The following is a 224,786-nucleotide window of genomic DNA, read 5'->3' on the forward strand; positions in this document are numbered from 1 at the left end:
TTGACAGTTTATCCTGTAGGAACAAATTCTTTATGCATGATACCCCAACTATGAAAGAAGCAAATCAGCATTGTTTGGATCTTTGATTTGGTCGTTTGAGCTTTTTTGGTTGAAGAGCTGTCTCAGTATGCCACTCTTCATTTTACCTGTGTGTCTCAGGTTTCTAAGTTTGATGTTTTCGCGACTTTTTGATGTTGAAGGAGGCTCATTTTCAACATGTTCTCGGTCTTCCAAAAATAATTTTTGTGTCAGTGTAAAACTAGTGTTATTGGTAAGGAGTGTTCCCCAGAGGCCTGTTTCAACTTTTCAAAGGTCACACTGACAAATTCCCCACGTTAAACAAAAAACTCGATGACACAGCACTGCTCTAAATTCCAGTGTTCCATTTTTGTAACACACAACAAAAATACTACTTCACTGATTGCGCTTTCAAAAATCGCATAATGGGTGTAGGGAACTGAAACTCTGACTAGCATCTGGAAGGGAGGAACACACTTGTCTGCACAAGTAGAACAACACAGCATTACCAGATCGCTCTTAGTGTTCTCACTCTCATTACTTTTCTCATACACCTCATATTTGCAGACAACATATCTAATTTCAGACTACTAATACCATATATATGCCTAAGTTGGTGTTTTTAGATTATGTGACAAGTAATAGTACATCCTTACCTATAACTCTCAATGTTTGACCTACGAGTTAAGAGGATAAGAAAAACATAAAATAAAAACAAGAAAATTAGTTAACAATAATATTCTTTATTTTGTCATTACAGCACAAAATAAGGATAAAAATAAAACAAAAATGTTGCTACAATGATTTGTAAATTAAAAGATGTGTGAGCTCACTTGTATTTAATACTGATACACAGGTTTCATACTGTCAAAGCAGAAACATATACTACAAAAGAAACATAGCATGTCAACAATCTGAGGTATTTACAATCAATTTAATACTGCAGTAACTCAATATACAAAATATGATTCAATAACTAAGCACTAAGAGAGTGAAATAAATAAAAACATGACGGAAGAAAAAAGACTGCTGATAATGAAGAATGGAAAGTACTGTAGTTCACAATCATAATTTAAACATTTACAATAATAATTTAAGGAGAAAATCTATAAATAAATATATGAACAGGAGTAAACACTTAACAACTGATAACAGAATTTTACACAGCAAATGAGATACTATATTAAATACAGCTGCAAGTGGACTCATTAATATTATATTGTAACTAGAAAACAAGTGCGCCCACCTTGGTAAAATAACATATTCTGGAGAAAGGGAGGAAGAGGGAGAGCCATGGATGCATACAGCTACTGTGGCACATTCACAAGAACAAATGAGCATAGATATCTCTCTCTCTCTCTCTCTCTCTCTCTCTCTCTCTCTCTCTCTCTCTCTCTCTCTCGACACACACACACACACACACACACACACACACACACACACACACAAGTTGGTTTGTCAAGCCCTCCATAATGAGAAACAGTAACTGTAAAGTTAACAAGTAATAGTTCAGTCTTGGTCATTATAAAAAGAGTGCACACCATGTTGTTTATTACAAACTTTACATTCTTTTATCAGAATAAGAGGATATAGTGTGAGTATATTGTCCATATTTTTATTGAAAATAGCATCCTAAAGTTTAACCAGTGATAACCAAAATGAAACTACATTCCATAAGAAAAAGAACAATATTAACAGCTGTGCCACAGGGAGTAATGTTGTACTATACTCCAATTAATCTTACTATTTTCTTAAGCAAAAAACGGTTACCAGTAGTAGTTGTTTCTTTTTAAGAGATTTCTTTGTGAAGCAAAGGAATCCAAATGGTCTTTTAGTAACTTTTAAAAAAAACTTTTTAACAAGAAGTAATTAAAAATTATGTGCTGGTCTCTATCTTGATACAATGAACAAACATCAATGAACAGATAAATAAACATCAATGACCAAATTGAGGTAACCACCCAATATAATGAAGCATTTCCTTTTTTAACATTTGTCAGTATGCACAAAATGTCAATTATTTTCTTACTACTAGTGACTGTATTAAAAATTTACTACAAATTCAAAACTTTGTAACTTCATACATCAAATTTGTATTTATGGTCCCCTAAAACTTGAGTCAGACAGATGCATTTGACCTAGCAGGCATTTTAAATTTTGTAACTTCCACGTTCTTATAAATTACCCAGTCATTGACATTCACTTTTTAAATATTGACAGTACCTCATGGTCTTTGTTTATGTAAATTATTAAGAGGACATGACGTGACATGACAACTGAGTTCTCTTAATAGGACGGAAGCTGCCTAAATGAGCTGAAAGTACAAGACACTACCTTTTCTTTCACACACTAAGCCAGTAATCATATTAACAACAGCATAATTAGGCAGCCAAAATACATATATACATACACATAGAAATGTATTTAAAAAAATCTAAGATTTTCACAGATCTTATTCTTCATATGTGTGGCTTGTCCTCGACTATTGTGATGGCAAGGTTATGGTGAGGCCAAAGAAATGTTTTCGGTAGTTCCAACTGAAACAAAAACAGAATAATCCTTGTTACACTTCTACGTTACAGCACCAATACAGCAAGGACAGTTATGGCAACAAGTAAATAATTTAGAAGTAAAGGAGACCAGTCACAGACTAGCAGAAGTACTGAATTCTTCGCACACACACAAAAGACACTGTAAGCACTTGGCTGCCATGAGAGCAACGCATGTAGCCTTCAATGACTGCCATAGCTGAACTCTGTAGCATGATCTTTCACAAAACCCAAAGGAGTTTTGGTCGTACTAAGTGTCCAGACACTCGTGGATGACACCGGAATAGCAAAACACAAGTAGAAATACTTAACTCTGTTTACAAATGTTACTTTATGAAGGAAATGGCAGACATTCTACCAAAGATCCTTTGCACCCCCCTCAAGTGGTATTCCATCGCCCATCAAACTTACACAACTTCCTGGCACATGACTTTCCAGTCCCTTGCCACAGCTGCCACATTCCTAAGGAAGACACAGGCCCAATACCTGCCCAAAAGATCCTTCCCATCCCTCCTCAAGTGATATTCCACCACCCATCCAATCTACCTAACTTCCTGCTACATCACTCTGCCACACTCATTTCCAGCTGCTTGCCACAGTTGTCGTATCCCTGTGGAAGACCCAGATCCAGGACATGCCTAATTCATGCACCCAGCACTTCCTACTCCAGTCTTGTCACAGGATTAGCCTATTCCATCAGAAGCAGGGGCATCTGTAAAAACAACTCTGCTGTAACCATTACACAGCATTTTACGTTGGCATGACAACCAACCAACTGTCCACCAGAATGTATCAGAACTTCCAAAATGAGGCCAAGAACAAAGTTTGACCACCCAGTGACACAATACACTGCCAAGCACAAAATTCTTGAGATCAACGGCTACTTCAAACCCGTGCCGTCTGGATTGTTCCCTCCAGCACTATCTTCCTTGAACTATGTGGATGGGAGTTATCCTCACAACACACCCCTTGACACATAATAGTCCTGGCCTCTGTTTCTGCTAACCACTGTCCCCATATGCTCTACCCAACAGTTTCCCCTTCCTCTGTCCTGTCACCTCCTCCCAATCCACACCTCCGGGTCATCTTCATCATGCACTGCGCTTCACCAGCTCCAGTATCATCACAGGCTGAAACCAACCACACACCTCCCTCCAGCATTCCTAGCCAGCAACCCTACTGCCTCCCTCCAAGCTACAACTTACCCATCCCCAACATTCCTTTCTGCTTCTTGTCTCTTTCCCTCCTCAACCCACTCCACCTGATGTTACCCCCACTCCATCCTATTACAACTCTCGAACTGCATTACCAGTATTGTGTTTCTAGCTGGCACAACGTAATTGCACGTATGTGTGTGTGTGGTGGTGGTGGTGGTGGGGGGGGGGGGGGGGGGGCATGGCTTTTTGTCTGTGTATTTCTACTTTAGCTCATAAAACAAGTTCTTCCACACACTAGCAATATTTTCTCTATCTTTTGTTTGTGCCTTTCGACTACTGAAGGCTTCTGCTATTCGATGAGTGGTCTCCTTTCATCCTAAATAATGTACATTACAGTACATCTACTTAGTACTTTCACTAAAACCAGCAAGTCAATTACTAATTATTCACTAACACTCAATGCAGCAACAGCAGCAAGATGAAGAAAAGAAGAAGAATCAAACACTTTGACACTGCCAAAAATCTTCACAGAACTGTTTAAACTGCACATTGCCACAAAGAAGACCTAGAGAAAGTAGCAATAATGTGTTTATCAGTCCAAACATTCTTAATGAAATAAAATACCAAAGGATACAAACAGCCTAAAAAGTGCATGAAAGAAAAAACTGTTTTCTTAAGTTCTTCTAACTGATAACACGAGACAATACTGACCCTATGACTTACCTTAGAAGATAGGTTCAGGAAAGGCAAACCTACATTTATAGCATTTGTAGACTTAAAGAAAGCTTTTTACAATGTTGACTGAAATACTCTCTTTGAAATTCTGAGGGTAGCAGGGGTAAAATACAGGGAGCGAAAGGCCACTTACAATTATTTGTACAGAAACCATATGGCAGTTATATGAATTGAACAGCATGAAAGGGAAGCAGTGGTTGAGAAGGGAGTGAGACAGGGTTGCAGCCTATCCCCTAACATTAGGGAAATTTGTTAGCACTGAAAATAGATTTAAATTGTTAGGAAGTCTTTTCTGAATGCATCTGTATGGAATGTAGTCATTTATGGGACTGAAACATGGATGAGGACACATTCTGAGACATCAAGGGATCACCAGTTTGGTACTATAAGGAGGTTTTTATGTGTGTGTGTGTGTGTGTGTGTGTGTGTGTGTGTGGTGGGGGGGGGGGGGCTAAAATTGTGGAGGGAAACCAAGAGATGAATACAGTAAGCAGATTCAGAAAGATACAAGTTGCAGTAGTTATTCAGAGATGAAGAGGCTTGCACAGGCTAGAGTAGTATGTAGAGCGGCTTCAAAACAGTCTTAGGACTGAAGACCACCACCACCGCCACTGCCAACAACAACAACAACAACAACAACAACAGATAACTGACTCACAGAAAAAACCATAACTGATGAATGAAATACCATGATCATATGCCCACAATACAAAAGAAGGAGTCAACACAGGTGTCAACATTTACAAAGAAATATTCCACTTCCAAGTTACACAAAAGCTATTTTACAAAGCGCTGACTGAAGCCAATAAGTAAGTAACTTAAGAGTTGAGGCCTTGTTGGTGAGTGTTTGGATTGTCTCGCATAGAACCACTTCATCTTGAAACACTGATTAAGACAAATGAGGACTGATTATGCGATTTGTGAACTTAAAGAGTAGCATATCTGACCAGAGAGTGAAATACACTGGTAAAACATATCTGGTACACAATGTATAGTCACATTGGATATTAACTGCAGAAAAGTATTATGGAAGCCCTTTTCAATCAAAATAGGGCTGGCAATGGATGAGATGTTCATATGATCCTCTTAACACAATTTTCAGTGAAACAAAAGTAACAAAATTGTGGAAAGAAAACCAGCTTTTACAAATCTCTCATTCTCAATCCCCCTCCACTCATAGTTTCCACTCTGCAGGCTTGGCAGCAACAGGCCACTGCAGTCAAGCTGGTCGTACGTTGTGTTCCAAAAATGAACAGCATAGAAATAGAAGTGATGACACTTTCTGCAGGACTTGACCATCATTTTGCAGGACAATGCTCAAGCACGTACAGTGCAAGCTGTTACTGATTTGTTTGACTGATTGGGCTGCTAAGTGCTATACCACCTACTGCACTCCCCTCGTTAAGTTCAACTCGATTTCTAAACTGAAGGAAACACTTCACGGCATGCACTTCAGAACTGCTACAAATTCGTCAGGCAACAGAACGCGCTGCTCGAACTGTCAACACAACTGGCACTGCTAAGAGTATCCTACGACTTCCACATCACTTGCAACGGGTTATACACAATAATGCTGATGACTACTTTGAAGGTCAGTAAAACTTTGAAACACGTATCAATTTTGTACGAGCTGTAAATAAATAGCTGCCACTAATAACGTTCCAACCCTTGTATATGAGAGTTATTTTCAATATATGAAAAGGACAGATTGCTAATCATCGAAAAGATGGCACGGTAAGTTGCAATAAGCATGATCTAAAGACTGTTACACATTGGGCTTTTGGCCCAAGCCTTCTTCATAAATGAAGAAACACAAATTCACACAACCAAGCACACCTAATGTAGACACACCCACTATCTCTGGCCATTCCAGCTAGAATGCAACTGTCATGTTGAATGAATACATCAATAAGGCGTGGTGTGGGGAAGGGGGAGTGATAGCAGTGTATTGGGGGGGGGGGGGGGGGGGGGGAGAGGGGGGGTGAAGAGCAGACACTGGCAGAGCATGCAGGGAAGTGTTGGGAGGCTGTGGGGAAGAGGGCTGGGGAGGGAGCAGAAAAGGAGATGAGCAGAGAGGAAAAAAGATTGGTGGGTTAACTGGCAAAGAGCAGCACACGATGAAGGTGAAGACAACCAGCATCGCACGCGGAGTGCAAGCTGAGCTTAATATCTGCAGCATAGTGCCCAGAGTCCATCGCGGTCCTCTGGTTTGGAGCCGTGTGGAGGGTCTAAACCAGAGGCTCAGACAACTCTGCGACTATAATGGTTGCAAATTCATCGACCTCCGTTATTGGGTGGAGAACTGTAGGGCCCCCCTAGACAGGTCAGGCGTGCACTACACACCGGAAGCAGCTACTAGGGTAGCAGAGTACGTGTGGCGTGCACACGGGGGTTTTTTAGGTTAGAGGGACCCCCCCTTGGGCGAAACGATAAAATACCTGACGGCTTACCAGAGAGGACATTATCATCGTTGATGGAAAAGTTAACGTAATATTGGTAAACTGCAGGAGTATCCAGGGCAAGGTCCCTGAATTAGTATCTCTTATTGAAGGAAATAGTGCGCATATAGTATTAGGAACGGAAAGTTGGTTAAAACCGGAAGTGAACAGTAACGAAATCCTAGACACAGAATGGAATATATACCGCAAGGATAGGATAAACGCCAATGGTGGAGGAGTATTTATAGCAGTAAAGAATTCAATAATATCCAGTGAAGTTATTAGCGAATGCGAATGTAAAATAATCTGGGTTAAGTTAAGTATCAAAGGTGGGTCAGATATGATAGTCGGATGCTTCTATAGACCACCTGCATCAGCAACCGTAGTAGTTGAGCGCCTCAGAGAGAACCTGCAGAACGTCGTGAAGAAGTTTCGTGATCATACTATTGTAATAGGGGGAGACTTCAATCTACCAGGTATAGAATGGGATAGTCACACAATCAGAACTGGAGCCAGGGACAGAGACTCTTGTGACATTATCCTGACTGCCTTGTCCGAGAATTACTTCGAGCAGATAGTTAGAGAACCAACTAGTGAAGCTAACGTTTTAGACCTCATAGCAACAAATAGACCGGAACTTTTCGACTCCGTGAATGTAGAAGAGGGTATCAGTGATCATAAGTCAGTGGTTGCATCAATGACTACAAGTGTAATAAGAAATGCCAAGAAAGGAAGGAAAATATATTTGCTTAACGAGAGTGATAGGGCACAAATCGCAGAATATCTGAGTGACCACCATCAAACGTTCATTTCTGAGGAAGAGGATGTGGAACAAAAATGGAAAAAATTCAGAAACATCGTCCAGTACGCCTTAGATAAGTTCGTACCGACTAAGGTCCAAAGCGAGGGGATAGATCCACCGTGGTATAACAATCATGTACGAAAGGTATTACGGAAACAAAGAAAGCTTCATCATAGGTTTAAGAGTAGTCGAATCATAGCTGATAAGGAAAAGCTGAACGAAGCGAAAAAGAACGTAAAGAGAGCAATGAGAGAAGCATTCAACGAATTCGAACATAAAACATTGGCAAACAATCTAAACAAGAACCGTAAAAAGTTTTGGTCATATGTAAAATCGGTAAGCGGATCTAAATCCCCTATTCAGTCACTCGTTGACCACGATGGCACCGAAACAGAGGACGACCGAAGAAAGGCAGAAATACTGAATTCAGTGTTCCGAAACTGTTTCACTGCGGAAAATCGTAACACGGTCCCTGACTTCAGCCGTCGCACGGACGCCAAAATGGAAAATATTGAAATAAACGATATCGGAATTGAAAAACAACTGCTATCACTTAGTAGCGGAAAAGCATCCGGACCAGACGAGATACCCTTAAGATTCTACAGTGATTATGCTAAAGAACTTGCCCCCTTTCTATCAGCAATTTATCGTAGATCGCTGGAAGAACGTAAAGTACCTAGCGACTGGAAGAAAGCGCAGGTCGTTCCCATTTTCAAGAAGGGTCATAAATCAGATGCGAATAATTATAGGCCTATTTCGCTTACGTCAATCTGTTGTAGAATAATGGAACATGTTTTGTGTTCTCGTATTATGACGATCTTAGATAATACAAATCTCCTTCATCATAACCAACATGGATTCCGCAAACAGAGATCATGTGAAACTCAGCTCGCCCTATTTGCCCAAGAAATTCACAGTGCCGTAGACACTGGCGAGCAGATTGATGCCGTATTCCTGGACTTCAGGAAGGCATTTGATACGGTTCTGCACTTACGTTTAGTGAAAAAAATACGAGCTTACGGAATATCGGACCAGGTTTGTGATTGGATTCAGGATTTCCTAGAAGAAAGAACACAACATGTCATTCTTAACGGTTCAAAATCTGCAGATGTAGAGGTAATTTCGGGAGTACCGCAGGGAAGCGTGATAGGACCTTTATTGTTTACAATATACATAAATGACTTAGTTGACAACATCGGTAGCTCCGTGAGGCTATTTGCAGATGACACGGTTGTCTACAAGAAAGTAGCAACATCAGAAGACTCGTACGTACTCCAGGAGGACCTGCAGAGGATTAACACGTTCACTGCCATCGGCGCACCAGCGCGTCCGGCCGATACTAGTGCATATGCCGTCGACGCGCCTGCGCGGCGAGACACTCAGCTGTTTCTCAGCGCCACAGTTTAGTCGGGCACAGCCATTCGGTGTGGTTCATTGCGCAGGCACTCTAAGAACGTATTGTTTTCAATTTTTGCGGGTGCGGTTCGTGTGTTTTCCCTACAGTTTTTCTCTGTTGTGGGACTGAAAATGGAAGACAATCGTGACACGGCGGGCCCTTCAGAACCTAAGAAACGTAAAACACAGGACACAAGAAACGTACAAAAACTAACGGATGCGGAATTATTACGAATATTAGAAGAAAGCGATTCGGAAACGGAACTGGCCAGTGAGGAGGACGGCGTGGAATCCAGTGAAGAGTCTGACGGAGCCGAGTTTGTTTTAGATGAGACTGTAGAAATGGCTGTGAATCCTAGCGACAGGGAAATGGCAGAAGGAGTGGTAACAAGAGATAACGCAGCTGATACAACTGTTGCGTGGGAAAGAGAGCCAGTTGGAATGATAAATTGCCCATTTATAAAAAATGAGGGACTGCTTATTCAACCGACGGAAAACACTCCCTTAGATTATTTTCGTCTTTTGCTGACGGACGAATTTCTATTGACAGTTGTAGAAGAAACAAATCGAAACGCGATTGAATTATTCCTTTCTGCGGGAACCAAAGGACAATCACGAATAAACTGTTGGAAAGATGTGACTGTTGGCGAATTGTTAGTGTTCTTGGGAGTTTTCCTGCACATGGGAAATGTAAAGATGAGGAATTTGCAGGACTATTGGAAAAAGGACGCTTTATTCAACGTGAAAGGAATTGCCGATAGTATTTCACGAAATCGTTTTCTGCTAATACTACGTGCATTACACTTTTCTGAAAATCCAAAACAGGGCAAACCAACACCATCCGACAGGTTGTATAAAATACGTCCCGTTATCAATTTTTTCAATGAAAGGATGTGCCACGTTTACTACCCTGGACGGGAACTGTCTCTGGACGAATCAATGATCCTTTGGCGTGGACGATTACTTTTCCGCCAATACATCAAAAACAAAAAGCACAAATATGGCATAAAGCTATATATTTTGACAACTCCCACTGGAATGGTCCTAAAATTCGCGGTATACACTGGCATGCTGGACGATTTAGGAGGAAGAGGCCATGCGCAAAAAATTGTTCTTCATTTACTAGATGAAAAGTTGAATGCTGGTCACCATGTGTACATGGACAATTACTATAACAGCTTCGCATTGGCAAAGCTGCTCCTGGATAAGAAGACCCACTGCACGGGAACTCTGAGGGCGAATAGGAAGGATACACCCAAGGAAATACAGGAAGCAAAACTACGAAAAGGTGAAGCCGTTGCCAGATTTGCGGAAGGAGTTATGATAGGTAAGTGGCGTGATAAGAGGGAGGTTTGCTACATTTCTAATGCATTTACAAATGAAATGGTTGAGGTTGAAACCAAAAGAAAGGAGAAGAAATCTAAGCCCTTGGCCATTGTAAACTACAATAAATTTATGGCGGGAGTTGATCGGCACGATCAGATGTTATCATATTACCTCTCGGAACGCAAAACCATACGCTGGTACAAGAAACTTTTTATCCACGTTGTGGAAATGATACTGACAAACGCACATGCCCTACACAATAAATATTGTGGCACAAAAATGCCCCTCCAAGAATTTAGACTCAGTATTATAAGAGCACTATTGCCACGAAAGCAGGTAGAACGGCCAGTCAGAAATCCCCAACATGTTGTGGTAAAACGAGAATCAAATGGAAAATCAAAAACACCGCGAAAAAAGTGCAGATCATGCGCCAGCCGTGGACAACGAACAGACACGATTTACGAGTGCCTAGATTGCCCAAATAAAGCAGGATATTGTTTGAATTGTTGTGTTATTCACCACCTCTAAAGGCAGATAGCACTTTCGTTGCTCATTTATTTTTCGACAGTTATGTGTCGGTACTATTCGTAAACTTTGTATTTATTTTATTTGTTTGAGAGTGTAATGGATAAAGCTCTAGATTGTATTTTTCTTAGATTTGACATACATTTTATTTCAGAAGTTTCTTCGAGATCTTGTGTTTGTATTTGAATGTTTCTACTATATTTTTTGTCCAATAAATATGTCGTTTGTCAGTAGGATGTTTCGTTTCATTTATGAATATAAAATGAAATTGTAGTAACCTAAACTGTCACACTAACCAGGAACAATACACTAGACGCATTGGCGCGTCCACGGCCACCCGCTACAGAATATGGCCTGATATGCCACTGACGCCTTAGTGCGCCCCAAAACAACTTTGATTCACGAGAGTAAATTTGATTGTGTACTTATAAAATAAATACATGTTATATTACTTTTAGCAATATATTTTCAGATTCTATTAAGAAAAATATTGGTTACGTGGCAAAGCAAGGCCAATTACAGTGGCAGTGAACGTGTTAATGCATGGTGCGACAGCTGGCAGCTTTCCCTAAACGTAGATAAATGTAATATAATGCGCATACATAGGGGCAGAAATCCATTCCAGTACGATTATGCCATAGGTGGTAAATCATTGGAAGCGGTAACGACCGTAAAATACTTAGGAGTTACTATCCGGAGCGATCTGAAGTGGAATGATCACATAAAACAAATAGTGGGAAAAGCAGGCGCCAAGTTGAGATTCATAGGAAGAATTCTAAGAAAATGTGACTCATCGACGAAAGAAGTAGCTTACAAAACGCTTGTTCGTCCGATTCTTGAGTATTGCTCATCAGTATGGGACCCTTACCAGGTTGGATTAATAGAAGAGATAGACATGATCCAGCGAAAAGCAGCGCGATTCGTCATGGGGACATTTAGTCAGCGCGAGAGTGTTACGGAGATGCTGAACAAGCTCCAGTGGCGGACACTTCAAGAAAGGCGTTACGCAATACGGAGAGGTTTATTATCGAAATTACGAGAGAGCACATTCCGGGAAGAGATGGGCAACATATTACTACCGCCCACATATATCTCGCGTAATGATCACAACGAAAAGATCCGAGAAATTAGAGCAAATACGGAGACTTACAAGCAGTCGTTCTTCCCACGCACAATTCGTGAATGGAACAGGGAAGGGGGGATCAGATAGTGGTACAATAAGTACCCTCCACCACACACCGTAAGGTGGCTCGCGGAGTATAGATGTAGATGTAGATGAAGGTGAGGGGATGTAAACTGGGAGAGGTTATGGGACAGAGGGCAGAAACTGTTGGTTGGAGAATGTGGGAACAGTAGTTATGACAGGTTGAGGCTAGGATAATTTCGGGAGTGGAGAATGTGTTGTAAGAACAACTTTCATCTGCACAGTTCTGAGAAGCTGGTGATGGAGAGGAGGATCCAGATCGCTTGGGTTCGGAAGCAGCCATTGAAATCAAGCATGTTAGGTTCTTTGCCCTTGGCCACACCTTGCTGGTGGCCATTCATCCTGGTGGACAGCTGGTCGGTAGTCATACCAATACAAAAAGCTGTGCAATGATTGCAGCAGAAATGGTACATGACATGACTGCTTTCACAGGTGGCCCGGTGCCTGACTGGGTAGGACAAGCCTGTGACAGGACTGGAAAAGGAAGTGCAAGGTGGGTAGATTGGGCAGAGCTTTTACCTGGGTCTTCCACAGGGATATGATTCCTGTGGAAAGGGGTTGGGTGTGGCATAGGAATGGACTAGGTTGTGTAGGTTGGGTGGGCGACGGGACACCACTTTGGGAAGGATGGGAAGGATCTTTGGTAGGACATCCCTCATTCCAGAGCCTGGTGATAGATAATCAAAGCCCAACAATGGATGTGGCTCAGACTGGTGGGTGCACTGGCAGAGAGCAGTGCACAATGAGGGTGAGGGGGCATAAATTAGGAGGAGGTTATAGGACAGAGGGGGCAGAAATTGTGATGGCCTTTGTGAGATCTTCAGCATACTGGGCAGAGGAGATATTGTCACTGCAGATATGCCATTCCCTATCCTCTTTCCTTCACAATCTCAACACCTTCTCTCCCGCCAATTCAACTGGTCCTCCTCGACTTGGCTTGCACCTTCCTGGATCTTGTCCTGCTTCTCTCTGATGACTCCAAACACACCTCTGTCCACAATAAAGCCACCAACCATGAACACTACCTGAATTTCAACAGCTCCCATCTTTCCACATCAAAAAAGCCTTCCCATACAGCCCTGTCATCTGGGGCCAACGTGAACTTTTCCATTCTGTTTGTTACTTGTTAGCTCTGAAGAACATTTTCAGCCTTCTTTATGAGCCTTTTGATTTGATTTTGATTTTTTATTGACCCAGTTTCATCATACAGCACAAATTGAACAACTGATATTGGACTATTCCATGCCTCAACTGTAAGGTGAGTGGTTGCTTTTACTCCAACCATTATTTGTATTCCAATCAGTAATTTTCAATACTGCTTCAAAAACTGTAGTTTGTATTTAAATGTCTGATTTACAATGTCATTAACACAGAAGTACCATTTAATTAAAATTCATATGATATTTGCTCAGTTGTTGTTGTTGTGGTCTTCAGTCCTGAGACTGGTTTGATGCAGCTCTCCATGCTACTCTATCCTGTGCAAGCTTTTTCATCTCCCAGTACCTACTGCAACCTACATCCTTCTGAATCTGCTTAGTGTATTCATCTCTTGGTCTCCCTCTACGATTTTTACCCTCCACGCTTCCCTCCAATACTAAATTGGTGATCCCTTGATGCCTCAGAACATGTCCTACCAACCGATCCCTTCTTCTGGTCAAGTTGTGCCACAAACTTCTCTTCTCCCCAATCCTATTCAATACTTCCTCATTAGTTATGTGATCTACCCATCTAATCTTCAGCATTCTTCTGTAGCACCACATTTCGAAAGCTTCTATTCTCTTCTTGTCCAAACTATTTATCGTCCATGTTTCACTTCCATACATGGCTACACTCCATACAAATACTTTCAGAAATGACTTCCTGACACTTAAATCTATACTGGATGTTAACAAATTTCTCTTCTTCAGAAACGCTTTCCTTGCCATTGCCAGCCTACGTTTTATATCCTCTCTACTTCGACCATCATCAGTTATTTTGCTCCCCAAATAGCAAAACTCCTTTACTACTTTAAGTGCCTCTTTTCCTAATCTAATTCCCTCAGCATCACCCGACTTAATTAGACTACATTCCATTATCCTTGTTTTGCTTTTGTTGATGTTCATCTTATATCCTCCTTTCAAGACACTGTCCATTCCATTCAACTGCTCTTCCAAGTTCTTTGCTGTCTCTGACAGAATTACAATGTCATCGGCGAACCTCAAAGTTTTTATTTCTTCTCCATGGATTTTAAAACGCACTCCGAATTTTTCTTTGGATTCCTTCACTGCTTGCTCAATATAGAGATTGAATAGCATCGGGGAGAGGCTACAACCCTGTCTCACTCTCTTCCCAACCACTGCTTCCCTTTCATGCCCCTCCACTCTTATAACTGCCATCTGGTTTCTGTACAAATTGTAAATAGCCTTTCGCTCCCTGTATTTTACCCCTGCCACCTTTAGAATTTGAAAGAGAGTATTCCAGTCAACATTGTCAAAAGCTTTCTCTAAGTCTACAAATGCTAGAAACGTAGGTTTGCCTTTCCTTAATCTTTCTTCTAAGATAAGTCGTAAGGTCAGTATTGCCTCACGTGTTCCAGTGTTTCTACGGAATCCAAACTGATCTTCCCCGAGGTTGGCTTGTACTAGTTTTTCCATTCGTCTGTAAAGAATTCGTGTTAGTATTTTGCAGCTGTGACTTATTAAGCTGATAGTTCGGTAATTTTCACATCTGTCAACACCTGCTTTCTTTGGGATTGGAATTATTATATTCTTCTTGAAGTCTGAGGGTATTTCGCCTGTTTCATACATCTTGCTCACCAGATGGTAGAGTTTTGTCAGGACTGGCTCTCCCACAGCCGTCAGTAGTTCCAATGAAATATTGTCTACTCCGGGGGCCTTGTTTCGACTCAGGTCTTTCAGTGCTCTGTCAAACTCTTCACGCAGTATCATATCTCCCATTTCATCTTCATCTACATCCTCTTCCATTTCCATAATATTGTCCTCAAGTACATCGCCCTTGTATAGACCCTCTATATACTCCTTCCACCTTTCTGCTTTCCCTTCTTTGCTTAGAACTGGGTTTCCATCTGAGTTCTTGATATTCATACAAGTCGTTCTCTTATCTCCAAAGGTCTCTTTAGTTTTCCTGTAGGCGGTATCTATCTTACCCCTAGTGAGATAGGCCTCTACATCCTTACATTTGTCCTCTAGCCATCCCTGCTTAGCCATTTTGCACTTCCTGTCGATCTCATTTTTGAGACGTTTGTATTCCTTTTTGCCTGTTTCACTTACTGCATTTTTATTTGCTCAGGAAAATATGAAATCTTAAGTTGCTTTAATTTTCATTTCCCTTCAAGCATAATCTTGTAAAGCATACGCTAAAATTCTATGGCTTGTCAAAACTTCCCTGTGTCCATTTTACAAGTCTAACCAGTTAACGGTTCCTCCATGTTGAAAATAATGGAAAGGTTCTTTTATTGTCATGCTCATGATCTGTCTCCTCCGGCTCCATTTTTAATAGTCTGCAGATTTTGTAATTATCAAATTGGTTGGGAAAAGACAGCTCCATTTTAAATAGACTGCAGATTTTGTGATTATCAAACTGGGTGGGAAAAGACAAATAATGTCCAGGAATACCTTAAACTGGAGGCACATTCTGTTCACTGGCAGGACTGCTTTTCAACAGAACAATCATTTTTGAAAGCTTACACACACAACTAAACAGAAAAAACAAAGGTTATTTACGAAGAAACTGATGTTAAAGTTTTTGCAAAAGGAAACATTCCAGTCAAAAAGTTCCCAATCTTAACTGTCAGTTTCAAATAACTAAGGCTTTGTTTATCTCCACTAATGTAGCGCTACACCCTCCAAAATTTGTGGGTCATGAATTTTGTAAGAAATACATGCAAATTTTGCCAAAAATAGATGCTACATTCTCCAGTCCTTAGTTACCACTTACTTTCTTCATACTGAGAATGAAAATCTAGCACTGATAGCTCAATATCACAGGTATTGATCACTTATATTATATCTTTTAAATCCACGTCATCAAAACTATTTTCATCCCAGTTGCAGTACGTGATCTCACGACAGACTGTGAATCAGATGTCACTGATGTGACAATTATAGGATTTCCGAAAGGCACAAACAGTTATAGTGTTGCTTCTGTTTCTCTAAGTATCATCAAACATCCACTTCAATGCCAGGTGAAGGTACCAATGAGTGAATTCAGCAATAATTATGACTTGGTTGGATCGCTAAATTAGGACAGTGGTGAGGTGTGGAAGAAACTTAAATATTATTGTCACTAAATGCCATAAATGTGTGGTTGGTGCACTAACTACGAGGTCAAGAGCTTTTCTTGAAGACATTTTGGTTCTCACTGTGTCACCTCTGGAAAAAAAAATTAAGTGGTGTATTTATTATCCAGGCCAAAAAGTGTACATATGAAAAGGTCTTTTGGACCTGAAATCTCAACTGTATTATGACAGAAAAGAATAGAGTATTTATCTTTAATTGCTTTCAATCCAGGGGCTTGCTGTTTACACAAAATTAATGTTTGAGAAGTTCCACATTCCCCTTAAAGATCTGACTCTTCTATTTCACTTATTTGGTCTGGAGTGTAGCAATGATACTCTATGGCTTACTTTAATGTATCAATTAATAATATGTTTAGCACCTTTTGCTTCTCCTTTGAATTTCTTGTAAAAGTTTTCTTTGATGGTAGATGCTCCACCTCTCCTCCCCCCCCCCCCCCCCCCCAAATATACAGCCCAGGACTGTTCGCCTCACCTGCTCTTCAGCAGGTGTTTTCTGTCATTCATGAACAGGTAAGTCAGATTAAATTAGTGAGTGAGTGAGTGAGTGAGTGAGTGTGTGTGTGTGTGTGTGTGTGTGTGTGTGTGTGTTTTGTACTACAAAAACAGGAATGCCATAACTCCAAATAAGTGAGATCTACAACCCTTCACACATCTGCAGGTTAGGCTTTGGCTTTCCCATTTTTGTTTGGTGTTTTAGACCATAGTACTTCCTTCGTTTTAATATACAAGGCACAAACTATATGAATAATGTATGAACTGTTACTCTCATGGGACGTTGAAGTCTAAGATAAACTCAGATAGCCTAACTGAATAGTTGGAATTGGCAGATATGTGATTTAGCTTGTGTAATACTCCATTATGAAGCAAATACAGCAGTCAGAGAAGAAGATGTAGAATAGCCATTGGTCAGGGAAAAAAAAAGACTGAAGAAATGTGCTGGCATGATATGGTAATGAACTGTAGTAACACACTTGAGCAGATTTCAAAACAGATCAGAACTATTACAGAAAGAAAATCATGTATGGTTATTTCCATGGCTACTACAGGACTTAAAATCTACACAACTGGAAAGAGGGACATGTAAATTTTATAATTGCTGTGTAGAATCAGCTATGAAAAAATTATGTTTCCTCTGTAAATACACCTGAGAGTGAAAAATAATTCTACAGGACAAAAAATATATGTATCTCCACCTGCACGTATGAACAAACCTCTGAGTATCAGATCTGTCCAAAACACTGTACAACCTTATTTTTATGACGAATAGACACATTAATTGTGTATTATTAGTTTATGTATGATGTTACATGGGGCTATGCGAGCCAAATGTACTTGATGAAGGAATGATTTTAAGAAATGGTTTACAGGATGCTGGTTACAAAATTTATAAAGAAAAGAAACTAAAAAAACATTAATAAAACAAAAAAAGCTGAAGAGTGTGTGAATAAATAACACATTACAGAGAAAAGTCCAACTACTAGGAGAAACACCTGTACACAACAGAAGAAGTGTGGCATGAAGAAATATTTCAACTCAGACCTGAAGACTTGGGTTTATCAACTAATTTTTTCACTTCTGCTGGAAGCCTACTGAAAATGAAACCTGCCTTATAGTGCACACTTTCTTGTATAATGCTGAAAGAAGTGTTACCCAAATATTCTATCCAGTTTCACTGAATGAATGCTGCACTTCACCACAGATCTGTATGACAGTCCTATTATGGGCTTCTTGGTGAATGCACAGAGTTGCCCCAACACCATACAACATAATAGGGTGAATGTAAACAAAGTAAAATAAACAAGCCATCACTTTCAAGTGTCAGGGATATTGGAGATTATTCTGACAGTGAAGAATGCAACATTCAGTTTTTGCACCCACTGATGTTTGAAGTCTAGTAGTTCTACACTGGAATGGCAAAAAGCTATGGTTTAATAGCTGTGGCAATTCATGGAATGGGAAATCACAGGAACTAAAACATGAGTATACAGTCATGTAACAAACGTTAGGATGAGATGTGGAAAATAACGAATTGTTCAAAGAAAGTGGTACTGTGAAATGTAAGCCTTATTGTGAATGAGATATTAACATTTATGTTAAATTTTCACACTTTTTAAACAGATGTTAGAAATTGACTAATACTGAACCAACATGATTATTACACACTATACATCTTACACAATTCACAAATTTAAGAAAACACTGAGAACAATACACTGATTGGGTGAGGATATGATCAGTACAAAATAAAAATAAAAACACTCATTCTTCCTCATATCTCCCATTAACAAGAACCTTCATACTGAAAAGATTCACTTGAACATTTACACATCTTATATTTTATACATTTCTATAAATTGATTACTGCTGAATGTTTCAAATACAACATGGGGACTTTATTCAGTGTAGCAAAGACATCTTTAACTTTTAGTTTATCAGACTGAAACTTTCATATGAAAATATTACTTGACTCACCATTCCACGATTACTAAATATTTCGAAGCTCTCCGACATCTCATCAGCCAGTTCATCTGGAATGAGAACCTGTAACCATGGACCATGAGCTACATAAGGGTTATCATCATCGACCAACGTTCCAGTTACTGTCGGAGCTACGAAAGTTATAGCTGTATCCCCCATCATCGATTTGAATGTGAAATGTCTACCATGTTTTACACGTCCCCTGTAAGGAAAAAATTCAAAATGTTTGGATCCATTCATCATTCCTTAGTGCAAAAATTTATATTCTAGAAATTAAAACAAAAACTGTGTATGTTACACTTAATTTAAACTTTTCACTGGTTTTTCTTTTACATTTTTCATTAGGTGACACATCTTATAAACTAAATAGCAGTTAACAACATTAATAAAGAATAAATGCCATAATGTATGTTTTCATTACAAATACAGCTCTCACAATCTTACAATGAAGTCCATGGATTTGTACTTCTGTACTCAATGTTATGTAAATTATGTACAGTGTGTAACCACTGCTGTGATGATATCTAGTGAAATGAATTATAAAAGTAGCTTCCTGCACATGTGCAGATATGTACATTAAAACGAAGCTGACAAAGAAAATGTGCTTAGTATTGCTAGTTGCTATTTGAACAAAGATCTTAACACGCAACTTGGCTATTCAGTATTAAATGACAAAATTTGCATACCTACATAAACTAAGTAACTAACCTGATAGCTAATGGCAATAATTCCCCTGCTTCTAGGTTGAATGTAAGATGTAAGCCCTCCAGTTTTCTGGTGCGTAGAAGTTCTGTTGACTCAAGAATATCTGCATCACCATTTGATGTAGTGCCTGTTAGTTCCTTCTTGCATACATTGTCATTACTGAAACAAATATAAAGTAGAAAATATAAACTCTATTATTTCAAAATAAATATGTGAATAATTGGCATTAGATAACATTAAGAAAATGAAAAAATATACTAAGCAACAACTGTCCTAGTTGTGGTATTTTCAAATATCTCTGATAGTAGTCTGATGTTTGAGGATGCTCTTATTGTTCCAATTAAATCACCATCACCAAAGAAAAGTTAATCTAGTACAAACTGAGTCCTCCAGTTTTGATGATGAAAGAAAACAGTCAACACCTATGGGTCATTTCCTAGCTATCACTGGCTAAGATGGATGAGGAGGAGACAAAGGACAGGAGAGAGCAAGTGGAACTGACACTGGTCTCTCCAAACAACCACTAACACACTTTTCCATGATTATTTAGAGTAACCACATATACCGATCTCCTCAGCCACAGCCAGAAGGTCCAAGGGACATAGAATGGCTGCCGTGTAATCCTCTGCCATATGGAGTCATGTGGATGCAGTATGGAGGGGCACTTGGTCAACACTGCTCTCCTGGTCATTTCCAGACAATGAAACTACTACTTCTCACTGAATTAGCCATTTAATTGATATCATGAGGCTGAGTGCACCCCATGACTGTCTTACCAACACAGAACGATCCTTGGCATTACTGGGAATCCAACCCAGGACCTCCGCATGACAGCTATCTACACTGATCACTCAGCTATGAAAGCGGTCAGAATAACCACAGAAAAAAAGAAATCAGGCTGTCTGGAGCGGGATTTGTGTCTTGTTCCTCTCACAGGTATCTTTACCTAAATACTATCATTGAACTACAAAGAGAGCTCTAGAAGAGTGTAGCGTTCCAAAGCATTGGCAAAGGGCACAGGTCATCCCCGTTTTCAAGAAGGGACGTCGAACAGATGTGCAGAACTATAGACCTATATCTCTAACATCGATCAGTTGTAGAATTTTGGAACACGTATTATGTTCAAGTATAATGACTTTTCTGGAGACTAGAAATCTACTCTGTAGGATTCAGCATGGGTTTCGAAAAAAACAGTCGTGCTAACCCAGCTTGCGCTATTCGTCCACGAGACTCAGACGGCCATAGACACGGGTTCACAGGTAGATGCCGTGTTTCTTGACTTCCGCAAGGCGTTCGATACAGTTCTCCACAGTCGTTTAATGAACAAAGTAAGAGCATATGGACTATCAGACCAATTGTGTGATTGGATTGAAGAGTTCCTAGATAACAGAACGCAGCATGTCATTCTCAATGGAGAGAAGTCTTCCGAAGTAAGAGTGATTTCAGGTGTGCCGCAGGGGAGTGTCATAGGACCGTTGCTATTCACAATATACATAAATGACCTTGTGGATAACATCGGAAGTTCACTGAGACTTTTTGCAGATGATGCTGTGGTGTATCGAGAGGTTGTAACAATAGAAAATTGTACTGAAATGCAGGAGGATCCGCAGCGAATTGACGCATGGTGCAGGGAATGGCAATTGAATCTCAATGTAGACAAGTGCAATGTGCTGCGAATACATAGAAAGATAGATCCCTTATCATTTAGCTACAAAATAGCAGGTCAGCAACTGGAAGCAGTTAATTCCATAAATTATCTGGGAGTACGCATTAGGAGTGATTTAAAATGGAATGATCATATAAAGTTGATTGTCGATAAAGCAGATACCAGACTGAGATTCATTGGAAGAATCCTAAGGAAATGCAATCCGAAAACAAAGGAAGTAGGTTACAGTACGCTTGTTCGCCCACTGCTTGAATACTGCTCAGCAGTGTGGGATCCGTACCAAATAGGGTTGATAGAAGAGATAGAGAAGGAGGATAAAATCAGAGAGATTAGAGCCCACACACAAGCATACCGACAATCCTTCTTTCCACGAACAATACGAGACTGGAATAGAAGGGAGAACCGATAGAGGTACTCAGGGTACCCTCCGCCACACACCGTCAGGTGGCTTGCGGAGTATGGATGTAGATGTAGATGTAGATGTAGAATATTATTATTTTTGTACGAAATTTTACACAACTTGCAGTTAAAACCTTCCCCAACAGTTGCTAGCATTTCAGTTGGGATACAAAAAATTGGTATGAAATCTTCTTGAACAGTAGCAGCCCAATATTAAGTAAGACCATAAATGAAACACACAGAGATACTAAACTTACTCGTCCAAGTCCAATGATTTTCCAATTTTTGTGCTCAGTAACCCTTTTCTCAATGCTGCTTTGATGAGCTGAGAATCTTTTTCAGAAATCGAGGGACGGTCAACACAGCCTTGTCCTCTTGAACATTCATTTCGATTAACACCATCCTCTGGTAGAAGCTCTTCAGTTTCCTCATTACGATTTCCAACTACAAGAAGTAACAACTATTACAACAAGTTCAAGTCAGTTCACTACAAAATATGCCAATAACATCACTACATTTTCAGTCATCTAGTGTTCAATATAAATTTTTGAATTCATTAGTCAAATGTAGCGTGCAAGTGAAACAGCTAGTACTTGAAGAAAGCTCTCATTTGGTTAAACACCGAACATACTTGCTAAATGTAAACATTTAAAAAATCTATAAAACAAACAACAAATTGCCAAAAATATTTACAAGCTGTATCTATCAATGGAAACTCCAGGTTGAAATATAAACAATATAAAGAAAAGATGGATTGCTACTCTAGTAAAGATGACAAGTTAAGTTGCAGACAGGCACAAGAAAACACACCTCATGCACACATGATAGCCATCTTCGATAGCTCTGACTGGAATGTCACTAGAAGCAGCAAATCTTGAGGAGGTGGGAAAAGGGCATTTGAGGAGGGGGGGAGGGGGGGGGGCACTTTCTGGTTGAACATACAGAGACCAAGAGACTAGACTACCAAAAGGTGCAGTATTGGGAGGCTGTGAGGCAGAGGTGATGGGGAAGGCGGCAGGAATGGGCAGTGAAAACTGAGAGGAGTGGGGAAGGGCAAAGACGGGTGAGACAGTTGGCACACAGAGGCACACAAAGAGAGTGGGAGACAAGAATAGGGAGGAGGTGATAAGACAGGTGGGGTGGGAAGTGATGGTTGGAGGGTGCGGAGACAGTATATTACTGTAGACTGAGGCCTCTCTCCCCACCTCCCTGCCCCACAGCTTCCTGACACTGCACCTACTGGCAATCTAGTGCCTGCACAGTCCATCTGAAAGTGCTATTCTCTGGCCCCACTCGTACTTTGTTATCCCTTCCCCTATCCCACCCCCTCCAGATTGTTGCTTTTCTTTTCTAGTGACAGCTGCATTCTGGTTCGAGCTGCCTGAGATGGCAGCCACCTGAGTGTGAGGAGTGTTACCTTGTGTGAATGAATGTGTGTGTGTGTGTGTGTGTGTGTGTGTGTGTGTGTGTGTGTGTGTGTGTGTGTTTCCTTTTCTGGCAAAGGCTTTGACTAAAAGCCAATGTGTGTCTTTTTGCTGTGCCTATCTGCAAATTAACTTATCATCTTTACAGTAAGTAGGAATCTATCTTTTCCTTATATTGTTTATAAGCTGTATCTAAGTGATCCTCAGATTCAAGTCAAAGGAAATCGTAAAAATCCCATGACATTTTGGCAACATATCAGTTGCCATTAAAAAGTGGCCTGACATGATACAGACAGGAGCAGCACAAATGGGGGAGGTGGAGTTATCATACATTTTTACATTCTCACACTACCATGCAATCCAGGTTAAGCCTCATTTATCCATCTCATCACAAGAGTCAAAGACTGACTTGTGAGCTGCAGTGGCCACTACATTGCCTAAGTTTGGGATTTGAGTAAGCCATACAAATATGAGGAAGAAGAAATAAATAGTTACTTGAAAATGTAATTTTTTGTTGTCCTAGTTCATAGGATGTCCTTTGGCACTGCAGTATTCCACTGTAGCATGTAGATTATTGTCATCTGTTATGGTTTTCTACTCCCATGAATAAACAAGTTTTTTGATAAATTTTATCTCATTTTCAATTTATTTCTCGATTGTCATATAATACATGTACAAAAATCTCAAGATCCTATTTAGGATTAATTTCACAGAAATTTATTATTCAGAGTGACATTTCAAATGTTATGCTTGGACTTCTGTAATTAGTACTTATTATGCCAGTGTGAACTAGAAGTTACAGTTAGTTAAAAGTTAGCACAGTTCACTGCGTGCAAAGCACTATGAGCTAATATCTGAGAAGGGTGGCCTACGCCATTTGAATGTCAAGAATACCAACTTTTCTGTAAAGTACTTTAAATTACCTAAAATTAATTATTTTCTGCAATAATTAACATCGAAGTTTAAATCGCCCATGTCACTTTCCATTCCAGAGTTCGTCACAACCACTGTTAGACTAAAAATTTTGACTGCATGCTTTTGTTACCTTAATTTTTCTGTTTAATCGACAAAAGCATTGATTGGTTACAAATTAATAATTTCATGTAATTCACTCTAATATGTAATATGGGTTTGGGGTTGTTTGGGGGAAGAGACCAAACAGCGAGGTCATCAGTCTCATCGGATTACGGAAGGATGTTGGCCATGCCCTTTTGAAGAAACCATCCCGGCATTTGCCTGGAGCGATTTAGGGAAATCACCGAAAACCTAAATCAGGACGGCTGGACGCGGGATTGAACCATAATCCTCCCAAATGCGAGCCCAGTGTGCTAACCACTGCGCCACCTCGCCCGGTATTGTAATACGGGGATCATGCATGTAAACAAGGGGATTCACAATCTGGAAGGAAAAGGGCGTCCATGCATTTTTTTAAATTTGTAACCAGTACCATTTTCTGTCTTCCAAAATGTTACTGGTTCTTGTAATTCACCAAAAACAGCAAATTCCAATCCAGCCAAATTTTAAAGCTTTATGAAGCTTTCAAAATAAGACTGTTCTTACACCTGTCAGGAAGTAGTCAGACATCACCCAAAACCGGCAGGCCACAATTTGAGAGCTAATGAGTAACGTCTATGTTAGACACATTCTCATTTTGATTTGCGCCACAATTATGCACATTCTATAAGTGACAATATGCGTTCCAAACACCACAAAACTCAAAAACTTTAATAAATAATTACATTTTAGTGATAGCTTTAATCTAAATTAATGGGCCTTGCTAATTCAAATGTGATGCGATCAACAAGTACTGTGAACTATCATTGGCAACTGCCTGAGGTATTGTTACACTCCAGTGATTCGTGTGATGGACACACTTAAATGAACACCAGAGTGAGTTATCTTTAACCAGCACAGTGGTAAGTGACAAATGTGGTATTTTCGTATAAATAGGAACATTGCCTTTGTACCACATGAGAAAATGCAACTTCTTCACTGGACTGTGACTGCGAAATATTGTGGACTTGCGTAACAGTGCTAATACTTTGTTCATAGTGTAAAAATTGGTCACTGTACTTATCAAGTGATCTTCACAAGGAATAAAGGTGTGTGTGATAATGAAATCTAAATGCTTGTGACAGGTAGTTTTTTAAATGAACAATGTTCCAAACTTTTGTAGACTTTCAGCTTTGATGTGATCTACATTGATGCTACCGAGGAAAGACTATAAAATCCAAATCTGTTTCATCAAAAGCAGACTTCTTAGGTTGAAACATCAATACATGGTGGTGATATTCCTTGCACTGTTGCTCAACTGTGCAAAGAAAGAAAAGTGTCTGAGCACTGGTGGATGCATTTAGTTTTAATAGTCTGCTGATTTCACCCCATAAGCTGCTGGGATATAGCAAATAAATGATTGTTTTACATTTCTCTCCTTTCATGAAACCATTCCTACAGCTGATCAAGGTTCTTCGAAAAGCACACTTGATCTGTAACTTCATGTGTTTCTTCCACGAGAAAACTGCCTGCAAACTGCATAACTTTTCATCTATGCTTTGAGCATGAGTTTCTGAGAAAGTGTTCTCAGTATTCCCCCACACTACAAAATGCAAATGGATTTACTGTGTCTATCTGCACTATATGTTACATCTGAGACATCCATCTGTTATTCACCAGATGAGGCCAAGCAGGAATGGCAACAGAAAGCATTTCTCCATCTCCATAGCTAAATTAATGCTATGGTGGAAACAATTAAGATGGCAGAAGTCCTGTCATCAATTCCACCCTTATGGCTACAATACTCTGTCTTTCTAGTGAAGGTTAAGACAGGTGTTATCAGTCTTTCGTCTGTGACAGGGGAAAAAAAAGAGTGAGAAATAGACAGACAAAAAGCTGATGATCCAATGAGAACTTTTGCCCTTTGCACAGCTGGACCACAACATGGATGGGGTGGAGGTGGGGGAATGACTAGATATGAAGAAAAAAAAAGTATGTCATACAACTTCATTCGAATGGACACCAAGGAAATGATTAGGTGCATATCACGTTATAGAAATGATAATTCATTTATACATTAAAATAAAAATATAAAAAAAAATAATAAAAAAAACAGTTGAATATTCAATTTATGATTAGCTCTTCAGTGCATTTGTGATGGAATTAATTGCAATGCACCCATCATCAGCAAAAATGATCATTTCCACTTTATCAATATAAGGTCAGGCACCAGTAACACATAAGAAAAATAAGAATGACTTCTCTACGAAAGTCTGTGGCCCACAAAGATTAATTTACCCTTCACTGGAAAGACAGAGAATCCATTTGATGGATTTGTGTAACATGACACTCTAATTTCCAGGTCTGTTAGAACCTAGTCATTATTTTTATCTCCAATACATAGAACTCACATTTCACTTCCTTCGTTGCTGTTCATAATTTCATTTCCAAGAAGGGAAGCACCCAATGGGAGCAAAAGTGGAAGTTTTAGATTGCTCAACCTATTACGTATGTTGCAACTCCTTCCTCTGTTTCTGTCTGAGGCAACAATGAAAGTGAAATGGGAGGCATTCCGCATGATGATTTTTAATGTAGGAATGAATGCAAATCAGTATCTGGAACATTTGCAGCAGCCTTTTAGAGATTCACTTCCAAAGTAACAGCTTGCTTCTGGTTTAATGAGTTTGAATACAAGAAAAATTCTCTTGGATACAAACTGAGTACATTCTGGGTTCTGGATCCGAATATCAGTAGTTTACGAGGAGGTTATTAAAAAAAAAAAAATACGGGATAACATTTCCATGGGCAGAGTTGTATAGTAAGCATTTCTGCCGCTAAACGTGTGTAGCAAAACTCACTCCCAGTTCAGAGCCACCCATGTCGTAAAACAGGCTTGTTCTGTTCATCTGCAGTGAAAGTTTTTGCTAGCACTGTTTTGTTCTTGTTTCATTTTTTATTATGGCAATTTAAGTGAACAATTTGCAGCTGTAAATTTTGTTTCCTAACCAGTTAAAATGCTGCTGAAACTGTTTTAATGTTGAAAACAGCTTACCAAGATGACACTATGGGAAAAACTCAAGTATAAGAGAAATTTTCTCGATTTAAAAATGGTGACACGTCGATTGATGACAAACCTCATTCTGGGCATCCATCAACTGCCCGAACTGGCAAAAATACTGAAAAAATTTGAGGGCTTGTGGTCAAAGACTGACGGCAAACGATTGGTCAACTGTCAGAGATTAGTGGGTTATCTTGGAGCTCGGTTCAGTGAATTTTAACAGAAGATGAAATGTCAAGCTGCAACAAATTGTGCTTTTAAACAACAGCTTGAAACTGATGCAGATTTTCTGACAAAGGTCATTACAAGTGATGAGTGATGGCACTATGGTTACAGCCCAGAAACAAAGCAACAGTCATGCCATGGAAGACGTCATCATCATCAACCCGCCCAAAAAAATGTTGTCAAACTTCAAAATGGTGCCGATTTGCTTTTTTGATGCCAAGGCATACTTCATTCAGAGAGTGTTCCCCCAGGTCAGAGCATCAATCAAACTTCTTATTAGGGAGTTGTTAAGAAGACTGCGCAACAGTGTTCATCAAGAGAGACCCTATTTGTAGCAGGCAGGGACACTGATTTGACAACATTGAAGAAGTCAATAAAACAACGAGGGAGCAGCTGTCAGCCATTTTAGAAATGGCTACAAAAAATGTTTTGAACAGTGGAAGCACTGGTGGGATAAATTCATTAGTTGTACTGGAGGATATTTTGAAGGGGATAAGCTTGTTTTGTAAACAATATGAAAATATATAGCTTTTAAAAAGTAATCCCTGTCTTTTTTGGGTACCCCATCATATGGGATCTTGAATCAAAACCTGCAGTTTAAAATAAGGACATTCTGGATACCAAACTTTCCAAACCCTATGCAAATGACTGCATACTGAATTCTGCCCACAAATGTGTACCAATTCAAACACGGAAAAGTCACAATCATGTATTTGTCTATCTGGAAACGTGAGAACAGCATGAAGTGCGGGAAACATAAGGAGGTGTAATTTCATTCTGAAAAATAATCTCCCTGTGAGTATTTGCAACGTGTTTAAATAATTGTGTTTCACAGCAGCAATAATCCAGACATCTGCCTTTCATTGGACAGTGGGCTACCAAATGAACTATCTGAGCATGCCTCGTGAGCTGAGTAAAAACTTGCCACCTAAGTTTTCTCCATACATTTTAAGCTCTACTGAGGATGGCCTGTGTGTTGTGATCCTAACATCCCCTAGAAGAAACAAAAGTAGCACCATAATGCAGTGTACATTCACTAAAAAGTGAGATGTACACTCACTAAAAATGAAATCTAGTCATCTCCATAATATCTCAGGAGTTGTGGTTAGATTTATATCTTTGCTACCCCTTCAGCAATTTGGAAGAGCCTCAGGGGAAGTAGGAAGGTATGTATAGTAATTAATGGCAGGCTGACTCTCTGGGTTTAACACTAAGGCGTGTTTGTTTAACATAACTGATGGTGTACTACTTGCAAAAGGCAGGTATCCGGGTTTGAGTCTCTGTTCAGCATAGTGTTTAAACTTGTCAAGGGTGTTTAAGTCTTCACTAATTTTCTGAGTCACAGATAGGCACAACAAAAAGACTCTCACAATTAAAGCTGTTGGCCATTAAAGCTTTCGGCCATTAAGGCCTTCATCAACAACACACAAACACACACACACACACACACACACACACACACACACACACGACTGCAGTCTCAGGCAACTAAAACCACACTGCGAGCAGCAGTGCCAGTGCATGATGGGAGTGTGACTGCGTGGGGGTAAGGAGGAGACTGAGGCGGGGAGGGGGTGGGATACTATGGTGGGGGTGGCAACAGTGAAGTGCTGCAGGTTAGACGGAGGGCAGAGGAGAAGCGAATAGGTGGGGGGGGGGGGGGGGGGGGGGGGGGAGTAGCAGGAAAGGAGACATAAAAAGTGTGGGTGTAGTGGTGGAGTGATGGCAGTGTAGTGCTGTTCCCATTCCAGCACTACACAGCCATCATTCACCACCACACCCAGTCTTTTTATTTCTCTCCTTTTCCACTATTTCCCCTCCCCCTCCCCACCTCTCCCCTGCCCAGCACCTAACTGCAGCACTGCTCGCAGTGTGATTTCAGTTGCCCAAGACTGCAGTCGTGTGTGTGTGTGTGTGTGTGTGTGTGTGTGTGTGTGTGTGTGTGTGTGTGTATTGTGGACGAAGGCCTTAATGCTCAAAAGCTTTAATTGTGAGTCTTTTTGTTGTGCCTATCTGCAACTCAGCATCTCCGCTGTATGGTGAGTAGCAACTTTCCTTCTCATGATATTGTTACAGTCCATCCTGGATTTTCCATTGTTTGATTCACTAATTTTCTGCATTTGTGAACAGTTACTTAAATGTTAAGGAATCATTCTGAGTAAACAACGTAACTATTTTAATTTCTTTTTTGATAATTAATAGCAGTAAACTATCCGAATACTCAGAATTCTCCCAAAAAGCATCTACATTTAATGTAATCTGAACTGTCATTTCAACTGTCACTTTCTAACATTTAGTTCTCCTCATTTTATTGCTGTTGCAAATACACTGTCCTAGGTTATCATAGGTTTGCAACAGATTTTAGAGAATTCAGGATTTGCTTTTTATATTTTCTGTTATCAGTCAAATTTATTTATTTTACGCATATAGACTGAAGTGGCAAGTGAAAATGTGTACCAAGGAGAGAAATAAATCTGGGTCTTCTGGTCACAAGACTGGTGCATTAGCCACTAAGCAGCTTGGCACAGCGGTTCACACAACTGCAAGGATTATCCTGGCATGCCTCCCTCCTTATTCAAATTCTTACTGCCACTCCACTCTTCTTTAAATTCTCCCTTACATATGAACAGAATTGCCAAGGCTCTCAATGTTCTGGAATAGCACCTCAGCATCAAACATAAAAGGAGGTCCAGCCTGAAACCCAGGTGCAGGTACTTATACAAACAAAATTACCCAATTTCAGAGACTTTACTGGTTTCATACAGGTATGATTTTATATAGACTGAAGCAGCGGGTGAAAATCTGTACCAAGGCCAGGAATTGAACCTGGGTCTCCTACTTACTTGGCAGGTGCGTTAGCCACTAAGCCATTATGCCCTTAAAGGGGGGGAGGCATACCAGATTAATATGAGCAGTTGTGTGAAATGCTGTGCCTACGTGGCTTAGCGGCCAATGCACCTGCCTAGTAAGCAGGACACCTAGGTTCGATTCCCAGCCTTGGTATCAATTTTCACTTGCCATTTCAGTCTATATGCCTAAAATCATACCTGAATGACGCCAATAATGTCTTTGAAATTGTGTCACTTCACTTATTTATTTTATGTTTAATTGACATGTTGCAGTGTGTTTGAGGTATGTTTTGCTCATCATCAGGTATTTACATATATTAATGAAAGATAAAATTGTCTTAATCAGAAATAATACAGAGCTGCTCTGTTCATTATTTGCTTCGGGGGTAAGTAAATGGGGGTAAATATGATGATGTATCTTTAAAAAAACATATACACCTGATGATGTGCCAAACATACTGGAAAAGCACTGTCATATGTTACATAAACACAAATAAATGTGACTTGTAGCAGAGAACACAAATAATTATTCTATAGTCATGATTCCTAAATTCTGTCCGCATGGCCACAATTAATCAGGATATGGATGTTTGAAACTACTGAGAACTGAAAGACAGTTTGTCTTTAACCAATAAGTAAACCAAGTATGTACTCATGCTAACAATGATGGAAAAGATAAGACTGATGCTTACTGTAAAGGTAACATGCTGAGTTGCGAACATGCACAATTAAAAGACATGTACATATAAACTTTCGGTCACAGCCTTAATTGGGAAAAGAGGAACACACCATTCATCCACACACATGCCTGCCAACTCCGGCAGCTCAGGCCTAGCCCGAGCCGCTGGAGTAGGTGGTCACATGTGTTTGAGGTGTGTTTGCTTGCGTGAATGATGGATGTGTGTGTTTTTCTTTTTCTGATGAGGGCTGTAGCTGAAAGCTTATATGTAAATGTCTTTTAATTATGCCTGTCTGCCACTTAGCATGTTAACTTTACAGTAAGTAGCAATCTATCTTTCCCTACGTTGCTAATATTCCCACCTGATGTATCCATATTAATATTCACTACAATACTGGAATTTCAAAGATGGATTAGTTGAAATCTTTGACAGAACTGTCCCATTATTTATATGCAGTTGTTCTCAAAATAAGGCTACTTTATTACCAATTTGTTGCGATGCATGGTATGATTCACATACAATCTGAGCAGACAGGAATCATTATAAATATAAACAGTGACTGTAATAAATATGTTCTTTATTGTCCAGTATTAATAGTTCAAAATTTGCTCACTATGTGGCTTACCAATGTGATGGATCAGGTTCTGCATGTTTACATCTGTCCAGGAACACCGAGCACTTACGCCACTTAGATTGGAGCCATCTTTCTCAACACCTTGATCTACTTCCTCCTGGACTGCCAAGTCTATTTCCTGCATGCTTTCCCCCCGACGCATGTCAGTCACTAGCCATTGGCTGCCAGCCCTTCATAAACAAAACAACGCAAAATACTTAATCTAGCAGCATAACAACACATTAATAGCCAGCCTAGATAAAAAGGAACAGTTTAAGTGATATCTCACAACATAAGTACGCGCTAAAAGAAATTTAAGTATTTAGTATTAGTTACTTCAATGTTTACGATACAGGCAAATGTAGGTTTGCATATAATATTTGGACAAAGCAAACATGTGCATTAAATGCAAAATTAGAAACTGCTATTGATTATGCATGTACCACTGGATGAGAAAATGATTTAAAATTCTATTTACTACCATGCCTGTGATTGATTACAATTCAGCTCTCCAGTGAAAAATGTGTAAAGTTTTAAAAAGAAAATTTGTTGTTTCCTGACAGAAAGGGAACTACACCTATAAATGAATATCAAAAAGTAACAAGAACAGTAAATATAAGAGCAAAAGTTAAGCATTAAATGTTAATGTACAAGTTATCGTAGGACATGAACTAATGGACTGAAATATGGACTGAAACTTCAAACGTTTAATCTGCAGAACTCAGTCAGGACTAAGTAACAAAAGTGTGTGACCTGGCTGGAATTAAATGTCTATTAATAACAATGTTTTCCATTTTTCTGATGTGGCGTGAAATAATTAAACATTCATCACTATAACAGTAAGGTAGAGGACCACTAACAAGATACTGTGATGTCCAAAATGAAAATGCCTAATACTGAAACTATTTAGGTCAGATACAGAAGGATTCTGATGGAACAGAAACTGGACTCTACTGCAACAAAGAATGGGAAGTATCTCAGCAGCAGCCAATAAGATGGTGATAATGACAGGAAAACCGCTGAAATTTATTTTAATAATAATATAAAGGGGAGGTGGAAGGAGAGGAAGTAATTTCAATATCCCGACTTTACTTTATTGTTCACACACTGGAAATCATGGAAAACTTCCAAATGATGATGATGATGATCGGTTTGGGAGGGGTGGGGGGGTGGGGAGGGGGGGGTGGGGAGGGGGGGGGGGGGCACTCAACTGCGCAGTCATCAGCGCTGGTACAAAGTCCCAATTTTTACACAGTCCAATTTTTTTTACACATTCCAATCAAGCCATAGTCACAAATGATGACGATGGAATGATGAGGACAACACAAACACCCAATCCCCGGGCAGAGAAAATCCCCAACCTGGCTGGGAATTGAACCCGGGACCCCATGATCCAGAGGTAGCAGAGCTAGCCACTAAACCACGAGCTGCGGACAAATTTCAAATGGGAACTGTAATATCTGAGTCAGAAGTATATTTTACACATGGTCCACCAAAATGCGCATGCACAGTATGTGGGTGGGGGGTGCCACTAAATTGATTTTGGGAAAGAATGATAGTTAATTGAAAGAAAATACAGATTAATTTAACCATTGTCTTTCATCATTCAACTTGAAATATTTGAGAATAACCATCATTTCAAACATGAATCTTTCATTCTGCAACAGAGTGCACATTGTTTTGAGACTTGTGACCAGAATGCTAGATCAGGACTTGAATCCAGAACCTCACTTTTGTGGGTAATGTTCTTAGCACCTGAGCTATCCGTATGTAACTGCTGACCTGCCTAACATTTCGCTTTTGCCATTACCTCTCTACTACACAGAAGTTCTTCTGCATAACTCACTGAAGTTTCAAAACAGCGCACCTTTCACTCCAGAGTGAAAGATTCATTCTGGAAACAATTCACAACACTGTGGCTAAGCCAGTACTCCACAATATTCTATCTTACAGGAGTTCTTTCTTACAGAGTATTGGAAAGGGTTGGTGAGAGAAGATGTCTGCTGAAGGTTGTAAGAGAAAGGAAAAAGAACTGGTTGGGACATTCATTGAGAAGGGAGTGCTTGCTAGTAGATGCTTTGGAAGGATTGGTTTGTGGGAGAAGACTGAGAGGAAGAAGGAGATACAAGGTGATAGACGACATAAAGGGAAGAGGAAATTATGCAGACCTGAAGAGGATGGCAGAAGACCGGACAGCCTGGAGAACTACCACGTGAAAACCTGCCTTTAGGCAGAACCCATGATGATGATGATGATGATGTTGATGACAGGAGTTTAAGTCCAGTGAGGTACGCAGGGGAGCTTCTGTAAAGTTTGGAAAGTAGGAAGGACACATGGACGCAAGTGAAGCTGAGAGGCATTAGTCATGCCTGGGTAGCTCAGTCAACAAGTGCATTGTCCATGAAATGCAAGGTTATACGTTCCACATCAGTCCACCATACAGTTTTAATCTGGTTGGCAGTTTCAGTAAACATCATACTCTATAGCCACAAATGTCGTTGGCCATTTTCTGAGAAAAGACAGAGTGAACAACAACCATGAACAAAAAAAGATCTGAACACCCCCCCCCCCCCCCCCCCCCCCCCACTGCGCCCACCAGATATTTGAGTGTGTTTAAGTACTGCACTATCATAGTGAGAGAAACTACTTTAATTACACAGTACACGAATGGCTATAATGCCCCACCATAACTGAGTCACTACTTCAAGCTAATGCAGTGGTGTCTGATCGGGAGGTAGCAAGTTTAAAATATGTTAGCAGGAAAAATTTATCAGCATCTGTCTTTGGCCAATAAGGGGAGGAGAAGTGGCAGGCTATAATGTGTAGACTGTGCTCAATATCGTGACTTATATACCGGCCTTTCGACAGTATTTCACACAGGGAGGGTATGTGACAATATTTATGGCTACCTGTACCGCATTTCGTGCAGAGACATCATTAGTTCAACATGAAATGATCAAATTACATACTGGCAAACTGGTTTTCCCATTGCATTTTGTATTATTCAATACTTAAGCACAAAAATGTCATGAACATTTAACTAAAATAGGAAGCACACACAACAGTTGTTTATATGATATGGCTGTAACATGAAACCACAGTGAATGCTTTAAGGAAGGCACCAAGAAACCAGAAAGTTGTGAAGAAAGCCATACAAGATTCTCACCTTGCCACTGAAGCACAGTTTTTGGTAAGAAATTGTACTGGTGTTTGAACATTACTACGCAATAATGAAGGAAACTTTAGATAATGTCTCATCTGAGAATGAACACAGGGAACACTGACAAGGACTGGGTAGAAATCAAGACTTTTTTTGAGAATCATCCTATTATTTAATGTGAGTAATTTTACGAAACAGCTGAAGACCTTTTCCATCAAATACAGGTGCAGTATCTTAACAGCTGTATCGTCTCACTTAATGCTGCATGCTAAAAAATATTCAGTACATGATGTGAGGTGAAACACACATGAATGTTTGCAAGCAGCATCTCCTACACAGGTAACCATTTCTGTCAGGAATTAAGAGGCTCTTGTATCTCACACGTTTAAAATCACATCAACTGTTTATGATACATGCAAAGAGGGGAAATTTAAAACAACTTACAATAAAAAGAAGCTGAGCTTTTGCCACTGTGCTTGGAGATTCCAAAAATGATAAAAGAATCAAGACTTTTGAATCTGCCATAATTTTCCACGAGGCAAAGGCAAAGGCTTGATTAAGCTTAGAAAGCTATGTGCTCGTTAATATAAGGGCAAGACGAAAAATTATTGATCTGGGACAGAAATTACATTGATATCAATGAAATTTTTGTATTTATTTTGTTGTAAATGTTGTACAAAAGTGTTGGTCACATTTCAATGTGATCTGGAGAAGATGAAGAGAAAATGAAAAACCTTATAAATGATAACCATGTTGTTGTTTATGTATGAATGTTGTTGAATGAATACACACTGAAGCACCTAAGAAACTGGTACAGGCATTCGTATTCAAATACAGAGATATGTAAATAGGCAGAATATGGTGCTGTGGTTGGCAATGCCTATGTAAGACATCAAATGTCTAGAACGGTTGTTAGATCAGTTACCGCTGCTACAACAAAAGGTTATCAAGGTTTAAGTGAGTTTTAATGTGGAGTTATAAACGGTGCATGAGCGATGGGACACAGTATCTCCGGCGTAGCGATGAAGTGGGGATTTTCCCACACGACTATTTCACGAGAGTACTGTGAATGTCAGCAATCTGGTAAAACATCAAATCTCCAACACAACTGCAGCTGAAAACAGATCGTGCAAGAATGGGACCAATAACAACTGAAGATAATCATTCAATGTGACAGAGGAGCAACTCTTTCGCAAATGGCTGCAGATTTCACTGCTGGGCCATCAACAAGTTGGTTGGACGAAAAGAGGAGGAAAGTGACCAAACTAAGAGGTCATCAGTCCCTTGTTCTGAATTTTAAAAATGCCACAAGTGTGAGAATAAAACAAACGAGACTGACAACTCAAAATGGAATGAAAGGAAAAATTACAAGAACGATGAAGAGCAACAAACATGTAAATGGACAAAAGGGGACAAGAAAACCACGGAAACACAAGAAACGGGATGAAGAGATTAAAACAACAAAGCAGATTACCATGGCTGGCTGACCAAGGGAATAAAAAGGAGAAGCCAGCCAGTCTGCAACACAGAGGGACAGAGGACATGAGCTAAAACTTAGACCAAATGATAAAGCCCACCCTCACAAATAAAACGTAAAACAAAATCTGCCGATGAGGTGTTGTCAGATAAAATTAGTGGCAACGAGTCCAGTAACCCAAGATTTCGTTGCTGAGCAGTCCAAGTGGGACAGTGCACCAGAATATGGGCCACGGTCAACCGGGCGCCGCACCGACACTCCGGCGGGTCTTCACGGCGCAGGAGGTAACCATGGGTCACCCAAGCATGGCCAATGAGCAGCTGGCACGGGATAACTGATTCCCTGCAAGAGGCCCGCATGGAAGACTTCCACACATTCCTAGTCTCCTTAATGACACGCAGTTTGTTGTGCATACTGTTATGCCAATCCGTCTCCCAAAGCAAAAAAAAAAAAAAAAAAAAAAACTGCCGCATATGCAAGTCAGGTTCAGAGATGCCCATCTCCAGAAGCGGTTTCCGCGTAGCCTGTTTGGCCAGCCTGTTGGCAAGTTTGTTGCCTGGGATTCCTATGTGACCTAGGGTCCAGACAAACACCACTGAACGACTGGACCATTCCAGGGCATAGATGGACTCCTGGATGGTCGCTACCAAAGGATGACGAGGGTAGCACTGGTCGATAGCTTGTAGGCTGCTCAAGGAGACAGTACACAGGAGAAATAACTCGCCTGGGCATGAGCGGATGTGCTCAAGAGCACGAAATATGGCTGCCAGCTCAGCAGCCATCGGGCAAGGAGTGCTGTTCTACATGTCCTCCATGAACATAGGCAAAGCCAACATGACCATCGGCCATTGAGCCATCAGTGTAAACCACTTCATGGCCCCAGTACATGTCGAGAATCGAGAGGAAGTGACAGTGGAGAGTCGCAGCGTTAACTGAGTCCTTAGGACCATGTGAAAGGTCCAGGCAAAGCCGCGGCCTAGACACATACCATGGAGGTGTACGTGAAAGAACCTCAGGTATAGGTGGTAAAGGGAAGGACTCCAGTTCAGACAGAAGGGATCACATGCAAACCGCAATCGTTAGCCCTGACATGGGCCACTGATGCGGGAGACGGGCTGCCGCAGGTGGGAAAAGGAGACAGTAATTCGCATGCGCAGGAGAACTACGAACATGTGCAATGGAACTGGCGAGAAGTTGTGCACGCCTAACCTTCAATGGAGGGCCTCCAGCCTCTACCAGGACACTGGTCACTGGACACATTCTAAAAGAACCTGTTGTTAGGCAAACGACACAGTGGTGCACAGGGTCAAGTAAACGCAACACTGATGGTACGCAACACTGATGGTGCCGCTTAACCATAAACCATACTCCCATAGCCAAGGCAGGATTGAACAACGACTCTCTAGAGCTGCAGCAGTGTAGAGTGGTCTGCACCCCAGTTGCTGTTGCTCAGGCAGCGGAGGGCACCGAGATGCTGCCAGCATTTCCGCTTAAGCTGATGAAGGTGAGGTAGCCACGTCAATCTGTCATCGAAAACCAGTCCTAAGAATCAATATGCCTCCACTACAGTGAGTGGACCTTCAGTTAGATAAAGTTCTGGTTCCGAATGAACAGTACACTGCCGACAGAAGTGCATGACACACAACTTCGCGGCTGAAAACTGGAAGCCATGGGCTAGAGCCCACGACTCCACCTTGTGAATGGCTCCCTGTAGGCGCTGCTCAGCAACACCAGTACTGGAGGAGCAGTAAGAAATGCAGAAGTCATCCGCCTACAGAGAAGGCAAGACAGATGGCCCTACAGCTGCCACTAGACCGTTAATGGCAACTACAAATAGAGAGACACTCATTACAGAGCCCTGCGGGACTCCATTCTGCAGGATATGGATGGAACTATGGGAGGCACCAACTTGGACATGGAACGTACAAAACAACAGCAAATTTTGGATACAAATCGGGTAGCGGGCCTCGGAGACCCCACTCGTATAATGTGGCAAGGATATGATGTCACCAGGTCGTGTCATACACTTTTTTTCAATCGAAATATGGGGCAACCAGGTGTTGGCATCTGGAAAAGGCTGTGTGAATGGCAGACTCAAGGGCCACAAGATTATCAGTGGTACAGCGACCCTGACAGAAGCCGCACTGACATGGAGCCAGTACGCCACATGACTCCAGGACCCAACCCAACCGCCAGCACACCATACATTCCACCAGCTTATAAAGAATGTTGGTGAGGCTGACGGGCCAATAGCTATCCACATCAAGCGGGTTTTTACTGGGTTTGAGCACTGGAGTGATGGTGCTCTCCCGACATTGTGATGGTAAGATGGCTTCGCACCTGATCCGGTTGAAGATGACGAGTAGATGTCGCTTGTAGTCAGATGAGAGACGTTTAATCATCTGACAGTGGATCCGATCTGGCCCGGAGTAGTGTCGGGGCAATGTGCCAGGGCACTGAAGGCCTCCCACTAAGTAAATGGGGCATTACAGGATTCACTGTGGCATGTAGTGAACGAAATCCCTTTCCCTTCTAGCTGCCATTTGAGAGTGCGAAAGGCTGGGGGGTAATTATCTGATGCAGAGGGTCGAGCAAAGTGCTCAGCAATAGCATTTTCGTCGGTAGATAACACACCATTTACGTTAACACTGGGAACACCTGTTGAGGGCTGGTACCCGAACACACGTTTGATCTTTGCCCAGACTTGGGAAGGTGATGTATGGCACCCAATGGTCGAGACATATCTCTCCCAACAATCCTGCTTCCATCGTTTGATAAGATGTCGAATGCGGGCACAGAGCCGTTTTAAATGTTATGAGGTGCTCCAGGGAAGGGTGCCGCTTATGCTGCTGTAGAGCTCCCCAACACTCCTAAATTGCTTCAGCGACTTCCGGTGACCACCAAGGGACTGCCTTTGAGCACGGGCACCCTAAAGAGTGAGGGATTGCATTTTCTGCCGTGAAATGATAGTTGTAGTCACCTGCTCAACCATCACATTGATGTGGGGGAGATTCAACGGTGACAGCAGCAGTGAAAGTTTTCCAGTCCGCCTTGTTTAAAGCCCATCTGGGCAGGCACCTGTGGGCCTGACACGGGGGCAGTGACAGGAAGATGGGGAAGTAATCACTACCAGACAGGTCATCATGTGCTCTCCAATGGATAGATGGGAGAAGGCCAGGACTGCAAACCGAGAGATCAAAGGCCGAATATGTGCCACGTGCCACACTGAAATGGGTGGGGGGGGGGGGGGGGGGGGGGGGACCTGTATTTAAGAGGTAGAGTTCGAATTGTGGCAATAAATTTTAGACATCTCTGCCTCGGCCAGTAAGCATGATGCTGCCCCACAAGGGGTTATGAGCATTAAAATCTCCCAAAAGTAGGAAAGATTTAGGGAGTTGATCAATCAGTGCAGCCAATGTGTTCAGGGGTACTGCACCATCTGGAGGAAGATATACGTTACTGACAGTTATTTCCTTTGTCGTCCTTATCCTGACAGCCACAGCGTCACGAGGGGTTTGAAGGGACAAAAGTTCACTGCATACTGAGTTCAGGACATAGGCACAAACTCCACCTGACACTCGATTAGAGTCACTATGGTTCCCTTATAGCTGCGGAGGACAGGGTTCTGCATTGCCAGGAACCAGGTTTCCTGGAGGGCAATGAAGACAGAAGGTGTAGAGCTTAACAGTTGCCATAGCTCAGCCAGGCAGTGGAAAAAACTGCTGCAATTCCACTGGAGGATGATGTGATTGTGAGGCTGGGAAGGCATGGAACATTCAATGAGGCAGTTGATGCCTCAGGGTCATCTGCTGCCACCAATTTATTTCCTGAGCAGTCTGTATCCATGGCATCTGAGTGTCCGGCGAGGTCTAGGTCCTCAGCGGATGCCAGAATCTCCACCTCATCCTCAGAAGTAAAGCATGTAGAAAGCAGTGGTGTGAGTGCCACCGCAAGTCCCTTGGTCTTGGAGGTCTTCTTTTTGGATTTCTCTCGCTGCTCCTTGAGTTTCTCTGGCTGGGAGGGCTTCACTGATTCAGTCTCCGGGACTGAGGATGATCGTGAAGCCCTACAACGTGGTACTTTTGGGCACTTCAGCCACTGGTGGGAGTCATCTTTCCCACTAATAGAAGCCTGGGAAAGGAGTGACCCAAGAGAACCCTTCCTAGCTAAAGGTACCGAAGAAAACTTATGCTTCTCCGGCTGAGAAGTGGGGACTGGTGTCCCCAATGGTTTGGGGGGGGGGGGGCAGTGCTCCCAAGGTAGGTGGTGTGGGAGCAACAGTGGTGGAAGTGGCCCCCCCACCATCAAGGGGACAGGTGTAGTCTTCCAGCTCAGAGAGCCTACTGGAATTCGCGGAACGGACAGGCTACAACTGTTCTCATAGCAGCAGCATAAGAAGAGGTCACAGGCACAGGATGTAGATGCTTAAATTTTCTCTTAGCCTCAGTGTAGGTCACTCAGTCCAGGGTCTTGTATTCCGTAATTTTCCTTTTGCGTTGTAAAATCCTGCAGTCTGGTGAGCAAGGGGAATGATGCTCTCCACAGTTGGCACAGATGGGAGGTGGGGCACATGGAGTATTGGGATGTGATGGACGTCCACAATCTCGACATGTGATGCTGGGAGTACAGCGGGAAGACATATGGCCGAACTTCCAGCACTTAAAGCACCGCACAGAGGGAGGGATACATGGCTTTACATCACAGCAGTAGACCCTCTCGGGCAATGTGTCACCCTCAAAGGCCAAGATGAAGGCACCGGTGGCAACCTGATTATCCCTCAGACCCCAATGGATGCGCTGGACAAAATGAATTCCTATTGCTCTAAGTTGGCACGCAGCTTGTTGTCAGATTGCAAAAGAAGGTCCCTGTGGAATAAATACCATGGACCATATTTAAGCTCTTATGAGGCGTGATGGTAACGGAAACATCCCCCAGCTTGTCACAAGCAAGTAATGTCCGTGACTGGGCAGAGGATGCTATTTTTATCAAGACTGACCCTGACCGCATTTTGGACAAGCCCTCCACCTCCCCAAACTTGTCCTCTAAATGTTCTACAAAAACTGTTGCTTCATCGGTACAAAGGAGTCCCCATCACTTCTCGTACATACGAGGTACTGGGATGAATAAGTTTTGCTGCCATCCTTAGCCTGGCATTCCTCCCATGGTGTGGCCAAGGAAAGGAATGATTTACGGTCGTACTTCCTTGCATTGTACTGAGACTTAGAATGCTTATAGACTGCTGGTGTTTGATCACCAGAAAGTAATGACGTGGTACACTTTATCGCGCGTCATCTGCCCTGTTGCCACCCACTCCGACCAGGAGGCCTCCCCACGGGCGCCACCCAGCTGCAGCAATGGCCACCTGGCTGGATGGCCATTCACCAGGAGTCCCAATGCACCAGGGTGACAGGTATCTACTCCTTGGCATACATGGGGAGTTAATGGCACAGGCATCAGCAGAGTGATCCCTATGTTGTCAGGGGGCTACAACCAACAGAGTACATGGCGGCCCCACCACAATGGACTGGCTACCGTCCTGGGTATCAGGTGCAAACAAGTCCATGGTCATTGTCAGTGCAGAAAGCAACATTGCATAGTGCATGGTAGGAAATGCACCCAGGAAGGTGTCATCACCCAAGAGATGGAGAATGACTGGGACTGCAACGCGACGACGACAGATCTTAAGGAACAATGGACATGATGAACAATGTAAGGTGCCCTTCCCCAATTGGCTTGCTCTTCGGAAAAATTTTGAAGAATGGAGGTCAAACCTTACAGGGGACCATCACATAAAGGCCAAAATACGTGAGACTCCTTTTAGTCGCCTCTTACGATAGGCAGGAATAACTCGGGCCTATTCTTAGCCCCGGACCCGCAGGAGGGCATCAAGAAGTGGCAGCAAGGCAGAACTTCATGTCCGTAATTATATAACTACTGTTATACATATTTTCAAAGTGTTGCCACAGTTCTGTCAAAATTGGAAGAAAAACTAGAATGAAACACTCTCAAAGTTCTTAGTCTTGGGGTGATTTATTGCTCACAGGTAGTCATTCAAAGTTAGTTAAAATTTATGAGGAGTGTGCTCTTCCAATTTCAGCATTTAAGAAAGGTTTGGCTGAATTCAATAGTATTATCTTGAAGCTAATCCATGTTCCATATGTCACAGAACTGCAACTACAAACGAAAACGATGTAAAATAAGTATGGTAATGGAAAATTAGCAAGCAGAGAAGTATGGAGTACCTGACACCATGGTAATATCAAGACAGTATATGGTATATATTACATGGTAAAATAATTGTGAGAAAGCTTTGTGGTAGTATTTGTTCAATTCTGACCAAAAGAAAATACAAAAAGATATTGATCAGAATGTTTAAACCATTTCAAAAATAAACATAACTAATTTTGTGTTCCCATTAGCTAGTGTGACTGTTATACTACACCACAAAGGAAAACATAATCAGACCACTGAGTAGAAGCCAGCAGCCCTTCACAGGGTGTATATGTGGACAAGGAAAAAAAATTCCAGGATTTTTCCCGCATTTCCCAGTTAAAAATACACTTCTCCCAGGTGAAAATAACTTTTTCCGTGTTAAGCGACAGTGTACTCTTCCTCGGCACTGTAAAACTCACCAATCCTTTGAATGTTTATGGTTTTATACACCACAGTAGAATTTCCTGGCACTTTAGAAAACGAAACTCAGGAGGGAGGGGGGGGGGGGGGGGATTTAAATTAATATACATAGCTTTCACATATAATATTGGTCTTGAAGATTAATAAGCTGGAAGAGAAGCTAGGCTTCCACATATAATGTTGATCTTTTTGCGCGTGTTACACTTTAAGATACATCAGAAAAATGTGCTGGTAAAATTTTTAATAGCGACGTAAATGTCTGATCTTCTGGGCTCAAAATTCTTCTAAATGGTCGTCCTCAAAGAGTTGATTTTTAAATGAGAGTAAAACGCTTTGTGATTTAGTTCATTGTACATTCTCGTACATAGTTCATCTTGCGTAAAATGAAATCCGCTTTGAATGTAACGCTTTTCAAACCACCATTCACAATATTTTCCCGCGACCTGTTACAAATAGGTTCGTTTCAGCAGTTGCAAAAGAGCGCCGGATAACAGGCATCGCTGCTCTTGCCCAGCTACGATGACACAGGAAGCCCATATGTTCATATGTGTAAAACATTAAAAGATCTTACATATGTCATAAAATAAACAAGATATCTTGGAGTACCAGTACTGTATTATCTCATGTTTGGTTCTTTATTATGGCATAATGCCATACGTGCACTTGAAATGCAGTGAACAGTTGAAACTAGCCAATACTGTGAAATTAAACACTTTGTTTCAAATAAATTGACTGCGTCAGCAGAAAAGATTAATCTTAAGCCAAATCTCTTTAACAAACCGGCAAAAATAACTTCACTATTCTGTAAGGCGATTAATGCTTGACTGTCAGAAAGGTGGAAATAAAATTTGAAACTAATAACATATTTTAGCCTTCCATTATTATGAAAAAGTATTTTAATTCATTTGATAGCTCCCGGCCACAAAGAGCTGTTTTGTTATCATTTAACGTGAGAGCAATAAACAAAGAGGAAACAACAAAATCACTGAACGTAAACACAGGTCACGTGGAGACTACCCACCTCCCCACTACAACTCAGACTGCTCTGTGCATCAGCCCCAGATTTACTATATTTCCAAACCGGGGCAATAATAATTAGTGTCGCCCAGCCACACTACTGTAACCAGAAGCGGGAGAAGGTACTACTCATCGCGACTCAACTGCGCATGCTCAAGAGCCCGCCCGCAACGGGTCAAACGAATCTAATTTAAACAGTTGTCACATCAGCTCATCGGACACAATTTGTTGTTATAAAGCATTGCATAGTCTTCCTAAAGCCTTTGACACACTTTGATGTTGGCAGGCGCTTGTATGAGCACTGTTTTTTTGTTGTATACGGTGCATTTCCTTTGCAATTTAAGTCCCCCCCCCCTCTCGTTCATGTTTTGTTGCTGCAGTATTATTCTGCAGTGGCGAGATGCAGTAATATCCTTAGTTAGAGTATTGGTTCTTACCAGTCAAAATCACAAAACTTTAACTGAAAACTAAAACACTGAAAAATTCCCAGAATTCTAAAAAATTCCTGAGCCCGGTTTTCTCCCGGATCTTCCGGTTGTCCCGAGTCGTATACACCCTGCCTTCATCAAACGAGATGCAGATAAAAGGGTGAAGTATATTTCATTTTCTGTAAAGCCTCAGGCCAGTGCTTTTAGTGAGTCTTGTGTTGACTGTCTTGAGAGAAGTAACCAGAATAACCATAAAATACTAAAAACTCTTCTGGAACAACCAGACAACATAGACAAAAAAGGGCCAGATTTATTTATTTTTCAATATCTTCCACTTGGACCTGAAAAATATTGGACAACTGACAAGACTAAGAACTTTGTCCTCATGAGAAATTGTAAGTGTCTAGCAAATTTATAGTAAACACAAAGTGTCAAAAAATTACCATTTAGTTGATTAGCAATGCATGTACTTTGATGAACACATCAGGTTAATGATGAAATGCACAAAAGAAAACTCTTACATAGGTAGGCAAACAAATTTGGTATAGATTTTATTACCCTGGTAACCTCTTCAGTATGTCAAGAACTCCAGGCCCATTCCACTGTTGTGCTGCCTGCAATTCTTCAGCTGTTACACCAACAATCTGCACGAAGTTAACAGATCCATAGGGAGTGCGTATGGAACCCAACTGAGGATCCTGTGTCATCAGCATATGCTGTATACGCGATTCACTGCCATCAAGTGCACAGTGCCAGGAAACATGGTCACCAGCACAAAGAACATTATCTACAGATAAAGAGAGAATTATTTTTTTTTATTTTAAAATAAAATTAAAAGTTTGAAATGCAGATAGTTATTTAATGAGTTCATTGAGTAAAATCAAATCACAAATGAACAACAAAATGTTTGTAGAACATAAGGGGATATTATAATTTTATTCAAAGTAAAAGGTAAGAATATGTTACAGGTGACACATACAATGAAACCGCTCAATTAAAACAAGATACATGAAATTCCCTATATATAAGGTTTGCTGGCAATGTAAAACTAAAATTATCACTACAAGAGGAAAAAATTGTTACAGTGTGATACAATCAGCATGCCACTGTTAACCCATAAAAACTCCACCTCTTCATTTGTTTTAAAATTATTTCCCTCTTATTTCTTACATATTAAGGATCAAATACCAAGTACAAAATTAGTACTAATAAAATATATGATTAGCTTGACTTCAGTTAATGTGCAAGAGAGGGGGATGGAAGAAAATACCATGTGATTCAAAAAGAAAGAATAGATTGCAACTGTTTGTTGCAGACAAGACTACAAAAGGTAGAAAACTTGTGCATGTCACTGGATAGAGGAAGGCTCAAAGTTTCAACACAGCTACACTGTTATTTGTTTGTAGCAACACAGCAACTAATTCACAAGAAAAAACATTTTGCTTGTTGGACAACAAGATCTTGTTCATTTCTTTTGGCCTCCCAGTCCACAAGACCTCACATCTTTTTTTCTGTGGATTACATAAAAGACAGAGTCTGTGTCGCACCTATGGCAGCTGCTCTTCAAGAGCTGAGAAATTGAACTGCTGAAGCTGTTGATTCAATAAACAGGGACATATTGATTCATGTCTGAAATGAAATGGACTACTGTTTCCATCTTTCTTGAGTACGACATGGTGCTCACAATGACTGTATGGTATAGTGTCTGTGTGAACATAAAACACCGAACCTTCCTCCGTCCAGTGACATTTACAATATGTTTGTATCTTTCACAGTTTCTCTGTAGTAAATAACTGAAATCTATTCTTTCTTTTATAATCACCCAGTGTATAGCCCGCAAAAATTATTATACTCTCTTTGGAGAAATTCCACAATAACTTGGTACAAAACTGATTCTCTTGTCTGTGTAGATTGCTTTAAAATTTTTTAATGGCCAATTTTGGTTCACCTAAACAATCCTCACATCTGATCCTATTGGTTGCAATAGTAAAGTTATCAGCAAAATATTCATGCTACATCAAAGGATAAAACAGTATTATACTGCGCTGTAGCACGTAAACTTATCAAAGCTGATCACAATTCACAATATTCTCCTAGTTTCAAAAGACAATTGCATAATTTGAAAATTAAATACCCACATATTTCATTCCAGTTTCCCTATTACCAGTCATATAAATGTCTTCTTACGAAACAGTGGTTTTTATTGATTTTTATTTCCACAAAACTTATTTCCATAAAAAATATTCTTAATCATTTCCTGTTCTGTGACAAATGTACATCAATGGTAAAAGTTTCTGCAATGATGGCATGTACCAAGGTCTCTCATCATAGTGCTTACTTATTTTCCCAATTACACTACTGACTACTGACACTTATTTGCCAACACTGCAAATCTGTATTTAAAAATAAAAAAATTCATCCTGCCTTCCAATTGGCATTACTAACATCCAACAAGTAATGAAATATAGTATTGAGCAATCATATGAAAACTACAAAGAATGTCAAGTTCACCTGCATCAGACAAGTACATTATGTGCCTTCCTTAACCTAGGGTACCTGGTGATTTTAACTCTGTGACATAGAAAAAGTTTTGAAAATGCTGTCAACTCTCATTTCACTTTTCAGCAAAGAAAATGATATTCACATAAGCTAAGAATTCACAAGTATTGATTCTTGTGAGAAACTATTCTGTCCCATGAAGCACCATTCCTTACAAAATACCAAGAGGAGAAATATACTAAAATAATAAATCAATACTAAGATTGTAGAAACAACTACTACATACCTGACTGGAACACGTATTTTGCAAGTGACTGCATTACTGTTGCTGGCCAAGTTGGTGGTGCTGTTTCACCTGGTTCACGCTTCAATCGGAATGTCAACTCAAAACCAAAACCACTAGGTGATTCAGGACCAGTAATATCGTGCACTCTGCCATCACCATGAAGATCTGACAGGCCAAAGCTGTTGGTAGATAGAAATTTAAGTTTTTTGCCTTTAAACATATGGCATTCAAAGAACCACAACACTAAAATAACATAGTTATAAACCAACAAACGACACCTTTAGAATATGAACATGAAGAAGAAGAAGAAAACAAAAGCAGCTAATGACATTAATGAAACAAAAAAAGTGTAAGAAACATAGCAGTATTCAGTCAAAGAGAGAGAGAGAGAGGGGGGGGGGGGGGTCGTCCTGTATTTCCCAGTTAAAAATACACCTTTCCCAGGTGAAAATACACTATACCACTGGGGAATGTCCATGTTAGGTGACTTTATAGTTTCCCTTGGTGCAGTAAAACTTATCAATTTTTTGAATGGTGCAGGGTTTTATACAGCAGCACAAAACTTCCCACCCTTCAGGAAGCAAAATACTGCAAACAACAACCGTTTTGAAAACATCTTTCATGAGCGGCAACATTTACTCTGCATATTTTTGTATTATGAAAGTATAAACAGGAATTCCACCAACTACAGCAACAGGAATTCTGTCAAATGCTACAGAAATCTTGTGACACACTTTTGTCAGCCAATTATGGCTTGTGTCAGCTGATCTTGCCAGCCAATGACGGCAGATATTCAGAGCATAGGACAAGTATGTAGTTAGCCAATAGCAACATCTCTGTTAAGTAACGCGAACACACAAATAGGAAAATTCAATAGTTTAAATTAATACACATACAGCATAGCTACAAGAAAACCTAAGCTTTAACATATAAAACTGGTCAGCAAAAGCTTTTGCTGTTTTAATCTGAGGGTTTGGCTAGACAGGGTCCTAAAAGCACAGCTTAAATTGCAGCAAATGAATATTTCTCACAAGCAAAAATATAAATTTCACTGCTATGCACTGAATATTTTGTGGACTACCTGGATGTTCTGTCAAGCATTTTGACTTTTCCATAGAACAGCCAATTATGTGAGAGACTGCTCAAGAACTCATCTCACACTTTTTTGAGGCTAATTATACTTTTTGCCATCATTATTGCATAATTTGTAATCTATGAAATTACTAAAATAAACATAAGAAATTAGCCTTGAAAATTGGTCTTTCTTGCCATGTTTAACACTTTAAGATATACTAAAACACAAATGGCCTATACAATTTTAAATAATGGCATAAATGGCTGGTCTTCTGCACCCAATATTTTTCTAAGTGGTACTCATTGTTAAGTTCCGAATGTGTGTGTAATGCTCTGTGATTTGAAAAATTCATCACACATTCTCTCACGTAACATAATTCATCTTGAGTAAAAGGAAATTTGCTTTGCAAGCAACACTTCACAAACCACCATTCGCAATATTTTCCTGTGACCTGTTAGAAATGTAAACAGATGTGACATTATCCTCACTAAAATGAGGCCCATGAGAAATACGCGTCAAAAAGTTTTGCACTGTCTTTGAAAAATTTGCTGTTGGCAGACATTTGAGTGTGGTGATATTCTCTCGTTTATTGCTGAAGTATTATTGAGCAGTAGTACATTAAAGTAAAATTTTTTGTTGGAGTATCAGTTCTTAACAGTAGAACTTACCAAAATTTAACTGCAAACTAAACCAATGAAAAATTCCCTGCATTCTACAAAAATTCCCTGCATTCTACAAAAATTCCCAGGTTTTTTTTTCCAGATTTCTCCTGGATGAAAAAATTCCAATGGTTTTCGTAGATTTCCCGGTTGTCATAGGGCATACACACCACATTCAGTATTTTGTTACTAATTACAAGAAAACAAGACACTGGTCAGTAATTATCATCAGAAGGCAAAATTTTAAGTGCTGACAACAGTCACTCATAAAATTATTAAGAAACTGTCCTAACTTAGGAACTATTAGTTCATTTTTCAGGGGAAAGTAAGTTAGATTGTAGAAGATTGGAAAGGAGGAGCAGACATCTCCTTCCCCACAGACTCCAAAACTGAGGATTCCCGGCTCTGACAACAATGGGAGACAAGACATAAAATGTAATCTGTCAACGGATACAATATCAGTTACATATTTATATTTCACTAGTGTAATGCAATCCATAAAATGCAGCCGCTCTCTGATACTTTTCTCAGTTTCTCTCTTATTCCACAATATACTCTGAACAGGATCAGAAGGACCAATGGTACCAACTGACTGCCACGTCAACCTCAGCTGACAGGCATCACCAGACGCGGATATGGAGAAGTATGCGGTCAGTACATAGCCCTCCTGGTCATTTCAGCTCTCCCGGCTATTGCCAGTTTTTGTGACTGGAGTTGCTATGTCTCAATCATGCAGCTCTTCAATTGGCCTCACAAGGGCTGAGTGCACTTGCTTGCCAACAGCCCTTGGCAGTCCCCACTCCACGTGCTATCCAAATCTGACACGGGTCAACTTTGGTGATCTGACAGGAACTGATGTTACTCGTGTGGCAAAGCTGTTGGCCCTTACTTCACAATAACTTTCAAATAGTGGAAACAAAAGTATGACAAAGAACATTTATGAAAAAATTAATTTTAATTAAAAAAATCTATAGCACCTGTTCAACATGACAGTTACAAAATAAAGTCTGATGAAGACAGTGCATTACAGCTTATGTCCCCCTTTTGAATATGGCACAAGTAAGGAGCTTCAGGAGGGCCTCAACCATATATTCTCATGTAAGGTAAATGAAGTGGTATGAGATGTGGGCTTGTGAAGTATTCAACTGGTCCATACGCCAAACTATGTGTGTGTGTGTGTGTGTGGGGGGGGGGGGGCCGAATTCTTTATTGCTGCACTAAAAGAATGTACAATGTGCCACAAACAATTAACATCTACATACACTCGCAAACCATTTTAAATTGCATGGCAGATGGTACATAGCTTGGTACTCCATGTTGCAGTTTCTTCCCATTCCAATCACATAAGGACAGAAAGAAAAATGACTTCACTTAATACTGGTTTCCAAAAATATTGGTTTCCAAAACGTTTTAAGTAGGCTATCATGGGATAATTAACATCTCTCTACAAAGCTAAATCAGGTTTTTCAACATTTCAATGAGAATCAAACAAATTCATGCCACCCTTGTTTTTGCATGTTCAACAGCCCCAGTTAGTTCTGCAATGCAACTATCTAACATAGGACGCAAAATTCTTGGTATAACCATTTTATTCATCTCCAGTTACATTTAACTCTTCATTGGACTCCCTGTGATACAGTGACTTCCATTACATCGCATTGCCCTGCCTGAAAGCTATAAAGAAAACATTTTGCAGAATCACTGTAAGCAGTTCTCACATCACTGTAAACAGTTCCCTTTTTTTTCCAGTGTAAGCTGCACATCATGTACAGTATAACCACAGTAATCTGGCACTTTGTAATCCAGCACACGCATCAGTGCAGCACACATCAGTAATTTAGAGAGGTGACTGTTGGTGTGATTTAGCAAGTGCACAAAAATGAGACTGATGAAGAAGAAATACCCAAAACCCTTATCTATTGGGCTGAGACTTCAGATGCCTTAGACACTGTTGTGAAATTTGCTGAGGGTAGTCAACAATACAGTGCTTCTGAAGTTATGAATTCACACACCATACAAAATAATTTTTGTAAAAAAAGAGCTCAATCCAAGAAACAGGACAGCCTTTATGCAAGGTTTCAAAAGGCTCAGAAGAAAATTTTAAGTAACTGTCTGACATACTTCACACCTTCGACAAATACATCTAAAGACAGTGATTCCAACTGAACTGTGCCAAAGTCTTGGTAACAATTTTTATTAATTAGCTCTTCATTGATCCTTTCCAATTAATGGAATTTATTTTGTTTTGTTACATGCACATAAATGTTATTTACGTATACTAAAGTACTTTAAAACTTTGAGCCTTAAAGTGGTTTAATACAGCAGTACAATATTTGAGTTTTATTCAGTTCTGTTTTTAAAGAAAGTGACACATACTATTCATCTATGTTTACATCTACATGATTACTCTTCATTTAATGGTTACATGACCAGCAGAGGATTCATCAAATGTCTTTTAAGCTTCTTCTCGGCTCTAATTTCTCTTATTTTATTATGACGATCATTTCTTCCTATGTAGGCGGGTGCCAAGAAAATATTTTCACACTCTGAGGACAACGTTGGTGATTTAAACTTTGAAGGTCCTGCCAGAGTGAAAATGCCTTTCTTTTAATGACTGGCAACCCAATTGATGTATCGTATCCTTGGCCCTTTCTCTATTTTGTGATAATACAAAATGGCCTGACCTTTTTTTGAACATCCTATCTGATGTGGATCCCACACTGCACAGCAATACTCCAGAAGAGGGTGGACAAGACAGTGTAAGCAGCCTATTTAGTACACCTGTTACAGATTGTAAGTGTTCTGCTAATAAATTGCAGTCTTTGGTTTGCTTTCCCCACAACATGATTTATGTGATTGTCCCATTTTAAATTACTTGTAACTGTAATCCCAAAGTATTTGAATGAGTTTCCAGCCTTTGGTTTTACGTTATTTATTGTGTAACTGAAATTTAGTGGATTCTTTTTTGTGCTCATGTGAATGACTTTTCATGATTTAGAGTCAATTGCTACTTTTTGCACCATACAGATATTTAGTCAATTGCTACTTTTTGCACCATACAGATATTTAGTCTAAATCATTTTACAATTCGTTTCAATGATCCAATGACTTCACATGGTGGTAAATGACAGAATCATCTACAAACAATCTAGGAGCACTGCTCAGATTGTTTCCTAAATTATTTATGCAGATCAAGCATGCCAGAGGCCCAATAACACTTCCTCGGGGAATGCCAGATATTACTTTCCATCAGTTATTTAGTACTCTGATCTTTCTGACAGGAAATCACAAATCCTGTTACAAAGCTGAAATGATACTCCATAGGCATGCAGTTTAAATAGAAGTCGCTTGTAAGGAACAGTGTCGAAAGCCTTCTGAAATCTAAAAATATGGACTCAATTTGACACCCCTGTCAATAGCACTAATTACTTCGTGAGAATGAAGAGGTACTTGTGTTTGGCAAGAATGATATTTTCTGAATCCGTGTTGGTTATTTGTCAACAAATCATTTTCTCTGAGGTGATTCGTAACATTCAAGCACAGTATGTATCCCAAAAAACCTACCGCAAATTGATGTCAGTGATATGGACCTGTAATTCATTGGATTACTCCAGTTTCCTTTTTTGGGTATCCACAAGTGAGTGGTTGTATACGATTGCTACGTGTGGAGTTACTGTATCAGCACACTCAGTTACGTATACCATACTTAGAACATGCCTGGTATACAATCTGTACTGGAAAACTTGTTCCTCTTAAGTTTTTTTTAAGCTGCTTCGGTACACTGACGATATCTAATTCTAAGTTACTCATGCTGGCAGTTGTTCTTGATTTGAATTCTGGAGTACATACTTCTTCTTCTTCTTTTGTGAAGTAATAACCATGTTTTGTAACTCCTGCTTTAGTGGCACTGTCATCAATAACATCAATTTATTTTATATGGGAAACTCTCCTTTTTATTTATAAATAATAGTTACTTGTTCTCGTATGTTAGAACTATAGGTTTTGCTCGTATCCCCTTCACTAAAACATATTTTTAAACCTGGACTTCATGATATGGCATATTTGATAATCTGGCATCGATGGATCCATGAGTGTGCTGCATTATCAGAGCCCTACTGTAATACGATTTTGTTTTGCAGGTATGAAAATGACATTATTCAATCTTTTGGATTCTGATAAATTTACTGTAGTAACCAAAACCAACCGCAGGAACGCCTTGGGTTGTGGGGTCAGAGACCAATGACAACCGATAACGACCGACTGTGAGCGACACAACAAAGTAGAGAGAAAAAAACGGAGGCTTGTAGAAACCACAACACCAAACACCAACAGTAAATCCACTCGGAACCAGAGCCAGGCAAATGTCAACAACGAGCAACGACCCGGAAGCAGGTACCGCTGAGATAGAGACGCAATCCAGAGCGAGTACCAGACTGACTGGACTAGGGCAGAGCGGGTCCCTATATACGAAACTGGAGGGAGCGGCTATTGGCCGTGGTCTGCACGTAGTGTAGCAGTGGCGCCCTCGCTGCGCAAGAGCCGCTGTGCGGAAGAGCTGCCGCGGACGCAGAGTCCTCTATGGGCTGCCCATGTCCATTTGTTCTGGCGCGTGTTCGACTTATACGGTGGGAGGTACTAGATTTACATTTACAAAGAGGTACCTTTAGGGAATTTCTATGTAATGAGTTTCCTATGTAACATGATTTCTGTACTTATGGTAACTTGGTTTCATTTTCACTTTGAGTGCAGTACTTCTTAAATAGTGATTACAACAATATGTTTTACTCACATACACTGCACAATTCAATCATCCCAAACTTCCTACGGAAATCCACTCCCATTTAACTTGTTTTGGGGGGAAAATCTAACTCTGTAATCTTATTATAGCTTTTCATGCTTCCTACATGTTGACTGCTGCCTCATATGTCTCAAGGGAAGTTCTGTGTCATTAGTTTCCTATGTAACTTGATTTCTGTACTTAGGGTAGCTTGGTTTCATTATCACTTTGAGTAAAGTACTCACTAAATAGTGACAGACAGACTGGTCTGTTTTCTGTCAGCACGCCAAAGAGGTGACTTTCGTGAATATATTCAAACTCGAAAGAGCATTCTTTTATCTTTTATGTCAATTGAATGAAAGAGCCAGAGAATCTTGGATAGAGGAGATGTGGATGAATCAGACTGTTGGTTACACCACAAACTAAGGAACCCAAACTAATATAATTATATAGTGGTCATGAAGTTTGAAGGGTGATCACTCACTGGTATTATAACATGTAATTCTACTGCTGGAGTGCCCAAATAGTAGTTATTGCGTACATTTCTGAAAGTTGCACAGCTTGATGGTCCAGCCTGTACCTGTATTAAAAACACAAATCTATAATCCACTTCACATATTTTACATCTACTTTTCTCTTCACATGATAACGGTATTGTTTTTTCATGAATATGACCTACACCAACTAAGACGGGATGGAATATTAGCCAGTCACCATACATCATCTGTGATGTCTATGAACCTAAGAGACTGCATACTTTCAGGAAACACTAGTATGGTCAATATTTGAGTACTGCTCAAGTGTATGGGATTTGTACTAACAAGAGAAAGTGAGCATATGTATAGGAGGGCTGCGCAAATGGTTCACACGTTTGTTAGACCAGCGAGACCGTGTAACAGAAACCTTGAAAAATCTCAAATGACACACACTCTTGAAGAAAAGACACCGTACATTAACTAGACTGTGCTTAAAAACTTTCAAAGCAGAATTTATGAATATTCTCCAACCTTGTAGGTATCTATACAGCACACATAACATCATGTAAATAACAGCTAATACAGAGGTGAACGAGCAGTCACCATTCCCAAGCTACAACAGCGAATATAATGGAACGAACGTATAATATGCGCTACAATAAAAAGTATCCAGAATTATTTCACAATAGAATGTGTAATAATTGAGCATATGTTACATTTATGTCAAACTCAGTATCAACAGCCACTAACATCCAAATGAAAGTCTGTTGTTTTCAAGTCGATAAAATTGCCTGACTGTGGGAACCAGTTATTCACGACACGACACTTACCTGATATAATGCCAATGTGGAGGGATATTCTTTTCTGGGACACCAGGATTAGAATACATGCTTATATAATCCAGAGGATCAGGTCCACCTAGCCTGAAAACCAAAAAATAATTTTTCATGAATAATTAGAAAATGTTTACAACAAAATATTGTATTCTCCTGGTATCACATTTCCTATGACATTGCAAACTAGAGTTATGGGAAGAACACTAGGGTTGGCAAAGGTGAAAAAGCATGAGACTACGAGAAGATGTGCAGTGGACAAGATCATTGTTTTCATGACAATATAATGTGGAGTAGAAACATTACATTTTTGCACTGTCTGAAAAAGACTATGTAAGCAACTAATGGTTACAATTCACGACTAGCTGGTGATAGCAGCTGTCAATTTCTACCAAAGAAAAAGGAAAAGCAGAGTGAAGTGTTGGAAAGTGACATGCGCACTGAACTTTGAAAATTACAAATATCTGATTGGGAGGGGAAAAAAGGCATAAAAAACAAGCACAGTGAAATTTTGTTATGTATGTCATAGGTGGCCCAAAAATTGTGTGATGCATGGACAATGGATGCAACTGAGAATAAAAGCATAGAACATAACAGTAAAAACAAGGCAGTTTTGCAATATGTTATATATTTCCTTGGGGTCTTCATTTATATGCTAAAAAACGGAATCCCATCCTGACAGAATACGCATTTCAGAAACTTTTTAGTGCTACAAGGGGAGAAGCCACATCACTGAAAGAACATGTGGGGCCAAACACCTGCACAACAGAGCACAGAAACAGAATCCTTGAGGTTAAAAATAGAGAACAACATCAAATCAAACATTTAAGATTATTAGAATACAGGAAAAAGAATACATGTTGTGGCAAGCAAGGGAAATAAACGGTGGAGTATAAAAATGAGCAAGTTTCCAATCATTCTGAAAAACAAAATATCTGTTTTGTGTTCAGGATCTTAAAAATTTACTTACCGTTCTGTTTAAAATGCATGAAGAAGTTAAATGAGATCTGTAATGTTACACGCATATACAACCTGTAAACAATTTGTTTTGATTACTGATTAAAGACAGTAACAACAAACAACTAATGTCATCAAACACCATTGCTAGCTGAATGTTCTCTGTCTTGTTCCCTGTTTTACTTGATACTTCAGTTCTTCATTAGTGTTGTTCAACAAGAATAGTAAAATAATCATTAATGACGCCTATTACTGCCCCCCCCCCTCCCCTATCCTCCCCAACTAGGTACCACATGGCAATTTCACTTCCTTCTCATTTGCTTTTATTGTCTTGGGCTCTCCTTCATAGGAAAACTACTAGAGTGGACCAATCCTCATGGAGTTTGGCCAAAATGCAATAAAATAACATGGGAACGCAACGTAGAAATACAGGCCACACAGACTCAGCTTTCATTATATATTTATCAAAATATCCAATCAACAAATAATAAACAGTTAGAAGTTGAAGTCTACTCATCAGACAGCAGTATCAAGGTAGATGTAATTTGTTCCACAGAGCAGTGGCTCAAAAATAAAAACATGTCATTCTTCAACTTTCCAAATTATACAACTGGTAACAGTTTCTGCCAATGTAACAGCAAAAGGGAGGGAGGGGAAGTTGGCTGTCTAATACTTGTTAAGGAGGACACAGTATTTGGCACATGCAACAAACCTGAGCACCTACATATTGAGAAACATTTTGAGCACTGGGCTATAGCAATTAACCAGCCTACTGTGATGATAATCTGCATTTAGCCTTCTCCTGATGGCAACATATGACAGTTTCTGAACAGGTTTGAAAGAGTAACATATTTTTACAAATCCAAAGGTAAGGAGATCATATTGTTTGGTGATTTTAACGTAAATTTTGGTAACATTTTACACATCGTGAACAATGTCATTGTCCTGGTAGTAACTGTCAATAACCAAAACACAGGAAAAGATCCAACAAGAATAACAATGTAACTCAAGCAGTTTTGCAGAAGCAATATTCCTGGACCCAAATTCTCTCCTATTTATTAATATCCTGAGCTGGTCCAATGGACTCAGACCATCAGGGTATCTTGTTATGGCTTGTTTTACGACAAATAAAAGACAGGTCCTCTCCTATTTTCATCTACAGAAGGCAGATCAAAAACTTTAGCAATATCATCATGTTTAAAAATTTACTTCATTCTCATTCCTGGGATATCATTTACAAGGAAAATAATGAAGATAAGAAAACTTCACTATTCCTTGACATACTGGCTCATCATTTCGATGTGGCTTTTGCAGTAAACCACATCAAAGTACAAAATTCAGCCAGGAAAACAGATAATATTTGGCTCACAAAAGGTAGAAGAATATAAAGTAAGACCAAGAGGTCACTCTATGAGCAAAGTATAAAACAGATGATCCAAATTTCCACAGTTGTTTCAAACTGTACAAGAATATCCATACAATCAAACAACTAGCAAATAAAGCCTACGTAAATGACTGTAATATCAAATGTGGAGCCGTGCGAGATATTGAGAGAAAAACTTTACAAACTGATGTAAAATAGAAAACCTCAGAATCTCTTCAATACAATGGCCAATAATTATCAGATACCAAACATATTTTTGATACAATAAATAAACACTTTTTTGGAATTGCTATTGAGTCTTTCAGTTGGTCCCTCTCCAACAACATAATCTTGCCCCCCCCCCCCCCCCCCCCCAAGTGTAAAAGATCTAACAAATCACTTTTTCTAATACTTTGAATGAGCTTCCCCTACTTATTAAGAATATGAAAATTCCTCCTTGTTTGGCCTTGTGGTTTAGCTAGCTATCTAATACAATGGTTCGCTGACGAAATAGGACGACCACTTTGGAACATAATTAACTGCTTCTTGGGTAGTAGAATTTTTCCTCAACCACTGACAACTGTCCCACTTAACAAGGATGGGGACTAGCATGAGGTTAAAAAGTACCAACCTATATCCCTCCTTCCAACTGTGTCCAAAATAATAATAAATTATACATACTTGAGTAACATACTTTCTTGAAAAAACTCCCTACTAACAGCACAACAGTTTGGCTATAGTAAAAATAAATCCACCAATGAGGCTCCCATTTCATTTGCTGACAAGATAATACATGCACTTAATCAAAAATACTATGCTTCTGGCCTTTTCAGTGATCTGACAAAGGTGTTTGATCTAGCCAACCACCCACTGCTTCTAAGTAAACTGGATGCTTACACAGTATACGAGTTGTCTGTAGTGAATGTTTTCAGTCATAACTATCAAACAGTGGGCAGCTGGTAGAAATAACTACACATGACGGAAGAACAAACTGTTCAGTCACATCAGGAGTCCCATAGGTCCCAAACTTAGGCTCCCTCCTCTTCCATCGATTTATTATTAATGATCCCCCAGAACACCTACCCTCAACAAAACTTTGATTATTCACCTATGATACAAACTTCCTCTCTTGCAACATTTCTCCACAACTGATGAGAGCCAACATAGTTGACAGCTGTGAGAGGGATCCTACACTGGCTCTATGAAAACAACTTCTTACTTAACATGGAAAAAGCAGATGATATTTTGTTCATAAAAAGTCCCTACAACATGTATAGAATCATTAGCCATAGACAAGAAAGTTATCAAACAGATCAGTGAGACTAAATTTTTGGGGCTCTGAATAGACAACAAACTAACAAAGGAATATCCACAGAGAGAAACAAATGTGTAAACCGAGTAGCCTCTGCTATGACTTTTAGAGTTCTCAATCACAGATGTGACTTGACTCCATTAAAATTGTGTACTTTGCATTAGTCAACTCAAGTCATCTCATTTGGCATTCCTTTCTGGGGGTCAACATACAAGCAAATATTTGTTATACAGAAGCAAATTGTTGAGATCATGATTCGAGTACCACCACATACACCTAGCAAGCCAAACTTTAAAAACTGGGAGTATTACAAATCCTAAGCATATACATCTTAGAGAGTTGCATTTTAAATAGGGATCTCCATCTGTATAAAAAAAATAGTGACATACTTGATTATCACACATACAGTGATGGTAACACTCATCTGACACATCGGAGACTGAGTAAACGCCATGACAGTATGAGGGTCATAAGCAGCATACCTTGCTCAATTAAAAATAACAAAAAATCAAGGAGAATGCTACCAATATAATGTTCCAGTACTATTTTTATTCTGTTGCTGAATTTATGGAGACTAATGTATGTCACCTGTAACTAATTTTGTCCATCGGGTATTAACCATGAATGTGAAGGAGATTAAGTAATAATAATGCTCATGTTGACTTTGTATTTTAAAGTAGATTGCTGCTTAGGAACTACTGTAATGTAAATGTGTGTATATTCTGTCTTATAAGTGCATGTACATTTAGGAATCTATGTAACAAAAAGGTTTATGCTCTTTTAGCTATGTACTGCTATAACTTGTATCCCAGATCATTAACATGATTTTGTAGATAAGTAAATGAACTTTCCACCAATATTCTTCTATACTTTTATCCTAGCTCCCTTTTCTTTCTTCATACCTGCTCTCTTAGTGCTTCTGTCATAGAATTTTGTCTAAATTTAACACTAGTATTCTGAAAATATCTTTGTGTTGCTTCTTCTTCTGCTTTCATGATATACATTTTTAATTCTTTTTAAATTTCTTGGGTCCAGTTTGTTGCCAATTTATTTTTCAAAACATATTTAAAGAATTTTCTTTTTTGTCAGCCTATCGTCATTCACCTGTAAATGTCCAAAAAAATATCAAACTTCTTTTTCTTAGTATTTTCCTCATTATTTTTTTCTATGTTTTTGTATAGTTCATCATTGCTTTTCTATCTCCGTTCATCATTGCTTTTCTATCTCCAGACTTTCTCATTATTCTTTGCTCTAAAATTTCTAGTTTGTCTAATTTATAATCCAATACTAGATATTTATTAGTGCAGAGGCATTGTGGTCACTAGTGTGATATTATGCATTGTTTTTGTATTGCCTGCAAATTTTTGTGGTTCCATATAGCTCTTTCCATTCTGGATATTTTCATGACCCCTCTCTACTATGCTGGAAAAGTTATCTCCATAAGCACACCATTACAGTGTGGCTAATACCTGTATAGTACTTTTTTAGAGCTGACCATGATGTCTCCTTTGTTGATGCTGCTGAGTCTGTGTTGTCCATGTGGCTTCTCGTTGTCTAGGCAATAATTCCTTTGGTGCTCTGCGTCCAAGAAAAGGTGCGGGTTTTTTAATAATCACTGCACTAATGAAATCATGATGCAGTATTCCATGGTTTCTTTGTAACAAAAACACATATTTATTGCCAAAACTTGAGAAACAACTACACTCAACTGCAGCCAAAACTCAAGTGGCCGAAAACCTGTTGTAGACCAAAGATCACAGTCATAAGCTACTAAGAACATACAATTTTGATATCGATTATTGATTGCAACACCTAAACTAGTATTATATTAAGCAAATGCTTTTTAACACAATATTAGAGTATAATATAACAAAATGAGGTCTATTTGGCAGTTCCGTTACAGTATCATGTCACTTACTACTCTTAATTTGTTTTTCAATACAATCTCTCCATTTCATACACTTGTTCCATCAACAGAAATGGCTTTACAATTCACTCTGGGAATTTCACAACTGTAAAAGTTTCACACTGCGGCAATGGTGATGTGCATAAGGATGTTTGTATTTTGGGCCACAACTGTGATTGGTGTAAAACAAGAGAAAATTGAGGGCATATGCTGGATGGAATAACAATTTCACAGTTGGCTATCAAGACTGTTTGGGTTTTAGGTGCTGCACTATATGGCGGAACATAATCTTCAGGAATAATCTTTAAATCTTTAATTGCAGGTTTTAGTCCACTTGCTGTGCCTAGACAATCGTGATGGATGTACTTCACATGAGAACATGCCAAAAATTCTTTCGTTTACAAATACTTCCCAACAAACACTGCTTTGAAATTCCTAATGGAGTCCCTTCTGGACAAATACGAATAATAATGGCTCCTTGTCTACCCAGGATGCACACAGATTTTCTCTGTTGATTGTCTTGCACAAGCATACTGATGTTGATACATATTCTTTGTTAGCATACCTACACTTGCTTTTACATTTCAGATTAGTCTGATGGCTCTCCACATACTGTGCTTGCTATAGTTCTGACCATTCAAGTCACACATCTGCTGATCCTAACATCTGTGATATCTTGGATATTTCAGTCACTTGTTACTGGAACACTGTTCCACACCTTCTCCAAGTTCTCAATCATTTGGGTAATTCTTTCTCAGCACTGTGATTTTCACAAATGTTTTTTGTGTATTACCGATTTCCATCTACACAAAATATGTTGTGATCGGTAACTGCATTCTCTGCTAGGTTCTGCAAACATGTTCTTCATGAAAGATATGTGTATTTCTCCTAAACTAGTATGTCCATCAATATATGCCTCATTATATAAAATGTTATAAATGTACAGACTGTGTCAAATCTGAATTAAAACTTGAACTTTTGAAGAAAACAACTATCTTCTTTGTCAGGAGATGACAAAGAAGATGGTTTTAACTTTTTAACTGAGATCTGCCCATAGTCTGTCAGCAGAAATTTGATGTAACATCTGTATCAGATCTTTAAGAGAATAGTTTCGAGTAATCTACACTGACTTACAGTCACCTGCACCACAATGTTTATCACCAGTACATGCTTAAATTTAACAAATCACTAACAAGATTTGTGGCTGTAACATAACAGATTTCAGTTGACTTTTTGATGAATTTCAAACTGAAAGTTAAATGAAGTTTTAAGCTTCTGAACTGCAAACAGATTGTTTCTATTTTTCAAAATGGCTGGAAATATGGTAAGTTCTATTCCTTGTTTTCCTGTCCACAATATGTATAATTGTTCCTTTATGCTGTTAATCTTCAAAGTTTGATTTGATTTTGTTCTCTGTTATGTGTGTTCTGGCAAAGTCCAACACATCTCAGGAAGATAGTAGTAATAAACTCTGAAGGTCCACTGTAAATCACAGGTGACTTGCTTTCTAAATTTTGTTTGTTAAAAGTTGATAAATAGTACCACATGGCAACTGATGACAAAAAAGACAATATACCAGTAACACATTTCCAAAACAAATATATTATTCGTCCAGTATACATAGAACACACTTCACACAACAATATATTACAATGAATTTATTCCAGATCACATACAGTTCTTTTAAATGGCACTTCTATACTGATTCATTCAGTGGTTGTATAATCAGTTTGCACTCATAATTTCAATAATAACATAACACTGCACCAAATTCAAACATCATCCACTTAAGAGATTTACAAGGCTTGCATTCCTGCTGTAGCCTTCCAGATCCATGTAATAATTGTAGATCACAATGAACATGTAAATCCAGAACTCCAGGATAAGTGCTGAACTTGTGATTTGGCTGAACAGGTTGCCTGCCTTGGAATATCGAACGTAATAGGTAAGGTCCCACAGTGTCATGCCGATGTTCAAAACACATACCACCAGCCAAAATATGAATAGTCTGGGGCGGCAGCTGTAAATGCCAACCAATAGACCTATATTTGCAAATATGTCCACAAGTGTCCAGCCTATGAACATCCATGACGCCGTGGAATTGTAGTCCGTGTCATAGGTCTTGTGGATCCAGGGGTTCACAACCTCCATCACGATAGCCACAAAAGAGACTGCGGAAAGTCCCCAAGCAATTGCAATGGCTCCATTCCTCAGTGACAGAAGTCCAAAGCAGCAAGTATTCAGCCTGCACATTATTTGCAGAGAGCTGACATAGAACAACTGAAAAAATTTTCACCTTCAACGGTATGTTACATTTGTTTGCATTTGATTTTGAAGCACATAATTTTCAAACAAACATCTAAACCATTGCTTATAGATATCTGTTGCTAAGCAACAATGTGTGTCACTAAAAGAGTCGTAACAATAAGTAGCTCCAATATAAATTTTGTAATGCCTTTGTCACAATGTTTACAATGTCTTACTATAAAATACTATTTTTACATAATCATGTGTCTTGATTTTCATTTGGCTCTCATTAGCTTAGGACATACTTATGGGGAAACATGTTATGCTGGTGTTGATAGTTTCTGAAATGACTGAAGTGCCCAAAAATCATCTTTAATAAAGACTGCCCAAGAGGCATAATATCCTGTCAACAACCAGTGTTCAGTAAAAGGCAAAAGTTTTCAGCCTTGCAGTAAACAGCAAAAGAGGATTAAAATGTGATGTCTCATAATTTCATGAACAAAAGATTAAATTCCTAAAGAGCAAAAGATGAACATCCCAAGAAAGATGAATATGAAATTGACTATAAGACCCTTAGAAAATATGCAATCCTGTAAGTACTGTAATCTGAAACATATAACTAAGATGTAACTACAATCACTTGCAAAAATCGAATATTGTTCAGTGGTAAATGACACAGACAAAATCAAAAGGTGACAATTATTAGCTTTTGTGTACCCTTCTGCCAAATCAAAATGATAAGCAAGTATTAGAAGTAACGTGGTTCTGACATCTGAGCAGCTGCAAGTCATTTTTCCCCTTTAATCCTCCATATGGAGCTGTATTTGCAATAAGTGCTTGAATGTGTTCACAAATAGATATTCATATAATCAATATTTCTTTATACAGGGTGGTTATAATTAAACTTTCACTACTTGAGAGGGCCCTCATGAAAAATGAGTGATCATAAGACAATGAAACTTTGTGGAAACATTTTTAAGGACATATGAACGGGAATAAGGAATAAACCACTGAAAGAAACACTTTTTAATTTCCACAAGAGGGTAACATTTGTTACTTGGACACCATGTTTACAATCCAGGTTACAAACACTGATCAAAATGACAACCATATATATCCACGACAGCTGAAACCACAGTAGAGATTTATTCCCAAACATCTTGGGTGGGATGTTGACTATCTACCTTACTGTACTCATCTTCAATGTCTTCAGTGACATTCTGTCATTCCCTCTACTTCGTCACTACTTTCCCTGTTCCACTGACATTGAGTAAATCAATCTTAACTCAGCTGTGCTAACACCACTGCTCATCGGCTGGTGCTCTCATATGGTATTTAACAAACTCTTGAAATTTTGAATCTCAATTTTTCTAAAATGAATGAGAAGCGCACCGTACTAGAGCTGAATGAGAAGTGCACTGTACTAGAGCATCATTCCAGGGTGTATACACAGACAAAAAACAACGATTCCCAGATTTCCCAGCTAAAGCACACTTCTTCCTCGGTGAAAATACACTTTCTTTCCAGGAGAATGTACACTTTTACTCTGTGTTAAGTGACAATATACATAGAGTTGGAAAGCTTACCAATCCTTTAAATGGTAAAGGTTTTATGCACCAGCAAAGAATTTCCCACCTTTTAGGAAATAAAACCCAGTAAGAAACAATGAGTTTTGGAAAGGTATTTAATGCGCAGCAACATTTACACTGCATATTTCGGTATTATGAAAGTATAAATAAAATTCTACCAAATACAGCATGGTAGCTTCCCAGTTACTGAAATCGAGATTGAGAAGTGCTTTTGTCAGCAATCACAGCCCATGTCACATGATCTCAGCAGCTAATAATAGCAGATATTCAGAGCATAGGACACGTGATGTAGTTAGCCAATAGGAACATCACTCCTTGTCAACACACATGTACGAGAACCTTATAGTTTAAATTAATATACATACAGTATAGCTACTTGTTTTTTTGCTCTTATTTCGAGTGTGTAATTAGGCAGGATCCTAAGAGCACAGCTTAAATTGCAGTAGCTGAATATTTCTCACAAGCACAATTATACATTTCAAAGGAGTGCACAGAACATTAAGAGGGTACTTGGCTAAACACGTTCCGTCAAGCACTTCGACTTTTCCACAGAAAAGTCAATTACGTGTGAAATTGCTCAATAACCCACATTGCAATTTTTTTAAAGGATATTATTTTTTTGCCATCATTATTGTATATTTTGTAATCTATGAAAGAACTAAAATAAATATGAAAAACTAACCTTGTAGCTTGGTGTTTCTTAGCGTGCATTACTCTTTTAATAGAAACTAACCTCAAAGCTTGGTGTTTTTAGCGTCTGTTATCCTTTAAGATATAATAAGCACAAATGAGCCTGTAAAATTTTAAATAATGGCATGAATGGATGCTCTTCTAGACCTGAAATTTTTCTAAGCGGCTGGTCCTCAAAGCGTTAAGCTTTGAATGAGAGTCAAATGCATATTGCACACTCTCACACATAACGTAATTTATTTTGCATAAAAGAAAATTTACTTCGGGAGTAATGCTTCAGAAACCACTATTCGCAATATTATTCCGCGACCTGTTAGAAATGTAAACAGTTGCGACATTACATTAGCAAAAAGCAGTTTGTTGTTACTAAGTTCAAATGGCTCTGAGCTCAGTCCCCCAGAACTTAGAACTACTTAAACCTAACTAACTTAAGGACATCACACACATCCATGCCCGAGGCAGGATTCGAACCTGCGACCGTAGCGGTTGCGCGGTTCCAGACTGTAGTGCCTACAACCGCTCGGCCACCCCCGGCTGGCTGTTACCAAGTATTGCACAGTCTTCGTCCTAAACCTTTTAACGTATTCTGCTGTAGGTAGATGGTTATGTGTTTGCACTGTGTTTTGTTGTTGTAAATTCCACACTTCCTTCATAACCAAAGCTTTATTTTAGTGCTATTCTCTCGTTTATGTTTTATTGTTGCAGTGTTATTCTTCCGTAGCGGACTAAAATATTTTTTTTTTTTGTTAGAGTATCAGCTTTTACCGGTCAAAAACACGGAAATTTAACTAAACACTAAAACAATGAATAATTTCCCGAACTCTAAAAAATCCTCGTTTTTTTCCCAGAATTTTTCCTCGATTTTCCGGTTGTTCCGTGGCATATGCAAGCTGCATTCGTTAAATTTAAGCATGTAAAAACCTGTACAACCGTGCGAAAGATTAAAAAAAAATTCTGAGCCGTTTAGTGTACGCTTCTCTTGTCGTAACTCGGGCGCAACGGGTTGCCGGTGTACAAATGGAGGAACAACCTACCCGACCGGTGGCCATGACTCAGTGAACCCGCAGTGGAAATTAGAAGCTAGGAGAAATACAATAATTACGGAGCAACGGGCGACTTAAAAATGACATGTGGCCTACACGGCGACCACCCGCGAGGCTTCAGGATGCAGGCCAGGCCACACCGCAGCACACATGTTCCGTCTCCCCCGAGGCACCCAACTTGAAATGCCGAATCCGCCGCAAGCAAAAAGGGGAAGGGGGTGAGCAGGCGGTCCGTGTGCGTCAGCGGCTACTGTTGCCGATACGCCTCCTGCTATGTCTCACCGAGGCCGAGCCATAAAAACTCGTTTCGCTTTGCTCTGGAGCGTGTCGGTTCGTGACTCACGTGGTCGCCAAGCAGCTCAGATGCGCCGTTCGAAAGGGAGTTATGGGAATCTTTTGATAAATATCTTAGTTCGCTCATCCTCAAAAGTGAAATTGTCGCTCAGACGAGTTGTTTTTGATTTTGAGAATATGTTGGGAGAATCGAAAATGTCCCAGACTGTGACTCGAGCCAGGATTTTCTGTTTTTCGCGAGGGGCCGCCTTAAGCATTTCAAGTTAAACTTTTATTTTGACCGATGTTTGCATCTATGATGCATGATTTGGGAACGGTCCTGTGTGGGGTATGTGAGGCCAGAGCCACACAGGAGACGAAATCAGTGAAACACGAGCCTCCTATCCACTGACTCCATTTCTCCAGTGCTGCCATTCGAACTTCCTTGCTCCCCCTTCCCCAGGCTATCATCATTCCAAAAGATATATGTAAGGGCAAGTAGTAAACTTTGGAACGCAGCCTCTCGCAATTTTGTGGGTAAATACCTGTTTACATGTTCCTTGTAGTGCGCAAAAAAAAGAGTTGTGCAGACTGCCTACCTCGCTATCCCCACCTTGCTGCTGCAAGTTGCGCGGAATCCACAGTGCACATGCGATGTTGCAAGGATGCTGCCGATAGAAGACGAAGCATTCACTAGTGATATCTAGTAAAGAGAAGGCAGAATTTGGCAACTTGGTGCAAAGAACACATAAGTGTTACATTAGACAATATGAACATCAAGTAGTGTCTCCTTGAAATCAGAAATAAGGATTAGAACAACAGAAACAAACGTTCTACAGAAATAAACGAAATAAGCTGTAAAAGAAGAGATATACAACTGTGGAAGCTGTAAAAAGAATATAACAACTTTATGTTCCGTATATTGCCGAAAAAGAAATGTAATTGAGCCAGTACTCAAATACTTTTTAACAGACTTCAGTAGTGAGATTGAATCTAGTTGCCGATAACTCGGAGGAAGTAATTGCTCTTCTTATCACAGTCTCCTGCTTCATTAATTTCAGTTGCGCATGGAATCGATGATTATCCTCGCCTATCCTCAATTAATTTCGAAACCGGTATTCGTCTACTACTTGCTCTCGGCGCGTGCAGTACTAAGGCGCACTTCGTGGCGCGTCTATAATACACGCGACTTTTCCCATTCGCTTTAGTGCGCGCTTTAAGAAAGCTGTAAATGAGCACTACAGCGCTTCACGATGCACAGTCTTCCTTCTCACGTCTCCCACTTCAGTTTGTTAAAAATTTCTGTGACTCTCTCACGCTGACTAATCAAGTCCGTTACGAACTGTTTAGCTCTATTTGAAACTTTCTCTCTCTCCCGCTAATGCCACCGGCATGGATCCCAGACCGACGAACAGCACTCAAAAACTGGTGGAACTACGGCTTTGTAGGCGGAATCTACCAAGCCTGAATGATTATTCCACATAAGTCTTTCAACAATCTTAGTCTGACGTCTGTCTTCTCCACAACTACCCTTATCTGTTCTTCCAGCTTACAATTACTCCGGACGAAAAATCCAAGATACGAGGGGACGTCAGAAAGAAAGTTACGCATTGCTATTTCACGCCAAGTAACTTCTGGAGCCCTGCACCGAGCTTTCAGAGTGACACAGATACATGACACTGTTTGTCAACGTAGTCGCAAAGTCTATGTAAGCAACGGTTGGAACTTTCTACCCATCGTTCACTTCGTGGACGACAAAAATCCGCTCCTTGCTAGCGGAGCCAGAAACACTGTGTGAAAGTCAAAATCTCTGAAAAAAATCTCCCCCCCCCCCCCCGCCCCTTCCCACATGGCATGTCAGATAAAATTCACATTACGCAAGATCTAGACTTCCCCACCAGCATTACCCATGTCAGTGCGGCTTTGTCAAATATCATTGCCACCATTTCACCAATTTTCAAAAATGGAATTCGCCAGACAGCCGTGCAATTGAGAAGTTATTTTATTTTATTTTCGCTACCAGTTTCAGCAATTCATCATGCCATCTTCAAGCCCCATGTGCACCTCTCAAAATTAATCGATATTGGCATACTGGGGCCATCTATTTCTGGATGTCGCTTCCGTCGAAGACCAGACTGCAACTCCAGTGAAGTCTCCGAAGGAAATACTTGGTAATTCACGACATCTGGAACATGGTCAAGTATGCCAATATCGATTATTTTTGAGAGGTGCATATGGGGCCTGAAGATCGCATAATGAATTGTCAAAACTGGTAGCGAAAATAAAATTAACTTCTCAATTACACGGCAGTTTGGCGAATTTCATTGTTAAATATTTGACCAACCGCTGTTCCGTGTCCACAGTGGATCAACAGAGACCATTTCAGTGAGACTGGACGCGACATTTTACTTGGTCCACATATAGCAAGAAAATCGCGGTGAATCTGTAGTTCAGACCTTTGTCCTCAAGAAGCTAATTGACTGCCCCGCGTACTTCAACTTTCGAGTATGTTTCCAGTTGCTGCGCCCATTCGCTGGCGTACTACATGCACCTGTCATCCGTTCCGCAGCAGGAAACCCGAAACATGTACTCTCTTTTAATAATGCACCACTCTTGCGGCGAATTGGCCTTACCGTGGGACATATGCAACTCACCTTTTTGCAGTCCCTGCGAAATTTCGGATTGTGACTGATCATCGATCGTATAGTCCAACGATACTAGTTCTTTCCGACTATTTATGTGCAACACATTACCTTTATTTATCTTGTGGAATGAAACCGCTAAGAGCCGTTAGTACAATCCTTTATTTGGACCTTGCACACTACTTGCATCATTTGTGGACAGCCTCATGCGGCTGCAGAATATGTATTTGAAGCTTACCGCGGTCACTGTCACTGTCAGTGTCAGTAAAATTCCTCTCGAATGTAACCGATTTGGCGATACGTAAAATTCTCCAACTTTGGGCCCACTATTGCGAATGGCCTTCCTCGGGCTGGTGAGCTGAGCACAGTCCACTCGACACCCTAAGGAAGGCCATATGCACCACCGGGCGAAACGTTGGAGACTGTTACATACTGACAATGCGCTGGTCACACACCCTGAACAGTTTTGTTTACCTAGCTGAGTTCCGTTTGCTAAGAAGTCTTCAATACAATCGCATATTCTTTAGAATATTCTATGCGTATTTATTTTGTTTACTAGGCATTAGTGCGCAACAGTCTCGAAGGCTTTCCGCAAGTTAAGTCTTTCATGTCAGAATAATTTTTTGTGATGGCGTTGTACTCGTATGATCTGTCAAGAAATATAGAACATTCTTAGTAAATGCTCACATACTGTGTGAACATCATCAACTTTTTCTCACAAACAGAAAAATTAGATAGATGGCACTCTTTGAAGCTGGATTCAACGTTCGACTAAAAGAGATATCTTCTGCGCCCACATATGCATTCTATTAAATACTAGGTCGTTACATCCGCCCTGAACCCGACGGCTGGTTAGAACACTGTTGCGATCAACTTTGCATGGTTTTATTTGATGTGATGTGCCCTTGCCTTCCTCCGACCGCGTAATCGACTTGCCCAGATAGTTACAAGCGACCTCACATATTAACGTGCGCATTGCATTTTTCAAACGTACAAAACATTGCCAAAGGAGAAAGAGCCCATAATTACGAGAAAAACAACAGAGTGCGCACTGAAACCTGGATCCTATTAGATTTCTACTACAACTCTTGCAGTAAGCACCTGAATATGACGAGCAGCTGTCTCGTTGAAATACTGCGCAGCTTCCAAAGCAGTATCCGTGGAGACGCCCTGAACCAATGAAGAAGTTATTACGTCGGGAAAGTCTCAAAAACTTATCCAGTTAACCAAGGAGTCGTAGTGAAAGTATCAATCTTGAGTTGATTACAATGTTTAGCTGCACCGACAAAGTTCACAAACAATGAAGTCCGTACTCTGAAAATGTACGGAGGAAAACATCTAAACGTAAAATTCCATGATTTTTAGTGGTGCAAGCTTTAAGCTCCATGAAGGAACAAGGACAGTCAAAACAATTTCAGGAGCAACGCAACCCCCAAATATGAACATACTGCCGTCGTGCTAGATCACTTCTTTCCCAGCACAATAGCGACACATATAACAAAATGACAACATATTATGGAAGCAGTTCGCAGCGCCTACCATACTTTCCCCACGTTAAATATGCAAACATTAAGTTAACTGTTGTGCTGTTGCCGTGTTACATTAACTATTCGTTGTATTACAGTCAAGTTTACGCAGATACACTTATTCAAGAATCCGTTTCAGAGGACAACGCCGACACTTCAAGAAAAGAAGCACGGTGCCACAGGGTCCGAAATTGTGTGACGGTAGGTGATATTTATACACACATTCAATTAACATCGTCAGGATAGAAATTAGACGATTTACTTAACACTTCGAAGAAAAGCCACTTAGAAGAATGTCGGGCCTAGAAAGCCGATCAGTTATGCCGTTATTTAAAGCGTTACTGGCATATACGTAATTGATATATCTTCAAGAGTAATATTGAAAAAGTCTAAGCTTCGAGATTTAATTTTCATGTTTATTTCAGTTCTTTGATATAGATTACAGATTTTAAAATAATAGTGATAGAAAGTACAATTACCATCCCAAGAAAAAAGTGTGAGGTGAATTATTGGGCAATTTCTTCCAAAATGTTATGCTCACTCACCAAACGTTTACATATTTGTAGCAGAATTACAGCAAAGTGCGTAACCTAACGAACACATGCCCAAAATTACGTCAACGCGATCACATGCTAGCTCAGCCATTCGCGACATCAGCTGTTAACGTTCGCTACTGTTTCTCTCGAAATAATTTTAGGAAGTAACAACAGAAGGCAGCAACTGTCAAGGGACATGTAACGAGACGTCTGTCCACTGTTCTCAAACTAAATGAGCGCAGTTTTCGAGCGATAGGTGGCTCGTGCGTCGAGAAAATCGCGGCCCGAGCTTTACTCGGATGCGGTCTTTAAAACACAGCGTTGTGGCCCGAGCTATGTTCGGGCTTGGCCACTAAAGTGTTAAATCACGACAGGTTCAAACGTTATAGAACATTTCGGCGCGAACATTCCAATATATTCTCTGAAGTTGTCAAAATACATTATGTACAAAGAAACTTCGAAACAGATAGAGGCTACTGCACACAATGTGGGAAACAAAGTACAGGAGAATAGATAGGTGTTGAACGAATAGTTTGGCTGTCAAAAGGTCCACGCGTGAAGTCTTCACTGATTACCGGAGAAGGATCTAATCGAAGAACCTCTCACAAAACCAAAAGAAATATTATACAGACATTCGTGAATGACACAGCAACTTAAATTAAGGATAGCAAAGCAAAACATAAATGCTATACTCCGCTTTTAATTGTTCCTTTGAAAATTATAATCTCAAGGTACTGCCTAAGTTTACTTCTAGCACCACTGCAAACTTGAATGATACCGTTACCAATGCCAGTATTGTCGAAAACACCTAAAATCACTAGAGCTGAACAGAGCTGCAGCGCCTGATGGAATTCACATCAGATTATATTCACAGTTTGCGGGTGAGACAGCACTTCCTTTTAAAAATAATGTATTTTACACCCTTGTGCAAAACACAGTGCCTGAAATCTGATGAAAGCATAGTTCACACCCACCTACATGAAGGACAGTAGAAATTATCCACAGAACTACCGTCCAATATCGTTGACATCCATCTGTTGTAGAATCTTACGGCATATTCTGAACTCAAATACACTGAGGTATTTCGAACGGAATTATTTATCTCCTCTATGCCAACCAGTACGAACTGGCTACGCGCATCGGCCAAGGGAAGCCCAACCCGTCACACGACATCCTAAACGCCACGGTTTAAAGCAATTAAATAGATGCAAAATTTCTTTCCAAAAGCATTTGATTCAGTACCACGCCAAAAATTAGTAACCAAATCATATTTGTGACTGGATTAAAGATTTCAAGGTAGGCAAGTGGCAGTACCTTATCTTGCATGGAAAATCATCAACAAATGTAGAAGTAACTACAAGCGAGCCCTAGGGAATTGAGCTGGAACCCTTGCTGTTAATGCTGTACATTAATCGCCTGGCAGAGAATACTGATAGTAATCTTACACTTCTTGCGGAAGAGGTAATTGTCTATAATTCCGGGAACAAGTTTAAGAGGTATTCTGTCTACATATACACCTACATCTACATGGATAGTCTGCAAATCACATTTAAGTGCCTGACAGAGGGAGTCATCGAACCACCTTCACAGTTAAACTATTACTCCACTCTCGTATAGCGCACGGAAAGAAAGAACATCTATATCTTTCCGTACGAGCTCTGATTTCCCTTATTTTATCGTGGTGATCGTTTCTCCCTACGTAGGTCGGTGTCAACAAAATATTTTCGCATTCGGAGGAGAAAGTGGTGATTGGAATTTCGTGAGAAGATTTCGTCGCAACGAAAAACGCCTTTCTTTTAATGATGTCCAGCCCAAATGTTGTATCATTTCATTTCAGTGACACTCTCTCCCATATTTCGCGATAATACAAAATGTGCTGCCGTTCTTTGAACTTTTTCGATCTCAGGTCTTAATGAGACATCAAAGTGGTGCAGAGATTGGCAGCTTGCTTTAAATGTTCAGAAATTAAAATAAATGTTCAGAAATTAAAAATTGAGAACTTCAAAAAGTATAAGAACTTTAATTTTCTATTGCTACATGAATCAGTCACAAATGGAATCAGTCATACAAATACCTGGGTGTAAGAGTTTATAGGAATATGAAATGGAACGATCACCTACTCGTACGCTCAGTCGGGGTAAAGCAGGTGGTTCACTTGTGGGATACTGGGGAAAAGGATATCAGCCTACAAAGAAGACTGCTTGCAAAACAATCGAGCGACCCACCCTAGAATACTGAGTGTGTCGCTCGAATGGTTTATCTGAACAAGACAAAGCGCGATGGAGATGCAGAAAACTCTGAAACGGCAGACGCATGAAGACAGACTACTTACATAGTTCGAAGAAGCAGTATTTGCCAATGGCTTGTCGCAGTGGTGACACCGGTTCCCGTCAGATCACCCAAAAAAGCACTGTCGGACTTGGCTAGCACTTGGATGGATGACTGTCCGGGTCTGGCGAGCCGTAACCTACAGCCGAGCGCTGTTGGCAAGCGGGATGCACTCAGCCCTTGAAGGCCAATTGAGGAGCTACTTGACAGAAGTAGCGGCTCCGGTCACGAAGCTGAAACGGACGGGACAGCGGTGTGCTGACGACAGGTCCACCTATATCTGCACCCAGTGACGCCTATCGCCTGAGGAAGACGCGGCAGTCGGTCGGCATCGTTGTGCCTTTTGAGGCCTGTGCGAACGAAGTTTGAGTTTCGAGAACCAATATTGAATGAGGAATCTAGTAATATAATACAATACTGCTGCGTATCGCTCCCGTAGCGGACGTGAAGACTGAATTAGATTAATTACAGCGCGCATAACGCATTAAAGTAGTCATTTCCTACCACGCTCCACACGCGAGTGGAACGGGAGGAAACCCTTGTGTGTGGTACAGCGGGAAATACTCCCAACCACGCCCTTCACAGTTGTTTGCAGAGTATAACACACTATGATCGGGCGTTTCCTTGAAACCGTTTCTCGCATAATTCTTGACAGTATTCATTTCCCCCTACCAGGAAACAGTACAAGATATCGGTATCCATCATATTATATTAACGTCTAAACTGGAAAGAACAGACTTTTGCGGGATGCAAGAAATCTCTCTTACCAACAAGCAAGCAAGGATTTAAAGAAATACTGAAACCTCAAATTAATCAATTAGACTAATTAGTCTAGCGTCTTTAGTCCTACCACTGTTTATTCCTATGATACAGTTCAATATGGAAAAAGCAGTGAAACTGCTGATGACTCGAGCCAGCTACGAATGCTTGCGTATGAGATGTAACATGTTATGGTGTTTTTTTCACACGCCTGTATTCGTCTTCGGCTTCTACGTGACTGGTATCCTCCATATCTCTTCCTGACTATTACATATCTGTTATTATGTAACAGCAATACGACAACGGTTAAGTATAGTGTTTTTGCTGTAACTTTGCTGTAACTTTCTCCATCTCCTCCTCCAAATTTTCCACACGATGTTGGAACAAACTACCCTATAATCTGCGTCTTACCCAAAACCACTCTGCGTTCAAGAAGAAACTGGTGACGCTTCATTTGTTATTATCCCTCTCTTCATATTTCAGCTGCTTTCCTTCACTCCAATAACGAACAGGTGCATCATTCACGTTGTAAACTAACCATACTTTTCTCAGCCATAATGTACTTCTGTTTTCTTCCTTCCAAAGCTTCTGCTACTCTTATCCTATTATTTCTCGCTTATCCTCAGATAAATCAACTTCTTCTCCACACTGAGTCCTTCTGTGCTGTTGCCATTTCTGCTAGATACCATTACTCACCTTTGCTCAATATAATGTTAATAACTGATATATTTTTAATTCAATACGTTCAAAATTGAGTAAATGTAAAAACAATCCAAGCGGAAAATACTGTCCTTTCTAAACTATTGCAGGCCCCATGTGCACACGAGTAAACAGAAAAAAACATACCCTGAAGTGCCAAAGAAACTGGTACAGGCATGCGTATTCAAATACAGATACATATACCAATAAGCACAATACGGCGCTGCTGTTGGCAACGCCTATATAAGATAACAAGTATATGGCGCAATTGTTAGATTGGTTACTGTTGCTATAATGGCAGGTTATCAAGATTTAAGTGAATTTGAACGTGGTGTTATAGACGGCGACGAGCTATGGGACACATCTCCGAGGTAGCGGTGAAGTGAGGATTTTCCTCTACGACCATTTTACTAGTGTACCGTGATTAGATTATCAGGAATCCGGTGAAACATCAAATTTCCGACATCGCTGCTGCCAGAAAAAGATCCTGCACGAACGGGGCCAACGACGACTCAAGAGAATCGTTCAACATGGCAGAAGTCAGATTTCAATGATGGGCCATCAACAAGTGTCTGCGTGCGAACTATTCAACGAAACATCGGCGATATGGGCTTTCGAAGCCGAAGGCCCACTCGTGTACCCTTGATGGCTGCACAACACAAAGCTTTACGCCTCGCGTGGGCCCGTCAGCACCGACGTCAGACTGTTAATGACTGGAAACATGTTGCCAGTTCGGACGAGTCTCGTTTCAAACTGTATCGAGCGGATGGACGTGTACTGGCATCGAGACAACCTCATGAACCCATGGACCCTGCATGTCAGCAGGGGCTTATTCAAGCTGGTGGAGGCTCTGTAATGGTGTGGTTTCAAATGGCTCTGAGCACTGTTGGACTTAACTTCTGAGGTCATCAGTCCCCTAGAACTTAGAACTACCTAAACCTAACTAACCTAAGGACATCACACACATCCATGCCTGAGGCAGGATTCGAACCTGCGATCGTAGCGGTCGCGCGGTTCCAGACTGAAGCGCCTAAAACCGCTCGGCCACCGCGGACGGCAATGGTGCGGGGCGTGTCCAGTTGGAGTTACATGGGACCCCTGATACGTCTAGATACGACTCTGGCAGGTGACACGTACGTAAGCATCCTGTGTGATCACCTGTATCCATTCATGTCCATTGTGCATCCCTACGGACTTGGGCAATTTCAGCAGGACAATGCGACACTCCACACGTCCAGAATTGCTTCAGAGTGGCTCCAGGAACACTCTTCTGAGTTTCAACACTTCCGCTGGCCACCAAATTCCCCAGACATGAACATTATTGAACATATATGGGATTCCTTGCGACGTGATGTTCAGAAGAGATCTCCGCCCTCTCGTTCTCTTACGGAGGACAGCCCTGCAGGATTAATTCCTTCCAGAACTACTTCAGACATTAGTCGAGTCCTTTGCCACGTCGTGTTGCGGCGCTTCTGCGTGCTCGCGACGGCTCTACACGATATGAGGCAGGTGTACCAGTTTCTTTGGCTCCTCAGTGTATTACCCTTACTACAACAGTAAACACAACAGATGAGATCAATATGTGATACTTTGTCAAGCGTCTATGACTGCGTGATATATTGCTGGGTAACCCGTACAGATTGCCGTAAAGTGGTTTCTTGTAGTAGTCAAATAACATTTTATCCATGCCAATGATTTTGGAATGTCCAAGACATCTTTTGCAGTGTTCTCAGTGTGCCGAGAACCACTGGTACCACTTTCACTGGTTCACAGCACAGTAGCTGTAGTCCGATTTTCAACTCTTCGAATCTGGCAAGTTTTTCATGTTGTCTCTCGTCGGTTTGCCATAATCTGGGATGGTAATGTCAATGACGCACACACTCTTTTTCCACAGAATTGTGATGTCTGATGTACTGTGTTATAGCATTCGATTCGTCTAAGACCCATAGTAATTTGGTATGTTCGTTGTTGACTACTTTTTGTGGCTTGTAAGCCCACCAGTTCCTTGCTACCGGCAGATGATAATTTTGGTCTGCGTTCAAGTGGATCATTCGTGTCATAGCACTTCCGTCTGTAATCGGTCTGAGTGATCTTTCTGCAACAGTTCAAGATATAGTTCACTGCTTCCTCAGCTTCTTTGTAGATCCGCACATTTGGGTCTTCTGCTGATTTCTCTATTTTATCGCTTGTATTAAAGATACTGTAATGTTGACTCACTAAAAACGTTTGGTTAGATATAAGAGAGGGCCCGAAAATCTTGTCAGGAGAAACAATTGCATAAATAAAGAGGTATCTATGGGAGAAGCATTACACGAACGAAGAAATCAAGGGCGCTAGTTAAATAATAATAAAAACCGGACTAGTGCGAGTAGGTCTCGGGCTCTGAGAGTACGTTCAAACGTAATTATGTATGTGGATAATATTTGAGTTTGGTGCAATGGTCTAGTGCAAGTCTTTCTACTGGATTCCATTTCGGCGACTTGCATGTCCCGCAACTGCTCCAGTTATCCAACCGGGGAAAGGGGACCTACAGTTTAAGGTGGAATCCGAACCACGAGTGGCTTCTAGCGACTACTCAAATCACTGAGACGTGATGGCTACACACTGAAGCGCTGACTGAAAAATAAGTGGTCGCCCTGGGTTCGATCACGCAACCTCTCGGTTTCCAGGCACGCGCATTACTACTTTTTTCCCTCCTTCCGATCAGTATATTCGTCGTCGTTTCGCTGCGAATGTCGCCTGACATCTTTTGCATTCTATCGATGAGAGCTGCACTCAGTTTTTTATTTTTATTTATTTTTTTATTTAATACAGACAGTGACCAGGCCGCTGAGCGGACGCGCTGAGCTACAGCTCCGATGACCACTAGATCACCAGGACCGACATGTATATAAGTAGTTCAGCTACAGGTTTTGATGGGTGAGTTTTCTAGTATCAAAATATATGACGCATAAGGCCGTATCGTTTAACTGCATTGACTCTGAAGCACAAATTTGTCACACCGCTAAGGGACCATGCGCACCTAAGCATTTGACATAAATCTCGATGATTGATTCTAATTCTTTGGGTGCTTGTGTGCACTGGTCTCAGATATTCCATTGCATTATTTACTGAACATGACAACCCCATGCTATCAGTAACAGAGGCAAAATACTTGTTTAAATGGTTTGCAACACAACATGCATTTGTTACCAGGGTTTCGTTTATTTTTAGAGCTATTTGTTCCTCCTCATTTCTGGTCCTACCTGTCTCTGACTTAACTACACCCATATTGTTTTTATTTTAGTGCTGGATCAATTTATCTTCTTCTCATAATGCAGGTGTTTAGATTTCTAGACAACGTTCTTCACTACTTTGCAGTAATTTTTGTAATGAGCAATAATGCTAGTATCAAAGGTGTCCCTACATATCAGATAAGAGTTTTCTTGAGATTATCACATTGATGGTAAGGACCTTAAACAAATAGCACTAGCTTAGAGAAGGATGTGGAAGAAAGAAGCCATGGCCTGTTAAAAGAATCATTCCAGCATTCACATTCATTGATTAAGGGAAATCACAGAACACCTAACAAAGATGATGAGATGGAAACATAAAATCAATTTGTCTTGAATACGAGGCAGTTTCTCAGTCACATCATCATCTCACCTCAGTAGTATCAACTAGAGAGTAAGCATCAGGACATGATCTTGAGTGTCATTAATCTACAGTTCTTGGCAATGCAAAAAGTTGAACATGAAGACCGAGGCAGAAAAATGAAGAATATCTTTCTTTGTTACGCACTGATGGGTTCTGAGGCACATTTCCTGTTGCTGCCTCAGTCTTGATATTTGTGTTGTGTAAACATGTATCTTCTATTGCATGTCATATATGTTCAAAAATGGTTCAAATGGCTCTGAACACTATGGGACTTAACATCTGAGATCATCAGTCCCCTAGACTTAGAACTACTTAAACCTAACTAACCTAAGAACATCAGACACATCCATGCCCGAGGCAGGATTCGAACCTGCGACAATAGCAGCAGCGCGGTTCCGGGCGGAAGCGCCTAGAACCGCTCGGCCACAACGGCCAGCCCCGTTCATGAGAAAACAGGGTTTTAGCAGAGGGCCAGACATACAGACGGACGACAGAAACAAAAAAATGATTCTTTTCTAATGTGATATAATTACAAATTAACCATTTTTCCCCTTCACTTTTACTGTGAAACCTTGTTTCTTGTTAAATTTCTTGATTCTGGGTCAACGGGAAGAGTACCGAACAGGGTTTGATGAATAAAGATTGCGAATCTTGAAGTACGACACAACTGACTCTATTTTTTTATTGCACTTACTTAAAGAGTCTTAAACTGTTCTTGCCACGAAGGGACCGTAAAACTTAAAATGTGACATAAATTTCAACTTGATAGGGGCGATGTTCTTGAGGACAATATTATGGAAATGGATGAGGATGTAGATGAAGATGAAATGGGAGATACGATACCGCGTGAAGAGTTTGACAGAGCACTGAAAGACCTATGTCGAAACAAGGCCCCGGGAGTAGACAACATTCCATTAGAACAACTGACAGCCTAGGGAGAGCCAGTCCTAACAAAACTCTACCATCTGGTGAGCAAGATGTATGAGACAGGCGAAATACCCTCAGACTTCAAGAAGAATATAATAATTCCAATCCCAAAGAAAGCAGGTGTTGACAGATGTTAAAATTACCGAACTATCAGTTTAATAAGGCACTGCTGCAAAATACTAACGCGAATTCTTTACAGACGAATGGAAAAACTGGTAGAAGCCGACCTCGGGGAAGATCAGTTTGGATTCCGTAGAAATGTTGGAACACGTGAGGCAATACTGACCCTACGACTTACCTTAGAAAATAGATTAAGGAAAGGCAAACCTACGTTTCTAGCATTTGTAGACTTAGAGAAAGCTTTTGACAATGTTGACTGGAATACTCACTTTCATATTCTGAAGGTGGCAGGGGTAAAATACAGGGAGCGAAAGGCTATATACAATTTATACAGGAAGCAGACGGCAGTTATAAAGAGTCGAGGGGCATGAAAGGGAAGCAGCGGTTGGGAAGGGAATGAGACAGGGTTGTAGCCTCTCCCCGATGCTATTCAATCTGTATATTGAGCAAGCAGTAAAGGAAACAAAAGAAAAATTCGGAGTAGGTATTAAAATCCATGGAGAAGAAATAAAAACTTTGAGGTTCGCCGATGACATTGTAATTATGTCAGAGACAGCAAAGGACTTGGAAGAGCAGTTGAACGGAATGGGCAGTGTCTTGAAAGAAGGTTATAAGATCAACATCAACAAAATCAAAACGAGGATAATGGAATGTAGTCGAAGTAAGTCGGGTGATGCTGAGGGAATTAGATTAGGAAATAAGATACTTAAAGAAGTTTTACTATTTGGGGGACAAAATAACTGATGATGGTCGAAGTATGGAGGATATAAAACGTAGACTGGCAATGGCAAGGATGGCGTTTCCGAAGAAGAGAAATTTGTTAACATCGAGTATTGATTTAAGTGTCAGGAAGTCGTTCCTGAAAGTATTTGTATGGAGTGTGGCCATGTATAGAAGTGAAACATTGACGATAAATAGTTTAGACAAGAAGAGAATAGAAGCTTTCGAAATGTGGTGCTACAGGAGAATGCTGAAGATTAGATGGGTAGATCACATAACTAATGAGGAGGTATTGAATAGAATTGGGGAGAAGAGGAGTTTGTGGCACAACTTGACTAGAAGAAGGAATCGGTTGGTAGGACATATTCTGAGGCATCAAGGGATCACCGATTTAGTAATGGAGGGCAGCGTAGAGGGTAAAAATCGTAGAGGGAGACCAAGAGATGAATACACTAAGCAGATTCAGAAGGATGTAGGCTGCAGTAGGTACTGGGAGATGAAGAAGCTTGCACAGGATAGAGTAGCGTGGAGAGCTGCATCAACCCAGTCTCAGGACTGAAGATAACAACAACAACAACAACAACAGCTATACCCTTTTCTGAAAAAAAAGCGGGGGGTGGGGTTAACAGTCGGACAGATAGACGACAACAAGGAGAGCCTATAAGGGTTCCGTTTTTCAGAGTAGGGTACGAATCCCTAAAATTACAATGAAACTGAATGAGGACGTTTAGGTCCTAGATTTCAAGGACCGGACAGTGGTCAAAGGAGGAATGTGAGGGTCCGAAAATAGCGGCGGACGGCGCAGGAAGCACCGTCTGCGTTTGTTTGCTGCCGAGGCGCCCAGCGTCCGAGACCACCCACGAAGCGCATTCGACGGAGCTGGAACGCGACTGTGGAAGGCAGGGACGGAAATAAAAAGAAGGGCTGGGTCCCCCAGCAGCGAGGCGGCCTCTGCGGCAGACGTGCGTGTCCGACAGGGGCCGACCGCCTGGGTGAGCCGGTGCACAAATAAATTTCCGTACGGCACTGCTACGCCGAGATGTCCGATAGCATCGAATGCCGGACATTTGCCACACTTGCCCCTTCGCCAGGTAGCGATCCCTCAGGTAAGGGACGCCCTCCCTCGTACTACTTCTGTCCGCTTTCAAAGCGCCGTCTCCACATCTTACTCGATACAACCAGTACGTAAGGGACTTTCTTCTTCGACATCTTGGCCAAATACAGAGCTTCTTTTCTGAAATCGAAATATTTATAACTTTTGGAAAACGAAAGCAATACCGACTATTATGTCAGTATGTAATTAGTTCTGCCAAGTATAAATATAGATTCCTCTGTCTGTACGGTAGCTTTCTTTCACGCTTATTGATTGCGATTGAAACAGTCCATCGCCATGGGAGCGACAAAAAAGGAACGATGTAAAGAGAATGCGAATGTACGCTAATCATTTCTTTTTGATCACTACATTTGTGCCTACTTTAATTACTACAACTGCATGCCCGAAAGACAACAAGGAAAAAAGAAATGGGTATGTGAATGTTTGAAAAGAAGAACGACATACTCCATATTAATTTACTCTCTAAAATGAGATATCCCTTGCGGCGAAACATTAGTTATATAATAAAGTGTAGCGGGACAATATTCAAAACATGACTGAAAATACGTTCACTAAATGGAGATAAGAACATCTATGATTGACAATGTCATCTAAAGTCGACGTTCAATTTTAAAATGTTAGAAATAAGGAAATAAAGTAACACAGATTGCTATGCTTGTAACGTACGTTGTTGTTCTATATTGTTTAGCTCTGGTATTTACAGGGTCACAGAGAAAGCATCCTAGGTTTTGGAGGGAAAAGCCGTTAACTGTAATGATCTGCACTACAACAGAAACAAGAAGCACAACTTAAGGAAAAATAATGTAATGTGTGTTCCAGCTCACAAGCGACATTGAAGCAGATAGTTCCTGTGACTTAGTATGGGCAGGGTTATACTCGACAACCGGAATAAATTAATAACTGGCTCCTTTTACTGATTCACGGTCTCAGATGAAACAGTTGCTGAACAGTTCAAAGAAAACTTGAGTCTCATCACAAATAGGTACCCTACTCATACAATTATAGTTGACAGTGACTTCTACCTACCTTCCGTATGTTGACAAAAAAAATACATTTTCAGACCCTATTGTAAATAGAAAACAACTTTCGTAATTGTTCTAAATGCTTTTTTTAAATTATTTTGAAGAATTAGTTCACGAGGCCATTCAAATTTTAAATGGTTACGAAAACACACTTGACCTCTTAGCCACAAATAATCCTGAGCATCACGACGGATACAGGGATTAGTGAACACACGGTCGTAGCGAGGCTCAATTCGGTAAGAAAGAAATTCACCAAAATTAAACGCGAAATATATCTATTTACAAAAGCAACTAAAAATTCGGATGACGTCTTTCTAAGAGACAGTCTCCAATCCTTCCAAACTATGTAAGTGAAGACTATATGCGTCTTAAGTTTAAAGAAACAGTATGAACAGCACTAGAGAGATTCATACCAAGTAATTTAATAAGAGATGGAACTGATCCCCCATGGTACACAAAACACGACGGAAAGCTGCTGCAGGAGCACCGAAAAATGCAACTATAATTTAGACGAACGCAAAATCTCCAAGACTGCGAAGTTTTACTGGGGCTCGAAATTTGGTGCGGATTTCAATGCGAGATGCCTTTAATAGTTTCCACAACAAAACGCTCTCTAGACATGTGGCGGAAAATCCAAAGAGATTCTGGTTCTATGTTAAGTAAATCAGCGGAAAGGCTCAGTAAGCGATTGGGGGAGAGGGGGGGAGGAGGAGGAGGAGGAGGAGGAGGAGACAAGGGACCCAACCCCTCACAGCAGGTAAAATCGTGGCAAATGCCCGCACACCGATAGCATCCAACCGTTTGATTAGTGGTAAAATTCTGGAGCCCATCACACCGTGTAAATATTTATGGGTGCACTAAGAAGCGACATAAAATGAGGCGAACACGTAACGTCAGCAGAAGGGAAGGTGAACAGAAGATTTGTTGCAACAGTTCTGGGGCAGTGTATTAGGTTGGTGCATTAATTCCCAGCGTTTTGTTTTGCTCATGTTGATATTCCGGCTGCTACGGCTTTTTTTACCGATTGTCATTTTTTTAATTTGTAGTGCACTGTTGCTGAGTTCACAAATTGTCATTTTGTCGTTTGGAGATAGTGAGTGGAGCTGTGGACGCTAGAAAATGGAATACCAAGCGGAGAAATCGGAACTTTTCCGACGTATTCTTCTGTTTGAGTTCAATAGAGGGGTGACAGCAGCGGAAGCTGCCAGAAACATTTGCGCCGTGTATGGGGATAATACCACTGGGCAGAGAACGGCAAGAAAATGGGTTTCTCATTTTAAGCAGGATCTTTTTGACATTAGTCACTCCACGTTCAGGAAGCCCTTCGGGGTTTGACGAAGATCTTTTAAACGCAGTAATCCACAACGATCCAGTCAGTGTACTCGAGAAATGGCAAACGTGATGAACTGTGATCTTCCCACCATCGTGCGACACTGCATGCAATGGGTAAGATAAAAAAATCGGGTGTATGCGTACCGAATGCTGTAAGCTAAAACCACAAAAATCAGCGGGTGGCCATTCCAGCATCTCTGCTTGCTCGTCATAAATTAGTTCGTGAACAACACCGACCATTCCTATCCTGTGTCGTAAATGATGACGACAAATGATGTCTTTGTGCTAACTTAAGGAAAACGAATGGTCAAGCCAAAACAAAGCAGCACTCTCCATACAAAGAACTGCACACATCCACAAAAGGTATCGCGGTGCATCTGGTAGAAAAGCGACGCCATGATGTACTACGAATTGCTTACCCGAGGTGTAGCCATCACTGCTGACATTTATTGTCAACTGAGATGTCCTGCAGACGCAATGCAAGAACAACGACCAGGAAGATTGCGTAAAGCGATGCTATTCCACGATAACACTCATCCGCTTTCCGCTAGTGACAAAAAACACTATACACACACCTTATTCACCTGATCTTGCGCCCTCAGATTTTCACCATTTCCTATCTCTATAGAACAGCCTCCAATGAACTTCCGTTCCACATAAAAATGCGCACTGAACACGGCTCGACGAGTTCTTCGCCTCAAAACCTCGGATTTCTTCAGTCGTGTAATCGAAAAGTTACCCTTGCGTTGGCAGATTGTTGTATATGTATCTGTTGTATTTATTAAAGTTACGGAAAAACGCTGCGAACTTGTGCACCAATCTAATATAAAACAGCTACTGCGAAGAGTCCTTGAGTACTCAACCTACGTCTGCGGTCCGTATCAACTTGACAAGATACCAAAGGAATTTAGGGATTCGTTGCTACGATCGTAAAAAGGTTTAACACAGGTGCTCATGGATGTCAAATGGGAACGTTTGGGAGAAAGATGAAGTGGTTGTCGCAATATATCACCGGGTAAATTTATGAGTTCTGCTACGTTCATCACTCCGCCACGTACAGTAGCTTGCTGAGTTACATTCGCAGGGAGCGGCAGCTAACAATTAGACAGGCCTACCTAAAAATATCCAGAATGAATAAACATATAGTGCTGTGGTTTTCGCTAAATTATAGAGGGCCAATGTGGCAAATTTTCTGAGATATGCAAATAATTTTCAGCCATTACAGTCGCCAAATTATGACAGAACTCTTTTTTTTATGGAACTATACATGTTGTTAAAGTATTCCATATTTTTGATAAGTGGTAGTATGGAACAAAACAAAAAAATAGGTTCTAAAACGCATACCTTAAAAACTATGAGCAGCGGTTATCTTCGCTACTGTGAAAACACATCTCTCCCGCTGCTGTCATGAACAACCGACCTATAATAGAAGCGTGGCAGGCACTATTATAAAATTTCGACTACCACGGGAATATCGAAAACTGTACTTTGCTTGCCGGTAGTAGTATTCAATATGACAATAACATCCATCTTATCTGGTAGCAATTGGCAGTGGAAAGGACTTCAAATTATTGTAGGCTTTACTATGAATAATCTCACCGTTTGTATTTGATACGTAGCAGGTTCATGTATCAGGAAAATAAAAACTAATGTGAATAACGACTGTGAAATTCTATCCTTCCAGATAAGATCACGACATTTCACATCTATTTTCAATAAAAATTGCCATTAATATTTCATACGTTCTTGATTGATAGGTATCTACAAACATTCACAGTTATAAGTAAGTTCACATTATATATTACTTTAACCTTAGAATGCATTCTGCATAACCACACTCACAATAACAGACTGAAAGTTTATCATGAAATAGTTCGCAAAATTTACTCTTAAGATATACACTCAATCAGCGCTAATGTCGTAAGAAAGCCGAAACAAAATTTCACTCAAAAATCGTCTGTTGCAGAATAAGCTATCACAGAAGTTAGATCTAACGAAGAAGTGACATCCAGCGAAGAAGTCAGGCTCATAAAATGGGTGTATGCCTTTTATATTTTCTGATAGTCTGCGAGTAGAATGAAAATGACTACTTCGGTGGCTGAATTACGCACGCAAGCGCGTCTGGAATCTCACTCAATCGAAGGTATGGAAACCGCGTAAAAAAACTCAAAATATGTCAAAGAACTACAGAATGCAGCAAACAAATAAGTAAAAAAATAAGAACACATTCTGTTAGTACTTTCTGGATATTTTTCAACTTACAAGATACGGGCAAGCGCGTCTGGAATCTCAATCGAAGGTATGGAAACCGCGTAAAAAAACTCAAAATATGTCAAAGAACTGCAGAATGCAGCAAACAAATAAGTAAACAAATAAGGACACATTCTGTTAGTACTTTCTGGATATTTTTCAACTTACAAGATACGGGCTAAACAGTTGCTTCCATTTGCCAGACAATAACAGAAGATCAAGTCTCCCATTCCCCGTGTGGAACAATGGTTTCTATTAAGCAATGAAGTACAAAGATAAATCTATTATGTACAATGATTTCACAAACCTATTACAACATAGCCTGGTTCTATTAGAAATAATGTATGGACTGCACTTACCCAAGTGCGAATACTTTTTTCTTGTGGCATTGGAAAGCACATTCGAAGAGGACTTAAACGGAATACCTTGTGGAACTTGATCACATTGTAACAAGATAACGTACCACAAATCACTGTCACGTCATCACGAAAGGAGATCCCACAACATCTCCCCCTCAGTCCCAAACGAAAAAACCACCACACATAACTCGAATTACACACATATAAAACAAATACCAGTATCACAACCTGGCAACTACAAATGTTCAAACTTACTTGCATATGCCACCGAATTCGTCAAGTGTCACCTTTATCGAATGAAACAACAAGATTACTGTTACCAGTCACTGTTTATTTCCACAAAGCGTTTCAAAGGTCCATCACCATGGGGACTTACGTGTATTAATATTACATGTGTATGTTATGCTGCGTCTTTTGGGTGACCTGTAACACTGTCTTCAATGATCACAGGCTCCTTTCTTCGTCGTAATACATCACTAAATAACTTAGCGAAAACCGCGCATCGATACATTTCCTAGTTCAGCATATATATTTGGGGTGGCCTTTCTTAGGTGCTACCCTGTACGTAGATGTACTGCACATACGCCTGGAGAAAAAAATGAAACTGGGCTGAAATAAGAAAACCTGACGCGTTACTAAACCACAGACACACTGTTTTGTGTTCTAATAAAGCTGAATACAAAATAGGAAAATTATTTGAGTCTGGCAGTTACATTTCAACTTACTGCAAGTTAATGGGAAAATAACTGGTCACACATGGGGAAACCGTGACTTCTGTGGTAGGATGGTGCCAACGTTTTTGACAGTCATCCTATAAACACGCAAAACCTACCCCTCGTTGACATGTTCGAGAAATGAGACATTATTCCAAAGAAAGGCCTGAAAAATCATGGAAGGGGTATGCCAAAAAGTTATATAAATAATGAATGTCAGCTTGGTTTCTCCGTGCGTGCCGCTTGACTCGGCAACCAACTCCCGCAGCCCTCATAGGGATTTTTGCGGTACGATAGGCCTCCAACCGTCAACCACGAAGAAGGTTTTGGTTTGGAAATGCACTTGTTGAGTTCGAAGATACGGGTGGCAAACGAGGGTATTGTACCAATCGATTCCTTATGGGTGAAACGGCTGAGAATCGAGTGCCGAAATGCCCAAGTCCGGCTAGAATTTTCTTTCAAGAATGTTCTCGAATTCTTAAGGATGTTTGACAAAGTTTTTGTATATTCCACTGTCCTGCTATGGTAAGTATTCGTTCAACTTAAAAGGGTATATATAGGCGCTGGCGAGAGGCATGCGTCAATATAGTTTTGGAAATCAAGTTGATGTAAAATGAACTGCTTAGCACAGTGAGCAGTGTACGGAGATTGAATGTTAGTGTGTAACTAATATAAACGTATAACAAGATGCCGAAACGTGAATTTTGTTGCCAGTTGTTGCGTGACTGACATCTATGAGAATATTTCTTTATATCTAATATAATCATTTAGAAATGTTTCCCTCTTTTGTCCAGAAGCTGAAAAAGATGCGCTTTTCATTACCTTTATTTTCATTTGTTTTCTGAGAACATTCCTGGTCACTCGAGAACATCGTAAAAATAAACATTCAAAAATATCAGAAAACTGACAGTGGTGTGTGACAAGAAGGAAACAGAAGGAGCAGAAAAGAAATGAAACTAATGAATAGCAAGAATAACTTTTAGCTACACAATGGAAGAGGATGAACATATTAATACATGAACAACGAGAAGTAACTAGAGAAGCGGGCGGGAACAAGCTAATTGAGAGGCACTGTCGAAGAAACAAGATTTCAAAATGAATGCATAAATAAATCTCACTGACACAAGTTCTTGAAAGACAACGATCGCAAGCGAATGAGCAAAATATTACTGAACGAGAAGTGCAAAGCAAAAGAAGTAGAAATTAAAATTTGGCAGGTTAAGCATTCCGTTATGATCACACTAAAGGGCACAACAAACACGTAATTGATAAAATGGATAAGTGTATCCATTCTGTGATGCCAAGACATTCAGCAGAGGAACACTAGGATTGTGTGGCATGAGTGAAAAAATTCGTTTAGCACCACTAGAAGCGCAACCACCAGAATTATTTCATTGCATGACAGAGAGAAACTTCAGAATCAAAACATTTTCTGCAAAATATGAGTGTATAATCTTTACTTTCGAACGACAGCATTTGATGTCACTTCCATGACCAGTGAAGAAAATCAATTCATTCCTTCCTTAAGTTTACCATAAGGTAGGATCATTGTTGCCATTGTCAAACGAATTTTCCTTGGTGCTCTACAAAGAAATAAATAAGGACGGTGTGTTTTCTTTCAAGTTAGGGTACTGCCTTTTACTTAAGTAGAATTAAGATAACTGAAGAGATTTCTGAACATTCTAGCGTACCTTTGAGCGTAAAACATTAATGTTTTCCGATATTTTTGAATGTTTATTTTTACGATGTTCTCGAGTGATCAGGAATGTTCTCAGAAAACAAATGAAAATAAAGGCAAACGAAGCGCATCTTTTTCTGCTTCCGGACAAAGGAGGGAAATATTTCTAAACATTTATATTTAGGTAGAAAGAAATATTCTCACAGACGTCAGTCACGCAAATGCGTTAATTCTGAAGTGTGGTTAGTACGGACCATGTGCTATAGAGTAAATTAATAACGAAACTGGGAAAACCGAGCAGACTGTGCGACTTTCAGCTTATTATTTCTCTTAGGTGGACACTGGTACAGAAACGCAATTTGACCCTGAAGTTAAAGTTTCGGAAAATAAACATCGCAGAAAGCAACTAGTCATAAGCGAGAAGCGTGCAGGGGGCACAGAGATAAACTGTGTCTAGGCTATTTATGCTGGAATACCGATAAGACTACCACCAACCCGCGAGAACTGGTTATTGATAAGGACGAAACGAGTTAATGGTGACCTCTACCCGGTCACTAAAAAGGAAAACCGCATCAATATACGCGCGCTTGTAGAGCAACATTAAGTTCAAAACAAAAGCACAGCTTAAGGTAAACACATGCATAAAAACAAATTGCAGCCCTATTGTAGAATGACGTGTACGTTTAGTAACTACACCGGCCGTATCAATAATACATTGTTCGTCCGCCCCCGGTAGCTGAGTGGTCAGCGCGACAGACTGTCAATCCAAAGGGCCCGGGTTCGATTCCCGGCTGGGTCGGAGATTTTTCTCCGCTCAGGGACTGGGTGTTGTGTTGTCCTAATTATCATCATTTCATCCCCATCGACGCGCAAGTCGCCGAAGTGGCGTCAAATCGAAAGACTTGCACCAGGCGAACGGTCTACCCGACGGGAGGCCCTCGTCACACGACATTTCATTTCAATACATTGTTCCAGCTTTCGAAGGAATGTTCCCTGCACAAACGTAAAAAAACTAAAAAATGAAAAGAGCTGGCTCGGTCGGTTATGTCAACTTGTACATTTTCACATACGACAAGCCACAGATCACTGCACTTCATCGCATTTCTCCCATCGTATATCACTTTTCTGTTTCTCATACCTACTGCGCAGAACTGGAAGTCCTGTTCCCTTCCTGGTTGGTTGATTAGGGGGAGGGACCAAAAAGCGAGATCACCGGTCCCGTCGGATTAGGGAAGGATGGGGAAGGCCGTGCCCTTTCAAAGGAACCATCTCGGCATTGCCTGAAGCGATTTAGGGAAATCACGGAAAACCTAAATCAGGATGGACGGACGCGGGTTTGAACCGTCGTCCTTCCGAATGCGAGTCCAGTGTGTTAACCACTGCGCCACCTCGCTCGGTGTTTCCTTCTTACTACCCTCTCTTGCGTACGATAACTACATAAGCCAACCATCTGTTGAAGCAAGAATCAATAATCAATAACGTCAATGACGTTCTCTCATTAATAAGAGAAAAGGGAACACCCCCACCGTTGACGTACTTCATGCCCTTGAGATTCTATAATATTATGGGATTTATGCAGCCACGTAGAAGTTATTTAGTGGACAACAAGACAAGACGCCATACATAACCTAGCGACACACACACACACACACACACACACACACAATAATGATCGAACTTTTACTGATCACCTGACTCCCTAGTTAGTTCCACATCTGTATACATTAGTAATGGGAAGACTTCAAAGCGCTAATGTTTTGTATCTGGCTATTTCCAACATTACAGATCGAACTATTACAATATTGATTAGTATACGTAAGTGAAAGTCATGTTGCGCTGATAGGTTTGCTCGTTTCAGTCTGCGTGATGAAGCAATTTATGGTCCAACAAGGCCTACTCTACGGTCGAGTCTTGGTTAAAATGCGACATGAGAAGAAGAATTAAAAATGTCGCCAAATGCTGACTACAAATTAAAATGCCAAGAAGTCAGTCATGAAAACTTTAAGCATTCGTTACATCCGTACTGAAGAAACGCATGGCACTTGAGTACTACTGACATTGCTCGAGTTCGGCGTAACTTGTTCTACTTCGTGACGAATGTGAAAACAGAAGAAGCCTGAAAATTGCAAGTCTTTAAAAGAAGAAAATCCGGATGCTGATACAGATATTTGGCAGGAAACATTACGTATGATAAAAATAAGTCACTAGTGGTAAACCAAACCATAATGGATACTACGACGGCGGTTCACTAAATATCCGTCGAGTACAGCCAACTGATAGACGACATAACACAACATGTTAATTTGATTTGACAGCCATTTCAGTAAGTTGTGCTTCGGGATTTTCGCAGAGATGGGAAAAGTGCAGTAACGTTTGGTGATGAGATTTTTGATTTTGGGTGGAAAAACATGTGACGAGACAAAACGAAATTCGATGGTGTTTATGTCGGCATTCACCATCAGTGTCTATAACTCGATATTAGTTCAACGAATTTAAATGTGGTCTAACATACGTTTTCGATGAGGATCGCTCAGGAAGCCGCGCAGACGTGGTTAGGCCCACCGACGAAATCACTGAAAAAGTCCACGCCGTAACTCTCCTAATCGTCGAACGAAAGTTCGCGAAGTAGCTGAGATCATATGTTCACAGATACTGTAAACGACGAAAAAATTCTCAGGCCGATGGGCGTCCCTTTACTGAAGATGACAAAGTGGGTGGTCATAGAAGCTGTATTTGGCGTGATTTAAGCGAAATCCAAAGTTTTTTTTTTTTTTTTTTTTTTTTTTTTTTTTTTTTTTTTTTTTACATCGAGTTCTCGCCGTGGAGAGCGAAGCAACAAACAAAGGGTTGCTACTGGTAAACCTGCTCCAAACAAGACAAAAACGGTCCCAGGGGCCAAAACATTATACAGACGATATTTTGGGGTACGACGGGCAGCATCGCTAAGACTTATTAGATAAGAAAAAAAAAGAAAGAAAGAATAACAATCTTTTGAAAACATTACATTGAGTTATCGGACTGCTACGATAATAAAATGAAGTGCTGTTTCACCACAACGCACAAGCACATTCATTTGAAGTTGCAAAACTGCATGAACTGGGCCGCATCTCAGTAGTCGCTCGACACTGCTCCCTGCGACTCTTCTTTGCTGCCAGACGTGATGAAATGGCTCCCATGTCAAAAAATGAGATTTTTTTAGAAAGCTTCATAATTCCAATTTATCTAGAGAGGTTAAAAATGACCAGGATATCTAGAAATTATATATCCCTAAAACTGAGCCGACGTGAATAGTAATAATTTGTTTTGAACACGAAAAAAATATTAGGTGCCTTGCTATGCAGAGCTGCAATTGGAATGTGAATTGATTTGCACTATAAGTTAGAATTAACGGGACAAGGCTTCGCCAGTATTATGAATCGGGGAGAGAGCAACATGGGTTTCGAGTTGCGCTAACCTCTGTGCTGCTGATCCTCTACAACATGTGATACATTAAATAAATAGGCAGAGATATTTACAGGGCCGGCCAACACCAGCTACGTGGCCCCTCCTTGCCCTACCAGGACACGAGTGGCAACCTGCGGTAATAGGGCTGCCTGCGCTGCCGTGACAAGAGGACGGCTGGCGCGCCACAAACTGCAACGTGAGCTGTGAGCTGTGAGCTCCGCCAAGCGTGCCCCGAGCTTTTCAGGGCTCACATTGCAGCAAGTCTGAGGGCGAACCTGCCTACACCAGCTTGTTCACTACCAGTACAGATTAAGTTCACCGTTCTAACCGCCGGACGGGTAATTTACGGAAGACGAAAAAAAGCGCTGTAATACACTTATTTTGTTAAGGAATTAGGCTACAAATTACTCGAAAACAAAAACTGCTCTCGACAAGAAGGAAATTACATACCATCCCCTCTGTACAAGAGTAATTTTGGGACAGGTTCTGCAACGCCTTTCAAATTGTAATTATTGGTGGTCACGGTTCTGCCAATGCCTTTCAAACAATAATTGTTGGTGGTCACCAGGACACGGTCACCGATTCAAGAGTTCTTTGGTTTGAATAAGGACGCCAGGAGCGCAGGTTTATGTTTCTTAGAGATAGCTGGCGGTTAGCAGCAACTAGGCAATGGTTACGTCGTAGGTCTGGAGAGTTCCCTCGGAACTCGCGTTTAAGGACGACAGAACTTTTGGAGGAACGGCTATTTATGGTGGCAACAGACAACAGTGACAGCCCTGACAGTCTACTGTTTTCTTGCTGGGACAGAGTCTTTTTAATACGGCAACACCCGGCCGGGTCACTCACCCCCACTTCTGTCGGTGTGTTGGTACAGTCAACAACGTAGCGACTGCACAGTCAGTGTCCCATCACAGAGGACCACGTTGGCGACTGTCTAGCTCTAAGGCTTTTCGCACAATCCATCATGTGCCACTGCTGCTCCCCATTGCTGGTATTTCTCTCTCTTGCGCGTCTAAATCCCATAATGGATTCCTTGATGAAATCATTCCTTGTTGGTCAGGCATTGTACGGATCCCACACACATGAGCGATGTTCCAGTGTATAAAGTATAAGAGCTTTCTAAGTGATTCCTTTGGCAGATCAACTGCCGTTTCCTAGCACCTCATCAATAAATTAATGCCTTCTATTTGATGTACCTGATCGTTCACTTTCGTACTTCCCCATACTGTTACTCCCGTGTGTTTAGGTAAAGTCAACCAAAGCCTACACAACCTTACACTTCTCGACATTAAGAGCTCGCTGCGGAACTCTGGACTACATCGATATTTTGTCAGGAATCACCTGGCCATTATAACCATTTTTAACGGATTAAACTTTCTCATGCATATATCAAGGAAAAGTCAGAAATTGTAACTAATATACTCCAAGCCAGTCACGTACAACACAAATAGAAGTGCCCGTACGGCCAACTATACTTTTCTGAGTTGCACTAGACATTACATATGTTTTATTTACGTGATTCTCCGTTTCAGATAACACGCTGGTTTCTGTGTGCAAAGAAATTTGGAATTTTATTGCGAATTAGGTTAGATTCATACCGGTACCAATCGACAGAGCAAAATTTACTACGGGATTTTCATGTGGATTATTCACTCGATTGAACTATAATGACTGTACCCGGAAGTCAATTGTGGAATAAAGTTAAGGAAACAGTGTCCAACATACTTACTCAAGCCCATTGTGTGAGTCGGTCGAAATATTTGGTACAATGTTTGCATGGAAAGTCATTCTCAACATTACAGTAATGATTAGGTGAAGATAGTTGGTTTATTACTAACAAGCCATATAGTGTTTCTCCTACATATATCTCGCGCAAATAAAATCCGAGATTCGAGTTCACACAAGGGTTTTGTAACCATCGTTCTTCCTGTGAACCATTCGCGACTGGAACAGGAATGGCGAGAAGTGAGTGGTATGCAAAGTACTTTCTGCTACATACCGTAAGGTGGATTGCGAAGTATAGCTGTAGAAGTATGGGCTTTCACACTACTTATTTGAAGACTGCGCCATATTTTGCCAAACAATATCTACCAGAATAATAATTCCCTAACATTTTCGGTGGTGGTCCGTCTCATTAATTCCCGTTAGTCTTCCCAACCCACTGCTTTCCTGCTCGACCCGAATACTACGTCATCGCACGCTCGCGTCGAGGTGATCAGTCGGTGCCGCTGCTCTGGAACACCGTGTGCGGAGGCAGAGGTGTTCATAATAATAGAAGCGGCAAAAAAACAGCAGCTGTTCCTCGGCGGCCCGTCTGAAGGGAGGGCGGAAGCGGCGCACGTGCTGCGGGCACAGCCCCACGTCACCGCCGTCTGCTGGCTGACGGGCCGCCCTGGCGCCCTCCGAGGAACCAGAAACCTGCAGCAGCTGCGACCGCGGTCGTGTCGAGCACCGGCCTCGCAACGCAGTTCGCGGAAGGATGACTCGGCTCTCTACACCGCAGAAGAGTATATGTCGTCTGCCCTCTCGTCACGAAGCAGGCATAAGGAAGAGTATGGCTAGACGTACGAGCTCCTCGTTATACGTATATGCAGCTGAGGGCTCTTGAAAACTTCCTTCCCTAAACAAAGCGACAAAATAACTGATGATTTCAGTTAAGACCTACAAACACAAGCAATGACGCAACCCACAGTGTATACGCGCATGCATGTGGGCGGGCGTAAACACACACACACACACACACACACACACACACACACACAGAGAGAGAGAGAGAGAGAGAGAGAGAGAGAGAGAGAGAGAGAGAGAGAACGCTCCTTAGCGTAGACATTTCTAAAACCGCCAACGTTAGTGTCACGCGCTTCTGAAACTGATTTCCTCTTTTTAACAGCTCACAAGGATAACTTCCCATCGCACCCTCCCTCAGATTTAGTAGTAACAGGGCCCCAGTGGACAACCCCTTGAAAACTAAACGTAATGGAAATGAGTGTTTGGCGTTATTGGCCCCTTACGGGGCAGGTCCGGCCGCCTTGGTGCAGGTCTTATTACATTCGACGCCACACTGGGCGACCTGCGCGCCGGATGGGGATGAAATGATGATGAAGACAACACAACACCCAGTCCATCAGCGGAGAAAATCCCCGACCCAACCGGGAATCGAACCAGGGCTCCTTAGGACGGCAGTCCGTCACGCTGACCATTCAGCTATCGAGGCGGACAAAAACTAAACGTAAATCAAGCTTGAAACCAGGAAGAAGGTGCAATGAAGTATGAAAAAAAAAATCGAAAGAGTGAACAGCCCAAGGACAAGAACTGCAATATAGAGCAGCGTGACAGAGCGCCGGCGTAGTTAAGTGGTCACAATGTTGGCCTGTCAAGCAGGCGAGCCGTGTCCAAACCACCTTCACACCAATTTTTTTCCTCCGTAGTTCGCTGTACTCAAATCTGAGTCTGTGTAGTGGTGTAACATTCCTTTGCAACAGCGCGGTGTAAGGAAGCGACCTATAACGACAGTTGATTCTGCACAACTACTCTATTAGCTGCCGAATGGAAGTGGCTTTCGAAAGGGAACCGCAAACGTTTGATGACAGGGTGACAAATCTACTGAGTTCTCCACCGGAAAACACGTCTGCTGTGTCACACACGGCGTTAATGACAGTTCAAATGGTTCAAATGGATCTGAGCACTATGGGACTTAACATCTTAGGTCATCAGTCCCCTAGAACTTAGAACTACTTAAACCTAACTAACCTAAGGACATCACACACATCCATGCCCGAGGCAGGATTCGAACCTGCGACCGGAGCAGTTCCGCGGTTCCGGATTGAACCGCCTAGAACCGCGCGGCCACCGGAGCCAGCGTTAATGACAGTACGTGTGTCATATGGTAGGAATATCTTACCTACGCACGTAATTTGTACACCTGGTAAATGAGTGAGATATGCCTCTTTCTCCGATTTATGTGTTCGTATGAATGTGAATGTGATCACTCCCAAGAAATTTATGAAAACGTAATTGTCGCATAGACTGCAATAACTGAACAGTTTCACAATCACACTGTTCCTCTGTGCTCTGTGAAAATATATGTTTTTAACGTTTTTGAAGTTGCTTTCCGTTTTGGAAGTTTTGACTCTTGAATTTCATTGTTGAAATATAGTTCAGACCCTTTTATTTGTTTTCATTTCGGTGACACTTCTATGTGATATCTCGCCTGCCATCACTGTTCATCACGTGTGCCTGCGACGTTAACGTATTCTTACCACATGACACAGATTCTACGCCGGCCGGAATGGCCGTGCGGTTATAGGCGCTACAGTCTGGAACCGCGTGACCGCTACGGTCGCAGGTTCCAATCCTGCCTCGGGCATGGATGTGTTTGATGTCCTTAGGTTAGCTAGCTTTAATTAGTTCTAAGTTCTAGGCGACTGATGACCTCAGAAGTCGCATAGTGCTCAGAGCCATTTGAACCATTTCTTGAACAGATTCTACAATCAATGTGTAGTATGACAACGGCCAAGACTGCAGAAAGAGAACAAACGTTTCAATGACGGGACGGACATTCGATAATGTTGTGAAGAAGAAGAAGAAGAAAGTAAATGGCACGAGGGAGTTTTGAACACTGCTCGTCCGCTTTACAGTCAACACCGTGACAACTTAACCAGGACGCCGCTGCAATTCACCACTCACCTAATCACAATATTGCACTTGTAAGTTTAGGCCTTTCACAGTTTCTATTTTGCTTTTTTCCCCCCACAGTTCAGTGCACATTCTTCACGTTTTCATGCTTGATCTACGCTCAGTTTTTGAAGGGCTTATCACTAAATCTAAGGATATGTGTGTGTGGAGGGGGGGGGGGGGGGAGGGAGGGGGGGGGGTGCGATGGGAAGTTTCCTTCGCAATAAGACAATGTAACCGCACTAGCATGTAGCACTGAGGACTATTAGTTTGATTGCAGCCAGCTATCCAGTCAGAACGACGGTAACTTGCAAGGTTTGAACGGGTCAGGGCACCAGACACTTCATACAATAGTGCAGCGGTTTCCAGATTTTTTTGTCACTGCTTACCACACAACATTAGCAAAAATTTGGTCGCACCACTATTAACTCGTTCACTTTCTAACAAACCTTGTGGTGGAGAAGGAGCGGGTGAGGAGTGGGAGTTGAGCGACGACTGCTCAGGTGTGAGGAGCAGTACGGAGAGAAAACTTTCGCCATCTTGCTCGATGCTAACAACGCACATAACAGTTCTTGCGTCGTGCCAGTCAACTGCCGTGTGCGGTACATAATGTGACAACAAGTAATAAGGTTTCGTGGAAGTATTTTTTACAGTCATTTCAAGTTCAAACGTGGTACGTATTTGTAGCAAGTAAATTAAGTCTGGTCTGATACAAATATTCAGCATTTAACGTAATGGTCAACAAAGCGGCGACAACAACAATACCGTTCACTGCGTTAAGACTACTACGGAGCTTCACACTGGTACACGCCGTAGTTGGCAGCAGTTGCAAAAAAAACTTTCGAATAAACGCAGACAAGACCATATCAAAATATTACCAACTTCAAAAAAAGGCGAATCATTCCCGGCCAAGGCAGGGACGACTACTGAAGAGAGGGCCGGGGTGAGTATAATCCGACCTTCCTTTGATCCGCGTACAGTCCTAATCAAACGATTCTCCAGTAAAGCCATTTTCTTTAAGATTATACAGACGCTACTTATCAGTCAGTTTTCTCACTATTATTTTGCTTTAAAAATAAAGAAACAAAAGAGAATAATTTTACTTATATCAGTAGCGCTCTTGTTTACATGACCGTGTACCACTTGAAATGTCTTCGCGTACCATCCTTGCGAAAGTACATTCCTTATCTGCGTTTACACATGGCATTCTGGGAGCCAATGTTGCAAAGCTACCCACAATTTCTTGTTGCTTCTTTCCAACAATGATATTCCTTCTAAATAACATTACGTAAAAACCCACAGCAAGTAAAAACCCATAGTAAGTTTGAGTCTTATGCTGGTCGCATCACAAATCACTTCGTTCAGAGCAAGAAATGAAAGGAAAACGATGAATGTTTATGCTTCGTGATAACCACTTTGCTAACGATGGTAACTGCACGTGAGTGGCACAATAAAAGGTGTCCTATGGGTCCGTCGTTCGATTTCGTCACATATCAGATTTGTCTGGAATGTTGCATGCCGACTTCCCCTGTTTTTCGTTTCTGCAAACGGCAGCGATCTAGCAGCTGTAGTGTCAAAATAGAGTACTGAAGTTAAACTTCGCAGTTCTTTTGATAGCGCCGAACGCCGATTACCTCTGCATTCCCCCTCACACAATCTCCGCCCACGACAAAGACAAATCTTGTCATTTAGATTTTTGCTCATCATTTTCAGCAACTGTTTCTGAAGGATGTCGATGTGAAGAAATAACACACTAGTTGCGTTGTGATGGGCTATTTCTTCGTATTGCAAATGTTGTTATTCCATTCACCCCCCCCCCCCCCCCCCCCCCAAAGTGCAACCGACAACTACTTTTGTGCTACCTATATTCGTTTCAGATAGTCAAAGAGAAAGACAGCACGTGATGAAAACTCAAACACTAGTAAAACTCCTTCACACAGTGAAAGCAAAATTATGTTCTGCTTCAATTTCAAATATTTGTCGAAATTTGGGAAAAATGAACAAAATAAAAATATCGGCATTCGATATTTTTGGATGTCGACATATCGGTAATCTCTAGTACATATAGATATGTTTCGCAACATTATCGATATTTTATTAGCTCCCCTACGAGCAAGCAGCTCACGTACACACGCGCCACCCACACCACGGGCTCTACTTCCAGAGAACGTCTCGGCTATAACATGAGAACGTGACAAAGCAGCCTGCTGGCTTCTTTACTGCAGCCTACGTCCTGTGTCACAATGAGCCGGATAGTTTGGAAACACCATCCACCTGTCGTGTTTGTAGGAACAGCATACAAAGTCAGCCACGACCTCGTACCATGGTTTAAATTTTGTTGAATGAATCTTGGGTGACAGGCTGAGGTACGGAAACAAAAAAAATTGCCTAATACTCAGCTTCGCGACAGCAAATGTCAATATATTTTATAATAAACAAAACATTTTTAAAATTAATAATACATGTAAGTCACCGGTTCATAAATCCAAGAAACTGCATCGAACATTCTCTAAGGAATCTACGTTCAATTCTTTTATCTTGGCGGCTCGCTCATGCCCGCCCAGACGCGGGAGATTGCTGCGTTGCCAGTTGCACACAACGCACGCGCCAATAGAAGCAGCGCCATAGTATAGCGTAGTTCGCAAGCTTACGTTTAGTGGGCAGCGCGCAGTTCATGAAGTAAAGCCACCACGGCCGCATTAACCCTTTCGCTGCTACAAAGACGTGCTCCCTGCATTCCGCGCTGTGCGCGATTTTGTCACTGCACTGTTCGCCTGTGCAGACACATCGTGTTCCGACTGCTTTGACACTTATCATTCGATTCCACATTAATTATTTGGCCCAAAAATTAGATTTTTACACATCTTCTTGACTGATACCTTCCCCCATAAATGACATAATTTTGTTTCGATGTTCAACGCAGTTATTATGCAGCATTAAATATAGTAAACCATTGCACGAAATTTTGAAGAGTTTGCAGAGGTCGATTTTAGTAGCCACAATGTTGAGAATGAAATGTGGACAAGATACCTAAATTTCATATAAAATTTACTGTATAACAATATCTCATTTAAGTACCACATAGGTGTCGTATGGAATATTGAGAAATATTCCGTCTTTCGCGACTGTAACAAAAGATTTATTTACACTGAGCACGTTTGGCTTTATTTTAAAGCACTTCAATCAATCAAAAGGAAGTTGACAAAATACATTAAACAAAACTGTGGACTTACAAAAACATTAGGACTTGAATATACCGTCTATCAGTGAAGCGCTCTGAGCTATGTCAAATATAATTTTTGTGTGTGGCACACACAAACATCATTTATTTTCTAAAATACCGATCAGCCAACACAAATGTTGAATATTGTGTTACCGCAGCACAAAACTACGAAAGGTGACTTGGCAATGGAGGAGACAAAATACTGTCCACTGAAGGTGCTTCAAAAGAGAAAAACGCGTCTGGTCTAAATAAGCCGCTTATTACAGTTGCAGAAGAGGAATATATTTCAGTACCATTGGTAAAACTGCGACTGTGGAGCAAAAATAAGAAAGAGAACATGAGTACCATTATGTATGTGCCATACCTTTCATTGATTGAAGTGCTTTAAAATAAAGCCAAACGCGTCCGGTGTAAATAAAACTTTTATTACAGTCGCGAAAGACGGAATATTTCTCAATATTACATACGACACCTATGTGGTACTTAAATTAAATGAGATATTGTTATACAGTAAATTTTATATGAAATTTAGGTATCTTGTCAACATTTCATTCTCAACATTGTGGCTACTAAAATCGACCATACGGAAAGTATACGCTATGGACTTCTACATCTGCAAACTCTTAAAAATTTCGTGCAATGGTTTACTACATTTAATGCTGCATAATAACTGCGTTGAACATCGAAACAAAATTATGTCATTTATGGGGGGAAGGTATCAGTCAAGAAGACGTGTAAAAATCAAATTTTTGGGCCAAATAGTTTTTGTGAAATAGAATGATAAGCGTGTCAAAGCAGTGGGAACACCATGTGTCTGCACAGGCGAGCAGTGCAGTGATGACAAAATCGCCCACAGCGCGGAATGCGGGGAGCACGTGTCTGCAGCAGCGAAAGGGTTAATGAAGAGACAAAGCACTAGAAATTTCAAAAAATTGCATTCAAACGAATATAATTCGTGAAGTAAGGCACTTCGATATTGTTATTAAATAATGAAAATATTAAGCACCACACAAGGTTTGAACTCATAACCTTTCACATAGAAGCCAAACACCTTAACCGTTACGCTATCGCGGCTCGTCCGTATAACGCAAAATACTGACAAACACTTTTGGTATAACTATGAATTACTCCCCCCCCCATGAACCATGGACCTTGCCGTTGGTGGGGAGGCTTGCGTGCCTCAGCGATACAGATAGCCGTACCGTAGGTGCAACCACAACGGAGGGGTATCTGTTGAGAGGCCAGACAAACGTGTGGTTCCTGAAGAGGGGCAGCAGCCTTTTCAGTAGTTGCAAGGGCAACAGTCTGGATGATTGACTGATCTGGCCTTGTAACAATAACCAAAACGGCCTTGCTGTGCTGGTACTGCGAACGGCTGAAAGCAAGGGGAAACTACAGCCGTAATTTTTCCCGAGGGCATGCAGCTTTACTGTATGATTACATGATGATGGCGTCCTCTTGGGTAAAATATTCCGGAGGTAAAATAGTCCCCCATTCGGATCTCCGGGCGGGGACTACTCAAGAGGATGTCGTTATCAGGGGAAAGAAAACTGGTGTTCTACGGATCGGAGCGTGGAATGTCAGATCCCTTAATCGGGCAGGTAGGTTAGAAAATTTAAAAAGGGAAATGGATAGGTTGAAGTTAGATATAGTGGGAATTAGTGAAGTTCGGTGGCAGGAGGAACAAGACTTCTGGTCAGGTGACTACAGGGTTATAAACACAAAATCAAATAGGGGGAATGCAGGAGTAGGTTTAATAATGAATAGGAAAATAGGAATGCGGGTAAGCTACTACAAACAGCATAGTGAACGCATTATTGTGGCCAAGATAGATACGAAGCCCACACCTACTACAGTAGTACAAGTTTATATGCCAACTAGCTCTGCAGATGACGAAGAAATTGAAGAAATGTATGATGAAATAAAAGAAATTATTCAGATTGTGAAGGGAGACGAAAATTTAATAGTCATGGGTGACTGGAATTCGAGTGTAGGAAAAGGGAGAGAAGGAAACATAGTAGGTGAATATGGATTGGGGGACAGAAATGAAAGAGGAAGCCGCCTGGTAGAATTTTGCACAGAGCACAACATAATCATAACTAACACTTGGTTTAAGAATCATGAAAGAAGGTTGTATACATGGAAGAACCCTGGAGATACTAAAAGGTATCAGATAGATTATATAATGGTAAGACAGAGATTTAGGAACCAGGTTTTAAATTGTAAGACATTTCCAGGGGCAGATGTGGACTCTGACCACAATCTATTGGTTATGACCTGTAGATTAAAACTGAAGAAACTGCAAAAAGGTGGGAATTTAAGGAGATGGGACCTGGATAAACTAAAAGAACCAGAGGTTGTACAGAGATTCAGGGAGAGCATAAGGGAGCAATTGACAGGAATGGGGGAAATAAATACAGTAGAAGAAGAATGGGTAGCTTTGAGGGATGAAGTAGTGAAGGCAGCAGAGGATCAAGTAGGTAAAAAGACGAGGGCTAGTAGAAATCCTTGGGTAACAGAAGAAATATTGAATTTAATTGATGAAAGGAGAAAATATAAAAATGCAGTAAGTGAAACAGGCAAAATGGAATACAAACGTCTCAAAAATGAGATCGACAGGAAGTGCAAAATGGCTAAGCAGGGATGGCTAGAGGACAAATGTAAGGATGTAGAGGCCTATCTCATTAGGGGTAAGATAGATACCGCCTACAGGAAAATTAAAGAGACCTTCGGAGATAAGAGAACGACTTGTATGAATATCAAGAGCTCAGATGGAAACCCAGTGCTAAGCAAAGAAGGGAAAGCAGAAAGGTGGAAGGAGTATATAGAGGGTCTATACAAGGGCGATGTACTTGAGGACAATATTATGGAAATGGAAGAGGATGTAGATGAAGATGAAATGGGAGATACGATACTGCGTGAAGAGTTTGACAGAGCACTGAAAGACCTGAGTCGAAACAAGGCCCCCGGAGTAGACAATATTCCATTGGAACTACTGACGGCCGTGGGAGAGCCAGTCCTGACAAAACTCTACCATCTGGTGAGCAAGATGTATGAAACAGGCGAAATACCCTCAGACTTCAAGAAGAATATAATAATTCCAATCCCAAAGAAAGCAGGTGTTGACAGATGTGAAAATTACCGAACTATCAGCTTAATAAGTCACAGCTGCAAAATACTAACACGAATTCTTTACAGACGAATGGAAAAACTAGTAGAAGCCAACCTCGGGGAAGATCAGTTTGGATTCCGTAGAAATACTGGAACACGTGAGGCAATACTGACCTTACGACTTATCTTAGAAGAAAGATTAAGGAAAGGCAAACCTACGTTTCTAGCATTTGTAGACTTAGAGAAAGCTTTTGACAATGTTGACTGGAATACTCTCTTTCAAATTCTAAAGGTGGCAGGGGTAAAATACAGGGAGCGAAAGGCTATTTACAATTTGTACAGAAACCAGATGGCAGTTATAAGAGTCGAGGGACATGAAAGGGAAGCAGTGGTTGGGAAGGGAGTAAGACAGGGTTGTAGCCTCTCCCCGATGTTGTTCAATCTGTATATTGAGCAAGCAGTAAAGGAAACAAAAGAAAAATTCGGAGTAGGTATTAAAATTCATGGAGAAGAAATAAAAACTTTGAGGTTCGCCGATGACATTGTAATTCTGTCAGAGACAGCAAAGGACTTGGAAGAGCAATTGAATGGAATGGACAGTGTCTTGAAAGGAGGATATAAGATGAACATCAACAAAAGCAAAACAAGGATAATGGAATGTAGTCTAATTAAGTCGGGTGATGCTGAGGGAATTAGATTAGGAAATGAGGCACTTAAAGTAGTAAAGGAGTTTTGCTATTTGGGGAGCAAAATAACTGATGATGGTCGAAGTAGAGAGGATATAAAATGTAGACTGGCAATGGCAAGGAAAGCGTTTCTGAAGAAGAGAAATTTGTTAACATCCAGTATTGATTTAAGTGTCAGGATGTCATTTCTGAAAGTATTTGTATGGAGTGTAGCCATGTATGGAAGTGAAACATGGACGATAAATAGTTTAGACAAGAAGAGAATAGAAGCTTTCGAAATGTGGTGCTACAGAAGAATGCTGAAGATTAGATGGGTAGATCATGTAACTAATGAGGAAGTATTGAATAGGATTGGGGAGAAGAGAAGTTTGTGGCACAACTTGACCAGAAGAAGGGATCGGTTGGTAGGGCATGTTCTGAGGCATCAAGGGATCACCAATTTAGTATTGGAGGGCAGCGTGGAGGGTAAAAATCGTAGAGGGAGACCACGAGATGAATACACTAAGCAGATTCAGAAGGATGTAGGTTGCAGTAGGTACTGGGAGATGAAAAAGCTTGCACAGGATAGAGTAGCATGGAGAGCTGCATCAAACCAGTCTCAGGACTGAAGACCACAACAACAACAATGAATTACTCACGCTTCGTCGAAGTACAATAGGAAATAAACAATTACCGCTGTTCCTTATTGCGAAAAAGCAGTATAAAAGAAAGTCTGCTATGAAGACATTGCTTTTGTTTTATTTATTTATGACTGAACGTTTCTAAAACTGAAGACACTCGTCCATGCTATGCACTGCAGTCGAGATCTGGCAACGTCGTTCTCTGTTCATTGGCTGACTGTGTTTTATGACGTCAGATGCGCAGAACGAACCTAAACTCGGCCGCCAACATAAATGACGCGCACTTTAATACAGTGCTAGTCTAATTGCGCTTGTAGCGTATGCCCGAGTAAACATTAAACAGAAAAGAAGATTTATCTGCTACCGACATGGTTAGAATCATTCTTATTTTCAGAATGCATTCAAGTTTTAAATCAGTGTAATCAATCATACGTGGTCTGTGAACATCTATACCAAGGGTGCGTCCAGTGACGATCATACTATCCGCTTCAGTTGTAAAGACTTCCGTATTTTTGAACTTCTTGCACTTCTAGTAGCTTATGTTTTTATGAGCAGTTGAAAATGAGAACCAAGCTGTATAACGGCCATTAGAGCTTAACAGACTGCTCATTTAAACCAGCAGCCTGGTGAAAACGATGTCGTACTTCACAAAACTGAATTAAGAAAGCACAACATACCAACAAAATGCATTAATCTTGCAAATATACCGACAGTATAATATTCGTGTACGATACCGATATTGTTTCTGCACACTGTCGATAACCTTACCGGACAAATTATTAACCACCGGACAAACTATTAACCGTTCACTTAAAACAGCGCACCGGTCGTTGTAGAGTTCTGTAGGCAGTATCAGATGGTCACGTGACTCTCCACAGCTAATGAAAGTCGTGCCACTGAAGTGGCGTGTATATGCCAGCCGGTTGTAAGGAATCAGTGCAGTAAGATAGGTCAATGTGGAGATGTGACAGCGTGGTAGAAAGGACATTTCGAGTCTGGACGTGCCCACGGTCACACCGATAATGAAGTAGCCCGGTTTGTTGGTGTATAAACAAGGAATGTCCAAGGCGTCTGCCAGGACGAGTGCAGCACTCGCTGCCATGTAACACGGCGTAAGAACAGTGGTTGTCACACGGCTTGTCAGTGACAATACGTTTCAACCCAGAAAAAAATTACTATCAGAGAACGCTAGTCAATTTGACTTCTTTCTAAGGATGCAAGGTGACGAGTTATCGATGGTCCCATGACGCGTTTAATCTATAAGGAATGTGGCCCACTTAGGTTACCGTGAACATGAGTCAAGATAGTTATTTCAACATCCTAGGTGACTAGTGTTAGCCCTTCTTCTGCATCTTTATGACGTGCATGCTGTGGACATCCCCGTCCTCCAAGGTGGCAACAGCCATGGCCAAAGGATTGCACGCATATTCGTAGTTGGACGAACACTCAGGCATCCTATCGTATCATAACTAACCCGAAAAATCACCCACCTTAATTCCACTGGCAATGTTACGAACTCCCGAAAAATCACCCACCTTAATTCCACTGGCAATGTTACGAACTATTTGGAGCAGCGGGTGGAGCATAGCAATAAGCATCCCTGCAATTTTGTATCTCTAACCGACGTACAGCCGTGTACAGAAGTGAAACATTGACGATAAACAGTTTACACAAGAGGAGCATAGACGGTTTTGAAATGTGCGCTACAAAACAATGCTGAAGCTTAGGTGGGTAGATCACGTACCTAATGAGGAGGTACTGAACAGAATTGGGGAGAAGAGAAATGGGTGGCACAACGTGACTAGAAGAAGAGATCAGTTGATAGGACATTCTGAGACATCGTGGGATCACCAGTTTAATACTGGGGGAAAGCGTGAGGAGTAAAAATTGTACAGGGAGACCAAGAAATAAATAAGTAAGCAGATTCATAAGAATGTAAGTTACAGTAGTTATTTGGAAATGAAGAGTCTGGCACAGGATACTAAAGAGTGCAGAGCTGCATCACACCAGTCTTTGGACTGAAAACCACAACAACGCGTGATTTCAGCTGCATGTAGCTTGCTTGAAGAAACTTGTGGATTTTTTCCCTCGCCAAACTCAGTCCATTACCAAGACTAGACACATGCCTCATCGGCATACCCAATTCTTCGTCTGGTGTGCTTATCACAGAAATGAATAGTACTGCCAATACACACTGATCAACCAGAACATTATGTCCATCTACATAATAGCCGGTATGTCCACTTTTAGCACAGATAACAGTGGCGACATCTTGTGGCATGGAAGCATGTCTAAGAAAACATTTATTGGTGCACTGAATAATGGGAATTGCGCAACAGGTATGTTAGTTAATCTAACTAAAGCTTTCGCCACGTTGACTACAAAATACTGTTAAATAATTCAGATGGACTGGGAATAAGTGGGGTGGTGAAAAAGTGGTTGCAGCCATATGTCCAAAACAGGTTGCACTTGACTGAAATTACACATATATCACATAGCACCATATATATATATATATATATATATATATATATATATATATATATATATATATATATATATATATATATTGAAAAACGTACTTCTGACGCTAAATATACAAATATAGCGGTATCACAGGCTAGCCTGCTACGTACAGTACTGTTCTTAATTTACATAAATGATTTCCCACAAAGTATCAAGCATGAGCAAACAATATTGTTTGTAGATAACTGTAGTGTACCGATCACTGACAAATCATTAGAAGCACTAAGAGAGAAAGCTGAAGACACACTTAGCTGCGAATATGAGTGGGCGGTAAACAATAAAGTTACTCCTAATATAAATTCTGCATAAACAAAAGGTCAGATTGAAACAACGAGAAAATAAACAATGAAGTTATACAACGCGTGGAAAGCACAGAACTTCTGGGACTGCATGCTGACTGTCAATTAAGATTGGAAGAGCATGTAAAAATACTTAGTAATAGCCTCTCTACAGCACACAATGCCCACTGAATTCTTACAACAGTATGTGATATTTACTGTATCAGATCAGTGTATTTTGCTTATATTCATTCTGTTATTAGCTATGGCATAACTTTTTGGGGAGTGAGTAAGAGAAATATTCAAGCTGTATTCAGACTGAAAAAAATACATGTAATGACCAAGAGTGGAGAGACAGCTCACTGCCTCAAATTTTTTAAAATGCTGGAAAGATTTAACTCTACCTTGTAAATATATTAATCTGATTGTTATGTATGTATCTAAAAATAGTGCCTAGTTCATGATTATAAAACCAGAGACTGCTACTGAGGTTACTGCAAACTTCGGAGCAGAAAATCTCATTCTGGAACATCCCCCAGGCTGTGGGCTAAGCCATGTCTCCGCAATATCCATTCTTGCAAGAGTGCTTGGTCTTGGAAGTTGCGCGAGAGCTTGTGTGAAGTTTGGAAGGTCAGAGATGAGGTGCTGGTGAAAGTAAAGCTGTGAGGATGGAACTTGAATCGTGTTAGGTAGCTCAGTCGGTAGGACACTTACCCTCGAAAGGCAAAGGTCGCCAGTTCAAGTCTCGGTCTGGCACACAGTTTCGATCTGCCAGGAAGTTTCGGTATTTTTCTGCTTACAGAGACAACCAGTGTCCCCGAATTGTCGATACCAGCGCAAAGTGTTCTGTTTACATGGCCGTTCTTTTCCTAATGCCTTCTGAATGCACACTGCACTGTTGTAACAGATACGCATCTCGCATTTTCCAACAAAGAAAAACTCTTTTTTGCTGCTTCGTCGTCATTTTGACACCGTACTGCAATGGCAACTGGCGGACACAAGGCAAACTCCGTGAGTTTATCAGTCACACCTGTACATGTAATCATTTGGTACTTCAAAAACGAATGAATAATTTGCAATACTGTCAGCCGCGCGGTCTATGGCGCCTTGTTACGGTCCGTGCGGCTACCCCCGTCGAAGGTTAGAGTCCTCCCTCCGGCATGTGTGTGTGTGTGTGTGTGTGTGTGTGTGTGTGTGTGTGTGTGGTCCATAACGTACGTTAGTTTAAGTTAGACTAAGTAGTGTGTGGGTTTAGGGACCGACGACCTCAGCTGTTTGGTCCCATAAGACCTTACCACACATTTCCAATTTTTACTTACCGTCTGGAAAGAATCGCTGCGGCGATAAGAACCACCTACCTATCAAAGGTGTTAAAAATCAGTGTAGCGCGCGACACTTCGAAACTTGCAACAAAATTTACACATAATTTCATAACATTTGCGAAACCTCTTCCATGGATGACATCCACAAACTGATGCAAGGAAAAAAGTTTACCGTTTACTACATTTTCGCTGTTCATGCAATAAAAGTGCCCCATTAGCATGATGTTTTAATTTATTATTTTTTTACTACTACCTCTATCAGCAACACACTTCGCAGACAGTATCCACATATGCTGCTGATATATAACTGTACTACACAACGTTCGGGAGGCATGACGTCATAGACATTGAGCTGCGTGAAGACGAAATAGCAAGGCGAAATTCGCTAGAGACACAATCAAAATGTGTGTAAAAATAAACGCGAAAATGTTAAATATACGTGAAATATATTTGACATCTACGTATGTTGGTACAAAGCTTATGCTAAACCTCTGGAACGACTTCAACGAAATTTGGTACACATATTAGTTGCAACCTGGAAAGAAAACACCACCACCTAATGAGATGGCCGCGGCTCGCTCGTTGTGTGGTTATGAATATTTAACTCCTGTACGCGTGTGATCTGAATTAAACGTGCTACAATAGGAAGACTGCTGCAGGGGTTGCGCCTAAATTCTTTCGCTGCAATGTCTCGCCAAGCCTCGCTCGCTTGCGTAACGTCGCACACCGGGCGCCCCACGGCCTTCTCTTAGTTGGTGGCAGTAAGGCCGGTATTACACTATCATGTTTCTTTGTCAAAGAAATTGGATGGTGTAATAGGGAACTTTGTCGAATCTCGCCTGTCGTCAAATAAATATGTTTAAATCTACGGCGAGGCTCTAGATTTCATTATAAAAGTCAGTCGTCTTCTGTTCACTGCAATGCGAAATGCAACCGCTTGGAGCGGTGGCGTTGCTATAGCTATTTGACGTCTCTGTAATGTGTTTGTAAACATGGCTTCAAGATTGGAGTGTTCCTTTGACTTTTTTTTTTTTAATAAACTTGCTTCGACTACGGGGAGAGGGGGGGGGGGGAGCAAGACGGCACAGTGCCGATGATTAATTGTATGTTGACGGGCAGGTGAAATATTCTGCAGGCGACTTCATGTCCGCAATCACAGCTAGAGCCATCCACCTCTACTTCTGGAAACATCCAGGCAACTTTTCAACAAGCCGGAATAGTGGATGTGGTCACATTCTAAAATAAAAAAAATCTTTCTTAGCTTTGCATTCTACTTTGTCTATTTTTGACTTCTGGATCGTACTTTTTATTAATTTTCTAGTTGTTGGAACACTAATTCCATTAATTAAATTATTAAAAAATAAAGGTAGTTCTTTGCCCATGTAGTGTACTAAACATTTATTTACCTTCACATATCCTCCCTTCAGCGCTTTATAAATCGCTTCACACACTTCTGGAATTATCTTGGTTTATGTGCAATGTGACATTCGAATACCGTGTTGTAAACTACGGTAGCTCTTCCTGTATCAAGATGTTTGCCTCTCTTCTGCACATTTAGCATTTCTCAAGAGTTTTCTGTTTTCTAATATGAGAAGCCACTTTACTGTGCAAATACTGACATACACTCTGATCCATTCGTAAGTAATTTACATGTAAGACTTGACGTCCTCCACTTGCAGCTTTCGTAAGAAATTTTGCTGAATGCTTTCATTATCTCAACATAATACCTGTGGCCTCACCCAAGTATGATTCCTTTTTCCCCTTTTTCTTCCAAATACACAATGCAATCGTGGTATTAGCAAGTGCAGCACATAACAATAAGTTGTTTCCCGCCATCTTGAAATCTGACGAAAAATATGACGACAGTGTTCAAAATGGTTCAAATGGCTCTGAGCACTATGGGACTTAACTTCTGAGATCATCAGTCCCCTACAACGTAGAACTACTTAAACCTAACTAACCTAACGACATCACACACATTCATGCCCGAGGCAGGATCGAACCTGCGACCGTAGCGGTCGCACGGTTCCAGACTGTAGCGCCTAGAACCGCTCGGCCACTCCGGCCGGCGACGACAGTGTAATATCCCATGTCAACGATCTTTGTCACAGAAATTGGACTAATATTTGATCATATTTCTTTGTAATGCCGGCCTAAGAACCACCAGCTTCTTATTCGCGTGAGCGTGGTAATGTGGAAGGAAAAGGGGGAGGAGAAGATAGACACACAGCTAGGGAAAGGGAGGAGACAGGCACTGAGAAGGAGGAGATGAACGGAGAGAGGAGGGGGGAAATGGAATTAGTGGGGGAAGAAGAGACAGGCAGAGAAAGGGCAAAGGAGATGAAAGGGAGAGGGGAAGGAGGGGATGGACAAGGAGGGGGGAGAAGATAGACAAAGGGGGAAGAAGCAGATGGACAGAGGGGAAGAGGAGATTGATGGGGGGGGAGAGGACATTGGCAGTGAGAGAGTGGGGGGAAGAAGAGACAGGCAGAGAAAGGACAAAGGAGATGAAAGGGAGAGGGGAAGGAGGGGATGGACAAGAAGGGGGGAGAAGATAGACAAACGGGGAAGAAGCAGGTCGACAGAGGGGAAGAGGAGATTGACAGGGGAGGGGGAAAGAGGACATTGGCAGTGAGAGAGTGGAGGACGAGAGTGACAGGGAGAAGGGGAGGGGGAGAGCGACAGGGAGAAGGGGAGGAGGAACCTGACATGGAGAGTGTGAGGAGGAGATTGACAGGGAGAGGGAGAGGTGGAGATGGACAGACAGTGGGGCAGGAGGAGATAGACAGACGGGATGAAGCAAGTGATAAACAGAAGGGAAAGGAGGAGATGGACTAATAGAAGACCGGAATAAATACATACTGAAGCAACGCCGGGTACTCGGCTGTCTGTACAATATGTCCTAGGGGCTGCTTGTGTTCGGTGCGACGCCGGCAGAAGGCGCCGGAATTTGCGCAGTTGGTGCGGCTGCGGCGGTGCGCGGCGCGTGAGAAGCGTGCCGGCGCGTGTGTGGCGTGTGTGCCGCGCGGATCGCGGGGTCGCCGGGGCAGCGTCTCCCGCGGCGCCGCTGATAGCGGCCGGCGGCCCGCGTTGCCCTGGCCGCAGCCGCTGCCGCATGCGGGCCTTGTACTTCGGATGACCGACTCGCCGCCCGCGGACGCTCCCCTGCCGCGCTGTTTCACAACACGCGTCTCAAACCACCGCGACCTGCTTTTCCTTTTCCTCGCCTGGCTCACGTCCACAAAAGGGGAAATGTAAAGCTGGACAATTAAATAGGGTAATGCTTAGCTAATTAGATTACGAAGCTGGACACGAATGTTTGTTTGCTATTTAGGGAACAAAATGATGGCGACAGGCAACGGCGAGAAAAGCATTTCTGAATATTAAAAATTTGTTAATATCTACATCTACATACATACTCCGCAATCCACCATACGGTGCGTGGCGGAGGGTACCTCGTACCACAACTAGCGTCTTCTCTCCCTGTTCCACTCCCAAACGGAACGAGGGAAAAATGACTGCCTATATGCCTCTGTACGAGCCCAAATCTCTCTTATCTTATCTTTGTGGTCTTTCCGCGAAATATAAGTTGGCGGCAGTAAAATTGTACTGCAGCCAGCCTCAAATGCTGGTTCTCTAAATTTCCTCAGTAGCGATTCACGAAAAGAACGCCTCCTTTCCTCTTGAGCAGGGCTTCCGAACGTGTGGTCCGCGGACCCCTTAGGAATCCGCCGTTTCTCTCTAGGGTTTCCGCGGCCACCTCTCACGAAATCGTGTAAAATAATGAGTAAAATTATTGAATAAAAATGTGAAAATCAAATTCATCACTATTTTATTTGTGTGAAAAACATGTGTACTTTTACTTCAGGTCGTATTCCCAAGCAGCCTCTGCGGTTCCTAAGTGAGAACGCATACACAGTTTAGTGCCGAAGAATGCGGCTTCTCTGCTCTACTGTTTCGCAAGAATACGGCAGTCGTTTGTGTGCCGGCTCACGGCGCTAGATGCACTGAAACCTTTTACGCATGCGTGGAGCGAGCTTTGTCGACCAATCACAGCGCTCGCTGGCACGTATGCGGCCTCAGGCATCATTAAATGTTAAACTTGCTTTGTCAGTGCACTACCTATTTCGTAAGTCGATTTTTGACCAGTTTATTACTTATATGGAACGGTGGCTGAAGTCGGGATCATTGAAGAAGGGTGCAGTTTTTCCATCGCCTTCACAAGAAGGGAAGTTTCCAGTTGAAATGAATGAAGAGGGAGGACGACCAAAGGAAGAACAATCACAAGAAGCTCCACAGCCGGATTTATTATGTGAAAACGCTGCAAGTACTCCACTGGTTGCAATATCCTGTGGAAGTGGGATAACCAAGAAGCGTAAGTACAACGAAACTATTTAGATATGGGCTTTATGGAGACAAAGGAAGGTAAAGCTCAATGTGTAATTTGTGCGCCTGTCCTTCCGAGGAGTTAAAAGGGTTCCAGTTAAATTGCGCCGTCATTTTGAAGGTACTCACCCGGGCTTCCAGGCTAAAGACATCGATTTATTTAAAAGGAAGAGTGCTGAACTAGCTGCTTCTCAGCATTGCATGAAAACTCTTGCAAAAACAATTAATGAAAATTCATTAAAAGCTTCTTTCTTGGTTAGTTATCGAGTGGCAAAAACAAGCAAAGCTCATACCATTGCAGAAAATCTCATAATTGGATCGTTAATTTCAAGTTGTTTTCATTCATCTCTAAACCAAAGACTATTGATACTCCGGGAGAGGGGGGGGGGGGGGGGGGGGGCGGGATCATTCGGAACATGGCACTTGCATTAAGAAGCTTTCAGTTCCCATGGGTTTCGCTCTGAAATTTAAAGTTACTGTACTCTTGACTGACTAGGGGTCCGCCATGGATTTTCGACTGAAGAAGGGGTCCGCCAGCTGGAAAAGTTGGGAAGCCCTGCTCTAGAGACTCCCACCCGAGTTCCTGAAGCATTTCCGGAACACTCGCGTGGTGATCAAACCTACCAGTAACAAGTCTAGCAGCCCGCCTCTGAATTGCTTCTATGTCCTCCCTCAATCCGACCTGATAGGGATCCCAAACGCTCGAGCAGTCCTCAAGAATAGGTCGTATTAGAGTTTTATAAGCGGTCTCCTTCACTGATGAACCACATCTTCCCAAAATTCTACCAACGAACCGAAGACGACTATCCGCCTTCCCCACAACTGCCACTACATGCTTGTCCCACTTCATATCGCTCTGCAATGTTACGCCCAAATATTTAATATACGTGACTGTGTCAAGCGCTACACTACTAATGGAGTATTCAAACGTTACAGGATTCTTTTTCCTATTCACCTGCATTAATTTACATTTATCTATATTTAGAGTTAGCTGCCATTCTTTACACCAATCACAAATCCTGTCCAAGTCATCTTGTATCCTCCTACAGTCACTCAACGACGACACCTTCCCGTACACCACAGCATCATCAGCAAACAGCCGCACATTGCTATCCACCCTATCCAAAAGATCATTTACGTAGATAGAAAACAACAGTGGACCCAACACACTTCCCTGGGGCACTCCAGATGATACCCTCACCTCCGATGAACACTCACCATCGAGGACAACGTGCTGGGTTCTATTACTTAAGAAGTCAATCTAATCAGAATTTTGGTGCTAGGAAGTTTCTTCTACATCTACATCTACATCGATACTCTGCAAATCCCATTTAAGTGCCTGGCAGAGGGTTCATCGAACCACCTTCACAATTCTCTATTATTCCAATCTCGTAAGCGCGCGGAAAGAATGACCACCTATATCTTTCCGTACGAGCTATGATTTCCCTTATTTTATCGTGGTAATCGTTTCTCCCTATGTAAGTCGGTGTCAACAAAATATTTTCGCATTCGGAGAAGAAAGTTGGTGATAGGAATTCCGTGAGAAGATTCCGTCGCAATGAAAAATGCCTTTCTTTTAATGATGCCCATCTCAAATCCTGTTTCTTTTCTGTGACACTCTCTCCCATATTTCGCGATAATACAAAACGTGCTGCCTTTCTTTGAACTTTTTCGATGTACTCCGTCAGTCCTATGTGGTGAGGATCCCACGCCGCGTAACAGTATTCTAAAAGAGGACGAACAAGCGTAGTGTAGGCAGTCTTCTTAGTAGATCTGTTACATTTTCTAAGTGTCCTGCCAATGAAACGCAGTCTTTAGTTAGCCTTCCAAACAACATTTTCTGTGTGTTCCTTCCAATTTAAATTGTTCGTAATTGTAATACCTAGGTATTTAGTTGAATTTACGGCTTTTAGATTTAGACTGATTTATCGTGTAACCGAAGTTTAACGCGTTCCTTTTAGCACTCAAGTGGGTGACCTCACACTTTTCATTATTTAAGGTCAACTGCCACTTTTCGCACCATTCAGATATTTCTTCTAAATCGTTTTGCAGTTTGTTTTGATCTTCTGATGACTTTATTGGTCGATACACGACAACGTCATCTGCAAACAACCGAAGACGGCTGCTCAAATTGTCTCCCAAATCGCTTATATAGATAAGGGACAGCAAAGGGCCTGTAACACTACTTTGGAAAACGCCAGAAATCACTTCTGTTTTACTCGATGACTTTCCGTCAATTACAACGAACTGTGATCTCTCTGACAGGAAACCACAAATCCAGTCACATAACTGAGACGATATTCCATAAACACGCAATTTCACTACGAGCCGCTAGTGTGGTACAGTGTGAAAAGCCTTCCGGAAATCCAGAAATCTGAATATAGCATTGCACACAAGTGAAACGCGGACGATAAACCGTTCGCGGAAGAAGAAAATAGAAGATTTTGAAATGTTGTAGAGCGGGAGAATGCTGAAGACCAGATGTGTAGATCGGATACCTAACGAGTAGTAGTAGTAGTAGTAGTAGTAGTAGTTGCTCTTGCCATCTCGTTTGATGCAGCTCTCCATGCTACTACATCCTGTAACCAATAACTACTACAACCTGCATTATTTGGACCTACTTACTGTATTCATCTCTTAGTCTCTCTCTACAATTCTCTCTCTCTCCTCCCCCCCCCCCCCTCTCCCTATTTCACAGAAAGTGTCCTATCTACCGATTCCTTCTTTTAGCCAAGTGCCGAGCGGTCTAAGGCGCTGCAGTCATGGACTGTGCGGCTGGTCCCGGCGGAGGTTCGAGTGCTCCGTCGGGCATGGGTGTGTGTGTTTGTCCCTAGGATAATTTAGGTTAAGTAGTGTGTAAGCTTAGGGACTGATGACCTTAGCAGTTAAGTCCCATAAGATTTCACACCCCTTTTAACCTTTTTTTAGCCAAGTCTGGCCACAAATTTCTTATCTCCCCAGTTCTATACAGTGCCTACTCATTATCATGCGACCTATCCATCTAATCTGAAGCGCTCTTCTACAGCACAATATTTCAAAGTTTTCAATTCTCTTTTTTTGCCTGAACTCATTATGACCGCGTTTCACTTCCACATAAGGCTATACTCCAGACACATAGCTTCATAAAAGACTTCCTAACACTTAAGTTTATATTCGATGTTAACAAATTCCCCTCTCCAGAAACGTTTTTCTTGCACTGCCAATCTACGTTTGATGTACTCCCTGCTTCTCATATCTTCATTTATTTTACTGTCCAAATGGCAAAACCCAGCAACTAATTTTCGTGTTTCGTTCCCTAATCTAATTCCACCAACAATGTCTGATTTAATTCGACTGAATTCCATTGCTCTTCTTTTGTTTTTGTTGACGTTCATCTTATATCCTTCTATCGCAATGCCCACTCCATTCAACTGCTCTTCCAAGTCCTTTCCCGTCTCCGATAGAATTACTTTATCAGCAAACCTTAAACACTTTATTTTTCCTCCCTGAACTTTATTCTCTTCCCAAATTCCTCCTTGGTTTTCTTTACAGCTTGGTCAATGTGCACAATGAATAATACCGGCGATAGGCTATAATCCTGGCCAAGGAGGAGGTATAGAACTTTATTATAATGCTCACTAGGCTTTCTTTTTATACTTGGAACGGCCATGCACAATCTCTCTGCGAGTCAAGAAAACGCTATAAACATTCCGCTGTCAGGGCCTGGGGACGTTTCCCATGTTTCTTATACAGACAAAGTGTAGCGATCTGGACATTACAACGAAAAATTGTTTTCTGGACATAACAACGAAAAATTGTATTCATTACCGATATGAATTTCATTAAATGACTACGTATTGATCGAAGAAGAGACAAAAGAAAATTATGGTACAATTTGAGTAAAATAATGGCTTCGTCGATAGACCACATTCTGGCACATAGAAGAAAGTAAAAAAAAAATGTTTTATCGGCGCACAAAAAAGGTCAGATATGCTCATGAAACTTCCTGGCAGATTAAAACTGTGTGCTGGACCGAGACTCGAACTCGGGACCTTTGCCTTTCGCGAGCAAGTGCTCTCTCTTCATGTTCGTAAAACTTGCCAGGTTATTCCGAACTGTGCAAAGAGTGTACAGTACTCGCAACATTAGAATATATTCTAACCTCTACGATTCCGCTAAAAAGCTGATGAAGGAGATCGGACGCACTGTGATCAAGCTGTCGTCCGTCCGTTGTTAGTGTCGCTGTGGGCAGAACGACTGCCAATAGGCCACCGTATAAGCTATAATTTCTCCCCTTTTTCCGTAGTAGTCTTTTCGCGAGAAGTACGTTCAAATGGTTCAAATGGCTCTGAGCACTATGGGACTTACCATCTGAGGTCATCAGTCCCCTAGAACTTAGAACTACTTAAACCTAACTAACCTAAGGACATCACACACATCCATGCCCGAGGCAGGATTCGAACCTGCACCGTAGCGGTCGCGCGCTTCCAGTCTGACGCACCTAGAACCGCTCGGTCACACCGGCCAGCGAAGTACGTTCGAAGAAGTAAGATGCTACACTCTCCTAGGAAAGTGCACTCTAGGAACTTTAAGAGCAAACCTCTTCATGATGTACAAAGCACCTCTTGTAGTATCTACCACCACTGAAACTTCGTATCAATGTAACATTCTAGCGATTACTGAAGAACTTCGCGACGAAACGCTCCACTCTTCGTTGGTTCTCTCTCCCTCTCTCTCTTTCTCTCCCCCCTTAACAATCCAACCCTCTGCCCCCTATTAATCCAATCCGTTAAGTGTTGCAGACTAGCAGTATTCAAGAATCCACTGAACGAATGTTCAAGCTACTTCTTTCTTGGATCAACTACATTTCCTTAGGATTCATCCAATCAATCTCAGCGATGACTGCAATTTAGGTCGCTCCAGACAGTCATTACGTTTTCCTGTAAGCTATCACCAGCACTGCAACCCAACATTAATGGATCAATGCTTCCACCTATTTAGGCCCAATATGTTGCATTTAGCCGTAGCACAAGTCTCCGATCCTCGGCGGTTCTTCCTGCATTTCGCTGAAGTCATCTGGCGTTTAGTATTAACTCGGTTTTGGTGTTTTCGTGCGGGGATGGATAAGCAGACCAACCAACATACGAAGTGGCGCCATCCCTCCTCCCAGACCATCTGACGGTTCGCCTTCTGTTGTATGGATTCGATCTGGGTCTGAATGACCACCCTGTCTCACAAGGTAGCGCTCTTCGTTGTTCTTTATGAAGGTGTGCTGGAAGTAAATAAACAAGTAAAACATGTCAACAGCAGTAACAATAGGGACAGGACTGCGAAAGAAATATTAATTGTGAAGAGTATTGCCACTTGCAAGTTCATTTAGCAGGAGCCGATTTAGTCCATGGAGGCTGGTTCGCATTTTCATTCTGTATAATTACTTTTACAAGTCGAAACGCCTAACAATTGTTATTGTGCACTGAATGAAAGCTTTTAGCACTCCAATAATCTCCGACAGGTCGATCATATCAGAGGCAAAATCTATCGATCGGTAACTTATGATGAAGCGTTTGCTGAGTGAAACTGTCTCCGCCCCCTCCACGTAAGATACTGCGTAAGACACAGCACTTTTTCCTAGAGGAGAGAACTTCAGATTCTCGTACTTTTGGTTTCCTGTCGTCACTAATCACTTTACTTCAAACTAATGCCGGTAATATATCTTCAATATGTCTATGGCAAATTCCGTCCCCCAACCGTGTCTCATATATGCCTGTAGTTCTTCGGCGTTTCCTATCGCCTTCTCTAGAGATCCAAAATTTGAACGTACTGTCAGATATTCTCCAATTACGGAATTGCAAGTAATCAAAGTCATTTCCCTGGTGACAGCTACATCAAGTAAAGGACTTGATGAATTCCAAAGTCATTCAGATGATGCCTGGAATATTTCAAGCAAAAACAAGTGTGCCTTGGCAAACCATATTACGTTCTTTACTAATTCTATGTACCTGTAATCACACTGTATGGAAATACGTGCAGTACAGTATCAAGTAACACTGTGGTGTATGATCAATGAGATGCACCTATTGGGAACTCAGTGACAGGTAACACTGATTTATGTGTGTACGTAAAGAAACGCGCCTGGCAACATTAAAAGATATATAGTGTATGTGACTGGGCTCACTAAATAGAATCACAAGTGATGTCCCCTCTTGCACTAAAATTTAGTACATTAACACACACTGGATGCCAAATGTAACTGACAAAGTGCCCATTTTAAACAGCTTCAAAATAAAAAATGGAGAATAAATCTACAGCTCCGAGATTTGATCAAAGTAATTAGATGTCACGGGCAGAGTTAGTTAGCTTCATTATTATTTTTGGAGCTATAACTCGGTGAGTCACCGCGACTAAATTACCTCAGGCCGCTGTATACATCCCGAAAGGCGTAAACTCAATTACAACTCAGTTCATACGTCAAAATCTACTTACGTCGGGAAACGGGCGGACATTTGCTTCTCTGGTTGAATGTTCTACAAAGTGACACAGAAAGTGACGTATAGAAGACAGACATCCTGTCAGTTTTTTCCGGGTGGGTGCCAGTATGCTGACGCCAACATTGAACAGCTGACTCGCCTCTCAACAACCCGTAATGTGACAACACGAAGGGCGAAGCAGCAATTCGCATAGCTTCTCTGTCGCTAGCACATCCGAACGGCATCCACAGCAGAGGCTGCATGCAGCTAACGTATGAAAGTCACGCGCATCTCTCAACACTACATGCCTGCCAATAGCTAGTCTTGCATCGTCTTCGCGCAAGGCTCACTTTACTCGCTTTCGTTTAAAATGCGACAACACATACAACTTAGTCACAACATTTTGATCTAATTCTCATGTACGCAAATACGTCTCACAGTTAAATATTCCTCGTGCCCTACAGAGAGTAAGACCAGTTGAATTTCAGGATCCGCGATAGCACTGCTCTCATTCAGCGCGCCTTAAGTGGGGAGGGGTAGGGTGAGGTGGGATGGGATGGGAGTGGGGTGGGGGCGTTATGTAAAGACGGTTTGACAGTGCATTCAGTGTTACTTTTTGCAAGTATTTTGGGATTGAATAAATGTGAAACTGAAGTGACAATTCATATTCAATCGGAGCTAGGTTATGGCTTGGATCAGGTGATGGGGCCAAGATTCAGTCTCGGCGTAAAAGTTATGCATTTGCTGTTGAATGATACTACGCGTATTTCTGATTTTGTGTTCTGTGTGTAACAGCGAGTTTCGTAGATAACTGGTAGTATCAGCAACAACCCACAAGAATTCTGCCTTACTTGTACTTTGTTGGTGTTAGTGGCTACAGCAAACTACTAAATTTCAGAATCGTAAGTTATCATTGTTGGTGTTAGTGGCTACAGCAAACTACTAAATTTCAGAACCGTAAGTTATCATTGGATGAAAAAATACTGTGAGGATTTTTTTTTTATTTCATGTGTGTGTGGAATCTTATGGGACTTAACTGCTAAGGTCATCAGTCCCTAAGCTTACACAGTACTTAACCTAAATTATCCTAAGGACAAACACACACACCCATGCCCGAGGGAGGACTCGAACCTCCGCCGGGACCAGCCGCACAGTCCATGACTGCAGCGCCCAAGACCGCTCGGCTAATCCCGCACGGCTTTAATTTAATACTGAAGTTGAGAGAATCTCCTTTAATCATTTGGTAGATCTGATATAGTGGTGTCTTTCCTTTGTTGCAGACATGTTCAATGTGTTTATTGAATGTTAATCTTGAATCAATAAGTAAGCCTAAATGTTTTATGCTGTTCTATTTGTGATATGATTTATACGTCTCCATTAACTCCTTTATCAGTGAATAGGATGGTTTCAAGGCATGTGTACCGGCACAGAAAAGGATTTAGTGAGGATTTAATAGTCGTGTTCAGATAAACAATAGACTAAGTGCTCATACTTCCTGACAAAATTGGGTACTGAAGAGGGATCCGAACCCGTTCCACCGCCTTTCGCAGGCGACTAAGATGGCCTAGAGGGTCGTGGTGTATTTTGCGGAGGTTATTCTCACAATCATTCAGGCGTCGGGACTTTCCTTTGTACCCAAACAGCCGGAAATGCCTCCGGGCCCCTGCTTGTAGACTTATGAGTCGGCGCGGACAGACGAGACAGTCCCAAAATACCTTACCGGTGCGGTTGGTGTATTTGCCTAGCGCCCAAGACGCTCTTCTGCGAGACGGAGAGGAGCGCGCGCGAGTGAGGCGACGGCAGAAAAACTGGCGCCAGGAAGCGGGCGGGGGCTTCTGGTTTCTAGCGGTCGCAGACGCTAAAACAGGAAGTCCGGGTAAACGCTGCTCACGCTATTACAGCCAAAGGCGGCTCTCTGAACAGTCGTCTGTATTTCTCTTACCACGCTTACTAGAGCTCCCAATTCTCGTTTATCACAAACACGTTTCCAAATATAACTAATGGTTCGTTATATCATTACCATCATCATATTTTCTTTTCTGCTAGTAGGTCCTTGGTGTTTCCAATTTCTGGCGCTTCCTTCTTAATGAAGTTGTATGTGCTGCCGTCCAGGACATCGTTCAGGATCTGAAATCTCTCCTTTCTACACAAACATCCCTCTCAGACTGATTTCATACGCCTCTCCTTAATATTAGTCCTATCCAGTTTCTATTCCCTTGTATTACACTCAGTAATCGTCTTTGCACTCCGATCCTCCTCAATACCTACTCATGTCTCATCCCTAGCCAACCAAACTAATCTTTCCATCCTGCGTCACGCCCACGTTGTGCACCATACAGGGCATTTCATACAGAACACCTGATCAGCTTTTCCCTTTTTGACCACACTGCTGCAGAAAATTCTCCTTTTCTTAAAAATGCCTCTTTCGCCATTGCTATCCTGGTTCTAATTTCAGTATCTTCCCTAAATTATTTCAGGCAAATGCTACGATAGTGGTTCTTATGAGGCCACGGGCAACTAGGTGTCCCATCCTAGTCGAACTGCAGATGTTAACCCTTTAAGCCCTGGTTTCTGCCTAAAACCAGCATTTATTATATTTTTTAAGCCCAGCGTCTTTCACGTGAAAACACCGGTGCCACCGATGCTATTCCAAGACAGAGACGCCAAGCAGTACACTAATGCAGCAATCGCTTATAGCATTCGAAGCAACGGTTGGTGCTTAGTGTTTGCTACATGACTGTAGAAGATTTGTATCTACAAATTTTTGTAACATAATTTACTTGGCGTGTGGTCTTGCATAGCGATCTCGCTAAGATGATCTAAAATCACTGTCACATAAATGTGAGTTTGTACTACAGCTTTTATGAGTAGTTTCGACAGGAAACCACTGGGGCGTTATGTACTTCTATAAGTAATTTTGTAACTGGATGTAAATTAATTAAGTGTAGGCCCATTTTTTGTTTGTTATTTAGGACTATAATTTGCTTTAGGTATTATGATTGATGGAAGTTTCGAGACAGCATCCATGATCTAAACGTCCGTCTTTTAGAAGATGAAATTCCTAGTGATTTGGATTCAGAAACATCTGAGGGAGGAAGTGACCATGAGGATGCTTCCGTGAATGTTCTCATCAGGCAGGTAAATTAGCAACTTTAATTCCTTTGCCAGGTTCTGAACTGGAAATTAAGTCCCATGCTTCTTGACACCGCGTAGGGGAACGATGCGGGAGACATGCACCGCCGTAATAAGTAAGGCCCTAATGGAGGTGGTGAGGTGGTTTCCCGTTGCCTTCTTCGGCTATAATGGGGACGAATGATGATGATGACACAACAACACCCAGTCATCTCGGGGAAGGTGAAAATCACTGACCCCGCTGTGAACCGAACTCGGAACCCCGTGCTCGGGAAGCGAGAACGCTACCGCGAGACCACGAGCTGCGGACAGGTCCTAAACTACTCATTGAAAATGCGGTTCATGACAAAGTTGATGATACTGAAGGCGAGCCTGCCATGACATACACACAAATAAGATGGTTTACATGGTACAAATTAGCAGCTGTGCATGACCTTCACTGAAGAGGTCGGACCAAATGTTGATGTAACCTGTGAATCTTCGGTGGAGGTGTTTCTGAGCTTGTTTCCACAGCAGATGACCGGAAGTTGATAGCCGTATCTCCGAGTGGTTCCAATGTGAAATCATCTCCATGAAACAACCGCTTGTTTTTGACCATTTCTTGTTGTGTTCGTTGCTTACGATGACACACTTAATTTTGTGAAAAATTTTAAAGCTGTATATTTTTTCATAACGTCTGTAAATGCCCGTGCGTATGAATTTTATTTTCTTGTTCTCAAAATGCAATATCATGACATGTCCAACATTCTTGTAAAAGTGTTCTACAGATAAATTACACTGAGGCGGCACACGTCATAGGATAGCGATATGCACATATAAAGATGGCGGTAGCATTGCGTACGCAACGTATAGAAGGACAGTGCATTGGCGGAACTGTCATTTGTACTCAGGTGATCCACGTGAAATTATTTCCGACATAACTAGGACCGCACGACGGGACTTAACAGACTTTGAACGTGGAAAGGTAAGTTAGTTGGAGCTAGTAAGGTCAATTTCAGAAATCGTTAGGAAATACAATATTCCGTGGTCCAAAATTTCAAGAGTGAGCCGAGAATACCAGGTTTCAGGCATTACCTCTCAGTACGGGCAACGCAATGGCCCACGGTCTTCACTTAACGACCGAGAACAGCGACAATTGCACAGAGTTGTCAATGCTAATAGACAAGCAACACTGCGGAAAATAAACGGCAGAAAACAATGTGGGACTTATGACGAACGTATCCGTTCGGGCATTGGGGCGCTAATGGGTTACGGCCGCAGATGGGTGACGCGAGTGCCTTTGCTAACAGCGCGAGATCGCCTGCCTCGCCTTTCCTGGGCTCGTGACAATACTGGTTGGACCCTTGACGACTGGAAAACCGCCGCCTGGTCTGATGTGTCCCGATTTCGGCTGGCAAGAGCTCATGATAAGGTTCGAATGTGGGGCAGACCACACGAAGCGATAGACTACTACTACTATTATTATTATTATTATTATTATTATTATTATTATTATTACTACTACTACTACTACTACTACTACTACAATACTGGTTGGACCCTTGACGACTGGAAAACCGCCGCTTGGTCTGATGTGTCCCGATTTCGGCTGGCAAGAGCTCATGATAAGGTTCGAATGTGGGGCAGACCACACGAAGCGATAGACTACTACTATTATTACTACTACTACTACTATTACTAAACTTTCTGTCACTTTCTACTCTGCTTCCTATGTATGTACAGCTCTGCATTTGTTCTAATGTTTCTCCATTTAGGATTCATTATCTTTACCCTATCAAGTTCTCCTTTTGTTTTCGGTGTACTGATTTTCATCTTGTAGTTCTTTCCTTTAGCTTCTATTTGAACAACTATTTCCTGCAACTGTTTTCAGTTGCTAGAAAGTCTATGTAGCCTGCAAACCTACGAGGGTAATCGCAAAAGCAAGGTCTTCTATTTTTTTTATTCGTACATAGACCTGTTTATTCCTACAACGGTTTACATCAGTTCACAAGTTGAACATTTAGCTATTTTTCGAGATAATCACCATTTCTGTCGATGCGCTTTAGTAGACGCTGTGGCAGTTTTTGTATGCCCATGTCATACCAGCTCGCCGCCATGCTGTTCAGAAAGTTAGGAACCTCTTCTTTCACCTCGTCTTCGGAGCTGGATTGATTTTCGGCCAAATGATCTTTTAACCTAGGGAACAGGTGACAGTCACTGGGCGCGAAGTTAGGACTATAGGGTGGGTGGGTCATTATGTTCCACTAAAACTGCTGCAGGAGAGCAACGGTTTGCCGAGCGATGTGTGGGCGAGTGTTGTCATGGAGAATGTATACGCCCTTGCTCAACATTCCTCTTCTCCGGTTCTGAATTGCCCGTTTGAATTTTTTCAGTCTTACAGTACGTGTCAGTGTTAATTGTGGCCCAGCGCATTCAGCTCCGACACGAGGTGAAAGAAGAGGTTCATAACTTTCTGAACAGCATGTCGGCGAGCTGGTATGACATGGACATACAAAAACTGCCACAGCGTCTACGAAAATGCATCGACAGAAATGGTGATTATGTCGAAAAATAGCTAAATGTTCAAGCTCTAAACTGATGTAAACCATTGTAGAAATAAACAGGTCTATGTACTTATAAAAAAAATAGTAGACCTTAATTTTGGGATTACCCTCGTATATCCTTCTTTCAATTTTTATACCCCCATTCCCTCTGTCATCTAATGGACAGAGTTCAATCATATTCTCTGAGTACAGATTGAAATGGTAGGAGACAGCAGCCGTCTCTTACTACTTATTTCAAATACCGTCCAACTGACACTTTCCCCTCTTAATCTCGTCGATAGTTTTCTGTTATACAGAGAGAGTTTATATGTCACCTTTACCTTTCCCACCATTATAGCTGTAAGCTTATCCCAAGCCAGATTGTCAAATGCCCTTTCCAGATCTACATAACACATAAGTCTTTCCCTTTTCAATAACCCTCGCACTTGAAGTTAGCAAAAAATGTATTCCATCTCCTGTGTCTGTATTCCTTCTAAACCCAAACTGCTCCTCGGGCAGAATCCCCTCCATTAGCTTTTCCAGTCTTTTATTCGTGATGCTGAACATAACTTTAGTTGCACATGAAATGAGGCTAATCGGCCTTTGTTCACTGCATTTCTTGGTTCCCTAGTCACTTGGTATCGGAGTCACTACCATCGTCAAAAAGTCCACCGACCATTTGCCTGCCATTAGTATTGGACTGACCAGGAAGTTATTTATTTCCTTTACTTAACTGAAGGGGTTAACATTTAATCGTTATTAGATAAAAAATACGTAAATGCTGTTACATTTGCTGAACTAGCAAACCTAAACTGCTTGGCAACAACCCTATACGTGGATAGGTACTTGTAAATTGCTAGACCAAGTCTCTATTTTAGTGACGAAGGTTATCGCACACAACCGACAACTAGTGACAAAAGACTCGCCAATTCTGCATTCGAGATTACGAATGTATTTTTACTAATTGTGGAGCTTTCTAGCCAATCCAATTCTCCAAAATTTTGAGAATGCAGTAATGTCCCTTCAAATACCACTTCGCACTTTTTCCACAACGAGCAAGATCTTGGTAGGTATAATAAAAAAGGTTATGCAAGTATCTCTTGTGAAAAATCTCCCCCTCCATATTTTTAAAAATTCACAGATATCCTTAAGGAAACCGTACTCACTCTACGTTACAAATCCTACGAGCATACTTGTAACTACACTTCACAGTGATATTCATCTAACACAAATGACGCTCAGCCTGCCGGAGTGGCCGAGCAGTTCTAGGCGCTTCAGTCTGGAACCACGCGACCGCTACGGTCGCAGGTTCGAATCTTGCCCCGGGCATGGATGTGTGTGATGTCCTTAGGTTAGTTAGGTTCAAGTAGTTCTAAGTTCTAGGGGACTGATGACCTCAGATGTTGAGTCACATAGTGCTCAGAGCCATTTGAATGACGCTCAGAAAACTGATTTATCAGACCAGCGTTGAGCTGTTATACGATCAGCTCTACAGTCTTGCGCATCTGTCCCTCTTTTCATTTCCGCCGTTAATTCTTTTTTCCCCGAATACACGGGACATTATGAAATTTACTTATTGCAAATTAACTGACTGAAAACAAAGGACGACATCCTAAAGCTAGCAAATTCTAATCTTACATGTGACGATAACACCATACATTTATACTGAGTTCTCGTGAAACTAAGAGTGTACTAATGAAATCGTAATTCATTCCATTCTGTGTCACAATGGTCTCTCGTCATTAGCAGCTGATTTGTAGTATTGTGCACCCTTCACATTCGATTATAATGGCACCACCAGGAAATGTTCAGGAGTTTACTCCGTTATTCTAGGTTCAGTTTCTTCATAGGCAAGAACTGGATAGCACGTGTCGCGAGAAATGTGGGCTTCTCGAAGTCACTGGCGCCTCTTCAGTATACAGCTTACAGTTCCGTTTAGTATTCCATGGCCATACAGTCACGTTTTTCGAACAATAACTTTCCCTCGCGAGGAGGAGAAAAAAAAATCAGCGAAGCGGGTGGGTGTTCTCGGCGAGTCTTTGAGCCAAGCCGCCCAAAGGCAGCCACCCACCCGCCGGCCTGTATCTGTCAGAATCGCGGGCCGTAAAGAGGCCTTCTCGCTTCACGCCGCGCCCTTTTTTGCGCATACGTCAAAAGCACGCCGGCGACCAAACACGTGCGCGCCACATCTGCAGTCGGCCACGGACAACGAGGAAGAGTTGTACGAACAGCGCCGTCGACGCGACGGGCCCCCGTCGACCAATTTTGTGAGCGAACACTGTTCGTGAAGTGGCGCGTGCGTCCGATCTCATTCATGTAGTTCCAGCCTCTATTTCACCAGAGTAGATCTTCGCAGGCAATGCTCCTGGGTGCGAAATAATGACACGAGTGGGTAACTGTTAAGAAATTAACGAAAATGTTTTCTGTTATAAAATAAATAAAAGGAGCAACACACTATATTCGAAAAACCCTCGATATAAGCTAAGCCATCGTAATTTATATCCACACGTATTCCTCAAGCGATTCTACAACAAGCCGCGGAAGGTATTTCATACCAATATTAGCGATTATACGAGGCGTGTTTTTTAAGTTAAGTACCGTTTTGAAATTAAAAAAAGACGTGCTAAGATATCTCAATAATTTTATTTTTACATGAAAGCCTGTACCTTAATCTACGCACTGACGCCTTTACAATCTGATTCTTCCTTGTTTACGTTGGGTACTGAGTGTTTAAGGTGTCTCCGATATTCGTGAGTCCCGCCGACTGTGAAGTACGGGCTGTTGTAAGATTTCTTAGTGGTAAAGGCCTAAAGGCGATCGATATTCATCGTGAGATCTGTGCAGTTTACGGAGAAAACATTATGAGTGATGGACTGGTAAGAAAGTGGGTGAAAGCATTTGACGATGGCCGCACAAGTGTGCATGATGAACAACGGAGTGGGCGTCCTTCGGTCGTTAATGGAAGTTTGATGCAGGAAGTGGAAAATAAGGTGAGAGAAAACAGATACTTCACGATTTCCACCATGCGGGATGACTTTCCTAATGTTTCTCGTAGTGTTTTGTATGGCATTGTGACCGAGCACTTGAATTACCAAGAATTGTGCGCACGTTGGGAACCGAAAATGTTGACGGATGTGTACAAAACCAAACGTTTAGACAGTGCACTGACTTTCCTTGAGCGGTACCACAACGACGGTGATGATTTCTTAAGCCAAATTGTTACGGACGATGAAACATGGGTGGCCTACGTCACACCAGAATCAAGCTACAGTCCATGGAAGTTGAGCAAGGGCATCATTTTGCTGCAAGACAACGCCCGTCCGCATGTGGCGAATCAGACCAAAGATCTCATCATATCTTTTCGATGGGAAACTCTAGATCATCCTCCGTACAGTCCCGATCTTGCGCCGAGTGACTACCATCTGTTCCTGCACTTGAACAAACACCTGGGCGGTCCGCGTCTTCAAGACGATGACGAAGTCAAAACAGTGGTGATTCAGTGGTGATGCAGTGGTTAACAAGTCAGGCGGCAGACTTCTATGAGGAGGATATTCAAAAACTGGCACAACGTTATGACATGTGCCTCAATATTCACGGAAATTATGTAGAAAAGTAGATTAAGGTACTGGCTTTCATGTAAAAATAAAATTGAGATACCTTAGCACGTCTTTTTTTTAATTTCAAAACGGTACTTACTTAGAAAAACACGCCTCGTATTTCCCACTCCAGTTACTAATCGTGTATGAGTAAATTACTGGTTAAATATATCTCGGTACGCGGCCTAATCTCTGCCATACCATTCTCTTGACATGCGACAGCCTCAGGTCCTCCCTCCAAAGCAACCCTGTTATAACACTACACTGAAATGACAAAAGTCTGGGACAGCGATAAACACATACACAAGTGGTGGTAATACCGCGCACACAGGGTGTAAAAGGGTAGTGAATTGGCAGAATTGTCACTTGTACTTTCCTACGTGATTACGCCCGCACGATGGGAACTAACAGACTTTGAATGCGGAATGGTACTTGGAGCTAGACGAATGGGGCATTCCATTTCGTAAATCCTCAGGAATTTAGTATTCCGAAACCTACTGTGTCAAGAGTGTGCCGAGAATATAAAATTTCAGGCATTACCACTCACCACGTGCAATGCAGTGGCCGATGGCCTTCACTTACCGACCGAGAGCAGCGGCGTGTGGTATGGGATGGTGTTTACATGAAATGGTCTGGGTCCTGTGGTCCAACAGAACCAATCATTTAATGGAAATGGTTATGTTCGGTTGCTTGGAAACCATCTGTTCCCAAACAACGGTGACCACGCGCCAACTCACTGGAGCACAACTTGCTAGCGATTGGTTTGTAGAACATACTGGACAGTTCGAGCGAATAATCTGGCCAACCAGGTCGCCCGACATGAATCCCATCGAACATTTAATTGGACACAATCAGAGGTCAGTTAGTGCAGAAAATCCTGCAATTATGGACGGCTATAGAGGCAGCATGGATTAATATTTCTGAAGGGGGCTTCCAATGGCTTGCTGAGTCCATGTCACGTCGAGTTCCTACATTACGCGGGGCAAAAGGAGGTCTGAGGCGATATTAGAAGGTATCCCATGACTTCAGTCACCTCAGTTTACGTGAATGTGGGCTCGACATGATCACAGCAGCACGTATTTGTATCTGTCAAAAATGGTTCAATTGGCTCTGAGCACTATGGGACTTAACTTCTGAGTCATCAGTCCCCAAGAACGTAGAACTACTTAAACCTAACTAACCTAAGGACATCACACACATCCATGCCCGAGGCAGGATTCGAACCTGCGACCGTAGCGGTCGCGCCGTTCCAGACTGTAGCGCCTAGAACCGCTCGGCCACCCCGGCCGGCTTGTATCTGTCGATGTCTGTCATGACTCCAAGCAAGATCAGAATAATTACACTGCGCACAAGGGCATTTTAGAGTTCATTCTTCTCGCGCTCTATACAAAAATGGGGCGGTAAAAAATCCTAAATTTACAATGTGAAGTACGCTCCCTTCTTTTCCTTCTTCTTCGTCTTTTCCCGTTCCTATCTGGTAGGCATTTTTATATGGATTTTGGCACTGTTAGTGGCAATTGTTGGCCGGATGTCCTGACGCTACAACTCAGCCCGGGATGGATCAGTGTATTTCAACTGTCTGCGTCTAGAGTAAATCTCATCTTCAAGCATGAGAACATTTTCTATCTGTTTGCGTAGCGTATATCTGAAACGGGACGTGGGAAGCAGCCCGGTATTTACCTCAGTCGATGCCTAAAAAACCACAGCCAGACTGGCCGGTTCGTCAGCCCTCGTCGTTATTTGGTGTTGCGGATTCCATCCGGCACTGGCTCGCCTCCCTGAATAGCAAGGAGCAGACCGTTAACGCGCTCAGCAATCCAGACAGGTCAATGTGAAAGTACCCTTTGTCATTCACTTAACAGTGGTTTCGAGAGTATACAGGGTGATTCAGAAGTAATGTCACATAATTTGTGAGGTGATTCTACGTGTGGAAATAAGCCGAAAAACCCATATGACCTGTGTCCGATTTTCGATTGTTACGGGACTGGAGCGGGTTGAAGACCGACACCACACACACACACGCACACACACACACACACACACACACACACACACACACACACACACACACACACACACATCCACGAATGATTATGAAGACAAGTGTGAATATTACTTGCTGTGTAGGCGCTGTGGTGAACAGAATAATGGTGGAACAGATGATTATCCATTCTACAGCCGAACCACATTTGAAGACCCTGGGTTCGAAAATTTTACGCGAGCAGGAAGCTTCTTTAGCACGAATACCTACCCCACTTAAATCACATAGACATCAAAGATAAGCCTTTCGGGGACTGTCAGACGAAAGAGGATGTAAACCACTCGTTTCGCTGCAGTTTCTTCGAAGCACAGCAAAACTAATTACTGAGAAACCTCGTGAAATCGAGGGTGTTCTTCCCAACAACAGCTCGAGTTTTACTCTGTCTGAAGCCAGTTTTTACTTCATACGAGATAATAACGAGTCTGTACGAAATTTGGCGTACTATATGCGCTTACACGAACACTCTACCCTCCAGGTTTATGCTCCTCAATCCCTTGTTCTTTTTTTATATTCTGTCTACACCTGATACTCTTTCGTTGCAAGTACTGCGCCTATGTAACACTCGAACGCTACTTATTTTGTTCAAACTATTTACATTGTGATTTCTCTGTACATATGATTCTACATTTGTACCAATTTGATGGCAATATGATTCAGTAACCGAAGCCAAAGGAAAAAGAAGTATATGGACACTTGTTACTATCAGAAGTACAATATGTGGAGTGATGAAACAGTCGGGAAGACCACACGGCGGTTACCACTAAAGTTGTCAGCAAGCTACACAATGTCGGATGTGAGGTAAGACGCACACACTGGTAACGAAGACGTGTAATAGCAGTAACCCGTACGCGTCCTCAGCAGAGACTCGTCAAACGCGGGGAGAGAAATCCCGCCAACGTGAGTACATTGAGTACGGAATCTAGTTTTGAACCTCTACACATAAACATCTGGTTGCCCCGTCAATAATACAGCTTTCATTACGACTTAATCAGGTTAGCGAAGAGGTCAAAACTGGAACAGGACACAAAGGCAAGGTGCTTTCGTGACACCAAAACTACTCACAGCAGTTCCTGAGGAAGTATTCATACCCTCAATCAAGGAGAAACGAAGGAGCACATGTTACTAGAACGTAGCTGGTTCCCCTTAGTTTTGCTGATGACATTGCACTCTATGCATATAATGCAAATAATCTACTAACGGGAAAACTTAATAGAGCAGATCTGAAAATAGGTCTGAAAATCAATGACACAAACATAATATACAAACATTATTGAAATATAATTGTACAAATTAACTATGAAGTCACAGAACAAGTTTGAGTTTTTGTATTTACGGCAGATGAACGTTGGTTGGCTGGTTGCGGGTTGAAAGTACTAAACAATGAGATCATAAGTCACTCGGGCAAGATTGAACTAATGACGTTAATCAGAAATCTGACTGAATTATGAAAGTATGTAGTAGTGGAAAAGTCAAGGCACTGAAGGCAATACCGATTCAAGATCTGAGAAATAATTTAAAAATACTCTGGTTGGGCCGATACGTACAACAAGGAGCAGAAGGGAGCAACCCCCTCCCACGGGGCTAATATGTGGCGAGAGAAAAATCACCAGCATTTACCCACTCCAAACGGAGAAAAATCACCCGCATTTACCCACTCCAAACGGATTAAGGGCTAAAACAGTTACAAAGTAGAGAATGCCTTCTAGCCGTGCCACTCATAATAGCAGAGGCGAGAACGCTAAATGTAAAAGACATCAGCTGAACCGACAATAATAAACTAAGGTGAGAGAAATAATCAGGTCTGGAGGTGGGTGTGGTCAGGCGTGTGTGCCCGGGACTCTGTACGCGACGGGAGTCGTCCCTCTCATAGCCATCCACCCCCGATCCGTTACAGTCAAAATGTTAAAAGATGGGAACAGCACCCACTATTCATCGGGGTGATACGCGACACATTAACAAATAAGGCAACTTCGCTCAAAGTATAGTCAAGAGCAGGTGCAATACGATAGCTCCTCTGCCATTGTCACGTCTCCACATAGACTCATCCTACTGTACTGATTTGTACAACAGACTGACATACACAAACCATTTCACTGCCAGTGGAACAGGATCACGTGACTGCCCGGTACCAATTATACACCATCTCCAGTGCTGCAAGGCACCCAGTGTGCTCTTTTTAAATGGCTGGCTGAAATGTATTCTGGCGAGTTTATCTTCCAGTTAGAAAGAGAGAATTGTGCAACTGGTTTGGTCTTTTTAGGGCTCCGTACCCCAACCGGTAAAAAAGAACCCTAGTGGGATCACTTCGTTGTCCGTATGTCTATCCGTCCGTCTCTTGGGACCCCTTTTTCTCACGAATGGGGACAGGAATCAAGTTGAAATTTATATCAAATACTAAGGTCTACAGTCCCGTGGCAGTGTAAAAATTTAAGCTTCAATTAAATTTGCACGGAAACCACAGAACGTGAAACATATCCACTTATCTATTTTTTTCCTTTGCATTTCTTTTAGAAAATGCCAGGCATAGTCTCTATCGAGTGTAAAATGGGTGTCATTTTCCTTGCAATAATAAAATTAATATCATCTAAAATATTAATACGTAAATGTTGCGTCAGCTTTCATTCTCTTTCCAACTATCGAAAAACGTTTCAATAAGTGCGACTCAAACCTACGCATACGGAAGTTGCCAGTGATCCAACTGCAGGCCTCATACATCATCTCCACCGCCCCCTCTTTTCTTTGTTTCTTCCTCCTTCTAGCGTATCAGCAACGGATAGAAATCACACATTCTCCCACTAACTGGAAACTATTTAATTGCGGGTCTGATGTGTAGCATGAAATTTGCTTGTTTTCGAGTCTTCTAATGATTCCTCCTAGCCCGAAATGGATCCTAGGTCATGGCCTCATGATTTCCATTTCTTTCCGAAAATGAAAGAATAGTAGGTCTACCTGAAATCTCTCACAGTGTGAGTTACTTTCAAGTGGTCCCGGCCGCAGGTCCTCGAAATTGGAGAGCCGCTGCTTCTGGTCTTCTCCATGCAAGCTGTGAGAACGTCACTTAGGAAGTAGCATAACAGTGTAGGCTAACTGGGTATTTCGGTAATAATAGTTCTGAGAAGCTGCAAATAAAAATAAAAATAATAATAATAATAATGCCAAAAACTTTTTCTAACTTGCGTAACTGCCTAACCTTTCCCAGTACAAGCAATACAATGAGGTGCCAAAAGTCATGGGGTACCTCATATCGTATCGGACCTCCTTTAGCTCGGCATAGTGCAGCAACTCGATGTAACGTGGACTCAACAAGTCGTTGCACTTCCCCTGCAGAAATACTGAGCCATGTTGCCTCCATCGCCATCCATAATTACCTAGATATTGCCGGTGCATGATTTTGTGCATGAACTGACCTCTTATAAGTGTCCCATAAATGTTAGATGGGATTGACATCGGGCGATCTGGGTGACCAAACAATTCGCGCTAATTGTCCAGAATGTTCAAGCCAATCCGTGACCCGGTGACATGGCGCATTGTTATCCATAAAAATTCCATCGTTGCTTGGGGACACGAAATACATGAATGGCTGCAAATGCCCTCCAAGTTGCCCAGCATAAGTATTTTCAGTCAATGAACTGTTCAGCTGGACCAGAGGATCCAGTCCATTCGGTGTAAACACAGCCCACAACATTATCGAGCTATCACCTGCTTGTCCAGTGCCTTGTTGACAACTAGGGTCCATGGCTTCGTGGGGTCTGCGCCACACTCGAACCCTACCATCAGCTCTTACCAACTGAAATCGGGACTCCTCTCACCAGGCAGCGATTTTTCAGTCTAGGTCCAACGGATGTGGTCACGAGCCCAGGAGAGGCGCCGCTGGCGACGTCGTGCTGTCAGCAACGGAACTCGCGTCGCGTTGCTGCCATAGCCCATTAATGCCAAATTTCGCCGCAATGTCCTAATGGACACGTTCGTTGCTCCTCCTCCACTGATTTCTACCGTTATTCCATGCAGTGCTGGTTGTGTGTTAGCACTGACAACCCTACGCAAACGCTGCTGCTCTCGGTCTTTAAGTACAGGCGGTCGGCCACTGCATTGTCGTTGGTGAGAAACAATGCATGAAGTTTTGTATTCTCTATCGGCATATTCTTCCTAACACTGAATCTCGGAATACTGAATTCCCTAACGATTTCCGGAATGGATGCATGATCACGCCGGAAACCTTTCCACATGAATCACATGAGTACAAATGACAGCTCCGAGCGAGCGAGCGATATGTCGAATGGGTGAAGGGACCCCTTGGTGTTGAAGGTTCAGGCTTCAGTTAGCTCATGCCTTCTGCCAGAAATGTTTACAGGGAACGAAGCTAATTGGTTTTTGATGTAGGAAGTGTTATTTTGTTGTGTTCTTGTATAATGATTGGTGGTGGCGTCTAGACGTTGAAGAGGCGAGCGGTCGTCATTGTTGGAAATCTGGTTGTGTGATGGTCTGGGATAATGCCTATGTTTCGAATGAGTGGGTAAGGAGAGTTCTGCGAGTTGCGAAAGAATGTTTCTGATTTCCTAATGATGATGTCTGTGATTGAGGGGAAATTTGTGTATAAGTCTCTGTTTGACAGATAACGGGGCGCATTTGACGCCAGTCTCAGAAACTTGTTGTGGACTACTTTGACTTTTCTAATGTTAGTTCAAATGGTTCAAATGGCTCTAAGCACTATGGGACTCAACATATGAGGTCATCAGTCCCCTAGACTTAGAACTACTTAAACCTAATGACATCACACACATCCATGCCCGAGGTAGGATTCGAACCTGCGACCGTAGAAGCAGCGCGGTTCCGGACTGGAGCGCCTAGAACCGCTCCGCCACCACGGCCGGCTTCTAATGTTAGTGTCACTGTCTAGCGACCAGAGTTCCGACCCGTGAAGTATAGCTGGCAGTACTATCGTTTTGTACATCTTGAGTTTTGATTTGACCGTGAGGCCATTTCCCTTTAGCAGAGGGTATAGTTGGTAAATGGACTGTGCGCCCTTGTTGCATATCTGTGTGATGTGGTCCTTGAATGTAAGTCTTTGGTCGAAGACAATTCCTAGGTATCGAATGCTGTCTTTCCAGGGTAGGACTACGTTGTTGAAAGTAATGCTAACATTTGGGCTCATCCTACGGTGGGTAAACATTATCGCCTGCGTCTTTGCACTATTTATTGTTATTTTCCACAGGTTTGCCCACTCCTGTATGGCTGTGAGGTGTTGTTCCAGCTTCTTTGCGATGAAGAGAAGGGTTGGGCTGCTCCTGTAGACGGCAGCGTCGTCAGCGGACAGTGAGAGGTGACCTGGTTGTTTCGGGATATCGTTGGTATAGATAGAGTAGAGGACTGGGCCCATAACTGAGCCCAGTGGGACTCCAGCCTCTATTTCTTTGGTGATGCTGACTGCACCAGAAAGATGGACGAAGAATGTGCTGTTCCTCAGGAACGAAGCTACGATATTGGTAATGTGCCTTGGACACCCTTGATTATGGAGTGTTACAAAAAGGTACGGCCAAACTTTCAGGAAACATTCCTCATACACAAAGAAAGAAAATATGTTATGTGGACATGTGTCCGGAAATGCTTACTTTCCATGTTAGAGCTCATTTTATTACTTCTCTTCAAATCACATTAATCATGGAATGGAAACACACAGCAACAGAACTTCAAACGCTTTGTTACAGGAAATGTTCAAAATGTCCTCCGTTAGCGAGGATACACGCATCCACCCTCCGTCGCATGGAATCCCTGATACGCTGATGCAGCCCTGGAGAATGGCGTATTGTATCACAGCCGTCCACAATACGAGCACGAAGAGTCTCTACATTCGGTACCGGGGTTGCGTAGACAAGAGCTTTCAAATGCCCCCATAAATGAAAGTCAAGAGGGTGGAGGTCAGGAGAGCATTGAGGCCATGGAATTGGTCCGCCTCTACCAATCCATCGGTCACCGAATCTGTCGTTGAGAAGCGTAACGAACACTTCGACTGAAATGTGCAGGAGCTCCATCGTGCATGAACCACATGTTGTGTCGTACTTGTAAAGGCACATGTTCCAGCAGCACAGGTAGAGTATCCGGTATGAAATCATGATAACGTGCTCCATTGACCGTAGGTGGAAGAACATGGGGCCCAATGAAGACATCACCAACAATGCCTGCCCAAACGTTCACAGAAAATGTGTGTTGGTGACGTGATTGTACAATTGCGTGCGGATTCTCGTCAGCCCACACATGTTGATTGTGAAAATTTACTATTTGATCGCGTTGGAATGAAGCCTCATCCGTAAAGAGAATATTTGCACTGAAATGAGGATTGACACATTGTTGGATGAACCATTCGCAGAAGTGTACCCGTGAAGGCCAATCAGCTGCTGATAGTGCCTGCTCACGCTGTACATGGTACGGAAACAACAGGTTCTCCCGTAGCACTCTCCATATAGTGACGTGGTCAACGTTACCTTGTACAGCAGCAACTTAGCTGACGCTGACATTAGGGTTATCGTCAACTGCACGAAGAATTGCCTCGTCCATCGCAGGTGCCCTCATCGTTCTAGGTATTTCCCAGTCGCGAGTCATAGGCTGGAATGTTCCGTGCTCCCTAAGACGCCGATCAATTGCTTCGAACGTCTACCTGTCGGGACACCTTCGTTCTGGAAATCTGTCTCGATACAAACGTACCGCGCCACAGCTATTGCCCCGATCTAATCCATACATCAAATGGGCACCTGCAAACTCCGCATTTGTAAACATTGCACTGACTGCAAAACCACGTTCGTGATGAACACTGACCTGTTGATGCTACGTACTGATGTGCTTGATGCTAGTACTGTAGAGCAATGAGTCGCATGTCAACACAAGCACCGAAGTCAACATTACCTTCCTTCAATTGGGCCAACTGGCGGTGAATCGAGGAAGTACAGTACATACTGACGAAACTAAAATGAGCTCTAATATGGAAATTAAGCGTTTCCGGACACATGTCCACATAACATCTTTTCTTTATTTGTGTGTGAGGAATGTTTCCTGAAAGTTTGGCCGTACCTTTTTGTAACACCCTGTATATTAGACCTTGGTGCCAGACACGGTCGAAGGCTTTCTCAATATCGAGAAAGACTGCTCCCGTGCTGTTCCTTATGTTTTTGGCTGAGAATTGTTTCCGTCAGACGCATAGCTTGATGCCAATGCACTGCCCTTTTATACCTTGTATTCGCGATACTACCGCCATCTGTATATGTTTATACCGCTCTCCCATGACTTTTGTCACCTCAGCGTATGCCGCGGTTAATCCAGTACAAAACACTTCTCTCACTAACGGATAAGAGCGAGACGAGAGGGGCGGGGGTGGGGGGTCGAGCGAGGCCGCCTGTCGCCACCTCGGCGACGCGGCTGCGGGAGGTGCGTAAAAACAGTGTGTGAGCGTCCGCGTGGGTGCCGTTCCCACGGCCCGGACCGCCAGCTCCAGACCGAGACTCGGAAGTGGCCGGTCCCACGCTGCAGCCCGGAGCCAGCGCCCCCAGCAGCGCGTGCGACACGTCACGCCAGCCAGACGACCAACAGTTGGCCGCTAAAAAACGAACCCAGCGCAGGGGCCAGGCGGGTGGAACGTCGCCGCGCCGAGCGCTCGTCCATTTAAACGCAGAAATAGCTCGCGCGCGCACACACACATACTGCACCTGTTGGATCCGGAGGCTGCAGACATTCCCAGCCTTTCCGAAGGATCCACACCTGTTTGAGAAGTGCTGAATGAGCGAGATGATATCTCTTTACTACTGCAGATTAAACCATTTCTCTTAAACAAGTACTACGCCCCGACTGCCCTACACATTTAGTGAAATTATCCTGGCTTCTACCACGACATATGAAGAAAAAAAAACACATTCTTGTGAAATTGATGGTAACTTTTTGCATAAAAACCTATTTTTTTTTTAAATTCAAACGTATTTCGGAAGAATTTGTCTTCAGCAAGTACTGTTTAGTGGCAAAGTACATTGCTTGACATGTTTTCGACTTACCGAGTAAAGTGTCGTTGTCGCTTCAGTTTTTCGCGTTACAATTGTTGCAAGCTATTTATGATAGCACAGGAGTCAACTTGGACGTGAAATTTATCGATAGCATTTCATTAATTTTAAATTGAGATGGGAATTAATCAAACCAGAAGCGTTTCAGTTATGGTCTATTTATTCTGTGCTCACCAAACACGAAATACCGAGTGATCAAAAAGTCAGTATAAATTTGAAAACTGAATAAATCACGGAATAATGTAGATAGAGAGGAACAAATTGACAGACATGCTTGGAATGACATGGGGTTTTATTATAACCAAAAAAATACAAACGTTCAAAAAATGTCCGACAGATGGCGCTTCATCTGATCAGAATAACAATAATTAGCATAACAAAGTAAGACAAAGCAAAGATGATGTTCTTTACAGGAAATGCTCAATATGTCCGCCATCATTCCTCAACAATAGCTGTAGTAGGGGAATAATGTTATGAACAGCACTGTAAAGCATGTCCGGAGTTATGGTGAGGCATTGGCGTCGGATGTTGTCTTTCAGCATCCCTAGAGATGTCGGTCGATCACGATACACTTGCGACTTCAGGTAATCCCAAAGCCAATAATCGCACGGGGGACCTGGGAGGCCAAGCATGACTAAAGTGGCGGCTGAGCACACGATCGCCACCAAACGACGCGCGCAAGAGATCTTTCACGCGTCTAGCAATATGGGGTGGAGCGCCATCCTGCATAAACATAGTACGTTCCAGCAAGTGTTTATCAGCCAGGCTGGGGATGATGCGATTCTGTAACATGTCGGCGTACCTCTCACTTGTCACGGTAGCAGTTTTGCTGTCCAGCGCCATCTGTCCGACATTTTCTGATTTTTTTTTTTGTTCTAATAAAACCCCATGTCATTCCAAGCATGTGTGTCAATTTTTACCTCTCTATCTACATTATTCCGTCGTTTACTAAGTTTTCAAATTTATACTGACTTTTTGATCACCCTGTATATAGCCACAAAGTCAACTGTCTCCTCCTGTTTCGGTGAATCTTGGGCTGGCAACACACTATTCGTGTTACTTCTACGTACATTTAGCTTTCGTTAAAACTCGAATCCAGTTCTTCTCTTTCGATAAGTTTTAATCTACCACATATCAAAGAATTAACTTAGCGCGTCAAAGCACTTCTTCTGGAAGGTCGTCTTTTGGGAGGTCGTCATAGTGAAGCCAACAACTCGGTCATCTCAACAACTCGGTCATCTCACTAACATCGGCATACATTTGCAGGCGTCTTCCAAAGTACTTCTCAGTTTATCTTACATGTAGTCTTCCCAACAGAAGTTCCTTTATTACAGTGGAGTTATATTGCGCAGCGTTTGGTTGCACTGAAAAATACGTGAAAGTAAGTCGTTTCACTTGCAAAGTTGTCTTACAAAATACGCAAAAAATTGTGAACATAATTTCCAAATTAAGTCAAGTGAATTTACAGGGAAGTTATGGAGTGATATCGTTATCAAGCAAGTAGAAATTATCTATTTGTGAGTATTAATTTGCGTCTATGTATTGCGAACTGAATGAGGAGTTGGACAAAAATTTGGAAACAATTTCTGAAATGCACACTTGAATGTAAATGCAGTTCCTATACAAGCCTGCAGGTTTCGCTTTTGTTGGTTACCACTGACGGCACACGTGCAATGTCCTAAACACGTTGCAAGTGTCTGTCGTGGTCGTAAGTATTCTGCGCACTGAGTGAATTATGTCGCAGCTAGATTAATTCCAACGTGGACACATTGTTGGTGCTCGTAACCAAGATAGGTAAGCGTTCAGTGTTTCAAGAAGCGTCGCAGTGAAGATTTATACCGCGAGTCACAACGCGGACGAAAGTGTGTGCTGTGTGTTCATGGCAGACTCTCACTGAAGAGGATTTGGAGAAAAATAAGACGATTACACCAGGAAAAGTTACTGCAGAACTGAATGTGGCACTCGCGAACCCTGTCAGAACCAAAACAACAGGAAGGGAGCTCCATAAGATGGGGATTGCAGGGGGAGATGAAATTCCAAGATCACTCATCAGTGATGCAAATGCACATGACAGGAAAACGTGATACCGGAGCCATAACACCTGGATTATGGAGCACTGGAACAAAGTCATTTGGTCGAATGAGTCTAGTTTCGCACGGTTTCCAAATTCTGGCCGAGTTTACGTCACAAGAGTGAAACATGGCAGAGTTAGGTGGTGATTTGGGCAGCCATATCGTGGTAATCCATGGGCACCATGGTTACTCTGCGGCGTCAGGTCCACCTCACGATACAATGTTTGTTCCCCAATGGTGATGCTGTGTTCCAAGGCGACACGGTACCTGTTCAACAGCTCGCATACTCCACGGTTGGTTTTGTGAGCACGAGGATGAATTGACGCCTCTCCCCTGGCCACCATATAACCAGATCTCAATATTACTGAGCTTCTGTAGTCTACTTTGGAGAGATGGATATGTGATCGCTATCAGTCTCCCCAATAGTTAACTGAACTGAGTTCAAATGGTTCAAATGGCTCTGAGCACTATGGGACTCAACTGCTGTGGTCATAAGTCCCCTAGAACTTAGAACTACTTAAACCTAACTAACCTAAGGACAGCACACAACACCCAGCCATCACGAGGTAGAGAAAATCCCTGACCCCGCCGGGAATCGAACCCGGGAACCCGGGCGTGGGAAGCGAGAACGCTACCGCACGACCACGAGATGCGGGCAACTGAACTGAGTCACGACGCAGGAAGCATAGCATAAGACTCACCCGAAAATTATATCGGACCTGTACATATCCATCCCGTGACGAATGGAAGCTGCTTTGAATGCAAACTGTTTTCCTGCACTGCATTTGGCATGATAATGTGTTTTTGATGTTTCCATAATTTTGTCCAGCCCTGTGTATCTATCGACGTACGACAGTATCTCAATAACAGACTCACTGCGAAAATTTTCTGTATAATAAACGATTTCTAACTAACTACACTTACCTTCTCGATGTGGTTTCGGTATCTGTACAAGATTAAATAAAGGTCATAAAATATAAACGCTTATTTTGTTTATAAATCGAACATAGCTGATAGAAATTGATATCATTACTTATGCAAGCATAATAAATCATTTCACACGTACTGTTGAGGAAACTAAATGGTTCCTGCCACACTAATACTACTATTTCTTATACTATTACGGGAACAGCGAACTAAGTGACTCGCACTGTATCAAAGACTTCGCTGAAGTCGCTTTTGAAAAGAAAGAACTGTCAATATAGTGCTTAAAACTGTCGTTTCGCCAGGACAAGCGTAGGAATGATAACCTTCGCATTAATACTGGGAATTCTGGAGAAATTTTGTTAGTCATACACGTGTAATGCTGATTCAACAAGTCAATCAAGCTTTCAGTTATAAATTAGAAAAACTGTAACTGTCGGCTCCACGTCACATACTGCGTAACGACAGAAACTTGATTCTTTTTGTTCTGTGTGCTCTGTCTTGTGACTTTATTTTTTAAACCTCAACATGACAGATAGGTGCAAAGTAAATTTGCTGCCTTAAATGAGATCCCACGAGCCGTTCGAATATTTCAACATTTATCTGTGCAAATGGTTCATATTTTCTGCCAATGCTTGTTTCATTCCGGTATACAGCTCTCATACCTTCATTCCGGTCATTAACGCATCACATCACTGGTGACGACATCAGGATCCAACCGTCACAGCCATGTCTCGCTGTACCATGAGAAGCAAACAACTTAAAGGTCTACGGAACGCATGTATCCCAACGATGTAAATTACTTCCGGGTAAGACACCGTATTTAACGTTCATTCAAGCACTATATTTTTACCAGCAAAGTTTTTTGTTAACTGGTCTTACTCTGTTATTGTCGCGGTAACAATGGCATTTACCAACTAATATCCCGTAATCCGATACCAATTCCCCCAAATTTTCCGTAGGTTTTGGTTAACAGTCATCAGAAGCCACATTACTTGAATACTGGTTTCTGACAGGAGGGTTCGCAGTGCAACAACTTGAAGCAGTGGCATCAGCAGGCACTGTTGTTTCGGGGACCTGCAAGACGCACGTTACCTTTGTGTCTTCACGAAATTGCACCAGCCTATGTAGTGTCCAACAACTCTAAGAAAATCCTATTGTCCAACAACTCTAAGAAAATCCTATCCAGACAGCAGAATGTTGGGCTCTACTTCGATCAATGTATTATCTTTTACTGTCATAATATTTCTCTCTCTTCCTCGAACAGTTCGTAAATCTGTCTTTATCTCAAAGTATAATTTTATAATCTCACGTCGCCGGCAGGAGTGGCCGAGCGGTTCTAGGCGCTACAGTCTGAAACCGCGCGACCGCTGGTTCGAATCCTGCCTCGGGCATGGATGTGTGTGATGTCCTTAGATTAGTTAGGTTTAAGTAGTTCTAAGTTCTAGGGGACTGGTGACCTCAGAAGTTAAGTCCCATAGTGCTCAGAGCCATTAGAACCAATCTCACGTCTTACACACGAAAACAACAATGTATCTTATTGTTTTGTATATCTTCGGGACCAAGCTCCAGTCAACTTTTTGTCCTACATACTGTACATGCCTTACCTCTGGCAAAGAACTGCTTATGCGAACTAAACAACTACAGCAGCATCGTGGGTTGGATTCTACAACAAACATTAATTCTAAAGGACAACACCTAAATTACAATTGCTCTGTAAATCACTGTGATCCTCAATTTGAAAATTCATTACGTCTTTCACCGCTTCTTCCCACTAAATCGACTATTCATATCATTCCATCGCATACTTTTTGAATTGAACCGATTAAAAACAACAATACATTCCTACAACAGATTGCGATGCCTGCTTCAGGCAAATTAATTATGCGCATAACGGCAAATACTCTGACTTGTTTTCAAGCACCTATCAAAACAACATTTACAAAATTAGACTGGCGTTATAAACAACACCATGAACGAAAACGAAATACCAAACCAACTCGCAGCATGATTTGGCAACTTTAATGAAACCTGTAGACATGGCGGAAAGGTAAACATACTGTATAAGCTACGAAGAATGAGTACGAGAATTCAAGGAAATTTTCCATTTTATGAAAATATATAAGGTTTTAAGAATAACATATAATAGTTGGACATGCCTCTGAAAGAAAATTTGACATTCAGAATCTGACCATCACAGTACTCTGCACAAATCGTCGTTCTTGTGATTTTGCATCTCCTGGTCTGAAGCAACAATGAAATGACAGGACTATGGAATATCATTGCCAATGAAAGGAAGATGTGGTGATCGTCTACTTCCGCACCCTATAAGATCGTGGGGATCCCTATACATCACTTTGCAAAATCCAATACTACATTTTAATGTTTTTTAAACCGGAAGTATAGGTTTAAATCACTGTTAGAACTGAAAGAACACTGCTCCGAAGACACCTCCCTTTGCTATTAATATCTGGAGAGAGAGAGAGAGAGAGAGAGAGAGAGAGAGAGAGAAATTGCACAAAGGGTGGGGGAAAGGGGAGGGGCGTGATGAGCTTACAGCACAATTTTTCTCAACAAAACATTGTTGTAAGAAAACAAGTCTCAAAATACGTCTTACTCTTTCGTAAAATGGAGAAAATGCAAAGTAAATGGCTTCCTCATGAACTGAATATTTTATATAGACCGTTGACACACAACTATGTAGCTTATTTACAACGAGAGAAGTTAACAATGCCGTGGGTTACATTAAAGTAGACAACCTGCGTCTCATGTTTTAAGCCCATAACTTTCGTTCATGCCTTCACATTTATTATTTTCTGATGGAAGTCTCAATCAAAAACGTTAACTCATACATTTGAGAAGCAATGTTGATGTCTGTCAAAAAAATGAAAACCACAATGGAGCACAGACTTGACGCCATGGTGTTGACGTTATGAAATCTAAACACAGACAACCCCAAAAAGTGTATATATAAGTAGGTATATTCTGATCTACGTAATGAGTGGCATAAGTACAGTAGTACTGAAAAGTTTAATAAAAAATAAAAAAAAACAGTACGCGCGCACACATTAAAGGGAACTGCTTCGGGCTGAAGTTATTTACGGTAGTGTTTACAAATAAGCAAGTATTTACTATGATTCACAATACTAAGGTCAATGCCTAACGCTATTTTTAAATAGAATCTAACACTTCAAGTCATTTTTATAGTGTAAATAGCATCCGTACAAAAACAATTTTCGTGTAGAAATCAGTTTAGATAATTTCTGCATTTTTTTGGACTTACCAATACTTCACCAGTGCGGTTACTTGGAGAGGGTTCACCTGATCTGGATAAATTTTTCGACATAGGGAATAAATAGCATCGAGTCCTGCCGGAGTTGGCGGAAAAAGCTCCATTGGCAACCGATACCTCGCACCACTTAACTCGCTCATTCCACTTTTGGAACTAACTCGAGCACACCACTTCCACTGCCAATAGTTCGTACGTTTCACGCAAGGTGTCATTGGCTGGTTGGAGGTGCAGTCCAAATCAGCATACTTATATTTAACAATAAATTGACGCCACAGTTAGAATCAATAATAGAAAAATAAATCGTTAAAAATTTATTTTGGTCGAAATATCAGTTTGTATCGGTGTGACCTCCTTTCTGAACTTTTGGTTCGGAAGCTCAATACATTGACTGCTTGTGAATCAGCCGGGTTGGGTTGGATGAAGTGTGGGAGGAGGAATTGTAACAGAGATGGAACCTTACGATGTTATAGTCAACCAGCCAGTTGTCATTGATAATGTAAGTTTGATTTAGTAAAACACGTTCCTTACTTTCCTGAATAAATGTTGTATTAATACCATCAATACAATATTTTGTGTTATGGAACGCCATATTTAAGAAACACTGTGGCCACTGAAGTGTCTACATTGTTTACTGCGATTGTTCTAGTAAAATAAACAGCAAATAGTTTTGCTGCACCGCCATAGAGATTGCAACGATATTGTGTGCGGAAGCATACCTTTGAATTCCTTATCAATAAATGTGAGGTGGCCAATATCATCCTAATACTCCCAAAAATAACTATCACATCACATGTCATATTCGATGAAGTTTTTGCCTCCACGAAGTCACAACAGCCAGAAGGCGCACAAAACACACATATTGAATAGTTACAAGGCAGTTGATAGTTAAAAGTAAATAAATAATTGCGAGAGATACTCAATCATTTAACCAGTGTGTGAAGTGTCCCGCGTCCGTTCTCTGGAGGTTATGAAGATAAACGAACGTGGTTTAGGATTCAACATACAGTTAGAAGGAATAGACGAACCGAAGCCCTGTATTCGTGTACATGGTTTTGCATAAAATACACATATCTGATACAAGCATTTCTTTCTCTGGCAACGCAGCTAAGACCTAAACAGTATTTAGGCAAAAGGTCATTAACAATATCATGAAAAGTTAATAGCAAAACATCTTACAGAATTCTCTTAAGGAATCTGGGAATTCTTACGCTTACGAGTTAATACATTGATGCCCAAATGGAATTTGTAGTTAATTGTAGTAGTGAATTTAGGATGAACTGTAAAATTCACAGCCACAATACTAGATGTGAAAATCATGTTCATATAGAGATTGGGTTCAGAAAGCTTTGTTTTGTTGCAAATGTCTGTAAGATAATGCCAGCAGACATCAGATAGGAAATTGTAAATAGCAAAATAATAAAACCTACTTGTAGGGAACCAAATTAATCACTTCAATAATTTATCGCAGTATTTCTGTATTTGGATGTAAAGTCTGGTTAAAACTAACAGGCTTCGACTTTCCCAGAATATAGTGACAGAGCATGTTCTGTGTAAAGTTACAAATTACCTTAGTTTGATTCATTATAGAGAAACAACAGCTGAACAGTGTAAGAGGAATTGCAGTCCCCCCACTCTTCCAATTATCTTAATCTAGATTAAGTCTTGTATAACCATCATCATTAGTAGATGAGTACTAGTTTTAATTTGTTGTTAGGCTAGTACGCCAACACATATAGGAAGTATCCTTTCCTTCATGATGGAGTTCGTGCAATGTGACGATGTGTGAACAAATGAATTATCACAGGACAAGTATCGTAAGGCATTCCTACTGTGCAGAAATAGCAGTATTCAGACTAAGGAACTATGGGTTGATTACTTCAAGTGCAAAGGTTGATAAGTAAGGATTGTAATTGTTAAGTGAAAGTAAACTCTCAGAAGAATGGAAACAAATATGAGGGGGTTGTATCTAATCATTCGACCTGAGACTTGTTATGATTCCTTGGAAAATGTGTCAACCGTGAATTTTTTAAGTTTTTAGCTGCTCTTGGAATATTCTTTTAAGTAAATAAGAATAAATATTATCCATCTTTTTCAAATGAATGTCAACAGATTACACAGTTTTATGTTGGAGATAGCATGTTTGTGCCCTAAAGCGCGTTTGCAATTTATGATTAATTGAATGCGACCCTTTGTGAAGAACAACTTTTTGTTATGTTTATGGAAAGCTTTAGTGGTAAGTGTCCATCCCTTGACTGGAAGAAATAATTGAGGTATAAATGTAATGCTTTCGGTGGCAAGATTCTGTGCACATATGTTAAAAAATAATATTGAGAAACATTTTATAGGATAAGAACAAAAAAAATTGATTCTGAGTTTTTCATTTATGTGGGGGTTGTTTTTTTATACGTAAGCTATCTAACAGAGCAATGTGTTTAAAGACAGCAAACAGTCCGTGTAATATTCGTTAATAAGAAAAGGTGCAAGACTCTGAGCCATTTAATAAGTTTTAGCTGAGCATGAAGAATTATGGTGTCCAAATGACCTACATCAATGTAGGTAGAACGTTGTATTGTAGAAGCATCAACTCTGTGAAAGTGGGTAATGTATTGTAGGAGAAATTCCAGATTAGCAAAGGGCTTTGACAGAATTTTCCACTGGCTCCTCTGTTTAAAATATAACTAGAAGTAGTACTGAAGACATGGAGAAGTAAATCCAGTCTCGTGGGAATGTCTCACGTACTTGCCAAAGACAAAGTGATAAATGCCAAAGATGGTGAGAACACTAGTTATATATGTACTAAATAATCTGTTTGAAGAACATGACAAGTGGGATTTAAAAACACATACAGAAATCTGAGTGTATGATAGTGGGTAGTGACAAACAAAATGATTTATATGCTGAGAATTTTAGTATTAAATCTTGTTCTTTTAAGTATATAGGCATAACTGAACCTGTAAAAGATAAGTATCTGAGAAATCCATATAACATTGAAAAGTACCCTGCAACACATATTTTGATGTGTCTTGATTTAAATAAGGACACTTGTGATCCAGTTTCAAGGAATTTTGTCCTTCTAGTTGTGTGTGAAATTTGATCATTCCTCTGTATTTATCAGTGATAGTTTTTCTTATCACATTGTGTTTCATATTGATGAATAATTATTGTTTTTTTTTTTTTAAGCATATACAGCTCGTCTGTTGATGTATATCTTGTTCAAAGTATCAACAAATGTATTAAAATTGATATTGTTGCCATTTTGCTGGTGTAAATGGCTATACTGTTATAGTACACTAAAACAAATAAAATAAAAACTTTTCCATAATTACAGACTGATCTGCAGCATAGCCAGAGGTCTAGGTTAAGTTGGGAAGTGACAATTCAGTTGAGTTGGTGACACCAACAAGTGTGAATGCAAAGTAAAGGTTGCTTTATCCAATTGATCTGTAGTGTAGCCTTATTCTACGTTTATGCCATATTTAACATACCTTTATTTATAAAAACACAACTACAAATTACATTCAGAATAACAGTATTGGGCAAATCTCTGACAAGTATTTTGATGCATATGGCAAATAAAATGAAAAAAATGCAGGGTTGACAGCACCACAGAACTCTTCCCAGCTTAAATACACAACATTCATCACTATCTGCGAAAAAATTGCTCATATGTCTTTCTGGGAAGAAGAATGTCCGAGAGGAAAAAAAGAGAGAGAGAGAGAGATTTTATAAGGCTTGCCAAAAATAGACATGGAAAGATGCCCCAGAATCCTTATCAAATATGAACTGGATAAATTCATGATCAATTAATTGTGATAAATCCACAAAAGAAAAAAAAGTGATGTGAAACAAAACAATTATCATTCAGGGAAAGCCATTATGTAAAATCAAACAGTGGAAAGTCCAAATTGACATATCACTAATATTATGAAAAGGATAAATGGCTACTCACTAGAGCAGCAGACAGGCACAGTCAGAAGATTGTTGCACATTGAACTTTCAACCAAATCCTTCTTCCAAAAGGAAAACACACAGGCAAGCACACCGTACACACACAAGACCACTTCCAGGTGGAAAGCAAATGTGTTGTGTCGATTGGAAGCAGCAATCTGGAGTTGGGTGGGGATGGTGGGAGAAGGGATGTGTGTTTGGAGGGGGGGGGGGGGGGGGGAAGTGAGCACTCCCTGGTGGAGTGTGCAGGGGCAAGGTAGTGGCAGGTCAATGTTGACAGGCGCACAATAAGTGTGAGTGGACATGACTTAGGAGGAGGTGAAAGGACAGGTGTGGATACTGGTACTGTTGGTGCAGGCTGCGTGCACAGTGGGTTAGAGGCCTGGATGATTTCGGGAGCAAAGAATGTGTTGTAAAGATAACTCCCATTTGTGCATTTCAGAAAAGCTGGTGGTGGAGGGGAGGATTGAGATGGCCTCGTTTGTGAAGCAGCCATTGAAATCAAGGTTCTTATCTTCAGCTTGTGCCACAGGGTGATACAGTTTGGTGGCCACAGTTTGATGGTGGCGATTCATCTTGATGGACAGCTACTGCTACTGTTGCAGCAATTGGAGCAGTGCTGGTATATGATATTGCTGCTTTTACAGGTGGCCTGACCTCTGATGGATTAGGTTAAGTCTGTGACAAGACTGGAATAGGAAGTGCTGGGTGGGTTGACTTGGGAGTGGCATAGGAATGGACTAACATGTTTTGGAGAGTGGGTGGGTAATGGAACACCACTTTAGGAGGGGTGGGAAACAGGCTGGCATAGGAAGATGCCTTGCTGGTGCCCATGGCTGTACTGCAGATTTGTTAGTATACTTTTCCTTCAGAGGAAAAGTAATTATGTATTATGATAAAAGTTATTGAGGTAGATGAAGAATAAAGTAGTTGGTTTGGAGTCCGAAGGATGTGGGGAGAGATAGTGTCCAAGAGCAGCAAGACAATTGTCATGGTGGATGTTGGTGTGTAGGGAAGTGACATCAACAGTGATGCAAAGGATGCAGGAGGTTAAGGGATAGATATGGTGAAGAGTTGTTGAAGGAAATGGTTGGTATCTTTTGACTTGGGAGACTAGATTTTGGGTAGTTGGTTGGCAGAGTTTGCTCAGTAAGGGCTGAAATTCTTTCAGTGGGAACTCAGTAACTAGCTACAATGGGGTGTGCAGGATTGTGGAGTTTGTAGATCTCAAAAGGCATGTGTGTTATGGTTGCCCGTGGGGTGAGGAAGAAAACGGATTTAGGGGAGAGACTCTGGAAAATGCCTAAGGCTTTAAGCTGGAATTAGAGGTTATGTTGAACTTCTGAGATGGGGTCTCTGTGGCAGAGTTAATAGGTGGAGGAGTCAGGCAATTGGCTTTTCTGTTTTGACACTGTGTATTCCTTTCCTTTGTGAAAGGTTGGTGTCCTTAGTAGAAGACCTGGGGAAGGATGGTGAGGTCAAGTTGGAGGTAAGGAATTCTTTGAAGGTGACCACAGGCTGGTTAGGCGGTAGGGGGTAGTATCATGGTTGGATGGTGGAGAGGCAGGTTCAGTGTTGAGATTAGGTTGGCTTTGAGTGGAGGGATTGGTGGCAAAGAAATGTTTCCATTGCAGGGATTGAGAAAAGGAGATTAGTTCTTTGAGAAGTCCAACATGGTTATATTTGGATGTAGGGCAGTAGGTGAGACTGTTTTCTTTTGTGTAGACAGATGACAATCGCAAGTTTTACTCATACAATTACTGGTTTCAGCGTAATTAGTCATCTTCTGATCTAGAGTTGCAGCATAAGAAGACTTATATTGTTTTTCTATGGTTAAATAAAGGATAATGGGTGCCATTTGGGTTGTAGTTTGTTGTAATCAATAAATGTTGTTGTTATTTTGTTATTTCTATTGCTAGATGCTTATTTACAGGGCTCTGGAGTCATCAAAGCAGGATTTGCAGGAGATCACATTCCAAAATGTCGGTTTCCAAACTAGTAAGTCAGTTCCAATATTTTTTTCGTTATATAGAAGGATATGTTCACATAATATTACATTATCATCATTGATATTATATTTTTTTGACAAGTTTTTAATGTTTGAGTGTGTTTGTTGAATGTAGGAAGGATGCTCAGAAATTAAGTCCCATTTTGGAGAAAAAAAACTCTTAAAACATTCTTTCAAATCAAAATTTATTTTTACAAGAAACCGCATTTCCTGCTAAACACCATTTTTTGCTTAATCATCGCTGTAAAAGCACCTTCCAAAATCACGCTTAAAGGTCAAGAACAAGTGGAAGATGCAAGACCAGGGCTCCACAGTGGGTGATCAAACTACTCCCAACCGAATTGTTGAATAACAGCGGAATGGGGTTGTGTATTGCGTGGTGGGACAGACGGGGCATTCTGTTGTTGAGTTCCTTCCCAGAGATGCAACCATCAGTTTGGTGTAGTACTGTGAAACATTGAGAAAACTTCAACGCGCATTTCAGAAGAATAGGTTTGGATCACTGTGTCAAGGCATCGTGGTACGTTACGACAACTCATGTCCCCATTTTGCTGGTGTCGTTCAAAACCGTGTTCACCAGTTCAGTAGGGAGTAGTTCAATCAACTGTGGTACAGCCCTGATCTTGCACCATCTGTCCACCATTTGTTCTCGAATTTGAGGCATTATTTTGGGGAAAGGCACTTTGACAGTGATGAAGATGCGAAAAATGATATTCAGCAGTGGCTGTATTTTTATTTGGTGTCTTTTATGAAGAGGGCAGAGAAAAGTTGCTTTCCCACTATGACAACTGTCTGAACAATGCTTGCAACTGTGTAGAAAAATAATTTAAGAAGTGGTCTTTCTTGTAAAAATAAATTTTGGTTTGAAAAAAGTGTTTTTATGAGTTTTTCCAAAATGGTACTTGCTTTCCAGAGATGTCTCACAGACAATAACAGCAAGGAAGAGAAATTATTGAAGGCTTTATAAGCAGCATTTTTTCAGTCTAGTGTGTGTGTGTGTGTGTGTGTGTGTGTGTGTGTGTGTGTGTGTGTGTATATATATATATATATATATATATATATATATATATATATATATATATATATATATATATTAAAAAAAATTAAAAACAAAGATGATGTGACTTACCATACGAAAGCGCTGGCAGGTCGATAGAAACACAGACAGACACATACATACACACAAAATTCAAGCTTTCGCAACAAACTGTTGCCTCATCAGGAAAGAGGGAAGGAGAGGGAAATACGAAAGGAAGTGGGTTTTAAGGGAGAAGGTAAGGAGTCATTCCAATCCCGGGAGCGGAAAGACTTACTTAGCGGGAAAAAATGACAGGTATACACGCGCGCGCCCCACACACACACACACACACACACACACACACACACACACACACACACACACACACACACACACACATATATATATATATATCACAGGCAGACATATGTAAATGCAAAGAGGTTGGGCAGAGATGTCAGTCGAGGCGGAATTACAGAGGCAAAGATGTTGTTGAATGACAGGTGATGCACAAGGGGCGGCAACTTGAAATTAGCAGATGTTGAGGCCTGGTGGGTAACGGGAAGAGAGAATATATTGAAGGGCAAGTTCCCATCTCTGGAGTTCTGATAGGTTGGTGTCAGTGGGAAGTATCGAGATAACCCGGACGGTGTAACACTGTGCCAAGATGTGCTGGCCGTGCACCAAGGCATGTTTAGCCACAGGGTGATCCTCATTACCAACAAACACTGTCTGCATGTGACCGTTCATGCAGATGGACAGTTTGTTGGTGGTCATTCCCACATAGAAGGTTTCACAGTGTAGGCATGTTAGTTGGTAAATCACGTGGGTGCTTTCACACGTGGCTCTGCGTTTGATCATGTACAACTTCCGGGTTACAGGATTGGAGTAGGTGGTGGTGGGAGGGTGCATGGGACAGGTTTTACACCGGGGATGGTTTCAAGGGTAGGAGCCAGAGGGTAGGGAAGGTGGTTTGGGGATTTCATAGGGATGAACCAAGAGTTTACAAAGGTAACACATCTTGGCACAGTGTTACACTGTCCGGATTATCTGGATACTTCCCACTGACACCAACCTATCAGAACTCTGGAGATGGAACTTGCCCTTCAATATATTCTCTCTTCCCGCTACCCACCAGGCCTCAACCTCTGCTAATTTCAAGTTGCCGCCCCTCGTACATCACCTGTCATTCAACAAGATCTTTGCCTCTGTACTTCCGCCTCGACTGACATCTCTGCCCAACCTCTTTGCATTTGCATATGTCTGCCTGTGTCTGTATATGTGCGGATGGATATGTATGTGCGTGCGAGTGTATACCTGTCCTTTTTCCCCCTAAGGTAAGTCTTTCCGCTCCCGGGATTGGAAAGACTCCTTACCCTCTCCCTTAAAACCCACATCCTTTCGTCTTTCCCTCACCTTCCCTCTTTCCTGATGAAGCAACCTTGGGTTGTGAAAGCTTGAAATTTGTGTGTGTGTTTCTTATTGTGTGTATCTACCAGCACTTTCTCATTTGGTAAGTTACAGCATCTTTGTTTTTTATATATAATTATGTATTAATAAACAGAAATGACAAAATTGCACTTGCCCACAATTTTCTATTTGATATGTGGCACGTAAACATGTAACACTACAGGGACTATTTCTTTCTGTTAAATCTCAAGCCATGATACAGTTTGTTGATCTGCTGTGATTTGTTTCAGATTGAAAGAAAGTCTCGCTCACAATAACTTTACATCGTTATTTAGAAAATTTTTAATATACAAATTTTTAAGGCTTTTTGCCAGATTAAAAGATCTCACTAAGATAATATAACATAATTAAAAGAAAAATTCTGTTAGGACCATTAACAATTATACTTTACCAAAGTTTCTCTTAAGAAAGACAGTGTTAGATTTAGTGTTGTTATGTAGCTGTTTTGCTTGTCTATGTACTTTTAGTGCATTATAACTCATAGCTTGCATTTTACAGAATTTTGAGAAATGTCCAGTAGTGTGATGAAGCAGTGTATGGTCCTTCGATTAATATTTATATTGTGCTTTTTCATGTAGTATTGGACGTCCAAAGCATATTCGCGTTATGGCTGGAGCACTTGAAGCTGACTTGTTTGTAGGACCTAAAGCTGAAGAGCACAGGGGATTGTTAAGCATAAGGTATCCAATGGAACATGGAATTGTTTCTGACTGGAACGATATGGAAAGGATTTGGCAATATATCTACAGTAAAGATCAGCTTAATACATTTGCTGAAGAGGTAGAGAAGTCTTCATAAAATTATGTGGTTCTGTGTGTTTACTGTTTCTTAATTAGGTATTATTGCCGTAATTGTTTTTCTTGCAGCATCCTGTGCTGTTAACGGAGGCACCACTAAATCCTAGGCGTAACAGAGAGAAGGCAGCAGAAATATTTTTTGAAACATTTAATGTTCCAGCATTATTTGTTTCAATGCAGGCTGTGCTTAGTTTGTAAGTATGCCCAATGGAACATTAACATGAAATAAAATTAAATCTGCTATGTTGAGTACTATATACAACCTCACTAGACAAAAAAGTTATCTTTTCTGGTAAGCTTGTAATACTTCTGTAAACCTCAGTGACAACTGTGATGCACTGGGGAATAAATTGACAAGCTTCTGATCGTACACTATCTAATTGTTGGAGCACTTGCATAGTATGTCCGCATTGTGTGCATGTTGCCTCCTGTTGTCCGTCTTTCAATAAAAGTAGTTCACAATGCTACACACTTGGAAGAATGAGACGGGCACTGTGCTGTATGACATCCTTGGGAACTCATTAATGCTATGCAGATCTTGAAGCAGATACCTGCCATTTTTCATCTCATTCTTTGCCCTCTGCAGGAGACTGAAGTTTCTAGTATCTGCATGATAGTTATTTTTTGTCCAGTGAGCTTGTAAATACTTACTAGCTGGTTCTCAAGTAAATTTTTTCAAGCAGCTTATAGCATCCCTGGCAAAAAAGGTGAAACACCAAGAAGGGGAGGAGGAAACTTAACACTTTACAGATTGAGAAGGTATGTGATGTTATTTCAGTGACTAAAAATTTACAAAGACCTTGGCAGTATGAGCCCACTTATCAGTATGATGTTGCACCCCTCTGGCCTCGATGCATACATTGACTCAGTTGGGTAATGTGTCATAGAGCCATGTGATATCTTTGACCAGGAGAAGAACATGATTTGCATAAAAAATACCGGGTACTATATGTTCTCCATGTGAAGAGTGGCTAGCTGTGTGTGTGTCCCTTCCATTGTTATCTGTGCAAGTCTTTTATTACTTTTGAATAGCTAGGTTATGATGTTCTCACGTCATTTTCAAAATATAGAAGGGTTGAATACTCGTGGTTGGTTGAAATAAAAGTTCAACATGCACTGAATTAATTTGTTGAAGGGAGGGCGATGGTTCAAACCTGTGTCTGGCCATCCTGATTTAGGTTTTCCGTGATTTCTCTAAACTGCTTCAGGTAAATGCCAGGATAGTTCCTGTGAAAGGGCATGACTGACTTCCTACCCCATCCTTCCCTAATCCGACGGGACTGATGACCTCGCTGTTTGGTCCCCTTCCCCAAATCAGCCAACCGTTTATTGAGCGTATGCAAAGGGTGTTGTCCTCATGGCTACTTGATGTTCAAGTTGCATTAAAAATTCTTCCATGGAGATTCAGAGAGTAGACAACTAAAATTTCCTAACAATTCAGAGAGTTGCTGCCCCTGTGCTTCATTTATCCCCCAGTCCCTTTAATCCTCTCATTAACTGCACAAACTATCTTTTCGTTACACAATACAGGCTGATTCCAGTGTTTGTAATTATCAGGAGACTTGTGGTACAGTTCGGCTACAACTTTACTGCCTAATAAAATCTTATTAAACTGAACTCTAAAACTGTTATCTCCTACTTTAAACTCAAAACAGATACCTGCTGCAGTTAATTGTGGCACCTACTTTTGTCATTCATCCCATAACAAGTATAAAATTCACTCAGATGTGGGTTCACTAAACATGCTTGTATAAGGAGGCTGTTTGTGTTGTTACCCCTGGATGATAATTATATGAAATATTTGTCAGGATTTGTAAGCAGTGGGGTCTCTGAGGTACAGAATACACGAACACCGAGAAGTAACTTTAAACAGTTTATTAACAAAAGACTGATTATAAAACACGCATGCTACGTGCACCCTTCATCAGTGTGTCTGACACCCTAACACTGGCTAATTACGGTCATATCTAAAGGCTCCATGGCGAGCTAAGAAAAGAGACATATTCGCCCTCAAGGCCGCGCTAGTTATACGGCACGCTGTGGACGCCCAGTGGCTTACTCTCCTGCAGCGGACAGCAGCCGGACGAGCATCTACTGACCAAGCAAATTGTCGGCATTCCAAGATAGGTCATCTGGTGAGCGCGTGTTATGTACTGTATGACTACGTGCAACCCGTAGACCCTTACATCACTCTCGCCAGAGAAAAAGAGTAACCATAGGTAGCTCAAAACAACCTCCTGGGTGTTATGAATTTATTTTGCCATTCGTGGCATCAGAAGGCATCTCAACATGTATTTCATTTGCAGACACAGTAACATTCAGTACAGAGAAGCAAGCTTTCAGGATGATAGTTTCATACGTGACAAATGCTGTTGACAAAAGACAAATTAATAAAAGCAATAAAAACACAATACTGACAATCAAGTATGCGTTAACATTATTGAATGAATCGAAGTTCCTAATACTATTTGCTGCTTCAATGAAGATTAACTCATTATTGGAAGAAATTACATTTTCATGGATATCCTTAATTAAATCATTGTCTTCAGAAATACCTGATACGGAATGCTTTCCATATGTATGAATCATTGTAATAAACAGATAACATTCTTGTTAATGGCAAATGTCCAGTGGCATGAAATGTAGTTGGCAATACACTAGGCATATCAAATAGTTCACATGATAAATCACAATGTGTAGCATTCAAGATTAATTCACTGTTATTCAGTTTGAGTGTAAAGGGTAGCTCAGGTGTATCATAATTGCTACATGTAAATGTGACATCTAGGGTGGAGTTAAATGAGAAAATTATACCTTCAAAACATCGTTTAATATATGGATGATAAAGACATGTTAAAATTCTAGGGCAATCATCTCTTGGGGGATGATTCATAAACAGTTCTTTCTCACAGCTGTACACTCTGCTATCTTAGAATACTGCCAATTCATGGCAAATTAACTTATATGACTATGTTTACACATATGCAAATCGTTTTCATTTAGGGACAAAAAATATCTTTGATCCTTGCTGATCAGTAGATAATCATTTAGTACGTACTTTACATGAATACCTGCCCGTCTCCACTTCACAGGGTACTACTTTCTAAGGCTGTTCTTAAGTTAAGGGCATCAATTGTAATATTTGGTAAACTATTAGTAATCCTTAATTATCAAATGTAGACCCTACCTGCATTTTGGCTGGGATTCAGTTACTATACCAAGATTTCCAAAATTGTATAATTACCCTTAACAGAACGAATTAGATCAATTTGCTTCTTTACAGAATTGAACTGTTCCTGGGTTTCACTCAGATTGTACTTGAGAACAAGTTTTGCATTACTTGTTGAAACTACCCTGTCTGATCGTGGTTCAAACAAGACACCTGTACTCTGTGGTACTATTACTATAGCATTAGTAGAATATGCTGTCATAGCAAACATTAGAATAAAAATGGACATGGTTAATTAGTTCTGGTAACGTGTAGTAAAAGGTTTAGCTTCACTTGTGCACCCTTTGTAATAGCTTCAATACTAAATTTTCACAACACATTCACATAAACACATGCATTGCACTCTCACACACTACACACACTTATGCAGATTGTAGGGGTGTCTGGAACAGGATCACTCAGAACGTGGCGATGCCTCAGCCTTGAAATCTGGACTGCGACCTTGTGTTTCTCGCTTCCTGGGTTTGAGAACAGCAGGTCTGCTTCTCGGTCAGTCCTCGTCGTCTTGCGATGCTACAGGAAATCTACCCAGAAATGGCTTTACACAATTGACATGAATGACAATAGAACGAAAGGGCAGTTGGAGCTTAAGAGTGACTGGCAACAACACCTTCAAGATTGGATATGGTCCTTTCCAAAACTTCTTAAACTTTTTGTCTTGACTCTTCTTTAACACCACGTTGCTCAGATACACAAGATCTCCAACTCGATACTGTGACACTGATGCTTGGTGGTCGCATGCTTCCTTTAGTTTGCGTGCTAGATCCCTTGTGTGTTCATTGCTGATTCTGGCAGTCGATCGTGCAAGGTCCAAAGGTGAATGCATTCTTCTTCTGTAGGCGATATCATATGGACTTAGGCCAGTTGAGCTGTGCATTTTGGCATTGTAACAACTTACCAAGTACAGTAAACAGACATCCCAATTGTCATGTCTGCTGCCCCCATAATGGCTAACCATTTTAATAATTGTTCTGTGGACTCGCTCAACTCTTCCATTTCCTTCAGGGTATGCTGGCGTAGTCCTTAACTGAGTTATTTGTATGAACTTACAAGTATGTTTAAGTAATTCACTCATAAAATTCGTTCCTTGATCACTAATTATACTTTATGGTGATCCAAACTTAAGAATCCGTTCTTTTACAAAAACTTCAGATATAGTCTCACCACTCTGATCAGGTATTGGTATCATCAGAAGGTATCTAGAGAAATAATCTAACATTGTCAGTATGTACTTGTAACCATCTTTTGTCTTAGGCAACAGTCCTACATCATCTAGTCCTACTCTTTCAAATTGTCCACTTGTCTCTGGCAGTTCTTGCAATGTTGCTCTACTTTTTCCTACATTATTCCATCTGTTACAGGAATCACATTGTGAAACAAACTCAAAAACGTCAGCTTTGCAGCTCGGCCACTGAAACATTTGAGCAGTTTACTGTTTGTTGCTTTTTTGCCGCAGTGTCCTGATAATAAAGAATGATGTTGTTTTCTCATGATTTGATCTTTCATGCTGTCTGGAATAACTAGGCGGTTTCCTTTTCTAGTGATTTTGTACAATACTCCATCTATTTCAACAAAACGTTATTCATTTTTCCATAATTTACATTGTGGATCTTCTTCTTGAGCTGCCTTTAACTCTTCTTCTCGACTTATTGTAGCACAAACATTGACTTTTCAACTCATTGCATCAGCATTCACATGTTGTTTACCAAGTTGGTGAACAAATTGGTACTCACTCAGTCTTAATGCCCATCTTATTAATCTGGAACTTGGATCCTTTAAGCTCAACAACCATTTAAGTGCAGCGTGATCTGTAATAACTGTAAATTCTGTTCTTGTTAAGAAACATCTGTTATGTGTTATACCAAAAACCAAAGCACAAAGCTCCTTCTTGGTAGTAGTATAATTACATTCTGCTTTGTTTAATTGTCTGGAAGCAAATGAGATTGGATGTTCATGACCATCAACTTCTTGAGACAAGATTGCATCTATGGCAAAATTGGATTCATCTGTTGAAAGAATAAAAGGTTTACTAAAATCCGGATAGGCTAACACTGGGGCTGTGGTTAGAGCAGTTTTAAGTTCTTCCATTGCCCTTTTGCATTCTGTTGACCAATTAAATGTGGCTCCTTTCTTCAGTAACTGTGTCATTGGACGTGCTATATTCGCATAACCGGCTATAAATCATCTGTTGAAATTTGACAATCCCAAGAATGATTGTAGTTCTTTCAAATTCTGTGGTTCAGGAAAATTCTTTACATCTTCAATTAATTTTGAATCAGGTCAAACACCTTCACTGGTTATAACATGACCAAGGCAGTTAACCTTACTTTGTGCAAAATGACATTTATATATTGACAAAGACAGGTTTGCACTTCCTATACCCTCAAAGATAGCTTGTAGTCTCTCAGTATGCTGCTTCATGTTTTCACAAAAAATTATTACGTCATCTAGATAAACAAGTGCTTGTGTTGGGGTGAGCCCTCATAAAACTGAATCCATCAGGCATTAAAATGTAGCCGGAGCATTATGAAGTCCAAATGGCATACGAAGGTACTTGTATACTCATGTTGCAGTTACAAATGAAGGTTTTGCTTGATCATCAGGGTGCACTGTTAACTGGTGATAACCACTTGTTAAATCACTTACTGAAAAAATTCGACATCTGCCCAAGTAATCCAAGGTTTCCACTAGATTTTGTAAGGGGTAAATGTCAGGTGTGATTACAGCATTCAAAGATCGGTAATCAACACAAAAACGGAACTGTGGTTCTCCAGAAACTGATTCCTTATTTACAATTACAACAGACGAACACCACGGTGGGTCTGAAAGATCTCTTGGTTTTATAATTCCGGCTTCTGATTGTTCTTTAACCATGTCTTCTATCAACTCACTTTGACTAAATGTTATTCGGTAAGGCTTCTGTGTGACTGGGGCTGCATTCCCTGTATGAATATGATGCTGAACTAAATGAGTGACAGGTAAATTTGCGTGTTCTCGGAATAAATCTATATACTCCAATAAAACAGGCCCAAAATCTTCTGTTAATCAGCTGCCAAATGTTCTATCTTCTGCCAAAGTTGCGCTTCAGTTCATTATTAACTTTGTCTCCTCGTTGCAATTTTGCGGTACTGTTACCAAAACCTGTGTTCATAACCGCAGTGTTCGTTACTTCATCTGGAATCTGTATTACATCGCTTTTACTTATCCTCGACACTTCAGCAACCTTCGTTCCTCATGGCAAAACAGCTAACTCATTGTTCATATTTGTTATTGTAACCAGGACTTTTGCAACATTCTGTCTCACCATTGTAGTGACACCTACACTTCTAACAACATAACAATGCATTGTATCCAGTAACTCACTTTTCCCAGATCACTCAATTAATAACAAAGTTCCTTCCTTGCATGAGGGTGACTTAACTTCAACGTAGAGTGTCTTTCCTGCTACCTTGGGAATTTGCTGAGGCTGATCAATTTGAACACAGACTCAGACGGTTTGAACTGATGCATCGTTTGGGCGATCCATTCCCACGACGTCAGTATTGCTGCTCCTTTGAGTATGATGTGAAGAACGATTTCCTAGGTTGTAGTTGCTACAGCCTAGTCTGATCTTTCTTTCTGCAACAAATATCTCTGCCTCGTTAACGGACAAGAAATCAAATCCAAGTACACTGTTGTAACGCTTTTCTTTATTTGAAACTACTTGTACCCTTGCTGTGTATTTATCTGTATCTTTATTTTCACCTTCATCTTGGACTTGGCCAAGAATTAATTCTACATCAACTATAGTTACGTAGTTTTCTCCGTTTAACCCTTGCACTTTTAATAGCACCAGTTTCAGTTTATCCTGTTTATCTATGCAACACCACATTAATGAAGTCTGTGTTTCTGTGTCAATAAGTAGTTTGATGTTTCTCCCACGATATGCAGCACCTATCACATCATTTTCGGTCTGATTTTCACTAGAACTAACAGGAATCATTGTCTCTGGCAGGGGGCGGAAAGAATGGTGGCCTGTACGTCCCCGTACTCGTTTGAAGATCTGGAAGATTATCTTTGTTCACATTACTTTTCTTTTTGTTGTGACAATCTCTTGAAACGTGACCCTGCATCCCACAGGGATAGCGGATTCAATTCTCTTTACAATCCTTACACTTGTGACCCACCTTATTGCATCTGTGGAATTGTACTGTTGTGTTGAAAACTCTGCGTTCTTGTTTCTGCATCTCATTTGGTCATCTTAGTGCTTCAAAGAAACCAACAGCTGATTCTATTGCTTCCTGAAACATTTTACATCTTGCCAATCTATCGGCCTTGAAGAACTGAATGCAATTTTCATTTTCACTTCTACTAACTCTATGTTTGAGCGTTGATGTTTCGAATTCTGCCAGCAAACTGCTCGATAGATTCGTCTCGTCACGTTCTCAAACTGTAAAGCTGCTCTCTGTAAAATCTGATCGCATTTTTACATTTAAATCTCTGAACAAGAGCCATTCTAAACTCCTTGTAATCTTCTGTTTTCACGCAAGTAGGCTCCGCACTAATGAAATCTTGTGCTGCTCCCTGAATTCTTAATTTGGCAACCACTAGCTTATCGGAATCTGTCCATGATCCTAACAGGGTGGCATCTTCAAGTTTACAAAAAAACACTCTCACATCATCTTCGGGTTTCCCGATAAACACTAGTACTGATGGCAATAATGAAAAATTCTTTATTGTAGTTGTACTTGTACCGCATGAACTATCATTTGACAACTCTTTCGGAATGTTATGCTCACTTCTCTGCTTTGAACTGCCAAATCTCTCCTTGCAGTTCGTAGATCGACAACATTACTCAGACTGGATTGCGGCATTTTGTCTAATTTAACGCCAATGAGTCACTAAAGTGTAAAATAAAAATCCATCACTGCCTTTCATATTCTAGCCATACTGGAGTAGGCAAACCTGAATTCCAGCGTTGGATGTCCCCGCATAGTCGGAAGATGTTATGCTGCTGCTGCTCGAAGTTCACACTGTGCTGCACCTCTTCAGGACTGTAGGTTTTCTATAATTATCCCCATGCTGACACCTCTTCTAGAAGGAGGTTGTTTGTGTTGTTACCCCCGGATGATAATTACACGAAATATTTGTCAGGATTCGTAAGCAGTGGGTCCCTGAGGTACAGAATACGCAAACACCGAGAGGTAACTTTAAACAGTTTATTAACAAAAGACTGATTATAAAACACATACACTATGCACACCCATCATCACTGTTTCTGACATCCTAATACCGGCTAATTACGGTCTTATCGAAAGGCTCCCTGGTGAGCTAAGAAAAGAAACATATTCATGCCCGAGGCCACGAGAGTTATACGGCACGCTGCAGACGGTGGCCAGTGGCTTACTCTCCTGTGGCACACTGCGGCCCGACGCACGTCTACTGACCAAGCAAATTGTCAGCATTCCAAGATAGGTTGGCTGGCAAGCAATTGTTACGTACTGTACCGCTACTTGCAACCCGAGGACCCTTACACCTGAGTATTCTGAATGTTAGGCAAATGTGATTTCTTATTGGCTTACTTAGCTTATTTGCTGCTCTTCATATATTCACCCCAGTGGCTGGCATCTCAGATAATTCAGTGTGTGCTCTTATGTGATCTACAAACATTTCTGATACATCATAAACCTGACTCATTTTTTCGAGTAAAGGCTCTGCTTCAAAATCTCCTATTTATATATTCACATCGGGTTGAGTTTTAGTAGTGATTCTCTCCTCAAGCTACTCTTCCTCCAACTGATCTCTCTGTATTTCTTCAAAATTATCTGTGTAAGGAGCTTGTTATGTATATGAAGTTTGTAGAAGATGCCAAGTCTAGTAATTATTTCATTCAAGGTTCAAATTATTAGCAGTGTTATGGAAAAAGCAAATTGTAACCCTCATATGGTTCACAGTGGATGTAATGCTTCCCACATAGAAGATATATCTGCTGGAACAAACATGGTGCATTTCTGAATGCAACATCCGCTGTCACTGTCGTAAAACAACCGGAGGCAACTTGCTTACCTCCTGTCTTGTAAAGATGACTCTTGGCCATGGCCCCGATTGGTTTCTTCTCTACCTCTAGGGAAAATCTTAGTGCTACTAGAAAGAGAAATTTTGAATTATTGGGATGCCACTTAATTTTCCTTTTATTGATAGAATCATAAAAATCTTAAGAGCCGGTCGACTATTAGCAAAGTTCCCTGTTATTAACTACTCCCAGACCACCATAAATAGTGAAAACAAAATGCCCCACATAATCTTAGAATTCACATATATGTTTTCTGAAGCATCCTTTAAAAATTCGACCAATGTTTAAGTGAAATCAAACGTCACGCAATAAACCACTTTTTACCTCCCCAGAAACTGATCATAGACTAGTAGTTGAGCTATCTTAACTATTTTTCGTCTGCCTGCTCAGGGTACACTTGTGATCAGTTCTCAGTGTCTGCCAATGACTATCAGTGGTAACTTAAACTTGTAATAAGTCTCTAAATGTGAACTGAAAGTTACAGAAATTATTATTAATAAATTCTCATTGCAATTAATGTCAGCAGAAGTGTTGCAGATGTACATTAACATTTAAACATTAAATATAAATAATAAAAGTCACACTTATTAGTACTCAGCCTCATAGTTGAAATCACCAATGTCTGTCTATGCTCCAACATGATACAGCTTCCACTCAACCTGCTGTAGTACACCAAATGTTCCTACCTTCATCCTAGCTTCCAGCAACACCCTTCTATACTGTACATTGAAATGTAACAACAAAATGTCATGAAATTTAGGCAGAGATGTGGCAGAAACACCACAAACTGACTACATGGTACCTACATTATTTTCCTCATCAGGAGGCTCTATTTCCAAATCACCTTTAAAAATTTTGTTACAAGTCTTTTTCAAGAAATAATGTTTTGTACATTGCAAACTTCTCCATTGCGAACTTGACTTTATTAGGTTTCCAATAACTTATACGTGTCTCCTGCTACAGGTGAGTAAACTCTTTACATTCATCCTGACTGTATATATTTCTATGTTTATAAAACTAGCCATTCCTCCCTATAGTATCATATCCTTCGTGCAATTTATTAACTGCTAAATATGAAGTCTCCCATATCTTTAAAATTTGCAGCATCACCAGTCTTATTTACTATTTATTCTCTACCATTTTATGTTAATGCGCTCATACTTGATCTTAACCCACTTGATTTCACAGTATCGTCTTTATTTTCCCAACTGTTGCAGCTGATTCCAGAACTAGAAAGTCTTCAGCCTCATTAATACTTTCTACATTATACATATATAAAAAAAATCACTATGTCATTGTTTGAATCACTGCCAACTTCATTAATACCCATTTCTGCATTAACACAAATGAAATCATCAACAATATCAACACAAAAATTAGCAACATTATCATGAGAAGTATTTTTACTTGCAAAATCGTAGAATTTTGACCTCAATTAACATGTATGTAACTCACTTCCACATTCATTCTCTCACACTCATTCACATTATCTGGCTGCTGCAGACATTTATCCACATCACTTCTTTCCAGTGGTGCCCTGCCCTCAGGGCAGGCCTTTGGCCTTTGGCCATTGAAATATTCTTTTTTTTTTTTTTTTTTTTTTTTTTTTTTTTTTTTTTTCCCCCCCCCTCTTCTTGGAATCCTGTTCACCGTATTACTGTGTAGCCTCCCATTATTTGTTTTGCCAAATCTCTCTTCCATGCTCCCCGTACCATAGCCTATACTGCCCATTATAGTTTTCTTTACTTCTGCTTCATCCCTCATTGTCATGCACATTTATGCAGGATGGTACAAATAAAAATGGCCTGAAGAACAGAGTACCAGTGTACAAAGAAACATAGTAGAGGAAAGGAAATACAGTGGTTATAGCAGATGTTGAAAGTGGCTACTATTCATGTCTTTACGTTTTTGGGTCACGGTCAGCAAGTTGCTAAAGGCGGGTTGAAGCTGGACTGCTAGAATTCCTGCAATCTCATCTGAAATGTTCTGCTACAGTTTTTGAATGCTAGGAGGGTTGTTGGGATACACCATAGACTTGAGGGCTCCCTGTAATCAAACGCTGACAAATCAAGTGATCTGTGTGGCCAGCCAGAACTGCGACCAGACTGAGCTTTGTCAGGCGGGAAGATAGTGTGAATGTGCTTCAAGATTTGGCGGCTGATCGGGCAGTTTTTCCTTCCTGTTGGAGGTAACTGTAGGTTAATACTACCACTAATTCACATCCAATTGTATCCACTCATCTAGGATACTTTTATTTGCCCCATCCTGTATTTCTGTCACCATGAATTTCCCTTTGTTAGTTCTACCTGCCATTCGTTAAAAAAAAATCTGTCTATCTTTCTATGTATTCTAGGAAACTATCTGTGTTTCATTTGGTGCATTAATCAAATCTCATTGAATATTGTCAGGTTGCCTTTTTTAGAGTGGAAATGATTGTTAATGGGGCTTTTCAGTTTCTTCCATATAGAATGTTTTTATGTTTTGTCTACCTGGTCTGTATAGTGAACCATTCAAAAATTCATTTTGTATCCTACATTGCTTTGCTTCTCCCCAACATCTGTGCAGAAATCCTTTCGTTCTAAAATTGCTAGTATTCCAATTCATTAATGATAACATTTCACCTTCTAACAAACATATCACAAATTTAGCTTTAGGCCCATCTCCATCAATACTCGCATTTAGAAATCTATCCGTAGAATCTTGTAGAAAGTCTAAAGGATCCTAATTCCCAGCATTATCGAAACTTTTCATTCCAAAATTACTAATAAAAGGTACCATTGTTCACTACTCTTCCATGCTCCAGATTTAAAAATTTCTTCTTCATATATGATTACAGCATGTTTTCAGTGTCATTTAATCAACTATTCCACATACATTCCATTACTTGGATGATCTTCTTAAATTCAGTCCTCTGTTCTTTAATACTCTGCTTAATCTCAGCCATTTGGCCATCGACTTTAACTATAGCTTTCATTATTGAATTTAATGTATCCACTTTCTTTGTGCACTGACTGAAGATTGCCATACCTGGCAACTCTGTTATCACAAATACTATTTGAATTACTTGTTGTTGTACTTTTATATGAACCAACACATCTTGTTTAAAAAAGCCACAGCACTGTGTTAGACAGTTCATGTTTCGCAGTCTGTAGTCTTGTTGCTTCCCACAAGACATATCGAGCCGATACACTGCTCTGCCACTGCCGCTGCTGCTGCTGCTCGTAGGGTTACCTGCTTCCTGGCTCAGGTGAGCTGCTGCATTCGCTAGATTTTCCATTGGCTGGTGTGGACTGTTACCACTGCTTGGTGGTACCACATGGTTAACCTGGCTTTTCATCATCGCCAAACCCATTGAGGCTTCCAAAGTCACTTCTGAAGTCATTTAGTCTTCAAAAGGAATCTCTTGAGCATATTCTTCTAATTTGGCTAGTTAAACAATCACGACTTTGGGTTTGTCTGTGATTCAGTCAGACAAATCAGGCATGGCCCCATATTATGATATCATCTTACCATATTAAAAGTATAGACCTGTTAAATGTTTGAAGAGTATTTGTAATTGGTTGAAATGAAAGTTTCACATTCACTAAACACATTTATTGAACTCGGCTGAAAACTGGTTAACATAGTAAATTAATGCTGCAGAACAAAAGCAAACTAGCACTTTTCATTTATCATGGGTACGATTTTATACAACAGGTGTTGCCCTCGTGGTCGCCACATTCAAATTGAGCACTTCTGGCTGTCAGAACCTCATCCTGCCCCCTTGCCTGACGTCCCATCTGGGAGCTACCTGAGGGTGTGTTCACTACCCAATACACAATAAGATATATCTCTGCCCATATATTGAACTATGATTTTATATTTAAGCAGAGGCTGTGACTTGTACTATCACAATACCATGGCTGGCAATTGGTGCTCCTGAGGTCATAGTGTGAAACATAAAACATTACGCTGATTTACAAAATCAGACTCCACATGGAAAATATGTGTGTGTAAAAAAATTGGAAAAAATAACACATTGTCACAGGACATGTACATCAGAAGGAAACAGTGGTTGTGGGAAAGCAAGGAGGAGGATAATAATAATAAGAAGCAGCTTTGACAGGAAATGTAACGAAAGACGACAGGCAATTCAGTTAATGGCATTGAAAATGGTTTTACTGTACAGGGATAGTTAACCATTAATAATGTTGCTTTTCTAATTAGAGAAAAAGAAAGAAGAAAAGAAAATTGTAAGACCATTAAATTGAGTAAGTTTCTCAGTAACGGAATACTGTATCCTAAGTAAAACAAATCTACAGGGACAAAGTGTAATTTGAATATGTATACTAGTGACTGAAGTGAGTGAAAATGAAATGGAACTCTGGTTTGAAACTCTGAGAACACAACCTGAAAAAATTACCTTCTTGGAAAAACTGGTAGCAAAAACAAAATAAAATAACTTCTCAACTGCATGGCTGTTTGGTGACTTTCATTCTTACAAAATGTTAAAAATTCCAGGAAAAAAGTTGTGACAAAAGCAATGTAAGTACAAAGATTTGGTGGTAGGTCAAGTGTGATATTTTGTGAATATTTACAAGTCCCTCCCTCCCTCCCTCCCTCCCTCCCTCCCTCCCTCTCTCTCTCGCGCGCGCGCGCACGCAAGCGCGCGCGCACACACACACACACACACACACACACACACACACACACACACACACAGCTTTGATAGTGACTATCAGTTCACAGGCACGCAAACCACATACAAATTGATTTAAGCAGATACTCTAGGAATGCAGCAGATGTAAGTACAAAGATTTGGTGGTAGGTCAAGTGTGATATTTTGTGAATATTTACAAGTCCCTCCCTCCCTCCCTCCCTCCCTCCCGCGCACACACACACACACACACACACACACACACACACACACACACACACACACACACACACAGCTTTGATAGTGACTGTCAGTTCACAGGCACGCAAACCACATACAAATTGATTTAAGCAGATACTCTAGGAATGCAGCAGATGTAAAAAGAAAATAACTTTTGTAGAGATTTAGAACTGAAGTATTCGAATTCGCTTGCCATCTGGGTTGGAGAGCGGTAGTAGTCACACACCAACCCCAACATGATGTTTGCAGTGTCCCAGTTTTGGTACTAATAAACCTGCCAGATGTTTTGCCAGTCTGTAGGTGGTCAGGCTGATTGCACCAACAATGGGCCTAACATGAGATGGTTCATTCCGACATGTCAAAACCCAACCTAAAATTTTTCGTGCAGGAAGAATACACCGAAAGAAGTGCACTGTCATAATTTTAGCTGTTAAGATGCACTGTAAGGTGGTGTTTTTAGTTGGTCATTTTTGCGCTAGGTTCTATAGCCCTACCTGTCTAGTGTGCGATTCAGCGAATAAACAGAAGCAGTCGTGACAAGAGGACAAAGCACAATGGAATGCATTGCAATGGAATGCATTGCAATGGAATGCAATGCCAATTCCAAAGTGCACACATGTGAATTGTAACCACTTAAACCGTACCAAGACTGCCTCAAATCATTAATTTTTTGAATAACTTGCAGTTCGTATTGACAACTAAACTATTGCAAAAGTAATTGTTAAACAATTGGCTAGTAGAGGAGAGAAAATTGAGGCAGTGTTTGATGTCACATTACAGAGGATTTCTGTTGGTCGATACTTTAATTTGTTGACATGAAATATTTTGTAGATGTTTATTTATTAGCCTTTCAGCATGTTTACCTTGCAATTTAGTGAATTTACAATTACTGTAGCAAAGTTCTTGTAATTTTTCAATAACATGTATTTCACTAACAATGTAACAGGTCTTTGTTAGCATTTAGTTTTTTTTTAAATGCGGAGTGTCTGTTGGATGACAGAAACAAACATTTTCCATACACAAGGCTCACCTGATAAATGAAGAACTAAGGCATTCGGGTGCTTCACACTACTAGTTTTGTTTAGACAGAACTGGAATGGAGTAAAAAATGGTTTTGGCCACTTTTCTGCAAATTGGTGGCGTGTTCCAGGCACTCTTCATCAAATTTGTAAAGTATGTTGATGCAAACTGACAATACAGAAATTACTGAAGTTTAACAATACTGTTTGCTGATAATTCTGAAACGACAAAGTGCTGTCGGAGACACAGGTGTCAGTGTGTTCACGCCAAGAGTCCAACAAAAGTAATGAATTATTTCTGCAGATGGTAAGAAGTTTTTGATGTAGCATTGAAAAGTATTCTGTCCCGTTTTTGCAGATTTTGCTATTTTGATTACAAGACTTTTACAAGTAAATACACTGTTTTATAAATTTTTGGTCCTGATGTACCTTGATTTGCTGGAGACAGAGATAAAGCTGCAGAAACAGTAATCCACCGATACTTATCACTGACATTGTTGTATATGAACATGTTGTAGCATGCGCTGTCTGCTACAGCTGCAGCAGGGGTGTACATTTCTCCAGCCACCTAGCGAGCTTCGAATTTATCAAATTTACTTCCTGTGCCATGACGAATATTATGAAATAGCAGATGGCACAGCGATTGATCACCACTGTTTCCAGCAGTCGTGAATTTCTTGACAGAGCACTTTGATGAACAGACTCTGAACTTTATTGGTGTCGTGTTTGTCTTGCTCCCTAAGGCCATTGAATGACGCTCCTGATATGGCCTCATAGGGAAAATGCACTGCAGCTCTTCGTCGGTCACACAAATGGTTGCCCATCTCAAAATTAAATTTCCTATCAAGATGATGAAGGCTGGAAAGGCACCACACTTGAATTTTTTAGTTCAGCGGAAGACAGAAGGCTGAGTTGGTCATTCAGTTACAGTGAAGCAACACATACTGATCGATACTCGAACGCTGATAGTTTTCATCATCTTGTACACAAGAAAGCAGTCCTGAACAGCAGGGCAAAGATTACTTCTGATGACAATCACTTATAGTCTGGGTTTTGCAGCATTAAAGACAAGCGGCACCATCTGTATGGGTCTAAAAATTTGCACAGTTGTGGGGCACTATCCTAAGCACAAGTGCCATATTAAACAATAGGAAGCGGAAGGTACACTTTAAATAAATGAAAGTGAGCTTGACAAGTTAGCTATAGCTGAACATTGCCTGAAAAAGAGACACAAAATACTGTTTGAAAAGAAGAGACTCTTGGCTCTTGTCAACACATTGGGATTCCGTTCTAAACTCACTTTTCATGCACATGTCACTCCAGCTGTTTCTGATGTGTGCCAGATGCTACAATCGTGCCTATATATGTGGAAAGCTGTGCTAGCCCTGGCAATCAGTGCTTTTTACTCCTGATGACAATGGCAGAGACAACCATCGAAACCTTGAGTGTTTTATCCAAATTGATGCGACATGAAAACCGAGGAGATTTTATTTGGACGTGCCACTGCAAAAGACTCGGAGGACACAGGATATAGAGGGTTTTACAAAAGTCCTAAAGTTTAGGAGAGACTATGGGAACATTCACTGATGATAAAAACTGCTACATATTTACAAGCGACTAAGTATCTAAAATCTTACATGCTTGCCAGTACCCATTGTACACTACTGGCCACTATTAAAATTGCTACACCATGAAGATGACGTGCTACAGACGCGAAATTTAACAGACAGGAAGAAGATGCTGTGATACGCAAATGATTAGCTTTTCAGAGCATTCAGCACGGTGGTGACACCTACAATATGCTGACATGAGGAAAGTTTTCAATCGATTTCTCATACACAAACAGCAGTTGACCGGTGTTGCCTGGTGAAACGTTGTTGTGATGCCTCGTGTAAGGAGGAGAAATGCATACCATCACGTTTCTGACTTTGATAAAGGCCGGATTGTAGCCTGTCGCAATTGCGGTTTATCGTGTCGCGACATTGCTACTCGCATTGGTCGAGATCCAATGACTGTTAGCCGGATATGGAATTGGTGGGTTCAGGAGGGTAATATGGAATGTCATACTGGATCCCACAGTTCGACGACATTTGCAGTAGCATGGACTATCAGCTCGGAGACCGTGGCTGTGGTTACCCTTGACACTGCATCACAGACAGGAGCGCCTGCGATGATGTACTCAACGACGAACCTGGGTGCATGAATGGCAAAAGTCATTATTTTGGATGAATCCAGGTTCTGTTTACAGCATCGTGATGGTCGCATCCGTGTTTGGCGACATCGCAGTGAGCGCACATTGGAAGTGTGTATTCACCATCGCCATACTGGCGTATCACCCGGCGTGATGGTATGGGGTGCCTTTGGTTACACATCTCAGTCACCTCTTGTTCGCATTGATGGCACTTTGAACAGTGGATATTACATTTCAGATGTGTTATGACCCGTGGCTCTACCCTTCATTCGATCCCTGCGAAACCCTACATTTCAGCAGGATAATGCACAACTGCATGTTGCAGGTCCTGTACGGGCCTTTCTGGTTACAGAAAATGTTGGACAGCTGCCCTGGCCAGCACATTCTCCAGATCTCTCACCAATTGAAAATGTCTGGTCAATGGTGGCCGAGCAAATGGCTCTGAGCACTATGGGACTTAACATCTGAGGTCATCAGTCCCCTAGTACTTAGAACTACTTAAACCTAACTAACCTAAGGACATCACATACACCTATGCCCGAGGCAGGATTCGAACCTGAGACCGTAGCAGTCACGCCTAGAACCGCTCGGCCGGCCGCAGTGTCAGAGCAACTGGCTCGTCACAATACGCCAGTCACTACTCTTGATGTACTGTGGTATCGTGTTGAAGCTGCATGGGCAGCTGTAACTGTACACACCATCCAAGCTCTGTTTGACTCAATGCCCAGGTGTATCAAGGCCGTTATTACGGCCAGAGATGGTTGTTCTGGGTACTGATTTCTCAGGATCTATGCACCCAAATTGCGTGAAAATGTAATCACATGTCAGTTCTAGTATATTTGTCCAATGAATACCCGTTTATGATCTGCATTTCTTCTTGGTGTAGCAATTTTAATGGCCAGTAGTGTACATGAAGTACATAAAACTAAATTCTAGTTGAGGGTTGTGCATGCAAAATCTACTGAATGAGGATCCTGCCGAGCAGAAGAATGGGGGTTTTGTTCTAAAAGCAGACATAACACGAAAGGTGAACGACAACCTATAAAAGAGCATTACGTTTGTTTTGGCATCTTTGCTCTAATTTTGCAAAGGCTGCATTTAGCCTCATTCAAATTATGGTTGCATGATCTATGAATCAGTGTGGCAATCATATTTTAAAACTCTTAATGGAGTACACGACAAGGATATTGAATTGGACAAGCACCATAGCATCTTATGCGCAGAGGCAGAATAACCTCCACGATGTGATGTGTTTCGAAATGTTCTTTGTGGATAACAAAGTATAAAAGCTTTGGTCATTAAGTTGTTAATTTTTCATATAATCATTCATATTTAGTATTTTATCCCTCTTCAGCAACTGTTTTTCCATTTGTTGAAATAATCAGTAACCAGTTGCACAAAAGAAATTTATTTCCTTTACTCATTTATAGAAACTCAGTTGCTGAAGGTGGATAAAATGCTAATCTTAACGTCAAGCCAGACACAAAGAACCATCTACTTGTACAAGAAAAACAAACTGAAGAATCGTGAGATCTCCAACCACATTAATTTTAATAAGGAAGGAACTGACTTTAAGCCTTCTGAAGAGGGCACTAGCTGTCTGAAACCAGTAAAGGAAATAAAATTTCTTTTGTGCAACTGTTTGCTGATTATTTTAAAAATGATTCATATCAATGAAATCTTAGGATGATTGTATTGAAGTTCTCCTCAAGTGTGGAAGCCATTTGGAATAGGAGCACATTATGAATCTTCTTGAAGTAGACATTGGGTTGCACTGATATGGGGTTTGTGCAAACCCCCACTGTTAGTATTACTACATAGTGTCTACTCAAGAATGCATTTTTCCTCCAGTGAGCTCTACTAACAGGCCTAAGCAGGAGGAAACTCTTAGCTGTTCATTTGTTTTCTCTAAGCATATTTGATGCTGAGCTGTATGCATTTCTGAGGGCCATGGAGCTGATGAAATGTGATCACGGCCTGAATTCCTTTCCTTTTCCAATTTCTGTAGTGCTCTGCAGTTGATACAGTACAGACTGTTCCAGCTCACATGCCCTCCCATGAGCAGACAGTGCACAAAAATTATTTGAAATATGTATGAAACGGCTATTGCTGAGATTAAAACATAAATTGGTGACCACTATTTTTGGCTTTGAGTCAACAAGACCACTGACAGTTGTGGTTTATTTATAGCTAATGTCATGGTAGGGAAATTAGATTCCACAACAGCAAGAAAACTTCATTTACTTCTGGGTAAAGAGTTGGAAAAGACAAGTCACAGTACTGTAGTCTGCACTGTCAGGGATTCCCTATGCATCAAATTGTAGTAAACTACCAGTTACTACAACTACCACCCACATTCAGGCCTCCAGTGTTAGAATAGTGCTCACCAACATTCAAGCAGCGTGCCTCAAGGCTACTTGGTCGCTGACTGCTGTCAGCAGGTCTACTGTGCATGTGCAGCACTACACCAGCGAAACATTGCGTGGGTAGTGCTTTTTAAGGGCATGCACAGACCTCTGGTCCCTGTGATCAGGAGAAGATAAGGATAAAAAAAATTTGGTGTTGGTGACAAGACTGTGTTGCCTATATGTTCAAAGTGGGAACAACACTGCAAGAATTCTGTCCTTGTATAATCTGTTACACCTACCTTGCCCATGGTCGACACCATGTAGCAGAGGAAGTCAGAATAATTTTCCTGGGGTTAACAGTATTATTTCTTCTATTAAGAAAATACTTCTCAAAGCTCCTAGTCCTTTAAAAAAAATCTCCAAACATTCTTCTCCCACCTGAACCCAGACTTACACTTTTGGGCACATGGCTGTTGGCAGTTTCATAGTTTCCTTTTGAGGGCATTGCTGCAGTGTATATGCAACACAGTGCGACTCTGATTTAGGTGTGTAAGCATCGACATGTAGGAAGAGACTAGTGTGGCATTTGTGTCTTTCTGAAATGCGTATGGTAAATGCCAAAACATGAACTATGGCGACATTATTACCAGATGCTTCCAAACAGTATTACCAAATGCTTCCAAACAAGACTAACATGATGTTATTATTTTCTTGGTTTCCGAAGGACAAACACCGGTAGACATCCATTGGAGAATGAAGGATGTGTATGGGGCAACATGTCTGCTGGAAACCATGGTTGTGAAATAGGCCAAGTTCGATGCTGGTTGTGATTTGACACAAGATGCCGTTCGATCTGGGAGGCCAGCCTCTTCCGTTACGGACCAGTTCTATTGGGAGACACTTGATCACGTGCCGTATAGTCCTGATCATTCCCCATGCGAATATTAAATCTTCATTCCATTAAATAAGGCCATGGATGCACTAAGATTCCTGTTAGATAAGGATATACAGCAGACAGTTATGGACTTCTTCATGCAGCGTGACACGATGTTTTACCAAACGTATATCTTCAACCTGGTGCGTTGGTGGGATGAATGCTTCAGTGCTTACAGCGGTTTTGTCTGAGTGGCATACCAATTCTGGACTGTGCGGTCTTCGATTGGAAACTTTTTGATCGCTCCCTTATATTATGCCAAAGACGACCAGAAAGTTAAAGAGGTAGTAGACACATTCGGCTGTAGTGAATCAGTGTTCACTGAAGAAACCATTGATGATCATTAAGAACAACAAGAATGTTGCATCCTTGACATTTTTAAGAATTTATTTCCGACATCTATCTGTTGCAATACAATGTCTAAAGTCCACATCTTTGCCCCAAAAGATGCTGTAGACATGATCTCTGAGGTGCAGATATCAGGAGAATCATTGGGTATAGCATGTCACCAAATTAAGGAATATTCTTCTGAAGCACCCCAAATACAAAGAAAACGTCCTCCATTATTGAAGGGGAGAGGTTTTGAAGGTAGATTGTATTGAGAGCCACGAGCAGTTGTGTTGATGAAATATGCTCCTTGTGTGCTGTAGAGAGATATTTCTCAGTGTGCAAAAGTGTGCTGATAGCCCAATAAAAAAAGTTTCATTTTAAAAATATAGAAATATTTTTAAATTGCACCAAAATGCAATATAAAATTACTTTTAGTTGTCATGCTAGGCCACAGACAGTGGTGATACATACACATATACAGACATTAAGTTTATGTTTTCATCTTAGCGACAAATGAAAATAATTTTTCAGTAAAAGAATTTTCATTAAAATATTAAAAGAAGTGAAAATAATTGTAGCATGATTAAAATATCTCAATTGTCATTGCATTTTTTATTTTTTTATTTTATTTTTTGGGCCATATAAGAAATAGTGAATTGTTCATTTTCTACAAAGAAGTAGGATAACTGTGACGTAATTATAATAAAATTTTCTATGTCAACATTAATTTTCATTACATTTTTTATTAAAAGATTCCAAAAAGGTTAAAATAGTGTGTTTGAACTTATTCCAAGGAAGTACAGGGCCCTAGTAATAACACGAATAATTTATTTTAGATTAAACAAACTGGAAGTAGTTCGTGTACAGTTGTACTTATCTTGCTGGATAGATGAGTAGGCGGTGTTCTGTACGTTACAAGCTAGTTAAGCCCAATCCCCTCCCCACTCGACTTCCTTCTGTGCTTCAAAAACTTGTGCCTGGAGTGAAGTTCTTATCCAATTACAGTATGTATACTATCTCATGAAGTCTACACTATTGCTACAACTAAATAAAAGTTTTGAGAGACTGATTAGCCTTTGTTATGTGAAATTTCATATTACTCCAGCTTTGTATGTTGCACTAGTACCAGATCTGGCACTTGTCTCATTTATTTACAAATTTTCTCTTATGTAAATAAATCCATGATTTTGAGTGGGTAAATGCAGACTACCAATCCAAAGATTTTGGGATTCAGTCCTCAGAAGGCCCTCAGATTCTTTTCTATCTATTTATCATTTCATTCACCTCTGGCAGTGATTTGTAAATGGAAAACAATGCCAAGTTTTACTGTGATTCAGAGTTCATGAGAACTTTTAAGTTCACACTATAATTATCTGATTTGTTCAGGTTGAAAACTCAGATACAACCATGCGTAATTAACCGACATTTGGGTTGAGGGCAGCTTCATTTATGAAAACTTACACTAACACAATAGTGGTTCGGACTGCTTTACATGTATTAAGTATAATTAGTCTAGTGCTAGTTCATATCAGATGAGGTACTGAAGTGTCCACTCATCATATTTGGGTAAGAAATAATTGGTATAATATAGCAAATAATTTTCTATCCACTGGAGGGAGCAATATTGACTTGTGGGGCGCGCGCGCGCGCGCGCGCGCGCGCACACACACACACACACACACACACACACACACACACATACACACACCTTCTATTCTCTTCCTTCACCTGCATTTCACTTCTGTACAAGATGGCACTGCAGAGCCCTGGAAAAGAGTTTCTAACACTTAACTTTATGTTTGATATTTTCTTGCTATTGTCTGCCTGAATTTTGTATCCTCTCTACTTTGGCCATTGTTACTTATTTTGCTGCCCAAATAACAAAATTTGTCCAATGTTTTTAGTCTCTCCTTTCCTAATCAGTTCTCTCTGTCTGATTTAATTAGACTTTACTCCATTACTCTAGTATTGCTGTTGTTGACCATCAGTTTATAACTTTTTTGAGACACTATCCATCCTGTTCAACTGCTCTTCCAATTCCTTTGCCGTCTCTGATAGAATTACAATATCATAAGTAAACATATAAATTCTAATTTCTTCACCCTGAACTTTTAATTCTCTTTCCAAACTGCTCCGGAGTTTTCTTCACAGCTTGCTGAATGTACAGATTGAATATCAGGGATAAGCTACAACCCTGTCTCAATCCCTTATCTGGTACTGCTTTCTATTTATATCCTTTGACTCATAATTGCAAATTAGTTTCTGTATGAGTGGTAGATAACCTTTTCCTCATTATATTGTATTCGTGCTACCTTCAGGATTTCGAAGAGTATATTCCAGTCAACATTGTCAAAAGATTTTTCTGAATCTACAAATGCTATAAACATAGCTTTTTTTTCAACTTTACTTCTAAGGTAATTCGAAAGGTTAGGAAGACTTAACTGTTCATTTTTATGTGTATTAGCAGCAACCTATGATCGCTTCCTGCTATGCTTTCCTTCCTTCATACCTATCCATCTGTAGTCCCATTTATCGCTCACCTCTTATTGTGTTGTAAGAGGTCTATTTCTGATGTTATGTAATAGTCATCCATGTTTACTGCCTTTTTTTTTATTCTCACAGGTATGCAACAGGACGCACAACAGGTGTTGTTTTGGATGCAGGAGATGGCGTTACTCATGCAGTACCTATATATGAGGGATTTGCCATGCCTCATAGCATAATGAGGGTAGATATAGCTGGAAGAGATGTAACTAGGTACCTTAGGTATGTCACGCTACTTTATATTATTTCTGTCTCTGGCAACTTATCTAGTCTCAAAATGTTGATTGATGCAGGATTCATTTTGTCCATGAAGAATCGTAATGGGTCATGTTAGTTTCACAGAAATACCTTTTAAGTGATTCATGCACAAGCATGTTTTAGAAATAAATTTGACAATAGAATATAATTACATTTGTCTTTGCGTCATATGTTATAATTACTTATAGTAAGATACGAGGATGATTTGAAAAGTTCTCAGAACGGAATAGAAAAGAAGTACTTACATCACTGAAACTATTTTATTTTTGAATGTAGTCTTCTTGTAGATAAATGAACTTTGTCCTATCTCGAAAATGAGTTTCCTCCAGGCCTGCAAAATAATTGTCAGCTCTGACTATCAGTTCTTCGTTTGAAGTGAATTTTCATCCAACAAGAAAAATTTTCAGTTTTGGGAAGAGGTGGAAGTCTGACGGAGTCATATCAGGTGAATAAGGTGGTTGTGGCAACAGTTCATACCTTAGTTCGTGTAATTTTGCCATGGTGATGGCACATGTGTGCGGTTGCGCATTGTCTTGATGGAAGAGGACTTTCTTCCTTGCTAAATCTGGCCTTTTTTCACATGTCTATTGTTGCAATTTGTCCAGGAGTTTAGCATATTATTCTCCAGTAATTGTTTGCCCAGTAGGGAGATAATCTACAAACAGAATCCCCTTCGCATCCCAGAACACCTTTCCTGCCAAAGGAATTGTCTTTGCTTTCTTTGGTGGTGGAGAATCAGCATGTTTCCACTGCTTTGACTGTTGTTTTGTCTCTGGGGTGTAGTAGTGCACTCAAGTTTCATCTGTGGTCACAAACCAGCACGAAAAATCTTGTTCGTTTCTCCTATAGCGAGCCAAACATTGTCCATTCTCGTGCATTTTCGATCCAGCATCAAGAGTCACGGCACCCATCTTGCAGATAATTTTTTCATTTCTAATTCTTCAGTTAAAACGTGATACACCCTTTCAGATGACATCTGGCAATTGTGAGCAATTTCATGCACTTTCAATCAGCAATCCTCCATGACCATTTTCTGCGCTTTTGCAGTGATTTCTGGATTAGTGACACATGTTGGCCAACCACTGCGTGGATCATCATCTAAGCTCTCCTGACCAAATTTAAATTCATTTGTCCACTTGGCAATAGTTGAATATGAAGGAGCAGAGTCCTCCATTGTATTCTGGAAATTGACATGAATGTCCTTTGGTTTCATACCTTTATTTACGAAGAACTTAATCACCACTCGAATCTCGATTTTTTTCCAACTTTGCAAATCACTCCGCGGGAACAACAGAGCCATGTCACAGCCACAGCTCTCTTCCAAGAGCACTGACGAGACACGTGTATACAGGCAACAGTCCAATGAATATCGCATGAACAACTTGTTGCGCTAACACTGACCTCTCGTGGTGATTCCGAGAACTTTTCAAAACACCCTCGCAGTTTATGTGAGTAAAACATGAAAAAGTGGGTTTTCATCAGAAAGTAAGTTTGATATTTGATGATCTGTTTTTAGACACCTAATTTACTCCCTTTGTCAGCTTGTATCAAATTATGTGACTGCTAGTGAAAGTTATTTACATCTGTGTTTACAATATTTCTGAAGATTCCTTTTACATTCGTACTGAGCACACCACATACAAGAGATGTGCTGTAACTATTGCATGATAAAATATCTGTAGAAGTGTCACTGTGGACATGCCACCAGCCCAAGGTTTTCTTTCTTCCCCTTTAATAGTGGGAAAGATTAAATTTGTGTATTGCTTTAGTAGTGTACAATATTTATGAGGATTGATTGATTTACGCAGGAAGAGGAAACAACAGTGGTCTTAGTAGACTGTTGGCTGTACTAGAACTGGGTTTATTGTGCTGTTTCTCTCCCTGGAAGTCTAGTAAATCCAGCCAGTACCTTTAAAGAGTAGTAAGAGGCATATTATTACTTCTTTAGTGGATATAAGTTCTTTTAGAATTACTGACCTTAGTATCCTGTCTTTCTGCTTCCCAGCTCTTCACATCAAAAGATTAAATATGGTGTGGTTTCATCCCCCTCACCACATAGTCTGCACTTAGGGACTCTATTGTCTACACCCAGTGTGTGTGGGGGTTTCTTAAACTTCCCACGGCCACTCATCAGTCCTATCATGAGTTTAATCTGTCTTCTATTCTAACCCAAGTTTACAGAACTTCCCCTGAAACATGGCTTTGACAACATTACCTCGCCGTGTTTCTGTTTTTGGATCTTCGTTCAATATTCTGTTTGGTGCATCCTAATCCAGCTAAGTAGTGTCGTTCTTACCATTACCTTAAGGATGGACACGTGTGAAGTTGCAATAATTTGGTGAGAGGAAGGGGGTGGGGGGGGGGTTGAACCTTACAAAGTTCGAAGTTTTCAAGGCATAAATTTGGTACAGTTGTTAAGGAATGTTATATGGATAGACACATACATTTTCATGCTTATTGAATTATACATTTGAAATTATAAACAATTAAATTTTTTTCGGCAAGATGGGTACAAGTATTCATTTTTTTGAAAAATCTGTCTGAACAAATTTAATGTAGTTTTGGATAAAGTTTGATATACAATTATTACAGAGATCTATAGAACGGAATATTACATCATCTTTTGCAAGTTAAGGGAAACCTGAATCAAAGATCTGGCAGTGTTTGTATTAGGCCTTGTGTGAACTAGTGCGAGCCATATGCATTTTGCTCTTCATCCTCAACCAGTCTTTTCTTTGTTGTCGTGTTATGCTAACCAGAATTCTAAATTGAATAACATCTGCATCAATTGTCCTGTTATTGGTTTCCTTCAGTATCTACAGCGTGAAAGCTCCTGGATCGAATGTTAGCCTCCTGAGAGGCTGTAGTGTGCAAAGATTAGCACTGTTAAAAATTAAACAAGCATCAAATGCTACAACTTCTTCAGCAGTTTTGTAAACAAATGTTGTCTTGGAGGTTGGCTTTCCTGTCATCAGAGAGTTGTAACTTTCATTGGTATTTCGAGTTCTGGATCTGCTAAACACAGAAATATTCCTCACATTATGACTGCATAAAACTGGAAGGAAACACAGCAGGAATAAATAATATGAGAATACACAGAACAACAAAGGGGCTTGGACCCAAGCAAGCTTTTTTTTTTTTAATCACGCTTAGGGGGTGGAACTGGTATGTAATACAGTGAAGCCCTATTTTATGTTTTCGTATAGTCCAAATGTAAAAAACACAAAACTGAAGAAAATGCAGAATCGAGAAAAACATTCAAACTCCCAAAATACGAACAAAAATATATGCAATTGGCATAAATGATTAAAAATTGTAATCCTCTCCAATGCATTGTATAAAATCTGTGTAAGTGGAGGAAATTAAATGTATTGTACAATAATTTGTGGTAATGAAATTCATCAGTTCTTTAAAAAATCACAGATGTGTAACAGCATGTAAAAACTCATCACAAAATTGAAAATGGTATCTGGGTACAAGGTAATTGGACTGTTTCCGACATGCTATGATCATAAATTATAAGATAAAACATGCTTTTTTGGGAAACCCTTCCTTTGTGCTCATTCAGAAAAAAGCAAAAAGTGGCGAACATGGTGAATGGTATAAGAATGTAATGTGGGGGTGTTTTCCTTCTGTAACTAGTAGCAGTGCAGCATATTCTGGTGACATAAGCGTATTGACCTCTAGTGTATTGCTTGTAAACTTTACCTTATTCATGTGCTGAGCAGTCAAAGTGGAGCATTTTGCAAGATTGCCAAAGCGTTTTTTGCACTTGGAGCATGTCACTTGCTGTATTGTAAACAAGCCAGTTTCATGAAAGCACTTGTATATACAAACATTTTCCTTCACGTGTGGTGCTTATTTATACCAATGAATATGAAATAAAGCTAAGCCTGCTGTGATTTCTGTGTTACTCTGTCCCAGCAATCCATTAAATTTATAACAGTCTGTCTGCCATCACAATGTATTAAATAGCATTGTGGACTGCAACAAAGACAAACAAGCCATCGCTCAACATATTCATTGAATACGTTTTATTAAGTGTGATGCTGCAAATAGCAAATGGAGTAGCCTATGTTGGCCGCTGTCGGTAGAAGCATGATACGTTCTGGATTCTGTCGACAGGCTTACAGCAGAACTACTGTAAGTAAAGTTAATTCACGGTAGTGGAGGGCGTACAAGATGTAACTGTATAAATTAAACCTAAATGGAAGCCACAATCACTAAAATGGCTACACAGACATATGACCATAAATTTAGCACAGCTGTTGTGAAATTGCACAGCATCATAGTAGCATTCCTGTCTCCACTTCCAGCTGTGCAACACGCTACCAAACTTTCGCCTCTGTGGGCGAAGTCACCATCCACACAATTGGCAGGCAAGAAAGGACAGAAGGCATACTCCCATGAAGACTTCCTATGTCCCTTCAGCCAACAAACATCTGTGTCTTCTTTTGCTAACCAGAAAGGTTCAAAGAAGTCAAACAAAGGCAAACGGGCTTCTCCTTCGTTGACTCAAAGCTCCTCTTCGACGGTGTCTTTATGTGATACCCTCACCCACCCAACCTCTGTTTCGCGAGTGCACACCACCTACCATTTTTCTGCCCTGGACTCTGCAGGCCAACAGCTGATGAATTCCGATGCTCCTGTAATCCTCATGGAGCAGGATCCTCCTGCCTCTGTGCCCCGTAGCAGCAAGTCTTTGAAGACTAGCCTCCAAGGTGACACCCCTTCATTTTTTCCTTGTCGTGATTCTCCTCCAATGGAACGATCACAGCCTTCGATCCAACCAAGAGAATTTACGGCTCATCCTAGAATCACAGCGTCCACTTGTTCTCTGCCTCAGGAAACAAGATTGCATCCTCACGACCACATTGAGCTCTTGCAGTTCTTCCCGGTCTGTTTTAACCTTCCTCCTGAGGTCAGAATTCCATCTCATGGGGGAGTCATGCTGCTCATATGGGATGACGTTCGTAGCCAACCCAGCCCCCTGACTACCCACCTTCAAGCTGTTGCAATTTGCCTTTTCCTTCCTCACTTGACCATTTCCCTTTGTACCATTTACATCCCTCTGTCATTCAGTGTCACCAGGGCAGACTTCCTCCAAGTTATTGAGCAGCTACCTCACCCCTTTCTGCCACTTGGTGACTTTAATGCACACCATCCCCTTTGGGGTTCTCCCAGAACACATCCAAGAGGTGCCCTCTTGGCTGACTTTTTCAATCAACTTAACCTCTTCTGCTTTAACACAGGAGCACCCATGTTCCTTTCAGACTCCTCACACACCTATTCCCATTTGGACCTATCCTGCACTGCTCAGCTTTCTCATCGTTTTGATTGTACAGTTCTCTCTGACTCATACTTTTCCTGTGTGCTATCTGTGTGCTGACTCCTACCCCGCCTATGTGCACACCAAAACGACAGCTAACTCAGGCTGACTGGAGGTTTTATTCCTCACTGGCGACCTTCGACAAACAACATTTCTCCAGTTGTGATGACCAGGTGGAATACCTTACAAACGTTCTGCAGAAAACCATTCATGACATGAGTGAAAAAAGTGACGAGATGGTCAACTGCAGAATGGCGTGCTCGAAATCCACATTGTGCAATGGTTAGTAATGTTCCATTCTTCGCACTTCCTCTTTACCACACTGTGTCCCAGTCCCTTGGTGGACTGAGGCGTGCCACAATGCAATTTGTTTGTGGAGACTTGCAGTTTTTAACCATCTCTTACAGTGGCAAACTGCATTCATTATAAACAGATGTGTGCACAATGTCATAGCTTTCTTCAGGCTAGCAAAAAAAAGCTAGCTGGATTCCACTCACTAGTTCTTCCAGCAGTACCGTTCCCTCTTCCTTCTTCCAACAGTGCCATTCCCTCTTCCATCATGTGGGTCAACATCTCACAGCTCTCTGGGACCAAGATCCATTCCCTAATTTCCTGCCTGACAGTAGCAGATGATGTCATTGTGGAACCTATTGCTATCTCCTGCGGAGATTTCTCCGTATCACCCTGCCTTCCTCCATCGAGAAACGAGTGGAGGCAGCTCAGGCGGTACCCTTCTCTTCTCAGAATCATAAGTGCTACAATGCCCTCTTTACTGTGAAGGAGCTGGATCATGCTTTCACTTCCCCCAATCCTCTGCCCCAGGGCCAGACGTTGTTCACATTGAGATGTTGCAGCATCTTTCTCTTGCAGGCAAGCACTTTCTGCTTAATACGTACAACCGCATCTGGGCAGAGGGTACATTTCCCAATTGCTGGAATGAAGCCACTGTCATACACATACCTAAGTGTGATAAGGAAAAACACCTTCCTTTTAGCTACTGCCCCATTTCTCTCACCAGCTTTGTTTGCGAGGTGATGGAACGTATGATTTATGCACGGCTGGTATGGTGGCTCAAGTCTTGCAGTTTACTAACTATTGCTCAATGTGGATTTCGAGCACGCCATTCTGCAGTTGACCATCTCGTCACTTTTTTCACCCGTGTCATGAATGGTTTTCTGCAGAAATCCCAGCTATGGCTGTGTTTTTCAATTTGGAGAAAGTCTATTACACCTGCTGGAGGACTGGTACCCTCCGTAGTCTGTATGCATGGTTCTTCTGTGGCCACCTGCTCCGTTTCCTTGAGAAATTTTTAAAAGACCGAGTTTTCAAGGTACATTTGGGTTCTGCCTTGTCAGACACCTTTACCCAGTAAAACCGTGTGCCTCAGAGTTCTGTCGTGGTCATCGTCCTCTTCAATATCACCATTAACCCTATAATGGCCTGTCTCCCACCGGCCATCTCTGGCTCCCTTTCTGTTGATGATTTTGCTGTCTGTTGCAGTTCTCCACATACTTGTCTCATTGAGCAGCATCTTAAGCGATGTCTCAATTGTCTTTACTCATGGAGCATCAACAATGGCTTTTGTTTTTCCACTGACAAAACCGTTTGTATGAATTTCTGACAGCGCCATTGGTTTGAGCCTGTTGCTCTTCCGTTCATTGAAACAACAAAATTCCTGGGGCTCATGTTTGATAGAAACTTTATAGGTCCTCCCACATGTCTTACCTGGCGACATGCTGTGTGTGGTCCCTCAGTGTCCTCAATGGTACTTCACGGGCAGCAGATCGTGCTGCGCTCCTCTGTTTGTACCAGTCCCTTGTCCGTTCGAAACTAGACTGTGGGCGTTTCATGTATGCATCTGCACGTCCATCCCTCTTACGCTGTATCAATACTGTCCACCGTCGTGGCATACATTTGGTCAGTGGCGCCTTTTACACTAGCCCAGTCAAGAGCCTGTATGCAGAAGCTGCCGAACTACTGCTGTCCTACCGCCATAACTTCCTTCTCAGCAGATATGTGTGCCATTTGTCTGCCATGCTTGGCCACCCTTTCTATGCTTCCTCATTCGATGACTCCTTTGATTGCCAGTATGGGATGCGTCCCTCTTCTGTTACCTCCTGGAGTTTGCTTTCGGCTCTTGCTCCAGCAGCTTAATGTCACGCTGTCTGCAACTTTCCCTCCACACCTCGGCTTTGTGCAGTGGCCATGTTCACCTAGGCCCTCATTTGCTTCCTAAGGACACTTCTCCAGCCACGCTCTATCACCTTCAGTTTCATGACCTTCGCATGGAACTTCGCAATAGTACCTTTGTGTACACTGATGGCTCTTGGACTGACCGTGATTTAGGGTATGCCTTCATCATTGGCGCTGATGGTTTTCAGTATCAGCTTCCAGAACATTCCTCAATATTTACAGCAGAGCTCTTTGCCCTGTATCAGGCCATGCAGTACATCTGGCAACACAGGCTTTTCAATTGTGTCATCTGCTCAGACATTCTCAGCGCCCTCCAAAGCCTCTGTGTGCTGGATACCATCTATCTATTAGTGCAACGGGGCCAGGAAAGCTGTAACTTGCTCACTCTTGATGGAGCCACTGTGATGTATATGTGGGTTCGTATTCACACTTGTCTGACAGGAAACGAGGCTGCTGACGCTGCTGCCATGGTTGCAGTCCTTGTACCTCAGCCTGCCAGTCCTTACATTCCCTTTGAACATCTCTGTGTTTGCCATCTGTCAGCAGGTGGTGTCACTTTGGCATCACCACTGGTACTCCCTTCACAGGAACAAGCTCTAGGTCATTAAGCCTCTCCCAGCAGCTTCAGCCCTCTTGCCACGAGAAGATCATTTTGACTAGGTTTGTATTGGGCACTGTCTTTTTACTTTTTAGCCATCGCCATTTGTTAACTGGTGATACCCCACCACTTTGTCCTTATTATGCCCAACTTGCGACTGTCCACAATTTTCTGACAGAATGGCCTTTTTTTTTTTTTTTTTTTAAACAGTTCATCCACATCGTCGTCTGCCTTTTCTTCAATTGACGTGCTGGATTGTTGGTCTCCTCGGTACGCAGCCATTGTGTCATTTTGGTTCAAACCGTGCTCTAGTTCGACGTAATTATGACAGCACTTGTTCACACACCTAAAACTGCTTACGTTCCCATTTGTGTTTGCCGTCTGAGTTATTGGCCCTTTAAGCGAACGACTCCTGGGCTGTCGACAGTGTTTTACCTTTTATCCATTGTAGCAATATGGCAAAGGCCATTTAATTTTTAGTTCTGGCATTTTTTACAGACCTTTCTGCTCATCCCTGTTTTTAACTGTCTTCTCTTTTGTTGATTGGGATTGACGTGTAGTCATTTCTGACTCCTCAGTCTTCTGGTTCTAGAGTTTTGACGTGGGCATGTGTGACCCTAGTTGTTTTTGCGCCCTAAAACAAAATGAAACAAAACAAAACAGTCACTAAATTTGCTTTACACAAGACACATCAGTCATACTTTGGAACAAGCCACCAAGTAAGCTTGCTGTTTATCACTCTATATGCTAGAAGCCAATGCATTACCGTGAGGTCACCATGCTGTACAGCTATTGGCTGCAGGGGGAAAACAAACATCCAAGATGTCGTAATCCAGCAGTTTTCATTGTATTTTACAGCAGTTTTCAGTTTATTTCATCATATAGGCTATAAATATTTGCTATATTCGTGGTAAACATAAAATGAAAGAATCCTCAAAACTGCAAAGTTTTGTAGTACAGTTTGTGGCAGTAGTGTGTTGATAAATGGCTCAGTTACCTTGAACATAGTTACCAAAAGTAATAGTCTGATAGTATTTTCAGTTTCGTATCTTACTATGGCAAAAGCCACCTTTTTTCGTAATAGTCTTCTATATGATGTAAAATTTTGAAATTTCTTTGTTGCTTGGCTATGGATTTGGTCATGTCAGTTGACGTTATGAGTGAGTGTTTGTAAAATTGCTACCTAGGAGGAGAAGAATGAAATTCTAGCACCTACTTAGATATAGCTTCTGTGCCTGTTTATACTGTATAATCAATTACTTTAGGAATTTTGAATGTTTCATAGGCTGAGGTCTGTAAACTTATTACATAGTGAGCTAAACAAAGTGGGTTTGACTGGTACAGGGTGCAGAGTGACGGGAGGGATAAGCAGTGGGTGGGGGGGAATATCATGTAGGGCTAAAAACATATTTCGCTGGCAGAACAGCTCATGTACGCTATTCTACAGAACACTATAAATTACACAAAATGTCGGCAATCAGAGATGATAATTTCAAAAGTACATTCTTCACTTTACATGCCGTAAAGTAAAAGGAAAGTAAAATACAGTACCAAGTTTTCTTGACAGGAATGATAAATAATCCGAACTTAATGTGGCAGACTTTCCATGCTCTGCCAGGAGCCGCTAAGCGCTAATAGGAAACACGACACAAAAGAAAGGCTTCCTTGGACATAAAATACAAAAGGAACGGTCACTCAACATCCACAAATTAGGTTACTAAATTGAATTGTCAAGAGTCCATGTATGAAATACAAAACAGATTTGAACTATATGTTTTATTTGGAGGTTAATTATTTAGTAATTGCTATACAATATTCACTCCTTAACAGAGTCCAGACTACTCGTTGGTTTGGATTTTTCTTGCCGCTTAAATAAATAGAGCTTGTTTTCTACATTTGATGACATTGCTAGATAGTGTCTCCCACATCAGATTACTGCACATATTTTCTTAGTCTCTACACCCTGTAGTGTCTACAGAAACTCACTTTCTTGGGAATTTCTTCATCAGATTCCTCCTCCTCCTCCTCTTCTTCTTCTTCTTCTTCTTCTTCTTCTTCCTCCTCTTCCTCCTACTGTTCCTCTTCCTCCTCTCTAGCACCACTATTAAGTCTGATATGCTCTTTCACTACATAGTCAACAGAGTTGTTTTGCATTACACCTAAATTTATGTCACGCAAAACATACTCGCCGAAATCTAAGTCTGCTGGTCACACTGAATCCCAGTCTTTTGCTGCTTCTTCGTCCAGAACAGTAGACATGTCATTATAGTCTCCCCTGTGTGCCAAAAAGCCACATTTTCTAAAGTAGTTTTGTATTGCGGTGCTGTTCCACGCTTCTGAAATAAAGTTAAGAGCAGTGAGGAGATTTATCTTCAGTGTGGATGCATCTCCAAGTAGTCCTCTGTCAATCCATCACAACTGCTTTCTGAGCTAGCTGCTATCAGTAATTAAATTTAAAAGCATGGATAATCCCCAAATCTAGAGGCTGCAAGTGCCCAGTGCAATTTGAGGAAAAAAACATTTTCACATTTCTCACCAAATGAAAATATTTCCGATGTGCAGCACACTAATTGACAAGTAGAAATTTTTCTGTTTTTTTCCCCCCATTTGATGATATAATGGGATGAGGAAGTCTTCAAAATTTCAAAAGTCACCTAGGGATTCGAATTTGCTGTGTTCTATATGGAAAGCTTTTTAATACTTTTTAAGCAGTATAGATTTACACACATACTCATAAATTAAGGATAATTGCAGAATGTGGTGCCACACAACGTGGCACTACACAAAACTGGCGTTAATAGCATAGGCACATATGGAACACACACGACACAGATCTATATGTCCACGGTATTGGTGATAAGTTTAGAAAACCATCCCGAAATACATGTGCTACAAAACGCCACTATCCTGTGCATGTACCCCAATGTCAATATGGGATATGATCACCGTGCACACGTATACAGGCCGCACAACGGGTTCTCATACTTTGGATCAGGTGGTCAAGCACCTGAAGTGTCCTAGGGGTTTGAAGACGTGCAGCGATACGTCGACCGAGAGTATCCCAGACGTGCTCGATGGGGTTTAGGTCTGAAGAACAGGCAGGCCACTCCATTCGCCTCATTCAAGGTACTCCTCCACGATGGCAGCTTGGTTGGTGGGGCTGTGCGCTATCATCTATCAGGAAGAAGGTGGGACCCACTGCATCCCTGAAAAGGCAGACACACTGGTGCAAAATGACGTCCTGATACTCCTGACCTGTTACTGTTCCTCTGTCAACGACATGTAGGGGTGTACGTGCACCAATCATAATCCCACTCCACATCATCAAACCACAACCTCCATACAGGTCCCTTTCAAGGATATTAAGGGGTTGGTATCTGGTTCCTGGTTCATGCCTGGTGAAAATCGCTGCTCAGACTATACCTGGACTTGTCCGTGAACATAACCTGAGACCACTGTTCCAATGACCACGTACAGTGTTCTTGACACCAGGCTTTACGGGCTCTCCTGTTACCAGGGATCAGTGGAATGTACCTTGCAGGTCTCCAGGCAAATAAACCATGACTGTTCAGTCGTCTGTAGACTGTGTGTCTGGAGACAATTGTTCTAGTGGTTGCGGTAAGCTCCTGAGCAAGGCTACCTGCAGTACTCCGTGGCCGTCTGTGGGCACTGATTGTGAGATATCAGTCTTCTTGTGGTTTTATAAGCTGTGGATGTGCCATACTGTAGCACCTGGACACATTTCCTGTCTGCTGGAATTGTTGCCATAATGTTGAGATCACACTTTGTGGCACACGGAGAGCCAGTGCTACAACCTGCTGTGTTTGACCAGCCTCCAGTCGCCATAGTATTCCTCCCCTCATAACATCATCAATATGTGTTCTTTGTGCCATTTTCAACACACAGTCATAATTAGCACATCTGAAAATGTCTGCACATTTACCCGCTGCACCATACTCTGACATGCACCAACACACCTCCGCGTATGTGGATTGTTGCCAGTGCCACCGTGCGATGACCGCAGGTCAAATAAACCGTATGGTCATACGCCGAGGTGATTTAAACCTGCAAACCGCCCACCAGAGCATTTTTTCACCATGTATCAGCATTATCCTTAATATATGAGCATGAGTGTACATTGCAGCATAGCAGAACTGTGACTACTTATTTCGAATTAATGCCACCATGACAGACATCTTCTTTATATTACAAAGTTTTATTTGGCTGCACATTATAGAACAGTCTGTTTGTGTGCATTGAAAATATCTCCCAGTTCATAGTCCTCAATCAATTCCATCAACTCACTTTCCACTCACAAACGTTTTTCATTAACGCTTGAACTTTCACCACATAATGTTTTGTAAACTAGATTGTGGCAGTTTTTAAATCAGTCTATTCATCCATTGGATGCTTGGAAATTGTCAGTTCCTAACTAGACAGCAATATGTAGGATCTTTTCTTTCGAGATAGTGCCATCTATGGCAACATTTGCTGTGCAGGCTTGCTTGAACCAAGTTGCGAGAATTGATTCCAGTTCTTCAAGTGGTGATGGCTTCATTGATTTCCTGCCCACTATCATTCCCACTCCTTCTACCGTTGTATTCTGCCGACCACCGAACCTACACAATATACTCATCCATCCTTACACAACCCCCAATCCCTTACCTCATGGCTCATACTCCTGTAATGGATCTAGATGCAAGATCTGTCCCATACATCCTCCTACCACCACCTACTCCAGTCCGGTCACTAACATCACCTACCCCATCAAAGGCAGGGCTACCTGTGAAACAAGCCATGTGATTTACAAGCTGAGCTGCAACCTCTGTGCTGCTTTCTATGTGGGAATGACAACCAACAAGCTGTCTGTCCACATGAATGGCCACCGACAAACTGTGGCCAAGAAACGAGTGGACCACCCTGATGCTGAACATGCTGCCAAACATGATATCCCTCATCTTAATGCCTGCTTCATAGCCTGTGCCATATGGATCCTTCCCACCAACGCCAGCTTTTCTGAATTGCGCAGGTGGGAAGTTTCCCTGCAATACATCATACGTTCCCGTAACCCTCCTAGCCTCAACCTTCGTTAGTCACTGTCCTCACCCATCCAGCCCCCTCCCTGTTCCCATTCCAGCACTACACAGCCGTCATTTCACCGCCACACCCAGTCTTTTAATTTCTTTTATTTCTCTCCTTTCTGCTACTTACCCCCTCCCCCCTCCGCACCTTCTTTCCTGCCCTCCGTCTAAACTGCAACACTTGGCTGTCTGCCACTCCTGCCATACTATCCCTCTCCCTCCCTGCCCCAGCCTCCTCCTTACCCCCACCCAGTCACCACTCCCATCATGCACTGGTGCTGCTGTTCGCAGTGTGGTCTCAGCTCTCTGAGACTGCAGATGTGTGTGCAAATTACGTTTATGTGTGTGTGTGTGTGTGTGTGTGTGTGTGTGTGTGTGCGTGCGTGTGCGTGTGCGCGCGCGCGTCTTCTGCTGACAAAGGCCTTAATGGCTGAAAGCTTTAATTGTGTGAATCATTTTATTGCGCCTATCACTATATGGGGAGTAGCAACTTTCCTTCTCTGGTATTATTTGAAAGTCTTCTAGTCTAAACTGTATATCAATTGGGTTCCTTTCAGAGTGTGCTGATGAAGTAGCTCCTTTTATAACAATTGAATACAACCCCTTGCTTGATGAAAGATCTGTAAGATTGCACCTATATGTAAGAATGGAAATACTGTATTTACCCAAGTATAAGACTAGGTTTTTCCAAGATTCATCATTTGAAAAACTGCGGTCGTCTTGCATTTTCAGATTAAACTATTGCTGCTGATGTCAACGTTTTTACATTCTTTTGTAGATTAGTGGAGAGGACATCTTGAATTTACAAAGGAAGCTTTGGCTATTGAGGTTTCTTACAAATTTATTTTGAAGATTCCGGAGGGTAGGGCTTGTTAAACAATGCGTTCATTTGAAAAGGCTCAAGACTTTCTGAATATGCCAAAGAGCTTGATACAGTATTGACCTTGCTTGAACAATTGTGTGATACCCGATATTTGACTCTTAAGTGCTAGTGCAAGGGAAACATGTGGGACTATGAACTAATGAGGGACTATGAACTAGCCACTACAGCAATCTAATGCTTTGCCCTAAAAACTGACAATTATGTGAAACGCAGAACTTAACTTTTGTTATATTTGAACAAGTTTGCAATAAAAGTCTTCGTACATGAGTGGTTATCATATACATACATATATCCATACTATGAGAAGGAAAGTTGCTACTCACGATATAGTTGAGATGCTGAGTCGCAGATAGGCACAACAAAAAGATTTTCACACCCAAAGCTTTTGGCCAATGGCCTTCGTCAACAATTCACACACACACACACACACACACACACACACACACACACACACGCACGCAAACACAACTCACACACACGTGCGTATGTGAGTCTATTGTTAAGGTCATTCGGTGAAAGCTTTAAGTGTGAAAATCTTTTTGTTGTGCCTATCAGTGTCTCAGCATCTCTGCCATATGATACGTAGCAACTTTCCTTCTCTTAATATTGTTACATTCCATACTGGATTTTCCATTTTTGATACATACATATATGTTGCTTTTTAAGTAAAGATAACATTCAGAGGGGAAAATCTTGCCCATCAAAAACTGTTCCTTGTTTCTGGACCCAACTCAATATTTTACTTGATTATGAAAAACTGTAATTATTTACCAAGCAGATTACAGATGAGAAATTCTTCCCATATTCACATATTACAAGGCAAGAGAAAAAGCCATCAGCTTTTGAGTAGTATGGTGACAGTCAGATGAAACAAGAAAGAAATTTAAACCAGAGCTAAATGTCTGACAAACAAAATAAATTGCATTACACCGACTGTAATTATTACAAGAATATATTACAGTGGAAAGAGATATTGTGAAGATAGTAGCAACAGATGTCACTAGTCACAGGATTAGCAAAAGTTCGAGAATTGGACTAGATCATTATTGCGATCTTTTATTTATGTATTAGTTGTTGTTCTGCTTATACCTGCACCCTGCCATCCATGTTTCACCATTGCTCAAGCACAGCAGTACAGAATTTGGAGGGGGAGCAGTGACACTAGCTTGGCTGAGAACTAGGATGAGTGCGAGGAATGGATTGGTGAGAAGGCAGCAAATTTCGTTGTGCTGCTAATAAAGGGATTTTATACTGTGTATTATGGCTTTTTATGAACATCTACTGTGTTTAAACTGCAGTTTACCTGAATCCATTTGTACTCTGAATAGAATTGGTTTTAAAATTGGACAAATACCCAACAGTAGCATATATTTCTACAGGTGATGTTTAAAGTCTAGATTGGGGCCATTAGCATACTTATGCATTTCATGCAGTAATATTGTCAACACTCACCGTGAAGTACGACAGGAGTGATAAAGGGATGTGTCAGCTACTGGTTCAACACAGGCAATGAGAGATCGGAGGGCATACGGTATGTTTTGAAGCAAGAGATAATGTAACTTTCCCACGTCAGTATAGGAATGAAATCCACTATGTGTAGGGGGCGGGGGGTTAGCTCGGGGATCCCAACGTTACCATGACCTCAGAAATCACAACATGTTCGGAAGAAATAGCCAAATATTTGTGACAACAAATACGTAGGTTTCACAGCTGTCCTGTTAGGATGATGATGATTAACAATAGTGATACCATGGATGACAATAAACAAAAAAGGCAGTAAAAATAAAAATTAATGTAAAACCATTTCTTTTTGTTTATTTTACTTCCCTGCATATTATCAAGATGTAGACAATGAATAAATGGCCTGACTTTACAATAGATGCACTGTTAACTTTTTAGGCAGATACGTTAAATAAATATAAAAATTTGTAATTTTGACTAACCAGAATTCGTTAAAAAATAAATTTTTCTCAAGGAGCCTCTTATATGAAAAGGGGGAATCGTCTTGTATTTAGGGTCATCTTATACTCGGGTAAATATGGTAGATTTCCAGAAGGCTTTTTACACTATTCCTCAAATGCTTTGTGGCCAAATTGTGAGCTATGGAGCTATACAGTTCGGTTTGTGATTTCGTGTCCAAAAGGTTGTAGTAATTGGCAGGAAGTTATTTAGTGAAACCAAAATTACATTTTGGGTGCCCCAATGTTATAGTCCCTCTGCTTTTCTTAATATTTGTAAACAGTTTAGGGGAGAATCTGAGCAACCCTCTTAACTTTTCTTCAGATATTGCTGTTGTTTTGTAATGAAGTCATCAGAAGATCAAAATGAATTACATAATGATTCAGACAAGATAGTTCCGTGGTGCGAAATGTTGCAGTTGACCTTGAACAATAAAAATGTGGTCCTCTACATGGGTATTAGAAAATTTCCATTAAATTTTGGTTACACAAAAGGACACACAAATTTAAAGATTGTTGATTCATCTAAATATCAAAGGTTTACAATTATGAATAACTTAAATTTGAACCATAGTTGGAAAATTTAGTGGAGAAGACAAACCAGGGATTGCCTTTTTATTATCAGAACACTTAGAAGATGCTACAGATCAGCCAAAGTAACGGCTTTCACTATCCGTGTCCATCCTCTTTTGGAGTATTCCTGTGCAATATGGGATCCTAAACATGTATGACCAATCGAGGACATTGAGAAATTTCAGAGAAGAGCAGCTTGTTTTATACTGACTCAAAATATGGGATATAGTGTGACTGGTATGATAAGTGAGTTGACAGTCATTTTTCATCATGGCAACATCTTTTCACAGAATTTCAACCACCAGCATACTCCTAAGAATTTGTTGACTTCCACTTACATAGGGAGAAACAACCATCATAATAAAATAAATCGGAGCTTGCACAGAAAGATTTAGATGTTCATTTTTCCCACATACTGTTTGGCAGTGGAACAGTAGACAAACAGTTTGATAGTGGTTGAACCCTCTGACAAATACTTACAGGGTACTCATATAGTTGTAAATGTAGGGCACAAATACAAGGTCCGGCAGAAAAACCTCCCCTTTAAGGAAAGCTAATAAAAACAAAACCAAATAAGGTAGAACAATTTTATTTATACTAAATAAAAGTACATATTATGCCATTTTAGAAAATACTCTTATGGTCTTACTTTTTAAATAAAACATCCCTTAAATGGCTTCCTGCACTGTCGACACACTGTTTGAGTCTTTCCCTGAAGTTATTCATTACTCTTTGAGTCATTTCAGGTGGAATAGCTTCAACCTCTTGTGTAATTGCTTCTTTTAGGGCTCGTAAAGATTGTGGACGTTGTTCATAAACTTTTGCTTTTAAATAGCCCCAAAGAAAGAAATCACAGGGCGTTAAGTCCGGCGATCATGGGGGCCAGCCAATGTCTCCATGCAACGAGATCACATGTCCAGGAAACATTTCCTTCACCAATGCCAGTGACTGCCACGCTGTGTGGGCTGTAGCACCATCTTGCTGGAACCACACGTTCTCTATTTCACCAAAAAGCTCCCTTAGTTGCGGTTGGAGAAAGTCGCGGAGCATGGCACAATAGCGTTCACTGTTGACGGTTAAATTCCTGTCATTTTCTTCGAAAAAGTAAGGACCGATCACTCCGGAATTGTAAACAGCACACCATACTGTTACTTTAGGGCTATGAAGTGGTCGTTGATGAAGTTCTTGGGGATTGTGTTCACACCAGTACCTGCAATTTTGGCTGTTCACTGTTCCGGCAAGGTGAAAGTGTGCTTCATCAGAAAAAATCACAATATCGTTGGGACGAATGTTCCGAAGAAGGTCTTGGCACAAACTTACACGGACACCACAGTCTCGTTCACTCAGTTCCTGCGTAGTTACAATTTTGTAAGGATGCATTTTAAGATCTCGATATGCAAGATTCTTCTCACACTTCGATCAGATATCCATAATGCTGCCGCATGCTTTTTAGCGGATCGTCGAGGAGATTGTTGAACTGAAGCTCTAACTGCATCAACATTTCCGGGGCCTGTTGCAGTCCGTGGTCGTCCAGGTGGTTTCCTTTTTAATGCGGAACCTGTCTCACGAAAGTTAGCAACCCAAGAATAAATTGTTTTCTTATCGGGAACAGGGTCCCGTCGTCCGAGCGCAAAGCGAACGCGAAAAGCACGTTGAGTATTAATAGGCGATTCGCCATTTTGAATAAAATCTTCCACTACGAAGGCACGATGTTCACCAGACCACGCCATGGCGTACACTGAAAACAGCACGTAGGCAGCTACTTAACGACGCACCCCCCACCACTCTGCTCCTTCTACTGTCCGCTGCACGTTACTTTGTAATCGGGGAGTTTTTTATGCCGGACCCTGTATGAGGTGTGGTTGGTGCAAAGCTGAATTGGATGATGAGTGGAGATTCTGCCTTGGTACCAGTGATATTTATTTGTAGGTAGAGCAGGCAATTATTGGAGGGTGGCACTAGCACTAGCTCTAGGCGTCATGGTGCCAGTAGCTTTTAACGTGTAGTGACCCGAAACGTTTGGTTTTGTTGAGGTAACACCAGAATGTGCAGTATTCAACAAGATCATCATCCAGCCCATTCTGTTATTGTTGTACAATGTCTTCTAGTGGGAGAATGTCAGTTCACACCCCAAAATGCACTGTCACAGATTTTCATAAATTCTCTGTGAAAACTATCTGCTAAGATTTCGTTCAAATCCTCTTTTATTATTGCTGTACAGGATTAAAGCTTAATGATGATAATTAAAGATACTGAAGTTATTATTCAAGACAATATTGGTGTAATTGATGACCCTATGATCATAGCTTTATGTATTACACATATTGTACAATATTTGAAAGAAAGAAAAAATGTGTGAAGTGTACTTACTTGTGTGTGTGTGTGTGTGTGTGTGTGTGTGTGTGTGTGTGTGTACGCGCGCGCGTGCTCATGCGTGTGTACAGGACCTCCTGCCAAACACTTGTTTATTTTAACCATATGTGGCACAGAAATAACATGTGTCACAGGTATGACCACCGTTAGGTTTATAACCTTCTAGCTCCAATAGGAGCGGAGATACAGGTAAATTGTGTTTTTTTTTCCAGTCCCATGTGTATAGGCTCCCCTGCGCAACATAAATGTGTAAGAACAGTATTGGTCTGCAAAATCAATTTGTTTGCAGGGCAGCCTTCATTTTAAGGCAAGAAATGGTTGTCCGGGACCAGAAATGCCGGCTGACAGGCATGTCGTGTTGAAGGAGTATCGACCTGCTTCGCAACGTGGTCTGTATGTCGTGGCAAATACATGATTTTCATGCCCCTTATTTGTAGCCTGCTCTGCATGAAAAGTGTGTTGTGGGAGTAATATTGGCTTGCTTTATTGAATAGTATTGCAGGGGCTACATGTCCCATTGAGCATGGCTGGGGACAGGTTGAGATGGATAGAGGGGGCAGGGGGGGAGGGGGAAGATGCATGAGCCAGGTGGAAGTTCTACAGGAGTAGTGGACTGGTGAAAAAACAAGAGGGGAAGGTGGATATGGAAAGAGATAGGGGGAGGAGGATATGACCAGTGGGAGGGGGAATGGGAAGGGGGGGGGGGAGATATAGTCAGAAAGAGGGCATGTATCGAACGCATATGCAGGTGAAGCCATGGGAAAAGGCTAGTACATAAAATGTGTGTGAATGTGAGTGGTAGCCCTGACATCTTGGCATTCCCGCAGGAGAGACATATTGTGCAGATAATATTGGAATGAATTCCATGCAGTATACATGCAGATGGGCATGGCTAACAGAGAAAGGGGGAGGAAGAGGGGACATTGAAGAGGAGGAGTAGGAGAAGGAAGAGGAAGGGGAGGTGTAGGAAGCAAGTGGAAGGTGGAGAGGGGTATTGGGAAGGTGGAATAGGAAGTTTGTGTGAGGCAGCAGTTTGGAGTACTGTGGATTTAAGGTACCCCATTATCCTTAGTGACAGGGATGAAAAAAGGGGGTGACATTTAAAAAAGTTTGTCCATCTGTCTGCCCGCCCAACTGTTAAGAACCCTTTTTCTCAGGAACAGTGGACCTATCGAGTTCAAATTTGTCACATACTGAGGTCTGTGGTGTCTTGGCAGTGGAAAAATTTTAAGCTTCCCTTTTTTGATACTCAGAAACTCACTCACCAAAACCTACATGGTATTTTCCTGTTGACCTAGAATCGTGGAATTTGACAAGAAGCAATGTTTCACAATGCAAGTAAATACGAAGATCTGAAATTGTTAACTTGTAATTATATCACACCAAAAAATATTTCTGTTGCCATTTGTTATCAGATTTCAGACTTGAAATTAAAACATTCTCGTAAGTCGTGGAATGCTTGTGACTGACATCTTATCAGTATCAACGTGAAAACAGGCAAAAATCGTCAGTATCCTTGATTCACAGAATGGATAAACTGTCTATATATGTAATTAAGTTTGTACGGAACCCCTCAGTGCAAGAGTCCTACTCGCACCTGTCTGGTTATTTTAGCATTTTTAGGGACCAAAGATCATGCCATATGGCTGAATACCACAGATAACTTTGACATTCTCTTTGTGGTTGCATGGTGTGTGTGCATACGTAGTGGTGTGAAAAAATTAAGGACGAACATAACTTTTGTATGATGTGCCACTGCCAAGTAACATAGGTTGATGAAGTGCGAACCATACATAGAAAGAATTGCAGCAGTATACTACAGAAGGTAACTGAGAGAAACATGCAATGAGGTGAACAAAAATGACACTTTTATGTGAAGACAATACTACACTGAAGTTACTGAGATACGTGATGGTCCTCTGGACATTACAAAAGGTGCGACATGGTTCTTAATAGGGTGTGTGATCAACGTGGGTGACAATGGATTTTGTATAATGTGCTCCCATTCTGCCCACAAGGTTGGTAAGGAGTTCTTGTGGTAAGGCATTCCATTCCTCCATCACTGCAGGACAACTGGACCGTCTAGACCACCAAAATGATTATGTTCGACAATAATGGATGTGTCCTCATATGGAATGCACCCAGGAACATTGTCAAACATGATCTTTTGGTGGTCCGGGTATTGTGGTATGAGGAGTCATAATGTTGCATGGGCACACTGACTTTCATATCTTTGAACATGATACACTTGCCAGTCACTTTTACCATGGCACTGTATTCCTTTCCCATGTACATCTTTTTGGTGATGCATCTGGCCCGGACTTCATTTTTATGGATGACATTGTGCCACCTCATCAAACAGTGCAGGTGGAGGAGCTTGACCAAGACATATTCTGAGGGTAGACTGGCCTGCTTGTCCCCCCTACTTAAATCCCTTCAAGCATTTGTGGGATGTGTTGGGGAGATGTATTGCAACATGTTCACATGCACCCGTGACCATCCAGCAGTTGTCAACCGCTTGTTAGAGAAATGAAATGGCCTACCACAAGAACTCCTTAGTAACCTTGTGATCAGTAATGGAGCACATTGCAGAGCATGCATTGCCGTTTGTGGTGTTCACAAACCCTATTAAGAACCATGCGATGCCTTTTGTAATGTCCAGGGGATCATCATGAATTGATGAGTTCAGAGTAATTTCTGTTAGACTCATTCCATATTTCTTTCCTTTACCTTTTGTAGTGTACAGTGGTAGTTCTTTCTGTGTATTTAGTTCACATGGAATACTTTAAAAGTATTATGTGTCGTATTTATGCTGTTCAGTGTTTCGATTAAGTCGTGAGACTGAGCACTGCAGTAGGCCAATAATCTTGTCAGCATGTTTCATGACTGAATATCATGCCTCACAGCTGAATACAACAGATAAATTTAACATAGTTACTTGGATTGTGTGGTACAAAACAGCAGAGAATCTGTCACATATGTAAGCAATATATGTGACATAAGCATACACACGCAAAGTCATGGGTAAAGAAGCTAGTATGTTATGAAAACGTTTGTATGTTCCACACCAAATTAAGTGCGCCAATTTCAACTAAACTTGTTACTCATATCACTTAGTATCTGGAAAGAAGCACTGTAGGGGTAAGAAGCACTATCTCTCGTAAGGGTGGGGGTGTGGGTAAAAGAGGTGCGTTAAGTCACATAGTACTCAGAGAGCCAAAAGAGGTGCGACATAGAAGCATAACTCAAGAACTTATGGTGCGATTTCAACCAAATTTTGTATGATTCATGACTCACTATTTGTAAAAAATACTGTGGGGCGATATACACCTACCATGCCTAGGGATGGGGGTGAAAAGCCAAGGTGGTCAGACTCTCAGGCCCATGGAGGACAAGTGTACTGAGCACAAGTGTCTCACACACTTAAAACAACGAGCAGTCGGCTATCGTAGAACATTGTTTTGGTACTAGTTATCCTACAGACTATAACTACACGGAGATTCTGGCATTCCCTTCCCATTGTTAGGATGGTATTATTAAGGAAGCAATTGGATATTAAATTAGAAAATAACCTTGTAAATAGAGGTGGAGCTTTTTGCTTAAATTCTGTGTGGGATCCTGCTCTCTCGCATGTCGAAAAACAGAGGGACGGAATGAACACTATCTCAGCCGTTGTTTAGTAGTTTTCACTATCAATAACTTCTGTCTTTGGTCATCTTTTGTTGTGTTGTGGTGCTAGTCTTCACAGATAGACACACACACACACACACACACACACACACACACACACACACACACACACACACAGAGAGAGAGAGAGAGAGAGAGAGAGAGAGAGAGAGAGAGAGAGTGTTATCTTTCTGAAATTGCTCTGCAAACATAGGTCTTAAATTCCCTTGCACAACACTTACTTGCTGCAGTTTTGCCTTCGAAATGACAGCGATGAACACTGTACCAGGTGCTTAAGTGTGAATTACAGAGTAGTCATGTAAAGATAGTTCTTTAATGCTGGAGGGAATAACTTATTCTTTCATGTATTTCTGTGGAAAATATTTTCCCTTTGCATGCGAAAAAAAACTTGCTTTTAAAAACTCTCATAATTGGATGTTTTTGTTGATGTAGCTCTTTCACAATATTTTGTGTACAAGTGTCATCCTATAAGTAGACTGTGCCCTTAACATATGAGGGCTGGCGATTTGGACTGGTATGTGCTGACAGTGCTCACACTGGCTTATGATGCATGTCACAGTATCTTGCCAGTATGCTGCCAGTTAGCAAGGAGTTACCACTACAAAGTGTTTCTGCTTGTAAGTTGCACTCTGTCATTCTTTTTCCCACAGCAAAACAAGTACCTGCTGTCAGTATCCATTGGTAGTTAATCTTTGTCAGTGGGGAAGGCCTTATGAGCATTCAAATGGGGTGAGACCTGGGTCCATCATTCCAACCCCGAGACAAAACATCAGAGCATGATGTGTAAGAAACGTAGTGAAAGCATCGCCCCCCCCCCCCCCCCCCCGCCCCCCCCAAAAAAAAATAATAATTTAAACTAAAAAAAAAAATAAATAAAAATGTTACACTTTTGGCACAAAAAGTTACAGCAAGAAACTTTTGGGGTGTTACTTGTTCATTACCTGCATCACAACACCACAATAAATGCAGTGAAGTACTGTAAAGACATAAGGAAAAGTTTTCTTTCTTCATGACAATACTCGGCCTCATACAGCTTGAATGACCCAGGTGGAGCTTGAAAGAGGCAACTGGGAAGTGTTGCCGCCACCTCTTTATTCACCAGATCTTGCCCTCAAGTGATCTTTATATGCTTTCCCAACCTGGAGGTCGTCTTGGAGATAAACATTTCTGCACTGATGAAGAAGTCACATCAACAGTGAACGACTGGTTACGGGCAAGGGACCTGACCTGGTACAATACTAGTTTGGAAAAATGTGTTGTGTTACTAAAAATGCTTGGAAAAACATGATGACTATGTAGAAAAGTAACAGAAAGATTGTACAATGCCAATAGAATTATTTCACCATGATAAATTGTATAAATTTTTTTTTAGTTAATATAGAAACTTACGTATGGGAACCCCCCTTGTAGTTGACATTTTTTGCCTGTTTATATTCTTAATCACACATATTGAAAAGTTGTTCATGTAAAGTTATGATCTGTGTTGCTCTTCCTGTGCCCCCCTCTCCCACCTCACACACACACACACACACACACACACACACACACACACACACACACACACACACTTACTGTCATCTCTAGCAGTGTATGCCACTGTACTTGATCGAGCATCTCCATAACGCTGTCATGCCAAGTAAACGATCCTGGATCCTGTGACTAAACGTGCCGCTCTTTGCCGAATCTCGTCTATCTGTTTTATTGATCCTGCTTGGTAAAAGTCTTAGGTAGAGGGACAATAACCAAGAATCTATTGACCAAGTGTCTTGTGACCTACTTCATTTGTGGATGTATTACATTTTCTTAAGTATTGTGCAATGAATAACAGTCTGACATCTGTCTATCCAACTATTTGTTTTGTATGGTCACTCCACTTTCTTCGCGTATTTGTGCACAATATGTTACATTTACTTACACCTGCCCAGATAGCTGTGCATGTTAAAGCACTGCTTCCAGAACAGGGAGGTGCACGAGCCCTGGATCAATTCCAGCCAGCAGATTAACGACAAGGGTTATTGTGCTGGCCAGCCTGGGTATGGTTTTTAGGTGGTTTCCCAAATCCCTCTAGTTGAATACCAGACTGTTACCCCCATTTGACCTCAGTTACATGATTCTCAAGCATATAGGGAACTTTTGCTCACTTTCACATGAATAACATGACATGCAGTCAGTTGGGCTACACATACCCCATCCCAGGGGGTGTGACAGGGAGGGTTGGTTGGTTGGTTGGTTTGGGGAAGGAGACCAGACAGCGTGGTCATCGGTCTCATCGGATTAGGGAAGGATGGGGAAGGAAGTCGGCCGTGCCCTTTCAGAGGAACCATCCCGGCATTTGCCTGGAGTGATTTAGGGAAATCACGGAAAACCTAAATCAGGATGGCCGGACCCGGGATTGAACCGTCGTCCTTCCGAATGCGAGTCCAGTGTCTAACCACTGCGCCACCTCGCTCGGTGTGACAGGGAGGGCACCATCCCAGGGGGTAATGGGGTGTGACCGGGAGGGCACCGGGCTGTGCCATAAATTAACCATACTAAATCTGTTAATAACCATAACCATGATGATGTGGGACAGAGGCACAAGAAAACCAAGAAGGGGCAACTGCCAGTCCTTAAACCGATTGTCGATCTTTCACAGGTCTTCCTGCATTTTGCAACAGTCTTAGGTGTTGCAACTATCCTTATAGACAACAGCATCATCCTTGAATAGCATCGTGAGACCTCCAACATTATTTACAGGATCATTAATATAAATGACAAATAGTGGTGGCCGTATAACACTACCTTTAGGTACACCCGAAATTACCTTCTAATTTGTTGGTTTAGTTGTATTGAGAATGAATTGTTCAGTTCTGTCTGCAAGGAAGTCTTGTATCCAATGAAAGATCTGGTCCGGTAATCGGTAAGCTTTTATTCTGTTCACAAAATGACAGTGCAGAATTGCACACATGCTTTGTGTATGGTAGCCTGGATCTCGTGAAGGAGAACACCAACTGAGTTTCACAAGATACGTGTTTGCAGAATTCTACATCTACATCTACATCCATACTCCGCAAGTCACCTGACAGCATGTGGCGGAGGGTACCTTGAGTACCTCTGTCGGTTCTCCCTTCTATTCCAGTCTCGTATTGTTCGTGGAAAGAAGGATTGTCGGTATGCTTCTGTGTGGGCTCTAATCTCTCTGATTTTATCCTCATGGTCTCTTCGCGAGATATACGTAGGAGGGAGCAATACACTGCTTGACTCTCCAGTGAATATATGTTCTGGAAACTTCAACAAAAGCCCGTACCAAGCTACTGAATGTCTCTCCTGCAGAGTCTTCCACTGGAGTTTATTTATCATCTCTGTAACGCTTTCGCGATTACTAAATGATCCTGTAACGAAGTGCGCTGCTCTCCGTTGGATCTTCTCTCTCTCTTCTATCAACCCTATCTGGTATGGATCCCACACTGCTGAGCAGTATTCAAGCAGTGGGCGAACAAGCGTACTGTAACCTACTTCCTTTGTTTTCGAATTGCATTTCCTTAGGATTCTTCCAATGAATCTCAGTCTGGCATCTGCTTTACCAACGATCAACTTTATTTGATCATTCCATTTTAAATCACTCCTAATGCGTACTCCCAGATAATTTATGAAATTAACTGCTTCCAGTTGCTGACCTGCTATTTTGTAGCTAAATGATAAGGGATCTTTCTTTCTATGTATTCGCAGCACATTACACTTGTCTACATTGAGATTCAATTGCCATTCCCTGCACCATGTGTCAATTCACTGCAGATCCTCCGCATTTCAGTACAATTTTCCATTGTTACAACCTCTCGATATACCACAGCATCATCCTCAAAAAGCCTCAGTGAACTTCCGATGTCATCCACAAGGTCATTTATGTATATTGTGAATAGCAACGGTCCTATGACACTCCCCTGCGGCACACCTGAAATCACTCTTACTTCGGAAGACTTCTCTCCATTGAGAATGACATGCTGTGTTCTGTTATGTAGGAAATCTTCAATCCAATCACACAATTGGTCTGATAGTCCATATGCTCTTACTTTGTTCATTAAACAACTGTGGGTAACTGTATCGAACGCATTGCGGAAGTCAAGAAACACGGCATCTACCTGTGAACCCGTGTCTATGGCCCTCAGTCTCGTGGACGAATAGCGCGAGCTGGGTTTCACACAACTTTCGAAACCCATGCTGATTCCTACAGAGTAGATTTCTAGTCTCCAGAAAAGTCATTATACTCGAACATAATACGTGTTCCAAAATTCTTGTTCATTTTTGTAGAGGAGCTTTTCATTCTCCATGTACATCGTAATGTGTGAGTATAAAACATGTTCCATAATTCTGCAACACATTGACGTCGGTGATATAGGTGTGTAGTTATGCGCATCTGTCTGCTGAGCGGTTTTCAAAATGAGAATGACCTGCATTTTTTCCCATCTCTAGGTACTCTTCATTGCTCCAGTGACCTACGATAAAATACTGCTAGAACTTATTTAACCTAATCTCAGTAGAATCTTACAGGTATTCTCACCTGGTCGAGTTGCTTTTCCACTGTTAAGCAGTTCATCTTGTTTTATATTCCACAATCGTTTATCTCAATATCTGCCATTTTAGGTATTCATGCAGTGATTGAAAGGAGGAACCATGATACAATACAGGAATTATCTCTTCACATATTTATGCACAATATGTCAGAAAACAGATCAAAATCACGTATTTAGTCGCTCGGTGACCATACTGGCACCGAAACAGAAGTTTTGGGGAGCAAAATAACTGACGATGGTTGAAGTAGAGAGGATATAAAATGTAGACTGACAATGGCAAGGAAAGCGTTTCTGAAGAAGAGAAATTTGTTAACATTGAGTGTAGATTTAAGTGTCAGAAAGTGTTTTCTGAAAGTATTTGTATGGAGTGTAGCCATGTATGGAAGTGAAACATGGACGATAACTACTTTAGACAAGAAGAGAGTAGAAGCTTTTGAAATGTGTTGCTACAGAAGAATACTGAATTAGGTGGGTAGATCACGTAACTAATGAGGAGGCACTGAATAGAATTGGAGAGAAGAGGAATTTGTGGCACAACTTGAATAGAAGAAGGGATCAGTTGGTAGGACATGTTCTGAGGCATCAAAGGATCACTAGTTAGTATTAGCATGGAGGGTAAAAATCGTAGAGGGAGACCATGAGATGAATTCACTAAGCAGATTCAGAATGATTTAGGTTGTAGTAGCTACTTGGAGATGAAGCAGCTTGCGCAGGATAGAGTAGCATGGAGGGCTGCATCAAACCAGTCTTTATACTGAAGATAACAACAACAACAACTTACTATGTAAGATCAAAACTCCTTAGGGTATGTAGTCAGATTGTTTGGACAAATTTTACTTAAAATTCATTTAATGCTTTTCACATTACTCTCAGTGCGCCCTTTTTGGCCCCATTTAGCTTCTGTTTGTCTACCAGGCTTTCAGTTCGTTTAAATCAGAGATGAAGCCCTCTTTGCTTTTGTAGCAACTTTCTAACATGGTCAAGGAGGGTCTTTACTATCCCTCACTACCTTTCTGTTATTTCTGGAGAAAAATTATGCTGTTATGGACTAACCCATTTGGGCATGTTCCACAATGAGGCTCACAGTGTCAGTCAGTCAGTACCTCTATCCGTCTTTTCAAACTCCACTTTGTTTCTTTGTTGTACTACATACATTGATAGGCAAACAATGTTTATGAATTTGCTGGCATAGAATATTGTAAACTAGGCTTTTCTAGAGGTTAACAGTGACAGTTGTGTTGAGAAAATGTGATTAATTTAGTTGTTCAGTGTTGGAAGGAATCTCATAAATTGCCAATGTTTTCAGCTACAGTCTAACAGTAACTTCACTCATTTAACTGTTCTAAACTTTTCTCTGTTATCTGATGTACACATATTTTTAGGTTACTGTTGCGGAGAGAAGGTGTTAATTTTTATACAACTGCCGAATTTGAAATAGTGAGAACAATTAAAGAAAAGGCGTGTTATCTTGCAAATAATCCTCAGAAGGAAGAAACTGTTGAAACTGAAAAGTACCAGTATGTTCTGCCAGATGGCAGCACTCTTGAAGTAAGTAATTTTTTTCTTGTAAAACAGTCAATTTAAAAAAAAGTCAAGAGTTATATAACTGCACCCAAATCACTGCACACAACTTAATGGGCCTTTTTTCTATGCCAGATCGGTCCAGCAAGATTTAGAGCACCAGAGGTTTTGTTCAGACCAGATCTGATTGGAGAAGAATATGAAGGACTCCATGAGGTTCTCCTGTACTCAATTCAGAAATCTGATCTAGATTTACGTAAAGTACTCTTTCAGAATATCATTTTGTCAGGCGGCTCAACATTGTTTAAGGTAAAGTCGTCTGTATTTTTCTTGTGTACATAATATAATACCATTCTTCCCCTCTCATTGTATATATTTGTTATTTTTATCATCCAAATTAGATGGTGGTGATCTCATAGTGTACTTGATGTTCTTCTGTTTTCAGGGATTTGGAGACAGACTGTTATCAGAAATACGAAAATTGGCACCAAAAGACATAAAAATTCGGGTAAGTTTCTTCTTGGTTTTTAGTTGTGAACTGCTGTAATAAACTGAATTTGTATATAAGCTTCCAATTACTGTTTAATTTATGTTTTACTCTCTCTCTCTCTCTCTCTCTCTCTCTCTCTCTCTCTCTCTCTCTCTCTCTCTCTAAATCAAATTCCTAAAACACCCATGTTTTTCAAAATAAAAAAGCCTTTCTTCTTATAAACCTATAACTACACAAGTGTGTACTGTCAGGAATGTCATTTGAGTATCTCTGCTGTAAGCAATGGTGTGGGACAAGTTGTTTGTTTTGAGCAAATTGTGCTGTAAAGTTTCTGTAAAATCTTCTTAGTTAAGGTATTTTGTAAACAATGTTAGGGATGATCCTTAACATCTCTGCCACCACACTGTCATTTAAATTCATGCAAACCATGGCAAGGGACACAACATAATTGCTTAAATAATTATTCACATTTATCTGATTAGCAACAACTTTTGAGGCACATTTTTGTTCAGGAACATATTCCGGATTTTATTTGAGTCATAGTTATCCACATCATCCTTGGATTTGTACAAATCTTCCCTGGAAAGCATTTTTGTATCATGAACACAGCACATATTACACTACTGGTAATAATGCTTTCAGCACTTACCACTGTTTACAGGCACACATTCCGACAAATCTACCATTAATGAAAATAAGAAATTGTAGTTAAGTTGTCATTTCTCAGTTTATCGTGGAACTGTTTTATTTGTATACCTTGTTTCCCATCGAGTGTCCCATACCATTGTTTCTAATCAAGGTCTTCATTCATGATTAATAAAATTGTTTTATTATTATGTTCCTAAAGAGTTTACAACTTACGAGATACTTACAGTCTCTTAAGAGAACAAATTATTAATTATGTCTTCAAATGGATAAGTTGCAACTATTTATCAATCTTATGAAAGAAAAATATGCTCCATTGAAGCCAAATCATTCACTTGAACTGTCCAGAATGTTCTTCAAACCAGTCTCTCGTAATTGTGGCTCAGTGACATGGCACATCGTTGTTTGGGAATACGAAGCCCATGAATGGCTGCAAATGCTCTCCAAGTAGCTGAACATCCAGAGCACCCAGTCCATTCCATGTAAACACAGCCCTCACCATTATAGAGCCACCACCAGTTTGCACAGCGCCTTGTTGACAACATGGGTCCATGGCTTCGTGGGGGCTGTGCCACAGTCGAACACTATCATTACTCTTTCCAACTGAAAATGGGACCGATCTAACCAGGCCACGATTTCAGCTAGGGTCCAACTGATATGGTCATGAGCCCAGGAGAGGCGCTGCAGGTGATATTGTGTTGTTAGCAAAGGCACTCACATTGGTTATCTGCTGCCATAGCCCATTAATGCTAAATTTATCAACAATATCATAATGGATACGTTTGTAGTACATCTCACATTGATTTCTGCAGTTGTTGCTTGTCAGTTTGCACTGACAACTCTAGAGAAATGCTGCTACTCTCGATCGTTCAGTGAAGATTATTGGCCACTGCATTGTCTGAGGTGAGAGGTAATGCCTGAAATGTGGTATTCTCAGCACACTCTTGACACTGTGAATCACGGAATATTGAATTCTCTAATGATTTCTGAAGTGGAATGTCCCATGCATCTAGCTCCAACTACCATTCTGCGTTCAAAGTCTCTTAATTCCTGTAGTGTGGCCATAATCAGTTCAAAAACCTTTTCACGTGAATCTCCTGAATACAAATCACAGCTCCGCCAATGCACTGCCCTTTTATAGCTTGTGTACGCGATACTACTACAGCCTGCAGATAAGCAGATCGCTATCCCATGACTTTCCAATTTGTTAGAAGGGAAAAAAGCGGGAGGCAAGACACAACAGTCTTGCCAGGTTAAATAAATTAATAAATAAAAAATGAAATAAACAATGTGTTCCCCCTGCGGGTCCGGGGGTAAGAATAGGCCCAATATATTCCTGCCTGTCGTAAGAGGCGACTAAAAGGAGTCTCCAACATGTCAGCTTTTCTGTCATGGCCCCCTCTCGGGTTTGACCTCCACCTTTTCCAAATTTCTGTTGATAGTGCGTGCCATTTGTGGAAGGACGTCTTACGTGGTGTTTTTTTGTGTGTACATCGTGCACTAAGATCTTGCATGCTGCTTTTTGTCGTGTGGCAGGCTTGGCCCCCTCAGTCTTGTAGGTTGCCTACTTTTTGTCTCTTGTGCCTTACCGTCCTTTGCACCTCCAACAATTCTGCGCATTTTGGCACCCGAAATCCAGTCCAGTCCAGTCCATCGTGGTGGGGTTGTCAAGTGTACCGTCTTGGTGGTAGCCCCCTGACAACACAGGGATCGCACTGCTGATGCCTGAGCTGCGACCTCCCCGCATATGCAAGGAATAGGTGCCCATCCTTTCTGGGGCACCAGGACTCCCAGAAATGGCCATCCCGCCATGTGGCCCTTGTTATGGCTGGGTGGTGCCTGCGGGCAGAGCCCCTGATTGGATTGGGTGGCGTCGGAGCGGATGACCCGCAATGAAATGGGTTAAATTGACTCAAGCTGGTGGTCGCTCAGCCCCAGCAGTCTCAAAGCGTTTATGAAATGATTTTAATGCTGCAACGTATGATTCCCGATCGTTCCCAGGGCAACTCGTCTCGTGAGCCATATTTGCCTCGGTACCTAGTTTGCTGCAGTACTGATGCCGAGACTTTTCAGGCAACGAAGCCCCAGTTTTCATAGACCACCTTGAAGATAGTGGCGGTGTTATCTAGAATGCACAGCGGGGCAATTTTGATCCAAGCGGCCTCCCCAGCCTAGTTGCAGGAGTTGCTCATATGTGACAAGCTGGGTGATATTCCCATCTCGATTACTCCCCATAAAAGCCTTAACTTGGTCCAGGGTCTTATTTTCCATCGTGACCTCCTTTTGCAGTCGGATGAGGAGCTATGCACCAACTTAGGGCGATAGGGTGTCCACGTCATCCGGCTCGTGCATAGGGGACCGAAAGACCCTTTGAGGGTGACTTGTTGCCTGAAAAGGTCAAGGTGATGGTTTACCATTGTGACATAAAACCATACATCCCTCCCCCTATGCGGTGCTTTAAGTGTTGGTAGTTTGGTCACATGTCATCTCATTGTACTTCCAGCGCCACATGCAGGGATTGTGGTCGTCCTCTGCACCTGGGCGCTCCGTGTGTGCCTCCTCCCACTTGTGTCAACTGTGGGAAGCACCACTCCTTCTGCTCACCTGACTGCCCTGTTCTCCATAAGGAGTGATGAATCATGGAAACAAAAACCCCAGACAGACTCACCTATCAGGATATGAAGAGGAAATACGAACGACTTCGTCCTGTGCAGATGACTACATTGTATGCTGCAACTGTGACTTCACTTCGTTGCCCCCGGTGGAGACGGCTGTCCCTGCGGTTGTTAAGCCTCCAGTGGGCCCTTGGGGCCACACTGGCTCTTCCCCCAAACTGATGGGGATATCGGACCCCCCGCGCCGAAGGTTCACCAGCCTCCTCCGGCTTCTCTCATGCAGAAAGGGTCCCTTGGAAGTCTACCTTCTAAGACCTCCTCCAGCGCGACAGCTGACATCAGTCAGTGGCTCAAGGAGCCATGAGCGGTGGATCAGAGAGCTTCCCACTCTTCGTCTGTCCCTGACGCTCTGTCTGAGTCTCCCTCCTCGGTTGCTCCTAAGGAGCAGCGGGAGGAGGCGAAGAAGAAGAAGAAGAAGAAGAAGAAAAATAATAGGCTGGGTAGGACGGACGAGGTTCAGGTTTGCCTCCGTGCCCCCTGTTCCTACCAGTTCTGAGTCAGGACGATTTGCAGATTTTGGCCTCCCCGACAATCTCACTCTCATCCCTACCTCAGACGCACTGATTCTCGATTCAGGCTCTCCTTCAGTGGTGGCTGATGACCCAGTGGCGTAATCTACCTCCTTGGTCCCTTCATGCCTTTTTTGGCCGTGGACAGTGTCATCCTCCAGTGGACTTGTAGAGGTTTTTTCCACCACCTTGCTGAGCTCTGACAACTTATCAGCCTCCACCCTTTCTTCTGCATTGCTCTCCAGGAAACTTGGTTTCTGGCGTTGTGAATGCCTGCCCTCTGTGGCTATCGGGGTTATCATAAGAATCGGGCAGCTTATGAGAGGGTATCTGGTGGAGTCGGAGTTTACGCTCTTCACTCTCTTTACAGTGAGCGTGACCATCTTCAAACACCTTTAGAGGCTGTCACTGTTAGGGTGTGGACGCCACAGACTGTTACTGTCTGCCACCTTTATCTTCCACCTGATGGTGATATCGTGCAGCATGTATTGACTGTGCTGGTGGCCCAACTGCCGCCACCTTTTCTGTTACTGGGTGACTTCAATGCCCATAACCCTTTGTGGGGTGGATTGGTGGCAACAGGCTGAGGCACTGTCATTGAGCGAGTGTTGGCACAGCTCGACCTTTCCCTCTTAAATACTGGTGCCTCCACACATGTCAGTATGGCGCACGGCACGTACTCGGCCATCAACCTTTCGGTCTGCAGCCCTAGCCTTCTACCATCTGTCCAACAGTGTGAGCATGACGACTTGTGCGGTAGTGACCACTTTCTGATCTTTCTGTCACTGCCACAGCATTGCTCTTTTGGGGGCCTCCCCAGATGGGCTATGAATAAGGCTGACTGGGACTCGTTCGCCTCCATTGCCACTATTGAGCCTCTTTCTCATGACGCTATTGATGGTGGATCACACGATTACCACCAGCATTGTTTATGCAGCAGAATCTGCAATTCTCTGTTCTTCCGGGTCCCCTCGGCAGAGGACTGTGCCTTGGTTGTCACCAGAGATCGCTGAGGCGATTAGCGATCGCAGGCGGGCCCTCCAATGTCATAAGCGGCACCCATCCCATGAACACCTATTCACCTTTAAGCGGCTCCGTGCCCGAGCCCGACACCTTATTCACCAACGGAAGCTGGAGTGCTGGGAAAGTAATATCTCCACCGTTGGGATCCGTACCTCTCCATCGCAGGTTTGTACCAAGATTAGGTGTGACTACGGATATCAGACCCCCCGTCAGTGTACCTGGGCTTTCCCTGAATGGAGCAGTCTGTACTGAATGAGACATGATTGCAGAACTCTTAGCAGAGCATTATGCTCAGAGTTCCACTTCTACGAATTACTCGCTGGCCTTCCACTCCCTGAAAGAGCAGTTGGAACTTCAGAGCCTTTCATTCCATACACGCCACTCCAAATCGTACAATGTCCCATTCAGTGAGTGGGAATTTCAAAGTGCCCTAGCCTCTTGCCCTGATATGGCTCCCGGGCCAGATCGCATCCACTGTCAGATGCTCAAAAACCTGCATGGACTGCCTGTGACACCTCCTAGACCTTTTCAACCGTATCTGGGTTGAGGGTGAGTTCCCATCACAATGGTGGGAAAGCATCGTCATTTGGCTGCCGTCAGCATCTGGTTGCAATCTTTTATGACATGCGGAAGGCATACGATACAACATGGCGACATCACATCCTCACCACGCTTCATGGGTGGGGTTTTAGGGGCCCGCTCCCGATTTTTATTCAAATTTTTTTGTTGCTTCGTTCCTTCCGCATCAAGTTGTTTCCTGCCATAGTTCCTCCTGAGTCCAGGAGATGGGATCCCGCAAGGCTCTGTCTTGAGTGTCTGGCTCTTTTTAGTTGCTATCAATGGGCTAGCTGCAGCTGTGCAAACGTCCATATCAGCTTCTTTGTTTGTTGATGACTTTTGCCTGTACTACAGCTCCACTGGAATTGCAGTTGCTGAACAGCAGCTGCAGGGCGCTATCTGCAAGGTGCAGTCTTGGGCCGTAACGCGCAGCTTCCAGTTTTCGGCCACCAAGACTTGTGTCATACATTTCTGCCGGCGTCGCACTGTTCACCCTGAGCCAAGGCTTTATCTTGACAGCGAACCTCCTGCTGCGGTGGAGACGCATCGGTTTTTGGGAATGCTTTCTGATACCTGGTTGACTTTGCTCTCTCGTATTCGGTGGCTTAAACAAGCGTGCAGGCGGCATCTTAACACTCATCATTGCTTGAGGCACACCAGCTGGGGTGCCGATCGGTCTACTCTTCTACGGCTGTATCAGGTGTTGATTCAGTCCCATCTCGATTATGGGAGCCTGGCTTACAGTTCGGCATCATCTTCCGCGTTGTGGTTGCTTGAGCCCATACTTCACTGTGGGATCCGACTCGCACATCCCTGTAAACAGCCTACTTGTGGAGGCTGGTGTCCCTTCATTGTGGATCCGGCACCAATGACAACTGGCCACTTATGCGGCACATGTTTGTAGCTTGTCTGGGCATCCAAATTACCATCTCCTGTTCCCCAACTCAGTCGTCCATCTTCCAGATCGGAAGCCCCAGTCAGGGTATACGATTGCGGTTCGCGTCTGGTCTCTTCTCTCTGGGCTTGACTTTTTGCCTCTTGCACCTCTTTTCTGGGCCCATTTATGTATACCCTCGTGATGTGTGCCCTGCCCCATGCCTTCAGCTGGATTTGGCACAAGTCCCAACAGACTCAATCACTACTGAGGCCCTCCGCTGACGCTTTCTTTCCATCCTTGCCTGACGTAGTCTATACCGATGGTTTGATCGTTGCTGATCGAGTTATTGCACCATGAGAACCCACTTCTGTGAGTCAGTGTTGACAGTGGTTCACATCTTGTTGGACTATCCGCTTTTAACCACACTCAAATAGGATGCTGCCATGGCTGGCTTAGCTTTGAGTTTTACTCAGGCAGGGGGCTTTTATCACTTGATCTGAGGGTTTGTGTCCTTTTTGTGTTGAGTCTGGCCTTTGGCCTACGGTTTTAGATTGAGGTTTTTAATGTGTCTCTTTGTGGTTGGCTTTTCCTTTTTTTTGTTTCTGTGGTTGGCCAACCACTGTAACACTGTGTTTTTAATTCCTCTTTTCTGGTCTTTGTCTTTCTTGTTCTGTGTCATCCCTTGTTATCTCCAGTACTTGTTTCTCTTCCTTATGGGCGTTTCATGGTTATGGAAAAAAAAAACCACAAAGCAACCAAACAAACAATGTGTTAAGGAAACAATCCCAGTACAATGCAAAGAGGTGGGGGTGGTGATTGTATAACTTAAATAAGCACTACAACTTTGCTGATGGAAGGTTGTGTCCTTGGCTTTCTGTTAACAACAAATACACAACACAACCTGTCAATAAAATTTATATTTATTAGTATCAGAGTGTTTTTGGATGAACTTGGATGTTAGCCCCCCCCCCCCCCCCTGCCAATGGTGTTACTGTGATATTAAAGCACAGTTTTGCATGTGTGTAGGGGGGGGGGGTGTCCCATACAGTGGGTGAGCTGTTCCTCATACCATTCTTTGTGACAGTTTATATGTAAAATAAACACAAGCACTCACCTTTAGTTAACTGATGGAATACTTTTTCCTGTTGCGGGTAGCAACGTGCCACTGACCAGTTAGTTATCGGTGCCTTTCATTTATTTTATGTATTATTCCACCCAGGAATTTCCTTTAATTACAGTTACTAATGTTCCAGATGTGTGAGGACTCTTCTTCATGTTGAGATCTACAAAATATCATATGGGAATGATGAATGAATACCATCTAGCAAAGAACCCTTGCAAATTTCATGTGGAATAAGAACTCAGTTTCCATTTGACCACCACGATTAAAGTTTCCTTAAATTCTTCAGGACTAGTGTGAAGACAGTAGCACAATTTTTGTAGAAATTGTTTTAGGATTGCATTGCATTGCATTCAACACCAGTATTTAAAATAATAATAATGTTCGTAAAAGAGCCACATTTGTAAATTTAATTTGTAAACTAATTTTGGTGTACTATATGGTGAAATACACAAGTCAAGTACATAATGAAATTTAAACAATGGAAAATCTAGAATGGAATAATGACAGCATTATGGAATGCATAGGTTGCTACTCACCTTGTAGAAGAGACACTGAATTGCAGGCAGGCACAATGAAAAGGCTGCTTTATGTTGAAGCTTTTGGCCAAAAGGCCTTCTTTCAAAGTAGAACACACACACACACACACACACACACACACACACACACACACACACAAAATTGTCTCTAGCGGTCCAGTCTCATTGGCTAGTGACAGTGGTTATGTATGTGAATTGTGCTTGTGTGAATGTGTGTGTATTTTCCACTTTGGAAGAAGGCCTTTTGGCCGAAAGCTTAAATGTATAACAGTCTCTTTGTAGTGCCTGTATGCTACTCAACATCTCCAATACAGTGAGTAGCAGTCTATATCTTTTCCATATTATAATGAAATTTCTCTTGAGCTGAATGACAGTTTCACTAAGAAATAAGAAGTCTTGTCCACACCTTCAGTGCATATATTAACAATTCCTTTGTTGTCTTCAGATATCGGCACCACAAGAACGTTTGTACACAACATGGATTGGTGGTTCAATTCTTGCCTCTCTTGACACTTTCAAGAAAATGTGGGTATCAAAAAGAGAGTATGACGAAGAAGGCCACAGAGCAATCCATAGAAAGACTTTCTGAAGAGACCACTGCTGTTGGAATTATAATATACCAATATTGCGTAGGCTGGTACAGAGCAATTATGTTACCAGCCTTGAGAAAATGTTGGACCACAAAACAGTACATGTCTGTTTAAGTGATTAACTTGTTTGGTTGTAATGTGGTAAATGCATTAAACTTTGCTTTATATTACAGTAAGATGATTTAAGAACTATACTGCTGTATTTTACAAGCCACTGTAGCTATCATGTGATAACATTCAGATGTATAATTTATTGCTAAAGTCTGTCTGAGCTTTATTATACAAATGTGCAAGGTATTGAATTCTTAGTTTCTTTTTTAAAAAAACAAAAAAGAAAGAAAGAAAGGGTAATGAAGAAATACACAGGTTTGCTGACTCTTGTTGATATACAGAGTGCCAGTTTCTGGATGTTGAGTTTCAAACAAAATTGTTTTAACGGGAAACTTAATGTGAGTATCACTGTGAAATATGTTAAGTTTCAATAATGTAACTCAAATTCGATCTCATCCTTTACACAGAAAAGGCTAAAGTAACTAATGTGCATATTTAATTTCATTTGAAAAAATAGGATATATGTCAGTAGGCAATAGCAGGTCTTTATTGCATAATTATTTATTGTTGTATTGTTATATTATGAAATTTTAATGATTGTAATCTCACGGAAAGTTCAGAGAGAGGCTATTCTATTGATGTGTACATTATTTATTTGTAATTTCCTCTTGAATAATTTAAAATTATTTTGCAACAGTATCGGCAGCTAACTTACGGAATTATGGTGGAATGCACTCAAACTGCTAGTGAGTGTAATGAGTTGTAGAAATAATGGTTTGTAATGTTATTTGTGTAATAGTTAGTGGCTTTGAATATACAATCAGTGCGACAACCATTGCTATCTTTTGTTATAAGTGGGGCAGCAATATGTCATAACCAGATAACATTTGCCATGTGCCAGAATTTGTGCAGGTAATTTATAAATTTGTAAAAAAAGCTTTCATCAATGAGGAAATATATTACAATTTATCTGTTGTTTCTGTGCGGTGGTACCAAAGAAGGCGGCTTGAGGTGGCCAAGTGTTCATATTTAATGTTTTCTGTTTGTAAGTTAAACTTACAGAAGAGGTGTTAATCCACACTTGTGCAGGGCTAGGAAGAAATGGGTTTAATTACCTCCAATCTGAACTAATGAGATAAGTGCACAGCTTTGTTTTGTTTCCAATATTGTTATATTTAAGGAAAAATTTTCCTAGTCTGTAAATGTCTTTTCACTTTGATTATGAGGGAACTGGTGAGATAGTTCAGGACTACCTTTGTCAGTAAATCGTTGGTGTATGCTAAATTTTAGTTCATACTCAATGCTGTAATGTATTTGTCATTCATTGTTTCAGTCTTGTGACTTTCTTTTAACTAAATTTTTAAAATTTTTAACTGGAAGATGGACTTATGAAGCTGCATTTTCGAATTTACAGGTCCTGTGTTGCAATGTAATTATTGTTTTTTTGGGCACAGTAATATGTATAATTTTGTTATGAAAGATGGTTTCAACATAATGTGTATTTATCAGCAGTTTTGCTAGTAGAAATGACATTGTTGTTTAGTACATATCAATGTTGCCTCTATGGAACAAATTGGTAAATTGGGATTCCAGTAACAAAAAGATCTGAAAGGAACAGGCGAGGGAGGAGGCATGTCTTAGTGAGGCAGTAGTAATTTTAAAAAAAATGGTGTACTATTTTTCTCAAATTAATTGCCTATTGCCATTCTTCGAATAGTAACAGATATGCCACAAGTGTATGGTGTTGCTGGTGCATCAGTTTATTTAAATATGAGAAATGTATGTCTTTATAAGGAGATATTTGTTCACAGGATTGTGAAATGAAACACTGAGAAACAGGTTGCATATTATGTTCCGGTACTATTTTGGTTTATGAAACAGGAGCAGTAATGAAAAGCAAATGCATGTGGTAAGCAACTGGTCTATTACTCAGCCTGCATTGGCTTAAACTGTCTTTTCAGGCGTAATTGCAGAGTTGAACTCCAGCTCTGACAGTCAGGCTAAAAAAAAAAAAAGCAGTAGGATATAATGCGCTGATCATGTCACTGTAATTTTTATGTTAATGGCAAAGTAAAAGTTAAATCATCAGAGATACATTTTAGTGTAAAGCAGTGGCCTTTAGTTTGGAGGAAATTGTTCGAAAGTATAATAGATGCATACTTGTTAATATTGAGAAGAACATTAATTTGTTGCTACCGCTGCATAAACACACTGCAAGTTGCTTGTTTTGCATTAGTTATCTTGTTGATGCATTCATTCTGCACAACATAATTGCAGTATCAGCTTGAATAACTCGTAAAAAAGACAGTGCACTTATACAATAACCGTTAAGATTTGTTGTTGCTCTCATTTCTATTTATTAATAAATTGAATTATACTCACAGTTTTCTACATTGTAGTGTGTATACATAATAAAACTATAGTGCCCCCTCCAGAAATTAATGCACTAGCCCTGCAGCATACTGTAGTCATTATTGTAAAAGTTTGATTTTTGGACAAATTAAATATGCATTTTCTCATATTAGTTTTGATACAAGGAATAAATACAGCATGTATCACAATAAAACACACTGACTTTTGAAAAGACGAAATGGAAAACTTTCATAGTGCAGCTTTTGCAACAGTCGTTCTTTTGTGCAGTCCTTCTACGTATACTTATTCAAGAAAAATAAACAGTATCCTGTTATGGAAATATAAAGATATTTCAGAAATTGTTTCATTATTTGTTCATTTGGATACTTTTTTTCAGTGCCTTTTGCGTTGTGATAACTCACCAATAACTTACTAATCATGCCTGTTTATTACTGTCATACGTTTAAACTCCGATTAAGCACACATTCCTTAGTAATAAGTGAAAGCACACAACCTGTATTTTGTAATCAGTGAATTATCTGGTATATTTGAAACTGAGTGACAATGACTGAGTTAAATGATGTATAACTGTGGTGTTGGAATGCAGAGCGATAGATAATGTAATTCTTTAAACAATGAAAGATTAATTAACTGAATGCCACTTTTGTAATGGTTAGATTTTTTTCAGTAAAAATCACTCGGTTAGTTTAATAATGCCGACAATAACACTCAAATCCTGTAATTCAGACCACAAACATTGTAAAATGCAGATTGTGAAACAGAGGTGGTATCTACCAACTATAAAGCAGAATTTGTTATGTATGTGATGTTTTGGGAGTGATAATACCATATAATATCTTCCATTCAGATGGAGGCTGTGCTGCTTTTGCAGTTTCTCTTCAGAAATCACAAGAGCTTGCTGCAAACAGTATTATTTTTTTAAGATTATAATTTATTGAGTTTCTGTAGTTGCAAGCTGATTGTGTACTTTAATTTTTAAAATATAAAATTTGTGTGTTTACCTTGTTTGTAATAAATTTTATACATTTTGCTTATTTTCTGAGTGCTTTGTGGCATTAGAACTTCGACAATGGGAGCATTGTTATGGCTCATTCGTTATCCCACTATGGTTTCATATTATTTATAGCACTAGGAACATTTTTCAAGAAAAGCGGAGTATCTCCTTGGATGCGGAACTGAAAGTGTTAAAACTTGGATTTTACAGTTTCTCATAATGACACTATTTGGTTGCTCAAAAGATTGCCAAGTATTATCTACAAGTTTTAAGCGTCACATCAGATTCTCCTGCAGTTTTGCATGTACTCGGAGAACCGTATTAGATACAGATCTACAGAGAAACAAGTTAAAAATGAAAACAGTGAAGGCACAACATATTTCAAGGCAATATCAGTTACATTTATAAAATTAGAGAGGCAGAATAGAGAAATGGTATATGGAGTAAATTACATATTATCGACAGAAATGTATCAAAAGTAACTAGTAGACAATTGAAGTCTGGTGAGGATGATTCCATCAGTAAAATAGCATATGTTCTTATTTCACAGTTCTACTTATCTTGTTTCATTGTGACTCCAGTTTAGCATGGCGAGTCAAAAAGCGTAAGACACCTATTAGCACATGCTGTCTGTGAGGGAGTAGAGTTGTGCATTAGTCTTTCCGAGCTTCAGTAGGAATAAAATTCCCTTTCCAAATGTTCAGCTGTTACAGAAGATGAAACTCTCGAACAAAGTAAATATTAAATTACTTGGTGAACAGGGAGGATTTAGTATACTCTCTCCCAACCATGGTTTCCTGTTCTACACATATTGTGGCGTTTAATATATCAACAAAAATAATCAGTTTTTGGAAATATAACATAATTTGATAGATTAGAACTACTTGCCAAGTGGCAGCAGGAGAAAACACAAATAAAATTTAAGGAAATGTGCAAGCTCTCAGAGCCAGTGGCTCCTTCTTCGGGCAGAAGAGGGATCAAGGAAAAGACTGGAGAGGTTTAGGAAATGGGGAGACTTAACTAATGGGAAAGTTGCCCAGGGTCAGCGGAGACTTACTGGATGGGATGAGAAGGAAAGACTGATTGTTGAGTGCACCAGACAAGATTTAAAAACCTGGGCTTAAAGGAAGACAGATTACTGACTAAACATTATGCTAGAGGTAATAAGAGTGGAAAGCTAAGTGCATTAAGATGGGAGCGGGAAAAAATAGACAGGTCAGGAAAAAAAAGATACAGAAAACTAAAAGGGACTGAAGAAAGGAATAGTTACTGTAAAGAAATGCTGAGACCGAAGAAATTAATGTAAATGATGGCCAGGTGGATGGCAAGAACATGTAACACCAGTTCCCACCTGTGGATTCTGAGAAGCTGGTTTCAAGAGGAAGGATCCAGATGGCATGTGTGATGAAACAGACACCAAAGTCAATGTCATGTTGCACATTATGCTGTACAACAGGATATTGTGTGTTGCCAGTATACATCCTCTTCTATGCCCATTCATCCTAACTGACAACATTGTGGTTGTCATACCAATGCAGAAGGCCAAACAGTGTTTACATAACAGATAATACACAACGTGTCATTTCACGGATATCTCTCCCTTTAATAGTATATGTTTTACTAGTTACAAAGCTGGTATAAGTAGTGGTAGGAGGGTGCGTAGGTTAAGTCATAGGTGTAGGAGCTGTAGAGTAAGGAAACAGGTACAGAAGGAGCATAGGGTCTGACCAGGATATTGCAGAGATTCAGAGGGCAACAAAAAAACTATTTTATGTGTGGTGGCAAAATGTCAGACAGAATGGACTTCATTTCGGGTCATGATTTTAGGAAGTCACAACTTTGTTGAAGTAGCTGATAAATACATTCAAGACAAGGATATGGAAAGGATGCCAGTTGTCAAAATGTAGTGTGTACTGTTGCTTGTTAGCAGCTTTATTGTGAACAGAAGTGTGTAGCTGAACCTCAGTGAGAATGAGGTCAATATCAAGTAAAGTGACATGGGATTTCGGATAGGACCATGTAATGTTTAATTGGGAGAATGTAATGTTTAGCAGTAGGCAGAGCATGTTATGTGGGGAATGTTCGTAAAGGAGGAGGTGCTCTGCTGAACGTTACCTCGACCAGCAGCCACCTGATTCCAAACATATGATTTTCTTCCCGCTCACCTTAATCAGATTTGTATTTACAAATGGCTGCTTTACGTTTGACACATAGACAACAAACAGATCATGGGCATAGCCTTGGGAAAAAGAGTTGGCTCTTTTCTATGCCAACCTTTTTGTGGGTTGCTTGGTGGGGGCTTTTATGGGATCCATTAGCTTTCAGCACCTGGTTTGGTTTAGATATACTGATGATGTCCTTGCAACACTTATCATGGTGAGGGTGACCTGTTAAAATTTTTGGAATCTCTTAATGCATTCTCCCAATTAAATTTCACATGGTCCTATGCCACTTTCCATGGTGTTGACCTGATCCTCATCGACATTCAGCTACACACTTCTGTTTGTATTAAGGCTACTGAAAAAGCAACAGTACTTACACAATTTGACATTTGCCATCCTTTCCATATCAAACATTCTCTCCCATACAGCGTTGGCATTTGAGGCAAACATATTTGTTCTGATGCAGACTCTTTACAGCACAGCAATACTTACCATTCTCACCCTTGCCTTCACTAGGCATAATTACTCCATAAGCCTAGTTCCAATAAAGCAAATTTCCTTGGTCATCACATCCAACCTTGATAATACTAGGCCCTCCAAGAAAAAAAAAAAGCTTAGTACACCTCTTCTCCCTCAGTAATATCCTGGTCTTGAATGTATTAATCAGTTACTTTGACAAGGCTATGACACATTAAAATCATGCATGAGGCCTGTTGCATCTTTTGCTCACCACAACTAGAATAGGTCAGACTCTATGCTCCTTCCGCATCTAATCACTACTCTGTGCCCCATATCCCTGTGTCCATTCCCAGTGTAATACTTACCCCATGCACCGTCCTACCACCACCTATACCAGCATCATAACTGATAAAATGTATACTGTAAAGGGAGAGCCACCTGTGAAGTGACACATGCCATGAACTACACTCATGCTCATAAATTAAGGATAATTGTAGATTGTGGTACCACACAATGTGGCACTACACAAAACTGACACTAATAGCAAAGGCACACAGGGAACACACACAACACAGATCTGTAGGTCCACAATATTGGTGATAATTTGAGAAAACCGTCCCGGAATACATGTGCTACAAAACACACTGGTTCCTGTGCATGTACCCTGACATCAATATGGGATATGATCACCATGCACGTGTACACAAGCCGCACAATGGGTTGGCATACTCTGGATCAGGTGGTCGAGCAGCTGCTGGGGTATAGCCTCCCATTCTTGCATCAGTGCCTGTCGGAGCTCCTGAAGTGCATTAGGGGTTTGAAGACGTGCAGCAATATGTCGACCGAGAGCATCCCAGACGTGCTTGATGGGGTTTAGGTGTGGAGAACAGGCAGACCACTCCATTCGCCTGATATCTTCTGTTTCGAGGTACTCCTCCACAATGGTAAATTGGTGGGGCTGTGCATTATCATCCATCAGGAGGAAGGTGGGACCCACTGCAACCCTGTAATGGCGGACATACTGGTGCAAAAATGACGTCCCGATACAGCTGACCTGTTACAGTTCCTCTGTCAAAGGCATGCAGCGGTGTACATGCACCAATCATAATCCCACCTCGCACCATCAACCACGACCTCCATACAGGTTCCTTTCAAGAACATTAAGGGGTTGGTATCTGGTTCCTGGTTCACATCAGATGAAAACCCGCGAGAATCACTGTTCAGTCTATACCAGGACTCGTCCGTGAACATAACCTGGGACCCCAGTTCCAATGACCATGTACAGTGTTCTTGAAACCAGGCTTTACGGGCTCTCCTGTGACCAGGAGTCAGTGAAATGCACCTTGCAGGTCTCCGGGCGAATAAACATGTCTGTTCAGTCGTCTGTAGACTGTGTGTCTGGAGACAACTGTTGTAGTGGTTGCGGTAAGGTCCCGAGCAAGGCAACCTGCAGTACTCCGTGGCTGTCTTCTTGTGGTGTTGTACACTGTGCACGTCCCGTACTGTAGTGCTGGACACGTTTCCTGTCTGCTAGAATCGTTGCCATAATCTTGAGATCACACTTTGCAGCACATGGAGGGCCCATGTCACGACCTGCTGTGTTTTACCAGCCTCCAGTCACCCCAGTATTCTACCCCTCGTAATGTCATCAATATGTGTCCTTTGAGCCAGTTTCAACTCACAGTCACCATTAGCACATCTGAAAATGTCTGCAAACTTACTTGCTGCACCGTACTCTGACATGCACCAACATACCCTCTGCATATGTGGGCTGCTGCCAGCGCCACTGTGCGACGACTGCAGTCAAATGCACCACACGGTCATACCTCGAGATGATTTAAACCTGCAAACCGCCTACCAGAGCTTTGTTTCACCATTTATCGGCATTATCCTTAATTTATGAGCATAAGTGTAGCTGTTATGTAAACACTGTTTGGCTCTCTCCGTTGGTATGACTGCCACTAAATTATCAGTTAGGATGAATGGGCATAAACTGGCAACACAAAATATCCTACCGTAGAACGTGCTCTACAATATGATAGTTGTGACCTCAGTGCCTGTTTCATCACATGTGCCACCTGGATTCTTCCCCCTGATAACCATTTCTCAGAACTCCGCAGGTGGTAACTGGCATCATATGACCTTGGTCCTTGCAACCAACCTGGCCTTAATTTATGTTAATTTCTTCAGTCTTAGCATTTCTTCACGGTACGTATTCCTTTCTTCAGTCGCTTTTAATTTTTCTCTATCTTTTATTTTCTGACCTGTCTATTTTTTCCCTCATCCCCGCCCCAACCTCTACCATATATAATGCATATAGCTTTTCACTCTTGTTAACACTTGCACGATGTTTTTGCCAGTAATCTATCTTCCTTATTATCCATCTTACACCTTTAAGCTCTCAGGTTTTCAAATCTTATCTGGTGCAGTCCCCAACAATCAGTCTTTCCTTCTCATCCCATCTGATACGTCTGTTCTGACCTAAGGTTCTGGGCAACTTTTTTGTTACTCTCCCATTTCCTAAACCTCACCAGTTATTTTCCTTCATCCCTCTTCCTCCTTCAAATCTGCCAGAAGAGCTACTGGATCCAAAAACTTGCACATTTCTTTATGTTTTCTCCTGCCACCACTAGTTGAGTAGATTTCTTATCTGTCCAATTATATTACTTATGAGAACGTGCAACTCAGAATAAATAGAACTAAAACTGAATGGGCATAAACTGACAACACACAATATCCTACTGTAGACCATGCTCTACAATATGATATTGTGACCTCAGTGCCTGTCTCATCATATGTGCCACCTGGATTCTTGAACATTAAAATTGCAACACCATCAAAACTGGCAAGCAACATGTCAAAAATTATAATTAAACTGATGATGTTCATGTTTCTGGAGTGCAGGCTGTATACATCACAAGATGATGAAACGACGTATGTATATTCATTAATCGGCGCATTAATGGACTATGCTGAAAAAATAATACAGGGTTATTCTAAATGATGGATTCATTTTAAA

General features: G+C 41.2%; 2 protein-coding genes across 2 annotated transcripts; one reads left to right on the forward strand and one right to left on the reverse strand.

Annotated features, from left to right (window-relative positions):
• Positions 1–818: 818 nt before the first annotated feature.
• LOC126414182 (suppressor of fused homolog) lies at positions 819–145,108 on the reverse strand. The gene is made up of 9 exons (XM_050083325.1): positions 144,923–145,108; positions 54,854–54,946; positions 47,037–47,215; positions 44,810–45,038; positions 31,549–31,727; positions 21,952–22,138; positions 19,633–19,788; positions 18,919–19,126; positions 819–2,555 (listed from the first exon to the last, which is right to left on the reverse strand). Exons 1-9 carry the CDS (start codon positions 145,069–145,071, stop codon positions 2,478–2,480), a joined length of 1,458 nt encoding a protein of 485 aa, XP_049939282.1. The 5' UTR covers positions 145,072–145,108; the 3' UTR covers positions 819–2,477.
• Positions 145,109–145,320: 212 nt separating this feature from the next.
• Positions 145,321–219,186, forward strand: LOC126414198 (actin-related protein 1). Its single transcript, XM_050083326.1, has 9 exons — positions 145,321–145,427; positions 150,813–150,877; positions 153,954–154,155; positions 154,242–154,366; positions 177,774–177,917; positions 206,564–206,729; positions 206,838–207,011; positions 207,148–207,210; positions 215,584–219,186. The coding sequence occupies exons 1-9, from the start codon at positions 145,380–145,382 to the stop codon at positions 215,725–215,727; spliced, it is 1,131 nt and encodes a 376-aa protein (XP_049939283.1). The 5' UTR covers positions 145,321–145,379; the 3' UTR covers positions 215,728–219,186.
• Positions 219,187–224,786: the final 5,600 nt, after the last annotated feature.

This window comes from Schistocerca serialis, chromosome 1, assembly GCF_023864345.2.
Source record: "Schistocerca serialis cubense isolate TAMUIC-IGC-003099 chromosome 1, iqSchSeri2.2, whole genome shotgun sequence".
Classification (NCBI taxonomy): Eukaryota; Metazoa; Arthropoda; class Insecta; order Orthoptera; family Acrididae; genus Schistocerca; species Schistocerca serialis.

Coding starts and splice junctions, on each gene's coding strand:
- LOC126414182 (XM_050083325.1), bottom strand. CDS start 145,071: ATGAGCGAGTTAAGTGGTGCGAGGTATCGGTTGCCAATGGAGCTTTTT. Junction 45,039..47,036: donor AAAATACGTGTTCCAGTCAG/GTATGTAGTAGT, acceptor CTTTATCTGTAG/ATAATGTTCTTTGTGCTGGT. Junction 22,139..31,548: donor GAACCTGATCCATCACATTG/GTAAGCCACATA, acceptor TACTTCTTGTAG/TTGGAAATCGTAATGAGGAA.
- LOC126414198 (XM_050083326.1), top strand. CDS start 145,380: ATGGAACCTTACGATGTTATAGTCAACCAGCCAGTTGTCATTGATAAT. Junction 154,156..154,241: donor TTAATACATTTGCTGAAGAG/GTAGAGAAGTCT, acceptor TTTTTCTTGCAG/CATCCTGTGCTGTTAACGGA. Junction 177,918..206,563: donor GATGTAACTAGGTACCTTAG/GTATGTCACGCT, acceptor ACATATTTTTAG/GTTACTGTTGCGGAGAGAAG.